General features: G+C 46.3%; 7 protein-coding genes and 1 long non-coding RNA gene across 23 annotated transcripts; 3 read left to right on the top strand and 5 right to left on the bottom strand.

Moving 5' to 3' along the window:
• Nucleotides 1-1,233: 1,233 nt before the first annotated feature.
• Nucleotides 1,234-11,939, top strand: vamp5 (vesicle-associated membrane protein 5). Its single transcript, XM_068023192.1, has 3 exons — nucleotides 1,234-1,354; nucleotides 7,912-8,055; nucleotides 10,003-11,939. Exons 1-3 carry the CDS (start codon nucleotides 1,352-1,354, stop codon nucleotides 10,207-10,209), a joined length of 354 nt encoding a protein of 117 aa, XP_067879293.1. The 5' UTR covers nucleotides 1,234-1,351; the 3' UTR covers nucleotides 10,210-11,939.
• A 2,312-nt stretch (nucleotides 11,940-14,251) lies between these two features.
• On the bottom strand, nucleotides 14,252-24,018 carry LOC137357135 (uncharacterized). The gene is made up of 2 exons (XR_010971144.1): nucleotides 23,736-24,018; nucleotides 14,252-16,717 (listed from the first exon to the last, which is right to left on the bottom strand). It is a non-coding gene; the product is annotated as an uncharacterized lncRNA (long non-coding RNA).
• A 5,415-nt stretch (nucleotides 24,019-29,433) lies between these two features.
• rnf181 (ring finger protein 181) lies at nucleotides 29,434-39,050 on the top strand. The gene is made up of 5 exons (XM_068023483.1): nucleotides 29,434-29,585; nucleotides 32,100-32,233; nucleotides 34,886-35,001; nucleotides 35,966-36,040; nucleotides 36,768-39,050. The coding sequence occupies exons 1-5, from the start codon at nucleotides 29,500-29,502 to the stop codon at nucleotides 36,825-36,827; spliced, it is 471 nt and encodes a 156-aa protein (XP_067879584.1). The 5' UTR covers nucleotides 29,434-29,499; the 3' UTR covers nucleotides 36,828-39,050.
• Nucleotides 39,051-46,212: 7,162 nt separating this feature from the next.
• Nucleotides 46,213-57,416, bottom strand: tmem150aa (transmembrane protein 150Aa). Of its 4 annotated transcripts, XR_010971156.1 has the most exons (8): nucleotides 57,216-57,415; nucleotides 56,723-56,770; nucleotides 55,082-55,168; nucleotides 54,154-54,221; nucleotides 53,577-53,704; nucleotides 51,993-52,170; nucleotides 48,897-49,245; nucleotides 46,213-46,415 (listed from the first exon to the last, which is right to left on the bottom strand). XR_010971156.1 is itself a non-coding variant. In XM_068023436.1 (7 exons), exons 1-7 carry the CDS (start codon nucleotides 57,278-57,280, stop codon nucleotides 49,004-49,006), a joined length of 816 nt encoding a protein of 271 aa, XP_067879537.1. In that variant the 5' UTR covers nucleotides 57,281-57,415; the 3' UTR covers nucleotides 46,213-49,003. The 4 variants fall into 4 exon arrangements, 3 of the variants coding, with proteins under 3 accessions (XP_067879537.1, XP_067879538.1, XP_067879539.1); XM_068023436.1 differs by having other exon boundaries at nucleotides 46,213-49,245; XM_068023438.1 differs by lacking the exon at nucleotides 46,213-46,415 and having other exon boundaries at nucleotides 49,155-50,061; nucleotides 51,947-52,170; nucleotides 57,216-57,416.
• A 3,348-nt stretch (nucleotides 57,417-60,764) lies between these two features.
• LOC137357173 (peptidyl-prolyl cis-trans isomerase A-like) lies at nucleotides 60,765-67,346 on the bottom strand. The gene is made up of 6 exons (XM_068023283.1): nucleotides 67,215-67,346; nucleotides 64,082-64,112; nucleotides 63,446-63,534; nucleotides 62,465-62,561; nucleotides 62,076-62,151; nucleotides 60,765-61,241 (listed from the first exon to the last, which is right to left on the bottom strand). The coding sequence occupies exons 1-6, from the start codon at nucleotides 67,281-67,283 to the stop codon at nucleotides 61,109-61,111; spliced, it is 495 nt and encodes a 164-aa protein (XP_067879384.1). The 5' UTR covers nucleotides 67,284-67,346; the 3' UTR covers nucleotides 60,765-61,108.
• A 1,954-nt stretch (nucleotides 67,347-69,300) lies between these two features.
• Nucleotides 69,301-211,868, bottom strand: LOC137357029 (zinc finger MIZ domain-containing protein 1-like). 7 transcript variants are annotated; one of them, XM_068022966.1, is made up of 22 exons: nucleotides 211,719-211,867; nucleotides 180,167-180,311; nucleotides 176,468-176,581; nucleotides 168,548-168,653; nucleotides 133,505-133,658; nucleotides 128,607-128,724; nucleotides 125,990-126,198; nucleotides 120,209-120,407; nucleotides 113,597-113,869; nucleotides 108,153-108,332; nucleotides 106,023-106,103; nucleotides 105,391-105,559; nucleotides 104,881-105,022; nucleotides 101,310-101,520; nucleotides 100,225-100,330; nucleotides 96,336-96,496; nucleotides 94,785-94,852; nucleotides 93,730-93,798; nucleotides 91,139-91,386; nucleotides 83,520-83,680; nucleotides 81,149-81,394; nucleotides 69,301-79,455 (listed from the first exon to the last, which is right to left on the bottom strand). In XM_068022966.1, the coding sequence occupies exons 2-22, from the start codon at nucleotides 180,233-180,235 to the stop codon at nucleotides 79,348-79,350; spliced, it is 3,192 nt and encodes a 1,063-aa protein (XP_067879067.1). In that variant the 5' UTR covers nucleotides 180,236-180,311; nucleotides 211,719-211,867; the 3' UTR covers nucleotides 69,301-79,347. The 7 variants fall into 7 exon arrangements, with proteins under 7 accessions (XP_067879067.1, XP_067879066.1, XP_067879068.1 ...); XM_068022965.1 differs by having other exon boundaries at nucleotides 108,153-108,335; XM_068022967.1 differs by lacking the exons at nucleotides 125,990-126,198; nucleotides 128,607-128,724 and having other exon boundaries at nucleotides 108,153-108,335; nucleotides 211,719-211,868.
• A 13,928-nt stretch (nucleotides 211,869-225,796) lies between these two features.
• On the top strand, nucleotides 225,797-251,459 carry LOC137357044 (poly(ADP-ribose) glycohydrolase-like). 6 transcript variants are annotated; one of them, XM_068023001.1, is made up of 17 exons: nucleotides 226,698-226,950; nucleotides 228,021-228,229; nucleotides 230,748-230,981; nucleotides 231,743-231,871; nucleotides 234,401-234,487; nucleotides 235,775-235,849; nucleotides 236,201-236,290; nucleotides 238,762-238,922; nucleotides 239,620-239,699; nucleotides 240,330-240,390; nucleotides 240,962-241,037; nucleotides 241,936-242,083; nucleotides 245,374-245,452; nucleotides 245,892-246,000; nucleotides 246,843-246,948; nucleotides 247,515-247,643; nucleotides 248,126-251,459. In XM_068023001.1, the coding sequence occupies exons 3-17, from the start codon at nucleotides 230,766-230,768 to the stop codon at nucleotides 248,239-248,241; spliced, it is 1,662 nt and encodes a 553-aa protein (XP_067879102.1). In that variant the 5' UTR covers nucleotides 226,698-226,950; nucleotides 228,021-228,229; nucleotides 230,748-230,765; the 3' UTR covers nucleotides 248,242-251,459. The 6 variants fall into 6 exon arrangements, with proteins under 6 accessions (XP_067879097.1, XP_067879102.1, XP_067879103.1 ...); XM_068022996.1 differs by lacking the exons at nucleotides 226,698-226,950; nucleotides 228,021-228,229 and adding an exon at nucleotides 225,797-226,689; XM_068023002.1 differs by lacking the exon at nucleotides 228,021-228,229.
• On the bottom strand, nucleotides 251,378-281,712 carry LOC137357043 (2-oxoglutarate dehydrogenase complex component E1). 2 transcript variants are annotated; one of them, XM_068022993.1, is made up of 20 exons: nucleotides 281,566-281,712; nucleotides 280,354-280,508; nucleotides 278,954-279,100; nucleotides 277,381-277,471; nucleotides 276,844-277,023; nucleotides 275,018-275,161; nucleotides 274,160-274,288; nucleotides 269,947-270,126; nucleotides 268,914-269,066; nucleotides 267,852-267,954; nucleotides 266,550-266,678; nucleotides 264,448-264,598; nucleotides 263,623-263,750; nucleotides 262,741-262,919; nucleotides 259,824-259,895; nucleotides 259,563-259,688; nucleotides 256,730-256,802; nucleotides 255,731-255,894; nucleotides 254,879-255,033; nucleotides 251,378-252,150 (listed from the first exon to the last, which is right to left on the bottom strand). In XM_068022993.1, exons 1-20 carry the CDS (start codon nucleotides 281,569-281,571, stop codon nucleotides 252,027-252,029), a joined length of 2,589 nt encoding a protein of 862 aa, XP_067879094.1. In that variant the 5' UTR covers nucleotides 281,572-281,712; the 3' UTR covers nucleotides 251,378-252,026. The 2 variants fall into 2 exon arrangements, with proteins under 2 accessions (XP_067879094.1, XP_067879095.1); XM_068022994.1 differs by lacking the exon at nucleotides 275,018-275,161 and having other exon boundaries at nucleotides 281,566-281,709.
• Nucleotides 281,713-282,974: the final 1,262 nt, after the last annotated feature.

Raw genomic sequence — 282,974 nt, forward strand, 5'->3', positions numbered from 1 at the left:
TGCCGTTGCTGAATCCCCCACCATCAACATCCTTGGGGGGGTGGGGGGGAGGTCGCCATTGACCGGGAACTGAACTGGAGCGGTTGCACAGCGTTTTCAAACACGCACACAGCCCGAGCACTGGCCACATTCCCCCAGAATGAAGTTTTTTTAAAACAAAACTCAATTCCAGAATGTACCATGGTTCTGATAGAAGCTGCAGCCTCTGGGTCACCAGTTTTAAAAAAAATTCTCTCCTGGGATGTGGGCATCGCTGGCAGGGCCAGCAGTTGTTGCCCATCCCTAATTGCCCTTGACAACTGAGTGGCTTGCTAGGCTATTTCAGAGGGCAGTTAAATCACATTGCTGTGGATCTGGAGTCACATGTCAGGCAGACCAGATAAGGACGGCAGACTTCCTTCCCAGCTGTTATGGTTGGATTTGAACCTGTTACCACTACGCCACTGCCTTCCCTGAACATGTGCCCATAAACAGGCTCGAGCATCCTCACAGCTGTACCCAGCAGCGAACCCAGTCCCTGAAGGAGGAGCAAAGTTAGCAAAAACAAAAGCATGTTGCCCATTTGAGAAGCATCGGGAGTTACAAGACCTGCCGACCTTTGTTCTAGGAGAGTCTTTTACGGCACAAGAGGAGGCTATTCGGCCCATCGAGTCCACGTCGGCTCTCTGCAGAGCCATCCAGTCAGTCCAGCTCCCCCGCTCTGCCCCCCAAGCCCTGCAAGTTTATTTCCAAGTGCCCATCCAATTTCCTTTTGAAGTCATTGATCGTCTCCGCTTCCACCCACCCTCGTGGGCAGCGAGTTCCAGGTCATTACCACCTGCTGTGTAAAAAAGTTCTTCCTCATATTCCCCCTGCATCTCCTGCCCAAAACCTTCGATCTGTGTCCCCTAGTCCTTGTACCATCAGTTGATCAGAAGTTTTTCCTTGTCTATCTAATCCTGTCAGAATCTTGCACACTCTATCAAATCTCCTCTCAATCTCCTTTTCTCCAAGGAGAACAATCACAGCTTTTCCAACCCAAATTTATAGTTAAAATCCCTCATCCCTTCTAGTAAATCTCCTCTGCACCCTCTCGAGGACCCTCACACCCTTCCCAAAGTGTGGTGGCATTTCATTCAGAAGCACCAGTCAGCATGATTTAAATGGGCATGATATACATTATATACACACATAAGATCAAGTATAAAGGGCAGGAGGTAGGTGCTAATTCCCGGAAGCTGGGTTTGCGGGGGAAGGAGGAGTTGCCAGGGGAAATCCAGTCCTGTTCCGAGTCCGAAATAGACGCAGCAAGTCGCACAGTGGGAAGCAAAGCAAAGGGACGGAGAGAGAGAGAGAGAGGAGGCGAGCAGCAATGGTAAGTAAAGATTCCAGCCTTTAACATGGACTGTGTTCCCCCTCTGTGCCACTATGGCTCTCGCTTTATTTCTAGGCAGAGTGGAAAATGAAATTGAAAGAACAAAAGGACCGGCACTCGCAGGGTCACTTTAAAGGGCGATCGAGATGATCTGAAGTTTCAAACCGAAGTCTCTCCAGGACCACTCCTGGTCCAAGGGCCACTGACTCGGCCCTTTACTTAGTTGTATATTCTGTCCTGCTGCAAAACTGCACGCTGGGTTGAGCTGATCTTAGGTCCCCGCCCCAAACTGAACGCAAAACAAAGCACTAAAATCAAAGCGAAAATACTGCTGGAAATCTGGAATGGAAACAGGGAGTGCTGGAAATGCTCAGCAGGTCTGGCAGCATCTGTGGGAGAGAGTCAACATTTCAGTGTACTGAAATGAAATAGAAAGCACCATGCAGATGAACCTGTTTGACGGGAGTCTGACAGGGGTGGGAGGTACATATCTGTTTCAGTCGTCCTGGGCTTGCTGGGGCGTGGAAAATCAGACACATAGAGTCATTTATAGCACCGATGGAGGACATTGGGCCCATCGAGTCCATGCCAGCCCTCCGCGGAGCTATCCAGTCAGACCCACTCCCCCGCTCGCTCCCTGTAGCCCTGCAAGTCTATTTCCTTCAAGTGTCCATCCAGTTTCCTCTTAAAGTCATTGATCCACCTCCACCAACCCTGTGAGCAGCGAGTTCCAGATCATTACCACCCGCTGCGTAAAGAAATGCTTCCTCATATTCCCCCTCTTGCTCAAAACCTTCGATCTGTGTCCCCTAGCCCTTGTACCACTCATTAATGGTAACAGTGTTTCCTTGTCTAACTTAGCTGTCATAATCATGTCACACTTCTATTAAATCGCCCCTCCAATCTCTTTTGTTCTAATGAGAACAAACCCAGCTTTTCCCAACCTAACCCTGAAATGTCCCTAAATTCCACCAGCTGCTGTGGTGGGATTTGAACCCGTATCCTCAGGGAATTAGCCTAGGACTCGGGATTATCAGTCACGTTACCACCAGGCCACATCTCCTCGATCACCCAAAGCTCTGCGTTCTTACCCGCGTCAAGTCCCGTTCGCCCATCACCCCTGAGCTCGCTGTCCTACATTGGCTCCCAGTTAAGCAACGCTTTGGTTTTATTTCACACGAGAATCACACACACACAAATAGATTAAAGAGGGAAACAGATTTGGTGGTTGGATTAAAGTCCAGAATAAATGGAACTTAAATCCAGTCTGTAAATCCAGTAGTCCTTGGCTGAAGCTGTATTCTTGAAGTCCCTGCTGGTCAAAGTGCACTTTGGTTGGTTGGATTGCTTTGCTCAGAGTTTTCCTGAAGGCAGAATTGGGAGTTGATTCTCTTCCCCTGGTTACTGGCTGTAGCGGTCTGTAGGCTTGGAGGGTCCCTTAGTCGCAGACGGTTCTTTTCTTGATATTTTCTGGGGAAGGAGGGGGGAGAGAGAGAGAGAGAGAGACAGGGGAGCAGCCGCCTTCTTTCATGCTGTACCGTCAGTTACTGCCCGTCTGCTGTCTGTGTCACAAAACTTCTAGTTTCTTCAGAGATGAGCAGGCACTCACACGGTTCTATCAACCCCCTTTTGTTTCTAATGAGGTTTTTCTGGACTCTTCTAATGAAATTCAAGGTTTCCACATGCCCCAGGATGTCCCTTCGCACCTGGAGGGGGGTTGTCTCTTTCAAAGTCAGTGGGTGGTGATGGCCTTGACGGTCATGCTAATGAAGCCATTCTAGGTAATTCAGTCACTTAAAGTAAGCCATTGTCCTGGCTGGGCTTCTTGTTAGACTTTTGTTTCCAGTCCAATCTCCTGGTATTTCAGATGTAAATGGCAGTGGCCATCTTGGCTGCTAGTTTTTTTAAAAGTTACTTGTAGGGTTTCTTTCCATTCAAAGTCTAAGGTAAGTTTCCAACCAATGAAATTAATATTTCCCATTTGGCATATAGGGTTTTTCCTGACAACACTACTACTTAAAATAATGAGAACTGATTTGATGTCCTTGCAAAAGAAAAATCAGAAATTAGTGGAAACGTAATGCAGGTTGATCAGCGTCTGGAAGAGAGAGATGGAGTAGTATTCTGGGTGGGGTCCTTTGTTAGAATTCAAATCTTATGTAACATTTGATCAGAGATAATTACTGCAAAGAGTTGAGGAGTCGCAAGCAGTTTAGTTGAAAGTTTTAGTTGAAAGTACCAGTCCTGGTTCGGATGGACGGAATGGCCTTGTCTCTGCTGACTCCCGTAACTATCTTGTTACAGCCAGGTGGGTGATGGAGTGTCTTGTTCCCACTGTTCACATGGCCTCCTCTGTGTTGTGACCATACAATGGCCTAGGATGTGGCTGCTTCACACCCTCATTGTTTCAGAAGAACCCATTCAATTCAGGAATATCTCGATGATTTCAGGATGGGTGTAATTGACACCTCTTAGCCTGGAATGTGTCCTTTTGCCCTGAACAGACAGTGAGACAGTTTGAATGTACAGGTCAAGTCAGCTGATCTGAGCAGGCAGCCATTTAGCAGCACATTGTCCACTTTTTAAAGGAAAAGTCAATTTTTTCATAACTCTTCAGTTTGGTTCTGTATTTTCATCGCTGTACTTCTCTTGGGTGTGACAATTTCTTGCACGCCTTTAGGCTGATCAGGGTATTAAGTTGAAGCTAGCAACTCTAAAGAGCCTCCTCTCCTTGTCTGTGTTTTTTCCTCTTGACTGCCTAGTTATATACTTTATTTAAGGGATGGTGGGTATCTGATGCCAATCACTTGTTCAATTACATCTTCCCATCCAATTGTCCAATTGCCAGAGGACAGGTACCCAAGGTTTACCTCTTTCACTCCAGCCCCCGGCTCGTGAGGTCATCTCTCTGCTTATGTCTTGGAAGGACATCGGCTTAATTTTACCCAGGCAGTTGTTAAGTGGCCATGAGGTTCCATCCTACCAATGCCTACACAAAGGCCAGCTTCTATGTTGTGCCAATGGCTTTCTGATGAAAACGCAAATCTCTCCTGACTGCTATTCTGCGTCTGCATCTGCGAGTGCTTTGGCAAGCTGCTGAAGGATGTTCTTAATAAGGGAGAAAGAGAGAGAGCTGCTTCTAAGCGATTCAGTTAATTTCTTAAGATTTTATAAGGTCATTAGACAGCCGTTTCTTACAGCCAAAGCACTTTTCTCTTTTGGATGCTTATTGGCTTATTATTCATTACTAACGTATTTTCTGTTTTCATTTTTGTAATCAGTAATATTGGCAATTGGTCATTCTTGAAAGCTGTAGTGATGGTAATAAAATGACTTGAGGTACCTACGCTGCCTGTCAATCATGATTTTAAAAAGAATGCCAAAGACCCACGTTATCTTAAGGTTGGTCAGACCCCAGCTCGAGTACTGCATTCAGTTTTGGGCACTGAACCTACGTCCAGTTGCAAGGAAACTCTTGAATGCTTTCACTGCCCTTGTCACTTCTCTTGAAACAGTGCCTATTGATGCAGACACAGGCACAGCAACTCTGGTACCTTGTCGTAAACCAAAACGTTGTTCTCTGCAAACATTGCCAAGTGTTTGCGAATAAAACTGAAAAGCAGAGAAAATCCAGCCAAGCTGACAGCACCCTAAAGTGACTTAATAATGAGTGATGTTGTATTAGGACAAAACAACAAATACTGTGTGAAGTTGCAACTCTTTTTCCTCAAAGGTGAGCTAATGGTGCACCTCCCGTGGAAACCAACAAAAAATAAAACAGCAAAGCAAAAATACCAAACTGAATTTTAACATCAATGTACGAGTGAAAATGGACAACACTGTTGTGTGAAGCGAGAACAAATAATTCAAAATCCCAACAAATAGTCATTTGGTAGTACAGAACTTGAGTATTGCTGAAAATAGAGACATATTGTTGAAGCTTTTCATCTTGCACTCATCAGGACAATCTGCAAGAATACCAATGTAAGTCACAAGGCTGAGGACTACACGGATAGCACGTTTAGGGGGGTGGTCACACCACAGGTTAGAAGTATGCAGGCAGATAGAGAATGGGTGACTGCCAGGCAGTCTAAGAGAACCAGGCGGGTAATGCAGGAGTCCTCTGAGACGATCTCACTCGCTAATTGGTTTTCCATTTTGGATGCTGGTGAGGGTGATGGTTCCTCAGAGGAGTGCAGTCAGAGCCGAGTTTGTGACACCACAGGTGGGTCAGCTGCACAGGAAGGGAGGAAGAAGAGTGGAAGAGCAGTAGTGATTGGAGATTCGTTAGTTAGGGGAACAGACAGGCGTTTCTGCGGTGGTAAATGTGACTTCAGGATGGTGTGTTGCCTCACTGGTGCCAGGGTCAAGGATGTCATGGAGCGGCTGTAGGACATTCTTCTGGGGGAGGGTGAACAGCCAGAAGTCGTGGTCCACATCAGTACCAATGACATAGGTAAGAAGGGGGATGAGGTCCCGAAAGCAGATTTTAGGGAGCTAGGAAGGAGATTAAAAAGCAGGACCTCTAAAGCAGTAATCTCAGGATTACTCCCAATCCCACGTGCAAGTGAATAGGAGAATTGAGCGATTGAACACGTGGCTGGAGAACTGGTGTAGGAGGGAGGGCATCAGATTTCTGAGACATTGGGACTGGTTCTTGGGCAGGTGGGACCTGTACAAGATGGACGGGTTACAACTTAGCAGGACGAGGACGAATATCCTCGCAGGGAGATTTACTAGTGCTGTTGGGGAGGGTTTAAACTAAATTGTCAGGGGAATGGGAACCTGAGAGGGAGCTCAGATTGGAAGGAAGCAAAACTGGCAACTTGTCTGGGGTGTGGGATCTAGGAGCAAGTATTAGAAAGGAATACCAAGGTGCACAGAATACTGGGGGAGATAGATAGCACAGGAGTAGGGAATAATAAGTTATTAGGTGGGGTCAGAGTAAGGGAGAAAGTAATAAAATCTGAATCAGGGTTAATGTGCATGTATGTGAATACACGGAGTGTGGTTAATAAGACTGGTGAGGTACATGCACAGATTGCCATATGGAAATATGATGTTGTGGCTATAACAGAGACCTGGCTCAAAGAAAGGCAAGACTGGGTGTTAAATATTCCAGGTGTTCAGGAAAGATAGGAAAGGGAAAAATAGATTAAGGAGAGCATTGCAGTGCTGGAGAAAAAGGATGTCCCAGAGGGATCAAGGACAGAATCAATTTAGCTAGAGTTAAGGAACAAAAAAGGTACAGTGACATTGCTCGGTGTTGTCTATAGGCAAACTAGTGGAAAGGACCTGGAGGAACAAATTTGCAAGGAAATTACAGAAAGGTGTAAAAATTATAGGGTATTTATAATGGGGGACTTTAATTATCCAAACATAGACTGGGATAATAGTAGTGTAAAGGGCAGTGAGGGGCAGGAGTTCCTAGAGTGCGTTCAGGAAAAGATTCTCCAACACTAAATTGCGAGTCCAACGAGAAAGGAAGCACTGCTAGACCTGGCTCTTGGAATGAGGTGGGCCAAGAGGAGAGCATTTAGGGGATAGTGATCATTGTAACATAAGGTTTAGGCTGACTATGGAAAAGGACAAAGAGTAGTCCATGGTAAGAACAATTAACTGGGGGAAGGAGGATTGGGGCAGATTAGGGGCCAGAAAGGGGATTTACACATGGAGGCAGAGGGCATAGCCAATGTATTAAATGAATACTTTGCATCCGTCTTTACCAAGGAAGGAGATGCAACCCAGGTAATGTTGGAAGAGGAGGTAAGTCAGACACTAGAGGGGTTTAAAATTGATAAAGAAGTATTAGATAGGCTGTCTGTACTTAAAATGATAAAGCGCCAGGGCCAGATGAGATGCCTCCAAGGATACTGAGGGAAGTGAGGGTGGAAATCGCAGAGGCACTGGCCATAATTTTTCAGTCTTCCTTAGACTCAGGTGTGGTGCCAGAGGACTGGAAAATTACAAACGTTACACCCTTGTTCAAAAAAAGGGTGTAAAGATAAGCCCAGCAACTAAAGGCCAGTCAGTTTAACTTCGGTGGTGGGAAAACTTCGAAAAAAAAAATTAGGGACAAAATCAATAGTCACAAGGACAAATGTAAGTTAATTAAGGAAAGCCAGCATGGATTTCTTAAGGAAAAATCATGTTTAACTAACTTGCTGGAGTTTTTTGAGGAGCTAGCAGAGGAGGTTAATGAGGGCAATGTTGTTGATGTGGTGTACATGGACTTTCAAAAGCCTTTTGATGCAGTGCCACACAACAGACTTGTCAGCAAACTTGTAGCTCATGGAATAAAAGGGACGGTAGCAACATGGATACGAAATTGGCTGAGTGACAGGAAACAAAGAGAAGTGATTAATGGATGTTTTCGGTCTGGAGGAAGGTATGTCGTGGCGTTCCCCAGGGATCAGTGGTTTTATTTGCCGGGGGTGCGGTGCTTGCAGGGGAAGTTGCTACTTTGAGGAACACAATGAAGATCTATCACCCTATCACCTTACCATGAACTTCACAGGCTCTTTCTCAATCTCTTACTGTGATTGCATTCCTTGCAGAGTACAAATACTTCCAACATTAACAAACTCCAAGAACAAGCGGACGATGTCAAGGAGACCATGCTTGCAAACGTAAATAAAATAAAAGATCGAGGTGGAAAGCTGGAGGTTCTGGATGACAGAGCAGAACAGCTGTTCGAAGCTGTGAGTAACCTCTTATTTATGTTAGAATCGCTGTTTGCTTCCTCAGCTTTCATTCCGATTAATCGTCACAAGCAACTAGACTACTTTGACTTCAGTCCATGTAAAATGATGGAAATCCATTATCAGGAGTGCATTTGAGGTTTACGTGTACAATAACAACCAAGTAAACAGCAGTCAACATAGATTCAGACTAACCTCCTTGACTTGTAAACAAAAGTGGTACTTTGAGTGTACCTGGACTTCCAAAAGGCCTTTGACTAATTCCTGCAGAAAAGGTGATTAGTTATGCTCAAAGCTGTTTTGATTCTGGGATTCTGGGAAATGGATAAGAAATTGACTGATGGACTTAAAAGCAAGGGGTTTTTGTTAGAGAAGTTGGAGCCTAAATTGAACATCATTGTGTCTGTTTTATAGGCCAAAAAGGACAGCGTCAATTAACATTGCCCAACAGAAGGTTGAACTATATTGCCAAAAACAGCAGAATAAAAACTAGATCAAACGGTACAGTGCTCTGTATTGTGTCCAGTTCCAGGGAAGATATTCAGATGTTGGTGCCAGCCTAAAGAAGAACCATGGGCAGAATTTTTGCCCCCATGTAGGGCAAGAGGCAGCCAGCGTGCCAGTTTGCACCTCCAACCCGCCCCCGGGGAATTTTTCCAAGCAGGATCAGGGCCAGAAGGGCTACCACAAGCGGCCAATAGCCAATTAAGGCGGGTAAACAGCCAAAGAAAGGGCAAATTTAGGACAAAACAGCAGTACGTAGAATGGATTCTTAGATACAGCAGTAGAGGCAAAGTTGTTGGAATCATTTACAGAACAACTGGATGCAGTAAAGGGGCAACGTTAGGGATGGAAGAGGTAAGTTGGGCCAAATGTAATTATCTGTGATCCTGACTTGTGTTCGGTATGGATCAGAAGAATTCCACGTTCACTCCAGTTGGAGTGGGAATAAGGAAAACACTCCCAGAATAGAACACACCACCCAGGTTTTTTTTAATGAACAACAAAACCATCAGATTATTATAAAACAAGTCTTAACTAGTAATGAAGTAAAGCTTAAACACAGAGATTTAAATTTAAAGTTCCCTTTTTACCTTCACACTCTCACATACATATTAACCGAAAAAATAAGAGGGATTTTTATAAATTCAGAGCTCTGTTACAGACAAAAATATACCTGGGAAGATTACTTGCTCATGTTTGAAGAAAACAGGAGATGAGATATGTTGTTCCAAAACTGGCATACTGTCTAACTCCTGAGTGTACCTGGAAGGCGGCATTGAAAAGTAGGCTTTCTTCAAAGACAAGAGACAAAATTAATTGACACAGTGGACTTCTTAGGGTCCTTCAGAGATGCTGAAAAGCGAGGTGGGTTGTGGTCTCCTCTCCTTTTTACACTTCTTCTGCAGACATGACATCATCTCACTCCAGAAGGTAAAAAACACTGACACACAACCAAAAAGCTTGCGAGTTTTTCTGCACTCCTAGGTGTGCTCTGCTGCTGCTGGGCTTGTCCAATCAAGGAGCGCTCGTCACTTCTCTGCCCTTCTTACCAGGGTTTCTGTTCTATCTTTAACGTGAGTCATGTGACAGCTAGTAACATTGTTGCCACCAGTCCCTTCAGTGCCCCCCCTTGATGGCTCTTTTTTTAACAACAAAAACTGGTCCCATATTTATTCAGTTTGACTATGAATTCCTTGTAAAAAAAAAGTTAACAAACATAACAATAATCATTGTTCATTGAATTTTGTGAAATATTTTGTGAAAGTCCAAGTTTGTTTTATGCACTAGGCAGTCAGCCACCTCAATGAGACATCGCCTGGTGCCGTTCTTGTTGCCTATGCTCTCTTCACTTGAAAAATAAGTTTCAGAGTTTCTAATATGCCATGTCAGTAATTATGTATGAGGATGTTGGTGAATGCTAATGGTGTGTGTTCGTCTTCGTAGGGTAAAGTGTTTGAGAAGACGACCAAAGAGGTAGCTCAGCAAGAAAAGTGTAAAAACATGAAATGGAAAATCATTCTGGGAGTGACAGTTGCTCTTGTTATCCTTGCCATCATCATCATAATCGTCATTTACAATACCCCACCTCCAAATTCAGCAGATTCAGCTTCTCGTTCTACAACACTGGAAGGAACGCAGAAGCCAACATGACCCGGACTGCAGGGTTACTTTGTAGTGTTAAGGAAAAAAAAGAATCATCTTGTTATTGCTAAACCTACTCCTACTCAAGGTGCTTCTAGCTGTGGTACTTAAAAGTTAGGAACAAGACATCTAAGGAGCTACAACTGACACATTTTTGCTTCATTCTTTGATTAGTAGTCTATCTATTACAAAAATTAGTTTTCGAGGCATAATATATGGGATGTTTTTATCAGAATGGGGCCTGCCAGATTCTTCAGTTTTGTTGTCGCCTGTCTCTGGGTGGATAGAGCCCACCCCTGTGTATACTGACAGCTTAACACCATCCCGACCAGTAAAGTTAGGGTACGATAGCTTAGCTGAACTAACAACTGAACTAACAACCCAGAGTTTGTGAGCTCCAATCCCACCATACTAGTAAAATTGACTTCAACAAAAAGCAGCAGTTTTGTAGCCTGGCCCCAGAAAAATGATCATAAATGCATCTAGACCGTGGGGAAAAATCCAACTGGTTCACAAACAGAATCTGTTACCCCTATTTGGTCTGTCCCATGTTATATGGTTGACACTGAAACAAACCAGGCCGAACTACAGATGGGTAATCAATGGGGCCTTGCCACATGCTTAGGACAAATCAAAATAAGAGTCGTGATTGGATTTTGTAGCATAATTGTAGCAGACTGGTCATCCAAGAAGTGCCTTGAATCAATTGAATTGAAAGATTAGAATAGTCGCAATTTTTTTCTATGCTGTTTAAATGTCTCCTTTAGTAGTTTTAAGTTTTATAGACCAGGAGGGTCCCATGTATGATCCCTAGGCTACTAATGTAGCAATGGAGCTACCGGCTTCAGCACCCTAGCTTGGAAAGGGAGGGGAGAAAATAATCAGCTGTGAAGGGCACAATGTTCGCCCAGCTGCCCAAGGCACTTTCAGATTTAAAAGTTTGAAAAGTTGGAGAGAGGACACCTTAGTGACCTCCACTTGAGCCGGACTTCGGGGTCCCAACCCAAGGGATAAAATCCTACCCCAAGTCATGTGTTGATTCCTCAACCAGCTTCATGGAGTGTATATTTGCAAATGCAAATCTATCTGACAAAGTAGGGAAAGTTTGTAGCTGAATTGAGCAGGAGAAAATCAGTATTCACCTAGTGGGTGTGTTTGTCAGCTTGGCAGGACGGAGTTGTTTGATCCCTTTTAGATCAGCTTGGCCTGACAGCAGTGCCCAGTCTCCTTTGTGTCAAATAGAGGTTTGAAATTCTACAGGGCATTCATCGACCCCCAACTGCCCCTAAAACCATCAGAAAATGTACTTCACAGGATGGGAGAGATCTTGCCTGTGAACCATCCCTCCCTCTTTTTAATCAACTTTATAAAATTTATGATTCATCTTTGGGAAGAACTAATGGAGTACTAAACTCCATCCCGTCTGCAAGTCCGCCAACACTCAATGTGTATGAAGAGTGGAGGCTGAAGTGTGAGTAGTGGCTTCTGAAACTCAGTGAAGGAGTCTGCACCAACAGGAGAGGACAGAAAGCTGCAGGAGAAAGGAAACAAAGGCAAGGTAGCAAGAACTGCTGGTGACGCACCTCAAGAATTCAAAAGAACTGTAAAATAAAATGCAATGTCTCAAATATTTCAAAGTGAAAATGAGTGAATGCTGAGGCTGACTGCCAGATCAGATGTGCTGTAATTCAAAACATGTGCCCCGTGGATGTTGTAAAATAAAGAGGTCAGTGGAAAATGGTGTACTTGCTGCAGTTAGAATTTTAATCATCACAGAATATCTTTCATTTGTATTCCCATCCAGAGAATGATATACTTATTTCATTTTTATATCACACACTTCCTGCTCTCTGTGACCCGATGGTGTTGAAATTAAGGCTCATCGTCCCGCTGTCATGTTAATTATTTCCCAGAACTTTCAGCCTGTGGCGTGCCTCATCTTCCTTTCCTCTTACAACCTAAAACCCAAAATGGCATCATCTAATGATAACTTGCTGGCTTAATTTACCCTCCCTTTAACTCCGACTCTTTACACGGCCTGGACAATGGCCTTCCGTGGCGTCTCAGCAATAGCAGGATTAAAATTACCCAGCCCCTATATCATTGTCCTTGGTCGGGAAGGCAACGTTGTCTGACCCACAGTCTTTTTTATGGGTGCTGTCAGTCTCAGTGCTTGGGCAGTTTGCCACGGAGCATGTTGGAACAAAGCTAATGGAGCAAGGAAACTCCCCACTGCTCTGGGCACGATTTCCCATTTCCCTTGGAGACTCCTCACTCATCCTATTTTGCAGGAAGCTCAATCCAACTGCCAATTGAGAGCATGACGTCTTTGCCATTGTAGCTGCTAAGTCACACTGTGACTATAAATCACTGCAGAAATGGTTAAACATAAAGGAGATCACTCACAGGTGGTGTTTGGATTTGATGTTAGAAATGGCAGGATGACCCTTGACCTCTCACAGACGGGCTGACCACCCTTGCCGCCAAGAAATGGTAGTCAATGCTTCTTGAGCTCTTCAGTGACCCTGTGAACTTCCCCACCCTCCACAGGAAGCACTCAGGCTTAGTCCACCCTCCTTCCAAACACAGGAAGGTTCCCAGCCCCTACTCAATATTTCTCCATTCAGTAGCCCTAGCCAAGCTGTTCCAATACAGCTACAACACTGGCATTTACCCGATAATGTGGAAAAATACCCAGGCATGTCATGTCCACAAAAAGCAGGACAAATCCTATCCATGCAATTACCGCCCCATTAGTCTACTCTCAATCATCGGCAAAGTGACGGAAGATGTTGTCGACAGTGCTATCAAGCAGTGCTTACACAGCAATAACCTGCTCACTGATGCTCAGTTTGGGTTCTGCCAGCTCCTGACCTCATTTTCAGCCTTGGTCCAAACGTGGACAAAAGAGCTGAACTCAAGAGGTGAGGTGAGAGTGACTGCCCTTGACATCAAGGCAGCATTTGACCGAGTGTGGCATCAAGGAGCCCTAGCAAAACTGAAGCCAATGGGAATCAGGGGAAAACTCGCCGCTGGTTGGTGTCATACCTAGCACAAAGGAAGATGGTTGCGGTTGTTGGAGGCCAATCATCTCAGTCCCAGGACATCACTGCAGGAGTTCCTCAGGGTACTGTCCTAGGCCCAACCATCTTCAGCTGCTTCATCAATGACCTTCCTTCAATCATAAGGTCAGAAGTGGGGATGTTCGCTGATGATTGCACAATGTTCAGCAGCATTCGCAACTCCTCAGATACTGAAGCAGTCTGTAGAAATGCAGCAAGACCTGGACAATATCCAGGCTTGGGCTGATAAGTGGCAAATAACATTCATGCCAAGCAATGACTATCTTCAAAAAGAGAGAATCTAACCATCTCCCCTTGACATTCAATGGCATTACATCGCTGAATCCCCACCATCATCATCCTGGGGGGTTACCACTGACCAGAAACTGAACTGGAGCAGCCACATAAATACCGTGGCTACAAGAGCAGGTCAGAGGCTGTGAATTCTGCAGTGAGTAATTTGCCTCCTGACTCCTCAAAGCCTGTCCACCATCCACAAGGCACAAGTCAGGAGTGTGATAGAATTCTCCCCACTTGCCTGGATGGGTGCAGCTCTAACAACACTCAAGAAGCTCGACACCATCCAGGACAAAGCAGCCCGCTTGATCAGCCCCCCATCCACCACCTTCAACATTCACTCCCTCCACCATCAGCGGTCAGTCTCGGCAGTGTGTCCCATATACAAGATGCATTGCAGCAACTCACCAGGGCTCCTTCGACAGCACCTTCCAAGTTCACAACCTCTAGAAGGGCAAGGGCAGCAGACGCAAAGGAACACCACCACCTGCAAGTTCCCCTCCAAGCCACACACCATCCTGACTTGGAACTATATCGCCGCTCCTTCACTGTTGCTGGGTCAAAATCCTGGAACTCCCTCCCTAACAGCACTGTGGGTGTACCTACACCCCAAGGACTGCAGCGGTTCAAGAAGGCGGCTCACCACCACCTTCTCAAGGGCAATTAGAGATGGGCATCAAATGCGGAACGAATGAAACAAAAAGGTATGGTTTTAATCAGGATTTGATCTTACTCACACTGAGCAGGGAAGTACTGAGTACAAATGGAAAGAACAGTGGATATCCATGGACTCGGAGCAATACAAAGAACAGCAAAGGGATTCAAAGAAAGCAGTTAGACCTCCAAAAAGGGAATACGCGAAAAAACGTGCGAGGGATGTTTGGGAAAACACTCAAAGTTTTATAATCATATTAAGAGAAATAGGGTGGCTAAGAATAAGATCATTGAAAATCAGGAAACGGCAGACATGCTAACTTGCTGATTTATATCAGTCTTCACTAAAAATAAATCAAATAAAGGAACTTAATTAACATAAGTAGAAAATGCCCATAGAGATAAGAATGAAACTAAAGATAAATACATCGCCAGGGCGTTTTAAAAGAAGTAGATGAGGAAATGATGGATGGTTTAGTCATGATCTTTCAAAATGCTCTTGATTCAGGAATTGTTGGAAAATTGTTAAATTATTAATGTCACTCCATGATTTATGAAGGGCAGGAGAGAGACACGAGGAAGTTACAGGCCTATTGGTGGGGGAGTTACGAGAATCAGTTATTAGGGACAGAACGACTGAGCACTCAAACAAAAAGATCTGATCAGAAAAGGCAAACATGAACTAGTGTTTACTGTTGAACTTTTTGAGGAAGAAACTAAAGTGGTAGATAAGGGAATGTCTGGGTTATTATTCATATGGACTTATAGAAGGCATTCGGTAAGGATCCGCACAAGAAACGGTTAACAAAAACGAGAGTGCATGCAATTGGGGGTAATCTATTAACAATAGGTAGGACATTAGTTAAGAGGTAGAAGAGAGGGTAGGGATAATGGGTATGCACTCAAATTGTCAGGATGTGGTGTCCCTCATGGATCTGTACTGGGGCCTCAGCTTTTCACTGTATTTATACATGACTTAGACAAAGGAATTGGGACATATATGAAAATTTGCTGACAACACAAAGTCAGGTGGCCCAGTAAGTAGTTTAGATGGGAGCAGAAAGTTGCAAAGGGACATTGACAGATTAAGTGAATGGGCAAAACTTGTGTCAGATGGAGTTCAACATGGGGAAGTGTGAGGCCATCAACTTCGGACCCCAAGAAAGAAAAATCAAGGACATTTTCTAAATGGTGAGAAACTCGGAACTGTGGAGGATCAGAGAAGGAGAGATTTAGAGGTCTGTGTACAAAGTGGATAGGAAAAATAATTTAAAGGGTTAATGGGATGTTGACCTTTATCTCATTGGGGCTGGAATACCGTGGGGTAGAAGTTATGTTACAATCAGATAAGCCTGGGTTAGACCTCATCTGGAGTACTGTGTTCAGTTCTGGACATCGCACCTCAGGAGAGATATACAGGCCTTGGACAGAGAGTACAGTGCAGCTTTACCAGAATGATGCTGGGGCTAAAAGGGTTAAATGATGAAGACAGGTTGCATTGACTGGGTGTCCTCCAGTGCCTTGCTCCAGTGGCCATTTTTCATCTGCGAGCCCAGACAGCTCAGCCGGATTCTGTCCTCACCCGAAGTTCCAACAATGGAGTTCTGAACAATGGTTAGGAACGGGAACAATACTTGATATATTTCTCCGCTCCCTAGACAAGAGAGTTTCGGTTCAACTGTAGAACGGCAACTGCCCCACACTGGTTCAGATCAGCTATGTCAGGTCAGGCTGGAGGAAACTGGGCCTGGAACATTGAGGCAACTGAGGTTTATTTATATACGAACTGAACTATCAGGAAGGAAAATAGTCCAAGGAACGAATTACAGATGTGCCGGGGTAGTTACTCATGACTGTGCTTCATACCAACCTTAACTACATTATTCTGCCTTTCGTTTGGTTTTTTTCCCCCTCCATTTGTTTATTGGCCCCTGCGAGTTCAGGAACAGTTACTCATGTGTGATACTCGCCTTGGTGAATGAACAATGGTGCAGTAAATTTAAGTCATCCTGTTCTCCTGTCTATAGAAAATGTACGTGGGTGTACAATGGAGCTGTAACCAGGAGGAAGTGACTGTTCGACGGGACGGGTTCATTGCAGTCGCGGTTTACTCAGTGATGATTTCAATGCCAGGAGTTTACCTATTTCACGAAATCATGAAGCAGATTAATGTGTGTTGAGGCAATCTGTTTTAGAGGGGCATGGAATGGTTGCAGCACAGAAGGAGGCCATTTGGCACGTCATGTCCATTCTGGCCCTCCGTAAGAGCCACTCAACTAGTTCCACTCCTTTTCCCCGTAGCCCCGCAAATTCTTTCTCTTCAGATAATTATCCAATCTCCTTTTGAAAGCCACGATTGAACCTGCCTCCACCACACTCTGCATTCCAGATCCGAACCGCTCACTGCTTAAAAAAGCTTTTCCTCAATTCACTGCTGCTTCTTATGCCAGTCACCTGAAATCAGTGCCCTCTGGTTCTCAATCCTTCCGTCAATGGGAAGAGTTCTGAAATAAATAAAAAGGTTTGAGAATGTCTTAGTTGACTAGCTAGTCTCATGATTTTGGACACCTCTATCAAATCTCCTCTTCACCTTTTCTCAAAAGAGAACAGCCCCAGCTTCTCCAATTTATCCACGGAAATGAAATCCCTCATCCCCGGAACTATTCTCATAAATCTGTTCTGCATTCCCTCCATTGCCTGCACATCCTTCCCAAAATGCAGTGCCCAGAAATGGACACACTACTCCACTTGAGGCTGAGACCGTGTTTTATAAAGGTTCATAGCGAGAGGATTCGAGTACAGGAGCAGGGACGTCTTGCTGCAATTATACAGGGCCTTGGTGAGGCCGCTCCTGGAATATTGTGTGCAGTTTTGGTCTCCTTATCTGAGGAAGGATGTTCTTGCTATAGAGGGAGTGCAGCGAAGGTTTACCAGACTGATTCTTAGGATGGCGGGACTGACATATGAGGAGAGATTAAGTCGGTTAGGATTATATTTGCTGGAGTTCGGAATAATGAGGGGGATCTCATAGAAACCTATAAAATTCTAACAGGACTTGACAGGGTAGATTCAGGAAGGATGTTCCCGATGGTGGGGGAGTCCAGAACCAGGGGTCATAGTCTAAGGATACGGGGTAAACCTTTCAGGACTGAGATGCGGAGAAATTTCTTCACCCAGAGAGTGGTGAGCCTGTGGAATTCGCGACCACAGAAAGCAGTTGAGGCCAAAACATTGTAAGCTCTTGGGGCGAAGGGATCAAAGGATATGGGGAGAAAGCGGCAACAGGTTACTGAGTTGGATGATCAGCCATGATCATAATGAATGGCGGAGCAGGCTCGAAGGGCCGAATGGCCTACTTCTGCTCCTATTTTCTGTGCTTCTATGTTTTATCTCAAATGCCCGATAACAACTTTCTCAACCTGCCCTGCCACCTTCAACAATTTGTGCACATATACCCGCAGGTCCCTCTGCTCCTGCACCCCTTCTTTTTTGGATGTTTTTGGGAACATCGCCGATAGTTAGGATGTGACTTTATTGTTTCGGATGTACTGAATTTTATTATACATTTAGTTACTGTTAAAAACATACCTGATATAAGATGCATTCTTACAACTTTTGAACCCAGACTTTTGAAAGCCGGACTTGTTCCATCGAAGCGGGAAGGACAATTCCAGACCCCTCCACGTCTGCCCCAGCTGAGATCATCAAACTTGGAATGGCTGGCACCTTTTCAGCATTCTGATAACAATCACGCATTGGCATGCGACAGGTTGGCGTCTGTCGGTTTTATTTTATTTGTTTCATGGGATGTGGGCATCACTGGCCAGGCCAGCATTTATTGCCCATCCCTAATTGCCCTTGAGAAGGTGGTGGTGAGCTGCCTTCTTGAACTGCTGCAGGCCGTGTGCTGTAGGTACACCCACAGTGCGGTTAGGGAGGGAGTGCCAGGATTTTGACCCAGTGACAGTGAAGGAACGGCGATATAGTTCCAAGTCAGGATGGTGTGTGACTTGGAGGGGAACTTGCAGGTGGTGGTGTTCCCATGTATTTGCTGCCCTTGTCCTTCTAGTTGGTAGAGGTCGGGGGTTTGGAAGGTGCTGTCTAAGGAGCCTTGGTGCGTTGCTGCAGTTGAATCTTGTAGATGGTACACACTGCTGCCACTGTGCATCGGTGATGGAGGGAGTGAATGTTGAAGGTGGTGGATGGGGTAGCCGATCAAGCGGCCTGCTTTGTCCTGGATGGTGTCGAGCTTCTTGAGTGATGTTGGAGCTGCACTCATCCAGGCAAGTGGAGAGTATTCCACCACACTCCTGACTTGTGCCTTGTAGATGGTGGACAGGCTTTGAGGAGTCAGGAGGTGAGTTACTCACTGCAGACTTCCCTGCCTCTGACCTGCTCTTGCAGCCACAGTATTTATACGGCTGCTCCAATTCAGTTTCTGGTCAATGGTAACTCTCAGGTTCTGATAATGGGGGATTCAGCGATGGTAATGCCATTGAATGTCAAGGGGAAATGGTTGGATTCTCTCTTGTTGGAGATGGTCATTGCCTGGCACTTGTGTGGCGTAAATATAACTTTCCACTTATCAGCCCAAGCCTGGATATTGTCCAGGTCTTGCTGCATATGGATACAGACTGCTTCAGTATCTGAGGAGTCGCAAATGCAATTATCAGCAAATATCCCCACTTCTGACCTTATGAGGGAAGGAAGGTCATTGATGAAGCAGCTGAAGATGGTTGAGCCCAGGACACTACCCTGAGGAACTCCTGCAGTGATGTCCTGGGACTCAGATGATTGACCTCGAACAAACACAACCATCTTCCTTTGTGCTAGGTATGACTCCAACCAGCGGCGAGTTTTGCCCCTGATTCCCATTGACTTCAGTTTTGCGAGGGCTCCTTGATGCCACACTCGGTCAAACGCTGCCTTGATGTCAAGGGCAGTCACTCTCACCCTTACTTCTTGAGTTCAGCTCTTTAGACTCTCGCAGTCCAGCAGCTAGCAATGGCATCGTGAAGAGCTATTTAATGAGCAGTCCTACTCTGGGTAAACAAACTTTATGAGCCAACTTCCTTCATGTAAATATTTCCACAGTAGAAATTTCTTATCAGTAGTAGTTGAGGCCTGGGCAGGCATTTGCGAGAGGAAAGGCTGGGTAATGAAGTGCACTTCTCTCGAACAATGACTATAAACGGCAATATCTATAAGTGTTAAGGCGATGCAGCAGCATCCTGTCCTGAAAATTTTATTTTCAATTCTATTTATGTTGCAAACATCACGAAAGGAAACTGCCTGAAACCTCATGCAAGTGACATTTCCCACGCATGGATTACATAGGATTTTGCAGGTTTACTTAGGATAATTGTGGCTAAATTGTGGCGAGTCAAAGAGACTTAGTAGTTGGCAGGAAAAAAGACAGAGGCGCAAGGGGAGAGCCAACTGTGCAACAGCCCCAACAAACAAATTTCTCTGCAGCACCTGTGGAAGAGCCTGTCACTCCAGAATTGGCCTTTATAGCCACTCCAGGCGCTGCTTCACAAACCACTGACCACCTCCAGGCGCGTATCCATTGTCTCTCGAGATAAGGAGGCCCAAAAGAAGAAAGAAAGAACTTAGGATATACAGCACGGAAACAGGCCATTTGGCCCAACCAGTCCATGCCAGCATTTCTGCTCCACTCGAGTCTCCTCCCATCCTTCCTCATCTCACTCGATCAGCATAACCATCTATTTCCCTTATCGCTTCCCCTTAAATACAGTTCAATAATTTCAGAGCATGACGGGCCCCCCATTTTACTTTTATTTTTTTTAGTGTTTATTTTATTTCATCTTCGTTTGTTCAGTTTGCTGACCCACAGTTTTTCTTTCATGTTTGTACTTGCGGCTGTTCAATTTTCAGTCCGTTAACACCCTATCTGTACTAATGCTTTGTCTTTCAACACACCATTAACATATTGTTTGCCTTTGCTCCACGACCTTCTGGTCAGCTATTCTGTGACCTTGTCCTATCTACACCTTCTCCTTTGTGATCTCTTGCCCCACCCCCGCTTTGCTTATAACCTTTCACATTTCTAATATTTGCCAGTTCTGAAGAAGGGTCACTGACCTGAAACATTAACTCTGCTTCTCACTCCACAGATGCTGCCTGAGTATTTCCAACATTTCTTGTTTTTATTATTCCCTTAAATACATCTGTGCTATTCGTCTCAACTATTCCCTATGGTAGCGAGTTTCACATTCTCACCACTCTCTAGGTAAAGAAGTTTTGTCTGAATTCCCTATTGGATTTCTTGGTGACTATCATATATTGATGGCCTCCAGTTATGCTCTTCCAAGAAGGAGCACTCTCTCTGTAGCCACTCTATCGAAACCTTTCAAAATTTTAAAGACCTCTATTAGGTCTCCCCTCAGTTTCTCTGTTCAAAAGCCTGTTCATTTTTTTCCCCCAAAAATATACTTCATTCATCTTCTTTGGCCTCCTTATCTCGAGAGACAATGGATACGCGCCTGGAGGTGGTCAGTGGTTTGTGGAGCAGCGCCTGGAGTGGCTATAAAGGCCAATTCTAGAGTGACAGGCTCTTCCACAGGTGCTGCAGAAAACTTTGTTTGTCGGGGCTGTTACACAGTTGGCTCTCCCCTTGAGCCTCTGTCTTTTTTCCTGCCAACTGCTAAGTCTCTTCGACTCGCCACACTTTAGCCCTGCCTTTATGGCTGCCCGCCAGCTCTGGCGAACGCTGGCAACTGACTCCCACGACTTGTGATCAATGTCACAGGATTTCATGTCGCGTTTGCAGATGTCTTTAAAGCGGAGACGTGGACGGCCGGTGGGTCTGATACCAGTGGCGAGCTCGCTGTACAATGTGTCTTTGGGGATCCTGCCATCTTCCATGCGGCTCACATGGCCAAGCCATCTCAAGCGCCGCTGACTCAGTAGTGTGTATAAGCTGGGGATGTTGGCCGCCTCGAGGACTTCTGCGTTGGAGGTACGGTCCTGCCACCTGATGCCAAGTATTCTCCGGAGGCAGCGAAGATGGAATGAATTGAGGCGTCGCTCTTGGCTGACATACGTTGTCCAGGCCTCGCTGCCATAGAGCAAGGTACTGAGGACACAGGCTTGATACACTCGGACTTTTGTGTTCATTCATAACATTTGTAAAAGTGCATTATATAACAGTTCAATTTTGACATTACATAGAATGCAATACAGTTTATTTCAATACTGTACAGTTAAACTAAATGGTACCATTTAAAGGGAGTGCAGGAATAGAGAGACCTGGGGGTAGACGTGCCACAAATCTTTGAAGGTGGCAGGGCAAGTTGGGAAGGGTGGTCAAAAAGCAAATGGGATCTTTGGCTTTATTAATAGAGGCATTGAGTACAAAAGCAAGGATGTTCTGCTAAACCTTTATAAGTCACTTGTTAAGCATCGGGCCTCCGAGAGGGTGCAGAGGAGATTAACTCAAATGGCGCCAGGGATGAAGGGCTTCAGCTATGTGAGAGACTGGCGAAGCAGGCGGTTATTTGCTTTAGAGCAGCCAAGGTTGAGAGGAGATGTAATCGAGGTGTTCAAAATCATGAACTGTTTTTGATAGAGTAAATAAGGAGAAACTTGTCTCCAGTGACAGGACGGTGAGTAATAAGAGGACACGGACAAAAGAACCAGGAGTGACGTGCAGGGAAAAAAAAGAATTTACACAGTGAATCGTTATGATCTGGAATACACTGGCTGAAATTGAATCATAACTTGCAAAAGGGAATTGGATAAATACCTGGGCTAGAGGGAAAGAGCAGGGGAGTCGGATTAATTGAATAACTCTACCAAACAGCCAGCACAGGCATGATGGGCTGAATGGCCTCTTTCTGTTGTCTATCATTTCACGATCCTATGAATCGATGAAAAGGCTCGAAAATGCCTCAAAATCGACAGGAAACAAGGGAGCCGAGAGTTTGAGTAAGGGAAGGCAACCTTCCTGAGATAGCTTGTTGCTGCTGATGTGGTTTAAGTATTTACAATAACATATTCAGATATTATTTATGACAATTAGAAAGCTCAGCACATGTACTTCCTAAAGGGGAAGTGTTTTGGTTAAACTGAGACACATTGTTACCGGTCACTCCCTCAGAATGACTGCCCTCAATCACAAGAAAACCTTGGAAATTCATATTCTCTTTCGCCGATTAGAAAAAAAAATGAAATGAATTTTAAACCAACCCCCGCCCACACACTCAGCAGCTCATGACAGAATCCAAAGATTTGCTTTTCTGCAATGTAAAAGCAATCTGTCTGGCCATTTTGCTTGCCTGTGGATTTATTTAGTAGAATTGTTTCCTCATGCTCCCTATTCACTAACAAAACTTAAAGGCATTTAAGACTCCCATCCTTTCGCAACTTATGGCACTGTTCACTTCTAACTAAGTAGCCGTCACTGAGCTTTCCGTCAGAGCTATTTTTTTGTGACTATCTAGTATTCTTTCATCAATCCATTACAGTCTATAGCTTGTCTTCCAACTCAGGGCTCTGTTCTGTATCCCTTCTGTTCCTTAACCTTCTGCACGAGAACAATCTTTTCATCATCCAACCTAATGGTATCAGCAGTATCTCCGTCTCTCAGCTAGAATTTTGTGGGTTCAAGACCCATTCCCAGCGACTTGAGCACATCATCTAGGCTGACATTTCAGTACAGTACTGAGGGAGTACTGAAGCTGCTGTCTTTCCATTGAGACGTTAATCTGAAGCTTGGTCTCTCAGGTAGATTCAAAAGATCCCATCATGGTATTATTTGAAGAAGATGAGGGGAGTTCTCCTAGTGTCCTGGGCAACATTTATTCCTCATCTAATCTTCTTCTTCGGCAGTCCCTCGGGAACGAGGATGACTTTCTTCCACTCCAGGGTTGTGAGTCCTTAGGTGACCGAATAGTCCAATTCTGGATCCGCACACTCTGCCACAGGTGGGGCAGGTGGTGTTTGGTGAGACGAGGGAATAGGATGCTCGAATTTCCGAACCTCCTTCCGCTGTTTGTGCTTGGTCGCTGCCTGGGCATGTCGACGTTGTTCGAACTGGCTGGCAGCTTCGCGGATGCTTCTTCTCCATTTCGGGCGGTCTCGGGCAAGAGATTCCCACGAATCAGTGGAGATGTCCACATTTTGTCAGGGAGGCTTTAAGGACATCCTTGTAGCGTTTCCTCTGCCCTCCTGGTAGCCTCTTGCAGTGAGGGAGCTCGGAGTGGAAAGCTTGTTTTGGGAGTCTTGTGTCAGGCATGTGGACAATGTGGCCTGTCCAACGTAACTGACTAGCCACGAGCAGTGGGGCCTGAGAGAGGACACTGATATTGGAGCACCTGTCCTGGCACGGAATTTGCAGGATCTTGCGGAGACACCGCTGGTGATATCTCTCCAGGGCTTTGAGATGTCTGCTGGGGCTGGAAATTGGGCAGAAGCTGGAACTGGCCCACTGACTCAGGGTGCACTACACCTGCTCTATCCAGTTCCACCATGAAGGTAAGTAAAAACATTCAAACTTACCTTTCCATTGGCACCCTCCCTTTAAAGACCTGTTTCGCCAGCCAAGCACCGAGAGAAATTGACAGCAGCAGGCATGGCACATTCTTTTGCCATCTTTTTTATTGTAGGAGCCAGCTCGTCTGAAACTATCTCCCGTACTCATTTCTAATATTTTATTCTCAGTGGGTCAGGCTGGCAAGTCTGCAGTTATGGCCCAACCTTCATTACGAGCTTTTGATGACAGCTTTCAGCGTAATCAGTCTGTTTTCTCCCTCTATATTCGCTCTGTGTTTGACGTGTTACTTCAGTGTTAAGCAAGGGAAGTGGACTTTGTACAGAAGAGATCCGCAGAGATGGGATTTGTGAAATTAATTTTACGCAAGATAAACCGTCCCAGAAACTCATCTGAAGCTGCTTACCGTTCCTCGAACTCACCCCCGTAAACGTCCAATATACAGGTTATGTTACTGGACTAATAACCCAGAGAACATAAATTGAAATCCCACTGTGACCTTTGACGCTGTTGGATTGTTGTAAAAACTGAATTATTTCACTGATATCCTTTAAGGCAGGAAACCAACTGTCTTTGCCCAGTCCGCATCCAAAGTTGCTGACTGTTAACCACCCTCTGCAGTAGTCTAGCAAGCTACTCAGTTATATCAAACTGCTACAAAGAAGCAATTGGGGAGGGCAATGGTTAAAGAAGACAGTTCACTGCCATTCTTCTCAACTAGAGATGGACAGTCAGTGGCAAATATTCCTTTACACAGAGGGTGATCAATGGGAATAAGTTGGTCGGAAGGGAAGTGAGGGACAGTGAAAAAAAAACAGTTGAATACTGGTGGGGAAACGGTGGGCTTGTATTGTGGGAAATGGGCTGAAGGTCCTTCATCCAAACGTGTCTTGTGATGTTGTGGGAGCTGCGTGAATGTGAGCCAGTGTGGTCTGTCTCAATTACATGCCGACGCGACCAACTCGATTCAACCAAGGAAAAAGGGGCAGTTTTAACAGCTCTTTGAAGTATCAAAGTGGAAAAATAATTGTGGTCAGTTTAGACAGCTTTTTAACAAAGTCTTCTGGTGATTATTTTTAATGATGGTTTCATGCAAATAGTAAACTCCAGTGAAAGTGTCAGAACGGGTTTGTAGAAGCTATTGATTCCAGCAGACAGACACACACTGTCGGAAGGACAAAATGACCAAAGTGGTTAATGGTTGTATCGCTGTTGGCGGTAAATTAACTTCCTCTTGGGAATCAAAAAAAAACGCAAGCAAATAAGGCAAGCTTGAACCAAGTCGAGCAAAAAAAGTCAACTTCACCATTAAGTGGTTTTCAAACTCCACCTAGTGACCGACTTACTCATAGCCAGTCGAGTCAAGTCTGCTCTGGAGTTGGTGATTCACCCCGATCAGACCTGTACTGTACCCGGCAGGAAGATCTCTGATAGTCTCGCGCTACTCAGGGATACGATCGCCTACGTACGGGACAGGAGGGTGGACGCCTGCCTCATCAGCCTGGACCAGGAGAAGGCTTTTGACAGGATATCGCACACCTACATGATGGACGTGCTTTCCAAAATGGGGTTTGGGGAGGGAATCTGCAATTGGATCCAACTGCTCTACACAAACATCAGTAGCGCAGTCTCAATCAACGGGTGGGAATCTGAAAGTTTCCCGATCAAATCTAGAGTCAGACAGGGCTGCCCTCTGTCCCCGGTCTTGTTTGTTTGCTGTATTGAACCCTTTGCTGAGTCTATTAGGAAGGATGCGAGCATAAGAGGGGTGACAATCCCAGGCAGCGGAGGCACTCAGGTCAAAACCTCCCTGTACATGGATGACGTCGCCGTTTTCTGCTCGGATCCGCTGTCCGTGCGCAGACTGATGAGCATCTGCGACCAGTTCGAACTGGCCTCGGAAGCCAAAGTTAACCACGGCAAGAGCGAGGCCATGTTCTTTGGCAACTGGGCTGACCGATCCTTTGTCCCCTTCACCCTCAGGTCAGATTACCTGAAGGTGCTGGGGATATGGTTAGAAAGGGCCGGGGCGTGCCCCAAAACATGGGAGGAGCGAGTAGCCAAGGTACGACAAAAGTTGGGCATGTGGGGGCAGCGATCTCTCTCCATTGTGGGTAAGAACCTGGTCATCAGGTGCGAGGCGCTCACGTTGTTGCTCTACGTGGCGCAGGTCTGGCCCATACCCCACTCCTGCGCCGTGGCAGTCACCCGAGCCATTTTCTGCTTCGTCTGGGGATCTAAAATGGACCGGGTCCGGAGGGACACGATGTTCAAATCTCTGGACAAGGGCGGGAAAAATGTACCCAACGTGGCCCTCATCCTGATGACCACCTTTGTGTGCGGCTGCATCAAGCTGTGTGTAGATCCCCAGTACGCAAACTCCAAGTGTCACTACGTGCTGAGGTTCTATCTGTCCCCGGTGTTGCGAAGGATGGGCCTGGTCACATTGCCGCGGAACGCTCCATGCAGTTGGGCGGTGCCGTACCACCTATCCTTCGTGGAGCAGTTTCTGCGGGAAAACACTTTTGACCACCGGTCCATCAGGCAGTGGTCTGCACGGAATGTCCTCAAGGCCCTACGGGAAAAGGAAACGGTGGATCCTGTCGGATGGTTCCCCGAGCAGACCGTCAAAGTCATTTGGCGGAATGCCTCATCACCAGAACTTTCAAACAAGCACCAAGACGTAGCTTGGCTGGTGGTGAGAAGGGCCCTCCCCGTCAGATCCTTCATGCACACCCGAAGTCTCGCCCCCTCCGCACAATGCCCCCGCGTTGGCTGTGGTGGGGAAGAGACGGTCGCCCACCTCCTCCTGGAATGTGCCTTTGCAAAGCAGGTGTGGAGAGAGACGCAGTGGTTTTTGTCAAGGTTCATCCCAAGCAGCTCTGTAACACAGGAGTCTGTGCTCTACGGGCTGTTCCCAGGGACGCACACCGAGACAAACATCAACTGCTGCTGGAGGACTATCAATTCGGTGAAAGACGCCCTTTGGTCTGCCCGAAACTTGCTGGTCTTCCAGCGCAAAGAGTGGTCCACCACCGAATGTTGCAGACTGGCACATTCCAAGGTCCAGGACTACGCGCTGAGGGACGCACTAAAGCTTGGGGCAGCCGCAGCAAAGGCTCAATGGGGAAAGACCACAGTGTAAGGTTTCCCCCCACCAAGCTGGACTGAGGGGCTGGAACCATGGGAAGCCCCTCGAACTGTATCGTTAATATTCTCAATTGCTGTAAATGTAAAACTGTAATTGACATGACAATTGTGAAACGGAAGGGTTGGGAAGAAACTCATGACAGTATTGAAGGAAACTGATCTCCCTTGCAATGTTTGTATTTTTTGGTGCTGTTTGGAAACTGTTTGGCAATGTAATTTTTACAGATCTTAAAATGATCCCCAATTGTTCTGGAAATTGTTTTTCGGTATCTACCCTATTGAACCCTTTTATCTTCTCTCGATCTTCTATAGCCAAGGAAATACAAGCCAAGTTTATGCACCCTGTCCTCAGTTTAGCTACTTCAAGCCCAATACCATTCTGGCCAGTCTACACTGTACCCACTCCAAGGCCATTCTGTCCTTCCTGCCTAGAACTGAATGCAGTACTCCATATCTGCTCAGACTAAGGCTGGACACAACTGAATCATAACATCCTCCCTCTTTTCACCCTCCAGCTCCCTTGAGATAATGGTCAGCTTTCCATTGGCCTTTTTGATTGATTTTTGTACCCGTCGACTACTTTTCCGTGATTTATACACATAAGACCCAAATCCGCTTGCTCCTGCACAGCTCCTCGTTTCTCAAAGTGATTGTCCCAAATTGCTCCTGGGTCGAGAGAGAAAAACTTGATATGGTTGCATGAAGCATTTATATGACAACACCGCACATGGTCATTTTCTACCTTTAAAAGACCACAGTGTAAGGTTCCCCCCACCAAGCTGGACATATTGCTACATCAGATTTTCTATCGATACTATATTAAACTGGCTATGTATGTCATGCACTCCTTTTGTGAGCGTCACCCTTCTGCAGCTGCATGCAGCAAACAATTCATTTCGGTGGGGTGTCTTCTCTTGGTGCATCTTTGCTGACGGCTGTGAAGGCCAATAGCTGGGAGGCAGGTTCTGCCACAAGTGCTGCACGTGAAAGCTGCCAAGTGACGCTGTGAGCTGTTGTTTTAGGCATGTGTTGCCAAGCTGCTGCAGCCACTGGTAGTGCACACCAGTCCACAGGATGTGTCGCAATTTCCCTCTTTCGCCAGCTAGTGACTCCCCGGGGGGGGGGGGGGGCGACTGTCAGCATTTAGGGCCTTCATGTCGCGCTTGCGTACATCCTTGAAGCGCCCCACTGGTCATCTGGCCCCGGCTACCTCACCGCACTGAAGGTACGCAACCATCTTCCATCCTGCGGACGTGTCCGATCCACCGAAGCCGCCTCTGTTTGATTAGTGCCAACACACTTGGGAGCTCTGCCTTTGAGAGGACTGCCGCATTAGTGATTTTGTCCTGCCCAGGATATGCCCGTAATGTGCTGAACAAAGAACAAAGAAAATTACAGCACAGGAACAGGCCCTTCGGCCCTCCAAGCTTGTGCCGATCCAGATCCTCTATCTAAACATGACGCCTATTTTCTAAGGGTCTGTATCTCTTTGCTTCCTGCCCATTCATGCACCTGTCTAGATACATCTTAAAAGACGCTATCGTGCCCGCGTCTACCACCTCCGCTGGTAACGCGTTCCAGGCACCCACCACCCTCTGCGTAAAGAACTTTCCACGCGTATCCCATGGAAATTATTGAACTGCTTTTCCTGGTAACTGTAAGTTGCTGAGAGTGCAGGTCTGATAAACCATCAGTTTGGTCCCAAGGGTCAGCTTGGTGCTATCCCATGCACATTTCGCGAGTCAAAGAGGTAGGTTTTAAGGAATGTCTTAAAGGCGGAGAGAGATACAGAGGCAGAGATGTTTAGGGAGAGACTTTCAGAGCTTAGGGTCAAGGCAGCTGAAGGCACAGCCGAAAAATGGTGCAGCATTTAAGATCAGAGATGCGCAAGTGGCCAGAATTGGCACTCCAGGGCTTAAACACAAGTATCAGCAGTGACACTCCAGTTTAGTAGTGAGGGAGTGCTGCACTGTCAGAGGTGCTTTTGGATGAAATGCTCGACCATAAGTCTCCATCTGCCTGCTTCAGTGGATGGATAAGGTCCCATGTGTGTGGGAGCTTGCGGTGCGCAAATGGGCTGCTGTGCTCCCCTGCATTACAACAGTGACTCCATTTCATTGGCCCTCAAGCGCTTTGAGACATCCAGTGGTCGCGAAAGGCGCTATGCAAATGCAAGTCTTTGAGAGGGTAGGTTATCATTTAGGGCCAGAAAGGCGGGTTGTTCGAATGGAAACCTGTTTGTTCTTGGGATTAAACACATTTTAAACAGGGGAGGAACCCACAGCAGGTGAAACCAGCATTCTGTGTGGAGGACCAGACAGCCCCTACCTCAGCTCCAGCGCCCATCTTCAGGCCCGAACAGCCGCGTTGCTCGGGTTACCGTTGCCCGGTGACGGCAAGGCGGCGGCGCTCCGATTGGGCGAGCGCCGGTCACGTGGCTCCCGCCAACCAAACGGCGGGGGAGGGGCGTGAACGTCCCGCCTTCCCCCTGCCGCTGATTGGCCCGTTGCCGCCGGCCGGGTGCAGCGATTGGTCGATTCCGGCTGTCAATCACCGCCGCCCGCGGCGGTGGTGGTGGGGGAGGGGAGTGAGGTGGCAGCTGCGGGCGCCGGCTGCTCCAAAATGGCGTCTTACTTCGAGGAACATGACTGCGAGCCCACGAACCCCGAGGAGCAGTACCGGCAGAACGCGTTGTTGGAGTTGGCCAGGTAGAGCTTCCTTCCCAGCGCCCTGCCTCTGAAGGACATGATGAGGGAAGGCTGTGGGATCGTCAGTGAGGCACGGGCCCTACAGGCCAATTGCCAAGTGATTCTAACTCACACCAAGTGCCCTTTTCCTATCACCCTCTGTGCACACTGACCGACACTGGCTTCTGGTCAAGCAACGCCTTGATTTTAAAATTCTTATCCTTGTGTTCAAATCCCTCCATGGCCTCGCCCCCCCTCCTCTCCTCCCTCCCCCTCTCCTCCCTCCCCCCCTCCTCCCTCCCCCTCTCCTCCTCCCCCCCCTCCTCCTCCCCCCCCTCCTCCTCCCCCCCCTCCTCCTCCCCCCCCTCCTCCTCCCCCCCCTCCTCCTCCTCCTCCTCCCCCCCCTCCTCCTCCCCCCCTCCTCCTCCCCTCCTCCCCCCCCCCTCCCCTCTCCCCCCTCCCCCTCCCCTCTCCCCCCTCCTCCTCTCCCCCCCCTCCCCTCTCCCCCCTCCTCCTCTCCCCCCCCTCCCCTCTCCCCCCCCCTCTCCCCCCCCTCCTCCTCTCCCCCCCCCTCCCCTCTCCCCCCCCCTCCCCTCTCCCCCCCCCCCTCCCCTCTCCCCCCCCCTCCCCTCTCCCCCCCCCCTCCCCTCTCCCCCCCCCCTCCCCTCTCCCCTCTCCCCCCTCCCCTCTCCCCCCTCTCCCCCCCCTCCCCTCTCCCCCCCCCCTCCCCTCTCCCCCCCCCTCCCCTCTCCCCCCCCCTCCCCTCTCCTCTCCCCCCCCCCCCTCCCCTCTCCCCCCCCCCCCCCCCCTCCGGCTCTCCTACATTCACTCGTAACTATGCATTGGCCAAACTGGTTTTTCTGGGATAGAGGCTTTTGTCCAGCCTTTTAGCTGTTCTTGTGCTTTGTTTTGAGGAGATTTTGAAGCAGGTTAGAGAGTTGGGGAAAAAAAAGGATTTTGGAGACCCAGAGCTGAAGGGTGGAGCAGAGGGAGAGGTGGACAGAGTAAGAGTGAAAGATGTATGCAAGGCTCAATAAGGTTGCAGAGATGTGTGAGGCTATGAAAGGATTGTAGAGGAGGACAGCGATTTTGAAATTGATGCATTAGGGAGCTAATGAAGGATGACAGGGTTGATCTGTGGATGGAACATGACATGGATAAGATAGGATGTTTTCAACAATTATAGAATATGCAGCACTGAAACAGGCCCTTCGGCCCACCGAGTCTGTGCTGACCATTAACCACCCATTTATACTAATCCTACACTAATCCCATATTTCTACCACATCCTCACCTGTCCCTATATTCCCCTACCACCTACCTATACTAGTGGCAATTTATAATGGCCAATTCACCTATCAACCTGCAAGTCTTTTGGCTGTGGGAGGAAACCGGAGCACCCGGCGGGTGCTACCTATCTTGTATTTTATGGCCCCTGCCAAATGGAAATATTCTCTCCACGTCTGTCCTGTCCAATCTGTTCAAAGTTTTGAAGATCTGTATCTCTTTTCTGAAGAAAAGAACCTCAACTGGGTTAATCGTTCCCCATCTCTCAGTTGTAGGGCCGTCCTTGTAAGTCTTTTCTGCACTTTCTCTCATGTTTCTATGTCCTTTTTATCGTAAGAACTCTGCAGAGCATGGCTTGACAGGGTTCAACACCGCTTCACAACTTTGAATTAACCCGTGTTTCCAATGGGAGTGAACGTGAGATAGGGACAAAGGTATGCTGGGATGTTGAGTTTGAAGTTTAGATCAGAGTTAAGCTTGGGTGCTGCTGTTCTCAGCCTGAGTGCCTGTCAGGCAGGTGGATGGAATGGGGGCTTTAACGCCCCTTCTTTGTCCCCTCTGCTACTGCAGCCCAGCTCGAGCTGGGTTTCTGGAGTCGTACCTCAACCTTGCTCCTGAAGCCAAAAAAAAATATATTGGCAAGTAAAATCAAGGAATCCCAAAGATGTTTTATAAATACATAAAGAGCAAGAGGATAACAAAGGAAAGAGTAAGGCCTATTGGAGACAAAATGGGAACGTGTATGTGGAGGCTTAAGACGTGGGCATGGTAATATTTTGCATCTGTCTTCGCTGAAGAGGGGCATGATGCAGTTAAGGGGGAATGAAATGTTTCGTGGGATAAACCTAGTGAGGGAGGAAATATTAAGGGGTTCAGAATTTGTGTGTCCCAGGAGAAGCAAGGGAGGAAATAGTGAAAGGTTTGAGACATCTTTTTCCAATCCCCTCTGGATACATGTCTGGCGTTGGAGAGCTGCTAATGCGCTGTGTTCAAAAAGGGCTAGACTAACCTCAGCAGTGGGGAGATTTAATTGAGGTGTGTAAAATTGAGGGGCCTAGATAGAGTGGATAGGAAGGACCTATTTCCCCAAGCAGAGAGGTCAATAACCAGGGGGGCATAGGATTTATCTTGCTAAGCTAAACGATTCATTTACTGCCTGCCTTCTGTCTGTAGGATGTTTGTTTTGTGTTAATGAAATAATGAAGTATATTAGCAATAAAGCATTTTCCGTCATGTGTCTGTTTTTAGGTCTCTGTTGGCGGGAATAGATGTGGACCTTGGACAAGTCGATGTTTCGGACTGGGATCACAGACTGCCACCTGCTGCGAAAAAGGAGATTGTACAGAATCTCCTAACAGTCCCTGTGACGCCAGAACAAGCAGGTAGGAGTCTCGGGTCAGGGGCAGTGGTAGCTGGAATTAGCAGAGTCCACAGTTCAATCCTGTTCGTGCCAGGGCGTGGAGTGTACCAAAGTGTAACTGGTCACGTGAACACTATGTGCATTACAGTTCAGAAAGTTCGAGGTTCTCGGCAGAGAAAGAGGCCCTTTGGCCCATCAGGTCCATGCTGGCTCTCGAAAGAGCAATCCAGTCAGTCCCATTCCTCCGCTCTATCCCCATCGCCCTGCAAGCTGATTTCCCTCATTGCCCATCCAATTTTCGTCTTCACTTCCTTCACCCTTGTAGACTGTGTGTTTTGGGTCATTACCACTCGCTGTGTTTTTAAAAAAAAAAGTTCTTCCTCATATCCCCCCCCCTGCATCTCTTTCCCAAAACCTTCAAACTGTGTCCCCTAGTCCTCCTTCCATCAGCTATTGGGAACAGCCTTTCTTTGTCTCCCTTATCTAAGTCTGTCGTAATCTTGTACACCTCTATCAGATCTCCCCTCAATCTCCTTTGCTCCAAGGAGAGCAACCCGCAGCTTCTCCAGACTAACCTTGTAGCTAAAATCCCCCATCCCTGGAACCATTCTGGTAAATCTTCGCTGCACCCTCTCATGGACCCCCACATCCTTCCTAAATTGTGGTGACCAGAACTGCACACAGTACTCCAGTTGGGGCCCAACCAGAGCTTTCTAAAGGTTCAGCATAATTTCCCTACTTTTGTACTCGATGCCTCTATTTATGAAGCCTAAGATCACATATGTTTTGCCAACTACTCTCTCAATATGTCCTACCACTTTCAAAGGTCGATGCACACGAGCCCCCAGGTCCCTCTGTCCCTGTAACACTTTAGAACTTCTCTCAGGTGGCTGAGCAGAATGGATGCTACAATTGGCCTGCATTCTCTAGGCAAAGAACGGTGGGGGGGGGGGAAATGAACACCTACTCTTGGCCAGTATTCTGTCCTCCCTGCCTGACAGTGTGACATGTGTGCCTGTGGAGGGCAGCATTGAATTGACTGTGCGCTGGTCCATGGAAAATTACCATGTGACACTGTCCAGACTCTCGCGCTACACATTAGTCATCATGGCAGAACTGATCACCTCCTGTTCCGAAGATCCTGACTGGTGATTACAGCTGTGCAACTGAAATCTTACAAGGATTCAGCGCCGGGAGGATAGTAGATGACGGGAAAAGGAGTGGGGCACAAAGGAGGAGAAACCGCCAGGGAGGGATCAGTGGAGCAGGAAAGCACAGAAAGAAAAAGTTTGGGCATGGACCGACAACAAACCATACGTTACAAACCGTTCTACTTCTAACCTAACCATCAACCTGCCCGAGTGCAGCTGATCAGTTTGTTATCGGAGTTGTCTCGTCTTCGGATCATTCCAAAGGCGGAAGGTGCGAAGCTGAAGCTGTCCGGGATCTTGAGGTCGGTTTCCTCTATTAAGCAGACTCTGTTCTCGCAGTTATAGGGTAGAAAGTTGTCGGTGAATTGCTGCAGGAGTTCCGAGTGTCCGAGGCCCAACCATTGTCAGCTGCTTCATCGGTGACCTTCCCTCCATCGCAATGCCAGAAGTGGGGATGCTCACTGATAATTGCGCAATGTTCAGCATCATTTGCGACTCCTCAGATAATTTGCAGCAGCCCATGTCCATATGCGACAAGATCCAGGCTTGGGCTGATAAGTGGCAAGTGACATTCATGCTGCACAAATCCCAGGCAATGACCATCTCCAAGGAGAGAGATTCTAACCATCTCCCCTTGACGTTCAGTGGCATTACCGCCATCAACATCCTGATGATCATTAACTTAACTGGACTAGCCATAAAAAACTATGTCTACAGTCTACAAGACTGTCTACAAGAGCAGGTCCGAGGCTAGGAATTCTGTAACAGTTGACTCACTTTCTCACTCCCCATAGCCTTTCCACCACCTACAAGGCACAAGTCAGGAGTCTGATGGAATACTCTCCATTCCTGGATGAGTACAGCTCCAATAATATTCATGAAACTTGACACCATCCAGGACAAAGCAGCCCGCTTGATTGGCACCCCATCCACCATCTTTAACATTCACTCCCTCCACCACCAGCGCACAGTGGCAGCAGTGTGTACCATCTACAAGTTGCGCTGCAGCAACTCGCCAAGCCTCCTTCAGCAGCACCTTCCAAACCCACGACCTCTACCACCTAGAAGGACGAGGGCAGCAGATGCATGGGAACACCACCACCTGCAAGTTCCCCTCCAAGCCACACACCATCCTGACTTGGAACGATATCGCCGTTCCTTCACTGTCACTGGGTCAAAATTCTGGCACTCCCTCCCTAACAGCACTGTGGGTGTACCTACATCACAGACTGCAGCAGTTCAAGAAGGCGGCTCGCCACCACCTTAATTTGGCATGGGAAATAAATGCTTGTAAGCAACACCCACGTCCCATGAATGAATTTAAAAAAAAAATGAATTCTGATGAAAGGTCATTGGCCTCAAACCTGTTTCTCTCTCCACAGATACTGTCTGACCTGCTGAGTATTTCCAGCATTGTCTGTTTTTATTTAGATGAATCACATGCTGGCTGGCCGCGAAGTGTCATAAGGCTGCACACCATATCCCAAAGTTATTTCTGTGCCTTCTGTTTGCTTTTCATTCAGACAGAGGCCTGAAGTGTCCAGTCTGCTTACTGGAGTTCGAGGAAGAAGAGAGTGTGAAGAAAATGCCATGTGAACATTTCTTCCACTCTGGATGCATTGTGCCCTGGCTGGGAAAGGTACGTGTGTGTGTGTGTGTGCGTGTACGACCTGGGACTTCTCAGTTGAAATTACAATTTTTAAAAATCCCTCCAGCTCTCCTCTCCAAGAACAAATCTCTGGCAGTAACCCCCTCTCGCCCCTTTATGGCGACCTCCAGTATTTGGCGAGGTTCAAAAGTAGCCTTTCCTTCTTTACTGCCTCGTTCCCCAGACATGGAGTCAGTTTTCCTATGATCCCTGTCCGCCCACCACACTGATTCATTCACCACTTGTTCTCCAAACATATCCACTATCAAGCTTTTTTGATTAGATTAGATTAGAGATACAGCACTGAAACAGGCCCTTCGGCCCACCGAGTCTGTGCCGAACATCAACCACCCATTTATACTAATCCTACACTAATCCCATATTCCTACCAAACATCCCCACCTGTCCCTATATTTCCCGACCACCTACCTATACGAGTGACAATTTATAATGGCCAATTTACCTATCAACCTGCAAGTCTTTTTGGCTTGTGGGAGGAAACCGGAGCACCCGGAGAAAACCCACGCAGACACAGGGAGAACTTGCAAACTCCACACAGGCAGTACCCGGAATCAAACCCGGGTCCCTGGAGCTGTGAGGCTGCGGTGCTAACCACTGCGCCACTGTGCCGCCCCTTTCTCGATGAAATCAGAAGGGCCAAAATCGTCATTCAGCTTCTGCCAAAAAACCTACATCTCCTGTCGGCTTGCTCACTCTGGCTACTCATTAGACCACCTTTGATTCCAGATTTATTCATTGAATTCAGATGTCGCCATCTGCTTCGGTGGGATTAGCCTGGCTTACTAGTCCAGTGACGTTACCACTAGTTACAGAGCTTTTCTGTCCCGTCTGTGTGGCACAGCACGTTGTTAGGGCCATTTACCATGCGAGCTCCGTCTGTGCATCACTGGATAGAAACCAAGTCTCACTTCAACATTATTCTGTTTTCTTACAGACTAATTCCTGTCCATTGTGCAGACTCGAGTTACCCACTGATAATGAAGAGTACGAGGAGTACAAACGAGACAAGGTGAGAAAATTGCACCCTAACTGAGCTTTGCCGTGCTGTCTTTACTCCTTTTAGTGTTGGTACGCATTTTATCACTGACATTGGAGTGAGGATGTTCTAAAATATCCTTTTGCAATAAGGAGCCCAATTGTGGTAAAGTGCTTTTTGTGATGGACCTCCAGCTGAGGCCAGTTACTCGATTTGTAAATCCGTACAGACAAAACTAGCTGGCTTTAGGACTTTTTTTGATTTACAGAGACAAATCGAAATTGAAGCCGAGCACTCGCACCCCAGTGGGAGTCGGCAGAGGAGGAGGGAGTGAGAAATGGAAAAGGAAAAAGGCGTGCTGGCTCACCTCTTTGTTTAGTCTGCAAAGAACGTGTTGCCTTCTGTGCTGAAACATCAAGTGACGTAGAGATTAATATAATTGTATCAGCATTAAAATACGCAACAGTTATCATTTTATTTCATGGCATCCTTTCGTATAATATCCCAATAATATTTGAACCTATCCCAGAGAAAGTAATTTCTCAGTACTATCAAACTTGCCCACTGCAGCCAAGGAAAGAAAAACAACCAGCCCTAGGGCAGTCGGGGAAGCTGTGGGTTCAGGGACCCGCTCAGAAATCCAGGGCGAGTCGCCAGCATCCAGGTGTAGAGAGACATTTTAAAGTAGATTTGTCGGCAGTGCTGCTTACGTGGAGCAGTGGAAGGTCTGCAATGTAACTTAATTTTGTTGCTCCCCCAGGAGAGAAGACGGCAGAAGGAACACCGCCTGGAATCCCTGCACGGTGCCATGTATACGTGACGGCCCTTCTGAGGACATTCCGAGCTTTGCCGCGCACTTTTCTAGCTTCCGGTGGTGTCCCGCTGGGCTCCCTGAGCATTGTATTAACAGACTCCGCTCTACCTGCTCCTCCCTTCCCGTTCAAACGAAAGCAGAACTAAGATGAAGAGCAGCTGCAGTGCAGCGTGCTTTGACAAGTCCGACAGCGACATTATTCCCCATATTTGTGCAAACAAAATACTGCTACTGTTAATATTGCTGCGATTGGCTGGTCCATTAATGACATCCCATCATCCAGTGCTGGTTCTTTATAAACTAAATTTCATTTCAAAGTTCATTTTAAAAGGTTATAGAAAACCAAGTCTTTTTGAAGGACAAAAAGTGTGTGAAGTATTACATTCTTTCTATGACAGAATCTCCTTTCTGCACTTAAAGAAGTAATCACATATGCAAACATATTGCTGTGCAGGACGAAACCATATGCATCAATCCATGTCCAATTTATTATTGCAGGTTATTTGATAAAAGCTTTTCCCCCCCCTTCCTCTGCTAAAGGTACACTGATTCTTGGTGGGGTACGTTTCTGCTGGTCTTTGTTTAAATAGATGCTTTCAAAGAACAGCATAGGAACAGGCCATTCGGCCCTCCAAGCCTGCGCTGATCTTGATGCCTGTCTCAACTAAAACCTTCTGCACTTCCGGGGTCTGTATCCCTCTATTCCCATCCTATTCATGTATTTGTCAAGATGTCTCTTAAACGTCGCTTCCACCACCTCCCCCGGCAGCAAGTTCCAGGCACTCACCACCCTCTGTGTAAAAAAAAAACTTTCCTCGTACATCCCCTCTAAACTTTGCCCCTCGCACCTTAAACCTATGTCCCCTAGTAACTGAATCTTCCACCCTGGGAAAAAGCTTCTGACTATCCACTCTGTCCATGCCACTCATAACTTTGTAAACCTCTATCAAGTCGCCCCTCCACCTCCGTCGTTGCAGTGAGAACAATCCGAGTTTATCCAACCTCTCCTCAGACCAGGCAACATCCTGGTAAACCTCCTCTGTACCCTCTCCAAAGCCTCCACGTCCTTCTGGTAATGTGGCGACCAGAATTGCACACAATATTCTAAGTGTGGCCTAACTAAAGTTCTGTACAGCTGCAGCATGACTTGCCAATTTTTATACTCTGTGCCCCGACCGATGAAGGCAAGCATGTCGTATGCCTTCTTGACTACCTTATCCACATGTGTTGCCACTTTCAGTGATCTGTGGACCTGTATGCCCGGATCTCTCTGCCTGTCAATACTCCTAAGGGTTCTGCCATTTACTGTATACTTTCAAGGGAGAGTGTACAGTGCATAGTTGTCAGCAGGTCAGTTGACTGCAACAACACGAACAACTTGCATTTGTCTCCTTCGTTAACATAGGTAAACATCCCAAAGCACTTCACAAGAATGTGAATAAGATGAACATATAGTAGTACTAAAGCCCATTGATCATACCGTAAGCAGAAAATCGCAAAAGAAATTGCATCTTTAAACACGCAACTCAAAACTTCCTTGTCTTTGGTATTTTGTTTTATAACATTTTTACTCACTTAAAAAAAAAATCACCTATTCCAGACAAAAAAAATCTATCCAGTAGTTGTAAGTCTCTGCTATTTAAATGTGACTCTCAATAAGAATATTTAACCAGTTGCCTTGCACTGAAATTCTGCTTTCCTCTGGAAATGAGCAGTTTAAACTGGGTGTTGACGTTTGACAACCTTGTTTCCTTCAGTAAGGCCCCCTCCCACTTCCTTTCACGGATGACGAACCTAAATTTCAGTTAACCTATTGTTCGGCTTGGGTGAGGGGTAGGGTTGCTGTGTTACGCCTCAGACCTCCAGGCTAAGGAGAGGAGAAATCGGCTCGATTCCTTGCTGGAAAATACGCAGGCATGGATTTCAGCTAAGGATGGGACCGGCTTCGGCTGTGATCGTGTCTTAATGTGCTGCTGACATTGTCAAGCCTTGGTTAGGAAGAATGACCCCCAGTTGAACAAGGGATGGGAAGATGCTCACTCCTTGAGAAGCCTATGCACTCCAGAACCTAGCACTGCCGAAGAGAAAATTAGTGAGTAGGGGAACAAAAAAAAAATTAACCAGCTATGATTTCCATTGAAATTCTACTTTACCTGACACTGAAGTTTCTTTGTACGATGCAGAATATTTCAAAACACGTTTCCCTGCAAATAAAACATTGATCCAGGATTGTTGAGTTTGGTCTTTTTTTTTTCAGAGCTTTGATTCTGTTTCGAGAAACTATTAACCCTCCCTCGAGTGACCTTTCGTCAGAACTGGGATCCTGCTGGATCAGTGTTCCTTTTGGGAGGGACACTTTGTAGGGACAGGATCAGGCTCAACTGCGGTGCAACCTAGGCTGGAATAATCTGTCCACACTCCAGTGAAAGCTCCGACATCAATATTGGCAAGTTGGCTGACCTGCCAGATGGCAATTGGTGCCCATGCAACCATAATCAGGAAGAACTGCAGAGCAAAGAAGCACTCTGCAGTTGACGCCTGTTTTAAAAATGGCTGTTCCAAGCGTAGATTGGACATTCCTGCTTTTTAGTTTCAACAATTACTTTCTGATTGATGAACTTGAGTGTTTGAGTCTTCCGGATGGCTGTAATTGAGTTTGAATGTACACTACCCTTATCTGATGCTTTAATCTGCCATCTCTAGTTACTTTGTGCTTTAGTTTCAGCACTACCAGACACTTAATTGTGTGAATTGAGGACAATTGCATCGTGTGCTCCTTCCAAAAAAAAAAAAATTGCAATCTACCATAACCATTTGCACGCATTCCTATCTGTTTAATCTCCCAATGGGAAAGTTCTGCATAAAAATATTCAGCAATCTTGTCTTGACAGTTGTGTTGGCTGCTCCCAGGGAGGATGTCTTTTGATGTAGTACAGTTTTTGTTCCACTGGGGAGCACTATTGCACTTTGCTGGCCAGACCAGTTCAGAATTCAAGTGACACATTGTGTATATCCCCCCACTCTCCAATCCCCCCCCCCCCTGCCCCCACTTACTGCATCGTTCCTCAACTCATTCAGTCCGTCAAGGATGTGCACTATTCTCCAGGGAACAGTGAACAGATAGAGACAGTCCCTTCATTGATGTTGATATCTTGTGTTTGAACTGGCAGTAAAATAGCTTTTATAATCTTGAGATTCCTGTTATGCCTTATTGTGGTTAAATGTCGCCAAGTGCTTTTACACTTATTTAGTCTTGCTCTTTGTATCTATTTATCTTCCTCCGGGTGCTCCGGTTTCCTCCCACAGCCAAAAGACTTGCAGGTTGATAGGTGAATTGGCTATTATAAATTGCCACTAGTATAGGTAGGTGAATATAGGGACAGGTGAGGATGTGGTAGGAATATGGGATTAGTGTAGGATTAGTATAAATGGGTGGTTAATGGTCGGCGCAGACTCGGTGGGCCGAAGGGCCTGTTTCAGTGCTGTATCTCTAAATCTTCTCGTTACCTAGAAATAAATAATCCCATCAAGGACTTTCTCCTATAAAGCTCAACAGTTCGTGCTTTACCCTGTTTTTAAGAGAAATACTTATGTTATAATCTGACAGTTTGTTGATTCCGACTGAAGACGCGCTCAGAATGACGAGCGCAAATGCACTGGGACTTGGAAGTTTGCAAGTCACTGCCTCCCCAGTGACAGCTATTCAATGCGAACTCAAATCCACAGTTTCACAGGAAAGCACGGGACAATGATGGAAAATGGGACTCGTAGTTTGGACTGACAAAATATTATACAGGTACATTTTTATCAGTAACCGGTAAATCCTCTAACTTTTTTAACGTCTGTATTAGGTTACAAATCTTATTTCTGGAACTAAGTTTCTTATCTAACAGAGAATTCAAGGGGTTTTTACAAAACTATTTGGAACAATTTCATTGTTTTTCTTTTTAACCTTTTCTCGCTGCTCATGGTTATTTTTATATCCTTAATTTTTCATTATAACCTTATCTGCTTTTCATTGGCACATTCCTTACCTGGTTGTGGTCTCAACTCTATTTTCTGTTCCCCCCCCCCCCCCCTTCCTAATCATTTGCTGTACCTGCATACTAACCTTTTGTGATTCATGTACCAGGAGACCCAGATCCCTCTGTACTACTGCGTTCTGTAATCTCTCGCCATTTAAATAATATACAGCTTTTCTATTTTTGCCAAAGTGGACAAGTTCACATTTTCCCACATTATAGTCCATCTGCCAACTTTTTGCCCACTAACTTCACCTTTTGTCTTCAACAAGGCAAGCTACAGAAAAATAGGTATGTAGTGGTAGGGAACAGTATGGTCTCTGCGGCCAAGAACGAGTCCAGAAGGCTGTGTTGCCAACCCGGTGCCAGGGTTCGGCACATCTGCTCAGGGCTGGAGAGAAACTTATAGTGGGAGGGGGGAGGATCCAGTCGCCAGGGGCCATGTAGGTACCGACATAGGCAGGACAAGGAAAGAGGTTCTACCTAGTCAGTATGAGGAGCTAGGCACCGAATTAAGAAGCAGAACCTCAAAGCTGAGCCACGTGCAAATTGGAGTAGGGCAAATAAGATTAGAGAAATGTATGCATGACTCAAAGACTGGTGTGGTAGAAGTGGGTTTCCATTCGTGGGCACTGGCACCAAGACTGGGGAAAGTGGGGGCTGTACCATTGGGACGTCTACACCTGAACCATGCTGGGACCAGTGTTCTAGCGAGCCGCATAACTAGGGAAGTAGGGAGGGTTTCAAATTAAATAGTGGGGTAAAGCGATCAAATTTGGGAAGATGTGGTAAATCAAAGTGTAGAGACAAGGCAAGAGAGAAAGGTATTGATATGGAAAATGATAAACAGACCGTGACAGGAAAGGATATAGAGTACAAATCTAAGAGTAAATCTGCAGATAAGGCTAGAGGTTACAAAAATAATGAAAGGACAAAATTAAAGGCTCTGTATCTGGATGCACGTAGCATTTGAAACAAAACAGATGAACTGATGGCGCAAATAGAAATAAATAAGTACGATCTGATAGCCATTATAGAGACATGGCTGCAGGACGACATAGATTGGGACCTGAAAATTGAAAGGTACATGGCATTTAGGAAGGACAGGAAGCTAGGAAAAAAATGGAAGAGTGGCTATGTTAATTAATGACGGTATTAGCACAATAGGGAGGGATGACCTAAGTTCAGGAAACCAGGATGTAGAAGCGGTTTGGGTCGAGATGAGAAATGATAAAGCAAGAAGTCACTTGTGGGAGCGGTGTACAGGCCCCCTAAAAGTAACAGTAGGATGAGGTATAAATGAAGAAATAATGGAAGCTTTGTCAGAAAGATACCATGATAATCATGGGAATTTTAATCTACATATAGACTGTAAAAATCAGATGGGTAAAGGTCGCCTAGATGAGGAGTTCATGGAAATTATCCCGAAAATATTCTTCGAACAGCACATTCTGGAGCCAACCAGAGAGCAGGCTATACTAGACCTGGTATTGTGCAACGAGATAGGATTAATTAATTACCTCATAGTGAAGGCGCCCCTAGGCAGCAGCAATCATAATATGATTGAATTTTACATTCAGTTTGAGGGAGAGAAGAGTGGGTCAAAGACTAGTATTTTAAACTTAAATAAGGGCAATTATGAGGATATGAAAGCAGAGCTAGCTAAAGTGAACTGCCAAATTAGTTTAAGGGATAGATCAATAGAGATGCAGTGGCAGACATTTAAGGGGATATTTCAGAATACACAGAATAGATATATTCCAATGGGAGGACCAACCATCCGTGGTTAACTAAAAAAGTTAAAGACGGTATCAAACTTGAAGAAAAAGCATAAAATTGCACAAAGATGGGTGGCAGGTCAGAAGTTTGTTAGAATATAAAAAAACTGCAAAGAATGACTAATAGAAAAACTAAAGTACAAGAGAAAGCAAGCTAGAAATATAAAAACAGATAGTAAGAGTGTATATAGATATTAAAAAAAAAAGTTAACTGAGCGTTGGTCCTATAGTGAGTCTGGGGAATTAATAATGGAAAATAAGTTGACGGCAGATGAATTGAATTGAACAGGTATTTGCATTGGTCTTCGCTATAGAGGATACAAGTAACATCCCAGAATTAGCTGCAAGTCAGGAAATAGAAGGGAGTGAGGAACTCAAGAAAATTACAATCACTAGGGAAGTGGTGCTGAGCAAATTGTTGGAACTGTGGGATGGCAAATCCACAGGTCCTGATGAACTTCATCCTAGGGTCTTGAAAGGAGTGGCTAGTGAGGTAGTTGATGCTTTGGTTTTAATCTTCCAAAGTTCCCTAGATTTGGGGAAACTCCTGTTAGATTAGCAAATAGCCAACGTAACTCCTCCATTCAAAAAGGGAGGGAGACAGAAAGCGGGAAACTACAGCTTAACGTCTGGTCATGGGGAAAATGTTATGAAAGACGTTATAGCTGGGCATTTAGAAACATTCAAGGTAATCAGGCAGAGTCAACATGGTTTTGTGAAAGGGAAATCATGTTTAACCAATTTATTGGAGTTCTTTGAAGAAGTAGTATGTGCTGTAGATAAAGGGGAACCGGTGGATGTACTGTACTTAGATTTCCAGAAGGCATTTGATAAAGTGCCACATCAAAGGTTATTGCGGAAAATAAAAGCTCATGGTGGAGGGTGTAACACATTGGCAAGGATAGAAGGTTGGCTAACTAACAGGAAGCAGAAAGTAGGCATAAATGGGTCATTTTCTGGTTGGCAAGATGGAGCAAGTAGTGTGCCACAGGGATCTGTGCTGGGGTCTCAACTTTTTACAATTTATATCAATGACTTGGATGAAGGGACCGAAGGTATGGTTGCTAAATTTGCAGATGACGCAGAGAGGTAGGAAAGTAAGTTGTGAAGAGGACACAAGGAGGCTACAAAGGGATATAGATGGGTTAAGTGAGTGGGAAAAAAATCTGGCAAATGGAGTATAATGTGTAAAAATGTGAAATTGTCCATTTTGGCAGGAAGAATAAAAAAGAAACATATTATCTAAATGGTGAGAGATTGCAGAGATCTGAGATGCAGAGGGATCTGGGTGTCCTAGTGCATGAATTGCAAAAGGTTAGCATGTAGGTTCAGCAAGTAATGAGGAAAGCTACTAGAATATTATCATTTATTGCAAGGGGAATTGAATATAAAAGTAGGGCGGTTATGCTTCAGTTATACAGGGCATTGGTGAGATCACATCTGGAGTACTGTGTACAGTACTGGTCTCCTTATTTAAGGAAGGATGTAAATGCCTTGGAAGTAGTTCAGGGAAGGTTTACCTGACTAATACCTGGAATGGGCGGGTTGTCTTATGAGGAAAGGTTGGACAGGCTAGGCTTGTATCCGCTGGAGTTTAGAAGGGTAAGAGGAATAGGAATTTAAAATGGAAACAAAAATTGATAGGATGTGGCTTCAGACACCAGATTTTTAAAATACAGTTTTAGTTTAGCCATTATCTTCCAAATATCTTTGCAATGTTGTTCAGCCGAACCTGTTGGTAAAATATTTGAAATGAAGAGCTTTTATTCAAAATTTCCTCCAAACTTAAATACAACCCTTAAACCACGTTTGTTTCAATGAATAATCATTATTTCCAAGTTCTCAGGACAAAGAAACACAAGGGAGTCAGCTGATATAATCATTTAGAATACATTACAACATATAAAGGTTTTACTTTCAAATTTGACACTGTTTAAAGTTCATTTTGTCATGCATGTAATGTGGTGTAAAAAATCTCTTGAATAAGTTCAATATTTTTTTCAGGAAAATGCTTTTAGAGAAAGATAAGGAATTCGTACTTTACCTCATTTGGTAATTTATACAAAACATTCTGACTACTTTCACCAACCTCAGTGAATAATCCTGGAATGGTTACAACATAAAAGGAGCCCATTCGGCCCATCGAGTCCGTGACGGCTCCCTGCAAGAGCAATGTAGTTAGTCCCACTCCCTTGCCTGTTCCCCATCCCTGGAACCATTCTAGTAATTCTTTTCTACACCCTATCTAATGCCTTCATATCCTTCCTAAAGTGTAGTGCCCAGTTTGTGAGACACTACTCTAGTTGTGGCTAAACCAGTGTTTTATACAGGTAGATCACAACTTCCTTGCTTTTGTACTCTCCGCCTCTATTTATAAAGCCCAGGATATTGTATGCCTTATTAACCACTTTCTCACTCTCTGTTCCTGTACCCCTTTTAGAATTGTACTTTTTTATTTTATATTGCCTCTCCCCCTTCGCCCTACTAAATTGTATCGCTTCACATCTCTCTGCATTATATTTCATCTGCCACGTGTCCCCCTATTCCACCAGCCTGTCTATGTCTTCTCAAAGTCTATCACCATCCTCCTCTCGGTTCACTGCACTTCCAAGTTTTGTGTCAAATTTTGACCCTCGTTTCCATTTTTGTTTCCCCGCTGACCTTTCTATATTCAGCCAGTTCTTTCTTGTATCGTCAACCTGACATCTGTCACACACACCCTTTTTGTTTCATCTTACTCTCTCCAGCTCTGTAATATTTTCCTCAATCAATACTGCCATTCTCCTTAACTAATACTATCACCCTTTCCTTTCTTTACATCCCTATTTTTTCAAATCACCTTATATCCAGGAATATTTAGTATCCAATCCTGCCCTCTTTGGAGCCAGGTCTTTATCACCACGGCATCACATTAACATGTGGTTATTTGTGCCTGCAGCTTACCAGCCTTAGTTACCATGCTTTGTGCATTTACACACTGCAAACCTATCTTAGACCCTCTCGTATTTTCTCAGTCTGATCCCACCCAATACCTTACTATTTCTTACTCTAGCACTCTTTGTCCCTTCCAAATCTCTGCGCACCTTATTTCTCCTTTCTCATGCTACATCCTGGTGCCCAAGTCCTGCCAAGTTTGTTTAAACCCTCTCCCACGGCACTAATGAACCTCCCTGGCCTGTACATGCCCCACTCCCCCAGAACGTCCTGCATTTGCGGTTGTCAAGGACACGAGAAGCGTCCTGGAGTTCCCACGTGGCCTAGGGTGTGCATTCAATGGGACCTGCCATTGTGTCTATTTATTAAGCTACTAAACATAAACGTATCAGAAATAAAATGAGTTTTCAGGTTTAAAACTTTAAAATCTCACACTTCCTAAACCCGGTTCCCAACGTTCGATCCGTCCCGCAATACTTACCCTCCGTCACGCTGTTAGCTCCTTTGGGTTCTGCCGCAGGTTTTAGTGGAATACTGACCATAGCTGCCCACAGCGATGGTGCTAGCTGGACTTTTCCTGAAGGCGGCTTGTGAGTGCAAAGAGTTCATCGGAAGAGCAGACAAAGAAAGGAACTACAATATTTAAAAATACGTTTATTAAAAAAAAACTAAATTCCTGATACATGGTTTAAATTTGCAGCTCAGGCTCTGACACAGGAACAATTTCTTCTGATGAAAATACAAGGCCCCCTTTAAGCACGACGTCAGAAGAATTAAGAACAAAAGCAAAATGCTGGGGCTGCTGGAAATCCGAAACAAAAACAGAAAATGCTGCCAATACTCAGCAGGTCAGGCAGCATCTGTGGAGAGAGAAACAGAGGTTAACGTTTCAGGTTGTGTGATTTTTTTTTTTTAGCATAACTCACACGGTCACCCTGTTTTTCTCTGTCGCCACAGATGCTGCCGGACCCTGCTGTGTATTTCCAGGAGAATTAAAAACACTCGTTAAAAATCTTAGTGTCAAATATTTCCCTTTTTCAAAATAAATTAACTAAAAACACAACTCACAGTTGTTCTGAGCCTTGACCTAATATCGAAAGTTAATATATTTTTTTAAAAAGTAGCTGTGATGGCTGGGGACATAGATTGCCCTGAGGTAGCCAGGAGTACATCAACCGCATCACTCTGTAGTTTCCCTTCTGTTTAACATTCCTTGAACAGATGAAAGTCTCCAGGCGTTCTCTTCAAAGTAAGCCCATCGTGAACGGCTTTCATTTTAATCTCAATTGAGCAAATTTACTTTTCATGGCGTTTAAAACCCTGACTTTTTTTTTATTCGTTCGCTGCCCATCCCTAATAGCCCTTGAGAAGGTGGTGAGCTGCCTTCTTGAACTGCTGCAGTCCACGTGGGGTAGTTACACCCACAGTGCTAGTGTTTAGTTACAACTGAGTGGCTTGCTAGGCAGGCCAGACCAGGTAAGGACAGCAGATTTCCTTTCGTGAATCAGATGGGTTTTTTTTACAACAATGGGTTTCACGGCCATCATTAGACTAGCTTTTTAATTCCCGATTTATTAATTGAATTCAAATTCCACCTTCTGCTGTGGTGGGATTTGAACCTACATCTCTGGGTTACTGGCCCAGTGACAATACCACTCCACCACCGCCTCCCCACCTAGTTCTGTCAACTTCTGCTAGATTTGTCACCATCCAGCAGTTCTGATGTGACACCTTGATAGAATCCAACCTGATTTTGTTATTTATTCAAAATTTATATTTAAGGTAAAAGGGGATGGCGGAAGCAAAAATGAGCTCAAAAGTCGATGCAGAAGGGCATTTTACAAGCTGGATTTTGTGGGTGGAGGCAGACTGCGTTTCATGAAAAATTAATATTACAAATGTATAAGCCTTGCTGGCGTACAGGATCCCATAGGTGAATGCCTCTAGAGATTAATGGCCATGCTGTGTCCTTGTGCATCGACAGAAAAGAGGCAACACCTCAGTAAGGAATTAGACCATCTCCAACACAGCAAGCAGTTCATAAATTCCTGCCTCTGGCATCTCGGCAATAATGCAGGGTGTGGGCGAGTGTGAATCATATGTCGGACGCATGATATACCGTCGGACTAAGGGTCTAACCTCAATTTGGCAAAGTCAGCCCCCCACAAACTCCGTCGTTGCTACTCTATTATTGTGTTTTTTTTTCCTCCCTCCGAGTTTCCAGCTTTTCGTAGCATTTGAGCTGTTACTGAATCTAGGTAGTTTCAGGCAGCCCGCAGACCCTTCAGCCTGAAAGGGGTGAGGGGCACCTGCATGTGCTCCGAAGTACAATGGCTACAACATGGGCACCTCAAAGCAGATACAATCCATGCACAAATCTTTACACTGCATTCTACGAAGCAAACTATGGCGCACATCATTTGGGGAATCTGCACCGCTGTCCCATCTCAGCTTCTAAGGACACTGCGATGACATTTCTTGATTCGTGTTGAGACGAGGGCGGATCGGCGCAATGTAACCTTTTCCCCAACACCCCCCCCCCCCCCCAAACCACCCCCAGCAACAGAATCCTCCTGCTCCCATGCTCCGAGAGGATTCCCTCACGCAACTCGCCCACCGTGAGGGCTGGCACGAGGCCGAAGGGCCTCCTCCGATGATTTCGAGGACGCCGGAGAGTGCCTGCTCACCAGTTCCTTTAGGCAGGACCCTTATCAAAGAGACGGTGGGGGTACATTTCTCTTGGACGTATAAAATAAAATAAAAAGCATAAAACAGATAATATCAAATCCACCTCCAATTTCCCCAACATGATCTCGCACCTCGAGGTGAGAGGTCAGAAATCGGCACGGGTTTCCCCTAGTGTTTCAATGTGTAGTGTATCTCCTAGCTTATTAATAGTGTCTGAAATGCTAGCTATAGAAGTCTGAGGGGCCTCTGCGAAATGGCAGTGACCAGTAACCTCCCGTCCCATTTCAAGCCCAGTTACCGGGCTTCAAAAGGGAAGCCAGCTGGCAATTCTGATCAAAAAGCTGACTGGAAGAGGTCAGTTTCTGGTTTCTTTCACAAGTGTCCCCCCCGAACAGCCCCCTTATTTTTTTTTGTTTTGCAGAGGCAAGCAGATGAGTGCTCACGGCGGGGGATTTTCCTTTTTAAAATTCCACTCCTGGGTTGGAGGGATTAACAAAAAAAGTGACCTCGCCCACAAACGTGAGTTGACAGAAACTAAAATCTCCTGAGTAAAACTTTGAAAACCGTACAATCCCAACCTACTTCTTTTGAAACGTAAACCTAAGTATCACTTGACAAAAATAAGTGAATAACTGGCAGTGCTATCTACCTACTTGCTTCAGCCTTGGCTTCATGCACTGTTCATCAGTCCTGCTCCTGAAAGATGCTCGTGACCTGTTCAGTTTCAGTGGAGGTTCAGCCCGTTCCGCAGCAGCTCCAGTTAAATCATGGCGACGCTCTCGGGGTTACTGCTCAAGTGGTGAGACGCGCCGCCGCGTCCCGGAGATTTCGAAGCCTTGCTGCTCCCCCTCCTCAGAAGGGCCAGCACCGTCTCGTTGGTAATGGAGGCAAAGTCGAAGGAGAATGTCCCGTAAAAGACCAGAACGTCGACAGTAAATATCCACTCGCAAATGGCAGCCGCGTGTTGGAACAGAGAGCTCTCGTGAATAAAGAAGATGCCACCTGGTTACGGCTTTTTAAGGAAATTGCTCGGAAAGAAAGGAGTGCGCACACAAAGAAAGCAAGCTGTAATTATTTCCTCATGCTCTGCCCCTCTCTTCACGTTGCGGTGGGGTCTGGAGTCACATGTAGGCCAGACCAGGTAAGGACGGCAGATTTCCTTCCCTGAAGCACATTTGGACCAGATGGGTTTTTACGGCAATCGTGACTGAGACTAGCTTTCAATTCCAGATTTTTAAAAATTTATTAACTGAATTTAAATTCCACCAGCTGTCAGGGTGGGATTTGAACCCATGTTCCCCAGGGCATTAGCCTGGGCATCTGGATTACTAGTTCAGCGACCATTACCAGTACTCCACCGTCTCTATCTACCCTTTCGCTTCCCTTAATATCTTGAAAGCTTGGATCAAATCACCACTCAACCTTCTAAATTCGAGGGAATATAATCCTGGTTTGTGTAATCTCACTTTGTAATATAACTCATGGTGATCTGGGCAACCCAAAGGCCAATCTATCCTTCTTAAGCTGTGGTGCCCAGAACTTACACAAACCACTACAGGTGGTGCAGGCAAAAAGCAGCTCCTCCTCCCCCTCACCGACTTCCCACGCTCACCAAATTCCCAACTTTGACACTCCCTTGATGCTGCACTCCTCTTACTCATGCTTAGAAAATGGCATCCTTGCTTCCTCAGTTTATCCAGGGAGCAGCCCAGAGAATGAAGAAGGTCCAATTCAGTTTGTTTGCTTCTTTCCTATGATCAGCAGTCTGTGTCGAGTTTGGAGGCCTCAGCTGAGATAGCAGTTGGGATGTTACATGCCCTGTGGTGGAATGCGGATATTGGGAGTGAGGACATTGTGGGCTAGACCAATACATCTATCTTTTGATATTATATTCAGTAACGTCACTGTACTGACGTGCATTGTGCCAATTCTTAGCACACTGTGCAATCACACTCCCGAACACCTCCACTCAGGGTTATCAAATGGGAAAGACATCAATAGCCCAGAGTTGCTGATCTCAGCAGCTACTGACAATTAATACCGTCTTTTCTTTTCTCTTAGAGCCAGAGAGAGAGATACAGCACTGAAACAGGCCCTTCGGCCCACCGAGTCTGTGCCAACCAACAACCACCCACTTATACTAATCCTACATTAATCCCTCTCACATCCCCACCTTCCCTCAATTCTCCTATCACCTACCTACACTGGGGGCAATTTACAATGGCCAATTTACCTATCAACCTGCAAGTCTTTGGCACATGGGAGGAAACCAGAGCACCCGGAGGAAACCCACGCGGTCACAGGGAGAACTTGCAAACTCCACACAGGCAGTACCCAGAACTGAACCCGGGTCGCTGGAGCTGTGAGGCTGCGGTGCTAACCACTGCGCCGCCTCATCTATCTATTCTTATCTATTGCTATTACACTAAATAAGAGAAGTAAGTAACACAGTTAATACTGATAGATGGCTTCTATCCTCGGTGAACACAAGTAGGCCAAGATATCACCATCACAATTTATTCAGATTACAGAATATTTTAATCTTCAGCATTAAAATAGTGCAGCTCCTCTCTCTCTCTCCAGCACCCTAGTTAAGTGTTTGAAAATGTGACACAAATAGGTTATTTTAAAAACCCAGGTCGTGTAGCTTTAAAATAACCTGCAAAGGGAGAGATGCTGAAATCACTCTGCTCCTCTGCATATCCTTATAAGGCGAGAGTTCTCCTGCAGCACCCAGCCCTGACGGCGACAATCATTTTCTTGTGCAGAGATCTGCATTAATCATTTTCTCTGCAGTTGCCAGATCTTCTCCACTATAAATAAATAGTCCTGCAGCATTTCAGGCTGGGGGAAATGCTGGACCACTTCACTCGACTGTTAGGTAGGGGAATTTCACCCCCCCCCCCACCCCCCCCATTAAAACAGTATTGTGTGACGGACACTTCAAGTCACCGTTGAGATTGAGGGGCCACCGGTTATGGTAACCACGTCTGTGGTTATACCAACTGATACAACATTGGCCAAGCTGGCTGCAGACAGGATCAACCACCAGCGCCTGATAGGCAAGGCCATTTCAGAGGGCATATTTTAAGAGTCAGCCACATTGCTGTGGGTTTGGAGCCACATGTCGGCCAGACCAGGTAAGGCTGGCAGATTTCCTTCCCGAAAGCGAACCAGATGGGTTTTTCCAGCAATCGACAATGGTTTCGTGGCCACCATTGGATTAGCTTTATAATTCCAGATTTTATGAACTGAATTCAAATTTCACCTTCTGGCATGGTGAGATTTGAACTCATGTACCCAGAGCATTAGCCTGGACTCTGGATTACCAGTCTAGTGACAAAGATCTCATTAAAAATGATCTTCTGTAAGAGCAAGGGGGCGGTTCAGCCAGGGCCCTGTTTCCTAAATTACAACAGTGACAACATTGGGCCGTAAAGCGCTTTGAGACGCCCGAGGGTGTGAAAGGCGCTATATAAATGAAGGACAACGTGCAGTGCGGCACAGGTTTGGCAGTTCAATAAGAGTTATCTGTAAACAGAGTGTGCTGGTGCTGCACTGAACTGGGTGGGAGGGCACGATATGGTTACGGGGTCCAAGAACACTAGGACGGAGCTCTAAGTGACGACAACTCTAGCTGTACCTCAATGATAGGTAAGTTCCCAAACAGCCAACAATACATCAAGTGACATCCTAAACTCACCGGCAGCCTTGACTGCTCCTCTTGGTGCAAGCTTGGGCAAGGATACTGAGGACGAGAGAAATTAAGGCCAGTACAGTGAGGATGACCCTGATGTGGCCTAGCCAGTGATCCTGAAGTGATGTTGCGACTTTGTACGTCAGGATGCACTGGAGACAGATAAAGACCATTCCTGCAGGAAAAGCTATTCCAGCACCGATGTAATGCAGGATTTTAACATGGTCAACCTGGAGAAACAGGAATCAATCTTAGTGCATGGTCAAGTCATTCTGAACATCAACATTTAAAAGTTTTACGTCTTTTTTTTTAAAAAAAAGGTTCTTTCGATTCTTACCACCAAAGTGAATAGCTTCGCACTTCCCCACATTGTACTCCATCTGCTGCCTTGTTTTTTAAAATATATTCGTTCATGGGATGTGGGCGTCGCTGGCCAGGCCAGCATTTATTGCCCATCCCTAATTGCCCTTGAGAAGGTGGTGGTGAGCTGCCTTCTTGAACCGCTGCAGTCCATGTGTTGTCGGTACACCCACAGTGCTGTTCGGGAGGGAGTTCCAGGATTTTGACCCAGCGACAGTGAAGGAACGGCGATATAGTTCCAAGTCAGGATGGTGTGTGACTTGGAGGGGAGCTTGCAGGCGGTGGTGTTCCCATGCTTCTGCTGCCCTTTTCCTTCTAGGTGGTAGAGGTCGCGGGTTTGGAAGGTGCTGTCTAAGGAGCCTTGGTGCATTGCCGCAGTGCATCTTGTCGATGGTACACACTGCTGCCACTGTGCGTTGGTGGTGGAGGGAGTGGATGTTTGTAGACGGGGTGCCAATCAAGCGGGCTGCTTTGTCCTGGATGGTGTCGAGCTTCGAGTGTTGTTGGAGTTGCACCCATCCAGGCAAGCGGAGAGTATTCCATCACACTCCTGATCTGTGCCTTGTGGACAGGCTTTGGGGAGTCAGGTGGTGAGTTACTCACCGCAGAATTCCGAGCCTCTGACCTGCTCTTGTAGCCACGGTATTTATTTGGTTGGTTCAGTTCAGTTTCTGTGCGCTCACTTAACCTGTCTATCTCTCTTTGCAGCCTCTTTGTGCCCTCCTCACAGCTGATATTCCCACCTAGCTTTGCCTTGGGCAGCTCGTGGATGGTACCCCATGAACCCATACCTCAACAAGGAGAAAGGGTTGAAAATGAGAGAAAGAAAATCAAAAGACTCCCATTCGAGCCGAGATAGTTATCGCAGGTATATCATTCCCCTAATTAGATAGAAGGCAGATGTGCAGTTTATGTAACGACAGACCACAGCAATGGAAGATAACACGAGTGGGTATGAATAACATTTGGGCACTGCAGTGTTGTAAACATGCCCACACCTGATCTCACCCAACCACATTGGCCGCCTGCCAGCCTTGCTCCAAACAGAAAACGATCACTTGGCACCACTCCATGGCAGTGCCCGTCACCTTCCAAGTTTAGGTTTTGGGCCAGGGTTAAACACAGAGGCGGGAGGGAAGCTGAAGTGTTTGCATTTTCCTGACACTGTCGTTACAGCCCAAAGTGGGCTTCAACACATCAGCTGGAAGCTCCGGCTGCCGGTCCCGCACAAACAAACAAGCAGTCAGTGAAAAGGGGAAAAGGAATGGAGCCTTACTTGGAAATTTCCAACCATGATCAGACCGACCGCGTTAATGCAGCCAGTAACCAGGGCTCCTGTGTTGATCCAAATTGGTCGGCACCTCTCCAAAATCTGACCATAGCGAAGAACACAGATCACCACCACTGGATGGACACAAGAAACACAGCCAACCATTAGTGAGCAGTTAGGAGCATTTCCTTTGCTGGACAGGTCCTAAAAATCACGAGAAGCAACATTATGGGCCGTGGACAAAAAAAATCTCTCATAGCAGTGCTACCAAAGCCAGCAACATTTTATTGCTCCTGCACTGGACAGAGGCAAATGCTGAGGTAGATTTATGAATGCTCTCGATGCCTTATCCCAGTGCCCATTCTTTTCATGTCATTGGACGGTGAATGCAAGCACCCAAATCGACCACAACAATGGTTGAGGCAATGCTGCCCCTTCTGCAGAATAACTGTTTTTCCACTGAAACAAGGAAGTGACAGGAGTAACTGACTCAGAATGGAAGCAATAAAGGTTTAAGCCTGTTTGTGCAGTAAACCTGCAAGTCCAGTAGCTGCTCCCAGTAATGAACAAGTGGATGACTCACCCATAAAAGCACCCACGTTGCCGATTAAACTGAAGAGACAGCTTTCAGGAGGGTACGAGCCACATTTACTGTCAAGAAAATAGAAAAGCAGTTAGTGAGAGGCGCGATTCGATAATGGCTCGCAATATTCTCCGCTGGTGGGGTTACAGATCCCTAGGTGCTGCAGCCTACTCACACCCCGGTTTTACACAGCCGAGATTAGGTTTGAGTACCACTGGGCCACATGGATTAATAAAGTCAAAAGATTAAAAAAGTAAAATGGAGGAATGGAATTGAAAAGAGGAGTGATGTTCAGCTTGTACAAAGCCTTGGTTAGACCTCACAGGTTACTGTGCACATATTGTGAAAATGGCCGTTTTGATGGTACAGAACTTGAGCATTGCTGAAAACAGAGACATTTTGTCGCAGCTATTCGTCTTGCACTCATCAGGACAATCCGCAAGAATACCAATGCAAGGGACAGCAACAAATTTGTACTCTTTGAGAAGAGCGTGCTGATTGGCTGGCAAGTGGATTCTGATTGGGTAGAGGCCGTTCCCGCGGCGAATGCCAGCAGTTTACGGTGACTGACAGGTGACTGCCAAGCTTTGTCTGAAATTTAAACCAGGCAGCTTGGCTCTGATTGGTCAAGGCATTGCCCTGAGGAATGAGGCATCGGAGAGGGTTCACTGAGTCTGCGGAGTAAATAACCCAAACCCTTCTGAGATTAAAACTAACCAAGCGCAAACGGTAAAGATAAACATCAAAATCAGGAAAGTTGGAAATCAGAAATTAAAGCCAAAAAAAAGATGGTGCAAAGCGGGACGCGCTGAAAATACATGGCAGATTAATCAGCCTCACAAAGAAAAGTTAGGCAGGGTGACTCATCCCAGTTCCCTCACTGAAAAAGAACGGATGAAATTGATGATAACCAGCCCATTTCTCCTACCTGACCAGAGGGATATGCTGAACAGTGCAGCAGCGTTGCGGGTAGCCATGCTTCGCGGTTTCCTCAGAGCAGGAATCGTTATATAACCTTGAGGGCAGTGGGAGGAGGTGGTAAAAAGAAAAGGCTTGTCAGCAGGAAGCTAGATTCCAAACGTATTCATTTGGAAATTGGTGTTCTTTAATTTTCAAGGGCATGGAAACTAACCTGAACGTGTGTGGGCTGTTAAGTGCCCAAAGATCACAGGGTCAGTCACAGGAGCCCCTTGTTAATGAATTCTACTCACACACTGTCAGGCCGACCAGCAAACAATAAATACGACACATGAATGTGGGCAGGGATTCATCACCAGTCATCAGTTCAGCTCATACATGCCTGCACGGACAAGTTATCCGAGGTGTGCAGTTCGTACAGGCTGAATAGCTAACATCTCCGACACTTAGCCAAGAGTAACTGGACCAGATAAACCAGAAGATTTGATCTCTGTGCCAAGCGGCTGCAGGGGGTGATACAGCTGGTCTCAGCAGCCCTGGGCTCGGAAATGAGGAGGTGGGGGCAAGGCGGTGAAATCAGCCTAGGATCCTAACTCCAGGTGATGTTTGGTGGAGGCATGCAATGACGACAGGCTTAAACAGGAACAGGCTTGTTGTAATACTCCACCCCCGCCCCTCCTCCGGTCAAATAACCTGCAAACACACATTATCAAGGTGGGAGAGATGTAAAAACACACACACACACAATCGGGTACACACAGGCACACACAACGATGTATACATACAAGTCACGTGTCTGGCTGCAGCTGCCAACCCACTCAGGTGGATAACATTCAAAAGATGTTCCTTGAGGCTTATTTGTCGCTAATTTAACATTTAAACATCGGAGGCTGAGAACAGAGTGATTTCAATGTCGGGGACACTGATCACTATTAACTCATATGACCCAACACTCTTGTCAACCTGTGAGGTGGGCTATAAGAGCATTGCTTTGCAAAGTGCTTTCCCACAAGCCACGATTCTTCTCTTTTCAGCCAGTCCCTCGGGAACGAGGATGACTTATTTTGCTGTGGGTTACCATTTCACCAGAACTAAAAGTTTACACAGTTCTCAGAGGATGTTTACCCAGCTCCCATCCTCGGCAGATGTCGACACATTTTCCCCTGGAACTGGCATCCCGAGCTGACTCTTTAACCTTCTCTAGCCCAGTGGCAGAGACACCGTGTTAACTGCTGCTGTGGCGACAATTTTATTTATTTTTACTTATTTAGAGATACAGCACTGAAACAGGCCCTTCGGCCCACCGAGTCTGTGCCGACCAACAACCACCCATTTATACTAACCCTACAGTGATCCCATATTCCCTCCCACCTCCCGACACTAGGGGCAATTTACAACAGCCAATTTACCTATCACCTGCAAGTCTTTGGCGGTGGGAGGAAACCGGAGCACCCGGAGGAAACCCACGCGGTCACAGGGAGAACTTGCAAACTCTGCACAGGCAGTGCCCAGAATCGAACCCGGGTCGCTGGAGCTGTGAGGCTGCGGTGCTAACCACTGCGCCACTGAGCCGCCCAAGTGCCTGGAATCGAACCAGGCAAGAATGAAATGTGTGCGACAGGAAGGAGTGAATAAATCGTAAATACTGTACCAGTTCTCAACAGGGCACACATGATGGTTCATCACTGCCATAGCATATCTGGAAGAATGAAAGACCCAGTTAGAATACAAGCAGGGTCTGCAATGGGGAGGAATGTTTGCGGGTCACTTATTCAGAACATCAGTGTCAATTCCTGTTAAGAATTAAACTCATCGTCAGTGCCAGAGGAACGAAGTTGCAATTGATCTGATGAGCAACCCTGGGAATGGGAGTGTGTGTTCTGGGGGAATGAGACCTGCTTCAAGTCTGGGGTGGCAGGTACTGTCAGCCGGCGACCGGCCGAGGGAGCAGGCGCAGTTCCCGGGGGGGGGGCCGGCGACCGGCCGAGGGAGCAGGCGCAGTTGGCGGTCAGCCGGGCGGGAGCAGGCGCAGTTGGCAGGCAGGCTGTGAAGCCGGCGGTGAGGGGGCAAACAGCGGCGACAGAAGGAAGATCCGGTGGGAAAACGACGGGAGGCTGAAGACAAAGAGCGAAGACGGTACTCACACGATCCATATGCCGGCGATGCAGAAGGCGGACAGGCTGACGGGGAGGATGACCCACGCAGTCATCGGGAAGCCCGCAGCCCGGGAGCAGAGGGGAGGACGGGAGAAGAGCCAGGCCCGGCCGCCCTCCTGCTCCCTCACAAACACACAGACTATCACCGAGGGTGAGACGGTCACACCCCCCCTCCCCTCCCCACCCCACCCCACCCCACCCCACTCAAGCCCCGGCCTCACTCCACTCCACAGCCCGGCTCCACTCCACTCACACACGACCCGCTCATCGCCGGCCCTGCCTTCTCTGCGCATGTGTGCCGCCTGCGGGAAAGACTACAACTCCCGGCGAGCTCAGCGGCGGCGGGCACTGACGTCATGTGAGTGACGGGGCCTTCCAGCCACTCAGGGAGCGCGACGCCCTGGGGGAGGTGCAGCAGCAGGGGTCCCTGAGTGCTTTTAGCTGGGACTGAATCCTCAGCCTGGCAAAGTGCATTTGTCATGCTGCAGGTTGGAGCATGTGCAATATATCATAGAATGATAAAATAATGCAGCACAGGGAGAGCTATCCAATTAATCCTGCTCTTTATCGAATGGCTTTCGCACAGGAGGAGGCCATTCGGCCCATCATGTCCCTGCCAGCTCTCTGCAAGAGTGACTCACCTGAGCCCCACTCCCCTGTCTTTCCCCCCCGGTAAAGATTTTCCCTTCAAGTATTTTGCCCGGTTCTCTTTCACAAGTTACCACTGAGATCTGCCCCCACCAGCCTTTCGGGCAAAGCATTCCAGGTCACAATTCACAACTGTGTCATTTCTATTCCCTCGTCTCCATTCTGGATCTTTAGCCAATCACTTTTAAATCTGTGTCCAACCCTTCCGCCGCTGGAAACGGTTTGTCATTATTTACTCTATCGAAACCTTTCGTGATTTTGAAACGCCTCTATCAAATCTCCTCTTAACCTTTCATGCTCTAAGGAGAACGACTCAAGTCTCTCCACATAACTGAAGTCCCTCATCCCTGGACCATTCTGGTAAATCTCTTCTGCACCCTCCCTCAGGCTTTGACATCCTTCCCAAAGTGTGGTGCCCAGAACTCTACGTAAATATTCCTTCTGAGGCTTAGCCAGTGTTTTATAACCGTTTTGTATAACTACACTTGCAATGAAGCTCAAATATCTGCACTTCATCTTTAGGTTAGGCATTTCAGCCTTTTGGACTCAACATTGAGTTCAGGTCATAACCTCTCCATCTTTTCAGACAAGGAATGAGTCTGCTAGTTCCTTTTACTCCTCCTCTAGACACATCTTCCATTTCTTAACTTGCCCCATTACCATCTCCTTTTGTCTTGCCCCAACAACCCTTTTGTCAAGTAATCACTCCTGCCTTTCACCCTCAGAGCCCCCTTACCTTGCCTCTGTAATCGCTTGAAACCTAAGACCTGACTTTTTGCAGTTGTGTTGCAAGGCCATTGACCTGTGAACTGTTTCTCGCTCCACAGATGCTGCCTGACCTATTGCGTATTTCCAGCATTTTCAGTTTTTAAATTTCAGATATCCAGCATCTGCAGTATTTTGTTTCTCCTTGCTTTTTTTTAAAAAAAAGAAACCCATATGCTCACCTACCAAAATGAATCACCTCACACTAATCTGCTCTCTGTGCCCATTTTTGACAGTCTGCCGATTCCCTCCTTAATCAGTTACTGTACTGTTTACAACATTTCCGCTTTTTGTTTCATCTGCATAAGTCCAGATCATTAATTTATATCAAAAGAGTAATAGTTCCAATACTGACCCCTGACCCCTACACTGCTGTATACTTCAGTCTGAAAAACAATCGTTCATCATCACTGAAATAAAAACAGAAAGTGCTGGAAATACGCAGCAGGTCCGGCAGCATGTGTGGAGAGAGAAGCAGAGTTAACGTTTCAGGTCAGTGACCCTTCTTCGGAACCCAGGTTCATGGTCACTGCTTTGTCCCTTGGCCAATTTTGTGTCCGTGCCACCACTGTCACTTTAATCCTGCGGGATTTAATGTTACTAACAGGTCTATTATGTGGTACTTTGTCATACACACAACTGCACCATCCTCATTAACCTACTCCATTAAAGAGTTTGATGATGGGGTGTGACAGCATAGTGGCTGCGGGTGAGGTTACGAGACTAGTAATTCAGAGGGCTGGACTAATGATCTGCGAACGTCCAACAACAGCGATGTAATTGGGCATTCTCCCCATCTCCAAAAGATGGACGTGCAGCAAATAATCCATTGAGGTGGGGTGACACCTTTGCTGATGGCTGTGAAGGTCAATCCTTGAGACAGGTTATGCCACAAGTGCTGCACGTGACACGGAGTTGTCACCTGTTGCCAGGCTGTAGTAGCCACTAGTCATTGTGGTTGTGCACACCTGTCCATAAGATATGTCACCATTTCCCTCTTGCACCAGCTAGTGACTCCCAGGTGCGATAGTCAAGATTTAGCACCTCCATGTCACACTTACAAGCATTCTTGAAGCAGAGCTTTGGAAGCCCCACTTGGTCGTCTGGCCCGGTTACCTCGCTATGCAGAAGGTCCTTGTCTACACTGCCCAATCTCCTACTGTTTTAAGAAATACTCTGTTCCTTCAACCAAAGTGGAGAACCTCACATTTTTCCCCACATTGTATTCCATTTGCCATTTTCTTGCCCACTCCCTACGTCTGCCGAATCCACTTTTCATCGTCCTCCGAGCACATTCCCACCTAGTTTTGTGTCATGTACGAACTTGGAAATATTACATTTAGTCCCCACAGCCAAATCACTAAGAGGTGGCACCCAAGCACTGAGCCTTGTGGTATCTCACTAGTCACTGCTTGTCAATGTGAGAATGACCCATTTATTTGTTTTCTGCGCGTTAACCAATCCTTAATCTATGCTCGTATATTACCTCCGAGCCCACGTGCTTTAATTTTGCAAATCTCCTGTGGGGAAACTTTATCAAAAGCCTTTCAAAAATCCAAGTATACCACATCCACCTGACGTCCCTTTATCAACATCCTCAAAAAACTCCAATAGGTTTGTCCAACGTAATTTCCCATTCATCAATCCATGTGACAATGTCCAGATTATCCACGTGTCCATTTAGCCCCTCTGTTTTGCTATCTTTTACAGCTTCTGTTGTGGTATTCTGTGCCCCTACTTCAGGATCACATTTGGTCATAGAAAACTACAACACCAAAACAGGTCTTTCTGCCTGACCAACCACCCATTTATACTAATCCTACATTAGTCCCATTTTTCCCCCTCATCCTCACCTTCCCTCAATTCTCCTACCACCTACCTACAACTAGGGGCAATTTTTACCATGGCCAATTTACCCACCAACCCACAAGTCTTTGGCATGTGGGCAAAACCCACAGTCACAGGGAGAACTTGCAAACTCCACACAAGCAGTACCTGGAGGCTGCAGTGCTACATGCCTATGGTCTTCGAAAGATCCTCAGCTTAATTTTCCACTAGTATCCTGCCTGCATGGTTACATTTCTAAACCAAAACACTGATCTACTGGAAATAAAAAGCAATGCATTAACTGAAGTGCTCACTTTATTTGAATGAAGCAATTTAGTACAAGGCAACAGTAAATTATTACATCTGGATGGTTGTTCCCATTACAAATCAGCATTAGTCTAGTAGTTAAATGAAGCAAAGCAATGCCTTAATATTCACTGGTACTATGTCCAAGTGGGTAAAAGTCAACTTCAAAAAAAAAAAGATTGCCATAGCATGAATTGGAATTACATTAAATCAGTTTTCAAATTTTATTTGACAATGATCTTTGAATTTTGCCATCTTGATAACATACAAACATTAAGAAGAGACACTGGTCATTAGTTGGGCTACTTGTTGCAGCCACTGCAGGAATGCTTTCATCATAACTCTCCACAGTCAATAATGGAGACAACAGCACTCGTCTTTCCACTTTGTGAACCCTTCGCTTCCATTGCATCCATAACATCTGCGCCATCTATAACTTTCCCAAACACAACATGCTTCCCATCCAACCTGGAAAATGAAAGGACAAGTTGGAACTCTTGCTGAATTTGTGCAGCTCCAACCATTGAGAAACAGACTTCCTGCCCAAACTCAATGTCCAGCTTTAGGATGGAGGACTGAGGTCACAAAGGAAAATAGCACAGGTATAAGGGAAAGAGGAGAACAAGACTAACAGATTACACTTCGAAAGATCCACTCATGGGCTGAATGTGCTGTCCTGTCAAGATCTGAAGATTCAGATAGTAGCCAACACTGGTGTGAACAGACCAGTTAAGTTCCCCAGTGACAGAATGTCACAAGCAGAGCCATTTGGACTAATTGACTTCAGCTCTTTCATCACCAGCCCAGAGAAGAACTCTTCAGCCAGAGACACTACTCTCAACTGCATTGCAGCAACTCCATGAAGTCAGAACAGGTGTTGAATAGTCTGATATTCACCACCTAGGTTTGTGAGCACTATTCCAGTGTTGTACTAGCAGAATGTTGACCTTCATTTCAGTAGAGTGAAACAGCAAGAAACAGCTAGCAAAAAGACATGGTTTCACATCCTTGTTTACTTCAACTGTTGCTTGCAATAAAGCAGTCACTAGAGGGAGCAAGCACCTTCAGGGAAGGGGAAGTCAACACACTGAATTGGAGTTGCATTTATTCACTATTTGATGTTTTACCCTTATTGAAGTCTGGCCTGAACCAGACACCTTCAGCTACAGGGCAATTAATCCTCTACAATCTGTGCCCTATTACACTTATGAGCCCCCTGCCCCATTTTCAGAGCATCAGAAAGTTAACTGAAATGCAACAAGTACAGCACCAGACTGACTGGCTCCAGATAAGGATTCTTACCAAGTAGTCTTCGCAAGACAGATGAAGAATTGTGACCCATTTGTATCGGGCCCAGCATTGGCCATTGACAGAATACCTGTAAAAAAAAAAAAATGGTGAGTATATGCCTCAACTTAACTCATGTTCTGAAACATATAGTACTCCATACTACACAGTCTAAAGGGTACTGTTTCAACAAACCACTTCCAAACTCGTCCCAATTTAAACACTGTTGCCCTGGACCAAAGGTCCATCAAGTCAGACCCCACCCCCAACAACTCAATCACTGCCTCTTCACAAGAAAGCTTAGAGAGTGTAGAGATAACAGCTGGAAGAGAAAAATGCAAACATACAAATTCATGTTACATCAAACCACTGTTCTGCTGCAGGTCTGTGCATTCAATGTTTACCTTTGCCTGTGTGCTCAAGTGTAAAGTTCTCGTCAGCAAACTTTTTACCATAGATGGACTTGCCACCAGTGCCATTGCCATTTGTGAAGTCTCCACCCTGTGGAAGTCAGATATTCAGAGTGTAAAAAAGTCACTTCCACAATGAGTTTAAAGCTCAACTCAATTAAATGCAATTCAAGTACTAGTAAAACTAGGACATTCAGCACAACCTTACTGAAACATGTTAAAGAGGGCTTGCAAGCATTAAACTCCAAGGGTTGGAACTTGTGTCCTTTATCAGCCAAGGCTCAGTTGATATCGCAAACCCAAAATTAACACTCCAGTGCAGCACTGAGTAACTGCTGAAGTGTCAGAAGTGTCATCTTCCAGATGACATGTTGAACAGACCACATCTGTCTTCAGCTGGATGTTAAAACTCAAGGTACCATCTGTTATTACTGATCACCGATGGTAGGTGACATTTGCTTTGTTGGTTCCTTGAAATTGGCTCCCAAACATTTGTTTAAAAAGTACTGGTCATGGCTGGACATCTATTCTTTAAACAGATTTACATACCCTCCCCAAACAGGGGGAAAGTCACACACGCACATTGTAACTCTGCATTGTAAACAAGCAGAGAACCAATTAAAATCAGCAGTTTATAATAAACTTCTTGACAAATCCACATGCTAGAAGATCAAGACTGCAGACTAGTGGCTCAGAGGTCTTGTATAGATAGGCTTCTGTTCCCCGCATCTAGTCTGACCATGAAATAGTGCAGGCAATGATGCACAGTGCAAACGACTGCACGCCGTGTGATTTACTATGGTTGCTGGAAGCAGCTCAGAGCAAACCCAAATCGGCAGGCAATTTGGACTAACTGCTGGATGCATTTCATGAGGGCACCAACTGCAGCAAGATGTGGTATTCAATTCACTTGGGCAGTCACTGTGTAAAGAAAACTTGAGTTATCATGTAAATCCATTTGTTAAAGGCACTTACCTGGCACATAAAACCAGGAATTATTCTGTGGAAAATTGATCCTTTGAAGCCTTCACCTTGCTTCTTGAGGCACAGTTGATGGAAGTTCTCTGTTTAAACAGAAGATTTGAGCAAATCTACAACCTTCTAATGGAAGTGAACTGGTGAAGTGCAGTCACTGCATTCCTTAACTGCCTTCAAAATTCTACTGCACCTCCTGCAAGTTTGTACTGCCATTCTACATTACACATGGAAGGGAATTCAGTAACATTGAAAACAAGTTTTAGATCACATTCAAACAGGACCGTTCTAGAATACGAACCATTTGCAGTCAACTTTGATCTACTACCAATTGTAAGCCAGCTGTCCCACGAGACAGACCTAGGATGTGCAGGCTCCCAAAGTTGATTCAAATACTGTCCATACTAATGCTGCTTAGCCTGCAAGATTTAAATTCAACTCAAAAGCCATCTCATTTTACTAAGTTTTGTTTTAATACTGTAGAAAGAATTTAAGTCAGACTCAACTTCTCAACTAACAGTTGCAACTTTAGACTTTCTGGTGTACTCGTTTCTTTTCTCCTCTTTCCCCCCCCCCCCACCATTGCTTTCAAATTACCATTCGCATGATACAAAGTGAAAATTGCAACTTGCTCACCTGCAGTCTTTGGAACCACATCTTTTCGCAGCTGTAAGGGAGAAGCAAAGATCAAGGATTACTGAAGACATACTTGCTGTGCACCAGGTTTATTTTAAATGGACAAGGTTTTGGGGGTGGGGGGGGGGGGGGGGGGGGTGGTGGTAAGAGAACAGGAGGGGGATGCTAGAATAAAAGTGTAGGCAGCTGCTTACTTTTACAGCCCTGAATTAAAAAAAAAAAAGGTATTATTCTTCCCAAATTAAAAAAAAAAGCCCAACCCATTACAGATGCCTCTACCATTTCATGGTCCAGGACATAGTGATTCATGACAACGCTTAGTCACCACCGACATCATCAGGATGCGCCGCGGTGCGCACATGCTCAGACGGTCTCCTGCCCTCTGCGCATGCGCTGCGGTCCGGCTTGCCAGGCATGGCATTCTGTATGGAGTGCATTCTGTATTTCTTATTTCATCTCATGTTTCCCATGTGGTCCCTTAATAGCCTTTCTGAACTTCAAACATGGCAACGTCAGTACATTCCACAGAGCAGTTCCTTGCCACCTTCGCAACCCAGGAGTTTGAGAGTTATGACGACTTCAGCAGCAAACTTGAGATGTTTCAACAGGTAGCATGGTCTGCAGGCACATCCTGTGATGTGCCTTATGTTTCACTATGCCAACAATGCTATTTAAATGCACTTTGCTGTTGTGCTTACGGGCAACGGGGAGTCTATTTAAAAAATAGAGCACCCATACGCTTGAGAGGGAAATAAAGAGACGGCGAGTCAAAATTCCCACCCGCTTTAAGTATGCCTCAGTGAGGCTGTGCTGTGTACACTATGGGCAGCCACGCATCCGTTCCACTGGAGTGAGACCGAATCAGTGGTAGGTGCTGCGGTCACTACATTTCCACTTGTGTAGCTTGTCAGTCCTGTAAAGCTGTTCCTTGATGTGCATTGAACCAAGATTAGATTTGCAGTATCAATACATCTCGTCAGTGAGCTCCTGTGCCCACAAAGCCACGCGCATATCGCCCCCGTGTCTACGGACTGCCTTTGTTGTGATTTCCTGGATAGACCAATGGCTGGGCGACAACCTCAGCGCAACCTCCTCTGGACTGCGAAACAGGTGCACACCAGATGTTGGGACCTTGTCATGGTGCACATGTAAACTGCTGCCAGCAACACACCTGGGGATGGCTGGCATTTTCGTGAGGGCACGAGGCACGTGCTCATTGACTGTCTGTTACTTTGCAGGTATCTCGCCCTGGGCTGTGAGGTTCTCTGTGAAATTCAATACGACCAAGAACAAACTGTGTGTCAGCTCCTACCATCTTGTGCATACTGGTCATATTTTGCATCCAGAATGTTTACGCTTCTATGCAAGGAGAAGACAACTGAACCACAATGAAAGGCAGAAGGTAGAAGAGTTGGTCAAGCTGCAGGCTGGGAACAAACAGCTGAAGGATTATATCGAGCGTTCATTCAATAAGATCGTAACCCTTAGTGACGTTAGAAATGTAAAATCCTGGCTCAAAACAGGGGACGACAGCATGGATGAGCTGTGTAATACGCTGGAGAAGATTCAGCAGGACGCGGCTGCAGTATGGGTTGGCCTGCAGGGAAGCAGCATCCTCTATATTGCCTTCATGACACCAGCCATGAAGGCCCACATGCAGGCCTTTCCTGAACTGCTGTTCATGGACGGAACGTACAAGGTGAACAAATGCGGCTATCCTCTGTACCAAGTGATGGTGCAGGACAATGTTGTTAGGGGTAGGGCTGTGTTCTATGCCATGGTGAGGAATGAGACGGCTCAGATGCTGGACGAGATTGTGGGTGTTTTTGTCGATTTCATGGGATCCAGCGCCTGCTGCATGAGATCAGCCATTGTGGATAAAGACATCAATGAGATCAATGCGATCAGAAAGCATCTCCCAGCTGCAACGGTTCTCCTCTGTCAGTTCCATGTGATGCAGAGCATGAGGCGGAAGATCAGCAGCTACCCACTGAATGGTGAACTGAGGGATCAGTTGTTTATGATCTGCAAGGAAATGGTTCATGCACCTTTGGAGGAGAAGATCACAAGTTGTGTAGAAAGGATTGGACATCTCTACCCACCCCTGCAGGACTACCTGCTTACAAACTGGATTCCACAGAAGGAGATGTGGGCAGCATGTTCACACAGTAAAGTCCTAACATTTGAGAACAATACCAATCGCATTGAGTCAGAGAATGGCAAGATAAAGCACCTGCTCCACTCCTCCTCATCCATGAAGGAATGCATCTCAGCGCTGATCTTCCACAATAGTGTCCTGGATTGGGAGCGTGCCTATTACACATTCCTGCAGGGAGCCTCTTTCAAGCACATCGCAGCGGCACCAGCAGATCTACAATCATTTTACATGGGATTCACCAGTCATACTGTGAAGCTGATGCATTAGGATCATAGCCACATTCAGCGAGTACACGTCAAGGAGCAGGATGAAGGCAGTGACTGATTTCTGGTGCCAAACAGTACACACTGCAGATACATGATGGCCAGGCTACCTGCAGCTGCATCTTCTTCATTCAGACTTGGTTGCCCTGCAAACATGCTGTCGTTGTGCAGAGGCATCTGGGTCTGCCTTTGGACAGGCTTTCCCCCACCTGCCACTGGCGTGCATCTCAGACACGAACGACGACAGGCATGGCGGCTGCCGTTGTGATGACAGAGGAACAGCCAAGGCCCCTCCCTCCTCACCCCTTTCTTACCCCCTCCCTACCTCCCCCCCCCCCTCAACGCTGCTCTCCCCGGCCCCCGCGCTGCTCTCACTCCCATATACCGCCACGTGTTCGTTAGGTTTCCTCTGTGACAATTTGAGCAGCGCCATCTTTAGTACTGGCAGCTGCTCCAGTCGCAATCTGACGTTTTCGTGACACATGCTGTATTTGCGCATGTGCCAACACAGCGCCACCTACCGTTCACGTTGTCAACAAATGCGGTCAATGAAATAACCGGCGACCATAATGGGTAAGGACGCCCGGGCCCTCCCTGCGCGGAGGGGCTAAACCAGAGGCCTAGGAGACGGGCTTTAACTGCCACCAACTCCTTCCTCCATTCCCCCGCCCTCTCCCTCAAAACCACCGCCAGCTAACACTCAGCCTCCTACCTCGAATGTGATGCGGCCCGCCGGCTTCCCGCCAATGCCGATATCGAAGTAAACCTTGGGGTTCGCCATCTCTACCAATAAGCCCCAAATCAACCTCCGTCGAAGGCTAACAGCAACGAGAAGGCGGCAGCTCCTGTCCCCTTCTTTTTATAGCCACGCCGGACCCGCCCAGCATGATTGACAACCGGCCGCACCAATCGCCTACCGGCGGATCGCTGGTTGACAGGAGCGCCGGCCAATAGCCTCGCGGGCCGGCGGGGCTGACGCCGCCGCGGCGCACGGCCCGCAATGATTGACATGCTGGCGGACCAATGGGGGCGCAGCCCATCCCAGGGGGCGGGAAAAGTTCATCTAAAATAAAAATAGAAAATAAATATCACACATGCCTATCCTCACTTTCTTTTTTTTTCTGGTGTAATGTTTCTAATTTCTCAGCAAACTGAACAGAGAATTCCGATGGGAAAAGGATGGTGGAGCTAAGTAACCAATCAGCGGCCAGTGGGCGGTTCCTCCACCGGCTCTCTGCCAACTGGTGCAACTGGAGAGATTTTGTCTTCTGAGTATCGCCAAATGCTGACATATGGTCAAATAATGTAGTGTTATTACATATCAGATTATCTCAAATGTCATTCTATGCTCGCCGTGGTTTGTAAAATGCAAGCACTTTGCTGGATGTGTGCATTGGAGGCTTTCTCTAAAGATGGCCGCTGGTTGGGCAGGTTCCAGAATGTTCTCTGTGGTCGAGCTGCGGAAGGAGGGGCGAGTTACACTCTCTTCCCTGCCTTCAGACCTTTCTGAACCGGATTTGCATGTATTCAAATAGTAAACATATCCAATTGGTAAAATTCTGCACCAAACCAAATAATGGAGGTTCTCTCTCCAGCGAGCTACATTTCAAGGTGAAAAGCTCTCGCGTTAGCTTCTGTTAGGAGACGCATGGCCCTTTCCCCTGTTGTGACCACACAGTGGACCAGGATGTGGAATCAATGGCCATCCATTAATGGCCGGATGAGTATTACCCAGTTATGATGTGACTACTTCACGCCTTCTTTGTTTCAGGTGAACCCATTCAGGAATGTCTCTTGATGTTTCAGGATGGGTGTAATTGATACCTCTTAGCCTGGAAGGTATCCTTTTGTCCTTAACAGACAGCGTGGCAATGCTTGAATACACAGGCCAGGTCATCCGGCCTTCGACGGCCATTTTTGCAGCAATGTCCACCTTTTCTTAAAAGATAAAGTCAATTTTAAAGAGTCCTGCTTGAAGAAAGTTCGTACCTTAAAAGTAGGAATGTGATATGTCTTTACTGGGCCTGACAGCTAGGTTCGAGAAGCTGGCATTGTTCTCCATGGAGCAAAGGAGTTTGAGGGGAGATGTGATAGAGGTGTGCAAGATTATGACAGGTAGACAATGAAAAGATGGTCCCATTAGCTGATGGTACAAGGACCAAGGAACACAGATTTGATGTTTTGGCAAGAGATGCAGGGAGAATATGAGGAAGAACTATTTTACGCAGCAAGTGGAAATAACCTGGAACGCGCTGCCTTTGACAGTGGTGGAAGTGGAAATGATTTCGAAAGGATGTTGTATGGGCACTTGAAGGAAATAAACCTGCAGGGCTATAGATCTAGAGCGGGGTTGGATTGTTCTACAAAGATCTAGTATGGACTTGATGGGCTGGATGGCCACCTTCTGTGCTGTAATGATTCTTTTGACTCTATTCCTTCAGGAATTATGAGGCGCTCCTTCCCCTCAACTTACTGTTCTTATAATGCTCTGTTATTTGATGTATTCTGCTGGTGGGGCCCTGCAAAAGCAACCATTTTAGGCTTGTTCGATCCCAAAGCGCTTGTAGACTTCCCCTGCAAAATAATTTCTTTAAATCCTTGAAGAAAATAGGCAGCACACTTCGATTTCAGCAGCAGAATAGGAAGGTTGTCTGTAGATCGTGCGCAATGCTGAGGAGGCTTCATTTAAAAATTGGAATCATAATGCAGAACAGGCCCTCTTTTCTTTTTACTGATATGGATGGGGCCTCACACCTATGCATGACAACAGCAAAGGAGGGAAAGTTGATACAAAAGTGTTTACATTTCTATCAGCCGTTTTAATGAAGGTGAAAATACATGTTATGTGAACACACATTTATTAGATAAATATGTAATATCACCTAGCTACATACAATTCTTCTGGACTTAAAAAAACAATGAGTTTCCTTCTGCATTAAGTATAGAAGTAAGAAATAATTTTGATACATACAATGTACAGACAAGTACGACATTCAGCAGTTACATGCAAGACACGATTTTTTTTTTTACTGTTTCGCTTACTGTACAGAAATGGTAAAAGAAATGAAGATTTTTACAAAGTCTGAAATTACTTTACACTCTCTTTTCTTTCCATCCTAATTTACTTTACATATTGTAGCACCTCAGAAACACATATAGTTGGTGAGTCATGTTACATACATCCTTCATTGCTGAATAGCAATTGCTGGTTCACTGTGCCAGTATCTTGGTTGAACTAAAGTTTGGAGAGCTGCTTGTTATTGTACCAGAGAATGGGCAGATTGTGCCAAATGGCATGAACTAAATGTGGTACGTATTTACATACAGGTATATATATATATAAAAAGGCAAAAACAACATAAGGTAAAATCAAACCCAAAAGAAATAAGGTGTTTTTTTTATTAGAAACACATCTCCTCAATAAATAATGAGGATTCTAAGGAGTGAAGCTCGAAACACCCACCTAACTGTTTGGTTTTAAGGCTTCTTTCTGATTCTCAGAGTTTGAATGAAACCAGAAACTGCTGCGTTGTCAATTCGATGAAGTCGAGATCAAAATATGTTGAGATTGTGGGAAGACTTTAACCGCAGCTGCCCCGGGGAGCAGGTCATGGTTGTTGTCGGTGAAGAGGAACGGTTGGGCTCTCGTGTCACTGCAAACTCGCGTTTGAAAGCTGCAAAAAAAGCTCCGACAGCGGGTTGCCGCCGGTGGTAGCAATTAGTCACATCACTGAAAAAAGATTTCAGAATAACTTGCGCGAATGTATTTTGATGGCTCTGTTCACATCCCCACTTGCTGAAATGGTGCTGCAGTATCATTAATTCTTGAGTTCTGAGAGGGGTTTAAACACTAAATGAGAGTCAAGAAATTATCCGCCTTTGCAGATTTTTCTAATCCTATCATAAATATTCAGCTTGAGAAATTCACTAGAAAAATCATTTTTACTGCCATTTTGTGCGACAACAATCAGTTTATTTCAAAAGCAAAGAAAGTTATTCAGTTCGGATAACAGTACTCATCCTAACCTTTGGGAATAGGAAAAGCCATTCCTTTCAGTGTACGTTTATCCTGGGTTGTAGAACACCCGCAGAAGGTACTACTTTCCTGACCATTTTCTTTTAACCTCTTGTCATCGAAGCTAAGGTTCCATATCATAGTTTACCCTCAAATACTTCACCCTCCTGGCCATTCTGCAGGTACCTTGATATTGAGCACCAATAGGCTAGTCAACTGTGAGGATATTTTAGTGAGCCAGATCTTATCCTCACCCTGGTCAGTTTACCTTCCTTAGTACAGGAGCACTGACATCCTTCAAATCAGCAGAGACATGGGGCTGAATTTTTCACTTCAAGGGTGGGAAACAGGAGTTAAGACTGTTTCTGGGTCCCTAACCCAACACCAGGGGGGGTAAACAGTCACTCTTTGGGATTTTGACCGGGGCGTCCCCTTAATTTACATGGTGGGTTCTTGAAGCTGGAGGACCAGTCAGGGGCCTTCCAGCTTGAGGGAAGCAGCAGCCTGCAGTAAACGGTAACTAAGGATCATTTAAGAAGAGAATTTGGGAAGTCTCAATTCATTTCCAAGGCACGAAACTGCTCCTGATTCAACACCACATGACACTAAACTAGCAATCTCACAGGAGATTAGTCGGGGAAGTAGAAAATGTCATGCTGAAGTCACTATTCTGAATTTGGGCTAAGGCATATTGTTGGGACACAGTAGATGTAACTTTATACGTGCATCTCGCTTTACCCTAGGAATGCCCGATGATTCATCAAGCAAATAAAAAACTGTAAATGAAGTCCACTTACGTGCTACGTTTCTACCTGCAAACGTTGCACAGAGTGGCAGAGCTCAGGAAGACCGAGGAGGAAGGGCAAAATAAATATTTTTAAACGTCGTAAAGGAACCTAGGAATGCAGAATATCCAGAACAAATGTCAATTTTATTAAAACAAGGACAGACAGACAAGAAATGTTCCACCTTTATTCTGAAAGCAAAAAATCATTGTTTCACTTGTTCCACTTCAGGTCTCTAACATTGAACCGTTTATGCCATGTTTATGCCTGTTCATAGCAGACTCCAAAGAGTCTAACATTCTACCCACACTCTAGTAAACCCAGATTCAAACTAGATAGATCTATAAAGTGAGGGAGGACTTCCAAAGGGATTCTACTCAGGTGTAGGTACTTTCTGAGCTTTAACAGAAAGAAGTGTATTTAGAATTTCCCCAGTGGCTCAACAGTGTGCCAGCAGGATGTCCCAGGTCTAATTCCTGCTCTGTACTGAGTTAGCTAATCTCAGCCAGGACAATAACTGGGCCATTGCAATACTAAAGATTTGAGGCAAGAGAGAGGAGAAATAAATGAGCTGAAATTCCCATTCCTGTTTACTATTTAGTACCTCTTGGTAGAAAGCGTGTGCTTGTGCTTTTTTGGGTGAAATTAGGATGAAGCTTGGCTACAACTACCCTGTTGGTTGAATAGCCTATTGACACACTAACTGTGAGGCCTCATGTGTTAGGAATGGTCAGTCAGCACCTGCAGAATTGTACCCTGGATGAAGTCCACATCTTCAGGAAAGGAAAGACAAAACTATTTGAATTGAATGCAGACTTTGGGATAAATCTGCAAAATAAAAAATGACTTCACAAGCCCTTGTGGTGCTGAAGCATTTGGAACATGTATTCAAACAGCAACAATACATCAGATCAAAGACTACCACAGATCACTATATACAGTGTGAAGCAGGAGCATGCAAATAAGACAGAATTATTTTGGTACTTAAATACAGAATCTCCTCAAATTTTCCATAGATAATTTTGTCTAATATTTTAAAGCACTCCAAACTTAACATGAGCAGAGTAATAAAAGAGGAACATTTGTGTATATATATATATAAAAAAATAATTTTCCCAAAATCAGAAGTTTTACTGGCACTTATAAAGAAATTATTTTCCAAAGCATTGTTCTGTTGAAAATTCCAAAGGGTTTTATCTGCACACAGCATTTGGTATATGTTCTACAGCCAGCCACAATTGGAAACCTATGTCCAGTATCAGTGTCTTTGTGGTCACCCGCAGACAGGAATTACTGTGGCACATTTTGTTTATTTTTTTTGACTGCAATTATATTACGAAGAAATCACACAGTGATAGACCAATTATGGAAACAGCTTTCTGTTCAGTTGACTATTATCGACTACAGATTCATGAGTAAGGGTGTGCTACAGCAGTTTCGATGTTCGGTTTGTTTCGTGAATTGATGATAATATTAGCAACATTTTCAGTCACACCTTGAAACAGAAGACTCACTGCGAATGGAGACTATGAGAGTGAAAACAGCTTGTAAGCAAGCTGAACCGGGATCCAAATCAATGAGAAAACAAACCTTAGGGAGATCACATCTGGAGTATTGTGTGCTATTTTGTCCACGTACAGAAAGCAATAAAATACTGACTAGAATGCTGGCTTGTATGAGGAAATGCAAGGCGGGTAGTGCAAGATCAGAGGAGATTAAGGGGTGATTTGATCAAGGTTCTTTTAAATGCTGAAGGATTTTGAAGACAGATTGTTTCCAGTGATTGAGCTGTCTAGAACAGGGGGAATGGATATAAGATTAAAAGAGATGTTATACAAGCCAGCATGAGAAACTTCTTTGCACTGAGGATTTTGTGGCAGTGGAACACACTGCCGGTAGTAAGTGAATGAAGCAGAAACTGTGTCAATGTCTAAGTATATGTAGATAGGTGGTTGAAGGAAATGGGAATAAAGGGATATGGGAACAGGAGAGGCATACTGGAGTAAGGACTCTACTACTTGCGCGAAGGATCAACACCAATATGGACTGGTTGTAGTTTCTATGTAATCCCAGGTACATGGAAATGCAACCAAACATTCAGGTACAGCCTGGCTCACTTTCAAAATGGGAAAGCTGCAGAATGAGACAGATGGGTCTCCGTGATAGGTGTCTGCACCTGATAAAATGGTGGTTGAAGTTTAATCAACATGTCTGCTTATATCAACAATGTTTCAGAAAAAAAAACCGGAAACTAGTCAGTATAGCACAATAATTCAGTGCAGTTATTGGTGCAGTGTATGTTTCAGTGCAACTGGCACAGTGTCAAATCAGCACTGAAATTTAGTGTAGCTGTATTAGTGCAATATTTGTAATTCTGTACCTGGAAAGGTGCCAGTACCTGAAGTAAGATTGAAATACGAACAAAATTACTACATTTTATGGACTAATTTCACTTATTGCCAATGACAAAGCAGGCCAATACTGAACCCAGCATAAGCCAAAGAAGATAATTCAGAAGATATATTTTTTGCAAAGTGTGTCTTGGAGAAGTAACCAAGATCAAGATACAACCTTTATCTTCAATTAAGTTAACCTAAAGAACCTTTAACAATACCTGAAGAAGAGTCAAAGGTCACAGTACAGCAAAAGTTGGAAAGAGCAAGAGAGCAGAGAAAAGGCCTTTGGATTTCTGGACGTCGGGAGATAAGGAATTCCAGTTTTGTGGTTCTGGGAAAGAATGAGCTAGAATGTAGATGAGGAAAAGTATTTTCTCACAGAGTCGCAGAATTGTTACAGCACAGGAGGCCATTCAGCCCATCGTGTCTGCGCCGGATCTCCAAGTGAGCAATTTACCTAGTGCCACTCCCCCACCCCCCCGCCCGCCTTCTCCCCGTAACCCTGCACATTCTTCCTTCTCAGATAACTATCTAATTCCCTTTTGAATGCCTCGATTGAACCTGCCTTCACCACTCTCTCTGGCAGTGCATTCCAGATCCGAACCAGTCTTTACGTGAAGAAGCTTTCTCTTTCAAAGTATTTTCTATCATGCCACACTCATCATTTCCTGAGCAAGGGGTGAGCAAAACTGGTCCCCAACTTTGCCACATTATTCAGAACCAGTGCTGGTAGATGTGTGACAATCGCAGACTAGGCTTCCAACCTGACCTTTCACCCTCCAAAGATGCATCTTTCCTTGGCTTCCGTCACTTACATTGAGAAATCTCAGATTAAGGGCGATGTGCTACTCGGCTGCGCTCCAGCCGGTCTTGAGTGGTTATGTTCCACCCGCTCTAGGCCATCTTTTCTCCTCCTCATATCTGGTTACATGTGAACTTACAACCCTTTACTAGTGAACAGTGTTGGACCTGGCCATTCCTATCAGCTGCGGTTAGTCCCACTGCCAAGCAACAGGTCGGACGTCAGCCTGTAATTCAACCCCAAAAGAACCAGCTACCAGAAAAGGAAAGGAAACCATTTGAAACAAGCAGTTATTTGCGTGGCTTGAAGCTCACGTTCTATGCAGGGATTTGCAGTCGCAACTCACTAAAAATTTTGTCAGGTGTCATAAACAAGTATTAAAAAAAATTTCGCCCTTAAAATGGCCAAAATTAATCACGGCCATTTCTAAGTTTAACCTTCCAATATCCCATTCCAATTCAGTAGCATCGGCACATCAGAATCTTGACAAATTGGCAAATTAATTGTGTGGCCAATTTACCTACTTTGTTTGAGAAGGTTACAGATCCAGTATCGAGGCAGTGGTTACTAGCTATCTGGATGTCAGAAAGGCATTTGACAATGTCCATATAACAGACGAATTCACAAAGTTGTCTGACCATGGGATGGGTGGCAAAGCATTAGGCTGGATTGAGGCATGACTTGAAAGTTGTCAATGGAATGCTAGGGTTTGGTATTGGAGTGGCGGTTGTTTATAATTTTTATAAATGACTTAAAGGACGGACTATTATCCAACATATCTAAGTTGGCGGATGCTACCGAATTAAGTGTTTGGTCAATGATGCCAAATGATGTGTGATAGTCCAAATATGGATAAATGCTGGGTGGAGTGCATGTTAAAAGGCTAAGTGGTCAAGGTCATAGAGCAGGAAACAGATGTCGGTGGATTTGGTTCAGTATTTGCAGGCATTGAAGGCAATTAAATTGGTGGGACCGATTGCTAAGGTTGTGACTTCTAATTCGAAGCGGGTGATGGTGACGTGGGATCTGAGGAAAGAGAATCAGAAAATTAGCGTCTCAGATTGTTGACCTTTCACTAAAACCAGAAAAAGTTGGAGATGTGACAGGTTTTGGACAAGTAGAGGGGCTGGGAAAGGGTGGAGGGGAGGAAAGAACAAAAGGGAAAGTCTGTGGATAGGGTGGATACGGCAGGAGAGATTAACAGACAAAAGGGATGATAGTGGCAAGGCAAAAGAGGGTTGTAACGGGGCGAGTAAAGAAACAGCTGCATCTGTGTTCAGTTTTGATCTCTAATACAGGAGGAAATCCAAAGAATAATGATTCCTGCACTTCGAGATCTGAGTTATAAAGAAAGGATGTCTACTCTGGGAAAGAAGCCAATGGAAGGGGCCTGATTTCCCCAGGAATAGAGAATTTAGATTCAGGAAAGGTCTTCTGTTGGGAATAGAATGAGAATTAAGTTGAACACAGTTTAAAGAGTGGGAAGAGAAAACAGGAAATTGCGGGCGAAAGGCGTGGCACAACAGAAATCCTGGATGAATTCTTGTCGGGAAAGGCATACAGAACGGGAATCATGAGGAGGAAACTTTTGAGTAGTTCGAAAGAGTGGGCAGGGTGCACCAACTCTGCTCCCCGTCTGTGCTGTGCTTATCAATATTTCGTTGTCAATCAACCCGGCTCCATGCAAACTACACAGAGGTTAAAGGACTTCCCTGGACATGTGCCTGCTTGTGTGCCTGTATCTGTGCAAAAGACAAACCTACACGCCTATGCCCACACACCCCAGTTGACAGCCTGCACAAAGGCTTCATTCCGTGAGTCACGTCAGGATTAACTATTGTTACATTTCCCAAGAGCACACTATTTGGTAACATACTGTCGAATTGATAGGCACAATAGGGAGCCAAACATGCACACGGAACCAGACAGACAAACACAAGCAAATATGTGCACAATAAACAGCAATGCTGAAATCCCAGAAGCCAGGGGAATCCTTTAACACTCCTTTGCTTTGTATGAAGCAGGAGAGGTTGATTACTGAACCTAAAAATCAAGAGGTAGGCTATTCTCGGGTGATGTCAGGAAGTATTTCCTCACAAAGGGTCGTGGAAATCTGTAACTCTTTGCCCAAAAAGCTGTTGAAGCTGAGGGTCAGTTGAAAATTTCAAAACTGAGATCGATTAAGTGTTATTAGGCAAGGCTATTAAGGGATATGGAACCAAGTTGGAGTTAAATGGCTGAATATGCTGAAGGGCCTGCATTTTCCTACTCCTTTTCCTATGACTCCTATTACTTCTAGAGAGGTTAAAACCTGGAAAGGTTGATCCAGAGATGTGTGCACTGCATTTTGTCTATGGCAAAGAGCTTATTGCCAGGCTCAGCGTAAATCTAGTTTATTCATTTGAGAATTAAAAGTCATGGGATAACAGGAGCCCTAATGTGCAAACACACTGAATTAACCAGCTGGTGAAGATCTAGGTTTGCTCGATTTCCACAGACTGGTTAATAAACTCGGCTGGACAGTGCAGAGAAAACTCAAGGCAGAAACTCGTCGAGAGGGAGGCAAAGTTAGCGATCAAGTCATTTCGTGCTACCCTTCGGCACTTCCTGGAAACTCACAGCATTGATAGGGCTGAGAGTTGGTTGCCTGTTTGAACCTTTGCTTGGGAAATGGTGCACGGTTAATCGAAAGAAAACTTGGGGGAATTAAGAAAAACAAAACCTGACAATTACACAGACGCAGTCTCCTTTTTGTTTGGAAATTCACAACTACCCCTTTGGATAGTGTCTCGTCTTCTGCCTGGTCACTACTGTTGATCCCTCCAGTGTGAACTGTAACTCAGCAATTTCTGATTCCAGCTGCAATCTACCACCCCCGCCAATGTTTCTGTTACCCACATTCCATCGTTTTCCCTACTGTTTGCAGATATTGCATTCCACTTTTTGTCTTTCTTATGCCCTTTACATGTCTGACTTTCACATAGCCTAAGCCGCCCTACTTCTCTCTTCTGGCTGCTGAGCTCATTTGCTGGCTCTTTGTCAAAACCGCATATGCGTAACAATTCTTCTCCCCTCAGGCCTGTATAGGAGCTTCTCCTCTTGACTGCATCAGTTTTCTTGAAGAGTTCCACCCAAATTCCAGTCTGTCTTTCTCTTTTCAGACACTCAATCACCCTCCGCGTATTTTCAGCATTCTCTGTATATCAGTTATTTGTTTTGGATCCAATTTAATATGCTTAAAAAGACAGCAATCAAGCCCTTCATATCCTGGAACTGATGTAGAGGCAAGATTTTCAGTGACTGGTATAGATTATAGCACAATATTAAAGTTTAAATTCCTTCAAACAAAACAATAGTTTAAAATAAAAAGTTATCAAAATTATACAAAGGTCAATGAGCTTTTATTGTCTTACAGATTTCAAAACATCCCTAGAAAATCCTAACGAAGGAGATAGATTCGATAAACTTAAAAATCCAATATTGATTGACATTTCTGAGCCATCTTAAATAGTTCATGAACATATTGAACCGCTGTAGCCCAACAGAACTGATGGAATGTACGTTTATCACTTCCCATCCACCCTCCCAAAAGTTAGGAAGTAATCTGCATATACAGAAAGCGAGGACGAAAATTAATTTTACGCCATGATTGTATTGTTCGGGACAAGCTCTCTCACCACAAGGTGTATCAAAATGTTGCCTTTAATCTGCAATCGATAGTCAACAGCATTAAAATGTGTAGTGTGCTGCCGTCAGATTGTGTTGCCAAAAGTCACTGCCACCCTTAGTCCACAGTACTTTAAAAAGGAAGAAAGCTGTTTCCCTTGGATGCCACATGGAAATGGTACAAAAGCTAGAGCACGTAGAACAGTATTGGTGTGTTCAGATAAGTTTACATGGAGATTAGGGAATGCTCTTTTTCAAATATACAAAAGAACAAAACTGGTCAAAAGAAGTGGGGACATCAAAATGGAATAATAACACAGAACTCTGTCATTTAAATTGCCTCTGCACTCCCTTTATATTACAATATGATGTCCAACATCTTTACTCACAGGTTGTGAAATGTAGGCAGTGATACTGTTTCATTACAGCACAAAAGAAGAAGCTCTCTTTCCCCTCTCTGTCCCCTACATTGCACACTTTGAACCTTTTGTGCTTTTTATTTTGTAACTGATCATAATTTTGTTTTTTGCGTTCTATTCAATAATTCTGAAGTCAGTGTCAGTGAGCGTCCACCCATCTCTTCTATACAGATGGATCTGTAGGGCTCCAGGAAAGCCACTGTACTTGATAAGGAGGCTTGCAAGTTCCCTTGTATTTTTGTTTTTTGCAGCTTCCTCCCTGTGTAAGGCGTTTCATTCCTAGGATTTCACAGTCCTCACTTCAACAGTGAATGTGCAGAATAACCCACAACATTACTGAGCTGAATTAAAAAGAGAAACTTCTGGCCCGGGGCTAATTGCTGCATTGAAGTCTTTCTCATCTTTTGCCTTCTGATGCCTTGAAATCCAGACAAGGATTGCGACATTAGTAGCAAAAGATTACGCTGCCGATTCTTTGACAACCATTGGTAGTAGTTAGAGAATCCTTAACATCTGCTTTCTTCTAGCTTGTCACGCTTTCAAACCTGGTCCGTACCCTAGTGTTCTACAGATATTCAGAACTCTAACAGTGCTAGATGACATTTTACAATGGCTCGGGGAGAATCTCCTACCAGTACTGTCCACACAGACATCTGTTTTCACTTGCTAACAATGCAAGGCAGGGCGCAGTCTCGGCTGAGCTTCAGTGGAAATGGAGCTAGGGGTATTGTGGCTGTACCCAAAGTGTGAAAGGGAAGCGTTTCAGTTGTTCTCAAACAAAGAGAGAAGGTCGTCATTGCTGTTGCTTGGCATATCTGGAGGGCCCAGATAAGACAGCAGTTCATCTGGGTTCGTGATCTCTGGAAGAAGCTGGGGAACAGACAGAAGGAAACAAGGGGGAAAAAAATAGCCATCAATTCTTTTGTGACAGATTAATTGAATTTGATGATAGTTTAAAATTACTCAGTTGCAAAAATACAAAACAAATTGCAGCCTTGAAATTCACGCCTGGCAGCTTTGCTGAGAATGAAGAATAAAGACTGCCCAAGTAATTTCACAAGGCTAAAAGGGGTGATCTTAATCTTTTTCCCTCATATTCTTTTTTTTAAACCTTCCTTTAGGGGCCTCCGTGACTTGTCTACTCCCTAACCAAGAAGGCAGGCGAATGACTTTCTCTGATGATGCTGTTAACTGGCCAAAGGATCATATATTTCATGGTCACTTTTTTAAAATTCATTTTCTGTGGGCATCACTGGCTTGGCCAGCATTTGTTGCCCGTCCCAACTGAATGTCTTGCTAGGCCATTTCAGAGGGCAGTTAAGAGTCAACCACATTGCTGTGGGTCTGGAGTCACATGTAGGCCAGACCAGGTAAGGATGGCAGATATCTGCCCGAAACTGGTCAAGATACCATTCTGGCCCTGATAACTTGAGCGGAGTCCGATCTGCAGATTTAAAGAAGGCTCCACCACCCATTGGCAGGTGGGCTTCTAGCATTCCCAGAAGAGCAGGTTCACTGTAAGAGAGCGGGGCATCAGCGGCATAGTCTCCTGTGAGATTTTAACTGACTGTCTGCCCCGATTTCTACTGGGCAGGCTGCTTCATTGTGGCCCTGGACTCCTCAGCTGCCATCCTCTGTACCATCTTCATTTCAAGGCGGCTGGCTTAGCAGAGATTCAGTAGCAGCTCCAGTGATGACAAAATGGACACAATTCATTCCATTTCCATATTTTGTCAGTAGAATGGCAATATTTATGATTTCATTGGCAAAAAAAAAAATGCAAAGAATTTAGCTTCAACTCCTTCGCTGAGGGACGGTGGCCGTTTCTTACTCACTGCAACCGTACCACAGAAAACCTCTTGTGATTGATCTCCTGGCATTATTCCACATTAGTAACTTATTGCACACATACTGTGAATTATCCAGAAAATGCTTACATGCTTTCTGAAGACTACTCATCAATGATATACTTGTCTCCTGTAAAACGACACCACAATTACTGTTTTTTTACACTTGTCCACTTTTCTCCCTCTCCTCTTTTAGGAACATAAGAACTGGACGAGGCCATTCAGTCCCTCGAACCTGTTCTATCATTTGCCCACCGTTACTCCCTCTCTCTTTATCGCCTTACTTAACAAAATTGATCTCTCTCAGTTTCATAATTTTTGGTCGACCCTCCCGGCTTCTCCCATCTACACTATTGACTGTGCTATCTAACTGAGTATCACCAGCAAATTTGGATTCTTGCCTCCCTATTCTATTGTCTAAATCATTTATAAATGTGGTGAGAAGCTGAGATCCCCAGTATGGATCCTGGTGGTTGGGGGGCGTGCAGGGGAAACACTACTACCAACTACTCCCCCAGCTCCCAGGGGCCCCTTGGGTTGCCGCAGGGGCCTCCCCTGCCATTGGCGAAATGCTGACTATTCATTATATTAAGAATTCCTGACCGTTCAGTTCGAAGTAAAGATAAAGCCAATATTCCTGTCACGGGAATAGGCCTGGGGCTATTATTCATTGAAAGTGCATGAAAAGATCATGAAAAAAAAAATGCCACACTTACTTCCAGAGAAGGTTCCGGAACGTCAGCTGCTCCCTGGCCACTTGCCTGACCTTCCATCACGGAGGTCGGGTTGAAGGTCAGTTCGCCGTGTGAATGGGCACCGGCACCTGCCTGCTGGAGCTGCCGGGGGTGCTGGGAAGGGCTTCTGTGGTGCAGTGACTGCGCCGATTGGGTGCCCAGGTGAGGGGCATGGAGTCCTTGCTGCAGAGCAGTGTGGGATTGATCCATTGTTCCAGAATGAGAAATCTGTGGACAAGATGAGAATGAGATCAAACAATGGAACAGCCATTGACAAGGGGAGGTGGTGGCGTAGCAGTAATGCTGCTGAGCTTATAAACCAGAGGCTAAGACTAATGCCCTGGGGATATGGGTTCAAAGCCCACCATGGCAGCTGGTGTAAGTTAAATTAAACTAATCAATTCAACTAATAAATAATCTGGTATTAATAGCTAGTCTCTGTAATGGAGTTTACTTGCTTAGAAAATGCTACAAACATTACAAGTTACTGTGACGTGCAAGTACAACTTAAAAAATATATTACAGTAAAAGAGAGAGCCAATGCTATACTGTTAGAAAGCGACAAGACGGGGAGAAACCAGCCCATGTTTCTGCTCTTGTTAGAAAGTAAGCCCAGGCTGACATCAGATGGATAGGACCGGGCTCTGCTGTGATGATCGCCAGGGTTGAACAGTCTGCTAATGCTCACTATTAGGCTCACGCATTTAACCAGCGCTCCCTGCAAACTTTGCTCCTGGTTAGGAGCGCCTCATTGTTCTTTTGGGTTCGCGATGGCTGTTTCAGACCATGAAATGACAGCTCAAGTCCCAATTAATCTTACACATTGTTCCGGTCACGTGATGTGACGTGAGTGGTTTCCACTGTTCAGTTCCCCATCTGACCACAGCAAGTGTATTTGTATTACGAGTTTAGCCCCTCGGAGTTTTATTTTTCAAATAACCAACACAGCGACAGGTTTTCTTCTAGGGTGCAACCGCATCCACTCACGCATTCGCTCAAACACAAGAAACAGACAGAGAAGGGACTGTACGGGGACGAAATATTACATTTGCTCTGTCATAATAAATTCAGTGTCAAATCTGACAACTTTATTCTTCCACCTGAAGCTGAGGGATACTCACTTTCATCTGCCAACACCTTTCCTCCCCTATTTACAAGCAAGGTGAAAATGACCCTGCAGCAACTGTGAACCGGGTCAGTAGATAGTTAATCACAGAGGTACATCAACTGTTGCAAATCTACCTGTAACAAGCACGTAACATAATGCTGAGCTGCTGTGTCCTCAAGACCTCTTCCTACTTCCAGGAAGGCTGCAAGATTGTCCTGCGGAGGTAAAAAGACGGCAACCCTCTTCACTGCCGCATCAGTCTGCACCGCCTCCATTCACCAGCCAGTCAATGGAATCATCATGCACCACTTCATCACCATTTCCTTGCCTTCTCATTCGTTGTGCCAGTCATTTCTGCTACCCAAACAACGTTCGTAGAACCTGAATTGTACATTTTTAAATTCTTTCATGGGACGGCACAGACACGATGGACCAAGTGGCCTCTTTCTGTGCCTTTAAACTTTCTATGATTCTGTGTGGGCGTCGCTGGCCAGGCCAGCATTTGTTACCCATCCCCAACTGCCCTTGACAACTGAGTGGCTTGCGGGGCCATTTCAGAGGGCAGTCTGGAGTCACATGTCGGCCAGACCGGGTAAGGATGGCAGATTTCCTTCCCTAAAGGAGGGTGGTGAAGCAGGTGGGTTTTTACAATGCCATTTTACGGCACCATTCCTGTGACTAGCTTTCAATTCCAGGTTTTTAAAAAAATTGATGAACTGAATTTAAAATTCCACCAGTTGCCGTGCTGGGATTTGAACCCGTGACCCCAGGCATTATCCTGGACCCTCTGTGTTACTAGTTCAGCAGCATTACCACTATGCCAACCTCTCCCCCTTACACAATATCAGATGATATTAACATGTTTTTTCATTGAAATCATTTTGATCAACCTCATTTAACGAGATTTGTTATTGTCCAAATTGAGAAGAGGACAGTTAATTGCAAATACCATGTAAAACTAATGTGAATTTTGGGGGACGTCGTTTTGACATGAATGAGTGGGTGGGGGTTCAAATGGGCAAAACTTTCACATGCTCCAATCCTCCGACTTCTGAAGAATAAGGGGCGTCAGCCAAACTGCTCACAGGAGCTGGGCTGGTACTTTACATAGATCAATGAGGCTGAAAGCCTGGGATTTAACTTTGTAGGCCGGCTGGGTTTCCCAGGGCCTCAGGATAAAAAAAAACTGATGCAAAGACCACCTATTCTTCCTGCCAAAGAACACGTCAAGGTGCAAAGCCTTACCTGATCTGCCATGGAGTGCCCAAGGGGCTTGTCAGATGTCATATTTGGGATGTCCGGTGGGTAGGACATTGGCGGTCCATGCATAAACTCATTGATGGATGCGTTGGTAGGATTGCCATGGGGGAAATCGGGGAAGTTCCCTTGTCCGGAATAAACCGAATCTGTTGGAAATGTAAAAAAAAAACAGTGCTGTCACGAGGTTTTAGTGTGTTATACAGATGCATTATAGAGAAAAATACACTTAACCAAATACATCTTAATGTTATTCTCTTCATTTGTCCCTCAAACTGCTCCTGCTCCAACGTACTTTGCATGTCATACTATCTCCAGACAGCAGCTGTGGCGATGAATTGAATTGAACTGCAACGTATTGCCCAGATTTTTAATTTCAAACCACATAAAGGTGACAACGAGACGAGGAAACACGTCTCCAAAAAATAAATAGCTCGAACTATTGCTCTGGGAACACCAGTGAACAGGTCGAGAGCGGTTAAAAAAAAAAATCAGCCACCGATTTGCGAAGAGCCCGTTTCGCACTGCTGTCTTAGAACTGTTTCACCCCTTATATTTGTACTGCTGCTTTTGACAATCCACCATAACAATATGACGATTTCACACCCTGTGCGTGATAGTGTACTGAAATCGAGGTGACAATAAAATCCACGCTTTGGAATGCGTTTGAACAATCTACTGGGTAATCAGTCCTGGATTTCATATTTGTCAAATGTATAGAATTAAAAAGATGCCCTAACTTGCAGCCATGGCTTAACTGTTGCCATTATCACAAAGAGGTAGGTCTCACAGGGCACCTGATAGTCCCCACTCACGGACTTCTCTAGGTCACGTATTCGTCTGGGACGCCCAAGCAGCTTTGCAAGGAAGGTTTCACTATGTACCAGGTTACTAGTTGGTTACACAGTAGCACGAGTCAGGCCTCAAACATGTGCTCGTCCTTTTGTTTGAAACCGAATGTGCATCGTGAAAAAGAAAATATGTTCGAACCAGTAATAAAAAGTCTTTTCTATAGGCACATGCTCGTCTGCTTTGCAGTAAAATAACCTCATACTCACCATTAGCATCACCAGCGGAGACTCACTAGTAAATGATAAAAAAAAATGGAATTCTTATTTTGGAATAAAAATTCAATGTGCTATAAAAATTTCTACCAAAGCACTTCAAATTTCCAAAGTTGATTACAAGGTTGAATTTGATAACATATTTGCACTGTTCTTCCAATAAGTAAAAACTGGGAAGCTTACAATTCTTATTGTGCAAAAGTAAGTCAACAGGAACTCAGGACTTAGGAGCAGGAGTAGGCCATTCGGCCCTTCGAGCCTGCTCCACCATTCGATAAGATCATGGCTGATCTGGTTGTGGTCTCAACTTCACTTTCCTCTCGGGCCGCCCCCCGCCAATAATTCTGGACTCCCTTGCCTATAAAAAATCTATCTAACTTGGTCTTGAATAAATTCAATGACCCAGCCTCACTGCTTTCTGGGGAAGAAAATTCCACAGACTGACGATCATTTGAGAAAAAAAAATTCTCCTCACCTCCGTCTTAAAAGGCAGACCGCTTATTCTTAAACTGTGTCCCCTAGTTCTAGTCTCCCCACAAGAGGAAACATACTCCCAGTATTCACTCTATCAATTCCCCTCAGGATCTTATATGTTTCAATAAGATCACCTCTCATTCTTCTAAACTCCGATGAGTAAAATCCCAACCTGTTCAACCTTTCTTCATAATATAAGCCCTTCATTCAGCGGAATTAGTTGAGCGATCCTTCTCTAACTGCTTCTAATACAATTATATCCTTTTTCAAATAAGGAGACCAAAACTGTCCACAATACTCCAGATGTGGTCTCACCAAGTTCCTGTACAGCTGTAGTAAAACTTCCCTGCTTTTATATTCCATTCCTCTTGCAATAAACGGGGACATTTCATTTGCCTTCCAATTGCTGTAACTGCATCCTAACCTTTTTGTGATTCATGTACCAGGACACCCAGCTCCCTCTGTACTGCAGAGTTCTGCAGTCTGTCTCCATTTAAATAATATACAGCTTTTCTATTCTTCCTGCCAAAGTGGACAAGTTCACATTTTCCCACATTTACACCATCTGCCAGATTTTTGCCCACTCACGTAACCTATCTATATCCTTTTGTACACCCTTTACCTCCTTCAATAAATCAAACAATGGAAAAATTGCTACAATTCCATTTTTCTACCATTCTGCTTGCTTGAAAATACAGTAAAGTCTCCGAGTTAGCCAAAAGCTTACTGTAAATTGTGTGTGGTGTGGGGGGGGGGGGGGGGGGTCTAAACCGTATTTCGTAAGCCCTGGATATCTTGTTCTCAAAATCCAGACAGTTCAGTCCTATATGCGTTTGTTTATGTATCTCAGTTACTGGTTTGTTTTTATAAAAAATTTGAAGAGAGTTTTTGGTTGATAATTCCTCGAACAGAATACCAAGGTATTTTGTATCAGTAACCTGAGATATGTGCAAATTAATGGGAACATTTATTTAAACTTTGTTGTGAGTCTGAGGTACCACTTAACTCTGCAGCCCACAAGGACTGGGTACTCATGTCAGAACCGATTAACGGCCTCTATATGAGCAGTTGTGCTATGTGCAATGCTCCTTTACCTATTATTCTTCCTTGTGTTTTGGTCAGTCCTGCGAAGGGGCTTCTATTGCTTGACCAGGCTATTTCTGTTTGCATTACTATGTTTTTAGTCTTGACTAGAGGAAGGACAAAGGAGAAGGAACTAGCGCTGTTGGCAAATACAATGAGCCAAGCCTCCATGGGTTACAGATAATTCGCAGGAAATACAGATGTTACTTGTCACTAGTCTAGGGCCAAACCTTCACAGAGAGAACCTTATCTAGAGGAGAGATATTCATATTTTAAATAGATAGGGACAAAGAGGCATTGCCACAGAACTCATGCATATGCGATACACACATGCAAATAGAGACAGAAAAGAGAAGAAAAATAAAGTGGAAAAGTTTGAGGCAATATCTGAACAGTTTTTGTTACAGTTCTTCGAGCTCACTGTAGAGTCCTTGACTGTTGGTAGATCTTGCTTTTTATCAGGGCCCAGTATTCTTCTTAAACCTTGTTCACTGCAGGAGACTTTTCTCCCTTGGGGTTCATGTATCTTCAGTGGATTCAGGGGTTTGTGAGAAAGAGATTGGGAGCAGACAGGAGAGATCTTCTCAGATCAGGAGCAAAACAGACTTTCTCAGTTCAAATTTTTTGTACAATGCAGAAAACCCCAGGTTGCCAAGCAGGTTAGTCATGTGACTAACTGGTCTGACCACGTCTTGGATTGTATCACCTTAACAGTTTCTGGAATGCTCCTCGTACACACAATACCTGGTGATCAAGGTCCATTGTGTGTTGAACGTGTCAGGGAATGGTCCTTTGTCCTTCCAGTCACCGTCTGTTAATATACAAATGTCTTTTCCAGCCACGACTGATCTGTTTAACAAGTCCTTTCTTCACTCCGGTAACAGTTTAAAATCAATGTTCATGACAAAATTAATGTACCTCATTCTTGGCAGGTGGGGACCTAGCATGACATATAATATGCCTTGAGAATTAGGAGCAAGAGTAGGCCACTCGGCCCCTCGAACCTGCTCCACCATTCAACAAGATCATGGCTGATCTGATTGTAACCTCAACTCCACATTCCCGCCTACCCCCGATAACCTTTCACCCGCTTGCTTATCAAGAATCTATCTACCTCTGCCTTAAAAATATTTAAAGACTCTGCTTCCACCACCTTTTGAGAAGGAGACTCACCACCCTCTGAGAGAGGGTCTTAAAATGGGTGACCCCTTATTTTTAAACAGTGACCCCTAATTCTAGATTCTCCCACAAGAGGAAACATCCTTTCCATATCCACCTTATCAAGACCCCTCAGAATCTTATATGTTTCAATCAAGTTGCCTCTTACTCTTCTAAACTTCAGCGGGTACAAGCTTAACCTGTCCAACCTTTCCTCATAAGACAACCCGCCCATTCCAGGTATTAGTCTAGTCAACCTTCTCTGTACTGCTTCCAACGCATTTACATCCTTCCTTAAATAAGGAGACCAGTACTGTACACAGTACTGCAGATGTGGTCTCACCAATACCCTGTATAACTGAAGCATACTTTTGTATTCAGTTCCCCTCACAATAAACATTCTATTAGCTTTCCTCATTACTTGCTGAACCTGCAGACTAACCTTTTGTGTTTCATGCAGTAGATCACCCAGATCCCTCTGCAATCTCTCACCATTTCGATAACAAGACAGCGTGCCTCAGCTTTAAAGCTGGCCGGCTGTGTTTCCGAGGCCTCGGGAAACTTGGTAGCTAAAAGGAGATGAGGACTACTGTACGAAAGAGGCCTATGAGCCAGGAGGAGCAGCAACCCTTCCTGAACTTCCCGCGACGCTAACCTGCTTCCTTTCCTGCAATTGGACCTATCCCGAGATTACTGACCGCCCGCATCTGCCTTGATTCGTCTCCAGCTTCTGGATAGGAACTCTCCCTCCTCCGCTGGGAAATCCCACCTCGGTAAATATTAGGGCTGCTGTGTTCCGGACAGAACAAGCTAGTTCCTGCCATCCTTACTGTGCCCATTACTGCCTTTTGCACACTAATCCTGGGGTTTATTACCCTCTTAGTGAAAAAGCAATGGCTCCATTCTGTCCATAGCAACTCTAGTTATCACCAGCCAAGAAGACCCTGCCATCACCCTCTGGGTGAAAAAGATTTTCCTCATGTCCTCTCTAATCCTTCTACCAATCACCTTAAATCTGTGCCCCCTGGGAATTGACCTCTCCGCTCGGGGAAACAAGTCCTTCCTGTCTACTCTCTCTAGGCCCCCTCATAATTTTGTACACCTCAATTAAGTCACCCCTCAGCCTCCTCTACTCTAAGGAAAACAACCCTTGCTGATCCAATCTTTCCTCATAGCTGCAATTTTCAAGCCCTGGCAACATTCTTGTAAATCTCCTCTGTAGTCTCTCCAGAGCAATTATATCCTTTCTGTAATGTGGTGACCAGAGCTGTACGCAATACTCCAACTGTGGCCTAACCAGTGTTTTATACAGTTCCAGCATCACATCCCTGCTTTTGTATTCTATACCTCGGTCAATAAAGGAAAGCATTCCATATGCCTTCTTCACCCTTCTATCTACCTGTCCTGCCACCCTTTAGGGACCTGTGGACATTCACTCCAAGGTCTCTCACTTCCTCTATCCCTCTCAATATCCTCCCGTTTATTGTGTATTCCCTCGCTTTATTTGCCCTCCCCAAATGCATTACCTCACACTTCTCCAGACTGAGCTTCATTTGCCACTTTTCCGCCCATTTAATCAAACCATTGATATCTTTCTGGAGTCTACAGCTATCCTCTTCACTATCAACTACACGGCCAATTTTTGTGTCATCTGCAAATTTCTCAATCATGCCTCCCACATTTAAGTCAAAATCAGTAATATATACCACGAACAGCAAGGGATCCAACACTGAGCCCTGTGGAACGCCACTGGAAACCCCTTTCCATTCGCAATAACATCCGTCAACCACTACCCTTTGTTTCCTGTCACTGAGACAATTTTGGATCCATCTCGCCACATTTCCCTGCATCCCAAGGGCTTTTGTTTTTCTGACAAGTCTGCCATCTTGTCATAGAGTCATAGATCACAGAAACAGGCCCTTCGGCCCATCGTGTCTGTGCCAGCCATCAAGCACCTACCTATTCTAATCCCATTTTCCAGCACTTGGCCCGTTGCCTTGTATGCTATGGCGTTTCAAGTGCTCATCTAAATACTTCTTAAATGTTGTGAGGGTTCCTGTCTCTACCACCTCTTCAGGCAGTGTGTTCCAGATTCCAACCACCCTCTGGGTGAAAAGATTTTTCCTCAAATCCCCTCTAAACCTCCTTCCCCTTACCTTAAATCTATGCCCCCTGGTTATTGACCCCTCCGCTAAGGGAAAAAGTCTCTTCTTATCTAATCTATCAATGCCCCCTATAATTTTGTATACATTTTGTCAAATGCCTTACTAAAATCCATGTAGTCCCAAGGTAAAAGCGAAGGTTGGGATCTCCTAAAAAACTATCACCCCCCATTTTAACCAAAGCTGCCTGGTGGAAATAAGAACAATAAGTGTTGCCCAATTTTATGCTCCATTGAAGTCAATTAATGGAGGGCACACTTGGGTGGGGTATTAAATAGGCTTTCGAGCCAAACCTGACCTATTCTCGCTGGGTTAAAATTGGGGTCACAATTTATTTGAATTGGAGTACGGGCTGCATCTTTTCTATTTAATTGTTACATTAAAAAATCAAATATAACAAGGATTCTGTGGTATTGTGTGAAGGGGGAGAAAAACATAGCTCCGCACAACATATATAGCTGCAATGTCACACCCAAATCCAAACTGCTGGACTATGTGAAACTGATCACATTCCAAGTGGAAGGATGGAATTTTAAAAAATAAAATAAATTGAGACCTTTTTTGTGACTCCACATTCACTCCAGGAGAGTTAACAGAAAATTTCTTACAGCTGCAAACCCTTTTTTTAAAAAATAAGTGATGTTTTAAACAACACTAATGTTGATTAGTTTTGGCTGAAAGTGATTAAGTTGCCCTGGATAGAAATATGCTTTTATTCTTAACAGCTGGAAACGTAATAGATACTGGGCTAGGATATGGTTAGTTGTGATCCTGCCTAACAAAAAATGATTTATTCAGACACGACCGAGTCACTGGTGATGACCCACTTCTCAAAAAGTGAGAGATGTACACTGCTGAAAATGTACAGCTGTGACAGATAAAAGCCGACCAGAACAACTCTTTTATAAGTGATGGAATACGAACGTGACAAAGTGGCAGAAATATAATGAGGGAGAAATGCACGGCAGGGAGCTGAACTGATGCTGAGGAAAAGCAGGGTTGTTGTTGATGTTTTCGTCGGACTGACGTCCAAAACATTTCAAATAAAAGGGAGGGGAAAAAAAGGGAAAATCTGTAAAAGGAAATGCATTATCGAAGAGATCGCTTAGATTTGAAGTGCTAAGATGCCAAGGAAATCCAGCCAAAGATAAGGACTAATTGCAGATGATGGGTGTAACTAAAGTAAACATTTAAAAACCTGTGAGAATCCTCTTGTGAAAACTGACCTGCTGTGGCTCAGTTGGTAGAGCTTATGCCCCTGAGCCGGGGAGGTTGTTGGTTTATGTCCCACTTCTGAGACTTAAGCACAACAACGCAGCTGATGTTCCAATGTGGATGTGGCGTTAAACAGAGATGTTCCCCGTCAGGTGAATATAAAGGATTCTGCTGCATTATTTTTGAAGGAGGGCGGGGGAGTTCTCCCCAGCGTCCTGGCCCACACTTACTCCTGAATCAACATCACATGAACAGATTATTATCTCATCGCGAGAGCTTGCTGGGGGTGCCACTTGGCTGGCAGGCCGTGACTGTACTGTGAAAGTACTTCACTGGCTGTAAAGTGCATTGGGACTTGTGGTCACAAAAGGCGCTAGGCAAATGCAAGTCTTTCTATCGAACAAGATGTTACCGTACAGGTCTCGAGCTCAGCCTTCGTCGATGTACTTACTCTGATGAGCATAGTCACTGCTATTACTGCCGCCTGGTGGCAGTGTCAGAGATGGGTAGGGAGATGTTCCTGGGCCCAGTGCTGCAATCATCTCCATGACATTGGGCATGATCATCTGGCTGGGGCTCATTGTTTTACACCTCTTGGCCATGGAACCATCTGGGTCGTCCTTAATGTGAATGTCTGACTTCACTGGTACTGGTCGCCAGCTGCACGTCGGGTCGATTGTAACCTCTTCAAACTCCGTGCTAGGGAAATTCAACAGTAAGCAATGTAACCTTTTCTCATCTGACTGCTCGCACGGTGCTATACCCTTATCATTCTGAGTGCATATCGGCACAGCATAATTTGTCTCAGTGTCCTGAACCAGGGAGGGGTGTACACTTTGAAATCAGACAGTATCCACAGTGTTATATAGTCTGTCAATGCTCATCATTAGGGCTCATTTTATAGAAAAATGGCCATTCACCTGGGCTACAATAGCCAAAACACATCCCTGGCTTTCATGTACGAGTCAGGAGTGCGGCCAATGTGCGGCCACCACTTCCACCTGTTGCATCCTAACCCTCCACCGGATTTCTGTTTGACAAGTCCTGAATTTGAAGATGCATTCCAAATCGGCCCAAACATTTCACAATTTCAAAGTGCACAAGCTCATACATCGCCCCCCCACATTTTTGCTCCACACTCTGCACGTTTCCAGTAACCTCATTATTTCTCCAGATAACAAGCACGATGTTCGGCATGCAGGTTAATTCAGTAAGGTTTTGGACTTGCACGTGCAATATATATGGCTAGCTTGGAAAAGCAAACTTAAAAGGAGCATGCCTCATTGGGGAGATGGTGGTGTAGTGGTAGTGTCACTGAGCTACTAATCCAGAGGCCCAGGTTAATGCCCTGGGGACACGGGTTCAAATCCCACCACGGCCGCTGCCAATAAATGATCTTTGATTGCTGTAAAAACCCGTCTGGTTCACTCACGTCCTTTAGGGAAGGAAATCTGCCAACCTTACCCGGTCTGGCCTACATGGGACTCCAGACCCACAGCAATGTGGTTGGCTCTTAATGGCCCTACGAAATGGCCTAGCGAGCCACTCAGTTGTCAAGGGCGATTAGGGATGGGCAACAAATGCTGGACTTGCCAGCGATGCCCACATCCCATGAAAGAATAAAAAAAGCCCCAAAAAGTATGCTGATTTGCTGTCCAAAAACTGTCCGCAGCCAGTCGCCAGCTCGCGGAAACCCACCCGCACTTAGTCCAAAGCAAGACAAAGAGACGTGGTGGGAGTTGTTGCTTCTGGTTACAGGTGGTTCTCTTAACTTCAAGGTTGTACAAAGCTCTGACCTGAACAGGAATTTAGATTGATATAGGAGTCTATGTGTTGGCCACTCATTGAGCATTAGGAATGAGATGAGGAGAGATTTCTTTGGAGTTCTCTACCCCAGAGAGCTGTGATCGCTCAGTTGTTGGGTAGATTCAAAAATGAGGTTGAAAAGACTTTGGACGAAGGGAATCAAGGTTAATGGAAATCGGGCAGGAAAGTGGCATTGAGGTTGAAGATCAGTTGCGATCTTGTTGGATGACAGAACAGGATCGAGGGGCCGTATGGCCTACTCCTGCTACTATTTACTAAATCGGCTGATGACACACATCTAGGTGGGAATGTGGGTTGTGAGGAGGATGCAAGGAGGCTTCAAGGGGACCTGGACAGGCTAAATGAATGGGCAAGAAGATGGCAGATGGAATATAATGTGAATAAGTGTGAAGTGATCTACTTTGGTGGACAAAAAAACTGAAAGGCAGAGTATTTCTTAAATGTTGAGAGGTTGGGAAGTGTTGATGTCCAAAGAGACCTGGGTGTCCTTGTTCATGAGTCACTAAAAGCTAGCATGCAGGTGCAGCAACCAACTGAGAAGGCAAATGGGGTTTTGAGTACAGGAGTCAAGATGTATTGCTGCAATTGTATAAAGCATTGGTGAGACCGCACCGGGAGTATTGTGTACAGTTCTGGTCTCCTTATCAAAGGAAGGGTGTACTTGCCACAGAGGGAGTGCAATGGAGGTTCACCAGACTAATCCCTGGGATGGTGGGATTGTCTGATGAGGAGAGATTGAGGGAACTGGGTCTGTATTCTCTAGAGTTTGGAAGAACGAGAGGCGATCTCATTGAAACTTACAAACTTCTTACAGGGCGTGACAGGGTGGATGTAGACAGGATGTTTCCCCTGGCTGGTGTCTCTAGGACCAAGGGAACAACAGTCTCAGAATAAGGGGCAGGCCGTTTAAGACTGAGATGAGGAGGAATTTCTTCACTCAGAGGGTGGTGAATCTGTGGAATTCTCTACCCCAGAGGGCTGTGGAAGCTCAGTCACTGGGCATGCTCAAGACAGAAATCGATAGATATCGGGATACTAATGACATCAAGGGATATGGGGGGGAAATGGTGTAGAGTAGATGATCAGCCACGATCTAACTGAATGGCGGAGCAGGCTCGACGGGCCGAATGGCCTACTCCTGCTCCTATGTTCCTGTTCTTATTGCTGCAGAACAAAACACTGCAGACGTCACAAAGTAGCAAAGCACTCACTTACTTCTGAATGGCTGCCAAGATACCCCACATGAACTGGTCAACTTCCAGCCCTTCCAGCAATGCTGTTTTACTATGAAAAAAAAAAGACGTGCATTAAAGGCTAAAGTTAAATAAGCACGGTGCACGATTACAGCTCCAACACTAACACAGCACTATAGTGGGTGATTGTTCAAATCTGACACTTACACAAAGAGCAGCCCAAAAGCACATTTCTCAATTGATTCTCCAGGTCGTCAGGACTTGGAGCCTCTTGGCCGTTGATCTCCAACAGCAGCAGCAGTAATGCCCTCAGGCTGGTGGTAGAACTGCATTTGCAAGGGCCCCGCAAGGCACAAGGCCTAGTGCACCAAGTGTGGGTGTTGCTCAGCCAGGCTCGGCTTGTACTGGGCAGGGAAAATCTGCCCCTATTTATGACAGTGCAACTTTAATCCTTTTATCTCTCTCCCCCTCACAACGCTCGGTGTTGGAGAATAGTCATGCATCCTTCTATACTGCGCACGATCTATCCACGTGTCGAACCAAGAGGCTAAGATTGAGGCAGTAGGCACTGTTGAGAAATGTGGCATTATTCACTTGGATAGGGCTCAGAATAAGTGTTGGCCATTTCGGACTGAGATGAGGAGAAATGTATTCACTTAAAGCATTGTGAACGTGAATTCTCCAATCCAGAGAGCCGTGGATGTTCCGTCATGGAGTATATTCAAGTGAAAGGTCGATAGATTTTTGGATACGAAGGGAATTAAGGGATAGTGCAGGAAGGCGGAGTTGAGGTAGAAAATCAGCTATGATCTTATTGAGTGAGCAGTCTCACTGATTCCTGCTGGAAAGTACAAGTCTGTGGATATCAAGTATGCACCAGAATTGCATCAACAATTGCCAACACTCATTCCCCAGACAAACAAATAAAGGAAACGTGGGTGAGGTACCATAAGTGGCTGTGGAATTGTATCTGAGAGCATTAAGAGACAAGGGGACACAATTAAGGAGACTTTAAAAAAAAAACACAAAGGTATTGTGTAATGCTTTCTTCACAGCTTCGACTAAAGAGGAACTTACTTGCACACTGGACATCTCCACGTTCCTCTGTCACAGTTCAACTGTAAATAAGACTCAAGGTCGAAACACTGGGAAGGACAAGAAAGCAATGATAAGTTCATACAATATACAAGTTTCATAACATATCTCCCTTTTGGTGAAATTTCAATTCAGTTAATTAATAGTGTTGGGACTCTTGCTTTTCCTGATGTGTATTAATGACCCAGACCTTGGTGTACAGGGCACAATTTCAAAGTTTGCAAGTGATACGAAACTTGGAAGCATTGTGAACTGTGAGGAGGATAGCGTCGAACTTCAAAAGGATACAGACAAGTTGGTGGAATGGGCAGACAGGTGGCAGATGAAGTTCAATGCAGAGAAATGTGAAGTGTTTCATTTTGCTAGGAAGAACATGGAGAGACAATATGGAATAAAAGGGTACAATTCTAAAGGGGGTTCAGGAGCAGAGGGACCTGGGTGTATATGTGCATAAGTCACTGAAGGTGGCAGGACAGGTTGAAAGAGTGGTTAATAAAGCATAGGCTTTGTTTAATAGGGGCACAGAGTACAAGAGTAAGGAAGTTATGTTGAACCTGTATAAGACACTAGTTTGGCATCAGCTGGAGCATCCAATTCTGAGCACCGCACTTTAGTAAAGACGTGTGGGCATTGGAGAGAGTACAGAAAAGATTCACGAGAATGGTTCCAGGGATGAGGAACTTCAGTTATGAAGATAGATTGGAGAAGTTAGGACTGTTTTCCTTGGAGAAGAGAAGGCTGAGAGGTGATTAGATAGAGGTATTCAAAATCATGAGGGGTCTGGACAGAGTAGATAGAGAAAGTGTTCCCACTCGTGAAAGGATCGAGAACGAGAGGGCACAGATTTAAAGCATTTGGTAAGAGAAGCAAAAGCGACAGGAGGAAAAACTTTTTCACGCAGCGAGTGGTTAAGGTCTGGAATGCGCTGCCTGAGAGTGTGGTGGAGGCAGGTTCAACTGAAGCATTCAAAAGGGAATTGGACAGTTATATGAAAAGAAGGAATGTACAGGGTTACGAGGAGGAGGCAGGGGAATGTTACTGAGGGAGTCGCTTTTTTTTTTAGAGAGCCAGTGCAGACATGATGGGCCGAATGGCCTCCTCCTGCACTGTAACAATTCTGTGATTCTGAATAAAAATCTGGAATTGTAAGCTAGTCTCAGTAATGGTGCCATGAAACTATCATCAATTGTTGTTAACAACCCATCTGGTTCATTAATGCCCTTTAGGGAAGGAAATCTGCCGTCCTTACCCGGTCTGGCCGACATGGGACTCCAGACCCACAGCAATGTGGTTGACTCTTAACTGCCCTCTGAAAAGGCCCAGCACGCCAATCATTTCAAGGATAATGAGGGATGGGCAACAAATGTTGGCCTTGCTAGCAATGCCCACATCTCACATAAGCTTATGGCAGTACTTTTCTGGTCACGTCTGTCTTCAAGATGAAGGCGAGAGACGTGGTACCTGCTGAAGCGTTTGAGGAGCGGAGCGCCAGTTTACGATCGGGGACCTTGCGAGCTTGTTAGTCTCACTGACCTGTATGTGTTTACAGTCGTGCCCTCGAGCTGGAAGCTGGATTCGCCTGAACGTGATGGGGCATTTCAGGGACACTTTAATTGCTGTTTGCTCAACGCCATCCTCTCCATTCAGTCCCGGGTTCCCGGATGACACTGCGCTGCTGTTGAAATTCCGCTTGACTGTTACATGGAAAAATAAGAGTGTTTACCAGATTGCATAAGGAACAAATGACATCCTGCAGAAAATGCAGCAGCTTTAATAACACAATGAAATTCCTGCTTAATTTCTAGCCCCTTGTCCCCTGGTATTGATTATTGATACGTTTCCTGCAGCAACTTACTATACTTCATCTGTGAGTCTAGACAGCAGAGTATTTTACCCTACAGGCTATCGGTATCGAGCCTGCTGCTACTCTTTCATCAATATCCACATAGAGAACTTGCAATAGGAGCCCAACAGGAGTCATTAGATGGACAATCCTGGCGCACTGACTCCCTTCAAAGCCCAGTGAAACCCTGTTACGAGAACTCTCTATTTTGCCTTTTCTGGTTCCAGGACTGTTTTAATTTAACAGGAACTGCTTTATGGAGATCATTTTTCTCAGAAGAAACAGGTCTTAAAATTGATAACCAAGAATATCAGTTACGTTTGGAGTTTTCTCCCAACACTCTTCATTCCTGCTCACCGCAAACACAGCTTCCACGGGCAAGCCCTCATTTCGTATCAACCAAAACTGAAATTTATAACAAATCAGGGCAGCCTGCTGCGTATGCTGACTGGCCAGATGTTTCAGAGTTCAATTTATGCAGAAGCACAAAGCTCAATAAAGAGCACTGCGGTTTCAATGGGAGAATAATCATTGCATGAAACTAAAATAAGGTATTGTTTGGATTCTTAAAATTCCTTTGAATCTTCAGAGTTATTTGACATCTCTTATGTCGGGCAGCATTGTACCAAAACCGTGCTAATCAAAGTCACAAATGATAAGCCACTCTTCCCCGTCCTGTCTGCAGCCTTTGACATGGTTGACCACACCATCCCCTTCCAACACCTCTCCAGCTGGGTGGGACTGCACTCGCCTGGTTCCATTCTTGCGTATCCAGTCGTGGCCAGAAAATCACCACCATTGGCTTCTCTTCCCATTCCCGCTCCGTCACCTCTGGTGTCCCTTAAGGATCTATCCTTGGCCACCCAACCGCCCCCATTTCTCATTTACATGCTCCCCTTCGGTGACATCTGAAAACACAGCTGACGACAACCAGTCTATCTCCTGACTAGCTCACTCAACCCCAGACTGCTTGTCCGACACCCAGTACTGGATAGGCAGAAATTTATTTCAAGGCTGAAGCGATTGTCTTCCTTCCCGCCACGAACTCTGTTCCCTAGCCACCGACTTCACCCTATTGCCTGCCAACTGTCCAAGGTGAAACTGTATTTTTCACAACGTTGACGTTCATATTTGATCTTGTGATGAGCTTCCAACCACAGATCCGTGCCATCACACTAAAACCACCCATTTCCACCTCCCTAACATCCCTGACTCCACCCATGCCTCAGCTCCTCTGCTACTGAAACATTCATCCATGCCTTTAGTACCTCGAGACTTGTTTGTGCCCACATCTCTTTTCTTTTATATTCATTCATGGGATGTGGGCATCGCGGGCTATGCCAGCATTTGTTGCCCATCCCTAATTGCCCTTGAGAAGGTGGTGGTGAGCTGCCTTCTTGAACCGCTGCAGTCCATGTGGGGTAGGTACGCCCACAGTGCTGTTAGGGAGGGAGTTCCAGGATTTTCACCCAGCGACAGTGAAGGAACGGCGATATAGTTCCAAGTCAGGATGGTGTGTGACTTGGAGGGGAACTTGCAGACGGTGCTGTTCTCATGCGTCTGCTGCCCTTGTCTTTCTAGGTGGTAGAGGTCACGGGTTTGGAAGGTGCAGTGCATCTTGTCGATGGTACACACTGCTGCCACTGTGCGCCGGTGGTGGAGGGAGTGAATGTTTAAGGTGGTGAAGGCGGTGCTTTGTCCTGGATGGGTGTCGATCTTCTTGAGTGTTGTTGGAGCCGCACTCATCCAGGCAAGTGGAGAGTATTCCATCACACTCCTGACTTGTGCTATGTAGATGGTGGACAGGCTTTGGGGAGTCAGGAGGTGAGTTACTCGCCTCAGGATTCCTAGCCACTGACCTACTCTTGTAGCCACAGTATTTATATGGCTACTCCAGTTTAGTTTCTGGTCAATGGTGACCCCTAGGATGTTGATAGTGGGGGATTCAGCAATCGTAATGCCATTGAATGTCAAGGGGAGATGGTTAGATTCTCTCTTGTTGGCGATGATCATTGCCTGGCACTTGTGTGGTGCGAATGTTACTTGCCACACAACAGCCAGAGTGATGATATAGATTGGGCATGTTCTCACTGGAAAAGGTAAGGATATGCTTGCTGTTTTTAAGATGCTTAAAGGGATGAGATAATTGAGACCATGACAAGCTATTTCACTGTCCAGAACAGTAGAACAAAGTAGGAGAGGGAGGAGTTAATGTTTCAGGTCAGTGACCCTTCTTCAGAACTGGCAGATATAAGAAATGTAAAAGATTTTAAGCAAGTAAAGCGGGGGTGGGGCAAGAGATAACAAAAGAGAAGGTGTTGATAGGACAAGGTCACAGAGAATAACCGACCAGAAGGTCATGGAGCAAAGGCAAACAATATGTTAATGGTGTGCTGAAAGACAAAGCATTAGTACAGATAGGGTGTTAATGGGCTGAAAATGAACAGCCGCAAGTACAAACATGAAACAAAAGGTGGATAGGCACAGTAGAAACAAACTGAACAAACTAAGTTAAATAAACACAAAAAAGATAAAAGTAAAATGGTGGGGGCCCGTCATGCTCTGAAATTATTGAACTCGATGTTCAGTCCGGCAGGCTGTAGTGTGCCTAATCGGTAAACGAGATGCTGTTCCTCGAGTTGATGTTCACTGGAACACTGCAGCAATCCCAGGACAGAGATGTGAGCCTGAGAGCAGGGGGGTGTGTTGAAATGGCCAGCAACCGGAAGCTCGGGGTCATGCCTTCGGACTGAGCGGAGGTGTCCCGCAAAGCGGTCACTCAGTCTCCATTTGGTCTCCCCAATGTAGAGGAGACCACACTGTGAGCAGCGAATACAGTATACTACATTGAAAGAAGTACAAGTTAATCGCTGCTTCACCTGAAAGGAGTGTTTGGGGCCTGGGATAGTGAGGAGAGAGGAGGTAAATGGGCAGGTATTACACCTCCTACGATTGCAGGGGAAGGTGCCATGGGAAGGGGACGAGGTGGTGGGGGTAATGGAGGAGTGGACCAGGGTGTCGCGGAGGGAACGATCCCTTCGGAATGCTGACAGGGGAAGGGAGGGGAAGATGCGTTTGGTAGTGGCATCACGCTGGAGGTGGTGGAAATGGCAGAGGATGATCCTTTGGATATGGAGGCTGGTGGGATGAAAAGTGAGGACAAGGGGAACCCTGTCACGGTTCTGGGAGGGAGGGGAAGGGGTGAGGGTAGAGTTGCGGGGAATGGGTCGGACACGGTTGAGGGCCCTGTCAACCACAGTGGGGGGGAATCCTCGGTTGAGGAAAAAGACATATTAGAAGCACCGTCATGGAAGGTAGCATCATCAGAGCAGATACTATGGCCCATGCGGGTACCCAAAGCAGTAAGCAAACAAGATGGACCGCAAATCCATTTTCACCCAGCAACTCTTATGTAGCTGAAAATATGCTGAAATATACCAAGGTTGGGAGCTTCAGAACTAAGGCACACCTTCCACAATAGGCAAATATCTTAAGAGCAATTCCGAAATAACCAACATTAATTGGGGATTTTTTTTTGGGGGGGGGGGCGGGGTTGGTGGGAATTCAGTGAGTACTCACTTTTTGTTATACAGTGTTCTGCGGGCAGAAGTCTCTTTTTCAGCAGGCCTTGTAACACTGATCGAACTGATGGTCGGTGGACTAACTGCAGCACGAACAGATGTGACTGCAAGAAAGAAAAAGCAACAGAACGTCAAGTCAACAGCTGGAGAACAACACACAAAGTGTCTCCATGCGCAACTGCAATTAAGAGTCTGTTTTTGAAGGTGCTTTGTTTGCAAGGTGCCTCCCACAGATAAACCCCTCGCGGTAAAAACGAGGCAGATTTATCCACCCAATGTCTATGAACGCTAAACGTGCCCGTTCTAAATTCCCTGTTATTTTAACCCATCAGTGGATCAACAGCTGAGGAATTCAGTATGAGCAAGTTAAGTGTTTGTCCACACACCGTGTACTTCCACATCTAAATGTCTCTCTTCTGACATTGAGAAAGATGCATACTGACACATCTGTAGGTCCCTAATGGACAAAGATTGGGATTTCATATTTTTCAACGGGATTGAATCTAGCTGAAACACTCTGATGACTGAAATATCCCTGTCATAACTGATAAAAGTAACCCAATTACAATCTATGGAACACCACGATACTTCAGTGAGGCTACTGGGAAGGCAATGCTGAGCACAGACAAAGCAGATACGGGCTTAAGGGAAAGGGAGAAAGTTGGATGAGTCAACGTACTCCGAAGGGTTGTTTAGTAGTACGGAACTTGAGTTTTGCTGAAAGTGGAGACATGTTGTTGAAGCTTTTTGTCTTGCACTCATCAGGACAATCCGCAAGAATACCGATGTAAGGGAAAGCAACAACTTATCCTGCATGAGAAGAGAGTGCTGATTGATTGGTAGAGGCGTTGCCATAGAGAATGCACCAGTTTATGGTGACTGACAGTTAACTGCCAAGCTTTGTTTGAAATTTAAACCAGGCAGCTTGACAAGGCAATGCCTTGACCAATCAGAGTTCACTTGCCAACCAATCATCACTCTCTTCTCATGCAGTACAAGTTGTTGTTTTCCCTTACATTGCTTATTCTTGCGGATTGTGATTGGTGAAAGTACAGCAGAAGTCAAGAGCACAGTTACACTTACGCAACAGCAGGCAGTCACGGTGATCTGAATAGTGTTCCTCCCAGGTTGGCACACATGCTTCAAGTAGAGAGGCTTGTGGGACGTTTTATTGTCGCCTCGCTCTATCGTGAGGGGCGTAGCGTTCACGCTAACCTGCACAGAGGCTGGCCAGTTCGTGTTCATCTGTCTGTCTTCGTGATGATAACATTTAAACTGAAGCTCCAGATCTGGCCTGAAGGGAATAGTCAGAACAGTGTGCATTAGAACCTTTTTACTGGGCTTTTTAAACTCTGAAATCAGAAGGATAAGTATAAAAACATATTGTGCCCTGCCTCTTTTATTGTCAGGCAGACATAAGAGCTCCCATAACATTACTGCAAATACAAGCAGGGGCATTATCCCCAGTATCCTGGCCAACACTTAGACCACATCACAAAAACATTATCCAGTCATTATTATCACACTGCTGCTTGGGAACTTGCTGTGTGCAAATTGGTTGCCGCATTTCCTGTATGGCAACAGTGACTAAGCTTCAAAAAAATACTTCATTGGCTGTAAAGCGCTTTGGGACATCGTGAGGTCATGAAAGGCGTTTATAAATGCACGTTTTTCTTTTTTGTTTCATTCCACCCTGTCACAGTGTTCACCGCCATTTGTAGCTCCTCAGATACTGAAGCAGTTCATGCCAGCATGTAGCAAGACCTGGACAACATTCAAGCTTGGGCTGATAAGTGGCAAGTAACATTCACCCCACACAAGTGCCAGGCAATGACCACCTCCAACAAGAGAGAATCTCACCATCCCCACTTGCTGAATCCCCAACAATCAACATCCTTGGAGTTACCATTGACCAGAAACTTAATTGGACCAGCCACATAAATACTGTGGTTACAAGAGTAGGTCAGAGGTTGGGAATTCTGCCAAGAGTAACTCACCTCCTGACTCCCCAAAGCCTGTCCACTATCTACAAGATACAAGTCAGGGGTGTGATGGAATACTCTCCACTTGCCCTGGATGGGTGCAGCTCCAACAACACTCAAGAAGCTCAACACCATACAGGATAAAGCAGCCTGCTTGACTGGCACCTCATCTACAAACATTCACTCCCTCCACCACTGACGCACAGCGGAGGCAGTGTGTACCATCTACAAGATGCACTGCAGCAATGCACCAAGGCTCCTTAGACAGCACCTTCCAAACCCGCGACCTCTACCAACTAGAAGCACAAGGGCAGCCGATGCATGGGAACACCACCGCCTGCAAGTTCCCCTCCAAGCCACACACCATCCTGACTTGGAACTATATCGCCGTTCCTTCACTGTCGCTGGGTCAAAATCCTGGAACTCCCTTCCTAACAGCGCTGTGGGTGCACCTACCCCACACGGACTGCAGCGGTTCAAGAAGGCAGCTCACCACCACCTTCTCAAGGGCAATTAGGGATGGGCAATAAATGCTGGCCTAGCCAGGGACGGCCACATCCCAAGAACGAAATAAAAATACTCTGTCATAATGCCCACTGATGCTGCTGTGTCATCTTAACCTTTACACTGTTTGAAGATACTGCAGTGTTTTGCTGTGTATATTGGGACATTCAGAGTCAGTTCTGTTTTTGAAAGTACAGACTATGCAGGCTACGGTAAAACTATAGGTGCCTGCAGCTAAATTAATCTGGGATTTGTACTTCAGACTTACATACATATGATTCCTTTCTTGTTAGTGTCAAACTGACATGCACTTTTACAGCAAGTGTTTTTTTGCAGCAATATGCCAGAAATATAGATAACTCTTATACCTCCAGGTGTATCTCTGTGTCATCTTGGATTATTCAGCCAAGTCCAGATTTAGCTCTTGCCTTCATAATGAGCCTGTCACCATGCAGCAGAAAAAACATAGCAGACACCCAAAATAGTGCCGTACTCCTGCTACTGGCATGCAATGCCCATGCACATCTGCTAATGCAATTTTGTTCGAGCAAAAGTGCATGTGAAGAGTCACCAATATTTAGCCCATGCAGTATTTGGCTTATAGTAGCACAGTGGTTATGTGGTTACGAGATTGGAATGTAAAAGCATGGAATACAATAGTCGACACAAAGGGGTATTACCGACGTAAATCCAAAAGGTTAGCAACAGCCGAAGAATTATCCTTGATCGGCTAAGAAAGGGTTAATTGATAGCAGCCAGGATTAAAGATGTCTCGGAGGTGTCCCTCGATGGCAGAGAATTTTCGAACAACAGCAAGAGACAGAGAGAGAGCGACCAAAAAACTGCACGAGAAAGGGTCATGCGCTCTGAAATCCAGTCTCTAATAGGGGTAAGTATAATCTGTGTTCGACTGTTAATCACTGCCCGAGTTTGCGACTAAGGTCTATCTGAAAAATTCATCAGCTTGCCCTTACCTTTGTCTCCATAAAGTCGATTCACAACAAGCTTTGTCTGTTCCCACTTAGAAGGGGGCATAAACTGCCCCTGTTCTTATCTAATCTCACATCGTAGAAGTTTGGAACTCTCTTCCACAATGGCAATTGACGCGGATCAATTGTTAATTTGAAATCTGAGATCGATAGATTTTTTTGTTAAGCAAAGGTATTGAAGAATATGGGGCAAACATGTAAATGGAGTTTGGTCGCGGACTGAATGGCGGAACAAGCTGGAGGGGCTGAATGGCCTCCGCCTGTATCCACGTTCTAATGACAGAGAATAAAACAGGTTTGACTTTACAGAAATACCCCAGAGGCTCTGTGCGAACCGGATTGCTTGTGACCTGTGATTAGACCTGTGTAGCTCAGTGAATTTTGCACTGTGAATCTGTCACCCCATGATGTTGAACTGCCTCCAGGCCGGGTTCATGTCGATTCAGAGACAGTACATAATATCATCTTCTCTGTTATGCATTTACGGATGTATCAGCGGCGGACATACAGAGCAGGCCAGTATCTCTTGCACACATGCTGCAATGTGCAAATTCACACGTACGTACTAAGCATTAACCGTAAATGCACCATCCAGTTTGGTGCCGGACCAGAGAGACAAAGGGCCCTGCTCTGTGCTGAACTTGCTACAATAAGCCTCGATGGCCTTTGCAGAGGTTTGTGGTGACCGGTACCCACTGAGATGGAAAAATAAAAGAACAGTTATGTTGTCTTTCTTCCCCCAACTCTCTCCCGTGGGTTTGCTCACAATTGCTGTACTGCTCCACAAGCAGTGGTTGCAAAAGAGGCCGTTTGACTGTGGAAGGAAGCACAGCTGAGCTCAGCGCTGTTATACACACACACACACATGCAGTGGGACTCACTGGCTAGTAATCATGAAAGGGTTTGGTTATATTCCAAGTTTCGAGTCGGCCGAGCTGGATTTTGAAAAGTATTCAGAGGGCAGGTGGTGCCTTTTGAAACTTATCTGCAAATGGTGGTGGTACCACTCTCTGCACGCTGAACACTTTTTTGGACGATTCGAAATGAGTTAACTGGGAAAACGATGAATCTATCTCCCAATGTTGTCAGACTTCAATGGACAACTTGCAGCAATTGTAAAACCTCTCATTTGACTTGGATTTCCCCCCCCCGCGACCCCTGTCCCCTTTTGTTACTCACCTCCACATTAGGGTCTGATGCACAGAATGGCGCAGGTGAAAGACATGGTTGCTGACAGCAAGGTTGTGCTCCAAGCGGAATGGTTCCAGTACAACGCCATCCCGCACGGGAAAAGTCAGCCGCAGCTCATCGGCAGGGTTTACTGTAATCAAGTGAAGCCACCTTGTCAGACTCTGTTCCTCGCTTTCCAATACCACTTTGTTTCAGTGTTACAGTACAAGGCACTAAATGTCACCATTAGTTAGAGCTTTCAAAATCCTCCTTCCCAACAAATTCCCCGAAGGAAAGATATACTTGCCATACAGGGAGTGCAACGAAGGTTCACCGAACTAATCCCTGGGATGGAGGGATTGTCTGTCAAGGGAAGATTAAATTGACTGTGCCTTTATTCTCTAGCGTTTCAAAGAATGAGAGGTTGATCACCTATCATTCTGCAGTTCCTCTCCCAGGCCCTATTCTTATGTTTTTTTTGTTGTTGTGTGTAATTACGAGACAGTAGCTCATACTTACCTGAAGGCGGAGGAAGACTATTCAGATTGGGCTTTATGTCTGGAAGAAATGGTGACTTGACATCCTGGTTGGGCGACATGTACGGCGGAATATTGCTCCCAGGAGTCATCGGAGGGGTTGGGTTTCCTGATATGGGAGAGTTCGGGTAACCAGTCATTGACCTTGCCGGCTGGAACGCAAAGTTGGCGGATTATTTCCCATTTAAAGACGCAATGCAGGTCAACATTCAGCAGTCACAAACCTCCCGTCACAATCCAGAACCCCACTGGATTGAGTTTGATCGTCTCCACTTCCACCACCCTCGTGGGCAGCGAGTTCCAGGTCATTACCATCCACTGTGTGAAACAGTTCTTCCTCACATTCCCCCCCTGCATCTCTTGCCCAAAACCTTCAACCTGTGTCCCCTAGTCCTTGTACCATTTGTTAATGGGAACAGCATTTCCTTGTGAAAGAATAAATAGGCCGTCATTGATGGTGTTGGTAATCCTGCTTTCATTGCAGCAACTCAATTAATTAAAATCCCTAGATACTGCGAACCTCCAAACGGTCCAAAAATTGTGTGGATTACAGAGCATGCTTTCATTATCTGGTGTTAGTAGTTAGAGGTGGAATGCAGGTAGAATGGTACATACCCCACTGATATTGGCTTGAGTGTAGTTACTGTAGTTACCACCCGGGAAGCTGGTATTCTGCCCATTATATTGCTCTGATGGCTGCAGAGAAAAAATGCAGAAGAGATTCAGCCACCAACAGCTTTGAACATGACCAGACAGTTTATCACCAAAGCAGTTCTCTCAGTCAACATTACAAGGGTGAGAGGCAAGGGCTTTGTTGTTCCTGGAATCATAGAGCGTCTACGGCACAGAAAGAGGCCACGTGGCCCATCGTGTCTGCGCCAGAACGTTGTCTGGTTTCTACCTTCCTTCTCTTCTCAAGACGCCCGCTACTTTGGCAGCTGGTGGAATTTAATTCAATTAATCAATCAAAATCTGGAATTGAAAGTTAATCCCAATAATGGTGCCATGAAACTATCATTGCTTGTTGCAAAAGCCCATCTGGTCCACTAGAAGGAAATCTGCCATCCTTACCTGGTCTGGCCGACATGTGACTCCAGATCTGTAGCAACAGGGTTGACTTAAAGTGCCCTCTGATATAGAGCCATCGAGAGATACAGCACCGAAACAGGCCCTTTGGCCACTGAGTCTGTACCAACCAACAACCACCCATTTATATTAATCCCATATTCCCGATCTACACCAGGAGCAATTTACAATGGCCAATTTACCTATCAACCTACAAGTCTTCGGCTGTGGGAGGAAACTGGAGCACCCGGCAGAAACCCACGCGGTCACAGGGAGAGCTTGCAAACTCCGCACAGGCAGTACCCAGAACCGAACCCGGGTCGCTGGAGCTGTGAGGCTGCAGTGCTAACCACTGCGCTACCCACATGGCCACTAACACCTTCTCATGGGCAATAAATAGGGAGGTAAGAAAGCAGGTTGTGAAGAGGACATATGGAGGCTACAAAGGGATATAGATAGATTAAGCGAGTGGGCAAAGAGCTGGCAAATGGAGTATGATATGTGAAATTGTCCATTTTGGCAGGAAGAATAAAAAAGAAGCAAATTATCTAAATGGTGAGAGATTGCAGAGCTCTGAGATGCAGAGGAATCTGGGGTGTCCTAATGCATGAATTGCAAAAGGTTAGTATGCAGGTACAGCAAGTAATGAGGAAAGCTAATAGAATGTTATTGTTTATAGCGAGGGGAATTGAATACAAAAGTAGGGAGGTTATGCTTCAGTTATACAGGGCATTGGTGAGACCACATCTGGAGTACTGTGTACAGTACTGGTCTCCTTATTTAAGGAAGGATGTAAATGCATTGGAGGCAGTACAGAGAAGGCTTACTAGACTAATACCTGGAATGAGCGGGGTGTCTTATGAGGAAAGGTTGGACAGGCTAGGCTTGTATCCACTGGAATTTAGAAAAGTAAGAGGCGACTTGATTGAAACATATAAGATGCTGATGGATCTTGACAGGGTGGATGTGGAAAGGATGTTTCCCCTTGTGGGAGAATCTAGAACTAGGGGTCACTGTTTAAAAATAAGGGTTGCCCATTTAAGACAGAGATGAGGAGAAATCTTTTTGCTCAGTGAGTCTTTGGAACTCTCTTCCTCAAAAGGCGGTGGAAGCAGAGTCTTTGAATATTTTTAAGGCAGAGGTAGATAGAATTTTGATGAGCAAGGGGGTAGGCGGGAATGTGGAGTTGAGTTACAATCAGATCAGCTATGATATTATTGAATGGCGGAGCAGGCTCGAGAGGCCGAGTGGCCTACTCCTGCTCCCAGTTCATAGAAATGCCTGCCTCGCCAGCAACACCCACATCCTGTGAACGAATTTTTAAAAATGCCTATTCCTAAAAAGGGAGGTGATGCCTTTTAATTAACCTGTAGGATAAATTAATCTGTTCCCAGAAAGGAGTCATGCTTGCAGAAAGAGAGAGAGCAAAAATGCTGCAAGGCTTCTAGTTAATGTACTTCAAAAGTAATTCAATGTCTGAAGCACTTTAAAACATTTTAATGTGATAATACATTATTCTAAGTTATTCTAAAAAAAGCTTTCCCTCACATTCCCTGTTGCATCACTTGCCCAAAACCTGTGTCCCATAATCCTTGTACTATCAGTTAACAGTAACAGTTTTGTCTGTCACGATCTTGTACACCTCTATCAAATGCAATTCAATACAATCTTCTTTCTTACCTTGTAATACTGCCCCATTGAGCCTGGGGGCATAGGGTATTGTCCCGTGCTTTGCTGGCCTGCCATCCTATGTGCAGGATAGTTGGGAGAAGGAATGGATCGCTGGGGGTTTGCAGGCGCATACTGGCTGGACTGGCTAGGGTACTGGCTGTTTGGACCGTACTGTTGCCCTGGGTAGCTCTGCTGCCGGAGATTAAGCACAGAACGATGAGTTAATCACATCAGCAGGCTCCCCACTCACCACAACAATTCCGCTGCGACATTCTGAATGGAATACGTTCCCTGAAATCAAGACTATCCACAGATTAAAAAATTTGCAGCCCAGAGCAGGAAAGCTGTAGATTTTTGGAACACAATCCAGATCAGTGTGACATTTTAACAACAGGGTAATGTGTTTAGGACGTAGTTATCCGCCAGTTCTGCATTACTGGGATATCAAACAATTGTGTGTATTACCAGGCATCGGACAGTTCAGTATATTAATCAGTATGGACTAGTTTTGTGTATTACCTGCGTATTGGACAATATTTCAGGTTGAAATATATGTGACAGTAACTTCTGCACACCAGCACTTGTTGCCCTATGTATCACTTATTCTATGCTAATTTATGGAGCACTAAGATTTGAAAATGGGTGTGGGGGGAGACATGCGAGAAGTTTATGCTATGTTCAGCACTAGCTGATGGTAAGTGCCAGACTGCCTCAAGAATCCATGTTTAAGTCAGTAACCTCTCATAAAATTGATGTGTGAATCTTATTGATCGAACAGAGTGCTGCAAAATGATTGGTTGCAAACTCCTAATATTTATAAGGTAGGGCTCTGTGTAAAACGTGACTTGTTTTAGTGTGCTGTTTTCAAAGGCAGTGATGTGCAAAAAATGTTTTACAGTCACGTTGGTCAGTGTATCTTATAATTAAATAAACTGAAAATATTTAGACACTATTCGTTATTTAGCAAAAAAAAAACACGTGCCATCTCTTCTGCGGCTCTGTTTAGTTTCAACAGCCTGACACGGGTATTATTCAGTTAGTATGACTTACAGCCAATGTCCCAGACTCCACCATCGCCAGCCCTGCCCCACCATCAGAGGTGGCAGTGGCACAGTGGTATACAGTCAGGAGGGAGTTGCCCCGGGAGTCCTCAACATTGACTCCAGACCCCATGAAGTCTCATGGCATGAGGTCAAACATGGGCAAGGTAACCTCCTACTGATTACCACCTACCGCCCTCCCTCAGCTGATGAGTCAGTACTCCTCCATGTTGAACACCACTTGGAAGAAGCACTGAGGGTGGCAAGGACACAAAATGTACTCCAGGTGGGGGACTTCAATGTCCATCACTAAGACAGGCCCAGTAGCACCACTACTAACTGAGCATGGCCGAGTCCTGAAGGACATATCTGCCAGACCGGGTCTGCGGCAGGTGGTGAGAGAACCAACAAGAGGTAAAAACATACTTGACTTTGTCCTCACCAATCTACCGATCACAGATGCATCTGGCGATGACAGTACTGGTAGGAGTGACCACCGCACAGTCCTTGTCTTCACACTGAGGATACACGCTATTGTGCTGTTTGGCACCATCACTGTGCTAAATGGATCAGATTCAGAACGGATCTAGCAGCTCAAAACCGGGCATCCATGAGGTGCTGAGGGCCATCAGCAGCAGCAGAACTGTATTCAACCACAATCTGTAACCTCATGCTCCAGCTTATCCCCCACTCTACCATTACCATCAAGCCAGGAGACAAACCCTGGTTCAATGAAGAGTGCAGGAGGGCATGCCAGGAGCAGCACCAGGCATACCTCAAAATGAGGTGTCAACCTGGTGAAGCTACAAGACCGGACTATGTGCGTGCGTAAGCAGCATGTGATAGACCAAGCTAAGCGATCCCACAACCAACAGGTCAGATCAAAGCTCTGCAGTCCTGCCGCATCCAGTCGTGAATGGTGGTGGACAATTAAATAACTAACCAGTGGATGAGGCTCCACAAACATCCCCCTCCTCAGTGATGGGGGAGCTCAGCACATCAGCACAAACCCAGGGCTGAAGCATTTGTACCATCTTCAGTCAGAAGTGCCGAGTTGATGATCCATCTCGGCCTGTTCCTGAGATCCTCACCATCACAGATGCCAAACTTCAGTTCGATTAACTCATCCTAATATCAAGAAATGGCTGAAAGTACTGGATGTTGCAATGCCTATGGGCCCTGACAACTATGGGCTGCAGTACTGAAGACCTGTGCTCCAGAACTTGCCACGCCCTAGCCAAGCTGTTCCAGTACAGTCACAGCACTGGCATCGACCTTGCAATGTGGAAAATTGCCCAGATATGTACTGTACACAAAAGGCAGGACAAGTCCAACCCGGCCAATTACCATCGCATCACTCTACCCATCAGATCATCAGGAAAGTGATGGAAGATGTTGTCGACAGTGCTATCAAGCAGCACTTACTCAGCAACAACCTGCTCACTGACATTCAGTTTGGATTCCGCCAGGGCCACTCAGCTCCAGACTTCATTGCAGCCCTGGTCCAAACACAGATGAAAGAGGTGAGGTGAGAGTGACTGCCCTTGAGATCAAAGCAGCATTTGACTGAGTGTGGCATCAAGGAGCCCTAGCAAAATTGAAGTCAATGGGAATCAGGGGAAAACTCCCCTGGTTGGAGTCATACCTAACACAAAGGAAGATGGTTGTGGTTGTTGGAGGTCAATCATCTCAGCTCCAGGAGTTCCTCAGGGTAGTGTCCTAGGTCCAACCATCTTCAGCTGTTTCATAAATGACCTTCCTTCAATCATAAGGTCAGAAGTGGGGATGTTCGCTGATGATTACACAATGTTCAGCGCCATTCGTGACTTCTCAGATACTGAAGCAGTCCGAGTAGCAATGCAGCAAGACCTGGACAATATCCAGGCTTGTGCTGATAAGTGGCAAGTAACATTTGTGCCATACAAGTCCCAGGCAATGACCATCTCCAACAAGAGAGAATCTAACTGTCTCCCCTTGACAATCAACGGAATTACCATCGCTGAATCCCCCACTATCAACATCCTGGGGATTATCATTGACCAGACACTGAACTGGACCAGCCACATAAATACTGTGGCTACAAGAACAGGTCAGAGGCTGGGAATGCTGCAGCGAGTAACTCACCTCCTGACTGCCCAAAGCCCATCCACTATCTACAAGGCACAAGCCACTTCCCTGGATGAGTGCAGCTCCAGTAACACTCAAGAAGCTGAACACTGTCCAGGACAAAGCAGGCCACTTGATTGGCACCATTCCCCCATCCACCACCTTAAACATTCACTCCTTCCACCATCAGCGCACAGTGGCAGCAGTGGGTACCATCGACAAGATGCACTGCAGCAATTTGCCAAGGCTCCTTTGGCAGTGCCTCAAAATCCTGGAACTCCCTCCCTAACAGCACTGTGGGTGTACCTAATCCAACATGGACTGCAGTGGTTCAAGAAGGCAGCTCACCACCACCTTCTCAAGGGCAATTAGGGATGGGCAATAAATGCTGGCCTGGCCAGCGACGCCCACATCCCATGAACGAATAAGGAAAAAGAACACGAGTAAAATAAATCAACTGGAAAGGACAATGAACGACCTCATTGTATAAGCGCTTTACTTGTCTATTAAAGCAGCGGTGAGAGGAATTTAGTACGAGTGCATTAGGTATTTGCCACGTGACAGTGGCTTTTCATGTTATCCTTTGTGGAACAACGCTGACATGGTCAGCACTCCAGCGTAAAGAGGATAGAAGCTTATTTCAGCTTTGGACATGTGCGTGATAGGTAGGTGTAGAGTACGACGTTGGTGATCCTGCACATGCCAAATTATCACAGATCTCAATTGTGCTGTCATGGGGAACTAGTGCATAGAGATAGCCCATCAACAGGGGAGGACTGTGTGGAGAATAATAATATCACAACAGCAGTGGCATTGTGTGATATTACTGGACTGGTAATGCAGATATGCAAGTTCAAATACCACTCTGGCAATTGAAATAGTTAATAAAATAAATCTGGAATTAAAAAGCTCATGAAAATAGTTGATTGTTGTTTTAAAAAAAGTGCTCTGCCCTTAAGGGAAGGCAACTGGCTGTCCTTTCCTTACCTGGTCTGGACTATATGTGATTGCAAAGCAAAAGCAATGTGGTTGACTTGTAACTGCTCTCTGAAATGGCTGAGCAAGTTGCATGGCTGTGGGCAGACTGCTGAGCAAAGTTAGAGCTCGTGATATAAAAGGGACGGTAGCAAAATGGAATTGGCTGAGTGACAGGAAACAAAGAGAAATGATTAATGGATGTTTTTCAGGCTGGAGGAAGGTTTGTAGTGGAGTTCCCCAGGGATCAGTGTTGGGACCCTTGCTTTTCCTGATATATATTAATGACCCAGACCTCGGTGTACGGGGCACAATTTCAAAGTTTGCTGATGATATGAAACTTGGAAGCATTGTGAACTGTGAGATGGTTAGTGTGGAACGTCAAAAGGACACAGACAAGTTGGTGGAATGGGCAGACAGGTGGCAGATGAAGTTCAATGCAGAGAAATGTGAAATGATTCATTTTGGTAGGAAGAACATGGAGAGACAATATGGAATAAAGGGTACGATTCTAAAGTGGGTGCAGGAGCAGAGGGACCTCGGTGTAGATGTGCATAAATCATTGAAGGTGGCAGGACAGGTTGAGAGAGTGGTTAATAAAGCATACAGTATCCTGGGCTTTATTAATAGGGGCGTAGAGTACAAGAGCAAGGAAGTTATGTTGAACTTGTATAAGACACTAGTTCGGCCTCAGCTGGAGTATTGTATCCAATTCTGGACACCACATTTGAGGAAAGACGTGAGGGCATTGGAGAAAGTACAGAAAAGATTCACGAGATTGGTCCCAGGGATGAGGAATTTCAGTTATGAAGACAGATTAGAGAAGTTAGGATTGTTTTCCTTGGAGAAGAGAAGGCTGAGAGGTGATTTGATAGAGATATTCAAAATCATGAGGGGTCTGGACAGGGTAGATAGAGAGAAACTGTTCCCACTCGTGAAAGGATCGAGAACGAGAGGGCACAGATTTCAAGTATTTGGTAGGAGAAGTAAAAGCGACAGGAGGAAAAACTTTTCCATGCAAGTAAGTGGTTAAGGTCTGGAATGCGCTGCCTGAGAAGGTGGTGGAGGCAGGTTCAATTGAAGCGTTCAAAAGGGAATTAGACAGTTCGATGAGAAGGAAGAATGTGCAGGGTTATACAGAGAAGGTGGGGGAGTATCACTAAGTGAACTGCTCATTTGGAGAGCTTGTTCAGACACGATGGGCCGAATGGCCTCTTTCTGTGCTGCAACAATTTTGTGATTCTGTGCAAAGCAATAAGGATGTGTACATCTTCACGGTCTGAGTATAGCACCGACAGATATGGAAGGGTAAGAATGACTCAACAAGCTTACCTCACCCACATAAGGCCTCTTTACTCCTTGCCCAGGCATCTGTTGTGTTGGACGGGATCCCAGGTACCCATGCTGTGGCATTCGCTGGCTTTGTGCACTGAACATGGCATTGATACCAGCAGGCCTCGAGTGGCTCATGGACATATGGGCAATAGCTGACGGTCCCATTGCACTCGCCATTCCTCCTGTGGTCATTCCAGTGGACATCTGGGTTGGCCCTCGAGGGCCGGAGTGAGTCACGTACTGGCTATTGTAGGGCTGGGCTGCGCTTATCTGAAACAGAGGAAAAAAATATGGTATTTCGCTGAAATCCCTGAGCTCTAACATCCAGAGCAACTGAGCTGTATAAATGAGGACGGTTCCAATTTTGGTTCCTGCTTGGTGATTTATGGGTAATGTAGTGGTGGGGAGACAGTGGTGTAGTGGTAGTGTCACTGAACCAGTAATCTAGGGACATGGGTTCAAATCCCACCTTGGGCGAGATGGTGAATTGGAATTTAATGATTAAATCTGGAAATTGAAAAGCCAGTAAAATGGTGACCATGAAACCATTGTTGTTAAAAACCCCTCTGGTTCACTTTAGGGAAGGAAATCTGCCCTCTTTACCTGGTCTGGCCTACATGACCTATTTGATACAGGTTGTTTGGATGTAATTTTGGCAATCTCCATCCTGTCCAATTTGCCCCTCCATGTGGACTTTGCCAGTGGATCAGCTCTCACTGCCCCCTCTCCACCTCCCTCCAGAATGTCCGTTCACTTGTGAACAAGGCTCTCAGCTAGGAATAGGCCCCAATATGTTGCACCATGGGTATTTGACCAAATTATTGACTCAGCTACAGACATGGGGGCAATTAAGCTGCAGAAACAGCCAGTCTAATGCTATCAAAACACAGTCCGATTTGAAACATGTTTCTCCCTATTTAATGAGATACTTGGCATTGTTTTTGCTTGCACAAGTCGTCAATGTCTGCCCACACAATTAATGTAGCAAGGTGGAGAATTCGGACAGATGTCCACCTGTCAGGAGTGATCGTGATCTCTCTCACTCTCTCTCTCTATGTTCATCTTCCTCTCCCCCCATCTGTGTCCAACCTTCTCTTCCTCCCCTCTGTGTCCATTATCCCTCTCCCCATCTCTCTGTCCATCCCCCTCTCCCCTCTCGCTGTGTCCATCCCCCTCTCCACTCTCACTGTGTCCATCCCCCTCTCCCTACTCTGTGACCATCCCCCTTTCCCCTCTCACTGTGTCCATCCCCCTCTCCCCTCTCACTATGACAATCCCCCTCTCCACTCTCACTGTGTCCATCCCCCTCTACCCCCCTGTGTCCATCCCCCTCTCCCCCCTATGTGTCCATCCCCCTTTCCCCTCTCACTGTGTCCAACCCCTTTCCCCTCTCACTGTGTCCATCCCCCTCTCCCCTCTCACTGTGTCCATCCCCCTCTCACCACTCACTGTGTCCATCCCCCTCTCCCCCCTCTCTGTCCATCCCTCTTTCCCCTCTCACTGTGTCCAACCCGCTCTCCCCTCTCACTGTATCCAACCCCCTCTCCCCTCTCACTGTGTCCATCCCCCTTTCCCCTTCCATTACCCTTCCCCCCTCTCTCTGTCCATTCCCCTTTCCCCTCTCTCTGCCCATTACCCTTCTCCCCCTCTCTCTGTCCATTCCCCTTTCCCCTCTCCCTGTCCATTACCCTTCTCCCCCTCTCTCTGTCCATTCCCCTTTCCCCTCTCTCTGCCCATTACCCTTCTCCCCCTCTCTCTCAGTCCATTACCATTCTCCCCCTTTCTCTGTCCATTACCCTTCTCCCCCCTCTCTCTGTCCATTATCCTTCTCCCCCTTCTCTCTGTCCATTACCCTTCTCCCGTCTCTCTGTCCATTACCCTTCTCCCCCTCTCCTTGTCCATTACCCATCTCCCCTCTCCCTGTCCATTACCTTTCTCCCCCCTCTCTCTGTCCATTACCCTTCTCCCCTCTCCCTGTCCATTACCCTTCTCCCCCCTCTCTCTGTCCATTACCCTTCTCCCCCCTCTCTGTCCATTATCCCTCTCCCCCTTCTCTCTGTCCATTACCCTTCTCCCCTCCCTCTGTCCATTACCCTTCTCTCCACCTCTCTCTGTCCATTACCCTTCTCCCCCTTTCTCTGTCCATTACCCTTCTCCCCCTCTCTCTGTCCATTACCCTTCTCTCCACCTCTCTCTGTCCATTACCCTTCTCCCCCTTTCTCTGTCCATTACCCTTCTCCCCCTCTCTCTCAGTCCATTACCATTCTCCCCCTTTCTCTGTCCATTACCCTTCTCCCCCCTCTCTCTGTCCATTATCCTTCTCCCCCTTCTCTCTGTCCATTACCCTTCTCCCGTCTCTCTGTCCATTACCCTTCTCCCCCTCTCCTTGTCCATTACCCATCTCCCCTCTCCCTGTCCATTACCTTTCTCCCCCCTCTCTCTGTCCATTACCCTTCTCCCCTCTCCCTGTCCATTACCTTTCTCCCCCCTCTCTCTGTCCATTACCCTTCTCCCCTCTCCCTGTCCATTACCTTTCTCCCCCCTCTCTCTGTCCATTACCCTTCTCCCCCCTCTCTGTCCATTATCCCTCTCCCCCTTCTCTCTGTCCATTACCCTTCTCCCCTTCCTCTGTCCATTACCCTTCTCTCCACCTCTCTCTGTCCATTACCCTTCTCCCCCTTTCTCTGTCCATTACCCTTCTCCCCCCTCTCTCTGTCCATTATCCTTCTCCCCCTTCTCTCTGTCCATTACCCTTCTCCCGTCTCTCTGTCCATTACCCTTCTCCCCCTCTCCTTGTCCATTACCCATCTCCCCTCTCCCTGTCCATTATCCTTCTCCCCCCTCTCTCTGTCCATTACCCTTCTCCCCTCTCCCAGTCCATTACCCTTCTCCCCCCTCTCTCTGTCCATTACCCTTCTCCCCCTTTCTCTGTCCATTACCCTTCTCCCCCCTCTCTCTGTCCATTACCCTTCTCCCCTCTCTCTGTCCATTACCCATCTCCCCTTTCACTTTCCATTACCCTTCCCCCCTCTCTCTGTCTATTCCCCTTTCCCCTCTCTCTGCCCATTACCCTTCTCCCCCTCTCTCTCAGTCCATTACCCTTCTCCCCCTTTCTCTGTCCATTACCCTTCTCCCCCCTCTCTCTGTCCATTATCCTTCTCCCCCTTCTCTCTGTCCATTACCCTTCTCCCGTCTCTCTGTCCATTACCCTTCTCCCCCTCTCCTTGTCCATTACCCATCTCCCCTCTCCCTGTCCATTACCTTTCTCCCCCCTCTTTCTGTCCATTACCCTTCTCCCCTCTCCCTGTCCATTACCCTTCTCCCCCCTCTCTCTGTCCATTACCCTTCTCCCCCTTTCTCTGTCCATTACCCTTCTCCCCCTCTCTCTGTCCATTATCCCTCTCCCCCTTCTCTCTGTCCATTACCCTTCTCCCCTCCCTCTGTCCATTACCCTTCTCTCCACCTCTCTCTGTCCATTACCCTTCTCCCCCTTTCTCTGTCCATTACCCATCTCCCCTCTCCCTGTCCATTACCTTTCTCCCCCCTCTCTCTGTCCATTACCCTTCTCCCCTCTCCCTGTCCATTACCCTTCTCCCCCCTCTCTCTGTCCATTACCCTTCACCCCCTTTCTCTGTCGATTACCCTTCTCCCCTCTCCCTGTCCATTACCCTTCTCCCCCTCTCTCTGTCCATTACCCTTCTCCCCCCTCTCTCTGTCCATTATCCCTCTCCCCCTCTCTCTGTCCATTACCCTTCTCCCCCTCTCTCTGTCCATTACCCTTCTCCCCCCTCTCTCTGTCCATTATCCCTCTCCCCCTTCTCTCTGTCCATTACCCTTCTCCCCTCCCTCTGTCCATTACCCTTCTCTCCACCTCTCTCTGTCCATTACCCTTCTCCCCCTTTCTCTGTCCATTACCCATCTCCCCTCTCCCTGTCCATTATCCTTCTCCCCCCTCTCTCTGTCCATTACCCTTCTCCCCTCTCCCAGTCCATTACCCTTCTCCCCCCTCTCTCTGTCCATTACCCATCTCCCCCTCTCTCTCTGTCCATTACCCTTCTCTCCCCTCTCTCTGTCCATTACCCTTCTCCCCTCTCTCTGTCCATTACCCATCTCCCCCCCTCTCTCTGTCCATTACCCTTCTCTCCCCCTCTCCCTGTCCATTACCCTTCTCCCCCTCTCTCTGTCCATTACCCTTCTCCCCCCTCTCCCTGTCCATTACCCTTCTCCCCCCTCTCCCTGTCCATTACCCTTCTCCCCCTCTCTCTGTCCATCACCCTTCTCCCCCCTCTCTCTGTCCATTACCCTTCTCTCCGTCCATTACGCTTCTCCCCCTCTCTCTGTATATTACCCTTGTCCCCCCTCTCTCTGTCCATTACCCTTCTCTCCCCCCTCTCTGTCTATTACCCTTCTCTCCCCTCACTCTGTCCATTACCCTTCTCCCCCCTCTCTCTGTCCATTACCCATCTCCCCCTCTCTCTCTGTCCATTACCCTTCTCCCCCTCTCTCTCTGTCCATTACCCTTCTCCCCCTCTCTCTCTGTCCATTACCCTTCTCCCCCTCTCTCTGTCCATTTCCCTTCTCTCCGTCCATTACGCTCCTCCCCCTCTCTCTGTATATTACCCTTGTCCCCCCTCTCTCTGTCCATTACCCTTCTCTCCCCTCTCTCTGCCCATTACCCTTCTCTCCCCTCTCTCTGCCCATTACCCTTCTCCCCCTCTCTCTGACCATTACCTTTCTCCCCTCTCTCTGTCCATTACCTTTCTCCCCTCTCTCTGTCCATTACCCTTCTTCCCCCTCTCTGTCCATTACCCTTCTCCCCCCTCTCTCTGTCCATTACCCTTCTCCCCCCTCTCTCTGTCCATTACCCTTCTCCCCCCTCTCTCTGTCCATTACCCTTCTCTCCCCTCTCTCAGTCCATTACCCTTCTCCCCCTTTCTCTGTCCATTACCCTTCTCCCCCTCTCTCTGTCCATTACCCTTCTCCCCTCTCCCTGTCCATTACCCTTCTCTCCCCTCTCCCTGTCCATTACCCTTCTCTCCCCTCTCTCTGTCCATTACCCTTCTCTCCCTTCTCTCTGTCCATTACCCTTCTCTCCCCTCTCTCTGTCCATTACCCTTCTCCCCCTCTCTCTGTCTATTACCCTTCCCCCCTCTCCCTGTGTCCAGCTGAGCTTCCGACCACATATCCGTGCCATCACTCAGCCCGCCTATTTCCATCTTTATAATGTTGCCCAACTCCGCCCCTGCTTCAGCTCATCCGCTGCTGAAACCCTTATCCCTGCCTTTGGTACCTCTACACTTGACTATTCCAACACACTTCTAGCCGGCCTCCCACATTCTACCATTCATCCAAAACCCTGCTACCTGTGGCCTGACTTGTCCCAAGTCCCGTTCGCCCATCACCCCCTGTGCTCCCTGCCCTTCATTGGCTCCCGGTTAAACAACATCTTGATTTTAAAACTCTCATCCTTATTTTTCCTTATGTGGCTCAGTGTTGAATTTTGCTTACAACGCTCCTGTGAAGGGCATGGCGATGTTTTATTACATTAAGGTGCTTTATAAATACAGGTTGTTGTTGCATCATTCCATTCCATTAACACAGGGCTGCCTCTGTACTGTCCCATTTAATCTCCCACTTGTCTTGATACAGTGAAATTACCGGCAGTCTGTGTTGGTGAATATGAGAAGCGTCACTAGTTAAGAGCCATTTTGTTAACACACTAGCACTGTTGAGAAATCATTTTCAGCAAAACAGCAAAATGTGTCAACACTTGCAGAGAAAAATTATTTGAAATAATCTGCCTGCGGAAGAGTGGGAGAGACTTATTTTTGTCGCCAAACCAAAATATAGTCATTAAATCCTACACAGTTTCTGCAGGCCTAGCATTTATCATGGAATGGTTACAGCACAGCCATTCAGCCCATCGCATCTGTGCCAGCTCTCTGCCAGTGCAACTCACCTCGTCCCACTCACCCGCCTCTTCCCCGTAGCCCTGCAGTTTTTTTTCCTGCCCTTTAAAAAATGGCGCGAGTGTCTGCGCCCAGGCAGCTGACTCCATTGCTGGCCCCTCCACTTGATTCTAATACCTGACCCCGTGCCAGCTGTATCTCCGAACTATCCAGAGCAGAAGTGTCATCCCTGCCGGACAGGAGGGTCGAGCGCAACTGTGATGGACTCTCGAACCGGATGCTGTGCGTGTCTATCGATTGGCTACCTGAGGTGGTGAGAGGAACTGGGGAAATTAAAAAAAAAAAATCATTGCAGTCACCGGGATGCACCGCTTTGTAATTTCAAATAAGCGTCTGATAACTCCAAGCAAACCTGTTTGCTGCGATTGGTACTGAGGGCGGAGGGAAAAAAGCAGATTCGGACAACGACTTGTTGCTGCTGACTTGTTGGGGCAGAAGGAGATCTAAAAGTCCTCAACACAACAACAAAGCAGCTCACATGTGGACCCACACAGGAGCCCTGAAAACCTGGGGCTCCCCGCCCCCCCGACCCCACACCTTGCTATGGGTCACTAATCCATTCCCCAAACCACAGTCCCCAATGTCAGTGTATCGTTCGGCCCACTCTCGTGGCAGCGCAGAAATGAAGGCGACTTCTTACCGGTCCGTACTGACTCATCTCCTGGTTTTGCTTCTCCTGCAGGGCGGCCACAGTCGCCGTCGCAGTGGCTGTGGCGGTGGCCGCCGCAGCGGCAACAGCCGCCGCGGCCGCTGCGGCAGCCGGCTGGGTGAAGTGGGTCGGCGGCCGGGAGTGCGAAGGGATTCCTATTCCAGCAGAGCCATTGGGGCCACCGGGGTAACTGAAAGCAAAGAGAGAAAAACGGAACGGAGTGTCAATGGAAAGTTCAAACTCTCGAGCAGCTTGCTTCCCTCGTCACGCAGAGTATCGCAGTGGGTGGCCCCTAGTTTGCGTTCATTCATCAAAAATGTTTTGATTCATAAAGAAAGCATTTGCCACAATTCCCATCTCTGAAACTGTAGCACAGAAGCAGGCCACTCAGCCCACGATCGCCGTGCTGGCTCTTTAATTGAGGCTACCGACTCAAATCCTCATATATATTGGTGAGACCACATCTGGAGTACTGTGTCTTGGTCTCCTTATTTAAGGAAGGATGCAAATGCGTTGGAAGCAGTTCAGAGAAGGTTTACTGGACCAATACAGGGAATGGGCAGGTTGTCTTACGGGGACAGGTTGGACAGGCTAGGCTTGTATCCAATGGAGTTTAGAAGAGTAAGAGGCGACTTGGTTGAAACAGACAAGATCCTGAGGGGTCTTGACAGGGTGGATGTGGAAAGGATGTTTCCCCTTCGTCACGCAAAGGGTGGTAGAGGTTTGGAGCTCTCTCCCACAAACAGCAGTCGAAGCTAGAACAGTTGTTAATTTTAAATCTGAGATGGATAGATTTTTGCTCAGCAAAGATGTTAAAGGATATGGGCCAAAGGCAGGTATATGGAGTTAGGCCGTGGATCAGCCATGATGATTGAATGGCCATTGAATGGCGGGACAGGCTCGAGGGGCCGAGTGGCCTACTCCTGCTCCTAATTCATATGTTCTCAAATATTCAACCAACTCCCTTTCTAACGTAGCCTCCTCACCCCGCATTCGTTATTTGAGTAGTGATCATTGGTTTAGTCTCCCTTTAATGTTTCGCCAGTATGCAAACAATCTCTCACATTCTACCATCTCAAACTTTGAATCCTCTATTAGATCCTCCTTCGTTCCAGTCCAAAACAGACAATTCATTGAGCTCATCTCCAGAAATATAACCGCCTATTTCTGGTGTCAATCTTGGAAACCTTTGCTGGTTTCCCTTCCATAGTTCCAGTCTGCTTTCCATAATTGAGTGCCCAGAACTGTTGCCTGAACAAATTCAAAAAAGTCACTTGCATATTCAATGCCCTATGCATCAACTTGACATCTGGCTTTCTAAGGCCTGTTTTACCTCCACTCCCATCTGTCATCTCAGGTCTCTTTGATCTTCCTCTTTGTTAAAAGTCTTACTATTTTTATTTCCAAAACATGCTACTTCACATTTCATTGCAGTAAACTGTTCAGTTAGATCATGTCTGATCTTCTACCTCAACTACACCTTCCCGCACAATCCCCACATTCCTTAATACGCAAACAACTATCGACCTCAGACTTGCATGTACGTAATGAATGAGCATCCACAGTTCCCTGGGGTAGAGAATTCGAAATGTTCCGAGTGAAGAAATAGCTGGTCCTTTATTTCAGGATTGTGACCCCACGTTCCAGATTCCCCAATCAGGGGAAACATCCTCCCAGCATCTCCCCTGTCAAGCCCCTATCAGAGCCGAATATAATCTTCATCATTAATGGGGGCTCAATGAGGTTGATGTTGACGTATGGAATCATCTTTCCGTGGCGAACAATTATTTTGTTTTTTATCCTACCCTACGATGTAACAACTTCAAAATTCCATTTTCTACCGCTAATTCACAGAAATGTGTTTTACTGTGTATCGAGTCGGCCACCATCTAAACTACTTGTTATAAGCGGAATAAATTGGCCAAACTGCAATTTTTCAGAACTTTTTAAGTGTTTTAGGCACAGAACATTTGTCGGTTTTAGCTTCTCCTCTGTAAAGGACTCATTATGTGATCCACTTATGTAAAATGATGTCGACGAAATGCTGGTGATCAACAGAACGATTGTAACTCACTGTGCTGCTGTCACACAGGAAGTTTCGAATGTTGAATCAATCGAAATATTAACAGCAATTATATTGAATTAAACAGTTGTCATTAAGTAACAAAAAAGACTATTAATAGAACTCAACTGAGGTAAACATATCCTACATGCATAAAGAAATGAGCACTCAGGAGGCAAAAGATGAAACATATTCTCTGTAAACGTCAGAAAGCAAAAATAAAGGGTCACCATATTTGTTTTTTGAAAAGAGAAAGCTGAAATTGCAGTCAGATTTATAGCATTGAATGAAGAGAACATGGACACTGATGCAGTGAACCAAATTTATGGAATAAGTAGACAATGAAAAAGTTAAATAATATTCCAAATTTGATAAATTAAGAAGTCATCGTTTGGTAGTACAGAACTTGAGAAGCTGAAAATAGAGACATGTTGTCAAAGTTTTTAGTCTTGCACTCATCAGGACAATCCGCAAGAATTGCTGAAATTAGAGACACTGGCATTCTTGCGTGTTGTCCTGATGAGTGCAAGATGAAAGCTTCAACAACATGTCTCTATTTTCAGCAATTCTCAAATTAAGAAGTAGGGATTAGTTAAATTCACTAAATGTAGTCAAACTGGGAACTTAACATGGAGTAGAACTTAGGGTGGGGGAATTCACTGCATGGAACCTCCAGTGCACCAATCTCTGAGTGGAGGGACATATCAGCCAAAGCAGCACCCGAGGCTACCTAAGTAATCCCACTTTGCAACATCGGAAGATTCCAGCTGCAGTCGAGGCTTCCTCCTTTTGTAAGGTGCTTCTGTGGAGTATGCGGAGTTTGAGGCAACCTGCAGGCGTTCTCTTTTGCTTCACATCGCCTGAGCAGTTTGATAACATTACGCTCCGTATTCGTTCAAAAACCTTAATGGGTGCATGCTGTTCACGCTCATATCATGTTAGCTTATTTTTCCCAATGGCGCCATCAAATTAATGGCGTCCAGGAATCCTGGTCGCCACAATGGAAAGCTACCGCTACTTTCTGCAGCAGATCATTATGTTTCACTGACTGCTCCTTAAAACCGCATCCATTTTTCAGATTCAAATCTTTTAGTCTAGGATCCCAGTGCCACTTACTATTCATAAAATGACTCTGGGCACTCCCCACCTCCCCCTGCCTCATTTTCTTCACTTTGAAGTCTCCCCTTGACATTCAATGGCATTACCATCACTAAATCCCCCACTATCAACATCCTGGGGGGGTTACCATTGACCAGAAACTGAACTGGAGTAGCCATGTAAATACTGTGGCTACAAAAGCAGGTCAACTCACCTCCTGATTCCCCAAAGCCTGTCCAACATCTATAAGGCACAAGTCAGGTGTGTGATGGAATACTCTCCACTTGCCTGGATGGGTGCAGCTCCAACAACACTCAAGAAGCTCAACACCATCCAGGACAAAGCAGCCCGCTTGATTGACCATCCACAAACATTCACTCCCTCCACCACCGCGCACAGTGGCAGCAGTGAGTACCATCTACAAGATGCACTGCAGCAATGCACCAAGGCTCCTTAGACAGCACCTTCCAAACCTGCGACCTCTACCACCTAGAAGGACAAGGTTAGCAGAAGCACGGGAACACCACCACCTGCAAGTTCCCCGCCAAGCCACACACCATCCTGACTTGGAACGATATCGCTGTTCCTTCACTGTCGCTGGGTCAAAATCCTGGAACTCCCTTCCTAACAGCACTGTGGGTGTACCTACCCCACATGGACTGCAGCAGTTCAAGAAGGCAGCTCACCACCACCTTCTCAAGGGCAATTAGGGATGGACAACAAATGCTGGCCTAGCCAGCGATGCCCACATCCCATGAACGAATAAAAAAAGGTCCCTCTTCTCAGAAATGTAGCCTTAGTTAGGTTTGGTAAACCATTCTGCTCCCACTAGCAACACTGTAAAATGGTTCACACTTAGCACCCAAGGTCAAGTAACTTGTATCTGGTTATTGCTGAAGATAGAGACATGTTGTCGAAGCTTTTCGTCTTGCACTCATCAAGACAATCCACAAAAATAACCAATGTAAGGGAAAACAACAACTTATACTGCATGAGCAGAGAGTGCTGATTGATTGGTTCGCAAATGAACTCTGACTGCCAATCAGCACTCTCTGCTCATGCGGTATAAGTTGTTGTTTTCCCTTACATTGCTTATTCTTGCGGATTGTCCTGATGTGTGCAAGACGAAAAGCTTCGCCAACATAGAGACATAGAAGCATAGAAAATAGGAGTAGTAGGCCATTCGGCCCTTCGAGCCTGCTCCACCATTCATTATGATCATGGCTGATCATCCAACTCAGTAACCTGTTCCCACTTTCGCCCCCATATCCTTTGATCCCTTTCGCCCCAAGAGCTATATCTAACTCCTTCTTGAAAACATACAATGTTTAGGCCTCAACTGCTTTCTGTGGTAGCGAATTCCACAGGCTGATCACTCTCTGGGTGAAGAAATTTCTCCTCATCTCAGTCCTGAAAGGTTTACCCCGTATCCTTAGACTGTGACCCCTGGTTCTGGACTCCCCCACCATCGGGAACATCCTTCCTGCATCTGCCCTGTCAAGCCCTCCTAACATGTCTCTATTTTCCGCAATACTCAAGTTCTGTACTACTAAACAACTACTTATATCTGTTTGCTAAACTTTTTTTATTCATCATTGCTACTCTGCATTTGGTCATTAAATGGAAAATTTCACTTTAACCATCAGGCATTAACAGCACAAATTCACTGCGCATTTACCCCCCCCCCCCTCCTGTGCCCCTGCAAGAATCTGCAGTGACTCCAGATTGGATCATTCTGGCATGCATTATTTTTTTCAACTAGCACTCTTCAACAAATCTAACACTTCACAGAATGGACAGATCTCACATTCATAATTAGGTATGAAAGTAAGTTAATGTCACTGCTCTGGCCAATAATGGTTTATTTATCAGGATTGTGGCTGGCTGGTGTTTTCATAAACTGGACGACAGCCGATGAGTGAGACAAATGCGTGCAGGGAATAATATGATCAAACGAACGATTGACAAATAGTCACGTGGTGGCTGTCTCCTAATGTAGACCGGATGTCAATAATGAATCTGTCATATAGCAAATGTTGAAAATTGTCATTCTTGTTTCTGCACCATTTGCTGTCCAATTTTTTCCTTTAAAATGCATACAAAATATAAACATCCACTACTTGTCTTCAGTCAGGTAAGTCCAGTCAATGTTTCCAGTTATTTTACATCTATAGACTGGTGCTGAACCTCCCCCTTTAATGTGGATTGAAATCTGGTTCACTAATATCCTTTAGGGAAGGAAATCTGCCATCCTTACCTGGTCTGGCCCACATGTGACTCCAGACCCACAGCAATGTGGTTGACTCTTAAATGTCCCCTAGCAAGCACTCAGTTCAAGGGCTATTAGGGATGGGCAATAAATGCTGGCCTAGCCAGCGATGCCCACATCCCACAGAACGAATAAAAAAGAAATTCCAGAGATATCCTATTTTTGATCTCCCATGCATAGCAGGCGTGATCTTAAAGACACACAAGCATATTTAGTGACATGAATACAGTTCCACTGTCAACCGTCAAACAGCTGCTCAGAAGACGCTGTAAAAGCCTTTCAAAATTGTACATAACTCTGCACTTCTAGATCATCGAACAGATGTGTTTATTGCTTGCGTTACCTTCCTGTGTATCCTGCGCCTCCAGGGTAGTTAGGCCGTCCATACATGTTTTGCTGCATGTAGCCCTTGCTTGCACTGGTTTCTGTGGCTGGGAATGGTTGCTGTCCCACGAACTGTGGAGAGTTCATTCCTGGACCGTTTCCAGGGATCCCAGATGACATGTGATTCCCACTGGAGTTCCCCCCAGGAGCCATTGGATTTCCCAGGACCTGTGAAAGGGGCGGGAGAGGGGTACAGATTTATAGCAAGAGAGGTGACACTTTTTTTTATTTGAATTGTGCACTTTAGTGCAGGGGCACCTGCACAAAAAAATCCTTTAAAAATCCTCCTCTTCATTTTATCCATACAATTATCCCATTTTCTACCTTATTAGTCCTCCTGTCGGTCATTACCTGTGACCAGGAGGTTTTCTGACGCTTCTGTCCACACTGATGAAAAGGATGGGCCGAGAAATGGCAGACGTATTTTAAAATCCGATACGGAGGAAAACACATGAAATATTCCTGAATAATGAATGGGCGCCCATTCGCGAAAGGTGGGAAAAGGGCAAATACTCGGGGATAATGATCCACCATTCACTCAACAGTACCTGGTCAATGTAATGCACATTATCACATCTCTAGGAAGCAGCATAAAGCACTATACAGACAGTAAATGACCGATCGAAGCGAAATGACCCATTCTGTAGGTGAGTGCAGCAGTTATTTTGAGCACAGGACGGTCCCACGAGCAGCAATCAGATGAACAACTAGTTTGTTTGGTAGTACTGATGCGGGTGGTGGAGCTCCTTGCTCCTCTTCAAAAAGATCCTACCGAGAAAGCCTTAAATTCCAGAACAGGAAGACAGACTTTAATATCTCATCCGAAGAGTGGTCATCAAGAGAGTTAAGCAGTTCGACAGATGCATTTTCACAGGTCACACAGGGATGGTTCGGAGAACGGTAACAGGAATGACTCGTTAGTATTGCTGAAAACGGATTCATTTTGTCGAAGCTTTTCGTCTTGCACTCGTCAGGACAATCCGCAAGAATGCCAATGGAAGAGAAAGCAACACATTTATACTGTACGAGAAGAGAGCGCTGGTTGGTAGAGGTGTTGCCATGGAGAATGCACCAGTTTATGAAGAACGATTCTACGAGTTGGGATTCAAAGTAATGGAGGCATATTAGAACTTGTTTTCACTGTCGTACAGACGAGTGGGGGTGCGAGGCGGGGAGGGAGAGGGGAGAGGGTGCGCAGTCCAGGAATTCAATTACTGAGTGGCATGGATAAGATAGACATAAGTAATTTCATTGATTCAGACAGTAATCACAGATGTAAAAGGGAGGAGTAATATAAATCTAAAGAAAGACTAAAGGTAAGAATCCACCCGTCACATACAGACAGTATAAGAAGAAGCATAGACAATACGAAAAACTCCTCTCAAACATAACTTTTCCACCCGCTGCTGGGACCAAAGTTATTTTATCTATGGAGGGTCTCAGTGGATGACTTAAGAGTGGCACTGGCAGAGGTTTGCAAGCAGGGCAGCCAACGTTTCTCAAGGAATTGCCACATTGAGCAAACTTAGGTGGGGGACAGGGTTGAAGAGGAGTGAAGTACCGAGAAGGTTTTATACTAGAAATACAATCTTCAACTCGGAGATTAATCTCAAATCGACTTTAACTGATAGTCACAATTGGTTTCCCCGAATTTGCTCATCTCAGCCATATCAGCTCGGGAAGGAAGAAACATTGGTCAGAAGAGATCTCTTCCTGCTGTAGCTTCACCCTCTCCTTGTGCCGGACGGATTAAGCAGCGTGGTCGATGTTGCTGGAAGAGATGCTTTGCGTATTCAGCCAGGAACTGATAACCACAAATGAGAAGAACACGATTTACATCAGGCCTCACGTCGAATGCATTGAAAATGTTGGCCACCACTGAAACCTCAACCGCAGAAACTGAACACGTCCAATGACCGCAGCACCAGGTACCAAGATTTGTATCAGCTGGGAAAGGACGCGGGCTTACATTATCAGTGCGACCAAAGAGATGGCAACCAGCCGGAGAAGTGGGCGGAAAATAAAACACAACCTTCCAAATGTCGTATCTGATCCGAGAAGAATTCACAGTCATTTTGATAGCTGCCCGTGTTGTTTATTAAAATGAACCTGCTCCCTGGTATAACACGCTTGAAAACGGACGTGCTGTTCCCCGTTAGCGGCAAGGAGGGAATCCCCGACTACGAGCTTCTACAAGGGGGTATTCCGATCTCTGAGCACCCTGTGAAAGGCACACAGAGGCGGCGGAAATTAACACAGGCCGCTCTCCCGTTCCGAGCGACGCAAAGGCTGGTCTTTGCAGCTGGGAGTGTGGTGCATGGAGAGCAAGAAAGAGAAAGGGGGACCAAAAAAAAAAAAATGACGTTCGTGCCGGAGTAAATGTACAACCGCAATTAGCAGAGAACTGAGACAGTGCGGTCAATTCCTCCCACGCTCGGGCACCGTCGACAACCATTTTAAACAGTCTGTGGCTTCGGCAGAGCTAAAACAGGCGACAGAACACTGGAAATCATGGCTGCAGGGAGCAGAACAGAGCTTAAATATAAAGGCAACCCTCGAAGGGGAATGAATTTTACCTGACTCTGAGATGTATTATTGACTCCCCATACTGTAGTCACCACAGAGAGCGAACCTGGAGGCTGATTGGTGTTTTGTTGCCAAGGAACAGAATCATTGTATGTAAATGACCCATCACTGAGGAAGGAAGCGAAAAAGAAGACAGCAGCTGTCAGTGTGGGAGGAAATGTTTGCTCTCTTGTGTTGCAATTAAGAGACAGAAAAACAATACACTACATTTGCCTCTAGTTGGGTTATGGCAATCCAACTCTCATGCATTCTAATGCTCACCTTTAGCTTTTCAAAGTTTCTTCTTGTGCAGAGGAAAAAGCTGCAGCAATAATCATCTTAGTCAAGAGCAATTCTTGTAGATCTGCTGCTGAGTCATATGTTCCCTTTCTATCATCTGGAACTAATCGACTAAGCAATGACATCTATTTAAAAGGAAGGAAACACAAATCATGCAGTGGGCGAAACAATGTGTTCCAACCACTGTCCTTTGAAACTTGAGCCGGGCCCAAGAGATAAGAATATCTCCTCTCTCCCTTGGCAGTTGGGGTAACTCAAGGCAGCAGGTAAAACACCACTCTGGCTTCATACCTGGGAATAACCTGCCCGATCAAACTCCCCTGGCCACACAAATTAAAGATCACTCTTTGAATCGACATTTCCCGTCGAAATGTCAACTTGCCTTTCGGAGGCTCAATGGCAGGACTGAGATTCTGACAGGCAGCGCAGGAGGTTCAAAAGCGACCAGTTCTGCATGCATGTGTGGGTGTCTGTGTAGTTAGTGAGGACAGTCCGAGCTGCTGGTGTCGTGGCAATGTCACTGAGCTGGTGCTTTTAAATACCTTGGCAATGTGGGATCAAACCCCACCATGGCAGCTGGTGGAATATAAATTGAATTAATGAATTAAAAATCTGGAATTGAAAGCTAGGCTCAGTAATGGTAGTATGAAACTATTGTTGAGTGTCCGGATCGAACTGGTCATTTGAATGATGCAATGCAACACATGGCTTCAAAGTAACACAATAGGTCCAGCAGAGGCCTATTCAAAGGCCTGGACAATTACAGAGTACAAAAAAAAAACATTTCCAAACATTTTTCACAATGCGGAGGACTGTGGAAAACACAATGATTCAAAACCTGCAGCCGGGTTACGAACGTACGAATTAGGAGCAGGATTAGGCCACTCGGCCCCTCGAGCCTGCTACACCATTCAACAAGATCATGGTTGATCTGATTGTAACCTCAACTCCACATTTCCGCCTACCCCCGATAACCTTCCACCCGCTTGCTTATCAAGAATCTATCTACATCTGCCTTAAAAATATTTAAACACTCTGCTTCCACTGCCTTTTGAGGAAGAGAATTCCAAAGACTCAGAGAAAAAAATTCTCCTCCTCTCTGTCTTAAGTGGGCGACCACTTATTTTTAAACAGTGACCCCTAGTTCTAGATTCTCCCACAAGAGGAAACATCCTTTCCACATCCATTCTGTCAAGACCCCTCAGAATCTTATATGTTTCAATCAAGTTGCCTCTTACTCTTCTAAACTCCAGTGGATACAAGCCTAGCCTGTTCAACCTTTCCTCACAAGACAACCCACCCATTACAGGTATTAGTCCAGTAAACCTTCTCTGAACTGCTTCCAACACATTTACATCCTTCCTTAAATAAGGAGACCAATACTGTACACAGTACTCCAGATGTGGTCTCACCAATGCCCTGTATAACTGAAAGCATAATAAAGAGCAACTTATTGTTGACAAGTACAACTCCCCACCCTTCCCCATTGCCAATTCCTGACTGATTTCCACCTCAAATTCTTACAGGACTGGAAAAATGAATCATGGCCACAGTTTCCCAATCTATGGGCTGTGGAAATGTCTAACTCTCCCACTGTGCCAAATTATAAATGCTGCTTACAAATAAGAAATGATGTTTAAGTGATCATAATTGTGATACTGCCAGGAACATCTAGCAAAGTCTTCAAGCCTCATGTATAACGATTTTATGTCTAGAATTGCTGCGTTGAAAATAAATTAATTGCCATTTTTTTAACACGTGGCGTCGAAATATATTCCTTTGGGTCTCCGCAGAAGTTGGTTCAACAACCACATGTTGAGAATGAAGGTGGGGTGGGTCTCAGATGATCAGCAGTACGTCACGACCTCAAAGGCAAAAGATCGTCCCCCTTGTTGCTGATTCAGGAAAGGACGTCATACCTATAGGAGGGAACTGCCGGGCTCTGAATAACACTTCACCAGTCCATGAATTTATGGATGTTGCCGTCACACCAGACAAGTGCCATTACACCCAAAGCACAGGGGAGGGATTCGAAACGCTCGTGACCTGCTCAAACCAATCGCAACCAGATGCACAGTTACAAGCCATCATGATGGCGGCACAGTGGCGCAGTGGTTAGCACTGCAGCCTCACAGCTCCAGGGACCCGGGTTCGATTCTGGGCACTGCCTGTGTGGAGTTTGCAAGTTCTCCCTGTGTCTGCGTGGGTTTTCTCCGGGTGCTCCGGTTTCCTCCCACAAGCCAAAAGACTTGCAGGTTGGTAGGTAAATTGGCCATTATAAATTGTCACTAGTACAGGTAGGTGGTAGGGAAATATAGGGACAGATGGGGATGTTTGGTAGGAATATGGGATTAGTGTAGGATTAGTATAAATGGGTGGTTGATGGTCGGCACAGACTCGGTGGGCCGAAGGGCCTGTTTCAGTGCTGTATCTCTAATCTAATCTAATCTAATCTAATCTAATGATGTCCCGTTGTGCAATTTTGTTGGGCGTGTTAATGGAGCAGATTAATTGCACGGTTACTCCCACCGCACTGGTCACAGGTTTCCTCACCGAACAGTTACTACATCCCAAAAGGGATGCAGTACTTTGAAACGTTTCAGCGTGTTAAAAACGCTGTGCAAATGCAAGTTGTCAGCAGCACTATCCATCCAGGACTAGGCAGTTCTCTGAAGGCTGCACCAGGATGGGATATGGGGGGGAGTGAAGGATGGGACATTGTCACTGGGGCTTACAAACTACCCGATGTGCCTTATACCAAAAATCCTTCAAAGAATGAGCCTTCCCAAAGATCAGCAACAAGTTTGTTGTGCGTTCTGCATTCAGAAAGTGTCCAGTTTTATGTTACTAGAAAAATAAATAGCTGCCAGGACATTACTAAATTTCCTCAATTAATCCTTAACATGTTTATTGTGTAATTATTTCACTTAACAGCTTTCAAATAAATAGATTTTTGTTTTTAAATATTGTGTTTAAAAATGAAGTGAATTGCATTTAATTTATATATTTTGAAATGCAGAAGTTCTAACATTTACCTGTAAAGTCTCAAACATTTTGTTCTGGTCACTTGTAAACCCAACAATTATCTTTTCCAAGGGCATAAAAACAGCTCAAACATCACATTTCCTTAATGCAACTCTTGAGTCTTCCTGGAAGTCTCGGTCACGGCAGATGTCCTTTTACCCCTGACGTTTCTTGTGGTCACTAAGATATCTCAAGTGGAAGATAACCTGGCTCATGCATCATATCAAAAGCACACATTATTTCCCACACAAAAGGAAATGGAATTGTTACGTTTTCCTGTGTCTATTCTCAGCACTATAGTAATACACTGCAAATCCGACAGCTTAGTTACACCTAACAGAGCTCATGGGTCTTTGGCGAGTATATAATTTGCACTGCGTGATGAACTGCAATTTGTGTGTAACATTCGAGAGCTCATATCTGACAAAGAAGCCAAAAAAGTATTGACATAGTGGGGAAAATCAGCAATGCTGATTGTGATTTATAAATTGTGCCATAAGAAGTCTGAGATATTAAAATATTGAACCAATAATTGGAAAAACTAATGCTTAGAATTCACAGAGCAAATATTTAATGCTGAGTAGTGCTGCATGTAGAGCCACGTTGTCAGTCACCGTAAACTGATGCATTCTCCATAGCAACGCCTCTACCAATCAGAGTTCACTTGCCAACCAATCAGCACTCTCTTCTCATGGCAGTATAAAGTCGTTGTTTTCCCTTACAATGGTATTCTTGCGGATTGTCCTGATGAGTGCAAGACGGAAAGCTTCGACAACATGTCTCTATTTTCAGCAATCCTCAAGTTCCGTCCTCCCAAACGACTAATTAATGCCGAATTAATCCTGGAACATGGACACCCTCTTCTATTTCCCTTCATTCTCAGTTAATCAAGCTTCACTTGCACCATTTCTTTCCCATAACCTCAAAATTAATCGACTGCTTCAGTCTTCACTTTCTCTTCTACAACCTGAAACCCAGGCTTGGGCTCACTCAACTATCACTTCCCGATCTGCCTCCACTTTTCATGCTTAATGCTGCCCCGCACCCAGAGACTTGACCCATCATCTGGGTTTCTCAATGAAAGCAAAAATACAGATGTACACCTCTCTTTACATCGGAACTATTAAAAGTACTTTTACTGCGCAAGGTGTAATCTCCCACTCAATGCATTTGCGCATTAAATTCCCAATACTCCCATGTGGCTCGCTGAGATGGGTTTCAGGAAACCCTAAGTCACATAAAGCTGCCCACACAGATTCAATCCATTTCGCAACCGATTCTTCCATCTTGCCCGACGCTGTCTTTAAGACGCGACACAGCATGGAACGCAAACGTTCTGCCATGGCAGTAACGCCACTGAAATATGTTGGCAGGGTGGGTCTCGAAGGAGCTCTGAATTCGATACGTCCTCTAAATGCAAAAGGGAGGCTTAATTTTGATCCCCAAAAGCGTCCTTCACCTCGGCACGAAAACATTGACAGTCCAACCCAAGATAGTGATGCTCTTTGCTCGATGCGAAAGAGCAATGTCAGTCCCAAACGCCGAGGCTCATTTCAGGGTACACGCATTCAGTGTTTGCACTAACCTGTGAGGTGTGGGTGGAAGGGAAGGCTTCATAGGGTTCATCGAGTTCATGGGCGCCTGCAATGGCAATTTGACAGTGGAGTTGTTTGGATGCGTCTTCTGATGGCGCAGTAGTAGGAGTCTTCCCAGATCCTCACACCACGAGGTAAGGAGGGCTAGAGACAAGGAATAAGATTCTTAGAACTCGAGATGAAGTGCAAAACTAAATCCAGTGACTATGCAGTGAGGCACCCGCTGTATAATGGCACAGAAATAAGCTGGCACGAAGACACACAAAGGTGGCCTTTAACCTGACATTCAAATACTTTACAATTGTGCTTAGAACCGTGCATTCCTGTGTGTAAACATCGACACTTTTTTTCCCCCATGCTCTGCTCAAGTTCCCCCTTTTCACCTTTGATCAGTCCCTCCATCTTCACCTGTTTGCTTTTATAGCTTTCCCCCATTCTGTTACTTCTGTACACGTCAGAATTTTGTACCCCCTTTTCTTTCGCCCTCCATTTTCATCTTTCACTTTTTCCTCCCCTCTCTTATTTTGTCCTCAGCCAGTTTCTGGGGAAAACGTCAATGCAAGGGAAAAATATTTCCTTAAAACACTCCCATTTGTCCTTGAAATAGCTGTTACTATTTTCGTACTTTCAGGCAACATATTCAAAGTCAACTTGCCTGAAATCCGATTTCTTAACTGCTTTTTCAACTCAATTCAACCTTAAAATGAATTTAATATGGCCTCCTCTCTTGTGCATTCCCTAACCTGCTGTTTAAAAGGATTCTTGTAGTCGTACAGTAAACTCCTTTGTCGGAACAGAATGTCCCCACATTAAGTGCCAATCTATGATAGGATGATTAAAATTTCTCTTGGCACGAAGATTTTTTTAATTATCTCCCACAAGAGCACCTTCCCCCTCCTTTTATTTTGCAGAGACTTATGCCAATTCTCAGTTCCTTCCTCTCAGCGATGTCTAAACCTTTCCTGATAAACAGGGGCACCCCACCCTCTTTCCATCTCTTCCTAAGATAAGGCAGCATTCTCGCCTCAAGTCTCAAGGTTCCAGGTTCAAATCCCTCTCCAGAGCTTTTGAGCACAAATATCGAGGCTGACACTCCCAGAACTGAGGGAGTGCTTCATTGTCGGAGGTGCTGTCTTCCAGAGGGATGTTGTCCCCGGTGTCCTGGGCCAATATTTATCCTATATTACAATCGCGACGGCACTTCAACCAGTACGTCAGTGGCTGTAAAGAGCGTTTGGGATGTGTAGTGGTGAAAGGCACTATACAAATGCAAGTCTTTCTTTTTATCGATTAGCTGCCTGTATACTGGCATTATGGTCCTGGAATTCAGGTAAATCCATCCGAGTTCATTCTTTCCTGTTTGCTCATTCCCCATAATGTATCCCCTCCTTAAAGAACAAAGAACAGTACAGCACAGGAACAACAATCTTCCGCCAATCTTCCTAGTTTAAATCCTTCCCAACTGGTTTCTTTATCTGCAGCCAAGGTAAGCATGAGTTACAGGCTCCCTTACCCCACTTCCCTCTGCCCTACATTATGTGTCGAACTCAGCACTGACTTGCCTAATCTGTCTCTCTTTAATAGGTCACGTACACGACACTGGGATGATCCAGAAATGTCGACTGTTGAAATCGTTTTCTTCAATCCTTTCCCTTTGTTTCCATTCTCCTTCAACCCTAGCGAGCATGTCCCAAATAAACCACAAACACTGGTTTTCCCTATCGCAGGATTTATCCACCAGTTTAAGTCCCAAAGCTGGGAAGCAACATGGCTGGTTCATACCTCAGGGCAATGCCGTGACCAATCAGAGTCAAGCTGCCTGGTGCATTCTCCATGGGAACGCCTCTACCAATCAGAGTCCACTTGCCAATCAATCAATCAGCACTCTCTTCTCATACAGTATAAATTTGTTGCTTTCCCTTACATTGGTATTCTTGTGGACTGTCCTGATGAGCGCAAGAGGAGCAGCTTCGACAAAATGTCTCTGTTTTCAGCAATACTCAAATTCAGATCTTCGTTCTGATATGTAAATGTATTACTGTGACATTGTGTGCCACAATCTAGGCTCTACAATCAAATCACAATTTTATTTACCAAAACTAGTTAATTTACACTTGGAGCGATTTTGGCTTGTTAGCAATTTCTTTACATTCAATGTCGACGGCAAAAGCAACGGGAATGGCAAAATCTCTCCTTTTAATAAGCACTTATTAATTTAAATGTTCTCCTTTGGGGAGCATGTGGGTGAGAGGGTTTGACACTATGGCTACAGGAACACTTTGGGGACCTACATCACAAATCCTGTTACGGATTTATACTGGGCGATATCAGTCTGAAGCATTCACAGTCCCAAGGCGATCCTGAGGCATTTCTCCTTAATTACACAGGCATATCAGAATCAGGTGGTTTACTCTGTTACATACATAAAATACGCGTACACACATTTGGCATTCCAGTTTTTTTTAAAGTACAGTATTACTTAAGAGGAAGGCAGCAGTTGGTTAAATGAGAAACCTTTTGAGCGAACAGTACAGTGAAGCAGCAGCAGTGGGGACTGTGGGGCGGAGCATTCAGCTGCTTGCCAGTTTATATTGGCAATCTTCCCAAATATCTCACTGATGATGTTCCGGAAGAGGGACATTTTGTCGACCGTGCCTAGGTAAAGCCGCAGATCTTTCACAAGCCGTCGGGCTACTTTGTGTCACTTGTGACGGAGGACTTGTAGAGTAATGGCACTGATAAAAACATGGAAAAAAACTGACTATGTGGAGGGAGTCCATTCGGCCCACTGTGTCCGAACTGGCACGGCGAAGAGTTTGCGAGCTTAATCCCACTTCCCAGTCTGAGCCCTTAGCCTCTGCTGTCCAGAGAAAACATCCCCAAGCCTAACCAATATTTCCCCGTGATATTGGGCAATGCTGTCGGTTTTAAAACTTCAAACGGAACCTCACTATTAATGATTATGAAGAGTTGGCTATCCTGTCCACTCATTTCCTGGGTTATTTGACTGACAGTTCAGAGGTCAGGGAGCGCAGTTCCCTCTGCGTACAAGCAGAACTCTACCTCCTCACCCTGTTGGGCCGCGCTCAGTTAATTCACCTCAATCACTTCCCTGATGGGATCACTACAACTCATCGCACTGCTCGTGGGGCTCCAGAGAAGTAAACTGATCACCCTTGCTTCTTCTCAATGATCCAGTGAACTCTCCCTACACCCCCGCGCACCCCCCCCAACTGTGTGTGTCTACACGTCATGTGTGGACTGGTTTGGCTGAGAGCCCCCTCCTTTTCCCGCACGGCAGATATGGTTGCAAAGGCCCAGGCTGGTGCTGGGGACATGGGTTCAAATCCCACCACGGCCGATGGTGAAATTTGAATTCGATTAGTAAATCCGGAATTAAAAAAAGCTAGTCTAATAATGGCCACGAAACCATTGTTGGTTGTTGTTTAAAAAACCCATCTGGTTCATTGATGTTCTTTAGGGAAGGAAGTCTGCCATCCAGACCTGGTCTGGCCGACAAGTGACTCCAGACCTGCAGCAATGTGGTTGGCTCTTCAGTTCAAGGGCAATTAGGGATGGGCAACGAATGTTGGCCCAGCCAGCGAAGCCTACATCCCCACGAAAGAAGAAAAAAAAATTTGCGGATCAGATAAAGAACAGCCGTGGGTGAGGGATTGGAGGGGGGATAGAAACTGGGAGAGGTTTGGGCATTGAGGTGACAGAATTAGAGAAGGTTGGGAGGAGATCTGAGAGAGGTGTTCAAAATCGCGAGGGGTCTGGATAGAGAGAAAACTGCTCCGAATGACAGAAGGGTCGAGAACCAGAGGGACACAGATTTAGAGGTGAATGGCAAAAGAACCAAAGGCGACATGAGGAAAAGCTGTTTCACGCAGCGAGTGGTCAGGATCTGGAATGCACTGCCTGAGAGTGTGGTGGAGGCAGATTCAAATCGTGGCCTTCAAAAGGGAATTGGAGAATTACCTGATGGGGACGAATTTGCAGGGCTGCGGGGAGTGGGACGAGCTCAACTGCTCTCGTCGAGAGCGGGCGGGGCTCAGTGCCTGAATGGACTCCCTCTGTGCGATAACCATTCTCTGAATAAAAAGAGGACTGAACGGGAAACTTGCACAGGGCAACTCTGTCCAATTAAAAAGCTCGCACGAAGAAACTCCCAATCTCCAGCAGACTGAAAAAACAAATCTGGAACGATTTACATACCAGTCTGAACCAGATGGTGTCAGACTGGCACTATGAGTTCAACCGCCCTGAAGCATGTACGACCGTTCAAGCAGCCACATCTATTTAGGCTCTGCTCCCAACAGGTTTCGAGTCGGATTTGTTTTTCTCCTCCTCCACCCCAGCCCGTTGCTCAAGACTTATTTAGGTCACTGTACAATCACTTCACGTGCTCGGTCTGTCAGAGGAGGACATGGAGTGCTGCCCAGTCGCAAGGAACAAAAAGGCTGCGGCGCAGGTCAGCTCTGCTGCTAATCCATTCCTTGTCTAATTAGCAACTTCAAAGAAAAATCAGTGCCAAGCATAGAGGAACCCACTGCTTTGTTCCAAGTCCCACAGTTTTCTGATGCCTCCGATTATCTTTGATTTAGAAGATTTAGTGATATATCCACAACTATTTTGGCCTTCCAACCATCCCAATTGCAAAAATCTTACTCTTAGATTTTTGACTTTTGACAAATGGATTTGTACTCACTCAACCAAATATTAGTCATGATGTGAAAATAAAATAATTGCACATGGAAAAGAACATCCTGTCCCCTTTGTTACATGCTAGTTTCGGTGCACGATTGAAGACTGCGGATCTTTGTGTGGAGTGGGGTGGGGGGGGGTGCGGGCGGCTGGGTCGTGTAGTCAGCTTGGCACTACTCGTTCATTGCCAAATGGTTTCAAATCCAGCCCAGGGTCTGATGCATGAGGGGTGTGTGGGAAGGCTGGCACAGGAAGAGTGCGTGTAATTTGACTGTGCGAGATGGTATGTGGGTTTGAGTGTGCTCGAGTGTAAATGAGAGGGGAACGTGTTTGTTATCGTTAGATTATGTGACGGGAGGGTGACTGTCAGAGAGAGGGAATGAGATTTTGGCGTGTGTGCATGGTGGTAAGTGAAACGCAAAAGAAATGGATCAAAAGCTTTAAATATAGCGAAAGCTGAACTTGGAGTTTCTGCAATTTTGGCACGACACCTTGCCTTCCATTCCCACCTGGAAATACTTCACGCGTGGTGAATTGCTTTGAAGTGCAGCAACCGTTGTTACGGAAGCCAAAGCAGCGGCTGTTTTGTGAGCTACAGGATAAAAGTTAATCCTTCTTAAAATTTCTCCAGGGGATACTGGCATTCCCTGACTGCCCTTGACACAGTGGTGGTGAGCTCCCTTCTTCAGTGCAACGCAGTGGCCTTTAAGGGTCATTTCACGGGACGACTGTGAGTCCCCATGGAGTCACATGTGGGCCAGACCGGGTAAGGATGGCGGATTTCCGTCCCTTAAAAGGACACAAGTGAACCACATGGGTGCTCAGCCAATCCAGTAATTTCATGGTTACCATAACTTATTCCAGATTTATTTAACTAACTGAATTTAAATTCCCCAACTGGCATGGTGGGGTTTTGAACTCATCTGAATAGATTTTAACAAGTGCACAAAAATTCAAATACAAAAACCCGATAGCTCCAGCAAAAGCTGCCCTGTTTAACTCAGCACAATTTACCTCCATTCTGACACTCGGTGTCATCAGAAAGCAAACGAGCATCTCCTGAAGATTTAGACAGTTGTCAGATACAACGAATTTTGTCGCGGGCTTTAGTGAGGATTAAAAATAGCAACTTTTCAAGAACGGCTCCAACGTTTTGACTCGTCTGCCAAAACAGCAGGGAGAGGGACTTTAAGCAACCTTGTTAAGTGCTCGTTCATTCGTATCCCAGTGTAAACCTTGGTGAAGAGCAGACGCTTTGGGTAAAGGATTAACCGGTTTCAGACTCGGGCACCTCTGGTAAATGCATCGCTCTGCAATCATCTCAGATGTCCACGCTTTTAAATTGGAGCACAGATTTAACCGGTGAGAAAATCTAACGTAGCCTCTGAAAACCTACCAATAGTGCGAGTTCAAACATAATCAAGACTTGCGATGGAAATCTGCAACAGGAGTCTTTGTTTCTTTTCATCTATTTTGTATATGATCAAGGTGAGAGATGCCAAGAGTTGAGAAAGGGACTCTTCCCACTTCAAGCGGCAAGTTCCAGTGGCAAACACGCCCAGGACAGGTAAAGCACGGGGTTAGATACAGAGTAAAGCTCCCTCTACACTGTCCCCATCAAACACTCCCAAGGCAGGTACAGCACTGGGGTTAGATACAGAGTAAAGCTCCCTCTACACTGTCCCTATCAAACACTCCCAAGGCAGGTACAGCACTGGGGTTAGATACAGAGTAAAGCTCCCTCTACACTGTCCCCATCAAACACTCCCAAGGCAGGTACAGCACTGGGGTTAGATACAGAGTAAAGCTCCCTCTACACTGTCCCCATCAAACACTCCCAAGGCAAGTACAGCACTGGGGTTAGATACAGAGTAAAGCTCCCTCTACACTGTCCCCATCAAACACTCCCAGGACAGGTACAGCACGGGGTTAGATACAGAGTAAAACCTACACTATCTTCGCAATATGCCCCTAAGGGGCATCCCGTTTCCAGCAAGCATTCCTATGGCATCTCTGAGTAAAATTATAAATTCATCCAGAATTAAGGGCAGTTTTATGCTGTTGGCCTGTGTCTACTAGGAACTGGATGAAGACTGCCTGAACCTATTGCATAATCAGGTCCCTATAGCCACCAGCCAGAGATCTGATCAGGTTGGGGTGTGTTTGAAACTTGGTCCCAGACATGAAAGACCAGTGGCGAACCCACAGTGTAAGCTTTTAGACCCCATTTACTTCCAAGGTTACAATGTCCGAGGCATTGTTATTCCCTTTGAGAATGGTCTTCCTGGGACGTCTTCACGTCCTTTCTGCTATCTTTTGCCTTGCTGCTGATAGGCTCTACAAATCAACAGTTCAGAGTTTACACTGTTGGCTGCAGTGGACCTGCCCCTACACTGGGCATTGAAAGGGATGGAATGAAAAAAAAAACACCCCCTGATTGTACATCAACTGCATTCCGCAGTCTATTTTGAACAAGCACACTTACAACCTGGAACCAGATCGTAATCCAGGGCACTTGCATAGAATCATAAAATGGTTACAGCCCAGAAGGAGGCCATTCGGCCCACTGTGTCCATGCCAGCCCTCTGCAAGAGCAACTCAGCTAGTCCCACTCCCTCGCCCTTTCCCCGTGACCACATGGATTTACCACGAGTAGGCCGAATTTACTTTTTCTGAGCCTTCTACCAAAACGATCAAGTTTCTCAAACCTTTCCCCATACTGCAGTCCATTGCGTATGGTGGGTTTTGGGTGCTGATGCCCAAAGTGTTGACATTTGCCCTGTTTGTTTGGATGCAGCGCTTTCCAAAATGCTATTTTTACTGAATTGGTTAATGTTATAAATCCCTTCATAATTGTGAACGCCTCTATTAAATCACCCCTTAGCCTTCTCTGCTGAGAACGACGGCAGTTTCTCCAATCCCTCATCCCTAGTGTCATTCTAGTAAATCTCTTCTGCATCCTATCAAAGGTCCCAACATCCTTCCCCTGTCATCTGCAAACTTTGAAGTCATACCCTGTATACCCAAGTCCCGGACAGGTTTTCTTGAAGTTAGTTTACTGCACTTGATATCTGAACCCAATCTAAGTAAAATAATAAAACTATGCTCCAACTTTCACACACACACACACACACACACATACAAATGGGTTACAGAGTGATGAATAGTTTGGGCTGGATATTAAGTCCGGAACAAGTAAAAAAATAACATACTGTCTGTGGGGTCTGGTAATTCAGTTGTCTTCCGGCTGAATTCTTGGTTCCGAAGTCTCTGGCTAGTCTATCAAATGGAGCAGTGTCCCAACACCGAGCTCTAGGGACATCACTGCACACTATCTCTCAGTCTGAAAAACAACCGTTTGCCACTAGTCTCTGCCCCTTTAATCCCGTGGGGTTTCAATAATGCTCATTTGGATGAGGTGCAGGAGGGAAGGTCAGCTCCCATAAAAACTGCCCTGGAAAAACAGTATAGAGAAACGCTGAAAATTTATGAGTGTGAAATCTGCAGCCTATCAATGCCAAATTGCTTGACTGTCAAAGGCTTAAAACTTACAGAAGATCACGCGGATCAATAGACTAATCTTCTCGGTGCCTTAGGTTACAAGGATGAGACAGGCACTTTCTGAACATCACATGCAATCATGAATCATAACTACTGCAAATTGGAACTCCGAGGCATTTTGGAGAGAGGCTTGAATTTTTCTTTTTGCAAAATTCTCCTTCTGAATTATACTGCATGTGGTCTGACCAATAGCAGTTTCTGATGGGCGAACTGGAATAAATAACAGTTCCCAAGGAGACACAATCTTAAAATTAGACCTAGGCCGTTCAGGAGTGAAATCAGGAAGCACTTTTCACACAAAGGGAAGTGGAAATCTGGAACTCTGTCCTTCAAATGGCTGTGAAGCTGTGGCAATTGAAATTTGCCACCGACATCACCGTCTCCAAGAAAACCCTGAGGCAGATGGGCCAGCTACGAGTGCACTTCTACCAGCCAGAGACTTCGGAACCACAAATTCAGCCAGAAAAAAGCTGAATTACCAGACCCCACAGACTGTTTTGTTTTTAAAAACTCGTTCTGGACTGTAATCCAACCCAAACTATTCATCACTCTGTAAGCTGTTCGTGTGTGTGTGTGTGTGTGTGTGAAAGCTGCAGTGTAGTTTTATTAGTTTTATTATTTTACTTAGATCAGGTTTAGATATTACGTGCAATAAACAAACCTCTTTCCTTTTTAAACTCATGAAAACCTGTCCGATTGGTTCTTTTATGATCATAGCACATAAAGGGTTAAACACTCATTGAATTGATCAGCACATTCACTGTTTAAAAAGGAACAAACCCTGTTGCAGTCAAACAAGCAGAGGGACAAGAGGGGAGCCGTTTGACCCCTCCTCACCTGAGTGTAACACAAGACTGAGGTTGACAGATTTTTAAGAAGGCAAGGGTCCCCAAGGATATTCCTTTGAATCTGGCCTCGTGCATCTCTCCTGCACCACCATTGAGAGCCGTGCCCAGCATTCCCACTCCTGAACTCCCTCCCTAGGTCTCCTCCACCACTCTCTCCTCTTCTCAGACCCTCCCTTAAACCCCACCTCTCTGACCAATAAAGAAAGAAATTATGCCTCTGTCAAGTGCCTTTGGACACCCTTCTACATTAAAAGCATTGCATAAAGTGCACTACAGGAAGGCAAATGGTGTGCGAGCATTTGTTACAAAAGGGATTGGAGTAAAGAAGTCTTATTACACTGGGCAATGGTGTGACCGCACCTGAAGTACTCAGTGCAGTTTTTGTCTCCTTACCCGAGAAGGATAGACATGCCCTTGGAGAGACTGCAACAAAGGTTCACTAGACTGCTTACTGGGATGGAATGATTGTCCGATAAGAGATTCCGATATTCCCTGGAGTTCAGAAGAATGAGAGGTGATCTCATTAAAACATGTAAAATTCTGAAGGGGTTTGACAGGGTAGATAGATGCTGGGAGGATGTTTCCCCCTGACTGGGGGCAATCCAGAATATGGGGACACAGTCTCAGAAGAAGGGGTCAGCCCATTTAGGACTGAGACGAGGAGAAACTTCTTCACTCAGAGGGTCATGAATCTTTGGAATTCGCCACCCAAGGCAGCTGTGGATGCTCAACGGTTGAGTATACTCGAGACAGAGGTCGATAGATTTTTGGGAACGTAAGGGATATGGGTATAGGGCGGGAAGGTGGCACTGAGGGAGATTAGCCATGATATTTTTGAAAGGCAGGGCAGGCTCGAGGGGCCGAATGGCCTGCTTTAGCTCCTATTTCTTATGTTCTAAATGCCGAGTTGTTGTGGTGTGTGTGTGTGTGTGTGTGCGCGCACACTAGCCTATCAAAGTCCAGTGTCTGGTGTGAGTCACAGGCTAAAGTGCCACGCAGTACAAATGAAACAAATTCAAGAATGAGGAACTGGATCTTGGGTCACCTCCAACTGGTGGTGTCAAACAGGGAAGAAAACTGCGATGGAATATTAAACTTGATTCGACTGCCATGGAGACGCCTGCAGCATAAACAGAGCAACTTTTATCAGCGGGGACTGGCAGCCCTTCAGAAAGCAGGTATCGGATATTAATGGCCCATTAGTTGGGAACATATTTGAAAAGGAAGAATTTGCAGAGCTATGGGGAAACAGCGAGGGCGTGGGACGAATTGGATAGCTCTTGCAAAGAGCCGTCCCAGGCACGACGGGACGAATGGCCTCCTTCTGTGCTGCTCTGTTTGAGTTGTAACTGCAGCATTCCACGCTGGTACTGTTTTCAGTGACCGGGCGGGCCCCCTTTACTGTACAACATATACCAACTGTTTCGACAGTTACTTAGCTCTGAAACCTGTTGTTATCAGAGAGCACGGAGATAAAGGCCTTCGCAAAGTATTAAATGGGAGAAGCTGGAGGTACTCAGTGCTTTAGTAGGAAGCAGCACAAATCCGTAGTGTACATTTGCAAACAGTTTTCTGTCCTCCTCGCTTTGGCCCCTTGCTGGAGTTCTCCTCCATACACATTCTTCAAGTGGGAGCAGGAATCTCCAGCCTTGGCAGCTGACTTGACCGTGTGGGGGACATCGCAGCTAAGCTCGATCATCTTCTCAGCCAATAGCCACACGATCGCTAACCCGGATAGTTGACAAGGAGCAAGAGTCCTGACTGATTTTACCCCTCCTCTCACCCAGGACACCAGGATCAATGGTAGCTCCTTAATACATCCCTGCGGAGATCAAAGATCCACACTGCTAGGCTTATTCGTACAGACGAACCTCATAGAGAAGAAATCAGAGCTGAAGTAGTCCATTCGGCCCCTCAAGCCTGCTCCACCATTCAACAAGATCATGGGTGATCTTCGACGCAATGCCACCTTTGTTTCTTCATTCTTTCATGGGATGTGGGCATCGCTGGCAAGGCCAGCATTTGTTGCCCATCCCCAGTCGCCCTTGACAACTGAGCGGCTCGCGAGGCCATTTCAGAGGGCAGTTGAGAGTCAACCTCATTGCTGTAGGTCTGGGACTCCCATGTAGGCCAGACCGGGTAGGGATGGCAGATCTCCGTCCCTGAAGGACATGAGTGAACTGGATGGGTTTTTACAACAATGATAGTAATGGTGCCATGAAACTGAGAAGAGCTTTCAACTCCAGATTTTTTAACTGGGTTTAAATTCCACCAACAGCTGCCGTGGTGGGATTTGAACCCATGTCGGCAGGGCATTAGCCTGGGCCTCTGGATTATGAGCCTAGAGATTTTGCCACCACCTTCCTGCACTGTTCCATATCCCTTAATTCCCTGAATATAGGCCTAGTTTACTCAATCTCTCCTCATAGACCATCCTCTTATCCCTGGAATCAGCCTGGTGAATCTTTGGTGCACTCCCTCTCAGGCAAGTGTATCCTTTCTTAGGTAAGGTGACCAACCTGGACACAGCACTCCAGATATGCTCTCCCCCAGACCCTATACAATTGCAGTCAGGCGTCTTCAATCATACCCCAATCCCTTTGTAATAAAGGCTAACATACCATTTGACTTCCTAGATGCTTGCTGTACCTGCACGTTAACTTTCTGTGATTCTACAAGGGCAATCAGGTCCCTCTGAATATCACCATTTAAAAAATATTATCCATAGTGGATAACTTTGCATTTCTCCGCATTACATTCCATCTGCCAAGTTCTCGCCCACTCACATAACCTGTCTAGATCTCTCTGCAGCCACTTTTACATCCTCCTCATCTAACTTTGTATCCTTAGCAAACTTGGATACATTACACTTGGTCCCCCTCATCTTCATATCGATTGGGGCTGAGGCCCCAGCAGTGATCCTTGCGGTACCCCGCTAGTTACAGCCTGCCAACCCGAAAACGGCCCATTTATTCTTACTGTTTTCTGTCCGTTAAGCAAGCCCTGATCCATGCTAATAGAATACCCCCAATCCCACGAGTTTTAATTTTGTGGAATAACCTCTTATGTGACACCTTATTGAAAGGGAATAGTCCTTATGGGTGACGCAGGTGATTTTCTAGACTGGTTTCTGAGGGGCGGGGGGTCAGAGAGAAATGTTCAAAAGTACATATTCCTTTATTGATTTTTTTCCACTTCTCCCAGGAGATGACATGGCTCTGCGGGGTTGGGAGGGAAGTAGTTTATATAGTTACCATGCTCTAGTCATCTTGGTTTGGGGCAGGTTTGATGGATGAACTGACCGGTTCGCATCTGCTCTGATTGGTAGAGTCCACTTGCCAACCAATCAGCACTCGCTTATACAGTATAAATTTGTTGCTTTCCCTTACATTGGTATTCTTGCGAATTGTCCTGACGAGTGCAAGACGAATAGCTTCGACAAACTGCCTCTATTTTCGGCAATACTCAAGTTCTGTGCTATTTACATTCAGATCTAATAAAAAAAATAAAAACAGCTCATTGTGGAACCGTATCAAACGGGGCCACCTTGGCTGCTGGGAGTCCGATTCCGAAATGTAGCATTTGTGCTCCGAAACCAGCTGAATGCAGCAGAATTCTAACAGCTTTCAGTACTCCGCACAGGCAGCAATGGAATCGGTGCGGTATTTCGATACTGCTTCGCGTCATCCTCAGGATTGCAGGCTCCTGTAAAACACGTAGCCTACAGACATCTCCTCACCCGTGTCAAATATCTCACTGTGCACAGTGCTGCTTTCAACCCCATTCATTTCCCTCCAGCGTGTTTCTACAGTTGTCAGGGAAACGGCGAGAGATTCTAGGAGCGGGTAAATCAGTAACAGATCATTGGGAGCTGAACACTGGAGAGATAAGAGTTGCGGCCAGCTCTGGCCAAGCACAAGGCACTTCAATGGGAAGGAAAATTCTATTGGCTGGGCACGCCTGGTTAACTTGCCCAGCACAACTCAACTCAAGGACCAACAACAGTCCACTGACACTTACCCGGATTGCAGGGGTGGGACTAGATGAGCCGCCCTTGCAAAGAGCCATCACAGACACAATGGGCCAAATAGCCTCCTTCTGTGCCGTAACCCATTCTATGCTTCTCTTTGACCCCCTTCAACAATGGCAGCACTTTAAAATTACTTCCTCCTGGGCTCCTTTGTCTCTTACGCCAAAGGATTTCGCTGCTGCTTTAGATATTTCTCTGCATCTTGTCAATGATTAAATCTTCGCAATTAGTTTGTTAAATAATAAATGCAGCTTCTGTTATTTCATAAGCAGTTATTTATTATTTAGCTAACTTGTACTACAAAGCAGCACATTAAACATATAGTCAGTCACGTAGAAAAGACCCATAAAACTGGAGAACTGCTAATAGTTTCCAGTCTGGCCTATGCACTGCAATAACTAACCCGTTTCATGTCTTATTATTGCAAACTAATTAGCTCTGCAGATCACAGTGGTGGTGCACTGGGATTTCAGTGAATTGCAATGCTATTTTCATACAAAGTGCAAATATTATGCGCCCAAGAGTACAATTCTGCATTCTGCTCTTCCAAACTTTGGTGGCGCCTGGAATGGACATTTTAAGCTGTTTAGCCCTGGGCTGAAGTATCTCTGGGTACATGTCCGTCGCTGAGCACCCGAGGGAGCGGAAGGAATCTGTCATAACTATTGCATTAAGTGGATCAAATAGTTAAACTGTATTTTCCCCCATCTAGCATTGATATCAAAGCACTAAATGAGCTCCTTAACAATGGATTACCACAGGAATGTGCATTGTCAAGGGCCCTGCCCTCGCCCAACTTAAAGCAGGGTTTCCAAAAGCCACTCCATCCCCTCACCTGACCTCCCCACAGAACATGCGATATCGGAGCAGGAGTAGGCCATTCGGCCCTTCGAGCCCGCTCCGCAATTTAATACGATCACGGCCAATCCTCGGCTTCAACGCCACCTGCCCGCCCTCTCCCCATATCCCTGAATTTTCTTAGTACCCAAAAGTCCATCGATCTCAGTCTTGAATATACTCAATGACTGAGCCTCCGCAGCTATCTGGGGTAGAGAATTCCAGAGGTTCACAACCCTCTGAGTGAAGAAATTTCTCCTCACTTCAGTCCGAAATGGCCGACCCCTTATTCTGAGACTGTGACCTCCTGTTCTGCATTTCCTATCCAGGGGGAACATCCTCCCTGTGTCTACCCTGTTACGCCCCTTAAGAATTTTGTCTGTTTCAATGAGATCACTCTTCTAAACTCCAGGGAACATTGGCCCAGTCTACTCAAAAATTATTTGCTTGAGGGCAGACCTTAGGCATATAGAGTGCCTTGTCAAGAAAGCTCACCCAAGTGAGATAGTGACGGCCAGTGAACCTGTGATTGCCGGCTGGTAGAGGGAGGAATGTTGGCCGAGGATGATGGAAGACAATCTGCGTTTCTTCAATTGGTGGCATGGGGGCTTTAAAATCCACCACTTGGAAATATTGATGTCTCTCGCTTAATTCTATATATTTTTTTATTTTTATATTTAGAGATACAGCACTGAAACAGGCCCGTTGGCCCACCGAGTCTATGCCGACCAAGAACTAACTAACCCTACAGTAATCCCATATTCCCTACCACCTACCTACACTCGGGGCAACTTACAATGGCCAATTTACCTATCACCTGCAAGTCTTTGGCGGTGGGAGGAAACCGGAGCACCCGGTGAAAACCCACGCGGTCACAGGGAGAACTTGCAAACTCCGCACAGGCAGTACCCAGAATCGAACCCGGGTCCCTGTAGCTGTGAGGCTGCGGTGCTAACCACTGCGCCACTGCGCCGCCCTGACTGGGCTTCGAAGAGATGGGGAGTTTGGACCGCTGTGTTTTTGTTCCTTTAACTTGTGATCCCCTCTGATCTTCCAACCCATTTCCCGTGTCAAGTATCTCCCTTCTTTCTTCTGAGGACTGATGAAGAGGGCCGCAACGATCTCAGCACGAATCTGTGCCAGTTTATTCCTATTCAGGCCATATCCGCACAGGGAGTGCCCTAGAGGGACTTAAACCCAGCTCCGTCTCAGCAGCTAAATACTGGACCGACACGCTACAATGCAGACTGCCCGGGAGCAATGCCACGGAAGGTCAGCCGGTGCATTGACCCACAAGGTCCTGCGTCAGTGCGTGTTATCAGCCATTCAATATTTGTAATGTAAAAGACAACTGTGAAAAACTGTCCCAAAACAATCGCGTTCGCTGTGTTTGAAATACTTGTCGCAACAAGGTTTTCCATTAAAAGCCTGGGCATATTTGATAAGACTTAGTCTGGAGTTTATGCAGGGTCACAGATGTTATCAACGCCAGCAAGGCAACAGAAAACAGCTTCCAAAATGCACTTGTACGAACGTTTTCCAAAAACGTCTATGCTTGACAGGGAGAATAACCATTTATTTAACAAGCCAGGACATGCTTTTTTAAAATTTTTTCATGGGATGTGGGCGTCACTGGCTAGGCCAGCATTTATTGCCCAAACCTAATTGCCCTCGAGATGGTGGTGGTGAGCTGCCTTCTTGAACCGCTGCAGTCCGTGCGGGGTAGGTACACCCACAGTGCTGTTCGGGAGGGAGTTCCAGGATTTTGACCCAGCGACAGTGAAAGAACGGCGATATAGTTCCAAGTCAGGACGGAGTGCGGCTTGGCGGGGAACTTGCAGGTGGTGGTGTTCCCATGTGCCCAGTGCCCTTGTCCTTCTAGGTGGTGGAGGTCGCGGGTTTGGAAGGCGCTGTCGAAGGACTTGGTGCGTTGCTGCAGTGCATCTTGTAGATGGTACACACTGCTGCCACTGTGCGTCGGTGGTGGAGGGAGTGAATGTTGAAGGTGGTGGATGGGGTGCCAATCAAGCGGGCTGCTTTGTCCTGGATGGGTGTCGAGCTTCTTGAGTGTTGTTGGAGCTGCACCCATCCAGGGCAAGTGGAGAGTATTCCACCGCACTCCTGACTTGTGCCTTGTAGATGGTGGACAGGCTTTGGGGAGACAGAATTCCCAGCCTCTGACCTGCTCTTGTAGCCACGGTATTTATATGGTTGAACCCAAACCCATTCCAATGGAAGAAATGCTGGGAAAATATTTTTAGCAACAGTGAAGAGGTGTAGCGAAAATAACAAGAATTGTTCTGCTATTAAATATCAAAACAAAGCCATGAAATATGGATGTTTCTGATGGCCCCGACAACCAATCAGAAAATGTGGTGAGAGCGAGAGAGAGGTGTAGGGTGGGAATTCCAGACCTTAGGGCCCAGATAGCTGAGGGCACGGATGCCAATGGAGCAATGAAAATCGGGGATGCACAACTGACCAGATTTGGGAGCAGCACAGAGCCCTCGGCGGGCTCCAGAGATAGGGAGATGGATTGCAACACAAGAATGTGAGTTTTAAGATTACAGTGTTGCCAGACGAGCGGCCAATGTGGTGTCAGTAGAGCAGGGGTGATGAGTGAATGGGACTTGGTGCGAGTTCGGACACCGAGAGCAGAGTTTTGGACGATCTCAAGTTTACGGAGAGTAGAATGTGGGCGACCAGCTGGGAGTGCGTTGGAATGGTCAAGTCTAGAGGTAATGAAGGCATGGGTGACCGTGATTGAAGACAATGGCCTGGTGTTCAGTTGGAGGAGACTTCTGCTCATTCGGTACTGGGCGTTGAATAAGCAGTCTGACATCTCCGAAGCAAGGTCTTCGGCCTGAAACGTTAACTGGGTTTCTCTCTCCACAGATGCTGCCAGACCGGCTGAGTATTTCCAGCACTGTCTCCTTTGATTTTACAGAAGCAGGCTGACAGTTTAGAGATAGTGGAGGGGTCACGGGAGGCGGTGGTGAGGTCAAGAGCTCAGCGTCATCCGGACGTGTGTTTTCAGATGATGTCGCCGAGGGGCAGCAGCACATTACACGCAGAGTTCTGTTTATTTGTGTAACTCTGAAGTGTGAGGGTTATAGCGAGTGGTCTGGGTTTGGAATGCGTTGTCCGAGAGTGTGGTGGAGTCAGATACAGCCAGAGAGCCAGCAAAGACACGAGGGGCTGAATGGCCTCCTTCTGTGTTGTAACTGTTAATTGTTAATGTCGATATTTCCCTCTGACATTTCACGAGCACTTAAAGCCCTGTAGATGTTTTCCACTTACTAGCAGATGTGATTACTGTTCTGCTGTTGACTAATGGCACTGCTAACAGTCAGGCACAGATGTGGCTGAACATCAGAACAGTTATAAACGTTAAGTATTAGCACGAGAAATACTTGGTTCATCTATGAACTGCCAGAACGTTTTGCACAGGATTCAATCTACTACACTGCTTTGTTTGGAAAAACTTTTCAGCACCGTTAATTATTTCAGAATGTTGCAATTTTAACATGTCTGCTTGTGTTTCAAATGATGGGAGAAGGGTGCATAGATCATAACTGACCCTGAAACCAGTCTCACCTGCAGTCTGTAAGCTTACACTTTTGGCAGGAAGTTACTGAATAATGATGGTGCCAAACGCAGTACCCCGACTGCCATATTATCTTAAATCAGCAGACTTAACACAGACGGGAGATCAAAACTGGAGCCTTCCTGCTACGTATTTCTCAACAGCTCTCCGGATAAACTTACTCAGCTTGCAGAGAGAAGTGGAAATAGGCGCTTTAAGGGAATCATCGAACATAGCACCACCGGAGGAGGCCATTCGGCCCATCCTGCCTGTGGTGGCTCTTTGAAAGATGGCAACATTTACTCCCACTCCTCTGCACTTTCCTCATGGCCCTTTTTACCCTAGATTTTAGATAGGATTCAATAAACATCTACTTGCCAACCAATCAGCACTCTCTTCTCACACCTTATAAAACTGTTGCTTTTCCCTTCCATTGGTATTCTTGCGCATTGTCCTGACAAGTGCAAGACGACAAGCTTCGACAAAAGGTCTCTATTTTCAGCGATACTAAACATCTTCCCGCTAACACACACAGTTAACAGTCAAGGCACCGATGCACACAGGCAGCTGTACTTGATAAAAACGCTCAATTATCGTAACTCGCCCCAAGACAAAAGGATCCAAGTTTTGTCAGCAGTCAAATGTGTTCCACAATCTGCGGCAAATCCAGGCATTTTAACTGTCAAATGAATTTCACGCTATCCGGGTTCTTTTGCGAGTCTGGCAGAATTTCCCAAGGTGTGACAAGCTCTCTTCCCAATCCTGGGAATGGAGCGTCCACTGGTGTCAGGAGTAACAGCCGAGCACAGTTTTAGAAAGAGGAAGGGTGGGGAAACACACAGGTTTAATAAAGATTAGAAAGGTGATACATCTAAAAGGATTATGAATGGAAAGAAGATAATGCAAATCGTGTATAGATAACGATAAAGGTGGGACGTTTGGACTCTGAATAATCCCCTCCAAGACCTGCAACGATTACTGCAGAAGCAAGAAGGAGGGGCCCAGCACAGCTTCCAAGTTCTCTGCATCTCCCAGTTCTCTCACAAACGATTATTAGCTCCTGTTATAAAAGGTTTGAGGAAAACTTGCAGGGATAGTGGCCTACACCTACCATCACAATACTTATAGAGGCAAAAAAAAAGTACAAAAGCAAGGAAATCCACTTGGGGTTTGTGATTTATCCCGAAGATTTCTGACTATCTTTTTCATTGAAAAAAAGTTCCAAGGTGACCACCCATGCAGAACATCCACACAGTTGAAACTTGTTCAAAAAGATTAAAGGAATCAGCCAAATGTTTGGCAATGAAAGATTTCAATCCCAAGGGCACATAAATTTTAAAAAGTTGGAAACAATTAGCAGTAGGGAGGGAAGACAGGCAGAAATTTAGTCCTCAAAAGGAGAGCCATGTTATGGATTAAGTTTTCGAAAGAAGTAGACAGTCTAATCACCAGCACAGACTAGAAGGGCTGAATGGCTTGCTTCTGTGCTATATATGTTATGCAATGGGATCAACAGACACACATTTCTGGCAAGAGATGGGAACAAGGATATGGAGAGACGGTTTGTAGGTAGTGTTGCTTTCTAAAACAGTGCTTGGGCCTGATGCTTTCTCCTGCTCTTATGTTCTGTTCATATTTTCTGCTGTGTGATTTCACCTGACGGCTTGTGTCTTTTTTTTCTAAATAATGCATCAATCTCTGAAAATTATCGCCTGGAACGAAACAAACATCTCCCTCTGCATTGAAACAATGCCAGTCTTCAGACGGTTCTACTCACTCCACATTAAATCAAGCAATGGCTGGGAACAGAAAAAGCTATGGGCCCTGATAACATCTGGCTGCAGTGCTGAGTGGGCTCCAGAACTAGCCGTGCCCCTAGCCAAGCTGTTCCAGTACAGCTACAACACTGGCATCTACCTGGCAATGTGGGAAATTGCCCACATTTTGTACACAAAAAAGTAAGACAAGTCCAAGCCGGCCAATTACCGCCCCATCAGTCTACTCTCTATCATCAGTAAAGTGATGGAAGGTGTCATCGACAGTGCCATCAAGTGGCACTTGCTCAGCAATAACCTGCTCAGTGACGCTCAGTTTGGGTTCCGCCAGGGCCACTCAGCTCCTGACCTCATTACAGCCTTGGTTCAAACATGGACAAAAGAGCTGAATTCCAGAGGTGAGGTGAGAGTGACTGCCCTTGACATCAAGGCAGCATTTGACTGAGTATGGCATCAAGCAGCCCTAGCAAAACTGAAGTCAATGGGAATCAGGGGAAAACTCGCCGCTGGTTGGAGTCATACCTAATGCAAAGGAAGATGGTTGTGGTTGTTGGAGGTCAATCATCTCAGCTCCAGGACATCACTGCAGGAGTTCCTCAGGGCATTGTCCTAGGCCCAACCATCTTCAGCTGCTTCATCAATGACCTTCCTTCAATCATAAGGTCAGAAGTGGGGATGTTCGCTGATGATTGCACAATGTTCAGCATCATTCACAACTCCTCAGATACTGAAGCAGTCCGTGTAGAAACGCAGCAAAACTTGGACAACATCCAGGCTTGGGCTGATAAGGGGCAGCCCAACCACATAAGGGCCAGGCAATGACCATCTCCGACAAGAGAGAATTTAACTGCCTTCCGTGGCATTCAATCGTATTACCATCGCTGAATCCCCCACTATCAACATCCTGGGAGTTACCATTGACCAGAAACTGAACTGGAGTTATAAATACTGTGGCTACAACAGCAGGTCAGAGGCTGGGAATACTGCGGTGAGTAACTCACCTCCTGTCTCCCCAAAGCCTGCCCACCATCTACAAGGAACAAGTCGCTGTTAACGGCTTTGCAAACACCAGACATTAGAGTAACAATAGCGAAGGATTAACTGCTTTCTGGTATCTTTCCCGTACGACTCTGTTTAGATAAGGACCGGTGGCAATTAGAACTAATAAGATTCAAATCCAACAAGTAATTGAACTAAGCTACGGAAAAAAATAACCTGAAACTTACTTGTTATTCTTGCAAACGGACAGAATTTCTGAGCAGAATTCTATTTTCCTGGCAAATGTTGTGACGGGCTTGTCGAAACTAAAGGTCGAACTTCCAGTTTTCCCAACAGTGACTGCCAGCCGGACTGGACTTTCATTGGCGTCGTCAGGTTTAGGTTCCCAACCGTTTTGGGGGACAAGACTGGGAAATTTCCTTTCACGTTTTCTTAGTTATAATTACCTGAAGAGAGAATAATTTGCAGGGCTTTGGAGAAAAGGCAGGGGAGTGGGACTGGGTGAGTAGCTCTTACAGAGAGCTGGCTGAATGGCCTCCTTCTCTGCTGTAACCATTCTCTGATTCTAGAAGCAATTGTCTTCTGCGGGGAGGTGGTCTAGTGTCTGTTGAATTGCTGATCCATCTTCTCTCTAGACTTTCTGAATTGATCTAGGAATTTGAGGTGCAGTTACCTTCTGCTCCTGTTCTTTGCATTAATTAGCTCCGCTTAGTTTTGTGCTGTAGTTTCCAGGGATATCAGGGTGTGTATAAATCTTCTGACGAGAGGTCGTCGGCCTGAAATGTTGACTCTGTTTCCTTCCCTACGAATCTGCCAGACTGACTGAGCAATCCCAGCATTTTCTGTTTTTCTTTCAGATTTCCAGTCGTATTTTGCTTTTGGAGATTTTTTTTTTTGTGCTCTGCTTCTGTGAGAGAGAGAGAAATTTTTTTCCTGAAGCAGGTTACTAAAGGGTTTGCAATACCCATGCTGGGCCCCCTTTCATTCTGTCGTGGAGGGCAGCCCAGCCCAGATGTGTTTGATGTCCGCGAAGTTGTACCCTGGCATCGAGTCATGCCCACTGGTCTGTGTAGCTTTAAATTAGTCATTAACAAGACATACATTTTCACTCCAACTGGCCAAAACAGGGCTGCACCGTACCATCAGATTGTAGGAGACTTCAAATGACAATGGTGACGGGCATGGGCCAACTCGGTTGAGGATTCATGTCCAGATGCAGCAAGACTTGGACAACATCCAGGCTTGGGCTGATAACTGGCAAGTTACATTCGCGCCACACAAGTGCCAGACAATGACCGTCTCAAACAAGAGAGAATCTAACCATCTCCCCTTAATGTTCAATGGCACTACCATTGCTGAATCTCCCACCATCAACACCCAGGGGGGGTTATCATTCACCAGAAACTGAACTGGACCAGCCACATAAATACTGTGGCTACAACAGCATGTTAGAGGCTGGGAATTCCACGGCAAGTAACTCACCTCCTGACTCCCCAAAGTCTGTCCACCATCTACAAGGCACAAGTCAGGAGTGTGATGGAATATTCTCCACTTGCCTGGATGCGTGTAGCTCAACACACATGAAGCTTGACACCATCCAGGACAAAGCAGCCCGCTTGATTGGCACCCCTTCCACCATCTTCAACATTCACTCCCTCCACCACTGGGACACCACTTGTGTACCATCTACAAGATGCATTGCAACAACTCACCACGCATCTTTCGACAGCACCTTCCAAACCCATGACCTCTACCACCTTGAAGGAGAAGGGCAGCAGACACATGGGAACACCACCCCCTGCAAGTTCCCCTCCAAGTCGCACACCATCCTGACTTGGAACTATATCGCCGTTCCTTCACTGTCACTGGGTCAAAATCCTGGAACTCCCTTCCTAACAGCACTATGGGTGTACCTACACCCCAAGGACTGCAGCGGTTCAAGAAGGCAGCTCACCACCAATTAAGAATGGGCAATAAATGCTGGCCTAGCCAGCGACGCCCACAACTCACGAATGAATAATTTAAATAAAATCTTACCCTCTGACCCTTTCACAGTACCTTGACCACCTGGTTGGACTAAGCCAAGTCAAGCAGCGCTTATGTTTGTAACTGAAGAGAGTATGGAACACTTACAGAGAAGAGGCAGGTGATCAACATTATGGCCAATCCTTTTGAACAAATTCAGTCCGAAAGATGTTGCTCAAGCCATCGGACCACTGGCGGGTAGGTTAGCAAGTGAGGTCCCAGGATATGAGAGTGTTCTGGCGAAGCAAGGCCTAACAGGGTCATAGGAACATCTGAACAAAGGAGCAGGAGTAGGCCATTCAGCCCATCGAGCCTGCTCCGCCATTCAATATGATCATGGCTGATCATCCACTTCAATGTCTTTTTCCCCACACTATCCCCATATCCCTTTATATCATTGGTATTTAGAAATCTGTCAATTTCTGCTTTAAACATACTCAATGACTGAGCTTCCACAGCCCTCTGGGGTAGAGAATTCCAAAGATTCACAACCCTCTGTGTAAAGAAATTTCTCCTCATCTCTGTCCTAAGTAGCTTCCCTCTTATTTTGAAATTGTGTCCCCTGGTTCTAGACTCCCCAACCAGGGGAAACATCTTAGCTGCATCTACCCTGTAGATTTCAATGAGATCACCTCTCATTCTTCGAAACTCTAAAGAATACAGGCCCGGTTTCCCCAATCTCTCTTCACAGGACAGTCCCGCCATCCCAGGAACAAGTCTGGTGAACCTTCGTTGCACTCCCTCTATGGCAGTAATATCCTTCCTAAGGTAAAGGGACCAAAACTGCACACAGGTGCAGTCTAACCAAGGTTCTATACTATTGAAGCAAGACTTCACTACTCCTGTATTCAAATCCTCTCGCGATAAAGGCTAACATACCATTAGCCTTCCTAATTCCTTGCTGTACCTGCATGTTAGCTTTCAGTGACTTATTGACGAGGACGCCCACGTCCCTTTGTACATCTACACTTTCTAATCTCTTACCATTTAAGTAATACTCTGCACATCCATTCCTCCTACCAAAGTGGATAATCTCACATTTTTCCACATTATATTCATGAACGACAAAGAAAGTTAACAGCAGTGGCGATAAAACAACATTGATCATTCAAGAATTATTTGATGTCTACTGTCCAACAGACCTCAACGGCTCCTTTCGAGAGGCTAAGTCTGTTGCTTACATCCAGGTCCATTATTCTAAGCTGCCCCTTTGCCGCTTTCTGAATTACTTTATCCACCTCTTTCTCTCCACTTTGCTGGGGGGGGGGATCATGGAAAGGTACCCATGCAGCGTTGCTGTCTCAGGTGCCCCTGTGGAGAGGGCAAAGCGATGCCATCCTCTCGCCACTGCCCCAACACTTCTTGGCCTCACCAGGCTGACAGGCGGGTGCCCCCAGCGGCCATTAGAAGGTGCCTGAGAGCTCGGCTTTGCCTCCCCACCTCCGCTCCTGAGTCGCTTGCCCCCCCTCGGCAGACCTGTGGGGAACCCGCTGGCTCGAATTTGCATTCGACTACAAAGGGGTACTGGGGTGGGGGTAGTTTGTCAGTGCAATAATGCATTACCCAACCTGGGGCAGATGGATGGCTATCCCACCACACTCACTGGCACATTTGTTCCAAAGCTCACCACGGCTGCTTACCACAGCATTGCACGGATCTCAAAACCATTCAATCTTACACTTTTCATTTTCAATTGCAGCTACGATTCATGCCCCTCACCCTCACTGGCAAATCCCACTGACTTTGGGAAACCGGTATTTCCACCCTCGGCTAGCACAGAATTCGCACATTTTATAAAGTATTGGCACAAAACACCTTCAGGTCAACAGCGTGCTCCATTCCGTACTTCAGCTAACACTTAGTTCTTTTTTGTTTCTTTGCCTTGTGATAGAGACTAAAACTAGGGGAGCACAGTTTGAAAATAAGGGGTCTCCCATTGAAGACAGAATTGAGGAGAAATGAGGACCCAGATTTAAAGGTGAGAGGGAGGAGGTTTAAAGGGGGATCAAAGGGGTAAATTTTTCACACGAAGAATAGTGGGTATCTGGAATGAGCTGCCTGAGGAGGTGGTGGAGGCGGGAACAGTAGCGACATTTAAGAGGCATCTGGACAGGTACTTGAATGAGCAAGGCATAGAGGGATATGGAATTAATGCAGGCAGGTGGGATTAGTATAGATAGGCATTATGGTGGGCATGGACGGGGTGGGCCGAAGGGCCTGTTTCTACGCTGTACGACTCTATGACGCTATAAATGTTTTCTCCAGGGGGTTGTGAGCCTGTGGAACTCTCCCAGGGAGGCGAATGTTTTGAAGGCAGATTCTTGACAAACTAGGGAGTCAAAGGATGGTGGAGGGGGAGGCAGGAAAGTGGAGTCGAGACAAATCAGCCACGATCTTATAGAATGGCAGAGCGGGCTCGAGGGGCCGAATGGCCTGACGCCACCCCCACCCCCCCCTCCCCTCCCCTGCTCCTGCTTCGTGGGCAGAAGCCGTGGTTTGCAGCCAATTCTCTTGCATCCTCTGTCGCCAAACAGCTGAGCTGCTGCCCTGCGCAACCAAGCTGGCTTGCGAAAACAAAAAAAAAAAAGGGGGGAGCGTTGAGTCAAAACAGACTGCCTGAACTCCTGCACCACCCCCTCCCCGGAGCGCAGGGGTAACATCTCTCACTTACCCGGCGGCAGACTGAAAAGGTGCTCCCCCCCCCTCCCCTGCACCGTTGCTCGGAGCCTTTTGTTGCCTTGTCTGCTGTGTTCCCTCAGCCCGCACCAGAAGCGTGTGTTACATCTCCATTTTTTGGCCACAGAGATCCCACTGCAGCACAACAAAGACCACCAGGACTGCTGGTGTTATCTCTGAATCAGCAAGCCGTCTTCCCAGCCAAGCTCTGTGTCTCCCTTGCTTATTGCACAATACATATTAATGATTCATTATCCTCCCTCCCTAAACCCCCCCCCCCACCCCTTCAACCCTTTGGCTTCTAGACAGAAGCAGCCGAGTGCAGATTCAGCCAGCTGATCACATGGGGGGGAAAGAGAGAGACCGAGAGAGAGAGAGAGAGAGCGAGCGATCGAAACCCTTCACTTCCACCTTCTGCTCTGCGTGCCAAGCCTCCTGAGGACTCGGGCCTTTTTCTCGCGACCTTGACTGACCTCGACATCTGCACCGCCCCGTCCGGCCAGGACGCGGAGAGCTTGCTCCAGTTCGAGCTGCCGGCGATCTGTCTGCTCTCCAGTGATCCACTGCTTGCTTTCCGTCTCTCTTTTAAATCCCCCTCCCCCACACCTCCTCCTTCTCCCAGTGCATTGCCAAGACACTTAGTCAAATGAAAGCAATGGGCTGGTTTAAACTGCATCCCTGGCAGGGGAGGCTGCTTCTCACATAACACCACCCCTTTTGGATCTGGGCCAAAGGATATTCCTTTCTTTAAAGGCACACGCGCCTAATTAATTGCTTTGCAAAAAACTCTGACCCGCAGCAGCAGCGAGCAAATGTGTGTCTTAAGGATTTTCAAACAAAGACTCCAAATCCTCTGCTGTTTTTTGCTTTTTGTTTCCCCCTTCCCCCAAAGCCATTACGTTGATCCGCCATGTAACAATCAAGGACTCGTTTAAGGCTTGCATTTATATAGCGCCTTTCAGGGCCCGCTGGACACTTTACAGCCAATGAAATAATGTTGAAGTGTTGTAATGTACACACGAACACACGAATTAGGAGCAGAAGTAGGCCATTCAGCCCCTTGAGCCTGTTCCGCCATTCAATAAGATCATGGCTGGTCTGTTTGTGTCTGGAATTCCACACTCCCACCTACCCCCGATAACCTTTGATTCTATCTACCTCCACCTTAAAAATATTCAGTGACCCCCCCCCCCACCTTCTGAGGCAGAGAGTTCCAAAGTCGCACAACCCTCAGAGGGAAAAAAATTTCTCCTCGTCTCTGTCCTAAAAGGGCGGCCCCTAATTTTAAAACAGTGCCCCCTAGTTCTGGACTCACCCACAAGAGGAAACATCCTCTCCACATCCACCTTGTCAAGACTGTTCAGGAGCTTATAAACTTCAATCAAGTCTCCCCTCACTCTTCTAAACTCCAGTGAATACAAGCCCAGTCTGTCCAACCTTTCCTCATAAGACAACCCGCACATTCCAGGTATCAATCTAGTAAACCTTCTCTGAACCACCTCCAACGCATTTACATCCTCCGTTAAATAAGGAGACCAAAACTGCACACAGTATTCGAGATGTGTTCTCACCAATGCCCTGTATAAGTGAAGCATAACATCCCAACTTTTATTTTCAGTTCCACTTGTAATAAAGGATAACATTCCATTAGCCTTCTTTATGACTTGCTGTACCTGCATACTAACATTTTGTGACTGGAACACCTTGATCCATCTGCACCTCGGAATTCTGCAGTCGTTCTCCGATTAAGTAATACTCTGCTTTTTTATTCTTCCTGCCAAAGTGAACAACTTCACCATGTAGGAAATGCAGCAGCCAATTTGTGCAGAGCAAGCCCCCATGAACAGCAATGTGGAAATGGCCAGGTAAGCTGTTCTGTGTGATGTTTTGTGCCATGTTGGTTGAGGGATAATATTGGCCAGGATACTGGGGAAAACTTCCCTACTCCACAATAGTCCCACACGTTCCTTTACGTCCATTCAATACAAGCTGGAATTCCCTCCCTAAACCTCTCTGCCTCGCTTTCCTCCTTTAAGACCCTCCTTAAAACCTACCTCTTTGACCAAGCTTCTGGTCACCTGACCTAATGCCTCCTTTCTGTGTCTCAAGTGTCATACTTTGTTTTACAGAGTTCCTGGGATGGCCTCGGAATGTTTTACGATACTGAGGGCGCTATGTAAATATAAGTTGTTGTTACACCGCTGGCCCTCAGGAGGAGGAGAATTGGCCTCCATAAGGCCAACCAGAAGCAGCCCTGAAAAGCAGCCCAGACTGTGGGTAAGGGGAGTGGGGATTGTAAATCAGTCGGTGCTCCAAATCTGTGCAGAACGGTACCAAAACACTGAAGTTTTAAATATTGCATGCTACCTGCAGCAGTTATTGAGAGGTTTAAATCGAGCAGAAGCAACTGCACTCAGCTTTTCCTCACTGTTGTTCCTGGAGCCACAGGGGAAAACCTTCTGCTCTCTCATTACCTTCTCAATCACATCGCAGTGCATCTGGACTGCATTTTTCCATTGCTTTTACATGCTGCCTACAAATGGAAGTCTTGCTTTGCCTTGGCGGAGATTTCTTTCACTGAGTTCCAAGACGCAATGTTCCTTTCCCCGCCTCACTCACTTTGGCATGGGCCGTACCCAGCTCCAATTGTGGGCTCGGGTCATGCACAAAGCCTGCTGGCGCACGAGGCAGGGACGGGCGGTTATCCCAGTGCGGGCCTTGCTTTGGGCGCTGCTTTAGTTTGGTGCAATTGCTGATCCGGTGAGGTTCCTGTCAGCAGGCCAGCGCGGACACGATGGGCCGAATGGCCTCCTCCTGCACTGCAACCAGAAACTGGGGTGTTCCAGTCACTGGCGCACAGCTCTCTTGCACTTGAAACTGCCTCCCCGAGTCAGCCCGAAGGAAGCCAAACCAGAAGCAGATGGGACTGCAGACCAAGCTGGGAGCTCGACCAGTCCGGGCTTCACATTTGCCGAGTTCAGGACTGTTTGATTCGCACCCATCCCCTGCCTTGAACTAAACATGGGCATCGACAGTTCACAGCTATCAAACAATTTGACACCGAGCCATGGAAGGAGATATTAGGACAGGTGACCCAACCCTTGGTCAAACAGGTAGGATTTAAGGAGCGTCTAAAAGGAGGAGAGCGAGGCGGAGAGGTTTAGGGAGGGAATTCCGGAGCTGAAGGGATAGGGAGTGGGGGGGGGGGGGGGGGGGGTGGTGGCATTGGAGGAATTGGAAAGCAAGAATGAGAATTATTAAATCGAGATTTGGCCGGACAAGGGAGCCAATGTACCTGAGAGCACAGAGGATGATGGGTGACTGGAGGTCCATCAATAAAAGACAAAATAGAATATAAAATTGCTGAGAACATGGCAACTCCATGGCAACTCCTCTACCAATCAGAGTCCACTTGGCAACCAATTAGCACTCTCTTCTCATACAGTATAAATTTGTTGCTTTCCCTTACATTGGTATTCTTGTGAATTGTCCTGATGAGTGCAAGACGAAAAGCTTTGACAAAATGTCTCTGTTTTCACCAATACTCAAGAATAAAAATTGGCAGCACAATCAGTGAACCTCCCACCTTATTTTCCGGTTTTCGAGCACGTTATTTTCCCTTCAAATCCCTCACTGGTCCCATTCATCCCTCTCTCTCATTCCTAATTCTATTTTGAAGGTCGGGGAATGTCCTTACATCTCATCTGCGACTCGATGCACGAACAATAACTTTATCAAGCTGAGGTATCGCGTAATGCTGCGGCCTTGAACGACACGTTGCGGGGTGAGGGTGAGGTCGAGTGCTGGGGTTAGGGTTAACCCAGTGACAGAATCGCAACGTTCCAGCACGTGCATATCTGTGTTGGTGCACTGGATTCTGCCACAAGTTTAAGTGAACTGGAGGCAGCAGCTTAAATGCGAGAGAGAGGCTAGGAGCTGATCCAAAATAACAGCGGTAGAAACTCTCATAAGAGCTGCGGGTAGCACTTGTTGCCTTTAAGTCAGAAGCTTGTCGGTTCAAGCCCCACTCCAGGACCTGGGCACAAAATCTAGGCTGACACTGCCAATGCAGTACTGAGGGAGTGCTACACTGTCAGAGGTGATGTCTCTCGGATGAGATGTTAAACCGAGGCTGTGTCTGTCCTCCCCAGTGAATGGAGAAGATCCCATGACACTACTTCAAAGAAGAGCAAGGGGGTTCTCCCCAGTGTTGTAGCTAATGTTCATCCCTCAATCAATAACACAGATTACCTGGTCATTATCACACTGTTGCTTGTGGGAGCTTGCTGTGCGCAAATTGGCTGCCTGTATTTCCAATATCCCAACAGTGACTACCCTTCAGAAGTTGAGAATTGCTGATAATAGAGACATGTTGTCGAAGCTTTTCATCTTGCACTCATCAGGACATTCACAAGAATAATCAATTTAGTAGTACAGAACTTGAGTATTGCTGAAAATAGAGACTAAGTGACTATTTGTATACCTGAAACAGAGGTACAACAAAGACCAAATTTGGGATATTAACAGCATAGTTCGACTTAAAGTTAAGAACAGGTAAGCTCGCCATTGAATTTCTCCAAGAATGTATTACCAAACAGCGTTCACTTGCCAACCTATCAGCACTCTCTTCTCATGCAGTATAAGTTGCTGTTTTCCCTTACATTGCTTATTCTTGTGGAGTGTCCTGATGAGTGCAAGACGAAAAGCTTCGACAATATGTCTCGATTTTCAGCAATACTCAAATTCTGTACTACTAAATGACTTCAGAGGTTCTTCACTGGCCGCACTGTGCTTTGGGATGCCTGGTGGTCGATAGAAATGCACGTCTTTCCCCTTTTTTTTCTTCTTCCTTTTATTAAGGACAGTCCACCAAATATAATCGGAGCTCTGGCCGGGCAGCAGGTTTGAAAAAGATCGACTTTGAATTAACGGAAACAAAAAGGCAACTTTTTCATTCTCCGCCCCCAAAGGGCACTGGGGCTGCTGACACAAGTACGGGCAAAGGAAAAAAAAACACAGGTCTTCCTCCCTTTGCAGGACAGCGTCTACTTGACACCTGCAAACGGTTCGTCGTCGCTGAGCAACCAGGCTCGTCTTCTCCCTCTAGGTCTCAAGGATTTCATCCGACCTGCTCTGCCCTGACTTGGAAGTTGGGAAAACCCACTCAAAGCGATATGTAGGTCACTTCCTCAGCAAACAGGCACGTTTCTCCAGTTCTAAGATTGCACATATATAATTCTGTGCCAGTGCCAGGGTCATAGCCAGTGCCAGTGCCAGGGTCATAGCCAGTGCCAGTGTTATAGCCATACAGCTGGGCTTGGTTTGGCTCCATAATCACTGTTGTCAATTTTTTCCCCTGATTCTCAACCAGTGACACTTACTGGAAAATCTATTTGTGTCGGAAAACAGACAGGATCGGGCGCAGTGATGACGCCTCCTTTGATCCAACGGGAACGGAAGGGAGAAAATGGGCCCAAAAATCTCTCATTTCGACTCACGCATTTCCGCACAAATGGTGCGGGCGCACTGAAAACAGACCACGTCCCGAACAGATCCCACACTGAGCAGCGTGCATCCGTCAATTAACATCTCTGCTGGCAGGATGCGAGAAACTATCCTAAAGAATTACAAGCTGTTTTTTAGCAGGAGCAAAAGTACCACAGAACAGACAAGCTTAAAACAAAAATCGAGACATTTGTGCGAGAATAAATAAAACTGGGATTCCAAGTGGTCAGTGATATTTACCCTTTCGCTCAGTGAGTCAGAGAGTCATCCCAGGGATGTACTAACTATATACTCCTCAGAGAGCTTCCTCCATTGCCAAACCACACATTGTAACCATATAAGGAAGATTCAGTTCAGATCATGCAGACTGTGTAGGTGCAGTGTCTATAAACATTCAGCTCTCTTCCTCGGAATATCTGATTAACGCACAGGCTTCGAAAAGCTTTGGGGATCGAGGACTCCAGGTGTCTAGGGCTCAGCAGTGATGTGCACTTTCAACCCGCCTGTACCCTCCAAACTCGCCTTTTTAATCACAACCCTCGCAGAATAAAAGTCCAGCCCACTGTGTTCAGCAACCAAGGAGGTTAACTGGAGGGTTATCAATAAAGATTGTCACACCGAGCCAGAGAATTAGAGACATTCCTAATGTGCGGTGCCCAGAGTTGGCCACAATACTCCAGTTGAGGCTGAGTAGTGTTTTATACAGGTTGATTAGAACTCCCTTGCTTTTGTACTCTGTGCCTCTATTTAGAAAACCCAGAATCCCGTATGCCTTTTTAACCACTTTCTCAACCTGCCCTGCCGCCTTCTACAATTTGTGCGCATATACCCCAAAGTCTCTCTGTCCCTGCACCCCTTTTAGAATTGTATCCTTTATTTTATATTGCCTCTCCTCATTCTTCCTACCAAAATGCATCCCTTCACACTTCTCTGCATTAAATTTCATCTGCCACATGTCCACTCTATTCCACTCGCCTCTTGAAGTTTGTCGCTATCCTCCTCTTGGTTCACAATACGTCAAAGTTTTGCATCATCTGCAAATGCTGAAATTGTGCCCTGTACGCCCAAGTCTAAGTCATTAATATACATCAAGTGGTCCTAACACCGATGTCTGGGGGAACCCCACTGTATCCTTACACACTTTTTTGAACAACCTTTTGAACATTTGCAATTCTCCAGTCCTCTGGCACCACTCCTGTATCGAAGGAAGACTGAACAGTTATTGCCAGCACCTCTGCAATTTCCATCCTTACTTCCCCTCAGTATCCTTAGATGCATTCCATCTGGTCCTGGTGACTTATCAATTTTATGTACAGCCAGTCTTTCTCTTCATCATACGATAACCCATCCAGTATCTCAACTACCTCCTCTTTCAATAACAACTTACATCTATATTGCACATCATGAAATGTTCCAAGATGCTTTACAGGTGCATTATAAAACAAAATATGACACCGAGCCACATAAGGCGATGTTAAGGCAGATGACAAAAAGCTTGGTCAAAGAGGTAGGTTTTAAGGAGTGTCTTAAAAGGAAGAAAGGGAGGTGGAGAGATGTAGGGAGGGAGCTTGGGGCCGAGGCAACTGAAGGTGCGGCCACCAATGGTGGAGGAATTAAAATCAGGGATGCTCAAGAGGCCAGAATTAGAGGGGCGCAGATATCTCGGAGGATGGTGGGGCTGGAGGAGATTAAGAGATAGGGAGGGGGCAAGGCCATGGAGGGATTTGTAAACAAGGATGAGAATTTTAAAATCAATACACTGCTTGGCCGAGAGCCAGTGTAGGTTAGCGGGCACAGGGGGTGATGGGGGAACTGGACTTGGTGTGCGTTAAGACATGGGCAGCAGAGCTTTGGGTGACCTCTAGTTTACGGGGAGTAGAATGTGGGAGACCAACTAGGAGTGCGTTGGAATGGTCAAGTCTGGAGGTGACGATGAGACAGGGGGCGAAGTTGGGTGATGTTAGGGGGGGGGGGGGCGGGCGTGAAAATTGCTGGTATTAGTGATGGCGTGAAAATGTGGGCAGACGCTCATCTCGGGGTCAAATATGACACCAAGGTTGCGAACAGATTGGTTGAGTCTCAGACTGTTGCCAGGGAAAGGGATGGCATCTGTTGCTTGGGAATGGAGTTTGGAGTGGGGACGGAAAACAATGGCTTCAATCTTCCCAATATTTAATTGGAGGAAATTTCTCCTCCTCAGGTACTGATGAGTAGTCTGATAAGTTAGCAACTGTGGAGCAGTCGAGAGAGGTGGCGGTGAGGTAAAGCTGGGTTTCATCAGCGTACATGTGAAAACTGACACTGCGTTTTCAGATGATGTCGCTGAGGGGCAGCATGTTGTTGAGAAATATGAGGGGGCCAAAGATAGATCCTTGGGGGATACCAGAGGTAACAGTGCAGGAGTGGGAAGAGAAACCATTGTTGGTGATACCCTGTCTATGATTAGATAGATAAGAATGGAACCAGGTGAGTGCAGACCCACCCAGCTGGACGACAGTGGAGAGGCGTTGGAGGAGGATGGTGTGGTCAACCGTGTCAAAGGGTGCAGACGGGTCGAGAAGGACGAGGAGGGAAAGTTTACCTTTGTCACAGTTTCACCATGACTTCATCAGCATCTTCTTCCTTGTTAAAGACAGATGCAAAGTACTCATTTAGTACCTCAGCCATGCCCCCCGCCTCCATGCGTAAATCCCCTTTTTAGACCCTAATCGTCCGCACTCCTCCTTTTTATTATTTATATGCCTAGAGAAGACTTAAGCATTCCCTTTTCTGTTAGCTACCAGTCTCTTCTCATACTCTTTTTTTGCCTCTCTTATTTCCTTTTTCATTTCCCCTCTGAACCTTCTATATTCAGCCTGGTTTTCACTTGTATTATCAATCTGTCATACACATGTTTTGCTCCCTCTCTCTCTCTCGTCATCCAAGGAGCTCTGGCTTTGTTTGACCCCCTCGTGGGAATGTACCTTGACTGTACCTAAACTATCTCCTCTTCAAAGTCGACTCATTGTTCCATTACAGTTGTGCTGCCAATCCTTGATTCCAATTTACCTGGGCCAGATCCCTTCTCACCCCACTGAAATTGGCCTTCTTCCAATTCAGTATTTTTACTCTTGATTGCTCCTTGCCCTTTTCCATAGCTATCCTAAAATCTTATGATAGTGCAATCACTGTCCCCTAAATGTTCCCCCTACTGACACTTAATCCTCTTGGCCCATCTCATTCCCCAGAACCAGCAATGCCTCCTTCCTCATTCGGCCGGAAACACACTGATCAAGAAAACTGAATGCACTTCAGAAACTCTTCCCCTTCTGCCTTTTAAACGACTACTATCCCAGCTCACCAACCTTATTTACCAAACTCTGTGCATTTACATACATGCACCATAAACTCAATTTAGACCTTATTGCATTCCCTCTTAATCTGACCCTACTCAATACCATACTATTTCTTACTCTAGTGCTATCTGTCTCTCCCAAACCTTCATGCACACAGATGAGGATTTTAACATTGGTGCGTTGGTGGAGCTATTGTAGGTCAGCGTGCATCGGGATGATGTGTGAGCAGGACTTGGTGCAGGTTAAGACACTGGGAGCATTCATGATTTTAAATCCCTCGACCAAATCTCCCCATAACCTTCCCTGCTTTAAGGATAACACCACCAGTTTCTTTAGCCTCTCCACGTAACAGAAGTCCTGCATCCCTACTATTCTAGTAAATCTCTTCTGTACCATCTCCAAGGCCTTGACATACTTCCTTCAAGAATTGGCCACAGTATTCCAGTTGGTGGATAACTAGCGTTTTATGAAGCTTTTAGCATAACTTCCTTGCTAATATACTCAATTCTCCATTTATAAAGCCAAAGATCCCATGTGCCTGTTTCAACAGCCTTCTCAACGTGTCGGCCAACTTTAGCGATTTTGTGACCCCTCCCAGGTCTCCCTGTTCCTGCACCTGCTTTAAAATTGAACCATTTTATATACAGTCGTTCGGAAGTACAGAACTTGAGCATTGCTGAAAAGAGACATTTTTGTCGAAGCTTTTCATCTTGCACTCATCTGGACACTCCGCAAGAATATCAATGTCAGGGAAAGCAACAACTTCATACTGTATGAGAAGAGAGTGCTGATTGGTTGGCAAGTGGACTCTGATTGGTAGAGGTAATGTCTCTTACTGTCAGCAATACTCATTTTGTTCATGTTGCCTCACCTCATTCTTTCCACCAAAATGAATCACTTGGCCCTTCTCTGCGTTAAATTTCATTCGCCATGGGGGCCGCCCATTTCGCGAGTCTCTCTGTGACGTCTGATACTATCCTCCTCACTGTTTACTACAGGGTTAGGTTAGAGGTTTTTTCACCTACACACAGTGTATTGCTATCAACAGGATATATAAAGCCAATGAGAAACAGATCCTGGTTCAGTTCCCATTCTCTCTGCTACTTTAATGCTTTAAGACAAATCCTCTTTTGAAAAACTGCTCCTTACCTGCTGACTTTGGAGTGAACTTTTCTCTGTGGGCAGCACAAACAGCCAACAACCGATACCCAAGCTCCAAATCAAAGCCTTGCTGGGTCGATACACGACTTACAACCTGTTACAAAGAAGCAAAACAGATTAATAAGCAGCGAACGGATACTCCAGTCGTTTCACGGTCAACCAATAACGAAACCAGCTTTTCAATACCACGTCTATTTAATTCACTGAATGGAAATTCCCCCAGCTGCTGTGGTGGGATTTGAAACCGTGTCGCGGGATCATTAGCCCAGGCCTGTGGATGACTAGTTCAGTAAAATAACCACTTTGCTACCATACCATTGGCACTAGAATCACCATTCCCTCACTGTCGCTGGGTCAAAATCCTGGAACTCCCTTCCTAACAGCACTGTGGGTGTAACCTACACCACATGGACTGCAGTGGTTCAAGAAGGCAGCTCACCACCACCTTCTCAAGGGCAATTAAGGATGGGCAATAAATGCTGGCCTGGCCAGAGACGCCCACATCTCATGAATGAATAAAAAAGGAATGATTTCCTGGGCTTTATTAATAGGGACATAGAGTACAAGAACAAGGAAGTTATGTTGAATTTCTGTTAAACACTAGTTCAGCCTCAACTGGAGTACTGCCTCCAGTTCTGGGCGCCACACTTTCGGAATGATGTGAAGGCATTGGAGACAGTGCAGAAAAGATTCACGAGACTGGTTCCAGGGATGAGGAACTTCATTTGCAAAGATAGAGTGGAGAAGTCGGGACTGATTTCCTTGGAGAAGAGAAGGCCGAGTGGAGATTTGATAGAGCTAATCAAAATATGGACAAAGTAGATTGAGAGAAACTGTTCCCACTCGTGAAAGACACAGAAACACACAGTGAATTACCCGGATGTGTAATTGCTGTTTGATGGGCACAAAGCAGCAAAGAAAGGCTTGCATTCATATAGCGCCTTTCACAGCCACCATATGTCTCGAAGTGCTTTACAGCCAATGAAGTTCTTTTGAAATGTAATCTCTGTTGTAATGTAGGAAACGTGGCAGCCAATTTGTGCACAGCAAGCTCCCATAAACAACAGAGAAGCATAGAAAATTTCTGGCGCAGAAAGAGGACACTTGGCCCATCGTGTCTGTGCTGGCCGAAAGACGAGCCACCCAGTCTAATCCCACCATCCAGCACTTGGTCGTAGCCCTGCAGATTACGGCACTTGAGGTGCATATCCAGACATCTTTTGAATGAGTTGGGGGTTTCTGCCCCAGCTACCCTTTCAGGCAGTGAGTTCCACATCCCACCATCCTCTGGGTGAAAAAAGTTTTCATCATCTCCCCTCTAATCTTTCTATCAATCACTTTAAATCTATTCCCCTTAGTCACTGACCTCTCTGCTAAGGTGAATAGGCCCTTCAACTCCACTCGATCCAGGCCCCTCATAATTTTGTACATTTCAATCAGATCTCCCCTCAGCCTCCTCTGTTCTAAGGAGAACAACCCCAGCCTATCCAATCTTGCCTCCTAGCTGCATTTTTCCAGTCCTGGCAACATCCTCGTAAATCTCCGCTGTACCCTCTCTAGTGTAATTACATCCTTTCTGTAATGAGGTGACCAGAACTGCACACAGTACTCAAGTTGTGGCCTAACCAATGAGTTATACAGTTCCAGCATAACCTCCCTGCTCTATATTCTATAGCTCAGCTAATAAAGGAAAGATTCCATATGCCTTCTTAACCACTTTATCGACCTGTCCTGCTACCTTCAGGGATCTGTGTTCATTCACTCCAAGGTCCCTCACTTCCTCTACACCTCTCAGTATTCTCCCATTAATCGTGTATTCCTTTGCCTTGTTTGACCTCCTCAAATGCGTCACCTCACACTTCTCTGGGTTGAATTCCATTTGCCACTTTTCTGCCCATCTGACCAGACCATCAATATCTTCCTGCAGCCTACAGCTCTCCTCCTCACTAATCGACCACACGGCCAATCTTAGTGTCTTCTGCAAACTTCTTGAGCATGCCCCCTACATTTTACGTCCAAATCAGTAATATATAACACAAAAAGCAGGGGACCCAGGACGGAGCCCTGCGGAATGCCACTTGAAACAGCCCTCCAGTGGCAAAAACACCCGTCAACAATTACCCTTTATTTCCTGCCCCGAGCCAATTTTGTATCATCCTTGCTACATTTCCCTGGATCCCAGGGGTTTTTATTTTTTTAACCAGCCTGCCACGTGGGACCTTGTCAAAAGCCTTGCTAAAATCCATGTAGGCCACATCAACTGCACTACCCTCATCAATCTTCCTTGTTACTTCTTCAAAAAATTCGATCAAGTTGGTCAGACAAAATCTTCCCTTAATAAATACATGCGGACTATCCTTGAGTAATCTGTGCCTTTCTAAGTGACAATTTATTCTGTCTCTCAGAATTGATTCCAATCATTTGCCCACTACTGAGGTTCGACTGACTGGCCTGTAATTATTCGGTCTATCCCTCGCTCCCTTTTTAAACAGAGATACAAAGTTAGCAGCTCTCCAATCCTCTGGCATCACACCTGTATCCAGTGAGGACTGGAAAATGATGGTCAGACCCTCTGCTATTTCCTCTCTTGCTTCTTTTAACAGCCTAGGGGAGATTTCATCACGTTTCAATGTGACATTGACCAGATAATCTGCTTTAGGTGTTGGTTGAGGGAATAAATATTGGCCAGGACACTGGGGATGACTCCAATATTGCCATGGCGTCTGTAATATTCACCCAAGAGGGAAGTCAGGACCTCTGCTTAATGTCTCATCCAAAAAACAGCACCTCCAAGTCACTTCCTCAATTTTTACGCATAAATCAGCAGAGTGGAACCCACAACCGTCTAACTGAGAGGCAAGCACACTACAAACGAGCCACAGCAGCTTCCAGATTGGCAACGTGTCACTAAATAGTTAATCTGAGGAATATTGGCCAAGCCACAAGGAGAGATAGCTGCCCTTCTTCAAACCGTACTGTGGGATCTCAAACAACAAGATGACCCATTGGAAGAGGCAGACAGGGCTTCAAGTTTCATGACTCATTCAAAGGTCACAGAGTGAATCATCATCTAAATCGTAATGTCAAAATATGCCCAGAGAGAACCAGCAGTACTATAAAACCAACACTGCTCCCAGACTCCAGTAGCAGTGCTATATTATGCACACAGTGCCCAATGGCAGAGCTACAATATGGACACAGGGCTATAACACTGGCACAGTGCCCAGTGTAAAGTGGCAGTCTTATAATATGTACAGTGTCCAAAGTCCAAGGGCAGTACAATCATACATACAGTGTCCAGAGTCCAGTTGTGCAGCTCTAATATGGACACAGTGTCCAGTGGCAGTGCTGTAATATGGACACAGTGTGCATTGGCAATGCTATAATATAGACACAGTGTCCAGTGGCAGTGCTGTAATATGGACACAGTGTCCAGTGGCAGTCCTGTAATATGAATACAGTGTCAGTGCTGTAATGTGGACATATAGTCCAGTGGCAATGCTGTAGTGTGGACACAGTGTCCAGAGGGAGTGCTATAATATGGACACAGTGTCCAGTGGCAATGCTGTAATATGGACACAGTGTCCAGTGGCAATGCTGCAATGTGGACACAGTGTCCAGTGGCAATGCTTAAAACATGGACACAGTGTCAAGTGGCAGTGCTGTAATATGAACAGTGTCCACTGTCAGTACTGTAATATGGACACAGTATCCAGTGGCAATGCTGTAATGTGAATACAGTGTCCAGTGGCAATGCTGTAATATGGACACAGTGTCCAGTGGAAATGCTGAAATATGGACACTGTGTCCAGTGGCAGTGCTGAAATATGAACACAGTGTCCGTGGCAGTGCTGTAATATGAACAGTGTCCACTGTCAGTACTGTAATATGGACACAGTGTCCAGTGGCAATGCTGTAATGTGAATACAGTGTCCAGTGGCAATGCTGTAATATGGACACAGTGTCCAGTGGAAATGCTGTAATGTGGACACAGTGTCCAGTGGCAATGCTGTAATATGGTCACAGTGTCCACTGGCAATGCTGTAATATGGTCACAGTGTCCACTGGCAATGCTGTAATGTGGACACAGTGTCCAGTGGCAGTGCTGTAATATGGACACAGTGTCCACTGGCAATGCTGTAATGTGGACACAGTGTCCAGTGGCAATGCTTAAAACATGGACACAGTGTCAAGTGGCAGTGCTGTAATATGGTCACAGTGTCCAGTGGAAATGCTGAAATATGGACAGTGTGTCCAGTGGCAGTGCTGAAATATGAACAGTGTCCACTGTCAGTACTATAATATGGACACAGTGTCCAGTGGCAATGCTGTAATATGGACACAGTGTCCAGTGGCAAGGCTGTAATATGGACAAAGTGTCCACTGTCAGTACTGTAATATGGACACATTGTCCAGTGGCAAGGCTGTAATATGGACACAGTGTCCACTGTCAGTACTGTAATATGGGCACATTGTCCAGTGGCAAGGCTGTAATATGGGCACAGTGTCCACTGTCAGTACTGTAATATGGACACATTGTCCAGTGGCAGTTCTGTAATATGGACACAGTGTCCACTCTCAGTACTGTAATGTGGACACATTGTCCAGTGGCAAGGCTGTAATATGGGCACAGTGTCCACTGTCAGTACTGTAATATGGACACAGTGTCCAGTGGCAGTGCTGTAATATGGACACAGTGTCCAGTGGCAGTACTGTAATATGGACACAGTGTCCAGTGGCAAGGCTGTAATATGGACACAGTGTCCACTGTCAGTACTGTAATATGGACACATTGTCCAGTGGCAGTGCTGTAATATGGACACAGTGTCCACTGTCAGTACTGTAATATGGACACAGTGTCCACAGTCAGTACTGTAATATGGACACATTGTCTAGTGGCAGTGCTGTAATATGGACACAGTGTCCACTGTCGGTACTGTAATATGGACACAGTGTCCAGTGGCAAGGCTGTAATATGGGCACAGTGTCCACTGTCAGTACTGTAATATGGACACATTGTCCAGTGGCAGTTCTGTAATATGGACACAGTGTCCACTGTCAGTACTGTAATGTGGACACATTGTCCAGTGGCAAGGCTGTAATATGGGCACAGTGTCCACTGTCAGTACTGTAATATGGACACAGTGTCCAGTGGCAGTGCTGTAATATGGACACAGTGTCCAGTGGCAGTGCTGTAATATGGACACAGTGTCCAGTGGCAAGGCTGTAATATGGACACAGTGTCCACTGTCAGTACTGTAATATGAACACATTGTCCAGTGGCAGTGCTGTAATATGGACACAGTGTCCACTGTCAGTACTGTAATATGGACAGTGTCCACAGTCAGTACTGTAATATGGACACATTGTCTAGTGGCAGTGCTGTAATATGGACACAGTGTCCACTGTCAGTACTGTAATATGGACACAGTGTCCAGTGGCAAGGCTGTAATATGGGCACAGTGTCCACTGTCAGTACTGTAATATGGACACATTGTCCAGTGGCAGTTCTGTAATATGGACAAAGTGTCCACTGTCAGTACTGTAATATGGACACATTGTCCAGTGGCAAGGCTGTAATATGGACACAGTGTCCACTGTCAGTACTGTAATATGGGCACATTGTCCAGTGGCAAGGCTGTAATATGGGCACAGTGTCCACTGTCAGTACTGTAATATGGACACATTGTCCAGTGGCAGTTCTGTAATATGGACACAGTGTCCACTGTCAGTACTGTAATATGGACACAGTGTCCAGTGGCAAGGCTGTAATATGGACACAGTGTCCACTGTCAGTACTGTAATATGGACACATTGTCCAGTGGCAGTGCTGTAATATGGACACAGTGTCCACTGTCAGTACTGTAATATGGACACAGTGTCCAGTGGCAGTACTGTAAATGGCCACAGTGTCCACTGTCAGTACTGTAGTATGGCCACATTGTCCGCGGCAGTGCTGTAAATGGACACAGTGTCCACTGTCAGTACTGTAATATGGACACATTGTCCAGTGGCAAGGCTGTAATATGGACATTACGACCCACCTGGATCTGCTGAAAATGAAATCACCTCTCACAATGACATACTCACCCCGGCAATCATAAATGGCAATGGGTTTCAACGTGCTACCAATTTGTATTTTTTAAGGTCTTCGGTTCGAAATGTGACTTGGCGGTGGTGCTAAATGGGTGGTGTAGCCTCAGCCGAGTGTTACACTCCCTACCCATATTCAGATCTACCAAAGTCAGTGGTCGACAAATTCATCTGTGTTATTGCCCGAGACACATTTTCACTGCAGCTCACGTACAGCATCATGATGTTTTCCCATATCCACCCCACATAAACACTCCCCCCAAAACAGTGCAGGTCCACCCCTCGAAACGTATAGTCGTGAATGCACATTCGATGCAGAAGTGCTTTTCTTTATTCATTTCATGGGATGTGGGTGTCGCTGGCTAGGAATTCTATATTCAGTCTGGTTCTCACTTGTATTATCAGCCTGACATCTACCTTTCTTCTGCTTCATCTTACTGTCTATCTTTTGTTTGCCATCCAGGGAGCTCTGGCTTTGTTTGAACTACCTTTGACCCTCGTGGGAATGCACCTTGACTGTACCCGAACCATCTCCTTTTTAAAGGCAGCTCATTGTCCTGTTACAGTTCTGCCTGTCAATCTTTGATTCCAATTTCCCTGGGCTCGATCCATTCTCACCCCATTGAAATTGGCCCTCCCTCAATTAATTATTTTTACTCCTTGCCCTTTTCCATAGCTAACCTAAACCTTATGATATTATGATCACTGTTTCCTAAATGTTCCCTTGCTGACACTTGATTCACCTCATCCCCAGAACCAGATCCAGCAATAACTCCTTCCTCATTGGCCTGGAAACACACTGATCTAGAAAATTCTCCTGAAAACACTTCAGAAACTCTTCCTCCTCTCTGCACTTAACACTATCACTATCTCAGCCTATGTTACGATTATTAAAGTCCCCCTATAATTCTTGTACCTCTCTGTAATTCCCTTGCAAATTTGCATCTCTATGGCTTTCCAACCAGTTGGCTTCATTTTTCGACATGCAATGGAGACCTAGCTTATTTTCTGCTCGCATCAGCCAACCAACAAATAAATGCAGTGAATAAGCCTAGCCACGCAGCCTGCAAGGATCACGGGTTTTAGCCGAGCTATGAAGATTACAACTGGTTGCAACAACCGAGGCTCGGCGGGAAGATAACCAGCCAGCGCTCCCGCTCCTGTTTGAGTTAAAGAAAGTGGCAGCACACTGCAACCATCAGCGATCAGCAAGGGAAAGGCAATAATGGGCAGGACACCGAAACACGATAGAATCTCAGCTGGTGAGCTTTCATCCAAAACATGGCAGACTATCTAAACCAGCCCATTACGTAACCCCAGCCAGGCAAAAATGAGCCAAGTCTGGGACAAACTGCCACACCCAAATGTTTTCGGATCGTACACTTTGCTGAACACCGTGCTCAGCGATTTCTCTCTCTGCTGACTGCCGATTCCAATATGCATTTATTTTTACCTCTCCGCGTCCGTCGGCCGCGCTCGCTTTTGACCGCCGCCAGCTCCTACTTTATTTTATTTAAAACAGCCGGCTCCGTGCAAGTGAGGCCCAGTTTGTGGGAGCTCGCTGTGCGTGAGTCGGCTACGTTAGAAAAGTGACTGCACCTCCAAAGTGGTTGTAAAGCGCCTTGGGATTGTCCAATCGGCCTCACCAATCAGGTAATCGTCCAGCTGCCGGAATCAACAGCAGGAGTGGGATCAGGTACAAGTGTGGCGGTGGGATCAAATCCCTGGTGACTAGGGGAGGTGGGATCAGGACTCAGGTCACAGGACCCAGGCATCTCTTCCAAGTGCTCACCAGTGGTAGCTATGACAACGTACCGTCAAACATCCCATTAGACTCTGCTCGAAGGGGTGCTGAAATGCCCGAGGGTCTTCACACCAGTCAAGGAGCTCTTGAGCGGCCGTCTGGAAGCTGCCGGGACTTTGTAGGTGCTGGAAAAGGACAAGAGGTAATTTCAGAACAACCCAGGGAAATAAGGCAGTCATTGCATGAAAAAAAAATCAGGAGTAGCATTTGGGACAGGGTTGGGACGAGTCTGGGTCCAAACGCAATCTGTTAGAAATCCAAAGTTCAGTGTTGGGATTGACACAGGAAGTCGCTGCAGAGAAATCGCCCCCCCCCACATTGCTGAATTTTATTCAGTAACTCCACTTCTAGTCGTTTGGTCGTGCAGAACTTGAGCGTGGCTGAAAACAGAGATATTTTGTCGAAGCTTTTCATCTTGCACTCATCAGGACAATTCGCAAGAATGCCAACGTAAGGGAAAGCAACAAATTTATACTATATGAGAAGAGAGTGCGGATTGGTTGGCAAGCGGAGTCCAATCAGAGTCCTGCTGGCAACCCAACAGAATCACGGAATGATGCAGAACAGAAGGAGGCTGTTCGGCCCTTCGTGTCCGTGCCGGCTCTTTCGAGACAGTGACGCAATCACTTGAAGTCTCTCTGCTCTTTCCCCATAGCCCAGCTTGTAAAGAGCCAGTACAGACACAGTGGGCCGAATGGGCCTCCTTCGGTACTGTATTATTCTATGATACAACTGGACCAAAACTTTCAGAATTTTGAACACCTCAATTAAATCTCCCCCTTGACCCTCTTTGCACTGAAGAGAACAATCCCACCTTCTCCAGTCTCTCCATATGACTGATGTCCCTCGTCCCCATGTCTCTCAGATGCTGACAGGCCTTATTCACCATTTTCACTTGCTAACCTCAGAAGCTTAATGCGGGCGGTGAAAGTGTTGCAAAGAGCAGGTCGAGGCTTTACGTTTTTGGCAAGAGTTCACAGTCGGGCGGGGCAGGTTTTCTCAAGGTCACACCGTGAATGATAACTGAAGAGCTCAAAAGGCGGTTCTGGCACAGATAATTCCAGAGCAGTCACAGACTTATTCAGGAAGCACTACGTTGGAAACTGCACCTTATTGTTCAGAGACCAGAGGCCTGACTTATAGGCCCCGCCGAGGCTAGTGGGCACAAAAAAATAGCCCTGCCGGCCTGTGTGCCAGTTCCCTGGCTCCATCCTGCCCCCAGTCAGTAAGTGACGGCATATTAAGGCCCACCAACAGAGGACTGGGATTTTCCAGTCAGCCTGCAGGCTCCTGTAGGTGGTGGGGGCCAGTCTAACTGCCTGGTGGCAAGCTGGGAAGTCTGCCTAGAGGCCCTGTAGAGGGGCTCTTCCCCTCCTACCATATAGTGGTAGCCTGGCTCCAAAAGCCATTTTTCTCATGTAAACTTTGAGAAACTGAGAGAGAAGGAGCCTCCATTTTGAAGCCTCCTCTCCTTTACTTACCTGCCATGGCAGTGGCTTTCAAGCTAGAAGGCCTCTGATTGGCTCGGCGCTGGGAATGCTGGGCCAGATCTTTCCGGCGGCGGAAGGCTGTGTGGCCTTCCCCCCCCCCCGCCCTCCCCCGTCGCTAAGCGACGGGACCCGAATTAACATATTTAAATGAAGTAAATGAATACATTTTAATCCAATCGAGTTATGATCTTTCGTGCAGTGGTGGGGGCGGCAGGTTCAGACTTACATTACTAGTGTAGGGGATGGTGGGAAGGGGTGTCCTCCGCACTTTGTTCAGTTTGGGGGGGGGGCAAAGGTCAAGTGTCGAAGGTAAGTGTCTTGGTGCGGGGTGGGGGGAGGAGGGCAAATATTGAATTTAATTGTTACTTGGGGGGAGGTAAGGAGCGATAGATTTTTAATCGGTATATTGTGGGGGGTATAACTTTAAAAATGTAAATGAGCTGGCGGGTTGGCTGCTCCTTTAAAAATCAGCACTCTCTTCTCATGCAGTATAAGTCGTTGTTTTCCCTTACATTGGTTATTCCTGCGGATTGTCCTGATGAGTGCAAGACGAAAAGCTTCGACAATATGTCTCTATTTTCAGCAATGCTTAAATTCTACTCAAACTACTTAACAACTATTTCTATGCAATTGTAAAAATTGCCCCTTGGTTTAAAAACGGCCAAAATGGAAGCAAGAGAACCTGATGCGGGCAATAATGAACAGGAGTGAGATTAAAAGTGGGCAAGTGTCCACACTGGGATAAAAGACTTACATTTCGATAGCGCCTTTCACAACCTCGGGGGGGGGGGGGGGGGGTCCCAAAGCATTTTACAGCCAATGAAGTACTTTTGCCGGTGCAGGCACTGCTGTCGGCCGCGCGGCTGCCGATTCGCACAGATACTCGAGGCGACAAACCCAAGGTCCCGAGACTAATGGAATCACGACAGACCTTCAGAAGTGCAAGGTTTGTAAGCTAAGGAGCTCATTTTAAGTGCCTACTGTCCTGGGCGGACTGCTAAAAAAATAATAACCTCAGGCGGCCAAAGAGGAAGGTCGACAGAACATTTTCAAAACAGAAGTCTTTGGCAAAAACCAAGTGCACAATACTGTGCCCTGGCCAATGTTTCTCGCTCAACCAGCATCACGAAAAAAAACAGATTAGCTCGTTGTTAGATTGCTGTTTGTGGGAGCTTGCTGTGCGCAAATGGGCTCCCACATTTCTTGCATTACTTTATTGCCTGCAAAGCTTTGGGAGTTCCTGAGGCTCGTGAAAAGCGCTATATAAATGCAAGTTCATTGTGGAACCAATCCCAGCAGGAACCAATGCTTCCAGGAGGGCAGGCCTGAAAAGAAGGACTATTAAAGCAAATTAATCCAGACTAGTCAGCACAGATTTCCAAAAGGCAGCTTTTGCTTGACCCAACTGAAAGAATTCTTTGGCGAAATAATAAAGAGGAGGGATGGCGGACAATGTTAAACTCCAGAAAGCTTGTGATGGAAGGATAAAGTTGGAGCCTATATTCACTCAGTTTCACATTTACTGTGCAGAGTAAAAGGATTACTAACATGTAGCTCCTCACTCAAACCCTCTACCAATCTCAGCGAGTGTCTGCTTAAAAGTGCTCAACTAAGTCCCCAATTGGCACCCTTCACCCGCATATAATCAAACCACTGACACACAGCTAACAGATGAACAACAATGTGGCGGATGTGGTTTACATACATTTGCAGAAAGCGTTTAATAAAGTACAAGAGACAAACGGCAAAGACGGAGTGAAAGGAAAGGTGGACACATGAATAGAGACAGTTTGAGGGCAGAGGGCGAAGGAAACTCCCTCTAGTTGAAAAAAAAAAGTGGTGCATGAGCTCACGAGTGATGGAAACAATATCGCGATTTGCCGGTGACAGCGCAAGTGGGGATTTGGCAAACTTTGCCGAGCGTTGCAGAAAACGGTAGGGAGGGCAGATGGGCTAAGAGGTGGCAAATGCAGATTGATGCGGAAAATGGGAGGCAGGAAGAGGTGGTAGATTATAAATGGAAACTGCTCAAATGATGCAGATGACCTTTGGGGCGAGGGGGTCATAGGTCATCGATGATGGCAGGAGCGTGCGGCTCCCTCAGACAGACATTGCTCGTTTTATAGAATCACGAGCCCTAGTTGGGAAGACCACTTTTGGATCACAAAAGCCCCCGAAAAATCACCATAACGGAGTTTTATCATTAGAAAGTGGCTTTACCTGCTTAATGCATTGCAGTCGATCATTTGTCTGTTGAATGTGTCTGTTCATGGAGGCAAGAGTGTTCATCCTGTCAGACTGTTATTGCCCGCTACCCTTTTGCCATCAATTTTCCAGACGCACCTTGTCACGAGGAAAATTTTACCTAAAAAAAAAAAATCGAAGGTACCTGTATCTCAGCTGCAATCAGAATAGCGAAAAGGTGATTTGCATTAATATAGCCCATTAACAGAAGGGAAAAAAACACCCCAAGGTGAGTCACTGAGGCGAAATCGGAAACAGATGAGCCACCAGGATGTGCTATTAGGGGAGGTCATAGGTCATTGATGATGGCGGAGGTGGGGGGGGGGGGGGGGTGGGGGTGGTGGTCGGGATCAGTGGCGAGGGCATGAAGTGTGGGGTGGGCACAGAGCAGTACTTTTGAAGTGTAGTCACTGTTGTAATGTAGGAAACGCAGCAGCCAATACACAGCAAGATCCCACAAACGGCAATGTGATAATGACCAGATAACCTGTTTTCGTGATGTTGGTTGAGGGATAAATATTGGCCCAGGACACCGGGGAGAACTGCCCTGCTCCCCTTCGAAATAGTGCCATGGGAACTTTTACATCCACCTGAGCAGGGAAATGGGGGTTTAATGTCTCAGCCAAAAAAAAAAACAGCACCGCTGACAGTGCAGCACTCCCTCAGTAGTGCACCGCCGTCAGTCAGGCCAGGAGAGGGAATTGTGAAGGAAAAAGAATAAATTGAAGCAATTATGAACACAAAAAAAAACTGGATCACCAGAGCAACAGTTTGTAATATTGAACTGAACGGTTTTATAATGGAATCGGAAGCTGGTTTGGTTGGAACTCCATTCTAATGCTGGATGGAGATGCAGCGTTTGACACCCAGTTCACGCCTCAAAGTCACACCGCTGGCAAACGTGCTGCGTTAGGAGATTCTCGCACCTCTGGGTCATTTCGGGAAGCACCAGTGAAGTCTCTAGTTCAGTCACTGGGCTGCAGTGGATTGCAGTAGCGTCCCTCCACTAGATCACAGCAACCTTGAGCTGACGAAGGGTGAATGGACCCAGGTTCTGGAGGATTACAAATGGTCCAGGCCCTGCTCAATCAGAGGGGGGCGGCACAGTGGCGCAGTGGTTAGCACCGCAGCCTCACAGCTCAAGGGACCCGGGTTCGATTCTGGGTACTGCCTGTGCGGAGTTTGCAAGTTCTCCCTGTGTCTGCGTGGGTTTCCTCCGGGTGCTCCGGTTTCCTCCCACATGCCAAAGACTTGCAGGTTGATAGGTTAATTGGCCATTATAAATTGCCCCTAGTATAGGTAGGTGGTAGGGAAATATATAGGGACAGGTGGGGATGTGATAGGAATATGGGATTAGTGTAGGATTAGTATAAATGGGTGGTTGATGGTCGGCACAGACTCGGTGGGCCGAAGGGCCTGTTTCAGTGCTGTATCTCTAAACTAAATCGAGAAACTGCAGGCAAACCAATTGGGAAGGCGATGGCGTAGTTGTAACGTCACTCGACAAATAATCCATGTCTGGGGACAGGGGCTCAAATCCCACCACAGCAGATGGTGAAATGTGAATTCAACTAATAAATCTGGAATTAAAAGCTAGTCTAATGATGACCGTGAAACCACTGTTGTCCCATTTGGTTCCATAATAGGGAAGGAAATCTGCCATCCTTACTTGGTCTGGCCGACATATGGCTCCAGACCCACAGTAATGCGGTTGACTCTGAAATGGCCTAGCAAGCCACTCAGTTCGAGGGCAATTAGGGATGGGCAATAAATGCTGGCCTAGCCAGCGACGCCCACATCCCATGAAAAAGAGTCAAAATAAAAATCTTACACTGAACTGTGATAAGCACCCAGCAGCAAAACCCAAAGGCTGAATGGAGAATGAGCAGTTTGAGCTGTATGACACTTGGGTGAACTACTGATGTGTGCATGCCTGTTTGCAGAGGTGAGTGAAGAGCGTCAGACAGGGAGTATATTGTAGAATTTGGCCAGGCACTGGGTTTCGATGCATCTCGTTGTACGATATGTTGTGCATAGAGGCTGAACATTCTCAGTGCAAACAAAGATGAAGCAGGTTTATATTAATTATAATGTTAACCAGAAGTTTCAAATCAAAATATATAATTATTATATGATGATGCCAAGGCAAGTCAGAAGCCAAGGTTGAGACTGTTATTAAATTATGTAAAGCAGTAAATACTGCAAACTTTTTTTCTTTCTCAAGCACTCGCCTCGACTGTTACTTTCTCCCAGGTCTTCTCTTTTTCTCCTGAACGTGCTGACCCAGTCCAGGCATCGCAAAGTCTTGCTTCAATTGTATATAACCTTGGTTAGACCGCACCTGGAGTACTGTGTGCAGTTTTGGTTCCCTTACCTGAGGAAGGATATTATTGCCAGAGGGGGAGTGCAACGAAGGTTCACCAGGGATGGTGGGACTGTCCTGTGAAGAGAGATTGGGGAAACCGGGCCTGTATTCTCTATAGTTTCGAAGAATGAGAGGTGATCTCATTGAAACCTACAAAATACTTAAATGGATAGACAGGGTAGATGCAGCTAAGATGTTTCTCCTGGTTGGGGAGTCTAGAACCAGGGGACACAATTTCAAAATAAGGGGGAAGCCACTTAGGACAGAGATGAGGAGAAATTTCTTTACTCAGAGGGTTGTGAATCTTTGGAATTCTCTTTCCCAAGAGGGCTATGGAAGTTCAGTCATTGAATATGTTTAAAGCAGAGATTGACAGATTTCTAAATACAGACGACATAAGGGAATATGAGGATAGTGTGGGGGGGGGAAAAAGACATTGAAGTGGATGATCAGCCATGATCGTACTGAATGGCAGAGCAGGCTCGATGGGCTGAATGGCCTACTCCTGCTCCTATGTTCCAACGTACCTTCCTATGTTCCACCCAACGTCTAGGGATAGCGAATTGGGAACCCTTGCTGACTTCTCCCCTCTAGCCCAGAGGCAGGGAGTCTCAATGTAGCCCGCCTTACCTACAAGGGAGCACATTAAGCTACCTGCTGCAAAGCAACCCTATTACAACTCCCTACTAATGTCCTATAGTAACCTCCTCCAGTCTGACAACCCTCTGAAATATCTGCCCGCCTCCAATCCTGGCCTCTTGAGCAGCCCCGATTATAACTGCTCCATCATTGGCTGTTCTGCCTACAGCTGACTAGGCCCAAAGCTCTGGAGTTCCCTCCCTAAACCTCTCTACTTCTCTCCTTCTTTAAGAGGCTCCTTAAAACCTTAATTTTGTAAAAAGAAAATGCACCCTTACGCTGTCTACGAACAACTTGCGATTGGAATTGCAGGTTGCTGCACATCGTAGAGAGAAGATTTCCAATACCTCTTTATTGGGCTTGAGGGGCCGAATGACCTGCTCCTATTTCTTACATTCTTATGACAGGGTGTAGATCTGACAGAAATACACTGCGTGCGCTGAAGAGGAAAATCTCTCCTCATATATTTAGCTCCTCCAAAAAGGACCTGTGCGGTGGAGAATAGGACCCCATTTTTGGGGGGGATTCCCAAATCTGTGTGGGGTTAGCTCGGCAGAGCTGGAGTGACAGGGGAGCTGGCTGGGCCTGGGCAAGTGGTGACGAGAAAAGGGAAACAATCTCAGTCGAGGACAGGACTGGGGGTCCTGTTTGGTCCTCATTGCAGCCTCACCCGCTCGATGTATGACCGGGGCAGAGGCCTTTGCTGACATTCCTGAGAGCTCAATGGAATCGAAGCCCACCGAGGAGTTGGCGTGGGGAGAAGGAAAAACGGACAAAACAAAGCGAAACGGAACCCAGGCAGAGACGAGAAAAGCTCCGAGCTAAATGGGCAGCAAAGCTGTTGAGGAGCGGCTGCCATTGTTCACGATGGTTTAGAAAGTTCAGGGGTAGCGCCCGGGAACACACCAAGCAGAATCCGCAGCTATATTTAGCCGTGTTTCTCTCTCTCTAGTACTTTGTACAGAAGCCTGGCAACAATATTTGCTGTCGATCTGTGCCCTTGACATTGGCTGTGCACCTTTTGCGGTATTTATTTATCTGGACAGAAGCAGATGGAAATGCTTGGCGAAAGTTCCCTTCGTACCCAGACCAATATCTGACTGTCGGTCATCTCCGTTGTCTGATCAATGGTCATTCAGAGCACGTCTCCCCTGTAAACACACACACACACACCGGCGCGCGCGTGCACACAGAACTGGGGAATACTTTGATTTTGATTTAGATTTAGAGATACAGCACTGAAACAGGCCCTTCGGCCCACCGAGTCTGTGCCGACCATTAACCACCCATTTATACTAATCCTGCACTAATCCCATATTCCTACCACATCCTCACCTGTCCCTATATTCCCCTACCACCTACCTATACTAGGGGCAATTTATAATGGCCAATTTATCCATCAACCTGCAAGTCTTTGGCATGTGGGAGGAAACCGGAGCACCCGGAGGAAATCCACGCAGACACAGGGAGAACTTGCAAACTCCACACAGGCAGTACCCAGAATTGAACCCGGGTCGCTGGAGCTGTGAGGCTGCGGTGCTAACCACTGCGCCACCCTAATACTCTCCACGCATTTTTGTTTTCTGTGACTTTTGTCAAAAGAGGCTTGAATATTTCAGGGCGCTTTCATTAAAATCGTCAACAGCAACTCTTTACCGTATTCTGCTGCATTTGAAAGACATAATTTGAAAGGAGGGACAGGGCGCGATGTGTTTTGTTTCCTTAAAGGCCCCCTGATGCCTCCGCACACAAAACGACCCGTTTTCAATCTCCTCGTTCAATTGTGTCTTTATCAAGATTTATTAGGCTCCTCTGCGCTGGGCTCAGCAGCCACGTTGCCGTAGAAACAACAGCAGCACTTCCTGCCAAATCAATACCGACAGCAGACGCACGCTCCTGCTGCAGTCATTAAGCGCATCTTTGTCAACCCGCACAATGTGATTAAGAGAACGATTTATTCAATGTGATTTATTCAACGCTCCGGCTGAATTAACAGTTGCGGCTCATTCCCCTCGCAAAACAAGCCGCAAGTTATAAATCGAACAAGCTGCAGCACAATTTGTATCTATCGTGGCTGCTCCTGCCCCTGGTTTCCCCCCCATCAACCCAAGACACAGATTTGTTCCATTCGCCCTCCAAGCCGTGTGTCAACTGAGGCTCAGTTGACAGCACACAGCTCATAGAAGGTTCTGGGTTCAAGTGCCCGTCTAGGACTTAAAACACAAAAAAAAAATCCAAGCGGGAAGTATTCAACTGGCTGCAAAGTGCTCTGGGATGTTGTGGCCGCTATATAAACGCAATGCAAGCCTTGCGTTACCAGCGCGTTTTTGACCTTTGCGATTTTGCTTGCCACCAGCGTTTCAGCGCGTCAAAACTGCGGGCTTTGGAAGATGCCTCGCAGTCTTGTGGTCTCGGAAAACAGCACCCACCAAAATACTCATTTTAAAATCGAAAAAGGCACAGGAAGCACCACAGCCCCACAGCACAGGAAAGAGCGTGAGATGAATTAAGACAAATCAGACGGTACTGTAGCGATCAAGTAATCGAGAGCTTGAGACATTGGTTTAAAATAGCTTTGGCGTCCCAAAGATATCACTGGAGCCTGATTACAATATATTCATCAGGCCAGTATCAGACCCCCAGTCAGCTTCCCCAATCCCCTGGCTTTAATATCAGGCCTGGATTTTTGCCACAATAGAACACTGGTGTAATCCAACAGCAATCAGATATTCAACAGTGACCGGATCAGACCCTGTTGAGGTTTCTCGTTGCTCTTAATTTTTAAAAGCTGAATAAAATTAGCAAACGATCCAGCAGTCCGCCAGCACTCATATTCACACTGCTCCCATTATAATGTAACGTTAATCTCGAGAAAGTCCTCGCTGAGCTGCTTAATCCCACTTGAGCTTTTAATTGTGTCGTTGACTGAAGCTATTAAAAAAAAAACCCCAACAGCTCAGCTCAGCAAATACAGCAGTCGAGGCGCATTGAAAACATTCCAGGGGGCTCAATTGGACAGCCCCTGAAAGCGAGCCTGCACCTCTTAAAGGAGCGGGGGGGGGGTGCGCCGTGACTGGAGCAGCTGCTGGCAGTGAATCTGACTTGAGAAACATGGAAGACTGACGCAACATGGGAGAGAACGGGCGCCGGAGGTTTTCGGATGCTGCACTGGAGGCCTTGGAGGAGGAGGTGGAAAAGAGGGGAGATGTCCTCTATCTGCAGGGGTTGGGGTGGGGTGGGGGGGGGGGCAGGAAACCCTCCAGATACACGATGTGAAGGCAGTGGGAGCAGATAGTCATGGAGGTCAATGCCAGGAGTCAAGACCCGAGGACCTGGATGCAGTGGTGCAAGAAGTTCAATGACCTCACAAGGGCGGTCAAGGTCAGTGAATGCATCTTCCCACCAATTGTCCCACTAGCCTCAGCCACTGCTCAACTCAACACACCCCCATCACTGATCTCCCAACAATCTCTATCAATCAGGACTCTCAGAACTGACATTCATATCCTGCATCCCACCCTCCCACAAAAACAGCAGATGCTAGCTCAATTAATAATTTTGAGATCGATAGATTTTTGGCGAGGCCATTCAGGGATATGGAGCCGAGGCAGATGAATGGAGGTCAGATGCAGATCAGCCATGATCTCATTGACTGGCAGACCAGGCTCAAGGGGCCGAATGGCCTCCTCCTGTTCCTACCAGAGGATCAGCACCACCAATCAAACCCAGTCTCAGACCGCACCATCAGGGAGGGGACAGTTTTTTTTTTAAATTGACAAAACGATTATTTAAAAGTTATACGTACTGCGAAGGGATATAGAGTAAAAATAATTCGACAAAACAATGTGAAGACCTCTGAAGATCCTATGGCATTTATTCCACATCTGCTAGCTTTCTATTTGTGTTGTTCACTCAGTTACGCAGATGAACAGCAATGAGGCACAGCTGAAGGTGGAGTAGGAAATGCAACTAATGGTTGGGGCAAGGTTCAAAACGCATGTCTCCAGTGGCTCCACACAAGTGACAATGTTTTCTTTTATTCTTTCATGGGAAGTGGGCGTCTCTGACAAGGCCAGCATTTATTGCCCATCCCTCGTTGCCCTTGAGAAGGTGGTGGTGAGCTGCCTTCTTGAACCGCTGCAGTCCTTGGGGTGTCGGTTACACCCACAGTGCTGTTCGGAAGGGAGTTCCAGGATTTTGACCCAGCGACAGTGAAGGAACGGCGATATAGTTCCAAGTCAGGATGGTGTGTGGCTTGGAGGGGAACTTGCAGGTGCTGGTGTTCCCGTGCATCTGCTGCCCTTGTCCTTCCAGGTGGCAGAGGTTGCGGGTTTGGAGGGTGCTGTCTAAGGAGCCTTGGTGAGTTGCTGCAGTGCATCTTGTAGATGGTACACACTGCTGACACTGTGCGTCGGTGGTGGGAGTGCATGATTGGGAATGGGGTGCCAGTCAAGCGGGCTGCTTTGTCCTGGATGGTGTCTAGCTTCTTGAGTGTTGTTGGAGCTGCACCCATCCAGGGCAAGTGGATAAACCCCCCCCTCCCCTTCCTAAAGTGTGGTGACCAGAACTGGATGCAATCTTCCAGTTGGGGCCCAACCAGAGCTTTATAAAGGTTCAGCATAACTTCACTGCTATTGTACCTCTGTTTATGAAGCCCATATGCTTTACTAACCACTCTCTCAATATGTCCGGCCACCTTCAAAGATCGATGCACATAACGCCCCCTGGTCCCCCTGTCCCTGCTCACTCTTTAGAACTGGGCCACTCAGTAAATATTGCCTCTCCCTTCGGCCAAAATGCATCATATTTGGAGCTGCTTTCAGGTTAAACCACGTCTGCTCTCAGGCAAATGTTAAAGATCCTGTGGCACTATTTCGAAGGGTTCTCCCTGGTGTTCGAGCCAATATTTATTCCTCAACTTATCTCAGTTAAAACAGCACCACTCGCTCTGATTCCATCTACCATATTGATGTCCATGTAAAACAAAAAGTAGGGATTATTAATAAGTTACTGGCTATTACAGCACAGTCTTGAGTTATTGTTGTCTATCCATATCAAAGGCTTGTTGCTTAGCAGGGATTTGGCTCGGCAACAGATGGCCAATAAATGTTTAATGAGGTTTATCAGTTCCCAGGCAAACTATCTGGAGCAGTGTTACAACGCGAGAGAAACTGGCAGTCTGATTAGTTTGCAACACCTCATATTGTGGATTTCCTAAAAATAGCCGATCAATCACAGATCTCAAACGTCACGGGTCGATACGACCATCAGAACAACCTCTTGCATTGGCGTAGCGCCTCACAGGAGCGTAAGCAGACCAACAGTGAGAGCAAGGGGAACATCGGAGCAGGAGTAGGCCATTCAGCCCATCGAGCCTGCCCCGCTATTCGATACGATCATGGCTGATCATCCACTTCAATGCCTTTTTCCCCACACTATCCCCATATCCCTTTATGTCATTTGTATTTAGAAATCTGTCAATCTCTGCTTTAAACATACTCAATGACTGAGCTTCCAAGCCCTCTGGGGTAGAGAATTCCAAAGATTCACAACCCTCTGAGTAAAGAAATTTCTCCTCTTCTCTGTCCTAAGTGGCTTCCACCTTATTTTGAAATTGTGTCCCCTGGTTCTAGACTCTCCAACCAGGGGAAACATCTTACCTGCATCTACCCTGTCTATCCCTTTATGTATTTTGTAGGTTTCAAGGAGATAACCTCTCATTCTTCGAAACTGTAGAGAATACAAGTCCAGTTTCCCCAATCTCTCTTCATAGGACAGTCCCGCCATCCCGGGAACAAGTCTGGTGAACCTTCGTTGCACTCCCTCTATAGCAATAATATCCTTCCTAAGGTAAGGGAACCAAAACTGCACACAGTACTCCAGGTGTAGTCTAACCAAGGTTCTATTCACTTGAAGCAAGACTTTGCTACTCCTGTACTCAAATCCTCTTGCGATAAAGGCTAACATACCATTAGCCTACTTAATTGCTTGCTGCACCTGCATGTCAGCTTTCAGTGACTTACTGACAATGACCTCCAGGTCCCTTTGTACATCTACACTTTCTAATCTCTTACCATTTAAGAAATACTCTGCACATCTATTCCTCCTACCAAAGTGGATAATCTCACATTTTTCTACATTATATTCCATCTACCATGTTCTTGCCCAGGAGGGAATAGGAAAGACGACCAAGAACCTGGTCAAGGAGGCGAGTGTTAAGGAGCACCTGAATGGAAGAAAGAGAGGGAGAGAGGCGGAGATGTTTAGGGAGGGAATTCCAGAGCTTAGGGTCTAGACAGTTGAAAGCATGGCCACCAATGGGCAAGTTGAGTGGGGGGAGGGGGTGGGAGAGGTGTGCAAAGGAAGTTGGGATGCACCAGAGATTAGAATTGGAGGAACGAGGAGATCTCAGAGGCATGTAGGGCTGGTGGAGGACAGAGACAGCAAAGCTGTAGAGTAATTTGAACAAAAAGGATAAAAGTCGTTTGAAGGTTTTCACGGTGAGCAAGACGATTTTACATCATGCCAATTTGCACTGTCTACCTTATCCAAACCTATCAAATCTCCCCTCAATCTCCTTTGTTCTAAGGAGAACAAACACCAGCTTCTCCAACCTAACCTTGTAACTAAACTCCCCCATCCCTGGAACCATTCTGGTAAATCTCCTCTGCACCCTCTCAAGGACCCTCACATCCTTCCTAAAGTGTGGTGACCGGAACTGGACGCAATACTCCAGTTGGGGACATGTGAGCGAATGTTTACTTAACTGTGAATGTGTAACCGTTTTCTTAACGTTGACAAACTATCTCTGCAAGATTCAGCGTTAGCCGCTTTTTCTTCCCTTTTGACCGACCCTGCACTTGTTGTCCCTCTTCTTGTGTGAGGCACCTGTTCACTGCAAGGGTTAATGAGCTTTAGGAGGGTTCCCAAGCTGCCCTGAATAGCCGAATCAAGTGGAATTCACCCACTGAGTAAAGAAGTCTGAAGCATTGCTGAACTACCGTCATATCCTCTAATGGAGTTTCCAAATCTACCTTAGACAACTTGCTGTTCATACCTAAGTAGTTTGCTTTATTCAGATTTAAGACCCTAATTTGGGACTTAACTAAATCACGCTGAAACTCAATGTAAAATTCTATCATATTATGATCACTCTTCTTCAGAGGCTCCTGCACTATCGGGTTATTAAATTAAACAGCCTCATTGCAAAACAATAAATCAAAACTAGCCTGTTCCCTGGATGGTTCCTTGAGGTGAAGGAAAGAAGGGGTGAAGGACGAAGGGGGTAAAGGAGGGAGAGAAAATTAGATAAATAGCTCAATGCAGGATGTTAATCTCTGGACCGCTGTTTGATCGAAGATACTACGTTAAATTTCTCAGTAAACTATGGAATGCAGGCTGATTAAATACACAAAATATGCCACAGAGAGTCAATGAGCTATGAAAAATAAACCACTGCATAACTTACTGGGTGGATCTTCTCAAATCACTGATTGCTTGTGTGGACTCTATGTGCAATTACCATGTCTCTAAACTACTTGTGGGAAAATAATGGTTTCGTCAGCCAGTCACCCAAGACAGAATAACAGGTTAGACGGTGACAAAATATTCATTTTGCGTCTGTCTGTCTGTTTCGGGCTTTTTCTTTAAATTGGAACATGTTAACCCTTAGACTGCCAACAAGAGTCTACCTCATTGAAGAACCTGGAATTTCTAAGTTGCAATGGGACTGACAACACTGGGGACTGGCGCGTCCCGGGACTGACAGCACTGGGGACTGGCGCGTCCCGGGACTGACAGCACTGGGGACTGGCGCGTCCCGGGACTGACAGCACTGGGGACTGGCGCGTCCCGGGACTGACAGCACTGGGGACTGGCGCGACCCGGGACTGACAGCATTGGGGACTGTACATATGCCTCGCTGAAACACTAAGGCTGCTTTAACAGCATTTCGTTTGGATTCCAACTTGCACAATTCAGTCAACAATAATTGAATTTCTTGAAAAATGGATGGGATGGGCAACCAAAATCCTCGAGAAATGTTGCCTTCCAGTCAATCTTGAAAACTCCCAGACTCCAGCCTTCCGAGGAAAACTGAAGCCTTTCATTCAAAGATTCAGAAACAACCTTATATTAAAACGTGGTGTTAATATATATTAAATCATGTTGTGAAATTTCTTTTGTCTTTTTTTAACATTACAAACTTTATTTTGGACATTAGAAATTTCAGTTACTGAGATTAAAGAAGTGGCATCAATTTTTTAATCAAAAAACTGTTGAGGAATTCAATTGGTTTATCATTTCCTTTTCAATGTTACGCAGTCAGATTTTCCTGACTAATTATTTTCTTAATAGAAAGAACGGATAGTTGGACATGCATTTCTATAGAAGCTTTCACAATCTCAGGATTGTAAAGTGCTTTACAGCCAATGAATTACTGTTGTAATGTAGGAAACAGGGCATAGCAAGCCCCCACAAACAGCAATGTAATAATGGCCAGATAATGTTTCAGCGATGTGGATTAAGGGCTAAATATTGGCCAGGACAGCAGGGAGACCTTCCCTGTTCTTCTTCAAATTAATACCATGGGATCTTTTGCAGCCACCCGAGAGAGCAAACTGGGCCTCGGCTGAACGTCGCAGCTGAAAGACGGCAACAGTGCAGCACTCCCTCAGTACTGTACTGGAGTGTAGCCTCGAGTTTTGTGCACAAGTCCATAGTAGAGGAACACTATCAAAAATAACAGGAGCAGTGAATGTTGTCCCTAATTGCATTTCATCCAATGACAGCTGGAACTATAAAGAACAAATTTAGCGATAAACGCCATTTATGACCCAACAGTGTATCAAACCTCAACAAGACGTTTTGAGTCTCTAACGTAGTAAAACATCCCAGAGCTTTGCACAGCAGCTCAAAGAGGTAGACTTTACGGAGAGTCGTAAAAGGAAGAGAGAGGTGGAGGGGCAGAGGATTTTAGGAAGAAAATTCCAGAGCTTGGAGCCGAGATGACGAAAGGCACTATATTCCATGGTGCGGATTGTGGGATGGACAAGAATGCAAAGTTCCAGGACAAGGTTACAGAGAAGCAATAAGATAGAATAGAGCTGTTCAATATTTTGCCATTAACACTCTCTCTGGACTAACGCTTTGTCTTTTACTACAACCACTAACACTCCCTTTGCCTTTTGTTCCACGACATCTTTGTCATTTAATCTCTCCTGCCCGCCGCCCTATCACGGAACTTCCCTTTTGTTCATCTTCCACCCTCCCTCCTTTCACTTGCTCAAAATCGATTACATTGCTAACCTTTGTCAGTTCTGATGAAAGGTCACAGACCTGAAACCTTAACTCAGCTTCTCTCGCCACAGATGCTACCAGACATGCTGAGTATTTCTCTTTTTACTCCAGATTATCAGCATCTGCAGTATTTTGCTTTTACGAACATAGAATGACATTGATTTTACAGCGCAGAAAGAGGCCCTTCAGTCCAACTCGTCTATGCCTATGTTCATGCTCCACGCAAGACTCCTTCCACCTTATTAATCCCCAGTGAGCTAGTATGTTACAAATGGCTACAACACATGAGTAAAAGGGAAAGGAACACTGGCCAGGGCTCCCTGGCTCTGGTTACTATCTAGTAACCCCTGCTGGAGATGTCACATTGGGCTCCGCCTTTAGCCAAACAGCTACTAACCCATCCATGATATTACTTGTTCCTTTGATATGTGAACTATTGCAAGACTCACAGGACTACGAGTAACATCCAAAGAAAACGCAGATTTTTATGATACTTCAACCTAGAACATAAATAAACAAATAGTTTCTGCGTGAGCCGCATCTAAACATATCTCACTCTGGCGGGCTATGGCCACAACCTCCTGGTCATGTGTGACGTGCCATCACTTCCTCTGGTGACAGCTTAAGGTCCAATCTGTCCTCGGAGCTAAACTTCTCCGTTCCTGGCAACATCCTTGTAAATCTCCTCTGTACCCTCTCTACATCCTTCCTATAATAACACAGTGACCAGAACGCTGTGGAAAACAGCGAGGTAATTTTCCTTAAGTAACAATGTAGAAAGGATAGGCCACAATATCTCCGGAAGGGGATTCAAGTTTGCATCTTCTAATCAACAGTAGGGTCTTTGGTCAACTGATCCCAGTTAACATTCTGAAGCAGGCAACTGGGTTCTCCTGGGACGGCCATGTGCACATCCAGTTCAACCGGTCCTTGAAAGAAGCCAGGTGAGGTTATAATTCCCGTTCCTCCTTCCCAGGAAGCGACCAGTTGAGACAACTGGATCCCAGAAGATTTCCAGACAGTTGAGCGAACAACACGTGCAACCAAAGCAGCACCTTAGCTCCTACATACAAGTGCGTTCACTAGAACTCCAATTTAATTGGCTTGATTAAATGATACATAGATTGTGCGACAGGTAATAAGACATCGTCAGTGGCAATTTGTCCATTGTCAGCCTCATAGCGGGACGCAGAGATCTGAAGATATTAACACAATGTTTCATACTCTGTACCGTGTTGCTGAATGTTAAAAGGCTTGGATTAAATTAAAATTAGAGCTCGTTTTATGCTCCACATACAGCCCGTTGGCACCTTTTAGGTGATCAGCTGTTCAGCTTTTGAAACTTATGGGGGGGATTTTTCCACTTCACCTCTCCTGGGCGGTAACCCGACTGGCGAACATCGCCACGCAACTTTGCAAACGGTCTCAGGATGCAGCCGAGCAGTTTGGATACAGATTCAAGGCAGAGCCGAGACAGGAAACGGTTAGGAAATGGGACTCAGACCAAGTTTGATAACTGCCACAGACTGAAGGCTCGAGATAACGCTGAAAATCCACTGCAAATATCCTGGCCTTGGTGTGGAGCAAGTGGGGAATTCTGATGCCGCCCTAAGAACCAGTTTGGTTTCCTTTTGTTTTAGAAAAACAATATATCACGCCACGAGTTTCTAACATCACTATCCATCATTAGGAAGAGATAACACCAGCGCCCTCCCCCGTCCCTAAATGCTCAATATATCACACCCTCTCCTACCCTACCTCTAAGCTTGGCGTCGCTTAACCACTTCTTAGTGATTTGTGTCTTCTGCCCTCCTACTCTTGTCTCAGGGTCGAGCCTCTTGCAGGCCCTTGCATTTCGCTGTTGCTCTCAGCCTTCGGAATGCTCCTGAATTGCAGCAGTGCACGGAATCGAAAGCTCCAATCCTTCTCCTCCATAAGAAGCACAGTCTCTGAAACTCGGCTGATAAACAGACTGTTGTGGCTGACCACCCGCAGTGGGGTGCGACTCGAGAGCTTCACGTTCCCATTTGAGCCAAATGTTCAAGTTTCAAATGTCGGTCACAGTCCGCGTCCCTCCTGTGATCTACTGGACTGGACGCTTAGAGTCATGGAGTCATTTACGGCACAGGGGGCGGCCATTCGGCCCATCGAGCTCACGCTGGCTCTCCGCAGAGCAATCCAGTCTGACCCAGTCCCCCTCTTGATCCCCTTTTGTGGGCATACATCAGGGATAGGCTAATGGCGATCCCCATTCACCAAAAGGGGCAGAGCCGTGTCAAACTACCACCACTCCGTGAGTACTTACGGATCATACGAATTAGGAGCAGGATTAGGCCACTCGGCCCATCAAGCCTGCTCCGCCATGCAACAAGATCACGGCTGATCTGATTGTAATCTCAACTCCACATTCTCGCCTATCCCCGATAACCTTTCCCCCGCACCCCACTTGCTTATCAAGAATCTATCTACCTCTGCCTTAAAAATATTCAAAGACTCTGCTTCCACCGCTTTTTGAGGAAGAGAATTCCAAAGACTCACCACCCTCTGAGAGAAAAATATTTCTCCTCATCTCTGTCTTAAATGGGCGACCCCTTATTTTTAAAAAGTGACCCCTAGTTCTAGATCCTCCCACAACAGGAAACATCCTTTCCACATCCACCCTGTCAAGACCGCTCAGGATCTTAAATGTTTCAATCACGTCACCTCTTACTCTTCTAAACTCCAACGGATACAAGCCTAGCCTGTCCAACCTTCCTTCATAAGACAACCCACCCATTCCAGATATTATTCAGGTAAACCTTCTCTCAACTGCTTCCAACGCATTTACATCCTTCCTTAAATAAGGAGACCAGTACTGTACACAGTACTCCAGATGTGGTCTCACCAATGCCCTGTATAAGTGAAGCATAACCTCCCTACTTTTGTATTCAATTCCCCTCGCAATAAACAATAACATTCTATTAGCTTTCCTCATTACTTGCTGTACCTGCATACTAACCTTTTGCGATTCATGCACTAGGACACCCAGATCCCTCTGCATCTCAGAGCTCTGCAATCTCTCACCATTTAGATAATATGCTTCTTTTTTACTCTTCCTGCCAAAGTGGGCAATTTCACATTTTCTCACATTATAATCCATTTGCCAGATCTTTTCCCACTTACTTAACTTATCTATATCCCTTTGTCGCCTCCTTATGTCCTCTTCACAATTTACTTTCCTACCTATCTTTGGATCATCAGAAAATTTAGCAAGCATAATCCCTTAATCCAAGTCATTTATATAAATTGTAAAAGGTTGAGGCCCCAGCACTTATCCCTGTGGCACACCATCATTACATCTGGCCAACCAGAAAATGACCCATTTATGTCTACTCTGTTTCCTGTTGGCTAGCCAATCTTCTATCCATGCCAATATGTTACTCCCTACACCATGGGTTTTTATTTTCCGCATGGAATTTAGAAGGTTCAGAGGTGACGTGATCGAAGTTTTCAAGATATTAAGGGGGACTATTGCAACAGCCTTGATTCTCCCGGCTTGAAACCAATCAGAGTTCACTTGCCAACCAATCAGCAGTCTCTTCTCATGCAGTATAAGTTGTTGTTTTCCCTTACATTGGTTATTCTTGTGGAGTGTCCTGATAACTGCAAGACGAAAAGCTTCGACAACACGTCTCTATTTTCAGCAATAATCATTTTTAAGTTAAGGTCAGTGCTTACTGGACTGTTAGGTGGTCACATTGGGGCACTGAACATTCTTCTCACCTGCGCCATCTCAGCATCAAGCTCTTGGAAGTAAGGGCAAAGCTCCCGAAAATGTTGCTCGAATAAAAGGCCTGAATCCCAGCTTCAGAAGAGTACCAGTGCAACATGTCCTTGTCGTATGTAACCCACGCTCACATCCTGAGTGCTTTACAGCCATTAGCGCTGAACTTAGTACAAAAGGACTTCAGAAGTTGAATTGAACCCACCTCAACCTATTCCAATTACGATTCTCTGATGCAAGGGGCAGGATTTTGGATTTTGGGTCAGGGCCCCGAGGACGTCAGGATCAAATGGGTCTCCCAACCCTGCCCTGTGTAGGAAACAGTCCCCCGGCAGTGATTTCCACGAATTGGCCCATTAGTGGCCAGAGAGAAAGCTTACCGTCCAATTAAGGGGAGACGGTGGCCCAGGCTAATACCCTGGGCACACAGGTTCAAATCCCACCACGGCAGCTGGTGGAATTTAAATTCAATGAATTAATAAAATTCAATTAATTAATTTTTTAAAATCTGCAATTGAAAGCTTGTCTCAGTAATGGCGCCATGACGCTATCATCGGTTGTCATTAAAAACCCATCTGGTTCACTAATGTCCTTTAGGGAAGGAAATCTGCCATCCTTACCCGGTCTGGCCTACATGTGACTCCACAGCAATGCAGTTGACTCTTAACTGCCCTCTGAAATGGCCTAGCGAGGGCTGTTAGGGATAGACAGCAAATGTTTTGGCCACAGCCCATGAAAGAATAAAAAATAAATTAAAGGACGGCAGGCGTGCTCCTGAAACTTGGAAGAAGCTGCAGTTCAGGTAAGGGGGAGAGAGGGCGCCTCCGTCTTGAAGCGCCCTCTCAACATTTTTACAAGTTTGAAACTGAAAATAAATGGGCACAGCATCCGGCCACCACATGTCCTCGATCCCAAAGCCTCGGGGTGCCCGCTTGTCGACTGGAATTTTCTGACAATAGGCTTTTAGTCACCATCACACCGCCTGCCATAATTAACCATCCGCCATTTGCGGGCGGGTAACCGTGCCGACCCAAATCCGAGGGCAGGATGGTCCTGGCATTTTCCTACCCGCCCGCCTTCCTATAGTGGTGACAATCCAGCCCATGGAGTCCCGCATCACAGAAGGAGGGCATTCGGCCCTTTGTGCCGGTGCCAGCTCTCTGAAAGAGCCTTCCAATTTCGCCCCGCTCCTCCCCCACACAGCCCCACAAATTGACTCAATGCTGCCAGCGAGAGACGTACGGAGTCGAGGCAAGGCAGAAGCAACGGTAAAAGAGCACGTTAACCGGCAGCTTTCCCAGGCATCGGCAACTTAAGTGCGCCGGCGGCTGGAATCGCGGTCAGTTTGCGGAATGGAGTGACCCTCAAGGTGAAAGGAAAACACGGTTGACAGCTACAGATCCAGGAGGGGAACAGAAACCCATGGCGATAAGTGACTGCATGATTAAGTATAATTCGGAGATCCGTCACTCACAAGCACAACACTTAGAGGTCACCCATGAGTCAGCTCCGAGCTCTATTCTGCGCTCTGGCGTTTATGAAATATTCTGTGCTTCAGTCATTTGATCCTGAGCCGTGTATCAAAAAATTCAATTGTTCACCTAACACACGAAAGATGTTCAATTTCCCCCGGTTGATGTCACATTAACTAGGGAAAAATCACAGTCTGCTGGGTCTTACGGCACACTGATACTCCAACAACAGTAATGCAAGATATGGTTCTAAGCATTGCTCTAAGCAATGGGCAAGACTTTCCAACAACGTGGCTCTCCTTGAGTCCTGCGTTAAAGTGTTAGCTGAGATTGAATGGGGTGGGCTGCCGCACAAGGCGTGACAAATTATGTCCTGCCACATTAGCGCCACGGGTTAATGTTTTGGATGTGGGGCTTGATTAGAACTGATAGCTTCTGAGATTGAATATCTGACTGAAACATCCACAGAATGACAATGCACTGAAAGGCAGCATTTATCACCCATCCCTAATTGTCCTTGAGAAGGTGGTGGTGAGCTGCCTTCTTGAACCGCTGCAGTCCTTGGGATGCAGGTACACCCACAGTGCTGTCAGGGAGGGAGTTCCAGGATTTTTACCCAGCAACAGTGAAGGAAGTGAAGGGTGGTGGAAGTGGACACGATGAGCGATTTCAAAGGAAACTGAATGGGCAACGGAGAATTGAGCAGGCGAATGGGGGCTGACTGGATTGCTGCAGAGAGCCAGCATGGACACGATGGGCTGAACCATCCTTCTGAGCCATAATGAAGGACGATATGGCCTGCGCTGGCACGTCACAGGTTAAGGATCACCTCACTCCTTCAGGGAAGCGGTCTTGTGTGGCCGTGCTTCGATTCATTTGTTGTTCTGTCTTCTTCGCCCAGTCAAGAGCTGCAGAATGACTGGGAAGGGGGAAAGGTGCTGAGTGAGGGGCCGTTTTGTTTGGGGAAAGAAAATAGGAGCTTTGTTTGCTGGTTTACACAGAGGTAAATCACAGAAACTGGTGCCATTCATCAAGAGCGTCACACTACTGATTCTGGGAGATGGATCCTGAGCGTCAACCCAGGATTTCGGAGACATTTATCTTCAGTGTCTTTGACAGCCTCTGGTAGAATATTAGCTCAAATCAGGAATCTTGCTCCACATTCACTAGATGCAACTTACAGGCGGGGATAAAACCGATACACTAGGGGTTTCGCAACAAACAACACATTGTCCACCAAACATTAAATGGTAATGTATAGAGCAAATTCCGAAGCAGAAACAATTTTAAAATTGAGGCATTGCTTAACCGGGAGTCAATGTAGGTCAGGGAGTACAGGGGGTGATAGGGGAACAGGGCTTGGTGCGAGTTAAGACATAGGCAGCAGAGTTTTGGATGACCTCAAGTTTACGGATGGGAGATTTTGGGAGATCAGCCAGGGGTGCGTTGCAATAGTCAAGACGAGAGGGAACGGAAACATGGATGAGGGTTTCAGCAGCAGATGAGTTGAGGCGGGGGGGGGAGTTGGGCAAAGTTATGGAGGTGGAAATAGGCAATGTCGGCGATGGCGCAAACATGTGGGCGGAAGCTGATAGAAGCACTTTGGGACGACCCATATGTGTCATCTAAACCCAATTTTTATTCTTTTTCTACTTGTTCCTTTAACGGGCTGGGCTACTAAATCCATGAGCATACAAAGAACAAAGAACAGTACAGCACAGGAACAGGCCATTCGGCCCTCCAAGCCTGCTCCGATCTTGATGCCTGTCTAAACTAACACCTTATACACTTCCGGGGCCCGTATCCCTCTATTCCCTTCCGATTCATATATTTGTCAAGATGTCTCTTAAACGTCGCTATCGTATCTGCTTCCACCACCTCCCCCGGCAGCAAGTTCCAGGCACTCACCACCCTCTGTGTAAAAAAACTTGCCTCGCCCATCCCCTCTAAACTTTGTCCCTCTCACCTTAAACCTATGTCCCCTAGTAACTGACTCTTCCACCCTGGGAAAAAGCTTCTGACTATCCACTCTGTCCATGCCGCTCATAACTTTGTAAACCTCTTTCATGTCGCCCCTCCACCTCCGTCGCTGCAGTGAAAACAATCCGAGTTTTTCCAACCTCTCCTCATAGCTAATGCCCTCCAGACCAGGCAACATCCTGGTAAACCTCCTCTGTACCCTCTCCAAAGCCTCCACGTCCTTCTTGCAGTGTGGCGACCAGAATTGCACGCAATATTCTAAGTGTGACCTAACTAAGGTTCTGTACAGCTGCAACATTACTTGCCAATTTTTATACTCTATGCCCCGACCGATAAAGGCAAGCATGCCGTATGCCTTCTTGACTACCTTATCCATCTGCGTTGCCACTTTCAGTGACCTGTGGACCTGTAAGCCCAGATCTCTCTGCCTGTCAATACTCCTAAGGGTTCTTCCATTTACTGTGTACCTCCCACCTGCATTAGACCTTCCAAAATGCATTACCTCACATTTAAAGAACAAAGAACAGTACAGCACAGGAACAGGCCATTCGGCCCTCCAAGCCTGTACCAATCTTGATGCCTGTCTAAACTAAAACCTCCTGCACTTCCGGGAACCGTATCCCTCTATTCCCATCCTATTCATGTATTTGTCAAGATGCCTCTTAAACGTTGCTATCGTACCTGCTTCCACCATCTCCCCCAGCAGCACGTTCCAGGCACTCACCATCCTCTGTGTAAAGAACTTGCCTCGCACATCCCCTCTAAACTTTGCCCCTCGCACCTTAAACCTATACCCCCCAGTAACTGACTCTTGCACTGTGGGAAAAAGCTTCTGACTACCCAGTCTGTCCATGCCACTCATACTTTGTAAACCTCTATCACGTTGTCCGGATTAAACTCCATCTGCCATTTATCCGCCCAAGTCTCCAACTGATCTATATCCTGCTGTATCCTCTGACAATCCTCATCACTATCCGCAACTCCACCAACCTTTGTGTCGTCCACAAACTTACTAATCAGACCAGCTACATTTTCCTCCAAATCATTTATATATACTACAAACAGCAAAGGTCCCAGCACTGATCCCTGCGGAACACCACTAGTCACATCCCTCCATTCAGAAAAACACCCATCCACTGTTACCCTCTGTCTTCTGTGACTGAGCCAGTTCTGTATCCATCTTGCCAGCTCGCCTCTGATCCCGTGTAACTTCACCTTTTGCACCAGTCTGCCATGAGGGACCTTGTCAAAGGCTTTACTAAAGTCCACATAGACAACATCCACCGCCCTTCCCTCATCAATCATCTTCGTCACTTCCTCAAAAAACTCAATCAAATTAGTAAGACACGACCTCCCCTTCACAAAACCATGCTGTCTCTCGCTAATAAGTTCGTTTGTTTCCAAATGGGAGTAAATCCTGTCCCGAAGAATCCTCTCTAATAGTTTCCCTACCACTGACTTTAAAGAAAGAGAGAGACCCGGTATTACCAGCAGTGGAAAATAACTTGCATTATATAAAGTACAAGATGAAGGAATATGCTTAAGGCCCAGTCAAAGAAATGGGTTTTTGGTATGCTCCTGAAAATATTGAAATATTCGGTGCGTTACGGTCGGCGAATTTGCCGAAAGTCAGGTCGATGACCATGCAAGACCGTTGCGTCGGAGAGAGATTCAGACTGCGGAGTCCAGGAGCAGCTGAAAGTGTGAAAATGGTGGCAGTGGGAGGGCCAGTGAGAAGTCGACTGGAGTTGACGGAGAAGTGGATGACGGTTTCAGCAGCAGAGGGAGTTGATGGGGGAAACACAAGTGGGTGAACTTCCAGGGCATGGCTTCAGGTCTGCCAAGTTTTAAAGTTTAGATTCCTCTAAGACTGGGACAGGCTTGACAGATGTAACAGCAACAGCCTTGGCAGGAGCAAGTCGAACGGTCAAAGGTCACAGAGAGAGGGGACAAGGAGGGTCAGTCATCCTGAGGTGCTCACATTGTTGATGACTTTAGCAGTGTCACTCCCAATTGAAAATCAGGAAAAGAAAAATGTGGCAACACACTTGAGAAAATAACACAACGCAAAACAAATGAAGGGACAACCTCACCGCACACCAACAATGCTGCTTAATAGGTTAATTATTCACCAACCTAATCCAGACAATAAGTCAATGTAGAAACAAACTGAAGCACACAACCACAACGTTCAACAGAACACCTTTGTCAGTAGGATTCATCTGTAAACTGATGGGATGGCTTTCCTCATTAATACGAGCCCGTCAGACTTGATCGAAATATTCCAGTTGCTGCTTGCAAGGGAAGGAGGCTGAACGTGATCGTTTGAAGAAACACAGTTAAACTTCATCCGAGCACCTTGCACATCCCTTCTTGCAGTAGGCAAGAATTGCAGGTACTCAACCAGCCCATGCTTGCAAAACGCAGAATGTCTGACATTGGATGTGATATATCGATTGGACCCGACTTACTGAGCAATCCCGAGTGTGCTAAAAATTACAGTAACAACCAATTTAAGATCCTCAGTTGGGCTCGCAATGTTGCTCACTTACACTTGCTGGAAGCTACATATATTCATATGCAGGGACCCATCCTCTGCAGGCAAAAGGAACATGTCCAAGCGCTGCGCCTTTTTTGAATTAAACAAAAGCATGGGGGACAATAGTTCCCTGGTGCACTCTCCATGACAACGCCTTGACCAATCAGAGTCGACTTGCCATCCTTTTCTCACGCAATATAAATTGTTGCTCCCTTTGAAATGTGGCATTCTTGCTTCTGTCCTGATGAGTGCAAGATGAAAAGCTTTGATTGTATGTCTCTTTTTTACAGCCATACTCAAGTTCTGTACTACGAAGCAACTATTGAGTGAGTTCATGCAAATTCTGTTCCAGGGCTGGGTGCCAGGAACTGACAATTTTTACTGAGTCTTTCTGGCTACCAACTTTGGCAAAACTGGCACGTCATGCTTTGGCACACCTCACACGTGTCCACTGTGCAAGAAGCCAACCAGCAACACCCTGGGTTTATTTCAGAGCAGCTACACTGGTGTAGACTTTCACTGAGCTCAAGGAGAGCAAACTCCTGATCAAGTCTGCGGGCATCCACTTCCATGCCCGTGTCCACATTTGCATCCAGCTTCGGGACCCTGACCTTGGAGACAAATGAGGGGGTGGAGGGGGGTGGGGAACACGAGCCCGCAATTGCCGGCAGCGGGACCAGCTCAGGGATTTTACCGCAGGCGGACTCCTCATTGGCCAACTGTGGGCCTGACGTCCAATTAAAGACGGCAGACAGACTCTTGCCCACGGGCCCCTCTTTGGGCCGTGCAGCCTCTGGTCGACAGCCATTCCAACGCGGCTACCCGCTATTGTACTGGCAACTTGAGATGCCCACTCTTAAATTTCAAAGTTTAATAAAGTCGGTGACTGGCCTTGTCTGGGGGGGGGGGGCGGGGGTGGGTGCAGGACGGTCCCAGCAACACCCTGAATTTTCACACCCGCCCATCCTATTCCGCCTGGAAGTCAAAATCAAGGAATGGTATAAATAGGATTTGTGAAAAAGTCTACAGATTGCAACGTCCTGTGTTCCAAACAGACCATCAAAAGAGGCAAGCGGGAGAATGGAAAATCCCCAGAGCAGGCGAAAATCAGACAGTTTAGAAGAGATGCATTGTATTATTTTACCAATTCACAACTTTCTAGTAGCAGCCCTACAGCAGAATAAAATGATACTTGCATACGAGGTATTGTGAATTAATGAACAATTTGACACAATTATCCAACGCAAATCCGCAAGAAAATTGCGGAACTGATTTCAGCGGATCCCACGCCCCTTTGGGGTAGTCAAACCGATGCACTTTGCAAGCTTTGAAGAGCAGTCAGTGCTGAGAAAGTTCAAACCTGCCCATTATAACACTGGCTTTCGATCAAAGATTACAGTCCTGCACCGCCGACCTTTACATATCCCAAGTCAGGTCTATTTGACTAACTTTAAATTCTGCACGAGTACTCATAATCAATGCTTAAGAATTTTTTTTTTCCGAATCATCAAGTAGACAACAGATTTGGCTGCGTTCCCAGTCCCCAGTGTGCACCTACCTTTCCTGGCAGGAAGTTTACAGCAGATGGTAAATAAGCACCCTGCCAAGGAGGCCTGAGCTTCAAACCTCACAGCTCTCCAAGCCTGAAAGAACACACAAAGAGCTGAGCGGAGCTCCTATTACATGTTGGTTCAGCATCCTTAAATCCCTGACTCAAAACTCAACTGTTGTTTACAAGGGGAAGGCGTGCGAGGGGAGGGCTGGGAAAGAGACATCTATTCCTCTCATGGATTTCACTCCATTCTGCTGCTTCCTTGACCGCCTTTCCACTCACAATGTTAAACCTAACTCAATAGGGCATTTTTCTTCGTTCTTTTCATGGGATGTGGGCGTCACTGGCAGGGCCATCATTTGTTGCCCATCCTTCATCGCCCTTGACAACTTGCGACGCCATTGCAGAGGGCAGTTAAGAGTCAACCACATTGCCGTGGGTCTGGAGTCACATGTGGGCCAGATCCAGTAAGGATGGCAGATTTCCTTCCCTGAAGGATATTAATGAAGCAGGCGGGCTTTTACAACAGTTGATGATAGCTTCATGGCGCCACGACTGTTAATTCCAGATTTTAATTCATGAATTGAAGCCATTGGTTCACTGAATTGAAATTCCGCCAGCTGCCAAGGTGGGGTTTGAACCCGTGTCCGCGGGGCCTGAAGGTAAGTTAACGCAAGTCCAGCGACATTACCACTACGCCACCCTCTCCCCCACACTGAGCAATGTAAATGCATCCCTTTTGTTCCTCAACTCCAGCCAAATGGATTCTGTCCTTGACCCCCTCTGGGGCATCCTCTCTCTCTCTCTCTCTCCAGCACTGCAATGTTCTCCTTAATCAAAATTGTCACCCCTCCCACTTTCCTATCTTCCCCGAACACCTTACATCCAGGAATCTAAAGCCCTCCCTCCTGCAACATCTTTCCAGCCACGCATTCACTGCTTCATCCTCTACTACTTGGGCGTAGTACCAAGTCATCCGGAGCTTACTACATTTGAGGTCCTGCTTGCTAATTTCTTAAGTAGCTGCCTAAACTCTGCCTGCAGGACCACATCCCTCTTCCGACCGATGTCGTTGGTACCAATGGGGACCATGACCGCTGGCTGTTCACCCTCCCCACTCAGCGTGCTCTGCGGCCGTTCAGCGACATCCTTGACCTTGGCACAAGGGAGGCCACACACCATCCTGGATTCACGTCCGCGGCCGCAGAAACGCCAATCTGCTCCCCTTACCGAATCTCCTATCACTATTGCTCTCCCCGTCTGCTTTTGTTTCAGAGTCCTGCATTGTTGGAGATGGCGTTCATCAGACGAGACGTTAAACCAGGGACCCCCATCTACCTCTTCCATGACAGTATTCAAAGAGCAATGGATTCTCCCAGTGTCCTGATCAGCATTCCTCCCTGAGCCAACGCCACTAGGAACAAATGACCTGATCATTCATCTCCTTGGCGTCAGTAGGCTCTCACTGAAAGTACTCAATGGTCCTGGAAAGTCATTGTGGGCTGACTACTTTGGGATATTTAAGAAGCACACATAATAGCCAATCTTTCCTTCATTGACAATGCTCAAATGAGTTTAAATAGCCTAAATCACCGATGACATCGTTGGTAGTCCCATTTACAGGAAGGACTAGCCAAGAACAATTGTCTTATGCCATCAACTTGGTTCTTCACTAAGCAGCTCAGCACCTTGACGTTGTGCTCAAGCCACTTTGAGCATCTAGAAACCGATTTCTCTCAGCTGGACACTATTTCGAAGAAGGGCAGGGGAGTTAACCCCGGTGTCCTGCAACCAACATCACAAAAGGAAGCAGATGATCTGGTCATTCTCACATTACTGTTCGTGGGAGCTTGCTGTGCGCAAATTGGCTGCCACGTTTCCTGCATTACAACAGCGACTACACTTCAAAAGCACTTCATTGGCTGTAAAGCACGTCGGGATGTCCGGTGGCCGTGAAAGGCGCTATATAAATGCAAGTCCGACTTTCTGCTTTCCACTTAGAGACTGACAACAGCATCACTTGATCAGCACCCCAAAAGAGATTTTTAAAACGGCAATATAAAACCTTTTGCAGAAAAAAGCACGCGACTGAAAATAAAGTCCCCATAAAGTTTACTGCTACAATTATTGCCATGAAATAATTCTCACTCTGCACAAACACCCAAATCTCAGGCAGAAAGTGCTGAAACTACTGTCCAAAATTTGCAAAGGATTGCTCCTCTTTACAGCATTGAGTGGCCCTGGGCATGTGTGTTAATTGTATATGCAGATGGAGGGTAATAATTGGGGTTTCACTTGAGCTGAAACTATGGTGCAGTTGAGTTAGGAGATGTATGCTTGTACTATTTCACTCTGGAAATAAATGTTAAACTGAAGATTGGTTCCAGTACTATCCTTCACCAACTGGCTTTCTGAAGTATAACCTGTCTACGAACTAATTCTCCAACTTCTTTTTCCTTCCTTCTCACTCACCTTGTCTCTCCTTTCGTCCTTCCGTCATTACATCTACTCACTGATTTGTCAGTGCAATTTTTCACTTGCTTCCATTGCACTGATGGGCCACACAAACACACAGTGACAGAGAAATGCCCTAGTGCCTCAAATCCCTCACGTCAGCCCACATGAATGTAAGAAAGATGTACGTGCCCCGAGTCCATTTTCCACCAGTTCTATCTAGCTCCTTTATTTGAAGGAGTTAATCATTTCGACAGCGCAGTGGGGAAAAAAATTCTATACTTTAATCTCACTTGAGGTTACTAAACCTTTAATCGGCGTCCTCTCATCCTGCACTCAAACTCCCATTTCAGTCAAAAAGAAATCTGTTAAAAGATTGCCTTGAATTACAACTTTTGTTTAGAAATACAGTAACCTGCGGCCTTTCTGCAAGGGCGACATAGAACACACTAGATAACCCACTTATCAAAATAACTCACTTGCACTTGTGTCACTTCTGATATAATGTGGTATAATGTGTCCGTTTGGAATTTACTTGCCTGCTATTTAAATAAGTCCGTACCTCCCCTTAACATAGCAAACAAAGGAGGTATTCGGTCAGATGACCAAAAGTTTGGTCAAAGAGGTAGGTTTTAAGGAGTGTCTTAAAGGAGGAAAGCGAGGCGGAGAGGTTTAGGGAGGGAATTCCAGAGTTTAGGACCCAGGCAACTGAAGCAATTAAAATCAGGGTCGCTTAAGAGGCGAGAGTTAGAGGAATGCAGATATCTCATAGGAGCTGGGGCTGGAGGAGATTACAGGGATAGGGAGGGGAGGCGCCATGGAGAGATTTGATAACAAGGACGGGATCTTAACATCAACACGTTGCTTGACCGGGAGCCAAGAGCGCACAGGGGTGATAGGGGAACGGGACTGGGTGCGGGTTAAAACACAGGCAGCAGAGTTTTGGACGACCTCAAGTTTACAGAGAGTTGAATGTGGGAGACGAGCCGGGAGTGCGTTGGAAATGTCAAGTCTAGATGAGCTGAGCTGAGACAAGGGCAAAATCAGGCAATATTATGGAGGTGGAAATAGACGGTCTTAATAATCATATGTATTATATCATATATAACCTCTTCACATACATACAACATTCATCTATAACAGAGTAGATATTCACTGAACGTAATCCTATATTACATTGACCACTGACAGTACCTAATTAAATGAATGGACATTAGAATATTTTAAATGGTCAAATGGAGAGCTGACAACAGATTAAACACAAAGCCCAGTCGAAAAACGTTTTGGAACACTGGGAGTCACTTTAACTGTTGGCCGTATTGGATTAGCTGGCCTGTTATACACCTCTCCTGACTTTAGTATTGCTGAAAACAGACATTTTGTCGAAGCTTTTCATCTTGCACTCATCAGGACAATTCGCAAGAATACCATTGTAAGGGAAAGGAACAAACAAATAAATTTCCGGAGCTCAGGGCCCAGGTAGCTAAAGGCATGGTCGCCATGAATGAAGGAATGAAAATTGGAGACTGACATTTGAGTTGGTTTGAAGAATACAAACCCTGCTTAATTTTCCTATGTGGTGCCCCAGAGCAAACTCCAATCAACAGCAATGTCAACAAAGCTTGGCAGTTAACTGTCAGTCACCATGAACTGGTGCATTCCCATGGCAACGCCTCTACCAATCAGAGTCCACTTGCCAAACAATCAGCTCTCTTGTCATTCGGTATAAATTTGTTGCTTTCCCTTACATTGGTATTCTTGCGAATTGTCCAGATGAGTGCAAGACAAAAAGCTTCGGCAAAATGGCTCCATTTTCAGCAATACTCAATGTCATAATGACTAGTTTGCTGATGAATGGGTGGTCGAGGGATAAATATTGGCCATGACTCCAGGGAAAACGCCCCTGCTTTTCTTCAAAATAGTGCCTGGGCAAGTTTTACTTCAACCGAAGAGGGCAGACAGGGTGCCCCAGTTTAATGCCCATGCATAGCACATTGTATAAAGCTGAAGACGAGGCAAGAGGAAAAATGCACAATTTAGTGTGTGCAAGCACTGTGTGTGCATGCAAGTGAGTCCCTCCAGCGTGCCAGTGCAGCCTACGGTCATCTGAGGAAAAGAGCGTTTGACAACAAAAACCTCAAACCTAGCGCCAAGCCCATGGTCTACAGGGCCGCAGTGTTACCTGTCCTCCTGTCGGAAACATAGATACTGGACATCAGACATCGCAAAGCCCTGGGACAATATCACCAGCGGTGCCTCCGCAAGATCCTGCAAATTCGGTGGCAGGACAGGTGCTCCAATATCAGTGTCCTCTCTCAGGCCAACATCCCCAGTATCGAGACACTGCTCGTGGCTAGTCAGTTACGTTGGACAGGCCACATCTCCACATGCCTGACACAAGACTCCCAAAACAAGCTTTCTGCTCCGAGCTCCGTCACTGCAAGAGGCTACCAGGAGGGCAGAGGAAACGCTACAAGGATGTTCTTAAAGCCTCCCTTAAAAAATGTGACATCTCCACTGATTCGTGGGAATCTGTCTTTACCAAGGAAGAAGATGCAACCCAGGCAATGTTGAAAGAGGAGGTAAGTCAGACATTAGAGGGGTTTAAAATTGATATGGAGGAAGTATTAGATAGGCTGTCTGAACTTAAAGTGGATAAAGCACCAGGGCCAGATGTGATGCATCCAAGAATACTAAGGGAAGTGAGGGTGGAAATCGCAGAGGCACTGGTCATAATTTTTCAGTCTTCCTGAGACTCGGGGGTGGTGCCAGATGACTGAAGAATTGCAAACGTTACACCCTTGTTCAAAAAAGGGTGTAAAGATAAGCCCAGCAATTACAGGCCAGTCAGTTTAACTTTGGTGGTGGAAAAACCTTGAGAAAAAATAATTCGGGACAAAATCAATAGTCACATGGACAAATGCGAGTTAATTAAGGAAAGCCAGCATGGATTTCTTAAGGAAAAATCATGTTTATCTAACTTAGAGTCATTGAGTCATAGAGAGATACAGCACTGAAACAGGCCCTTCAGTCCACCGAGTCTGTGCCGACCATCAACCACCCATTTATACTAATCCTACATTAATCCCATATTCCCTACCACATCCTCACAATTCTCCTACCACCTACCTACAGTAGGGGCAATTTACAATGGCCAATTTACCTATCAACCTGCAAGTCTTTGGCTGTGAGACGAAACCGGAGCACCCAGCAAAAACCCACGTGGTCACAGGGAGAACTTACAAACTCCACACAGGCAGTACCCAACTTGCTGAAGTTTTTTGAAGAGGTAACAGAGAGGGTTGATGACAGCAATGCTGTTGATGTGGTGTACATGGACCTTCAAAAGGCATTTGATACAGTGCCACACAACAGACCTGGGAGCAAAGTTATAGATCATGGAATAAAAGGGATGGTAGCAACATGGATACGAAATTGGCTGAGTGACAGGAATCAAAGAGAAGTGATTAATGGATGTTTTTCAGGCTGGAGGAAATTTTGTAGTGGAGTTCCCCAGGAATCAGCGTTGGGACCCTTGCTTTTCCTGATATATATTAATGACCTAGTCCTCGGTGTACAGGGCACAATTTCAAAGTTTGCAGATGATATGAAACTTGGAAGCATTGTGAACTGCGAGGAGGATAGTGTAGAACTTCAAAAGGACAGAGACAAGTTGGTGGAATGGGCAGACAGGTGGCAGATGAAGTTCAATGCAGAGAAATGTGAAGTGATTCGTTTTGGTAGGAAGAACATGGAGAGACAATATGGAATAAAGGGTACGATTCTAAAAGGGGTTCAGGAGCAGAGGGACCAGGGTGTATATGTGCATAAGTCATTGAAGGTGACAGGACAGGTTGAGAGAGCGGTCAATAAAACATACAGTATCCTGGGCTTTGTTAATAGGGGCATAGAGTACAACAGCAAGAAAGTTATGTTGAACTTGTATAAGACACTACTTCGGCCTCAGCTGGAGTATTGCGTCCAGTTCTGGGCACCACACTTGAGGAAAGACGTGAGGGCATTGGAGAGAGTACAGAAAAGATTCTCGAGATTGGTTCCAGGGATGAGGAATTTCAGTTATGAAGATAGATTGGAGAAGATAGGACTGTTTTCCTTGGAGAAGAGAAGGCTGAGAGGTGATTTGATAGAGGTATTCAAAATCATGAGGGGTCTGGACAGGGTAGATAGAGAGAAACTGTCGCCACTTGTGAAAGGATCGATAAGTATTTGGTGAGAGAAGCAAAGGTGACATGAGGAAAAACTTTTTCACATAGTGAGTGGTTAAGGTCTGGAATGCGCTGCCTGAGAGTGTGGTGGAGGCAGGTTCAATTGAAGCGTTCAAAAGGGAATTAGACCGTTATATGAAAAGGAAGAATGTGCAGGGTTATGGGGAGAAGGCAGGGGAATGGAACTGAGGGAGTTGCTCTTTCAGAGAGCCAGTGTGGAAACGATGGGCCGAATGGCCTCCTTCTGCGCTGTATCGATTCTGTAATTACCTAATAAGAGTGCATAGCGTGGCTCAGTAGGTAGCACTGTTGCCTCTGAGTCAGAATGTCGCAACTTCAAGCCTCACTCCAGAGGTGTAAGCACAGAATCTAATCCGACGCTCCCCGTGTAGCACTGAGGGAGTGCTGCGTTGTTGGAGATTCTGTCTTTTTGGATGATACATTAAACTAAGGGCCCATCTGCTAATGATTTATCCGCGCACTCACCCCGCAACACGCGTCAAGTCCAAACTTTGGGTCACTGCTCAGCTTTCTTCTCTCTAAAGGATGAAGCAGCCGATTCTATAGGGTGTGTGTTTGCGTTTGCGTGTGTGTGTCAAGTTAACTGATACTCGGCAGGGTTACGAGATTGTCCTCATCATTGGTCCCCTAGGTTAGATAGTGACTTGGGCTAGACACCAAGTAGTAATGTGGGTCCGTGTAATCGGCTTCTGATTGGTACTGCAGAGATATGTGAGCAAGACAGAAATCTGAATGGAAGTGCACACACAATACCCAGGAGATACTGCATTCCCTCGCCATAGTCAGCAATACAACACACCTCGGGCATCCAACTCCCAACTTATTCTCAATAAGAGCTCCCACACAACAGTTTCACACTCATTCAACCCCCTGGGATCTGGATAATTTCCTCCCTCCTGCCCCCTCTCTGTTAAGGGCTCACCTGAATCAGCAGAGTTTTAATACCTACACCGCAATCCCCCGCTCTAAGCCTTTACAAATGACAAGTCAAAGGAGCACGGGGGCAAATACACCAATTCAATCAAACCAGCCCCCCCCCCCCCCCTTGTTTGCCAATGAATAATCTGTCTTCTCATTGTTCAGGGCAGTGAGGGGAGTTGGAGTGCTGAAATTCACACACTGCATTGCAAGGCAATTTCCATTCACAAAGGCATAAAAATCAGACACTCCCACCCTCCCTCACAAACAAACAAACAGCCAATAAATTTCAGCATACTTACACATTCAAGCAGGGAGAGGAGAAGGGGTACAGGGTACTGCACTGAAGAGGGGAGCATGAGCTGGACTTGCCCCTCTCCTTGGCCCCTGCTCTCCTCTTGCTTTGCCTCTTCTGCTCACAGGAGGCAAGAAAACACTGGCCTGATGTCGGTGCTGGAGTGAGTGAGTCAACCTCGCATTACACAGAACACAGCCACTAGAAGTGTCAGGTTACATTGGCTATTCTGTTACCAGAGGGCCATGCTTGTCGACCATTGGTAAAACCCTAACAGGAGTCCAGGAAAGACTGGAATGGATTGAAATCCTCATCGTTTGCACACCTTCAACCTGAGCCTCACCAGCCGCGGCTGATAAAATGCGGGTTTAATTCCACAGATCAGAAAATCAGAATAAGAGTTTCTGATATTAGAAATAATCAGAGAAGGAATAATAATACAGTGGCATCGCACCAACCACCTTCAAAGCAGTTCAACGCCCCAACTGAACCGAAACAATATCTCAGAAGTGAAACCACAAACAGAAAGTCAACCTCCTGACCGCCATAAACCTTGACACGCGAGTTCTCTGTAAACAGCTTCCCCAGGTCACCAAGGTTTCTGTTGTTTATTGAGCTTCAGGCACATGATTTCAAGCAACATCTCAGTGTCTTTTCAGTGAACTGTCAACAACAAAACAAACTCTAGCATTTAGAAAATCTTCAGCCTGCCAATGAATCCATCTCCACAATTTAAATATGAGTCCTCAAACAACATACTGAAGCAAAAAATACAGAAGCAACTTCATAACAATATACAAAGTTAAGGGGCAATTTGGTTGAGGCTTTGTAGATTTTCGAAAGGAATTGACAGGGTAGATTTTTTCCACTGGTGGGGCTGTACGGGACTGCAAAATCAGAGCCAGGTTATTCAGGAGAGATGTTTGGAAATACCCCTTCATGCAAAGGTAGGTGGAAGTGAGGAGCTCTCTCCCACATAAAGCAGTAGCTGCTAGCTCGATTAATAATCTGAGATCGATAGATTTTTGATAGATTGGGTTGTTAAGGAATATGGAGCCGAATTGGGGTTCAATTAACTGGCCTACAGTTAAAATCAGGCCCAAGTGTAGACTTCAGGTGAAAGAGGATTAGGGAGCAGAGAGAACGGGATCAGGACACACGGAGATAATTTGTTCATCCCCCATTTTTGAGTCACATATTCCGACCCGATTTGTATTCTAAATTCCTACGCTCATTTTCTTTTTACAGAAACTGTCTATGTAGACTTGTTCCCACACGCTCCCACCAGCAGTGACACTGCTACAACTAAGTGTTGCTTCCTCTGACATGCGCCTCTGTTCATTGACCACAGGATTCCGAGATGACGTGCTGGCTAAATGTCGTGAAACATCTGCTGACTCCATCACAAGGCGGGAATTACCATATATTACAATGCAACAGATTACCGCAGAATGCATGAGCCTGAAATCGATTACAAGTTTTTATCATACGATTCAATGCAACATGTTCCAACACCATGTCGAATGCAACATTGCAGAATGCACCAAAATCCAATGGAGTGGACTGTAACACAGCAAAGTGTATAATGATGTCCTTCATTATTAAACGGAAGAGGACTGCCTTGGAATATCAGCCACCTACTTGATTGAACGAACAGAAGGGCCAAAGAAATTCTGTTACAGATCCCATCCTGTTCGGGATTCCACATTTGTTCCTTCGTGCCTCCGAGCTCTCCAGCTCTCCCAAGGGCTATCCAGTGCTCCCTTACTGCTGAGTGCTTGTGTGAGGACATTGAGTAAAAAGGCAGGATAAGGTTTGGGGCCGTGATGCCCCTGTAGTCGAATAGCAGGCCGACTCACACTTGACAAACTTGGGGGATGCCCACTCCACTAAGCTCCAGTGATGCCAGGAAGGGAACAGAGAGATATCCCAAACATAGCAAATTGTGGCCAGCACTGGTAGCAGCTCGTCTCATTACAATAACAAAATGACAATAAGTGAACCATTCCCTAATACTGGGGCGACTCGGCGTTGGTGAGTGTCGGTCTGTGAGACCAGACTACAGGCTGCCAGCTCCATCTCCTGGTGTGCTCTCTGGGAGTGCAGCCTCCCCGCTGGGAGAACGGGACGAGGGAACAAGCACTGTCGGAAAGTCAGTACTGAGGGAGCACTGCGCTGTCGGAGGGGCAGTACTGAGGGATGGCTGCACTGTCGGAGGGGCAGTACTGAGGGACTGCTGCACTTTGAAGGGGCAGTACTGAGGGAGTGCCACACTGTCGGAGGGTCAGTACTGAGGGGGTGCTGCACTGCTGAAGGGGCAGTATTGAGGGACTGCAGTGCAGCACTCCTTCTGTACTGCACCTGGAGTGCCTTGAATTAATTGAGTGATAAAGTCCTAATGATTACTGTAGCTGGGCAGCCCGGCTTTGTGCTCCAGTCTGCTCTCTGATAGGTGATGACAGAAATGGGCTTGGTTTTCGTGCCACCCACACACGGTCGAACAGCAGTCCAAAAAACAGCCATAACTTCCTTTTGCTTCGTCCTTGTGGGGCTCCGCTGGTCCCTGCACTGAATCTGCCCTCCCTTACTCACACTTGCTGAGATCAGCACCCCTCCCCCCACTCCTGCCAAACGTCCCACTCTACCCACCCTGCCGACGCCCGCGCCAGTACACCAGCCAACTCAGATTCCGAACCCCACACTGGATTGCCAACCTCTTGTGAGCTCACTAAATGCGTCTGTAAAGGCACCAAGGGTGTCAAACAGGTGAGAATCTCCGGTTTGGTCTTTGGTGAGTATGTGCACAGGCGAAAAACCAACTTTTTTTTTTAATTCGTTCATTCATGGGAAGTGGGCATCACTGGCCAGGCCAGCATTTATTGCCCATCCCTAATTGCCCTTGAGAAGGTGGTGGTGAGCTGCCTTCTTGAACTGCTGCAGTCCATGTGCGGTAGGTACACCCACAGTGCGGTTAGGAAGGGAGTTCCAGGATTTTGACCCAGCGACAGTGAAGGAATGGCGATATAGTTCCAAGTCAGGATGGTGTGTGACTTGGAGGGGAACTTGCAGGTGGTGGTGTTCCCATGCGCCTGCTGCCCTTGTCCTTCTAGGTGGTAGAGGTCGCAGGTTTGGAAGGTGCTGTCTAAGGAGCCTTGGTGCATTGCTGCAGTGCATCTTGTAGATGGTACACACTGCTGCCACTGTGCGTCGGTGGTGGAGGGATTGAATTTTGTGGATGGGGTGCCAATCAAGCGGGCTGCTTTGTCCTGGATGGTGTCGAGCTTCTTGAGTGTTGTTGGAGTTGCACCCATCCAGGCAAGTGGAGAGTATTCCACCACACTCCTGACTTGTGCCTTGTAAATGGTGGACAGGCTTTGGGGAGTCAGGAGGTGAGTTACTCGCCACAGAATTCCCTGCCTGTGACCTACTCTTGTAGCCACGGTATTTATATGGCTGGTCCAGTTCAGTTTCTGGTCAATGGTAACTCCCAGGATGCTGATGGTGGGGGATTCAGCGATGGTAACGCCGTTAAACATTAAAGGGAGTTGGTTAGAGTTACTCTTGTTGGAGATGGTCATTGCCTGGCACTTGTGTGGCGCGAATGTAATTTGCCACTTATCAGTCCAAGCCTGGATGTTGTCTAGGTCTTGCTGCATGTGGACTCCTGCAGGCAGTTGGGGCCTCAGTTTAATGTCTCAACTGAAAGACCGCACCTCCAAGAGTGCAGCCCTCCCTCAGTACTGACCCTCTGACAGTGCAGAGCTCCCTCAGTACTATCCATTGGTGTCCTACAATTTTTACAACCTTGGTGTCATGTTTAACCTCAAGTTGAGCTTCCGACCCCATATTTACGCCATCACAAAGACCAACTCCATCCCTGCCTCAGCTCCTCTACTGCTGAAACCTTCATCCATGTCTTTGTTACCTCCAGACTTGACCATTCCAATGCTCTCCTGGCTGGTCTCCCACATTCTCCCATCTATATAGTTGAGCTCATCCAGAACTCTGCTGGCTGCATCCGAACTCACACCAAGTCCCATTCACCCATTACCTCCTGTGAAGTGCTTTGGTACATTTTACTCTGTTAAAGGTGTGATATAAATGCATTGGGCCAAGGAGCCTATAGAAAAAGGAGCCAATAAGACAAGGAACCAATGGGCCAGTCGTAATATTAATAGACAGGGCCCCGTTCTTTGCAGACAGAAAGAACATGTGCACACATTGCGCCTGTTTCAGCTCAACAAAATAAGTGACAGCCATTCGCTGGTTCATTCCTCAGGGCAATGCCTTGACCAATCAGATTCAAGCTGCCTGGTTTAAATTTCAAACAAAGCTTAGCAGTTAACTGTCACTCACCGTAAACTGGTGCATTCTCCATGGAAACGCCTCTACCAATCAGAGCCCACTTGCCAACCACCAGCACTCTCTTCTCATACAGTATAAATTTCTTGTTTCCCTTACATTGATATTCTTGTGAATTGTTCTGATGAGTGCAAGACAAAAAGCTTCGACCAAATGTCTCTATTTTCAGCAATACTCAAATTCTGTACTACTAAATGACTATTTGTAAACTAAGGACAAAATAGGCCAAGGAGCCAATGGGCTGAGCAGCCAATGGGGCAAGAAGCTACTAAGATATTGCCTTTAAGCTAGGAGTAGGGACAAAACAGATCTTATTTGCTGAATGATGTATTTTCCATCACAATAGATGATATTGCCACCGTGGACATTTGTGGTGACGAAGTGACACAGCAACGGAAGCAATCAAACTACTGTCGTTGGTAGCATTCCTGCCCGAGTCAGAAGGTTGCGGGGTTCAAGACCCGCTCCAGCACGTACGCAAAGGATTCAGGCTGGTGCTCCCGTGCAGTGCCACACTGTCGGAGGTGCTGTCTTTTGAATGGGTTTGAATCAAGCTGCCTGCGGATTCCAGCTCCGGGATTTCCCACATGCTGAGCCCCATCTGTGCAATGCTGCTGTTCCCCTGCTCCTGTTTCAGGTTGGATTCAGGAAGACTGAAGTGGGTGAGCCAGCTCCGAGCGCTGACACTATTAAAATCTGCAACCCCCTTATCCTGGCAGCAGTAATATACACCCAATACTCTGTTGATGCACAAGCGTGTCGCTGTCCCAAAGGAAGGAGGTCTCAAGAATGGGATCTTGCTCGCTGATATCGTGCTGTTATAACCTGACCTAAAAATACACCAGCTTAATACCATTGTGCATGTAGTTCTCCCAGCCAGTGCGGATTGAGTCACTCACTCACTCATCCACAGAGGAAGGAAGCAGGGGCCTGACTCATTTTCTTTTTGGCGGGGAGGGCAAAGAAAAGCGTGAGGGAGATCTTCTTCTCGCCGGTTGTGGGATCTTGCTGTGCCAGAGAGTCAGCCGCCACGCACACCTCAAGTACGCGTGACCGCATTTCAAAAAGCAATGTAGAAATTATACCCCGCTCTGGGAATGTCTCGGAGGGAGTGAAATATTAACAGATGACCCAGTTTACCGAACAGTCAAATTATTTACACTTGTGTTATAAGCAGTGGAGAGCATCGCAACATGTAACAACAACAATCTGCATTTATGTTGCCCCCTTTAACAGTATTAATCGTCCCAGGGCTTTTCACAGGAGCGTCATCAATCAAAACCGAGACACATAAAGAGATATTAGATGGCCAAAAGCGGAGACAAAATGGTAACTTTTTAAAATCGAGGATGCTCGAGAGGCCAGACACAGAGGTGCGCAGAGATCCCGGAGGGTTGTGGGGCTGCAGGAGATTACAGAGATAGTGAGGGGGACGAGACCTTTGACGCTCTGATTGTCTTCTGATGAAAGGTCATCAGACCTGAAACGTTAACTCTGTTTCTCTCTCCACAAATGCTGCCTGACCTGCTGAGCATTTCCAGCGTTTTCCGCTTTTATTTCAAATTTCTCCATGATGGTAAAAAAATCCACATATTTTTAAAAATAACTTTTTTTTTAAACAAGTTTGTTTACATTTTAGCTTCTACCTTATTCCAATCATTAATCATTTATTTCGCGATCTGAAAATTTAAGTTAAAAGTGAAGGATAATCAGTGCTTTTAACTTCCGGTTTGCCGTCCGTGAGAATACTTCAATGTGATTGGCTGCTTACCCTGCTTGCTGACATCGCTGCTGCTGCTGCATGCCTGGAGACTCCCTGGATTTGGCACCAGAATCAAACTGCTGTCAGGGAAGGGGAAATCCACAGCACCGAGATCCCTTTGCCCGCCACCTGCTCCCCACACACAACGAAAGGGCAATGATTTCATGCCAGGGTGACGTTCCACAGTTCAAGTCCCAGTCCAGATGCTTGAGCAGAGAGTCCAGGCTGACACTTCAAGCACAGCACTGAGGGAATGCTACACTGTTGGAGGCGCTGCCTTGCAGATGAGATGTTAAACCAAGGCTCGGTCGATGAGTGAGTAGCAGCAAGATGTTCAACCATGATGTGCAGCACTGCTAAACCTGCCTGCACTTTTTTTTTAGAAAAGAACAAATGTTTACTTTTAAAATATTAACAAATCGAATTAGAATTAGTCTAGTTTTGCTGCAGAATGTGCCCCTGTTGTTACTGGCGGGTTTTGAAATATTCGTTAAACAGACAGATGAAGTGCGAGTGGAGATTTTAATGCCTCTTATCAACTCACAATTTCCCATCTCCTGTAAATCTGTGTCCCATCTATGGCAACTCCTCGGGGATATTTGGCATTTGCTCAGCCAGGAGCAGCTACTGCCCTTAGGGAGTTAAAGTGACTCAATGGCGTTGACATCCCTCACCAATCTGTGAAAGGTGCAGAGAAACCACAGAATGCTACAGGAGCAGTATCGGCCATTACCAGTCATACTGCAGTTGGCCGCACTCACGCCTCAGAGCCAAGCAATTGTGGGTTCAAGTCCCACGCTAGCCAGACTGACCTGTCCAGTGTATCACTGGAAGAGTGCTACGCTGTTGGAGGCGCTATCTCTCAGATCCGATGTTAAACTGAGGACTGGGGCAACGTGAACAGTCATCATTTGTGGATCATTCAACTTAAAACAGTTTCGGCGCTATGGGTGCCATTTCGATGCCAGGCTGGAGCAGGGGGCATCTGTAACACCTCCCATTTCACCACTCGGTGTTGCATTGGAGAGGTGGTAGACGGTCTTCATGCCAGGAGAGGAGAGTTCATCGTGTTCTTTCCGAACACAGAGAGAAGTGGGCGTAGTGTGCATGTGGCATCCCCAGGCTAACTGGCATCCACGTGATGCTGGGTGCCAGCGGGCGCACGCAAGTGGCTCTGCGGGCGCTGCATCCAAATAGCGTACCGCAACCGCAAAGGTTACCACTCGCTGAACGTGCAGTTGCCGTGCGGCCGCGGGCAGCGCGAGTGCTGGTGAATGCCCGCTATCCTGGCAGCGGTCATGACACTTTCATTCTGCGCCAGCCCTTGCCACCCGGGCTACGGTGATCAGCTGGTGGCTGTGAGTGTGAGATTGAGTGATGGGTGTCTCTTCCGTGTCAGTCCTTTCTCTAGGACTTTGTGCTCCTGCACCGGTTGCTGGCTAGGAGGCAGCTCTTGGGTATCTGCAAGGAGAAAGGCACAAGGGTAGGGTTGAGGTGAAGGGGAGGGCAGAGCATTAAAACATGTGTGCTGTTACGGTTGAGGTAGGAGGAGTGCGCTGTCTTTTCTAGTTCCACTTCTCCATAGGTCGTAACCTATATTTAAATGTTTACCCAGTTACTGATGAGGTCTATCTTATACTCTTAGTTTTTATCCCAGAATAAAATACACCAAGTTTCTTTAATAAAAAACAAAATTATCAGTTTATTATAAAACAAGTCACAACCAGTAACGAAGCAAAGCATTAACACACAGATTGAAATATGAAAGTTCCCTTTTTACCTTAGCCCCTCTCACTCAAACATACACACACACACACACACACACACACAAACACCGGTTAACTGAAAAAATAGAGAATTTCTCTTTGGATCTCTGTTACAAAAAAAAAGTTTGGCAAAATACTTGCTCATTCTTGATTAAAAAACAGAAGATATGGAAAGATGTCAGTTGTCCCTTTTTGGTCTGGTGTCCCAAATACGTGTGGTCAGCTGTCACCGGGATCGTTCTTTTCAGGCGAGGTTGAAGATCAGTTTGGCAGGCTTTCCAGGAGAAATGTGGAAACAGGACTTTCTGGCAGGCTTTTCAGCAGGAATGCAGCATCAATTTCTCTATTTCTTACACTCACTTCCAAGAGCTTTTCAAAGAGATGTAAAAGCTGGCAGGCTTTTCAAAGAGATGAAAAAGGCTGAGCTGGGGGTTTGTCCTTGGCAGGTAGATTTTAAACAACTACTTCTGAAACACTCCACACCCCAACTGACTGTCCAAAGCAAAACCAAAACAATGTCTCAAGAGTCAAGCCTCGTGACCCCTATAAATCTTGACCTGTCACTTCTCTGTAAATATCTCCTCCAAGTCAAAAAGCCCCTGCTGGGTATTTATCTGAAGACAGGTGACTTCCAGTAAATGTTCTTTTCCAACGAGACCTCTGAGTCCTTTCAATTACCCCAGTGAAAATAGCATCCCAAATAAAACAATGTCCATAATTCGAAAATACATGAGTCCTCAAAAAAAACCTAACAACAAATCTAGAAGCAATGGCATAACAGTGCTTATACCATCTGCAGCTTGTGCAGGGTTGGTGTTGCTGCCTCTGATTATGGGCCACCTTGTACTGTAAGAGAGGGGGACGTGTGTTTGGCGGTCAAGACTCATCAAAAAGAAAACCTAAAATTCAACGTTGACCCATATTGGCACTGCCATATTGGTAGCGATTAGACTTTATTCAGCACAAGTAAGACTTGTGTCTTACTGTATTTGAGCAGAAGTTTGCATGGTGTAATAGAGAGTTACTACCCCGTTTATGCCTTGGTAATGGGCTCCCTCTGACCTGAACACTTGTCCCATCCTCCGACTGTCATTTGAGGTCTTCCACACCTGCTGCGTGTTCAGACCCCTCTTATTATTATTCAAAGCTGCGAAACATCCCCAGACCAATCACTGACTTACGTGCTTCAAATTATTGTCCAATTACAGAATTGCGATGTACTTCGGTCTGCTCAAGTTTTGGCCTTGCAACCTCCCCCCACCCCCCACTTTTGCCTTGACATCATTTACTTTTCAGCTGCTGAGATGGTTATCAGTGCAGATGTCCAATACAACACAACGTCTTTTGCACTGGAGAAATTTATGTCCTTGATGGTCTAATGATTCCGGCTCGAGACCCCCCTTATCTTGTCCTGAATTAAGGCACAGGCCTCCCTTTTCTCCTTATCACATTCCAGTCTTGCATTCCCATAGGAATGTAGCTGCCTCTGCTTGCTATCCTTTCCTGTTTCTGCTGTTCTTTCAATTCAATTTAATTATCCATGTTACCCATTACTTCGCTTTTATTTGTCCCTCATCGCCTTCTAACCCTACTTCCCCAGCGTTATCCATAACTTCAGGGTGTAATAGTCTCTTAGGTTAATTCAAAGGTAAAACAAAAACGTAGATATGTATACAGATATTCTTGGGATTAAAAGGTGTCAATACTCTAAAAGATACATGCTCTAATTAAGCATTTATCCCAATAAGCAACTAGTGAATATACTGGAGGACTGCAGGAAACCCAAATAATTGTGCCAGTGCGTGTTTTTTGAAATTCATTCCTGGGATATGGGCATCACTGGCAAGGCCAGCATTTATTGCTCATCCTTAATTGCCCTTGAGAAGGTGGTGGTGAGCTGCCTTCTTGAACCGCTGCAGTCCATGTGGGGTAGGTACACCCACAGTGCTGTTAGGAAGGGAATTCCAGGATTTTGAACCCAGTGACAGTGAAGAAACGGCAATGTAGTACCAGGTCAGGATGGTGTGTGGCTTGGAAGAGAACTTGCAGGTCGTGGTATTCCCAAGTGTCTGCTACCCTTGTCCTTCTAGCAGGTAGACGTCGCGGGTTTGGGAGGTGCTGTTGAAGGAGCCTTGGTGCTTACTGCAGTGCATCTTGTAGATGGTACACACTGCTGCCACTGTGCGTCGGTGGTGGAGGGAGTGAATGTTGACAGTGGTGGATGGGGTGCCAATTAAGTGGGCTGCTTGGTCCTTGAGTGTTGTTGGAGCTGCACCCATCTAGACAAGTGGAGAGTATTCCATCACACTCCTGACTTGTGGCTTGTAGATGGTGGACAGGCATTGGGGAGACAGGAGGGGAGTTCCTCACCGCAGACTTCCCAGCCTCTGGCCTGCTCTTGTCAACATGGCTGGTCCAGTTCAGTTTCTGGTCAATGGTAGCCCCCAGGATGTTGATGGTGGGGGATTCAACGATGGTATTGCTGTTGAACGTCAAAGGGAGATGGATAGATTCTCTCTTGTTGGAGATGGTCATCACCTGGCACTGTGTGGCATGAATGTTACATTCCACTTATCAGCCCAACCCTGAGCTGGAGATGGGAATCAGGGGGAAAACTCTCCGCTGGTTGGAGTCGTACCTAGCACAAAGAAAGATGGTTGTGGTTGTTGGAGACCAATTATCTCAGCTCTAGGACATCACTGCAGGAGTTCCTCAGGATAGTGTTCTAGGCCCAACCATCTTGAGATGCTTCATCAATAACCTTCCTGCTGAACATTGTTCAGGCCTTGCTGAATGTGGGCATGAACTGCTACAGTATCTGAGGAGTCACAAATGGTACTGAACATTGTGCATTCATCAGAAAACATCCCCACTTCTGACCTTATGATAGAGGGAAGGTTATTCAATCTGGATTGGAACAGCAGCATATAAAAAGAGCAAGTGACAGCTACTGAATATCAGGAGCTCAGTAGTCTGATTCCTGTCAGCTGGGCTTTTTGGATGTATTACTCTCAAGTATGGCCTCACTAAGAGGTCATGATGAGTAATGGCTACTTGTTTTGATTTGTCCTCAAATGACCTTTGCCTGAATAGAACTGGCTTAATGTCACAATGCAATGACTATTTCTCAGTCTCCAGTCACAAAGCCTCAATCATCTGACTTGGCTTGTGTAATATTTTCCTTTGGTGCGAGAACTTTTGTACAAGGCTACAAGTAATATCCAAAGAAACTATGGGTTTTTATTATACTTTAAACTAGAACGTACATATACAAATAGTTACTGCACGAGCCACATCTAAACATATCTCACTCTGTCGGGGTAAACCCACAACTCCCTGGTCATGTGTGACGGGCCATCCCTTCCTCCAGTGACCTTCACTGACAGCTTCTTAAGGTGCTCTGCTCTTAAGGTTGTCCCGCAAGAGCTGGGCTTCCGATTCAACAATGCCTCCCCCCCCCCCAACCCCACCAAATGAACTAAAAATATTGTGCTTATAAACCATCTTTACCTAAGCAAACTGTCCCAACTTGGGGGGGTGCGATGAGGGGTGTTTGAGATTTGGACACAGAGCGGAAATTGGAGGAAGAGTTTGGGGAATGAAGGATTGGAGGAATTGAAGGCTAGGCCAATGAGCATGGAAATCTTCATCCATCCCGCTGCTGTCTGATACGATACAGCGACGTTAAACCAAGGACTGCAGCCTTGTTATGTTTCAGTACTCTGTACAAAGCCATCTCCCCTTTCAGACTAAACAGTCTGACACAGATCCTTTCCCATACGATGAAGGCAAGTCAAAATCAGAGTCGGTGCGCCACGCGAGTGACCGTTTAAGGCTGTTCGCGATAGACGCTGTGGCCAGGGACGCATTGCGCCGACACTTTAAGCTTGGCTTGTACATTTTCTGTGAGCCCCGCATAACGGGTTTACGCTGCTAGGATCAGCCGGAATCCAAACTCCGAGCCCCGACCGGGTTTTCCAGTCCGCCCACCGTTCAGCTTGAAAGTGTGTAAATAAAATGGGCGTGTTTGAGAGCAGGACAGGGTGACTGATGTCATATGGCAGAAAGACACTGCCGGAAAAATAAAGAGACAGAGAATAATTGAGCAGGGAGTGAGGAGAATAAGAAGAGAGGAGAGTTGAAAGATAGACAGAGGGGAGGGAGACGGACGAAACAGAAAATGCAAAAATAGGGAAAAGGCGTTTGTAAATAAAGGGAAAATAAATCTCTTTGCCGTTACTATTTTAAGCTGACTTGCTCCATTTTACAGCCGCTCTAAATGAAAACAGACAATCTTTCGAGTGCTGATTCATTTAGCCTGATGCTGGAATAGCTCCCCATCCCAGGACTCCTGACCACCCCCACCCCGAGATTAAATTCAAGAAGATGTTGACTTCTTGTGGAAGATGTTCTGAGGGCTTGTCCGCCATATTACCTCGTCCATCACCAAGTGAAAACTGACGTGGAAGGCTGCGATGCCTCCCTTGGTCCAATATCCGGCCAACATTATCTGGACTCACACATGAGCATAGGTTACTTAGTTGCGGCGAGGGTGGGCTCCACCTGAGTGGTAACCCCGTACCCCAGTGAGGGGGGTCAGCTTCTTCAGGAGCGGGGAAATTTGGAAAAGAAAAAGAAGGCAAGTAATGAAATTCTGCAAATCAATTGGTCTCTCAAGCACTATTGCTGAGAATACGATGTTGTTTAAAAGCTTGAGGACGGAAGCAAGAGGTGAAAATTAAGGACATCAAATAAAAATTGCTGCAGAAACACATTCTGGAAAACAAGGGTTTTGTATATAAATCGTCGTTTGGGAGCACAGAACTTGAGTATCGCTGAAAACAGAGACATTTGGTCGAAGCTCTTCGTCTTGCACTCATCAGGACAATTCGCAAGAATACCAATGTAAGGGAAAGCAACAAATTTATACTGTATGAGACGAGAGTGCTGATCAGTTGGCAAGTGGACTCTGACTGGTAGAGCCGTAATGCACCAGTTTTTCAAATAGATTGGTATTCTTGCGAATTGTCCTGATGAGTGCAAGATGAAAAGCTTCAACAAAGTGGCTCTGTTTTCAGCAACGTTCAATTTTGTATATATTGCGGCTTCACAAATACTATGGAGAGCAAAGCTACACCCTTTGGAAATAAGGCAAAGACTCAGAGGGGAGTGCAAAGAACAGGCCTGTTATCATTGTCTGAATGCCCACCTTACCTGCACTAATTAATGAGTGGATGCCATTGTGCATTAGATGGAGACAGGGTACAGTGTAATCACAAGCTGGTATGTATCATCGGGTCATGTGCTGTATTGGGCAGTCAGTTTCCCTGGATATAGGACATCAACAAAGCCACAGTCAGAAGCAATAGGTACCCCAGCCAGATTCCTCACAATCAGCAGTAGGAAACTCAGTCCAGGAGCCTTGCTCCCTAGAACGTATATGTCCCAGTTTTTTAGTCAAGCAATGCAAAACATAACAGGATCACTTAAAGAACTCCTCAATTTATTCAAACTTCCAGTTCCGATGAAAGGCCATCAACCCGAAACGTTAACTGTTCCTCTCTCCACAGAAGCTGCCAGAACTGCCGAGTACTTCAAGCATTTTCTGTGCGCCGGTGGTGGAGGGAGTGAATGACTGGCTACAAGAGCAGGCCAGACGCTGGGAATTCTGCAGCGAGAAACTCAACCTCTTGGCTCCCCAGTGCCTGTCCACCATCTACAAGGCACAAGTGAAGAGTGTGATGGAATACTCTCCACTTGCCTGGATGGCTGCAGCTCCAACACTCAAGAAGCTCGACACCATCCAGGACAAAGCAGCCCGCTTGATTGGCACCCCATCTACAAACATTCACTCCCTCCACCACCAGTGGCAGCAGTGTGTACCATCTACAAGATGCGCTGCAGCAACGCACCAAGACTCCTTCGACAGCACCTTCCAAACCCGCAACCTCTAACAGCTAGAAGGGCAAGGGCAGCAGATGCATGGGAACACCACCACCTGCAAGTTCCCCTCCAAGCCACACACCATCCTGACCTGGAACTATATCGCCGTTCCTTCACTGTCACCGGGTCAAAATCCTGGAACTCCTTCGCTAACAGCACTGAGGGTGTACCGACACCCCAAGGACTGCAGTGGTTCAAGAAGGCGGCTCACCACCACCTTCTCAAGGGCAATTAGGGATGGGCAATAAATGCTGGCATAGCCAGTGACGCCCACATCCCACAAACGAATCAGAAAAAAAGCAGATCTCTCTCAAGTTGATAAGAAGGAAGTAAAGACCTGAGATAAGGAGAGACACAAGATGTGTCGTAATGAAAGGTGTTCTGTAATTATCCAAGATCGGTAACAGCCACATGAACAAATATCTCATTGGTCAAGAAAGGCACGCACAGGACATGATAGTCACAGGGATGATCACGATTGGGTACTGGGAGGGGTTAATTGGATATGAGCCAGAAAGAAAGAGACCCTACCGGGCAGGATTTCACAGTAAAGAGAACCAGAAACAAGAAAACAAAGAGAAAAGACGAGAGAGAGAGGAAAACAAAGAGAAAAGGTCAAAGACCAAAATCCAGATCCAGAACTAATATGCCTGAGTTTGTCATAGTTTGCATGAAAGTTAATAAACCAGTTCTGACTTTGTTTCAATAAGAAGCTTCACAACTGAACTTTTGCCACAGTCCGATCCCATTGAGCACTGGTTTCAAATCTCATCCAAAAGACAGTATATCCAACACCGAGCATTAAAGTATCAGCTGAGATTATGGGCTCAAGCAGGGCTGAACCCAGAGCCTTCTGACTCCGAGGTGAGAATATTACTCAGTATGGGCGTGAAGCCAATTTACACTGAGCCCAAAAAATGTGAGAAGGAGAGGAGATTGCCCAGGCTTGTCTTGCTGCTGAAAATTGGTTAAAAATCTTCAAAGCCTCACGTCTCCGGAACACAGACATCGACGGGAAGACAGACTAAGTCGAGAAGAAAAAGATTCCCAGCAGCTAACTGGCGTTTTTTGAAGCTTTGATGCAACCCATTCAGAAAGTGGGCTCCAGTTCAATATATGCTCGCCTAGAAAGGCGTTTGGAACTGGTAAATGCACCATCCGTCTGTCTGCTTTCCTAGTGTTTTATAATTTGAAGTCGTGCATTCATCTTTTAAAATAGAAAGCTTACATGATAACATTAAACATCCAATCTCTCATGCAATGAACGGAAATGGTCACAAAAAATATCTGTTTGCAACAGTTACTGGCGTCCCCAACTAAACTACTGGTTTCCACAAGGTGGAGATGGGACTATTCAATCCTGTCAACTCTAATTGAGGAGTTTTGCATTAGATGGGACGCTCAAGGTAACGATTTCCTAAATCCCGGCGGATTAGAAGTGAACCTGGAGGGAGAAAGAGAGGGAGGGATTGGAGAGGGAGGGAAGAGGAGGGAGAGAGAGGAGAGGGAGTGAGGATTTGGAGGAGCCGGGAAGAGGGGAAATGGAGAGGAGGGAGGAATGGAGGAGCGGGAAGGAGGGGGATGAAGAGTGAGCGAGCGATGGATGTAATGAGAGTGAGGGATGAAGGGAGGACAAGGGCACAGTTTTTGGTGAGACCACATCTGGAACACAATGTGCAGTTTTGGTCTCCACAGTTAAGAATGGATATACTTGCATTGGAGGCAGGACAGCGAAGGTTTACTAAATCGGTCCCTGGGATGAGGGGGTTGTCCTACGCTGAGAGGCTGAGTAAATTGGGTCTGTATTCTCTGGAGTTTAGAAGAATGAGAGATGATCTCATTGAAACATACAAGACTCTGAAGGGGCTGGACAGGGCAGACACTGAGAGATTGTTTCCCCTGACTAGGGAATCTAGAACGCGGGAGGGGGGAGGCACAGTCTCAGGATAAGGGGACAACCATTTAGGGCCGAGATGAGGAGAAATTAATTCAGTCAAAGGACCGTGAATCTTTGGCATTCTCTACCCCAGATGGTTGCGGATGCTCTACTGTTGAATACATTTAAGGCAGGGAGAGATAGATTTTTGGTCTCTCAGGGAATCAAGAGATATGGCAAGCGGGCGGGAAAGTGGAGTTGAAGCCTCAGATCAGCCATGATGGCTTTGAATAGCGGAGCAGGCTCGATGGGCCATATAGTCTACTCCTGCTCCTATTTCTTGTGTTCTTGTGAGTACAGCATGGAGAGATTGAGGAATGGGGAGGACTTTTGAGAGATGGAGATAGACAGTGAGGGACAGGGGGGAATGAAGATGGGGAGAAAGCAGGACTGCAAAAAAAAACAGAATGAAGAAAGTGACAGTGAAAAAAAAAGTTAAAAACAAAACTGTAAATAACATTTTAAAAAACATTGCTTTGGTGAACTGGCTCCATTTTGTTTTACTGCTGTTGGGCGTTGAAAAGAATGTTTTTTTTGTAGTATATGGAATTATCGATCATTTCATGACGAGGCTCAAAAGGTTAAGGAGGAGTTACGGAAATAGACGGAGCAGCATGGGACATGAATCAAACTAACAAATGAGCAGCAAATCCAACAAGTAGCTCCAACTATGCGACTTAACCGACTAATCAGCCATTGATTCAGCGAAGGACAGCAGAAGCAGACATGGCCACAATTTATAGACAAAGGTCTGAGCTCATAGTTATCGCTGTGAAGGAATACTAACCCTTGATAAACAGAGTTAAGCAGGAATGGTATCACTGCCCTGCTCACAACTACAGGAGATCACTACTGCAGAGGAAGTCCTCGGACATGAAATGGACAAACAACAGATTTGTGTAAGGCATGGGATACTCTCGAGTTTTCAACGGAGGCACTTCTGTTGGAGCAGGGTGGAGGGATCTTTACACTGTATCTAACCCGTGCTGTACCTGCCCTGGGAGTGTTTGATGGGACAGTGTAGAGGGATCTTTACTCTGCGAGCCCAGTGCCATGGCGACATTTAAAAATATTATGACGCTCATGGTCTTGATAGCCCAGGGGTACATCAATAATGTCCCCAAGGCAGTGGGGTGGATGGGACGCAGCGAAGATAGTCTGGGAGACAGTGCCATCCAGAGGCATGGGACAGGTGCTACAGCATGTTAACCTGAGCTGTCGTGAGTTCTAGTGTGGGGGGTGGCCCCGAAGTTCAAGTACCCAAACCCAACTGATTCCGCAATCTCAATTATCCATATCAATGGGCAAAGCCGGACCCTGGCAGGCACCCCCCCCCCCCCACCACCACCACCACCACCCGACTGATCTCCACGCTGAACCGAAAACCACTCTCCCTGTGGGTCGCCCCCTCCCTCCGCCAAAGCCGTCCCGTCTCAAGACACGGGGTAGAGCCTACTCATTTTCTTGACACCGCTGGCGGGAGGTCACGTCTTTAACGGGTCAGCCGCCGTTTATCCGACGTCTCGACAAGCCCCCGTTTGTGCCCTTTTTATTCGTTCTCTCGTCGCTCTACCCTGAGCACGTTGCTTCCCTCACGGTAGTGACTGCGCCAGTCGGCAGACTGAGAGCGTGAAACCAGTCCACAGGCTCACATCCCAGTCGAGTTTATTGCCTGGAGAGGGCTGACGGCTGATTTTTATCCCGCACCCAGAACTCAGGGGTTACTCAAGCCACCCGCAGCCCTTACTACCATCTCTGTAACATCAGCCAATGAAGTTCCGACTCCGAACAATGTTACCCTCCTTTTGATTTCCTATGAGCTGTGGAGCTTACAGGAAAAAGAGGCACAGCTCTCTGAGTTTCACTTTCACAATTGCTGCAGAAGCAAATGCCAGTCTCTGATTGGACGTCCTAGCCTGCCAAACAGGTCATATGACACTAGAGTCTCTTGGAAGTTCAGCTACTTAATCGGCCTGGGGACGCAGACAGGGAGGTGAGTGTGTGTGTGTGTCTTACTGTATACCAGGAACAAACTTGCTTTTCAAATGGTCTCCACTTCCTGGTAAGATAATGTCTGTCCAGGATTGCTTTGCAAACGCAGTGAAATGCTCCCAAAAATAGGTGGCCAATTTCAGAAGGTGAGCTCGAACAGCTTTAACACCGGGAAACAATCTTTCTTGTTTCCTCGGGGGTCACGGGGTGCAATTTAATTGCAACACATACTCAGTGGAGTTTTCGGTATTTGTTAAAATGTTCAGTGTTTTAACACTGGTCAAAGCGGTTGCCAACAGTGATCGGTAAACTCTGTTTATAACTTTCAAGCAAAATACAGAGGATTGACCTTCGTTCCGATGAAAAGCCAAGCCCAAAATCTTCTCTTCGTCTCTTCCCTGGTTTGAGACAGCAAACAATCACTGCGGCAGGTTGTTGCACGCCAGCTCTTGCACGGTCCCAAACCGTCTGGTTGTTTTCCAAATGGATTCCTCCTTTTTAATCCACAGCTCGTGTTTTGTTCAGGGCTGCAGAAATGTAGCTATCAGCCGTACTGTGCTGGAAAGAGGGAGCGGCGCGGTCACGTTTGCACCGATCTCTGCCAACCAGAGCTCCACAGGAACTCAATGTCAGGAGAGGAGGGAGAAGGGGGGCAAGCAGCAGCTGACAGAATTGGAATCACAGACTTACAGCACAGAAGCTGACCAGTTGGCTGGCCGAGTCTATTAGTTCTCCCTCGACCACATTATCTGGCCATTGAGGCTTGTGGGAGCTTGCTGTGCACAAATTGGCTGTGTTTTTTTTTTATTTGTTTGTTGGATGTGGGCGTCACTGGCTAGGCCAGCATTTATTGCCCATCCCTAACTGCTCTTGAAATTAGTGGCTTGCTAGGCCATTTCAGAGGGCAGTTAAGAGACAACTACATTTAGTCACGTCGGCCAGACCAGGTAAGCATGGCAGATTTCCGTCCCTGAAGTACATTAGTGAACCGAATGGGTATTTTTTTTTTTTACAACAATCGACAACGGTTTCATCGTCACCATTAGATTAGCTTTCTAATTCCCAAATTAATTGATTCAAATTTCACCATCTGCCCTGGTGGGATTCGAACTCTATCCGCAGAACAGTAACCTAGGTCTCTGGGTTACTGGTCCAGTAATAACAGCCTTCTCAACTTGTCCTCCCACTTTCATAGATTTGTGTATGCACCCCCTTTAAAACGGTTCAGTTTATAATGACCCTCCTCATTCTTCCGATCAAAATGTAACTTTGCAGGAGACTCCAAACAGAAGAATGAGCGTCGATAAAACAAGAGCGAAAGGCCGAGCCCAGGAGAACGCCGGAGGCACACAGACAGACCAGGTGTCACATACGCTTCCAAGTGAAAAGCCTCACTCTTCCAGTCTCGCTTGTTCTGGTCCTGACAGGCAGGAGTCTCGAAGGTCCGCGTCATGTCTTTCAGAGAAGGAACAGCTCAAGCCATCAGTTAATCACACTGTCTGTATTGATGTAAGTGGGATACAATGTACGTTGAAAACAACACGGAGTGGAATGACTGAGACAACTGTAAGATAATTAAATCCACGCGATTAAATATATGCAGACCTACAAACTGCAGTAAGGGGGAGATGCCGTGTGTTACATATACATACGAGCTAGGAGCAGGCTGGAGGGGCCGAAAGGTCAGTGACAGGATGGAAGGTAGGAGAGATTCAATGACAAAAGGGATGATGGCGAAAGGCAAAAGGAGATGGTAACGGGGGACAAGTAAAGAAACAAAAGATGGGTCCAGAGGAGGTGTAAATGGCAACAGGTGCTGTCTGAAAAAAACAGGAAGGTTGGTAAATAGTGGGAAATTGCTGAAATCGATGTCGAGTCCGGAAGGCTGTAAAGTGCCTAATCGAAAGATGAGGTGCTGTTCCTTGAGCTTACAAGGAGCTTCACTGGAACAGTGCAGGAGGTCGAGGATAGAGGGGTCAGAGTGGGAATTGGGTGGAGAATTAAAATGACAGGTGACTGGAAGCTCGGGGCCGTGCTTGCAGACTGAACGGAGATGTTCTGCAGTTACCCAATCTGCATTTGGTTTCCCCAATGTAGAATGAGACCGCATTGTGACCAGCGAATAGAATCTATTCGTGTTGAAAGTGGCTGTTCTGGTCGTGGCTGTTGTACTGAGGCTATTTAATTTGCACAAGAAGCACGAGAGAAACAATCGATCTGGAAAAGTGTTACAAAGCAGCCGTTAACTCCATGTATTACGTCCCTTGCAGGCCGCTGCTGTTCAGGAGGGACGAGCAATTCCTTTCGTAACTCCAAACACGGAGGAGATCTGGAGACAAGACTGTGTGAAAATGCCGTTCTCGAACTTTAGCCTCCAAACCAAGATGAAATCAGGATTGGTAATGAAAGCTTTTGTCTAATAATCACTGACTGGGCATCAGCACTACTCCACACCATCAATGTTTAAGGCATAGCATATTCCGCTGTTTCTGTCTTCTGCTTTTGTCTGCCCACCTTCTGCAGGGCTCAATTCTTGCTGGAAATTTGGTCCCTAGCTGTCCGCCATTATCTCTTGCTTTTCTCATGAGTAGGTCTAGACCGTGAGTGCTGATGAGCTGTTTTACTCTGGCTAATGGCACTGCTGTGGGCCCTTTCCAGCCAGGGGTCACGCTGAGGGTAGGGGTCACAGGTCAGGGGTGGTAACCCTTGACCCTAATGACCTACTGCCTCTGCCAATAGGGCCTGATAGCCTACATCCTAGGGTCTTAAAGGAAGTGGCAGCGGAGATAGTGGATCCATTGGTTGAAATATTCCAAACTTCTCTGGACATGGGAAAGGTTCCAGTGGATTGGAAAAATGCTAATATAACGCCCTTATTCAAAAAGGGAGGGAGGTAGTAAGTAGGAAATTACAGACCAGTTGGTTTAATATCTGTCACTGGGAAATTGTTAGAGTCCATTATTAAGGAAGTAATAATCGGACATTTAGACAGTCAAAACGCAATCCATCAGAGTCAACATGGTTTTATGAAGGGCAAATTGTGTTTGACTAATTTGCTAGAGTTCTTCGAAGATGTAACAAGTAAAGTGGATAATGGGGATCCTGTAGATGTAGTATATCTGGACTTCCAGAAGGCATTTGATAAGATGCCGCACAAAAGGTTAACACACAAGGTAAGATCACATGGGGTTAGGGGCAATTGATTAGCTTGGATTCAGGATTGGCTAACCAACAGAAAACAGAGAGTCGGGATAAATGAGTCCTTTTCTAGTTGGCAAGACGTAACTATTGGGGTGCCAAAGGGTTCGGTCCTCGGGCCCCAACTATTTAAATTCTATATAGAAGGTACTTTAGCCAGATTTGCAGATGACACTAAAATAGGTGGCATAATAAGTTGCAATAATGAAATAAGAAATTTACAAATGGATATGGATAGGTTAGGAGAATGGGCCAAAATTTGGCAGATGGAGATTAACGTGGATAAGTGTGAGGTTATCCATTTTGGTCAGAAGAATAGAAAGGCAAATTATCTAAATGGAGACAAACTTCAGAGTGCTTCGGTGCAGAGGGATCTGGGTGTCCTGGTGCATGAATTGAAGAAAACTAGTATGCAGGTAATAAGGAAGGCAAATGGAATTTTGGCATTTATTGCTAAAGGAATAGAGTATAAAAGTAGGGAAGTGTTGCTGCAACTGTACAAGGCATTAGTGAGACTGCACCTGGAGTATTGCATGCAGTTTTGGTCCCCTTACTTGAGGAGGGATGTAGTTGCATTGGAGGCAGTTCAGAGGAGGTTCACTAGATTGATTCCAGAGATGAAGGGTTTGTCTTGTGAAGAGAGATTGAGCAGTTTAGGCCTTTACTCTCTAGAGTTTAGAAGAATGAGAGGAGATCGAATTGTGTTTATAAGATCATTAAGGGGATTGACAAAGTAGATGTAGAAAGGATGTTTCCTCTGGTGGGGCAATCCAGAATGAGAGGTCATAGTTTTAATATAAGGGGTAGCAGATTTAAAACAGAGATGAGGAGAAATTACTTCTCTCAAAGGGTCGTGAGTCTGTGGGATTCACTACCCCAGAGTGCGGTGGATGCTGGGACATTGAGTACATTTAAGGAGGAGATAGACAGATTTTTAATTAGCAAAAGGTTGAAGGGTTATGGAGAACGGACAGGAAAGTGGAGTTGAGGCCAAGATGAGATCAGCCACTATCATATTGAATGGCAGAGCAGACTCGAGGGGCTGAATTGCCGACTCCTGCTCCTCGTCATTAAGTTCCAATATGCACAGCGGGGAGACTGAAGAGCACAGCAACAGGAGGAGGCCATTCAGCCCCTCGAGCCCGGTCTGCCTGAGGTCCTATATCCCTTACCCAACTGAAGCAGCTGGCCTCTCCTTCTCAGGAGGATGGATTGGACACCGTCTCTGTCCTGGCTCGGATTGATACAGAGTATTGGGCTGATCTACTGCTCCGTGGCACAGTGGGTTTCATAGATGAGCCTCCTGTATTACTGGAGTTCACAGATAATGTTGGTCAGTCTTGTCAGAGGGACTGATCTACTGCGGAGCCATTTCAACCAGCTTGCCTCACGCTGTGCATTGATAGTCGTTTAGTAGCACAGAACACGAGTATTGCTGAAACCAGAGACATGTTGTCAAGGCTTTTCGTCTTGCACTCCTCAGGACAATCCACGAGAATAACCAACGTAAGGGAAAGCAACAACTTATAATACTGCACGAGAAGAGTGCTGATTTGGCAAATGATTGGTAGAGGCGTTGCCATGGCGAATGCACCAGCTCACGGTGACTGACACTTAACTGCCAAGCTTTGTTTACAGCTGTGCATTGACTGAGCCAATCCCAGCGCGCAGGCTTATGTGTATAGAGAGAGAGAGATGTTGCAAATCACAGCCCACTCATTGTCTTCCAGTGTCGTCATGAAGTGAAGGTCAGACGTTGGGAGGTTATTAAGGCGGCTCTGGACAACACGAAGTTTGAAACATCCAAGGACTTAGAGGTAATAGCGATGGCCGTTTTCCTGCCTCTTCGCTTAAACTGCCGTCTTGGTCAAGACTTCAGTTTAACAGTTGCACCAAACTATTACCCATTTTTACATCCCTTTCTTCAATCCCTATTTTGAATTGATGAACTGTCTGCTTATCATGATGAAGGATGTCAGTGCTGGGAAGAGAAACTTTCATTCCTGACACCAACATGGACTGGATGGGGCAAATGGCCTGTTTCTCCTTGTTGTAACAAGAGTACTGCTATCGCACGAGTGCGATTTGGTGTTGAGGGGGAAGAGAGTGCTAATGTGCTACGTTATTCCATCCCCAAGCTTTTTTTTCTTTAACTAGCTGCCGCTCGCGATAACATGGGCTCATGGGGGCGGCACAGTGGCGCAGTGGTTAGCACCGCAGCCTCACAGCTCCAGCGACCCGGGTTCAATTCTGGGTACTGCCTGTGTGGAGTTTGCAAGTTCTCCCTGTGTCTGCGTGGGTTTCCTCCGGGTGCTCCGGTTTCCTCCCACATGCCAAAGACTTGCAGGTTGATAGGTAAATTGGCCATTATAAATTGCCCCTAGTATAGGTAGGTGGTAGGGAAATATAGGGACAGGTGGGGATGTGGTAGGAATATGGGATTAGTGTAGGATTAGTATAAATGGGTGGTTGATGGTCGGCACAGACTCGGTGGGCCGAAGGGCCTGTTTCAGTGCTGTATCTCTAAACTAAAATAGCGCTGGAGGAATCTGGTTTCAGTCGAGCTGCACGAGGCAGAGGGCTGAACACGACAACAATGTACACAGTGCCGTTAACGTGGTCAAACATCCCACCACACTTCCCAAGAGCGTTAGCAAACCAAATTTAACACCAAGCCACATCAAGGGATATTGGCACGGGGAAGAGGTGGATTTTAAGGAGCTTCTGACAAGGTTAAGGGAGGGAATTCCAGAGCTTTTGAAGGCCAGTGGTGCAGCAATGGAAATCGGGGAGGCTGGATTTGGAGGAACATGAGGATGTGTGGAGTTTGGTTCAGTGTCTTTGGGAACCAACGTGTATTCATGCGGAGCTATCCTGCTGGGAATGAAATGGTTGGGTAGGATGAACGTAATGTACACGGTGTGTGGGTGTAGCAAGTGAGACTGGCCAAGTGGCCTTTCTCTCCTGTCCTTACCTGGCTATGGGTTGGAGAGCATGCTGAGTGGGTTAGGAGGCATTGGCAACTTCAGCGGGAGAGAACCACAGGCACCAGGACGTTTGTTTCGGTTTGATGTGGCTAACACTCCTTTCTGTTGGTCACACAGAATGCCATTAAGCAATACAATCAAAAATACGCCCACCTTTGGACATTTACAGGACTTTACAAGCACTTGGACCAGGTAAGTTCAACCCTTCTCGCGCATCTTCACCTTTGGAAAACGGTCAAAGTAAACCAGAACTAATAAAGTTTTGGCAGTAACTCCTGATGTGGGAGATGTTGTCGAGGGAGGATTCCAAATTCAACCCCTTATCTTTAGGTATTTAGCTGATCTTGGCTGAAGTCTAGAATAGGCCTCAGCACCTCTGGAACGGGGAGGGGTGGGGAGGGAAACTTTGGCAATTTGTGTGTGTGGTAAAGCACTTGGGGGTCATGGGTCACCGAAGCTTACTTGGCGTTTTCCCGGCATATCTTTTACCCAGGAACATTCGAGCGACTTCTGACCTTTTGGTTTCTTCACAATTAATTACAGTTACCCGGTGCGGAACGACAATATCTGCTGAGACAGCTCCTTCCAGAAATGGCAAAACTGGCTCTACGGTTACCAGATCTATGTTCCAAGGTTAGCACTAACCATCTATAGAGCAGGGTTCGTGCAAATAGATGGAGGGCTTGATACTGCATGCCTTAGATTTTCACAAGATGAACAAATGTAGAAATTAACAAGTGAGTCCTACTGGGGGCAGTAGTTAGACTAGCCTGGGTACTGGAAAGCCCTGAGACATGGGCAATGAGAAAGAACAAGATTGACCTGCGCAACTAGCAACAACTTTTATTTATATAGCACCTTTAACATAATAAAATGTCCTAAAGCCGTCACAGGAGCATTATAAAACAATGCATGACCGAGCCACAGGAGAGATTAGGTCAGATGACCAAAATTTTGGCCAAAGAGGTCGGTGTTTTTGCGAGTGGAAGCCTGTGACCGGTGGTGTACTGCAGAGATCGGTGCTGGGACCCTTGCTGTTTGTAGTGTACATTAATGATTTAGACGTGAATATAGGAGTAATGATTAAGTTCGCAGATGACACGAAAATTGGTGGCGTGTAAATAGTGAGGAGGAAATCCTTACATTACAGGACGATATAGATGGGCGGAGCAGTGGCAAATGGAATTTAATCCTGAAGTGAGAGATGATGCATTCTGGGTGGACTAACAAAGCAAGGGAATATACAATGGATGGTAGGACCCTAGGAAGTACAGAGGGACCTTGGTGTACTTGTCCATAGATCACTGAAGGCAGCAGCACAGGTAGATAAGGTGGTTAGGAAGGCATATGGGATACTTGTCTTTATCAGCCGAGGCATAGAATATAAGAGCAGGGAGGTTATGATGGAGCTGTATAAAACACTAGTTAGGCCACAGCTGGAGTACCGTGTACAGTTCTGGGCACCACACTATAGGAAGGAGGTGATTGCACTGGAGAGGGTGCAGAGGAGATTCACCAGGATGTTGCCTGGGCTGGAGCATTTCAGCTATGAAGAGAAACTGAATAGGCTAGGGTTGTTTTCCTTAGAACAGAGAAGGATGAGGGGGGACCTGATTGAGGTGTACAAAATTATGAGGGGCACTGATAGGTTAGATAGGAAGAAACTTTTTCCCTTAGCGGAGGGGGTCAAGAACCAGGGGGCATAGATTTAAGGCAAGGGGCAGGAGGTTTAAAGAGGATTTGAGTAAAAATTTTTTCACCCAGTGGTTGGTTGGAATCTGGAACACACTACATGAAGAGGTGGTCGAGACAGGAACCCTCAACATTTAAGTATTTTGATGAGCACTTGAAATGCCATAGCATACAAGACTACGTGCCAAGTGCGAGAAAATGGGATTAGAATAGTTAGGTGCTCAATGGCCGGCACAGACACGATGGACCGAAGGGCCTGTTTCTGTGCTGTATAACTATGGGGGTCTTGAAGGGGGAAAAGAGAGGCAGAGAGGTTTAGGGAGGGAATTCCAGAGCTTGATGGGAAGGGGGCGAGGCCATGGAGGGATTTGAAAACAAGGATGAGAATTTTAAAATCAAGGTGTTGCTTGACTGGAAGCACAGGGGAGATAGGGAAATGGTACTTGGTGCGAGTTAAGACACAAGTAGCAGAGTTTTGAATGACCTCAAGTTTACAGAAGGTAGAATGTGGGAGACCAGCCAGGAGTGCATTGGAATAGTCAAGTCTCGAGGTAGCGAAGGCATGGATGAGGGATTCAGCAGCGCAGGGATGGGTCGAAGTAGGGCTATGTTACGGAGGTGAAAATAGGCGGTCTTAGCAATGGTGCGGATAGGAGGTCAGGAGTTCATCTCGGGGTCAAATGTGACACCAAGGTTGTGAACTGACTGGATTAATCTCAGACTGTTGCCAGGGAGAGAGGGATGGAGGGATGGAGGGAATAGAGTTTGGAGCAGGGACCAAAAACAGTCTTCCCAACATTTAACTGAAGGAAATTTCTGCTCATCCAGTACTGGATGTCAGACGAGGTGGTGGGGGGGGGGGGGGGGGGGTCTAACATTTCCTAGCGATTCAATAATCTCCCAATGCTCACTACATAGACTACGGATGGAAAATGAGTTAACAGGCAGGAGAGCAACGAGGAGTCAATGTTTCCAGGACAGGCACGATGGGCCGAATGTCCTCTTTCTGTGTTGTACCTTCAGGGGAGGAAGGAAGACGACTTGCGGGGAGTTTTCAATGAAAGAAGCTGAAAATGGGACCAACAAAAATAACTTCAAGATGGGCGATCAGTTTTAGGGTATATTTAACCCCTTCACAGAAGAAAAGGGTCGGCCGTTTTGGTCCGAGATGAGGAGAAATTTCTTCACTCGGAGGGTTGGGAATCTTTGGAATTCTGGATGCTCAGTCCTCGAGTATATTCAAGATTTTTGGTAACTGAGGGAATTAAGGGATAGTGCAGGCAGGTGGAGATGAGGTTGAAGATCAGCTATGACCATACTGAATGGTGGAACAGGCTTGAGGGGCCAAATGGCCTACTCTTATTCCTTGTGATTCTTCGAGTGAGCTTACCTCTTCATTTCCTTGGTTTCAGCCCATTCCGCTCCTGAAGCGAGGGAAAAGCCAGGCCATCACTATGTCGCAGGAGCAGATTGCCTGCCTGCTGGCCAACGCATTCTTCTGCACTTTCCCCCATCGCAACAGCACACAACTGAATTCCGAGTACATTACCTTCCCAGACATCAACTTCAGCAGGTCAGCACTCATTGCGAGCAAAATGGAACCATAGTGTCTGGGAGGGGGGGGGGGGGGGGGTCTCGCAGTTGGCGTCTAGGCCCGGGCTGCTGATCCCTGCTAAAAGGTGCACAAGTGGGGTGACGGACGGGGGATACGGTCAGGTGCGCCCTCTGTGCGGGTATCTCCTCGCTGCTGGAGAAGTCTAGAGATTTTGGAAAACACGTCGAGGTGACCGCTTCAGAGGAACAAGCCCGAGACGCTGATATTACTCGTGACTGACCGCCTGTGGCAGTGCTCCCCAGGGCTTGGCTGGCAGGGGGGGCAAATCGCCTGCCTTCCAGTCAGGCCTACAGTTCCTTTTAGGCCACTGCCTGGGAAAATGGTCCAAGTGAGACTGATTGCTCAGCGAACTGGCCACCAGGCGTCAGGGGACGAAGTAGCTGGCTGTAGGCGGTCTCCCGGAGGCAGTGCTGCAGGGAGGCTGAGAGGCCTGTCTACCCGCGTTCAGGACCCAAGCCTGGAAGAAAGATGCTGCCCCGAGTCCTGCCTGATTATAGCGGGGAAAAAAAACAAAAAGAGCAGAAACTAACCGGGTTTTCTTTTCAGACTTCTGTTTCTTTGAAGCCTGAACGGATGTGCGTCGCAAGTAGAACTCCTTACCCGCGCCTACGCTTTTACAGTTTGTTAACACGCTCGGCAACTTTCTTGCCCACAGGTTATTCGCGAGATCTTCACAAAGAACGACTGAAAAACTGAAGACCATTTTCTGCTACTTCAGCATGGTTACAGAAAATAGTAAGTGCTGCATTTGAGTGGGCTGTCAGCTTCTAGGCTGCGATGATCGATCTTCTGTCTCGGCAGTATCTTAAAGCTGAGCCATCCCCAGGCAGAGAAAAAAAAAGATCAAATTGACCAAAGTGAAGCAATTTCTCCTCATCTCAGCCCTAAATGGCCGACCCCTTATTCTGAGGCTGTTACCCAGTGTTCGAGCTGGGGAAACACCCCCCACCCAGCATCTTCCCTGCCAAGTCCCTTCAGAATTTTATATATTTTTAAAAAACTATTTAATCAGCTTCCCTCTTAAAAGCTGCTATAGATTCCGCTACCTCAATATTTCTGTTGGATATTCCGTGTCCTAGAAACTATATACGTTATCCTAAACTCTCTCCCGCGATTGTTCTTAATTTTCCACCCCGTAATTACACAGTTACATCCTCCGGAGCAAAATCATTTTGGTTGCAGGTTAAATAAATACTAAAAGATCACAATGAGGAACCGGGAACAATTAGGTACGTCAGTCATTCGCGGTAGATTGCGGGACTAGGTGTATACTTTACCATGAATGAATGAATGAATGAATGAATGAATGGAAATCTTGTCGCCTGTCACGCTAGTTAACCCTAATCTGCACCTTCCCTCTGGTAGTGCCCACAGGATTGGTCACATTTCAGCGATGCTGCCTGCATGAGGCCGTCAAATGGAAAAGGTCAGTGAATTCAAAGTCCTTACCAATTTGTTTTCTGGGATCACAGAACGTTACACCGTGGGAGGCCATTCGGCCCCTCGTGCCTGTGCTGGCTCGGTTGAAGAGCTCTCCGACTGTCCTCACTCCTCCAGCTCTGCCAATCTTTCCTTTTTAAGTATTTATCCAATCCCCTTTTGAAAGTTACCATTGAATCTGCTTCCGTCGCCCTTTCAAGCAGAACATTTCAGATCATAATGGCTCGCTGTGGGTTTATTATTATTATTTTAAATTCTCATCTCCCCTCTGGTTCTTTAGTTGGATAAGCTGCCCTCCACAAGATGGGCTGGCAACGCATTGTCCAACCCTGCATTTGGACAGTGATCACAGGGGCTGCCTTTCAGTGGGCGACCTGTGTCAGGGGAGCCCAGGTGAGAATCCAGCAACTTCCAGCGACGGAAAAAAAAAAAAAAGAGGAGAGGTTCTTTGCGGGCGGCGAACTGCGCGCTCATTTTAAATCACGGGCTGTTTGGTTTCATGCTCAGTGCCTGCGTAACAGGGGTTTGGGTTCAATGATTGTTTCTGTTTGCTGCAGATCTCAGTGCAAGCTGACGCAACTTCAAGTCTGCCAAGAGGGAAGGATAGAAGAGGAGGGATGTGACTTGCTGCAGGTATCTTAGAACTGGTGCCCGCTAAGGCTCAACACCCACCAATTCTAGAATGTCAACCCCACTGTTTGCCCATGACTATGCCCGTCTCTTCTCTGTGTGCTCCTGGTCTCAACCACCCTTCCTGCTAACCGATGCGTATATATGTTCAAGAAAACAATATGCTTTCAAAAATTCATTGGGAGACACACTTTTTGGGCACTTCAAGGCTTGAAAAGGTATGACATGTATGTGAATTATTAAAGGGAAAGACAGACAGTATTCTGGCCTTTTATGAATCCCTGATTTTAATCGCTCTACCCTTGGAGGCCGTGCCTACAGCTGCCTGGACCCTAAGCTCTGGAATTTCATCCCTAAAATTCTCCTCTCTGCCTCTCCTTAGGCTTGAGCACATAATCAAAGCTGATGCTCCCAGTGCGGTACTGAGGGAGTGCTGCACTGACGGCGGTGCTGACTTTCGGATGAGAGGTTAAACTGAGGCCCCCCTGTCTGCCCTCTCGGGTGGATGTAAAAGATCCCATGGCACGATTTCAAAGAGGAGCAGGGCAGTCCTCCCCGGTGTCCTGGGCCAATATTTATCCCTCAACCAACAGCACAAAATAACAGACGATATGGGAATTATCACAGTGCTGTTTGTGGGAGCTTGCTGCGCGCAAATTGGCTGCTGCGTTTCCCACATTACACCAGTGACGACACTTGAGAAGTACTTGGTTGGCTGTAAAGTGCTTTGGGAGGTCCGGCGCTGTATAGATGCAGGGCTTTCCTTTTTTTTTGTTAAAAAAGGGACCCAGATACTGAAACGTGGTTATTTAGTACAAAGCTCACAAACCATCTCCACTTCCATGCGGTTTTCCGTCCTGCGGTGATGCGTGCTGTGACCGGTGTGCCTCTTGGTTCCTAGGTGGATTTTGCCGCACCAATGGTGGGCGGTGGCGTTCTTAGCTCGGGACTTGTCCAGGAGGAAATCCGATTCCTCATCAACCCGGAGCTGATCGCTGCACGTCTCTTCACTGAAAAACTGGAAGACAACGAATGTCTACTTGTTACTGGTGAGGATTCAGTGCTGTTAACATGGTTACTTTACACAGTGAGCAGCAACAAATCTCCCCCCGCCCCCGTCAGCATCCGAACATACAAATTAGGAGCAGGAGTAGGCCACGCGGCCCATCAAGCCTGCTCCGCCAGTCAACAAGATCATGGCTGATCTGATTGTAATCTCAACTCCACATTCCCGCCTACCCCCGATAACCTTTCACCCCCTCCCCTTGCTCATCAAGAATCTATCTACCTCTGCCTTAAAAATATTCAAAGACTCTGCTTCCACCGCCTTTTGAGGAAGAGAATTCCAAAGACTCCCCACCCTCGGAGAGAAAAAATGTCTCCTCATCTCTGTCTTAAATGGGTGACCCCTTATTTTTAAACAGTGACCCCTAGTTCTAGATCCTCCCACAAGGGGAAACATCCTTTCCACATCCACCCTGTCAAGACCCCTCAGAATCTTATACGTTTCAATCAAGTTGCCTCTTACTCTTCTAAACTACAGCGGATACAAGCCTAGCCTGTCCAACTTTTCCTTATCAGACAACCCTCCCATTCCAGGTATTAGTCTGGTAAACCTTCTCTGAACTGCTTCCAACACATTTATGACCTTTCTTAAATAAAGAGACCAATACTGTAGACAGTACTCCAGATGTGGTCTCACCAATGCCCTGTATAACTGAAGCATAAACTTTTGTATTCAATTCCCCTCGCAATAAATGATAATATTCTAGTAGCTTTCCTCATTACTTGCTGTACCTGCATACTTTCTTTTGGGCCTCCTTATCTCGAGAGACAATGGATATGCGCCTGGAGGTGGTCAGTGGTTTGTGAAGCAGCGCCTGGAGTGGCTATAAAGGCCAATTCTGGAGTGACAGGCTCTTCCACAGGTGCTGCAGAGAAATTTGTTTGTTGGGGCTGTTGCACAGTTGGCTCTCCCCTTGCGCCTCTGTCTTTTTTCCTGCCAACTACTAAGTCTCTTCGACTCGCCACAATTTAGCCCTGTCTTTATGGCTGCCCGCCAGCTCTGGCGAATGCTGGCAACTGACTCCCACGACTTGTGATCAATGTCACACGATTTCATGTCGCGTTTGCAGACGTCTTTATAACGGAGACATGGACGGCCGGTGGGTCTGATACCAGTGGCGAGCTCGCTGTACAATGTGTCTTTGGGGATCCTGCCATCTTCCATGCGGCTCACATGGCCAAGCCATCTCAAGCGCCGCTGACTCAGTAGTGTGTATAAGCTGGGGGTGTTGGCCGCTTCGAGGACTTCTGTGTTGGAGATATAGTCCTGCCACCTGATGCCAAGTATTCTCCGAAGGCAGCGAAGATGGAATGAATTGAGACGTCGCTCTTGGCTGGCATACGTTGTCCAGGCCTCGCTGCCGTAGAGCAAGGTACTGAGGACACAGGCCTGATACACTCGGACTTTTGTGTTCCGTGTCAGTGCGCCATTTTCCCACACTCTCTTGGCCAGTCTGAACATAGCAGTGGAAGCCTTACCCATGCGCTTGTTGATTTCTGCATCTAGAGACAGGTTACTGGTGATAGTTGAGCCTAGGTAGGTGAACTCTTGAACCACTTCCAGAGCGTGGTCGCCAATATTGATGGATGGAGCATTTCTGACATCCTGCCCCATGATGTTCGTTTTCTTGAGGCTGATGGTTAGGCCAAATTCATTGCAGGCAGACGCAAACCTGTCGATGAGACTCTGCAGGCATTCTTCAGTGTGAGATGTTAAAGCAGCATCGTCAGCAAAGAGGAGTTCTCTGATGAGGACTTTCCGTACTTTGGACTTCGCTCTTAGACGGGCAAGGTTGAACAACCTGCCCCCTGATCTTGTGTGGAGGAAAATTCCTTCTTCAGAGGATTTGAACGCATGTGAAAGCAGCAGGGAGAAGAAAATCCCAAAAAGTGTGGGTGCGAGAACACAGCCCTGTTTCACACCACTCAGGATAGGAAAGGGCTCTGATGAGGAGCCACCATGTTGAATTGTGCCTTTCATATTGTCATGGAATGAGGTGATGATACTTAGTAGCTTTGGTGGACATCCGATCTTTTCTAGTAGTCTGAAGAGACCACGTCTGCTGACGAGGTCAAAGGCTTTGGTGAGATCAATGAAAGCAATGTAGAGGGGCATCTGTTGTTCACGGCATTTCTCCTGTATCTGACGAAGGGAGAACAGCTGTACCTGCATACTAACCTTTTGCGATTCATGCACTAGGACACCCAGATCCCTCTGCATCTCAGAGCTCTGCAATCTCTCACCATTTAGATAATATGCTTCTTTTTTACTCTTCCTGCCAAAATGGACAATTTCACATTTTCCCACATTATACTCCATTTGCCAGATCTTTGTCCACTCACTTAACCTATCCATATCCCTTTGTAGCCTCCTTATGTCCCCTTCACCACTTACTTTCCCACCTACCTTTGTGCCGTCCGCAGATTCGGAATCGGGGAGAACTCGGGCTCTGAACTAAAAACTCAGATCAGCAGTCAGCACCTGAAAGGGAACAACAACAGGGTTAGCATTCGGATGAGGGTCCATTGTCACTGCATCTAGTGACTAACCCACCAGGAACGTTTTCAGCACTCCCATTTCGGTTTCTTTCCAGCAGTAATTTTGGCATCAGTTTTTCTGGATTCAGTGCTCCATTCAGGCGGATTTTACAATGGGTGGCAGGGGGCGAGCGCAGCTCCAAATCTCTGAAAACTGCTCGAAACAAACAACGAACCCTGGCAAAGCTCCAAGATTATCAATAAGTGGCTGCCGGCCTTTGTACTTATGCTCTTCCTCTGTGTGATGGCTGTTGTGTTATTTTCAGTGAGTTTTATGTGCATTCACAGGATGTGGCCCCCATACTATTTATTGCCGATTCCTAGTTACCCTATACAGCTCAGTGGCCATCTCCGAGTCAGCTATGTTGCTGTGACTCTGGAGCCAGTTTACGCTGAATTCCAAATCTCAGGTTACTCTGGTGCGATTTGAACCCACATCTCCCCAGGCCAAGGGTCACTAGTCCATTAACATAACCACTATGCTGCTGCTACCCTGACACAGGGGAAGGAAAGAAAGAAAAAAAAAAACAAACAGCTGGACGTGTGCGGACCTGCGGCCGTCGGCTTGGGCTCAGCCGCGATGCCTTCCACAGTCAAATAGCTTGTCAGCACTCTCACTTAAAGAGTGGTCAGTCGGATGAGGTATTGGGAGGGCAAGTTAATCCCTGAGGCGCAGCTAACAAGAGTGACCGATTCCGGGGAAATGCCACTGATAACCAAATCATCTGACTTCTAGGAGCACAGCGGTACAGTGACTATGGTGGATATAGCGACTCATACAGATGGCTGAGATATCACAATGACGAGACTCCAAGGTGAGTGAGACTCCGTGCAGGTGGAGAAACATGGTGCGCGCACGTAGGCCAGTTCTCCCAGCAGCCTGGCCAGCCTACCTCCCTCCCTCCCTCCCTCGAGTGCCACCGGCGAAAGGGGATTGGAGCGGTTCTCGGCCAGATCGCTGCTCGTGGGATCTTGCTTTGTACGGACGAGCTGCTGTGTCTGCCCACTAAGGGCATGGCGGCTCAGAAGTGTCACTCCAAGTGGCTCAGCCGCTTTTGTTTTTTAAAAAAAATTAAAATGGGAATTGTGTTGTGCCGGCTTGGAGTTGGATGGGTTTTATATAAATTTTAAGAAAAAAATTATTGACCTGGTCGGGATTTTGACGGGTTGCCAATCATTAATCACCAAGCTTGCCGCGTTGGAAAGCAGCGGCTGGCTTCTTTGCAAATATTCATGGCCTTTCCATTTCTCTAGGGACCCGTGGCTGCGACGTCACACGCAAATCGTGGCCATTGATGCCATCAACTTTCAGAACCCCGCGGACCAGTACAAACCTCATTACTTAGAGAGGGAGCTGAATAAGGTAATCCGGCGGTCACAACAAACCCCCGGAAACTGGCCGACGCAACTCGAAATGGATGCAAAAACGGGCGAGCCGACCAGCTTAAAAAGGATGACAGGTTGTGGTGGGAACGCGCGCACAGCAGGACTGTAGCGGGAAGAGCCCACGGGTTATAGCTCCTGATACTAACTACAACAGATTCAGAGGGGGGGGCAGAGCCACTTCTGTAGTTGTTCTGTAGGTTAGACTAATGCCATCCCAGTGGCATGAATAAAGCAGGGCACTGCGCTTCCACAGCGGATGGTGCAAAGACATCCATTTGCAAAAAGGGGAGACATTTTACTTAAAATACTTAAAAGGCATGAGATAAGACTGTGGAATTGCATTGCCTGTACTTCTGCTCTCGACCTGCAAGCGTGGCTTGATGTTGCTGTTCTAATCCCTACCAAAAAGGATCCTTGCCCCATATGGTATCGAACCACAGAAATCTTTGGTTTGATCCCTGGTCTCTGTTTGCGGGGGGGGAAGGTGCTCGGCTGGGCTGCTGTTGCTGCTTTCCAGGCCACTGGGCTAGGGAGGGAATGCCGTCCAGCATTCCCCCACTCCTGACTGCTGTCCAGTCAGCCGCTGCCGGACGGTACTCGCGTGGGGATGCCAGATTTTGGTGGGGGGGGGAGGCTGCGATGCCCGCCCCTGCCGAATAGCCAGCCGGCGCCTCGCCGTCCGGGCTCTCGGGTGAAGACTCGAGCACCAGGCGGAGGGTCCGACAACGGTGGTGAGCAGGTACCCAGCCGGTCAGGAATAAACTGGAAGGTGAAAAGGAATCTCCCATTGCAATTTTGTTGCTGTGATCTCTTCCCAAGGCCTACTGCGGATTTTCCTGCCACGTGATACCAGCCTGGCGCCATTCGGCCGTCGCCACGGGCAACTGGGGCTGCGGTGCTTACAAAGGGGATGCAAAGCTGAAAGGTAGGATGGTTAAAACTGCTCATTATCGCGTGGCTGTTTGAGAGAGCTTGCTGTGCGCAAATTGGCTGCTGCGCCTGCCGCATGACGACACGAAAAGTGCTTCGGGACATTTTGAGGCCGGGAGAGGCGCTCTGTCAATTTCTTTCGCCTCAAATGGGGCGCGCAACCGTTTGAACCCACTGCGTGCTTGACAGCTCAACGCTCGGTTGTCGTGCCAGCGAGCTGCAGCTGGTGGAGCCACTGAGTCACTCAGACATTGCTCAGCTCAGCACTGCCACCTGGTGGCACTGGAGCAGAGAAGCAGATGGAGATGCCTCCCCCACACAAACCTCCCTCAGCTCTGTCCTGAATGTAAAACAAAAAAAAACTCAAGACACAAAGACTCAGGCATTTCCATCCTGCGGGAACAATTCGAGAAATATTCATTTTGAGAGTTCATTAGTACCCTTGCAATCCAATGAGGCCAATTAGCAACAACAGATGGCTCCAGCACTGATGTGCTGTACCTTGTGGTCTCCTTTTGTACCGAAATTATGGCCGATTTCTCCACCGATCTGTTTTCACAGCACTCATTCAGATTATGGCCGCTGCCCAGGCACAGAGGGATGTGCTGTATTTCACCTTCGGGGACAGTACCTTGACGAGAAGCCTGTCTGAAATGCATCAGCTTTTGCAAAGGATGGATGTGAGAGTGGGTGAGTAGTTCCTGAGCAACTACATGGGGGAGGGTGAACCGTGTGAGGTCAGAGGTGACAAGCAATCACTTGGCTGAAGGCAGGAATTATTTACCCGACTCCCCACTCCCGAAGGCGCCGACGCATGTCAAAGAGGGAGACTGTGGGTGTAGGAGGGGATGGGCCAGAATCAGCCTGAGCTCTTGGTCGACATTACGTCTGTGCAGATGTAGACATGTTAAAAAGGTTAGAAGCAGGTACAGCTGCGAAGCCCCACACAGTCGAATAGTCCACCAGGACTTGCTGCCCAAGCACATATTAAACACGCTGCTCTGGCATAAGGAAGGAGGCTGCGGCTAAGATTGTACCCCAGCGGCAGTACCTGTGGGCGAGAAGGGGGGGGGGGCAAACTCGGTGTTAGAAGCCCTTCCTAGTTTCCTGGTCACAGTGCAATGCCAGTTACATCTGCGGGTTCTCAGTCTGCTGCTTTTCCCCTCCCACAGGTCAACTTTACAACCTCTTGGAGAAGTACTCGAGGCACGATTCTGGAATAAGAAAGGGCCGGGATCTCTACGAGTTCATTCAGAGCAGTCTGAACTGTTTAAAGGGACGAATCTGATCACTGGCTACAGACAAGGGGGTCCGGTTTAAAAAAAGGGACAGCTAATGACCGAGAAAAAGCCCAGCACACTGATCGAAGACAGGATCTCATTTATAATTCAATCCTCAGATCAGTCGGATTCTTAAAACAGTGAAAAATCAGGGGCTGTGGATTTATGAAGCAAACAGTAACACTCCTTAAACATGCACTTAAAAGAGGCAACTGAGTTTTACTGGTTTAGTCGAGGACCAAGACACGTCACAGCTTAAACCCTGTGGAATCCTAGGTATCTGTATAAACACCAACCTTTTTCTTACCCTCTCAACTTAATAATTCACCTATTTCTGCATTACGATTATACAGAAGTTAAACTACAATCCCATGTAAGGTGAATTTCAGTGAGCTTGCCCCTTACCTATAATTTTAGTTTTGTTCGCTTCATGAGTTTTTCCCCATTCTGTTAAAGAGTCCCCCTTCCTCTGTTTCCTTATCGATGGTTTCACTCAGCTATTCTGTCCAGTTGAATCTTCGATTGTTTCGGTACCAGGTCAGCAGGGACGAGCTGAAGCTGCTGTCTGCCCTACGTGCATTTCCTCAGATTCCTAGGGAGGGCCTTGGTACATGACGGACGGATTAGATGTTTGAAAAGTCCCTGTCTGCCCCCTCAGATTTGAAGGGCAGCGTCTGCGCAGATGTACAGACATGTTAAAGGTAGAATCAGGCGTGGCCGCGAAGCCCCACGTGGTCGAATAGCCCACCTGCACTTTTGAAGGAGGGCAGCGGAAGTCTCCTCAGTGCCTTGGCCAACATTCCTCAGGCAACTAAAATAAAAGCAAAATACAGCGGATGCTGGAAATCTGAAATAAAAACAGAAAAGGGCTGGAAATACTCAGCAGGTCAGGCAGCATCTGTGGAGAGAGAAGCAGAGTTAACGTTGCAGGTCAGTGACCCTTCATCAGAACAGTCCTTTAAAAAGAGGCCCAGCAGTACCACGCTAGATTGAATCCTGTCCTGGTCTGTCTGTAAGTGAGCATCCTAGCCTGCATAATATAGTGAAGAACACGTGTGGCGCTGGGGTTGGTAGCAGTTTGGGCGGACAAGTGAAGGGAATCACGCAGGGGAGTGGGACTAGGCGAGTTGCTCTTGCAGAGAGCCAACACAGACATGACGGGCCAAATGGCCTCCTTATCTGCTGTAGCCAATGCAATATGATGGAGTGTTACAACCATTCAGTACACCTAATCCCTTGTGCAAAAATGTCTCCAAGGGTAAATGCCCTTTGTGCGACACACTGCAGAGACAGGCCATGAAGGTCCCAGGTCTGACCCTTGATGGGAGTTGGGGGCATTTGATTCCCTGAGTGCGGGCGGGGAATAAAAAAAAAAAAGCTCTCAATTCCGGATCACAATCCAGCATCGTAAAGTCTGCAATGCTTGAAAACTGGGCACAAGCAGAATTCGATTGTACCCCAATCTGGTACTTCCCCCCCCCAGTAAACTCATGCTCATTGACCTCTCCTAGGTTGAACAGGGTTGGCAGCAGAGGGTGGGGGGGGGGGGGGGGGGGTGCGAGTGCGTGAGACCGAAGATTAATTTTGTCCCAGATCTCAAGCTAAAAAATAAAGACCCTCTAAAAGGCATGAAGTTCTGAAAGGCGATAAGCCACGTAACCAGCCTCAGTCATTCACGCAGCAAGTCTGTGCACAACCCACAACCTGCTTGTTAGTCATGCAGAGATCTGGCGGTAACGCCAATGTACAACAGAAAATTTTGCTATAGGCTCCGACAACCTGAAAGGTTAACTCGGCCCATTGAGTTAATCCGACTTTTTACAGAGCAATGCAGAGTCAGTCCCACTCACATCCCCCCCCTGAATCTCTTACCCAAAACCTTCGATCTGTGACCTCTAGTCCTTGTAACATTTGTTAATGGGACGTTTTTCCTTTGTCTAACTTATCTAAGCCTGTGATAATGTTTATGTTTAGTTTAGAGATACAGCACTGAAACAGGCCCTTCGGCCCACCGAGTCTGTGCCGACCATCAACCACCCATTTATACTAATCCTACACTAATCCCATATTCTTACCACATCCCAACCTGTCCCTATATTTTCCCTACCTATACTAGGGGCAATTTATAATGGCCAATTTACCGACCAACCTGCAAGTATTTTGGCTTGTGGGAGGAAACCGGAGCACCCGGAGGAAACCCACGCAGACACAGGGAGAACTTGCAAACTCCACACAGGCAGTACCCAGAATTGAATCCGGGTCGCTGGAGCTGTGAGGCTGCGGTGCTAACCACTGCGCCGCCCTGCACATCTCTATTAAACCTCCCCTTCAATATCCTTTGCTCAAAGGAGATCGCACATGACACTCGACTTAGTGCAGAAACAGGCACGTGAGCCTGTATTAAAGTCACAAACAGGAGGCAGCCTCACAGATTTCAAAAAGATCCTGGCAAAACACTTGCTAAAACTGCAAACAAGAGTTGACGTGCATTAAAAACTGAATCGTCTGCCAAGGGAGACATGCGGGTTAGGGTCTGGGTGCCAGCTGATCCTTGCTGCCAAAACATTCAACGGATTATGTTAAAATGACTTTGATAACATGCAGTCGTGTGAGACTTTAGATCATTTTGGATTGTTGCTTCCATCGAGCCAGTACGTCAGTTAGCACAACACTGCACACAGTCTGGTTGCGGCCACCTGGAAAACAAATGGCTCCTTACCCCGCCTCACACCCACAGCCCACAGGGTAAAAAGATCACCGAGCATTCCCCCTGCACTCCCCCCCCCGATACTTTTCACTGGTAAATGCCCCCTCCCTTTCAAAACCTCCTCCTTAAAACACACTCTCAACCCTATGGACTTCTCCAAATACCACCCCACTTCCGGCCTCTCGTTGCTATCCGGGTCCTTGAACAAGTTCTCTTCTCTTCTGCCCACCCGCTCCAGAGCCTTGGGCCATTCCCCTTGTTCCAATTCCACCCCCCCCCCACCACCCCCACCCCCCCTTCTATGTTGGACCATTCCACTCTCCCTCTCCCCCACACTCTAGAACCTTGGTCCGCTCCACTTTCTTCAAAGCACTGTACAAGTGGATTCTGGCGCTCCTGGACCAACTCGCGAGAATTTTCAAGACAAAACTCTTGCGTGAGGAGAACGTCTTTTATTGATGAAGCTATATTCAGTTGAAAACTTTTGTTTGTACCAAAATAAATAAATCAGTTTTTCTACTGCGCAGTTTCAAGAAGTGGTCATTGAGATAAAACTCCTCCACAGATAGGTGAAAGAAACATTGTCATCTTGATTTTGGCACAGGCTGAAAGTGCAATGCCTTCTCCAAACGATAACCAGTTAAAGTCCTGGACACAACTAATGTAGCAGTGGAGGGTGGGGGGGTGGGGAGGGGGGGGGGTGGAAAGCTAAAATCGGAACGTGATCCAGCCATCGACCGGGAGTTAGCCCACAGCTAGTTCAGAAATAGAAAAATTCCTTATTCACAAAATTTACAAACCACACCTTAGTACTTCAACTGCTCGGTTAAACTAAACAATACATTAAAAGGTGGAGCGGTTGAAGCAAAAGCACGCCCGTGGCCTGTTTATACAGAGCGGTTCTCGGTTTCATAATTCCTGTACTGAATCGAGGTATTCGTTTTTTCTCTATCTGAAATAAATGCCGCAGAAACAAGCCTCTCCCACCAATTGTACAGTTAGATCTCAGTAGCATGCACAGCCTAGTCCCCAAGAGTAAGGACGGAAGATGAAGTTTCAGATGTCGAGTGGATCCAAGGAAAGGTACTAATTGTCCAGGTTCTTGAAGGTGTCCAGATTAAAGCTGGCCTCGAGGAACCTCTTGAGCTCATGCAAGTGAGTGTTCTTGTTACCTGTGGCTGGGGCCGAGGCTGGCTCACGACCGGCATACCTGCCAAGGAGAGAAAGACCAATCAGTTAACAAGTACCTCGAGCTGCCCCCTGACACACAGGATGAAATTCAGCTCTGGTCGCAAGAGCCTCAAGGTGAATGGAGCTTGGCAGCCCCGAGCTGGTTCAGAAGGGGAAGGTGATTCAACCATCCAAGAAAGACGGTGCAGCCTCCCCGGTACAGCAGTCAATTGCTCCTTCAACGGTTTCCGAGCCTCCGACACGACCTAGTGCCGCTCACTGTTCATGGAGAACTCCGAAATGCCGGTCGAAATTTACCCTTTAGAATCATACAGGAGGCCATTCAACCCATTGTGTCCGTTCCGGCTCTTTGAAAGAGCTATCTAATTAGTCCCACTCCTGCTCTTTCCCCATAACCTTGCAAATCTTCATCTCCCTCCCTCCACCCCCCACTTCAAGTAGTTATCGAATTCCCTTTCATTCATCTGTTCTGATTTTCTTTGCTGACTCGTCAAACAGCTCAATGATTTTACCAGATGACTATCCGGAGCAGCCATATAAATACCGTGGCTATAAGAGCAGGTCAGAGGCTGGGAATTCTGTGGTGAGTAACTCACCTCCTGACCCACCAAAGCCTGTCCACCATCTACAAGACACAAGTCAGGAGTGTGATGGAATACTCCCCACTTGCCTGGATGGGTGCAGCTCCAACAACACTCAAGAAGCTCGACACCATCCAGGACAAAGCAGCCCGCTTGACTGGCACCCCATCCACCACCTTCAACATTCACTCCCTCCACCACCGACGCACAGTGGCAGCAGTGCGTACCATCTACAAGATGCACTGCAGCAACTCACCAAGGCTCCTTTGACAGCACCTTCCAAACCCGCGACCTCTACCACCTAGAAGGACAAGGGCAGCAGATGCGTGGAAACACCACCACCTGCAAGTTCCCCTCCAAGTCACACACCATCCTGACTTGGAACTATATCGCTGGGTCAAAATCCTGGAATTCCCTTCCTAACAGCACCGTGGGTGTATCTACCCCAAATGGACTGCAGCGATTCAAGGCGGCAGCTCAACACCACCCTCTCCAGGGTAATTAGGGAAGGATAAAAAATGTTGGCCTGGCCAGCGACGCCCACATCCCATGAATAAATAAAAAACATTCTAGTTGAGTAGCTGAGTAACAAAAGTCGAGCTGTGAGAACTGTTAGTACTGAATGAGTTTGCTTCAGACTTCCTCTCGATTAATTTGAAGTCAGTTTCCAGCTTTATCTGATCTATCCTGAATTCTTCTACAAGACCAGCTGTCAGTCACTTCCTTTCAAGGAAGGAGAGTTTGTGTTTCGCCAGTTACTCTTCACAGCTTCGTCCGAAGTTACGACAATTAAATCTCTAGCTCTTCTCTCTGAACTGCCTGTTTGATTGAAAACGGACGGCTCAAGGCTGCAAGTTTGAGCAGGTCCTCCTCTAGCTTGCACTCATGGTGATCTAGCGCAGTTTTGCCGACTGTTGAGCTTTTGTTGTTGGAATTATTAAACAAAGTTTCCCAAAAGCTCCTTCTTGCTGGGCCGATAGCACGGAACTGATCTTTAATTGGCCGGCTCGCTCAGGAGCTCACAGAATGGTTGAGCGCGGAATGGAAACCTACCACATGAGGGTTGCAAAGTGTCCTTTCTACTTGTGAAGGACACTTAGAACAAAATAGAGGGAGATTGGCTCTACTTGTGACTCCTACTATACCTAGTCCGGTTGATACTGCTAACACTCAGTCTGGATGTCTGAAATAGTGCTGGGGAGTAGCTAATATTACTCAGCTTGAAAAAGGCACAAAATTAAGAAACACAAGCTGCTAAACTTGTTTTAGATGCCCCCATCCTCCCACATTGCGTTAAATCTTTGTTGGAGGAATGACGAGGGGCAATGTTCCTTAAACTGGGGATCAGTAGAGATTTTCCAAGGGGTCAGTGAAAGTCGAGCAGTACGCAAATAAGGGACAGCCGGAAGTGGGCAGTTTTTAAACAGTAGATAGGGCGCCAAATTACATTCACACAGGTATTGTGAACTATAATTTTGATGTGACAGAGTCCATGATTATTAATCCAATTGAAAACAGGTCTTCCAACCAAAAATTGTTTGACAGCCACTGGTTTAACTACCTCGGTCTTTGCTGAAGGCACACGTCAAGTATGAGACCCTTAATCTGGCTGCATTCATTTGACCGTTGATTCAGTTTTCAGTCAAGACTCGTCTCTACTTTCAGTGACGCCTTTTACCTTGACGTGCCAAGATGTTAGTGTTTACCCTTCGCCTCGATTTCCTCCCCTCCTCTCCAAGCTCAGAGGGATAATGGCTGCACTGGCACCATCTCGCTCTCCTGTCCTTCAGTAGTCATTCGGTATGGGAGCTGAGAGAGCAAGTAGGATCTGCAAGTCTGAGGTCCAATGCAACTCTCACTTAGTGCCCAGACTTCCCACCATTAAATCACTGGATTGCAGCCAGTACCAGGGATATCGACTCCCTTCATCAACTACCCCCTGCTGTTAAACCACTCACCCTCCCTCCCTAAGGAACCAGCTCACACTCATCCGCCCCACCTCTGCGCCCCCTCAGAGATAGGGAGGCAAATTGTAAATCTCAAGTGGGATTCACTGACTCCGCACATTGATCGGGAACTTTCTGGTCCGCCTGCTCAGTATTACAGCAGCTGCTACATCACGTGTGTTTTTAACAGCGAACAGACCCAGGGCCAGGTCCTACTCACCAGACGGGCCGCTCCCGGCGAGTGGTGCTGCGGATGCGTGGCTTCACATACTCGTAGTAACCCTGGTTCTTGTGCTCCTCCTGACACCAAACCAGTTCAGCGTTGGAGTACCTCTTGGCCTCTTGCTCAACCACGTCGAACGGGAAGGGGGAGAGCTGCAGAGGGAAGCACGCCCAAAATAGTGAAGCTCGTCTGAGGCAGCACTGGCCCCGATCCATCACAAACTGAGTTTAGTGCACCCTTTTACCCCTCCCACCATCCAAACTGTGGAAAAGGCGAGATGAAAGCTTTCATACGGGAGATGACCTACCCACCTCCTACACTGATCACACAGCATGTGTCTGGTTACTTTGAGAACTGGACGGGAGGAGGAAAAGGCGGTTGAGACTGAAAAATGGTGAGTCCATTCTGACATGCCTCTTCCAGGAGCTTATGGATGGGAGTGTGCCACCCCAGAGAATACTTTCCAAGGAACCGGCTGACCTGAGCTCCCATCCATCATCTTACCTTCTCTCCCGGGGGCACAGCCTCTCAGTGGGCTAAAATCACCCGCGGCACTCAGGCCCCTCGTCAAAATATCCTCACGTCGAGACAGCAAGTGCCAACAGGTGATTTAACACGGGCAGTGTCCCAGCCTCGCCTGATCCTCACCTTCTCACAGACCGGCTTTCCAGAGGAGACCACTGGGCTCATGAGAACCATGGATTAACTCTTCCGCAGCAACCCGGCTGAGACCAGCCAGCTGAGCAGAAGCCGGGAATAGAAACTACCAAGGTTATAGGCGCTGGCGCACTAAAGACAAGAAAAACCTGCCCACATCCTCCAGCTCGGAAGGAAGATTACAATGCTCACCTGCTCCAGTCTGGCGATCGCAACCTCAGACTCCAGGTTTCTGTTCTTACGCTCTTTTGCCAGTTCATAGTATACTTTACCAGTGCAAAACAACAATCTCTTAACCTCTTCCGGCTTCTCAGCTGCAGGTCCATCCTCCACGATTCCACGCAGGAATTCTGTACCTGGAAAAAACGGGAAGGTGACGTTTCGTCAGTGAACATATTTTTGCAAGTGGATACATTTTCCCTCCATTCCACTCTTTCCCCCACTCCCCCCTTCCCTCATTTGCGATCCCTAAAAGGCACTAGCCACCCGACAATCTCTCACCGTGGTCACTGAAGGTGTTGCGACGAGTGGCGACTGCTGGTCAGAGGGCACTGGGTTGCGGAGGAGCTGTACAGCTGCTGCCCAGCCAATTCCCTTTCGTCTCTCCTTTCTACAGGCTTTCCTTTACAGGACTCTCTACTGTCACTAGAACAAGCTGCAGACTCAGTCCAGTGAACCCGTCCCCATCCCACTTTGAGCCCATCCTCACTTTCCCCATCTTTTGGTTTTCTCACGTCAAAACCACAGTTCCCAAGGCAGGGAGGAGAGAGACCCGCTCCCAGGTTCCCTCCCCTTCTGACGGGGCGTGGGAGAAAGGTTCAAGCAGGCTTTGCCCATGGAATTCCTCTCTCCGGGAGGGAGCGCTGCTCAACGGCGGAGATGAACGTGGAAGTCACGGGCGACGCAGCCTTCCATCAATCCACTCGCTCCATTTGAAACACAGCGGAGACGCGATGGAGCACGGACCCAAGGAAAGGAAACTTGGTGTGTCTACCCAACAGTGCTGCCCAAGACAACATGACCAGCGGCATTATGTGAGTGTTGATGACGTAGTTCACTGCTCTTTGATGGCCACTAATACAAACAAAATGGTCAGTGAAGGGACCCCCTCTGCCGACAATGGCAAGATTTTCACTACCTCGAGAGTGCAGGAGGAAGTGAGGGATTCCCGTTGAAGCCACACTTACATACCTGGCAGCATATCATCAAAGCTGGATTTAGCATCAGGGTGGCGCAGCAGTGATTTGGGGGTGAAGACAATCAGCTGAAAATGAAATGAACAGGAAATGGATTTAGTTTCCTTATGAATAGCAGTAATGAACAATTGTGAACTTGACTGGGCGTGTGCTAGTCTTCTGGATGAACGAGACAGCGTGCACAACAATACATTTCACAAGACCAGTAAGGAGGAAGGGGACTCTTCAAAACTATTTGAACTCAAAACCTTCTAGACACCAACATCTTTGTATTATAGCAGGGCTCTCCAACCAATGGCTGCGCTCAGCGCAAGGTCCAGCCCTCAAACAGACAACTTTAGTCCTACTTGTGCTTATAAGTTTTTACTCGCTACTTTGTCCAGTTTGAAGTGAGAGCCTGGAGGATTGGGAAGGGTCGTTCTTAGTGTGGATGCCCCACTGGTAGGTAAATCCTGCATCAGAACGAAGATCTGTTAGTACCAGCAACCACACTCTTCTGCATTACATCGACAAAGCCCTTCCAGGCTGTCAGATCCAGCTATGAATCAACCTTTGTGCAAAGCAATACCTTATGCTGTCAGTCCTCTGTTTCCTGTTCAAATACTGCTCCACCTCTCGAGTACAACAGTTGAAAAAAAAAACACCAGCAATGAAAGGAAGTAGAAAGGAGGGGAATTTTAAGAAGAGGTTTTCCTTCTGATTAAAGTAACAATTGAGTGAGATTCTGAGCATTCCCAGTTGCCTCCCGATCGATCTGAAGACGTTTATAACAGGGACCAGGTCGATTCTCCATTATTCAATTGTAAATAGCTGCAGCTCGGATTTCAAAAAACGACCTTCATTTATCCTCAACAAACCCAAGTTCAGGCAGAAAGATAAAGTGAGAATGAGTGAACATGTGCAAGAGAGTGTTCCAAGCACAGCCGCTGCCTTGGATCAGCGTTACCAGTTTTTAATTGTCATGAAAGGTGCTTTTGTTTTTTGTTCAAAATATTTCGTAAAGGAATTCAGAGTCAAACTGAGGAAATGTTGAACCAGTTTCCCCCCAAGAGAGTCATGAAGAGGACACTGAAAACTGGTTTGGCAACAATGTGTACTGGTTATCACATGACTTAAGTTAAAAATAGAACAGAAACCCTGGTAATGGGGAAGAAGTGAGCACAAATGCCCTCTGATAGGACAAGCCCGGAAGCAGCGGCTCACACCAGAGAGGGCAGAAAATTCACAAACTTTTGGCTGTAGTGTCAGTGTGTTTTATCTTCCGGAGTGAGACAAAGTCAAGTCTGCTGAAGAGGTGGCAAGAAAGGAGAGAAGACCGCAACCCAGCTCGCTTTCCAGTGCATCTCTAAAAGGCCCTAAGAAGTCCACTGCGTCAATACATCTCGTCTCCTGTCTTTGAAGAAAAGCCTGCTAAAATTAATTCTCAACGCCGCCTGAAGAGAACGGCTCTAAAAGATCTCAGTGACCCATCTACGTGTACACAGAGGTTAGACTGTGTGCCAGTTTTGCAACAACATATTTCATCTGCTGTTTTCTTCAGGAGTGAGCAAGTATTCAGACCAAGTGGTTTTTTTGTCTACAAGAGAGAGTGAGCGAGAGCGACTTTAAAAATTTCAATCTGTGTGTTTTATGCTTTACTTCCATCACCAGTTAAGACTTGTTTTATAATAAACTGATAATTTTGTTGTTCATTAATAAAAAAACCTGTTAGCATGTTCTATTCTGGGAAAAATAGAGTATAGGATTGACCGTATCGGTAAGTGGGAACATTTTTTTTAAATATATATGTTGTGACCTGTGGAGAAGTGGACTAGAATAAACAGTGCACTCCTCTGCCTCAGTCGTAACATAATAAATACACTGCTTTATGCGTAACCATGTTTGGAGTATGCCTGAACACAAGATAGGAACAGGACTAGACCATTGAGTCCCTTGAACCGGATTTGTCCCTCAAAAGCACCTTTGCTCCATACCCTTTTGACACTCTGCGACCTTCAAATCATACACGTGCTACTCAAAGCATGTTGGTACATCTGCCGTTTTCTTTCCTCACTCCTCCTTTTTGAACGGCCTCGACTTCTGGCAAGGGTAGAGTTCCACAGGGGCAGGTAGCCCTTTGCTACCTGACGCAAGCAGCTATTCTCCGTACGGGAGTCTAGATGTTGAACCAGCAGCCTTCTCCACTGAGGGACCGTCACGACACAGCCCAACCCTGCCCTCTCAAGGCGTGCATGTGTGTGAACTTCCCATCACGAATTGCGGAGTAACAATCAGAAGCTGGATTTCCACTCTTTTGCCTACTTGGATATGTACTTGAAGTGCTGTGTGCTACAAGGCGATGGACCAAGAGCTGGAAAGTGGGATTAGGCTGGAGAGCTTTATTTGGCCAGCAAAGTCACAATGGGCTTAGTGTAGCTCAGATCAGCTGACAACAGATTAGGAACTAAACCAGAAACTATCCTGATCTCAGTGAGGCAATGAGCCAACAAGGAAAGGCTTTCCCATTTAAAAAAAAAGAAGCCATTTTCCCCTCAAGATACTTGCAGGTACCAAGCGACAGGCTGGTCGAGAAAAACCTCTCTGCGGTGGATTCACGAGTCGGAACAGGGAATTAGGCCAACTGCATTGTTTTCCTTTTCCCTGGCACTTCCTAAAGTTTGGAGCCAAGATATAAACTGGCACTAAGCGGGAAGAGTAAAATTCCAAGCTCTGTAGACAGTGGATATTCGGCTAATATAAACATTTTGAAGCAACATCGCGCCCCTCAAATGAGGATCGAGGAATTTAAGCAGTTGGAGACATACATACAAGCTTGCGACTGCACTGACCGGCTTCCTGAAAGGCAGCAGTATTTGTCGCCTCAGTACGTGGAAGTAATTCGCAGGCGTGGAGCAATTCACGACGATCCAGTTAGTGTCATACAGCTGCTGCACTGCAAAATCTTCCGTCATTTTCTGGGGGGGGGGAAAAAGAACCCATTACGCAGGTTAGCGTGATCCCGTCGCAGCGCCACCCAACCCAACCCAAGCCAAGCCAAGCAGGGCTCCGCTTCCCGGCTCACGCTGCCCACAATATCCCTCGGCACTCACCGGCACAATATCGGGGTCATCGTTGCACATCTGAAGGAACCGCTCTGGTCGAGCGGAGGAATGTTCGGGTCCCTGTAACCAGCACAACAGCCACGTATCATTTATAGTTCACCCTGACCTGTCACGTAAAGGTTAACCTTTAACTGATCAAATCGCGTGAGTAAGGAAGAGGAACTGGGATGAAGGCAAAATCTAGTGCCTCGATTACTATGGCGTAAAAACATTTTTAACAGCATTTATGATCATTAGCGCTCAATAGGGGGATATTCCCAATGGTTAAGCATCATTTTAACAAGTAATTTTTTTTTTAAGAAGTGATAAAAACACAGTAAATTTTAATCTCTAAAGTAGGTGGGATATATGTCTATATGTGTAGTGTATTCACTGCCAATGAACAAGCCTTTCGAGAATGTGCTTCACTACCCCATAGCCAGCATCAAGCTTCTATTAAGCCTGCCATTGTTGAACTCAAAAAATAATTTTTATTTGAGTTTTAGACTTTGCAAGAAGCGTAACCCTCTGATCTCCTCAAGGCTTTGTTTCACAAATTCAAAAAGGTAGAATTTTTTTTTTGCATTCCACATGAACTCTCTCACCTTTTCGTCAAACTTCTTGCTGAATTTATGTCTCAAAGCACGGCAGAACCGCGGTTTCACTTCTCACACAGCTCACAAAAGCGAAGAGAAATGCTGACAAGTAACAAACTGAGGCTTAAAAGTGAATGGAGACTTTATTCATCAGTTTCAGTTTCCGACATCCATCCTGAAAGTTCAGCACTATTGACCGAAGAATGGTTACAGCACAGGAGGAGGCCATTCGGCCCGTCCTGTCCGTGCCGGCTCACTGCAAGAGCAACTCACCTAGTCTCACTCCTCCAACTTTCCCCGTAACTGGACAATACTCCAGTTGAGACTGAACCAGTGTTTCGTACAGATTTGCCATAACCTCCTTGTTGTTGTAATCTATTTCCTTATTTATAAAGCCCAGGATCCTGTGTTCTTCTATTAACCGCAGTCTCAACCTGCCCTGCAACCTTCAGCGATTTGTGTACATATACCCCCAGGTCCCTCTGCTCCTGCACCCCCTTTATATTGCCTCTCCTCGTTCTTCCTACCAAAATGAATCACACCACAGTACTCTGCATTAAATTTCATCTGCTGCTTGTCTGCGCATCAGCCTATCCATGTCCTCCGTAGGTTTATCACTATCCTTCTCTCAGTTCACTATGCTTCCAAGCTTTTCCCTTAACAAATCTGCGCTAGCTTTCCCGAATTAATTCCCATTTGTCTAAGTGACTATTAATTTTGTCCCAGATTATCATTTCCAAAAGCTTTCCCACTAAGTTTAAACTGGCTTGTCCTTGCACCCTTTTTTCAACAAGGGTGTAACATTTGCAATTCTTCAGTCCACTGGCACCATCCCTGTATCTAAAGGAGGATTGGAAGATTATGGCCAGTGCCTCTGCCATTTCCACCCTTACTTCCCTCAGTATTCTTGGATGCAGCTCATCCGGTACTGACTTTGACTTTAAGTATAGCCAGTCTAATACCTCCTCTTGATCAATGTTTGGCCCATCCAGTGCCTCATCTACCTCCTTGTTCACCATTGCTTGGGCAGCATCTTCCTTGGTGAAGGCAGATACAAAGTATCTCAGCCATGCTCTCTGCCGCAATGCGTAAATCCCCTTTTAGGTGCATAAACGGCTCCACTCCTTTTACCACCTTTTCATTATTTATATGCCTATAGGAGACTTTTAGATTCCCTTTTATATTAGCTGCCAGTCTCTTCTCATACTCTCTCTTTGCTCCTCATTTGTTTTTTCACTTCCTCTCTGAACCTTCTATATTCAGCTTGGTTCTCAATTGTATTATCAACCTGACACCTGGTATATGCACCCTTTCCCTGCTTCATCTTCCTCTTGATCTCTTTCAGGGAGCTCTGGCTTTGTTTGCCCTACCTTCCCCCCTCGTGGGAATGTACCTTGACTATACTCAAACTATCTCCTCTTTAAAGGCAGCTCATAGTTCAGTTACAATTTTGCCTTCCAATTTACTTGGGGAAAATCTGTTCTCACTCCACTCAAGTTGGTCCTCCCCCAATTAATCATCTTTACTCTGGAATGCACCTTGACCTTTTCCATAGATCACCCCTAAATGTTCCTCGACTGACATTTGATTCACTCAACCCACCTCATTCACCAGAACCAGATGCAGAAATGCCTCCTTCCTCGTTGGACCTGAAATGTACTGGTATAGAAAATTCTCCTGGACACATTCGAGAAACTCTTGTCCCTCTCTGCCCTTTACACGATTACTATCCCAATGTTTCAATTTTGGGTTTGGTTTATTTTTAAGTGACAAAGGTATTTCTTATTCCTTACTTTTTGTATAATTTTAATCAACTTCAGCCCCACTTTTGGTATTTTACTACTGCATGCCAATCTCAGTGTCTGTGCAAAAGAAAATCTTGAAAACATTCAAGTAACAAGAAATTGAAATAAAAACAGAAAATACTGAAATTATATGCGGGGTGGATCAGGTCACCATCTGAAGCGCTAACTAGAATTGGCTGTATCTCAATGCTGACGGCCTGCTCTGTATTCCCAGCACTTTCCGGTTTTAACCTTACACTTTAGAAAGTTGCTTTTAAAATTCTTCACATAACGTCTTGCACGCAGTTTTCCTTTCCTGCAAGTCGGGATAAAATAAAACTTACAAAAGGCAACTGCTCAATGCTGGCCTGCGCCCTGCAGCCTCACTGATTGCCAAAGACACGGGGGATGCAGTGATTTCATTGCCTTGGCCACTGCAACTGCTGTTGACTCGTTCAGTTTTGCGACACCCTTTCTATCACTGAATTGCTTCTCTGAAGCACTGGTCTCCTGAAACACCCCACCCTGGTTAAGGTTAAGCCTTACCATTCCTTCCATGCCATGAGGAAGCAGTAGGACAATTCCGTTCTGTCGCACCCACTTGGCCTGACCTGGACTGATGAACTGATCGATGATGCACTGCGCAGTGTTGTGGAAATCGCCAAACTGAGCCTCCCACAGAACCAGGGCATTTGGACTGGCCATTGCAAAGCCCAGCTCGAAACCTGCAGAGAGAGATTAAAGCAGTGCACTATACAATGAAAAGCTGCTGGAAACTTTGTTCCCTAGTTTTCAATCAGCAACCTCGAGCACCTTATGCAGCTGGCCACTCTGCATGCATGTGCTTCGACGGGGAGTTGTCAGCAGGCTATTGAACGGCAGAGGGCATCACAATTTAGCATGACCCTCTTCTGACCAACCCGGGAGTCAGTGAGTAGGTTTCGGGTGCGTAAACCCTGGCTAATTTTCTCCCTCTTTATCTGAAGGGAACCAAGGCCACTCGTAACCGCTTCCCTGACCGAGCCCTGCGAGTCGGAGGCTGATGAGGTCTCGAGGGCTCAGTGGTGCACCCATCAAACCATTCTCTAGTAGGGCTGGAAGGAACGCTACTGAAAAATTATTTGAAGTGTGCTCAGTATTCCACATCCTATTTCTTGGCTTTTAGGAATCCAGCTGTTCGCAGACGTACCAATGATATCGAATCATCTAATGATACCGCCATTCGGCCCATCGCGGCTGTGCTGGCTCTTTGAAACAAATGCAAGCCGCCTTTTCCTCCCATAAGCAAACCCAGCGTGTTGCGTGTGCCCTTTATTTCACAACGTATCTCAATGCGACAGGATGTTATTCCGTTCTCACGCAGAGAGAGACACCCTCCCACCAAGCTCGGTGCAGGTTTATCCAAAATAAAATAGGAATTGTCCTTACCCAGCACTCCGTACTCTGAAAGCGAGCTGTTACACACAGTGTAAGGAGCTTGGTTTGGCCACAGGTGGTTCATGGGAATACAGGTCCTCTTATCCATATTTTGGTCATGCAGCACATGATGTCGATGGCTAAAGGGGAAGAGAGAGAGAGCGAGAGAGAGGAAAAAAATTCTCAGAGACCGGTAGCTCTACAACTGTATTAAGTGTTCCACTACTCATTAAAGAATGTTCCTAAGATGTATTGCATTGAGGGTTAAAGATCAAGACAATTTAAGAGGAAGTTTACAACATTTCAACTCACTCCCAATTACATTACCGACGGCCCACACAGTGTATACGGACCAAATAATTGCGACAGTTCCCAAGTAGTTAAGATACTACACCCTACAGTGTCGGCCAGCGTGCACAATATCAAGCTACCACTGCCACTTCATTATACTGGCTCTTGGATCCAATGGGGATTGAAAGATTGTAACCAAAGTCTCTGCTATTTCAACCCTTGAATTCCATCTGGTCCAGGTGACTTGCCCAATTTCAGTGAGGCTAATCTTTTCGATCCATTATGATCCGATACATAACTTCCTTCTCTTCTTTTAGTGGAACCCTCACATCATTTGCTTCCTTTGTGAAGATAGGTGCACAGCACTCATTTACCACTTTAGCCATGTCCTCTGTCTCTATATGATTTCCCCTTGCGCCCTGAAATAGCCCTAACCTTCACCCTGAGTCACTTTATAAAATATTTCCGTTTTCTATTAGAGAGATGCAGAGTCAGGCACAGGTGGAGACCTTCAATAAGACAGAAGCAGCTAGTTTTGGCCATTACCTGAAAGTTCCTCTCTCCACGTCTTGCCCACTCATGCGGATATGAATACCTTCGTTAAGCAAGGATCCCAACGCCATGTACTCTGCCAAGGCCCAGTCCACTGTGCGATTCTTCACCATCTCTCCACGGCCTTTCAGGATACGAGTTAAGCCTGCAGGAACAGTAGAAAAACCAGTCAGAGCTGCAATTTTAAATGTATAGCAGAGCAAATGCAATGACCAATGATAAATGTTGAGAGGTTCGATAATACTAGATTATTCCCACTGGTTGGTAAATTGGTACAAGGGGACAGACAGTCAGGATTCTCACCAGGAAAACAAGGGGGAAAGTCAGAAGAAATATCATACAGCTTTACTGAAACACGGAACGCTTTATCAAAAGTAAACTTTCAGACGATAGCATCATTTGGAAAGGAAGAATATAAAAGGACACAAGCAAACGGCAAGAAAATAGGATTACAGCTGATAGTCCCAGCACAAACGTGATGGGATGAATGGCCTCCTGTCCTGTAATTTCTATGACCAACTCTTTATGGGATAGGCAGTCATGCATTATAACATTACTAGCTACCCACAATTACCCTGAGCACAGGACAAGCACACTACTATATAAACACACATCTACATTTCAAGACTGCATGCAAGGTTGAAACTGCTAGTGGAATACAAACACAGGCTGGTCCAATTTTGCTGCCACCAGTATATATTCCCATGAAAAAAAACTCACTGTCCGCTTTCAGACAGTGGATATCGGACCAAAAGATATCAAAGTTTGTGAGGGGTTGTAAATAATGGGGAACAAGTGGGCAAACTGCAGAGGAATCCGGATGGCTTAGAGGATTAGGCCAAAAAGTAGATGTCATTTAATGTAGAGAAATGCAAACTCAAAAGAAGGAGGGAGACAAAGAGTGGAGTACAAGATAAATGGGAACAGCCTACAAGAAATGACACAGAAGAGGGATCTAAAGGGGGTTAAATGCAAAACACCTTTAAACCATCAGCATTGTTCATTTATGGTGGTGAGGGCAAATCGGACCTTGGAACGTCCTGCTCTGGGGATGCAGCCAAAGTCCATACAACCATTCCATATGAATTAGGAGCAGAAGTAGGCCATTCGGCCCCTCGCTCCTGCTACACCATTCAATAAGATCATGGCTGATCGGTTTCTGACTCAAATTTCACACTCTCATCTAACCCCGAAAATCTATGATTCCCTTGCCCAACAAGAATCAATCTACCTCCGCCTTCAAAATATTCAATGACCCCGCCTCCACCACCTTCTGAGGCAGGGAGTTCCAAAGTCGCACAACCCGCAGAGAAAAGATTTCTCTGCATCTCTGTCCTAAAAGGGCAACTGCTAATTTTAAAATAGTGCCCCCCCCCCTAGTTCTGGACTCATCCACATCCACCTTGTCAAGACCGTTCAGGATCTTATAAACTTGAATCAAGTCTCCCCTCACTCTTCTAAACTCCAGTGAATACAAGCCCAGTCTGTCCAACCTTTCCTCATAAGACAACCCGCACATTTCAGGTATCAATCTAGTAAACCTTTTGTGAACTGCCTCCAACGCATTTACATCCTCCCTTAAATAAGGAGACCAGAACCGCGCACGGTTTTCAAGATGTGGTCTCACCAATGCCCTGTATAATTGAAGCAGAACATCCCAACTTTTATTTTCAATTCCTCTCGCAATAAATGACAGACTGGCTTGACAGGCAGAGATGGCCACTTCTGGTCATGTTCTTAAGGAAATTCAGATAACGGGGACTGATACTAGACAAGCTTATCTAGTGACACACCATGGTAAATATGTGAGTTTGTTCAGTTAATTCAGGATACACGGGGGCAGGAGGGAGGGGGTTTTGTTCCCAGGTTTTTCTGAAATTGGCCACGTTTCCCCTGCTCACCCTTTTTTGCCTTCCCCCAGGAATCAGCCACGTCAGCGAGTATGGGGCACAAGGTTGGATTGTCTAATAGACAGGGTGAGCTTGCATCCCTCATCTTCAAAACTGCTCACGTGGGCCAAGCAATGGCTAATGATGCCGGGGGGGGTGCAAACTGTGGGGCAGTACCAGAGTCCGCACAATTGAATTCCGATCTACCTCCATGAATGGTGAAATCTTCCACTGGCACAGAGCTGGCGACACTTCCGATGTGATTCAACGTCTCCTCACTCAGACCAGTGGAGGGACATGTCATGCTTTTCGGCTGGCCATCGAGAGTGAAAAAACCTAAAAGGCACAAGGGAGACAAAATGAACCGCACATCAAAAAGAAAAGAGGTAACACCGAGACAGACTTTACTTCCCCTTTTCACCCTCACTTCTTGACAGGACAGGCAGCTATGTTACTTCCAGCTGCTGCTTTGACGGGGCCTGGCTGATTATGCCTCACATTTACCATTTGGGAAGGCGAACCTTCTTCCCCCACCACCTTGCCCAGAGATCAGAAATCACCAAGTGCTCTAAAAGATAATTTAGCTACAAACACTTAATTTTCTCTTGCTACCTTTCTCCCTCGCCCTCCTGAAGGCACTGGCCTCGCAATGCTTGCTGGTCACCCTCCTGCTTGCTGTGAGCTGTGGCTAGAAGTGCTGGCAGGCTATTTGACTCGGGAAGGCATCGCGGCTTGAAGCTGACCCTCACCTGATACGCGCACGCTTCAGCAGGATTGATCAGAAATAATGGACCTTCTCCAATTCTCCCCTCTGTTGAAGGTGGAGTCCAATACTACCACTGCAACTCAGTCTGCTGAGATTAGCCAGCTGTTAACAGATCAGGGTTTTTAAAACCCCGAGGCTTGCTGGTTTGTAAGATTCCCAAACCAGAATAAAAACGCTCCCCGTGGCGCGGCTATTCCACTGAGATTTACACAAACAATTCTCACTGCACTCTACCACCTCTGGATCACAGTTACTTTTATCATAAACACTACACTGAACAGTACATTGGCGACTCCAGCATATCGGCAGCTGAAAGATGACTTATTTTCTCATGACAATTAAAAGGTATATCTTGAAAAGACATTTAATCCATAAACAGCTACCCAACCAGCATTTATTTAAATACCAGTGACTCTCTGCCCTTTTTAACATTTAACCAAACAAACCTCCCAATTTACCAGTGTCCAAGCAAAGAAGACTCATCCGCGCATCATCTTCTCAGTTTATAACTGGGCAGCGGGAACGCAAGACAAACGCTGCCAATTGCAGCGTCCTTTTCAGACGGTTGGAGGGTAGGCGCCGGTTTAAACGCGACTCTTTGTACTGGATGTGCAACATGTCGAAACTCTTTCTCAAAAGCAAAGTGAGCCAGAAACCTTCCCCACTTCTGGGTTTACACCAATGCAGCCTCTTTCGAGAGAGCAGAGCTGTGCAGCACCTGTATCGCCCATTGAAACACTTACCGGGCCATGGGGAGTCGAGCCAGTGTTTAATGTGCATGATCTTCTCATCTTTAGATCGAGCATATGCCTCCTCACAAATCTTATCGTATTTGGACATTTCTGCCTACACAGCCAAAAAGCAAAGAAGAAAATACACCTTGAGAAGTAGGAAATAACTAGATCAACTCTGCTACTGTGCACACACTAGGGCCATTAACATCCTGAACAGATAGCGGCGATAACACATGCACACAAGCAAACATGAAGACTTATGGCTGAACCTCAATCCAGATGCTGACTGACTGCAAGCCTGCTTCTAGGTACCTTTATCTAGCTCAATTACAATTTTATTCTGTAAAGGCAAAGTGCCTTTAAACAATAAACAGGCATGGTACTCGCCAACCAGGGCTCAACTCAAAACTTTTGTCAGATTTTCCGAGCTCACTCAGTTCAAAACTCGACACAAATATCAAGGAATCCGGAAAGGGAAGTTCAGAATAGGGTGTTCAATTACCTGACTGTAAGCAACATAGTCCTTTTCTTCCCCCCCGCCCCCCCCACCCCCACCCCCGCAAGCCTCTGGTAGGTAGACAAATAAAGGACGTGCCATTTTGGCATGCACTGGTATTGACTTATATTTCCCGGGTCTCGGGCGTCCTGTCCCTCAATGAGCTCAGCTCCCAACACACAGATCTCGTACAGTTAGTGACAACAGCAAAGATAAACTGCCCAGATTTGCCAAGGTACCAGTGACTTTTAAAATCTGTTGTTCCAGAGTTTTTAAAAACTGGATTCCCTGCCCTCGGGTGTCGCTGGCAAAAGTGCCCCGTAAGCCACTTGCTAGGACCGTTAAGAGACAACCGTACTGATGGGGGACTGGAGTCACCTATAGGCCAGACTAGATAGGGACAGCAGGTTTCCTTCACTAACAAGTGAAACAATTGGGGCTTTTACAGTAAAAGGCAACCATTATTTAAAAAGAAAACCCGAAAATGCCAATTCTCAAACGGCCACGGTGGGATTTGAACTCACGGTCGCTGGATTATTCGCCCAGCAACGCGGAAAATAACGTCATCGCCAAACCTCAAACTCTTGCTGGGTCACGACGCCCTCAGACATCAGCTTCTCGACGTACTTCCTCAGCACGGCCTTCTGTTTCTTGATCTGCTTGTACATCAGGGGCTGCGTAAACATCGGTTCGTCCATCTCATTGTGCCCATTGCGGCGATAACAGACCTTTAAAATAGACAACACGTGGGCTCAGGCTTGCCAGACGACCCCAGAAAATGACTCTCTGCCACACCCGCTGGCTTGTCAAATAGGTGTCATCGCTCCTCCAGCATTCTCCCTCCCACTGTTAATCTCTCCCGACCAGCTCCCCACTGCTATCATCGTATGATCATACAAATAACTCTGTTACAATGGGCCACACAGATCGAAGATGAATTACTTGACGTTCCCCTATAAACTGGGATAGAATTGATTACACCCAATGGCACCGATGAGGGTTGTGGCCTGTAATCTGGGGTGGCAGCATTACACCACTGAGGATTGAGTGTTGGTCAGACCGCGGAGAGAGTTGAAGAGGTTTTGAAGCTACCGATTTAACTGCTCTTTCCTATCGGAGTGGCTCCTGTACGACACAGTACAGGACACAGTAAGTGCGGCTTTCCTTTCAGTGCAGCTTTGTGGAAAGCTCCTTGGGAGCCCCTGTCGTTTCACTCAACACACAGGGGATGCTTTGTCCCATTGCTGTTTGTATATCAGCAGAGTTTCAGACCTTAACTAAAGGAAGTAACTTTGCAGACCGTGCAGCCAGGTGGAATGAGAGCCTTTAAAAGTGCCTCGACAGTTATTGAACTATTTTCCCAAGACCTCCACCTTTATGTTGACGCTGGATTGGACTGTTCAAAAGAATTCGTGCACACGCGTCTTATTGTTTGACAGGCGACATGACAAAAAACAGATTTTTGTTAGGCGTGAGTTACTTTCTCTTGTAATCTGTTTTCCAACAGATGCAGAGCAAAAGAAAAAAAAAAGACTATTTATTTCTGGTCGCGCGAGCAAACGCGTGAAGGAGACAGAAAAGCTGTTACCCCACCGATTGGCCACGTACCAAATCGACCACAACATCTTTATGGAAAGTACTCCTCCACTCTGCAGCCACATTACACACATACATCACCGCCTCTGGGTCATCAGCATTCACATGGAAAATAGGAGCATTCACCACACGGGCCACATCGGTCGGGTATGGAGAAGAACGGGCTACACGTGGATCTGTCGTGAACCCAATCTAACAAAAACAATAACCCAAACCATGAGACACAGAACCTAACAATGGAGCACTGGCACGCGCTGAACAGCATAATAATTAACACAAACATGAAATGCTGGAAATACTCAGCAGGTCTGGCAGCATCTGTGGAGAGAGAAGCAGAGTTAACGTTTCAACTCAGCGACCCTTCATTTGCTGCATGGAAGCTGAAATTACCCTAATAGTAGTCCCTTGCCTTGTTTTGCTGGAAAGAGAGCGACTCTCTACGTCTCTAAGCTCAGTAAGCATCCCGTGGCCAGGCAGTGAATGGAGGCCCAAAGACGGACTCAACAGCAAGGTCTTATATATTAATGACTTGGATGAGAATGTAGGGGGCATGATTAGTAAGTTTGCAGGTGACACCAAAATTGGCGGTATAGTGGACAGTGAAGAAGGTTGTCTAAGGTTACAACAGGATATAGATCAACTGGGAAAGCGGGCAAGGGATTGGCAAATAGAATTTAACACAGACAAGTGTGAAATGATGCATTTTGGGAAGTTAAACCAGGGCAGGAAATATACAGTGAATGGCAGGGCCCTGGGGAGTGTTGTTGAGCAGAGACACCTTGGGGTGCAAGTACATAGTTCCCTGAATGTGGCAACACAGGTAGACAGGGTGGTGAAGAAGGCGTATGGCATGCTTGCCTTCATCAGCCGAAGCACTGAGTACAAGAGTTGGGACGTCATGTTACAGTCGTACATAACGTTGGTTAGGCCGCATTTGGAGTACTGTGTGCAGTTCTGGTCACCGCACTACAGGAAAGATGTGATTCAGCTAGAGAGGGTGCAGAAAAGATTCACAAGGATGTTGCCTGGTTTGGGGGGCTCGAGTTATAAAGAGAGATTGGATAGGCTGGGTCCGTATTCCCTGGAGCGAAGGAGGCTGAGAGGGGACATGATAGAGGTATATAAAATTATGAGAGGCATAGATAGGGTAGATAGCCAGAGTCTGTTTCCCCATGGTAGAGGTGACTAAAACTACAGGGCATAGATATAAGGTGAGAGGGAGGAGGTTTAAAGGGGATCAAAACAAAGAACAGTACAGCACAGGAACAGGCCATTCGGCCCTCCAGTCTGCACTGATCTAGATGCCTGCCTAAACTAAAACCTTCTGCACTTCTGGGGTCCGTATCCCTCTATTCCCATCCTATTCATGCATTTGTCAAGATGCCTCTTAAACGTCGCTATCGTACCTGCTTCCACCACCTCCCCCGGCAGCAAGTTCCAGGCACTCACCACCCTCTGTGTAAAGAACTTGCCTCGCACATCCCCTCTAAACTTTGCCCCTCTCACCTTAAACCTATGTCCCCTAGTAACTGACTCTTCCACCCTAGGAAAAAGCTTCTGACTATCACTCTGTCCATGCCACTCATAACTTTGTAAACCTCTATCATGTCGCCCCTCCACCTCCGTCGTTCCAGTGAAAACAATCCGAGTTTTTCCAACCTCTCCTCATAGCTAATGCCCTCCAGACCAGGCAACATCCTGGTAAACCTCTTCTGTACCCTCTCCAAAGCCTCCACGTCCTTCTGGTAGTGTGGCGACCAGAATTGTATGCAATATTCTAAGTGTGGCCGAACTAAAGTTCTGTACAGCTGCAACATGACTTGCCTATTTTTATACTCTATGCACTGACCGATGAAGGCAAGCATGCCGTATGCCTTCTTGACTACCTTTTCCACCTGCGTTGCCACTTTCAGTGACCTGTGGACCTGTACGCCCAGATCTCTCTGCCTGTCAATACTTTAAGGGTTCTGCTATTTACTGTATATTTCCTACCTGTATTAGATCTTCCAAAATGCATTACCTCACATTTGTCCAGATTAAACTCTATCTGCCATTTCTCCGCCCAAGTCTCCAATCGATCTATATCCTGCTGTATCCTCTGACAATCCTCATCACTGTCCGCAACGCCACCAACCTTTGTGTCGTCCGCAAACTTACTAATCAGACCAGCTCCATTTTCCTCCAAATCATTTATATATACTACAAAGAGCAAAGGTCCCAGCACTGATTCCTGCGGAACACCACTAGTCACATCCCTCCATTCAGAAAAGCACCCTTCCACTGCTACCCTCTGTCTTCTATGACCAAGCCAGTTCTGTATCCATCTTGCCAGCTCACCTCTGACTTCACCCGTGTGACTTCACCTTTTGTACCAGTGCCATGAGGGACCTTGTCAAAGGCTTTACTGAAGTCCATATAGATAACATCCACTGCCCTTCCTTCATCAATCATCTTCGTCACTTCCTCAAAAAACTCAATCAAGTTAGTGAGACACGACCTCCCCTTCACAAAACCATGCTGCCTCTCGTTAATAAGTTAGTTTGTTTCCAAACGGGAGTAAATCCTGTCCTGAAGAATCCTCTCTAATAATTTCCCTACCACTGACGTAAGGATCACCGGCCTATAATTTCCTGGATTATCCTTGCTACCCTTCTTAAACAAAGGAACAACATTGGCTATTCTCCAGTCCTCTGGGACCTCCCCTGTAGCCAATGAGGATGCAAAGAATTCTGTCAAAGCCCCAGCAATTTCTTCCCTTGCCTCCTCAGTATTCTGGGGTAGATTCCATCAGGCCCTGGGGACTTATCTACCTTAATGCTTTGCAAGATTCCCAACACCTCCTCCTTTTTGATAATGAGATGACTGAGACTATCTACACTCCCTTCCCTAGGGTCATCATCCACCAAGTCCTTCTCTTTGGTGAATACTGATGCAAAGTACTCATTTAGTACCTCGCCCATTTCCTCTGGCTCCACACATAGATTCCCTCCTCTGTCCTTGAGTGGGCCAACCCTTTCCCTGGTTACCCTCTTGCTCTTTATATATGTACAAATAGCCTTGGGATTATCCTTAATCCTGTTCGCCAATGACTTTTCATGACCCCTTTTAGCTCTCCTGACTCCTTGCTTAAGTTCCTTCCTACTGTCTTTATATTTATCAAGGGCTTCATCTGTTCCTAACCTTCCAGCCCTTACGAATGCTTCCTTTTTCTTTTTGATTAGGCTCACAATATCCCGCGTTATCCAAGTTTCCCGAAACTTGCCAAACCTATCCTTCTTCCTCACAGGAACATGCCGGTCCTGGATACTAATCAACTGACGTCTGAAAGACTCCCACATATCAGATATTGATTTACCCTCAAACAGCCGCCCCCAATCTAAATTCTTCAGTTCCTGCCTAATATTGTTATAATTAGCCTTCCTTCAATTTAGCACCTTCACCCGAGGACTACTCTTATCCTTATCCACAAATACCTTAAAACTTATGGAATTATGGTCACTGTTCCTGAAATGCTCCCCTACTGAAACTTCGACCACCTGGCCGGACTCATCCCCCAATATCAGGTCCAGTACGGCCCCATCCCTAGTTGGACTATCTACATATTGTTTCAAGAAGCCCTCCTGGATGCTCCTTCCAAATTCTGCCCCATCCAAGCCCTAAGTGAGTAAAGGGGTAAATTTTTCACACAAAGAATAGTGGGTATCTGGAATGAGCTGCCAGAGGAGGTGATGGAGGCAGGAACAGTAAAGAGGCATCTGGACAGGTACTTGAATGAGCAAGGCATAGAGGGATATGGAATTAATGCAGGCAGGTGGGATTAGTATAGATAGGCATTATGGTCAGCATGGACGCAATGGGCTGAAGGGCCTGTTTCTATGCTGTACGACACTATGACTATCACAAATGAAATAGGCGATTGCAAATGGCCACAAGATAACTAGCCTTAGTGTAAATGTTGGATGAGACGTGGGATTGCTTAGAGTCCAATGATCTAGCCTTTTAGACACAGGGTCCTTTAATGGTGCATTTTAACAGCAGAGTCTAGTTGAGAACACCCAAATCAGTATGTGGTTTACAAATTTTATTCTACATTTTCATTCAAAAATCACACGTCAGTTCTGACTAACATTCACCAAGTGACGAGTTTCCATCTCTTACTGAGAGACAATTCCATTCGGGACAGTCAGAGAGCATGCAACCCGTTCAGCTACTACTAATACTGTACCTGGTTATTCACCACCACATGAATTGTTCCGTGGGTGGTATATGACGGGAGGTCACTCAAGTGGAAGGTTTCATAGACAATTCCCTGTCCTGCAAATGCCGCATCGCCATGCAGAAGAATGGACATTACCTGGAACAATCACATATCAAGACTTAGTCCGTGAACATCTCCTGCATTATATTTTAGCTCAAATGAACTGATTACAATTCGGGTTTCTTCCCAGTACTCTTTACTCAGGCCCATTACAAATTCAAGCCTCCTATATACAGAAACGTAACTTTAAAAGCGAAGCATACGGGAGAATGCTTCATTGGGATAGGCACAGGAATAATGAGATATCGCCACATGCTACGAATCTATTCAAAAATAACAGGGGGATAAAAACACATGGGCACATGATGCAGGTCAGGCTACAGCTACTCACTGGAATTTACTGCAAGATATTTAGACAAAATAGAAAAGCAGCGGACAAGAATAATACAGAAAACCGGAGACATTTTGTCGAAGCTTTTCGTCTTGCACTCCTCAGGACAATTCATAAGAATACAAATGTAAGGGAAAACAACAAATTTATACTACACGAGAAGACAGTGCTGATTGGTTGGCAAGTGGACCAAAATTTGTTGTTTTCCCTTCCACTGGTATTCTTGCGAATTGTCCTGATGAGTGCAAGACAAAAAGCTTCGACAAAATGTCTGTTCTCAGCAATACTCAAGTTCTTTCCTACCAAACGACTAAAAATACAATTATTTTGCATTCTTTGTTGTTCTGAAGTGGCAATGTTTTCAGATTTTTTTTTTGCATCTTTTTATGATTTTTTGGAGCACACACCTTGGCTTCTCAGAAGTCACAACTCACCATTTGGTTTATAAGGTGAAATAAAGCAAGGAGTGCAAGTTCGTCATCTTTATTCCTAATTCTGGATACAGAAGTGCTCACGAAAACAAAGTTCAGAAGATCCAAGGCTGCATCACGGGTAGTCGCCTCAAATGCTTCTCTCAGCTCCAGAATAAAACAAACCGCTAAAAACAGCCTCGCTAACAGGACACCCCACGCCACAACTAAGCAGCTGAGGAGATTATTAAACCAAGAGGACTGTCTATAAGCAGTCACGATCAAAAAAGGTGGGATACCCTCCGAGTACTGACGTTCACTGCAGGCAACAGTTAAGTGATATTCAGGCCTTCACATCACAAGAACATACGCAATAGGAGCAGGAGTAGGCCATTCGGCCCTTCAAGTCTCTTCCACCATTTGGCCCTTGGACTCTGCTCCGCTATTTAATATGATCACGGATGATTTTCTACTTTCACCCCACACTATCCCCGTTTCCTGTAGTATCCAAAAATCTATCAATCTCACTGGTGAATATGCTTAATGATTGAGCATCCACAGCTGTCTGGGGTAGAGTGATCCAAAGATTCACAACCCTTTGAGTGAGGAAGTTTCTCCGCATCGCAGTCCTAAATGGCCGACCCCTTATTCACGTCAAAGGAAAGACTCAGCTGCAACTATGGGTTCAATTTTTAAAATCCTTGCTACATACGCATAAGAATTTCTATCCTAAGGATGTTAAAAGCGATTAGGGGTGTCCGATCGCCAAAAGGTACCGTGCCCGCAGGTGACACTGCGGACATAGCGTCATGTGGAGCCTCCTGTAGCAAAACATTTAAACTCATCCCTGGAAAAGCATTAAAGAAAAAAAAATTCTGTTAAAAAATAACACATCAAAAGGTTATGCAAAATGCCCCAAATGCTCCCAGAGCATGTACAGCAGGGGCAAGATACAGCAAAGATCCTTCTACTATCTTCTTTGGCCTCCTTATCTCGAGAGACAATGGGTAAGCGCCTGGAGGTGGTCAGTGGTGTGTGGAGCAGCGCCTGGAGTGGCTATAAAGGCCAATTCTAGAGCGACAGGCTCTTCCACAGGTGCTGCAGAGAAATTTGTTTGTTGGGGCTGTTACACAGTTGGCTCTCCCCTTGCGCCTCTGTCTTTTTTCCTGCCAACTGCTCAGTCTCTTCGACTCGCCACATTTTAGCCCCGCCTTTATGGCTGCCCGCCAGCTCTGGCGGACGCTGGCAACTGACTCCCACGACTTGTGATCAATGTCGCAGGATTTCATGTCGCGTTTGCAGACGTCTTTTAAGCAGAGACGTGGACGGCCGGTGGGTCTGATACCAGTGGCGAGCTCGCTGTACAATGTGTCTTTGGGGATCCTGCCATCTTCCATGCGGCTCACATGGCCAAGCCACCTCAAGCGCCGCTGACTCAGTAGTGTGTGTAAGCTGGGGATGTTGGCCGCCTCGAGGACTTCTGCGTTGGAGATACGGTCCTGCCACCTGATGCCAAGTATTCTCCGGAGGCAGCGAAGATGGAATGAATTGAGACGTCGCTCTTGGCTGACATACGTTGTCCAGGCCTCGCTGCCATAGAGCAAGGTACTGAGGACACAGGCTTGATACACTCGGACTTTTGTGTTCCGTGTCAGTGCGCCATTTTCCCCTTCTACTATCCTCCAGCCAATACTCCCCAGTCCCAATTTCTTAAGAGCACTTCTGTCACACCAGTGTGGTACCTTCTCCCTCCTACTTATCACACTGATCAGTATACTCTTTGAAAGTTCAGGGAAATAACCGTGTGCACAACAATGCACTGATCTACGAGCCGACAATTCACGCGTTACCTTCTTTCCTTCCGTGTCACTGAGGTAGAACTGTTCCGCTTTGGTCTTTCCTTGTACAACAGGATCTACAGCCTCCAGATGGGATGGGTTCGCCACCAGTGAGAGAGTTATGTTTCTGTTTGACACACGATTGATCCTCCGGTGGTACATACCTAAATGGTACTTCACATCACCGGTCCCCTATTGATACAGAACAGCACAGGGTATGGTTACACACAGGCAACGTAACGCTTCGGTAAATACCGCAGTTCATTTAGCTCACGACTTCGCCTCCGTGCCGTTGTCGCAAACTCAGATTTCATGAAGACGAGCGGCCGGGAAAACCTGCCCAGCAGACGGTCTCTTCAAGATCGCCGAGTTGCGCTTGGGGGTCGCCACAAACCGCACGGGACCTGTGCAACAGGCGCAGACCGTGCTAGCAAAGGCTTTAAGCTAATGCAAAAAAAAAGCAACCTAAAAACTCAACAGCGCACTGTGCAGAAACGCCGGCCTCTAACTCGGCACAATGCCAAACACTATTACGCCCTGAACGCTCACCTCATCTGCAGCTTCCAATTTCGAGTCAAACTGACAGAATATCTGCTCCAGTTCCTTCCTGATCACATTGGCCAACACATTCAGACGGCCTCTACAGGATAAATAAATGCATTAAACCAAATGGCTACCAAGCATAGAAAAATCTAGGCAAAGACTTGCAGTTGGTTGATGCTCTAACCCAATGGTTCTCAAATGGAGGTGGGGGAGATCCATAGAGACTTTCCAGGGGACCCACAAAATAACCTGGAAGTGTTACCGAGCAGGACGGGCATAATGCATGGGCGTCATGGGCGATCGCCCAAGGTGCCATGGTCATGGCTTGGATCTCACCTTGCCACTGTGTAGCCACCCAGAACCAAGTGTCATTGTTAAGACGCTGCGCCTTTCCTGCTGAATGCCAACCCTCCCACCTGCCCTGCGGAGTGATACGGAAAACGTTAATGGAGCCTGAAGCCTCTTACGTTGGGGCACTGCTACTCAAGGAGATGCACAAAGCTGTCAAACTAGTCTCAGACCATCCTTCAGCCGCTCTCCCGGTACTCTGCAGGGCCACTGCTTTAGATTCCCCAATTTTTCAAAATTAACAGTTATTGAAACTCAACTAGTCCTGGTTACTTTTTTGATGGCATTTTATAAAACCCATGGTGTTCAAATTGCAGAGTCGAGACCAGATAGCTTCCAGTGACAAAGAGAAAAGCAAAACCATTGTGTTAGAATATTGTAATTTGTAAAATTATATATTTGTTATATATTGTTCAAATTCCTTTAACCGTTTACGGTTTTATAAATGTATTTACCAATTAAATCCCAAGTTAAAATTGGGACACAATGATCTGGGGCTCACCTACAAGATTAGCCTGAAATATCAAAGCCCAAAAAAAAAAATATGAGTTCATTAAAAATGTAAAAGAAATCCAAAACTGTACCATCCAGAGTTGAAGGAAGTAGGAGAGAATCGTGCTACGGGATATTATTGAGATTGCCTCGGTCACTGAATGTTACGACTCTGCTGCTTTTACAGATGGAACTCCAGTATATCCAGTGAAAGTGTGAAATAAGTTAGAGAAGCAATCAAATATCTATGGTTTGTTTTTAAGGCTTTTAAAAAGTGGCTCGGGCACACCAGTTTACAAAAGTTTGAAGAGTGCAGAAGGGAAGGAAATCAGAGAAGCACGATTTACGCTCACAGTCCCCCATAGAAATTTACTCCTATGCAGAATAAAGCAAATTGTTAAAAGGACGTGAACAACCATTCACAGAGATACTGGATCAGTGTGATGGCATCGAGTCCCGGTGCGATGATCCGGTTTGCAGGGTGGGGTCCGAGGTCGGGTCAATTTCACTCAATTTCCCCAAAGAGAGTTGATTTGGGGAAAAGGTAGAGAAGGGCCACCACGTGGTGCTTGACAGTCAGTCAAGCGCCCAATGAACTGGAGGTACCAGGCTAGATGGTTAAAGAAATAAAAACGGAGCAAAAATAGAAGAATAAAGCTCAAGAGTTTTTTTCCTATCAAAAATGCTGTTTTGAGTTGCCAGAGGCAGTAAGCACTTGCCAGCTAACACTTGGCATTACCTGTGAGGCATGCCCATGATGACATTGTCAACGCCACTTTCACTGGACTTGTCGATGATGGTTTTCAGTGCTGGGATCAACACCTCACAGCCTTCCAGACCAAAGCGTTTCTCTGAGGACCACTTCCTCTGCAGAAACTCCTCAAACCTGAGAGAAAAATTAAAAGGCGAAAGTGAATAAGGCACAACCATTCGATGCGGAAACTCCAAAACATCGGATATGAAGCATTAACCGAGTCAAAACGATCTAAATTGGTTACCCAAAGGATGCTTGATTTGCGCTCTGGTATTTTCATGTATATGGTCAGCAACATTTCTCTCACTGCTACAAAGGGGAAGGGTGTGAAAGAAGTTAAGCAAAATAGATGTATTATTGCTGAAAATAGAGACTTTTTTTTTTTGCAGCTACCTGGTTTAAATTTCAAACAAAGCTTGGCAGTTAACAGTCGGTCACCATAAACTGCTGAATTCTCCACGGCAACGCCTCTACCAAACACAGTCCACTTGCCAACCAATCAGCACACTCTTCTCATACAGTAAAAATTTGTTGCTTTCCTTTACACTGGTATTCTTGCGAATTGTCCTGATGAGTGCAAGATGCAAAGCTTCGACAAAATGTCTCTGTTTTCAGCAATACTCAAGTTCTGTACTACTAAAGGACTAGATACAATATTAGTTAATTGTCTTGTACTGGATGGGGAACAGCAGCCTTGTAGAAAGGCAAAGAAAGTCTGGCCATAAGCCATCAATTGCAATGCATGATTTATCAATGCCCTGGCCAATATTTAATCCCTCAACCAACACTGAAAACAGATCATGTGGTCATTATCCCATTGCTGTTTGCGGGACCTTCCTGTACACGAATTGGTTGCTATAGAAACATAGAAAATAGGAGGAGGCCATTCGGCCCTTCGAGCCTGCTCCACCATTCATTATGATCACAGCTGATCATCCAACTCAGTAACCTGTTCCTGCTTTCCCCCCATATTCCTAGATCCCTTCAAACCCAAGAGCTGGATCGAACTCCTTCTTGAACACAACTGCTTTCTGTGGTAGCAAATTCCACAGGTTCACCATTCTCTGGGTGAAGAAGTTTCTCATCTCCGTCCTGAAAGGTTTACCCCGTACCCTTAGACTATGACCCCTGGTTCTGGACTCCCCCAACCATCAGGAACATCCTTCCTGCATCTACCCTGTCAAGTCCTGTTAGAATTCGAGAGGTTTCTATGAGATCCCCCCCCTCACTCTTCTAAACTCCAGTTATGTTTCCCACATGACAACAGTGACGTCATTGGCAATGAGGTCCTCTGGGATGTCCTGAGGCCATGCTCAGGCACTGCATAAAATGCAAGTTTTCCTTTTTTCTTTCGCGTTGCATCACTTGCCGCAAGGGGCACTGACCTGGTAGAGCGGACCAGTCTGGCCAAAAGGGTCCGTTTCTCTTCATTTGTGAATTGCATGGCACTAGGAGTCTCAAACTTCTGCCTGATCCACTGGCACTGCTCCAGATCATTGATAAACATGAACTCCACGCCAATGTGCTGACAATAAGCTATCTGAGGGGAAGCAAACAGTGCAAGAGATGTGAGAAGCATCCACGTTAACACCGCGGTCAGACAAACATGTTTGACTTCGACCAAATACCCACGAACATGACCCTTGCATAAATTTACCAGCGGTAAGATTTTGCTTTTGAAAACCAAAAATAAAAAGGTTTCATTTCTTCCGTCACAGTTGCATCAGTCAAAATAGGAAATTAAAAATTGGAAAGTCCTTTGATATTTGGCTTTCCTACAGCCAGGAGAAGTATTTCCAGCTGAAAAGATTCTATTCTTGACCTGGGTAAAGGACCAAAAAGGAAAAAAAAAAGTGAGGTAAATCAGAGAGAAAAAAAAAGGGCGACTTCAAGTCAGAGCTTTAAACGCATTGTAAATTATTTTTACGTTCCATAGCTTTGATGTCCTGGAAATGAGAAATTAAGGAAGGAGACGACATTTCCTTACTGTATACTGACTGCGTGACACACAGGTTGGACGGGAAGTGGAGAGAAGGATGTTGGTCATTATACAAGTCAGCAAGAGTACAAGACTAACGTGAAGAAGCTTGTTCTGTCTCCTTCCCCTTGTACAGCCTTACTAATAAGTGATGATCTGCATTCGAAGTCCTCCCACCCACTGAAATATAAACACAAACATACACACCACAGCCAATAAAAGTGCTGGCCACTCTTTCCAAGTGCAAAATAGCGGTTAGCACTATTCTTGGCTGCGGCATGTAATTATCACCTTTGCTGAAAAGGGGCACTACCTCTGCTGTGGGCAAGCCAATGGGCTCAACATTATACCCAGCTGTGAATGGGGGGGAACCTGCTGATGCCCACGTTGGGGGCAACAGACTGAAGGACATGCCACCCTCCTTCACAGTCAACTTCTCTGCAGTGGCTCCCAGTGCAGGTTTTTTTTTTTTAAAAATCACGATAAAAATATAAAATATGGACCACTTTTGGACCGGCTTTTTCCAAGAAATATTAATGAGCTTCGTACATACATCTCAAAAGGAAAAACAGAAGAAGTGCCTGCTGCATGTTGTAGCCCTTCGAATGCTACCACCTACCTCCATTCGCCGAATGATCTCCCGGAGAGGAAGAGCCGTTTCATTGCCCCCAATGAAGGTGGTTGTGGGCAAATGGAAGACTTTGTCAAGATCCGACTCGTCGAGGCCATAAAATCCTGCACAATTTTGTCCGCGGGATACGGCACGAGGAAAAAAGCCACGTTGCAGAAAGATGGAAGGACAGAAAGGGACAGTGAAAATAGGAAGCAGATCACAGGAAGTGCCGAGGAAGCAATGCAAGAATCGTACAATATAATGGAAATGGCATGAATGTTAGCATTTGACAGGTAAGCAGCCACAAAGGCAGAAATGCCCAAGAGAGAGAAGGCAGTTAAAAGGGTACATTATTGAACGATGAGGATGGATAACCAGTTTGCAGTTTTTATTTGAACAGAAAAAAGCACAGTAGAAAGAGATACATTAGTGTACACAGTTGGAGACAAGGAAAGGAGAGATAAGAAAAAAAAATAAATAAAAAAAAGTAAATTTTTAGTTTTCAACTTCAAAATTATCCTGCAATGTATCTACAGTATTCACATGACAATAAACAGGCGTAATCTATGCATATCTAAACTGCGGACCAACACAAACATGCACGGGTGAACACACTACAAGCCCAATAAATCAGTCCTCTATCACTGGTGAACGGGCTGGAGCAAGCAAGCACACGCACCCAACCCCAGCAATTAGGACAGCAACGCAGCAAGATTCAGACTGCAGATTATGATTTACAGAGTTTTCCCCGGCAAATTTCAACAAATGGTTCCGTTAGAACTGGACGCGATGAGATTTCATGTGTTTTAGCACTTTTGATCCAAATTACGCTTAAGGTGCTTTTTTAAAAAAAAAAAGTTAACACTGCAAATGCAGGTTGAACAGCATTTGAGAATTAAATCCTCCTTGCTGTCCCACCCAATAGGATCCAACACCACTAGTTTTGTCATTCCTGGCAAAAGATGGTAGCAATGCAGTGCTCCCTCATACTACCAGAATGTATGTACCTCAGATTCCACCTTCAGGACAAGGTCTAGCCACTGTGCACTACTCTCCGGGCACCGGAGAAAGAAAACAGCATTAGTTCGGGGCCTGACTGTTAAAGGGCACGTTTAAGATGTGGATTTAGTCTGGTAAACGGCTGTAATTTAATTGAAACCCTCAACAGATGTCCAACTTTCTCACCTTGTCTGAGGTGGATGTCAATAAAAGCCTGCTAACTCTCTGCAGTACCCACAAAATATTCCCACATTTTACAGAAGTCAGGAGTTGGAGTTGAATTGGGGCCATTATACAGAGCAGTCTGATGAAGTGACCGGTCCTATTAACTGGTAAAGCTTGTCGATGAAAGCTGCAAATAATTATAGTATAGGGGGAAAAGGGTGTCAGGGGTGAGGAAGAGATCTGTCTTGTCA

The sequence above is a fragment of the Heterodontus francisci genome, chromosome 47 (assembly GCF_036365525.1).
Source record: "Heterodontus francisci isolate sHetFra1 chromosome 47, sHetFra1.hap1, whole genome shotgun sequence".
NCBI classification, from domain to species: domain Eukaryota; kingdom Metazoa; phylum Chordata; class Chondrichthyes; order Heterodontiformes; family Heterodontidae; genus Heterodontus; species Heterodontus francisci.

Coding starts and splice junctions, on each gene's coding strand:
- vamp5 (XM_068023192.1), top strand. Junction 8,056..10,002: donor CAGAACAGCTGTTCGAAGCT/GTGAGTAACCTC, acceptor TCGTCTTCGTAG/GGTAAAGTGTTTGAGAAGAC.
- rnf181 (XM_068023483.1), top strand. CDS start 29,500: ATGGCGTCTTACTTCGAGGAACATGACTGCGAGCCCACGAACCCCGAG. Junction 29,586..32,099: donor GCGTTGTTGGAGTTGGCCAG/GTAGAGCTTCCT, acceptor GTCTGTTTTTAG/GTCTCTGTTGGCGGGAATAG. Junction 36,041..36,767: donor AGGAGTACAAACGAGACAAG/GTGAGAAAATTG, acceptor TTGCTCCCCCAG/GAGAGAAGACGGCAGAAGGA.
- tmem150aa (XM_068023436.1), bottom strand. CDS start 57,280: ATGACTGCGTGGGTCATCCTCCCCGTCAGCCTGTCCGCCTTCTGCATC. Junction 56,771..57,215: donor ATCGCCGGCATATGGATCGT/GTGAGTACCGTC, acceptor TCATTCTTCCAG/ATATGCTATGGCAGTGATGA. Junction 54,222..55,081: donor CAGCATATCCCTCTGGTCAG/GTAGGAGAAATG, acceptor TTTTCTTGACAG/TAAATGTGGCTCGTACCCTC.
- LOC137357173 (XM_068023283.1), bottom strand. CDS start 67,283: ATGGCGAACCCCAAGGTTTACTTCGATATCGGCATTGGCGGGAAGCCG. Junction 63,535..64,081: donor TGTGGTTCCAAAGACTGCAG/GTGAGCAAGTTG, acceptor CTGTTTAAACAG/AGAACTTCCATCAACTGTGC. Junction 62,562..63,445: donor TTCCTGGTTTTATGTGCCAG/GTAAGTGCCTTT, acceptor TGACTTCCACAG/GGTGGAGACTTCACAAATGG.
- LOC137357029 (XM_068022965.1), bottom strand. CDS start 180,235: ATGAACACTCTTGCCTCCATGAACAGACACATTCAACAGACAAATGAT. Junction 101,521..104,880: donor CATCAGACCCTAATGTGGAG/GTGAGTAACAAA, acceptor TATTCCCTTCAG/GCCAGATCTGGAGCTTCAGT. Junction 94,853..96,335: donor ACGACTGTAAACACATACAG/GTCAGTGAGACT, acceptor TGTCCTTCCCAG/TGTTTCGACCTTGAGTCTTA.
- LOC137357044 (XM_068022995.1), top strand. CDS start 228,293: ATGGTATCACTGCCCTGCTCACAACTACAGGAGATCACTACTGCAGAG. Junction 231,872..234,400: donor CCAAGATGAAATCAGGATTG/GTAATGAAAGCT, acceptor ATTGTCTTCCAG/TGTCGTCATGAAGTGAAGGT. Junction 247,644..248,125: donor AAGGATGGATGTGAGAGTGG/GTGAGTAGTTCC, acceptor CCCCTCCCACAG/GTCAACTTTACAACCTCTTG.
- LOC137357043 (XM_068022993.1), bottom strand. Junction 267,955..268,913: donor TGACCCAGCAAGAGTTTGAG/GTTTGGCGATGA, acceptor TTGGCTGTGTAG/GCAGAAATGTCCAAATACGA. Junction 262,920..263,622: donor TTCAGAGTACGGAGTGCTGG/GTAAGGACAATT, acceptor CTCTCTCTGCAG/GTTTCGAGCTGGGCTTTGCA.